Raw genomic sequence first — 288358 nt, forward strand, 5'->3', positions numbered from 1 at the left:
TGGAACAGCGTGGAATAGCTTCAAACCTTCACCTCAAAAAGTAAGAAGAACATACAGGCTGTTACTTTTCCTTATATTCATTTATTTCGTTAAACAAACAAAGAGATGCGTAAAGATATTAAGTATGATAATTTTATTCGAGAGTGTCGAACTGGAGTGCCGAGGAACATGAGAATTATTTTCATTTAATGCTTCTTTAAGTATATTAGATTGAAATTTGTTGTTGTTGTTATAAATTTTTCTATTGAATACAAACAATCATACAAGGATTAAGTATTTGCGCAACGGAATTCGTATCGAAAACAAAAATGTTTTAATTAATTCATATAGGTCATTTCTGAAGATAATTCCTCAAGGTAGCAGGGTTGTCACCCTGACGTAATGTCAAACGCTAAAGTTTAAGTGCTTTGGAGGATATTATTATTATTTATGATACCATTCTCCATACGTTTTATGAACGCTATAGTTTAATTGGGAACTAGTAACCAGCCCCGGCTTCGTAAGGGTGCAAATACTATTACAAAATTATTACGAAATTTGTGTAATTAAGACATCACATTGCAAACTTCTAAAATTATCAGCGTTTCTTTACTATACTGTATATGTATTATACACAAAAACCTACCTTTCGAATCAGTCTATCTATTAAAAAAAACCGCATCAAAATCCGTTGCGTAATTATAAAGATCTAAACATACATAGGGACAGACAGCGGTAAGTGACTTTGTTTTATACGATGTAATGATTAAATTATTTAATCAATCTTTTGTATGTAATGTTGCAATTTTAAGTGTTAAAATGTATTTGTATAATATGGTAATTATTAAATAGACATTTCATTGGAATATGCTCTCTTCGCCCAATAATTTACGCCATATTGTACAGTCGGGGTAAGAAAAGGTTCGTCACATTAAGATCTATTTTCGTGTGCTCGGTATGAGCGATAATCTGCTTTACCGATCGAGAATGACATATTGCGTCGCAACGATTTGATGTTTAGATTCGAAAGGTACTAAGATTTTAAGACTCGATAAAGGAATTAATTTGAAAACTGACGAAGGTTTTCTTAATCTGACTGTACAATCGTTTTTAATAATACTTGTGCTAGCCTGTATGTCCTGACACCACCCACTCATCAAATATTCTACCGCCAAACAGCAGTACCCAGTATTGTGGTTTCGGTTTGAAGGGTGAGTGAGCTAGTGTAACTACAAGCAGAAGGGACTTATCATCTTAGATCTCCAGGTTCTAGACGCATTTGCATGTGAGAATGGATTGTCTATGGATAGTGATGAGCAAAATGTCATTAAAATATTCTACTAAAAATAATCCTTAGCACGAGCGCGCACTGGTGATTTTTGTCACGGTGACTGTTTCCTCGCTCTTTTCAAGTCCGTGAATATGTACAGATGCAGACACAAATGTCACGTCGTAACGTGCGCGCACCTCCATACATATTCATGGACTCGACAAGAGTGACGAAACAGTCACCGTGACAAAAGTTACCAGTGCGCGCTAGTTCTTAGTATAGCCATATCTGTTGTAATTAAAAAAGTCTTTCTTGAATAGACCATAGAGTATTTTTATGCCCAATAGTAAATGAACAATCTTTAAAACACGAGTGAAGCTGTGGGCAAAAAATCATGAAGGCATAAAGTTGGCAATTTAAACAACTCGCCCCATCATTAAATAATAAATAAATAAATATGAGACAACATCACATACATTACTCTGATCCCAATGTAAGTAGCTGAAGCACTTGTGTAATGGAAATCAGAAGTAACGACGGTACCACAAACACCCAGACCCAAGACAACATAGAAAACTAATGATAAACTACATTGAATCGGCCGGGAATCGAACCCGGGACCTCGGAATGGCGTACCCATGAAAACCGGTGTACACACCACTCGACCACGGAGGTCGTCAATCATTGGCGGCATAACGAAAATAAAAATTTCAAAAATAAATACGACCAAACTTCGAATACATATTTATTCATAGCAGCTGATATGTAAAGCGATAACTATTTACAGGTAAATAAAATTCATAATTCTCAACGTACAAACGAAACTATAAACATGATTTAGAACGTCATTCGATCAGTCCAATTCGCTCGATTTCAGTTCACCCTTCATCCGTTTCGTACTGGGGGATGAAAGGACTTCCTCCGTCGATACATCCTTTCGTTTCCTCTTCGAGGCTTTGGCATCTCTCGAACTGTCGATACTGCTGAGCCGTCCGCTGCACTCTGAATCGCTAGAGATGCCGCTCGTTGCATTTTTTATTATCAGCAAGTCTTTTTCTATTTCCGTCAGCTCTCTCGGTTTGTTAGGTCTGCCGACCCTGTTCCTCGGTTTGCTCCGACTGGTCGACGGCGAGTCCTCTGTCTGTTTGCGCTTCTTGTATGTACGCTTCGTTGTTATTTTAGTTTTCTTTGGTTGATCATCCTGTAATTGAATATTAGTTAATTACCAATAGGCATTATTAAACCTGGTTGTATGGAATAGGCTATTTGACTGGTTTTTAAAATGCATCTTATACTATTTAGTAGAGGTTAAGGAACCCAGTAAAAGTTTATTTTTTTTATTTCTAGTACATATTTGCCGAAAAATATCATATTAAAAATTCCATATTTAAATAACGCGCAAAAACGCTACTTGGACAATATAGCGCTGCAATGGGGTCGGTGACGTCACTTTCCTGTATTTTAATGTAGTACATATAGTGGAAAGGCAAGGTTTACAAGAAAGTGACTTCATCATAAGCCCGGGCAATCAGGAGCGTTTTGTGTCACGTGAGTAACGTTTGAAAAAATGCATTTTTATTTATGGATTTTTGAATAATTACGTATTATTTTCAAGTTTCGTTAGTAAATAACCATTTTTAAACTCATAATATACATTGACACAATTTATTTTTCGCATTGTCAAATAGCCTATTGTGCAGGCCCGTCTGGGTAAATACGATCAACACATCCTACTTTCACCAGCATACCTATATACTTAGTACTATTTCTGTCGTGATTGAATGTAAGCCAGTGTATTGTCATACACAAGGGACATAACATCTTAGTTTTCAAGGCGCATTCAAAATGTAATGTTATTTCTAGTGATAAGAAATATCCACATATATCCTATATTTATTATTCTCACCATGATAACTTAATTCTTATGTAATAATACTGTAAGCAAACTAACTTGCCTTTTTCCAGTGTTCGCGTATGTTCTGCATAATTGTAAATAAATGAATATCAGCAAAGATATAATTTAGTTCAATATAGGCTTATTTATATACGAATGAAATGCGCTACTTAATGGAAAGTGGTCATCATTTTATAATAAGGCTATAAGAAGTTTTCACCCTATCATGTGTGGTTACACTGGCTCACTCAAGCCTCAAACTGAAGGACAACACTTGGCATTGAAATATATCACAAGTGATATCCACATGGACATGTATAGCATCACAATTAAAACCTATAGTTAATTGAAGTAATGTGATTGTTATAATCATAGTGTGTGTTCACCTGTTTTGGTTTAGCTCCTATATAACCCGAACAGCGCTTCGCACCGCACATACACCGTTTCTTCTCGATACCGGCCGATTCTAAGTTGTAGTTGAATGTCAGTTCACTGTTCTGAAAATAGAAAGGTTTATAAAATGTTAGCAGTTAAAAATAATATTTATTTTATTTTTATTTTATGGTATAGGTTGGCGGACGAGCATATGGGCCACCTGATGGTAAGTGGTCACCATCACCCATAGACAATGACGCTGTATGAAATATTAACTATTCCTTACATCGTCAATGTGCCACCAACCTTGGGAACTAAGATGTTATGTCCCTTGTGCTTGTTGTTACACTGGCTCACTCACCCTTCAAACCGGAACACAACAATACTGAGTACTTTTATTTGGCGGTAGAATAACTGATGAGTGGGTGGTACCTAGCCAGACGGGCTTGCACAAAGCCCTACCACCAAGTATGTATAATGTATAGTACGACACAAATTAGATGTAGCATCGGAAAATGCAATGAAATGAAAATAAAACCGATTACTGCCGATTTACACAACCAATAGAAATAGTTCCCTATCGCGACGCTATTCGTCGCTATAGATTCTCGAGAGAAAGCAAGTGCATGTAAATCGACGCGTCAAATTGAATATATTAGGTCATATGATATTACACCTTATTACGTTTGTGTGATGATCATATTCACATGAGAAATAAATATTGATCATTTGGGATAATGTACTTAATTCGGATGTGATCGGTTTTACGAATTATTTTATTATTTATTTTATTATTCTGTTAGGATCATTTAAGCATTTTCTTATTACCATGTCATAGAATTTAAATAAATTTAAAGCTGACTGTTGTAATTTTGAATATAAATCATACCGAGCAGAACCAACAATCAACAATTTTGCACCAATTTACCCAAGTATGTTTACATTATTTTTTTAAATAAATAAACAATAGGCTATTTGACAATGCTAGAAGAAAAATAAATTGTGAATTATTGTAATCAGTGTATATTATGAGTTTAAAAATGGTTATTTACTAACGAAAGTTGGAAATAATACTTAATTTATTCAAAATCCATAAATAAAAATGGAAATTTTCAAACGTTTGTCCGGACTTATGATGAAGTCACTTTTTTGTAAACTTTGCTTTTCTACTATATGTACCACAGATTAAAATACAGGAAAGTGACGCCACCGACTCCATTGCAGCGCCATATTGTTGAAGTAGCGTTTTTGCGCGTTATTTAAATATGGAATTTCTAATATGACACAACTTTTATTGGGTTCCTTAACTTCTACTAAATAATATAAAATGGATTTTAAAAACCAGTGAAATAGCCTATTGCACACATGAAACATCAACGCTTGTCAAGACATGTAATTACTACTTATGTACTAACTATCTTTTGTTAAGATTCATGTGAATAGAAATCCAGTAGACTATTCCACATCATCGATATATATTTTTAAACAGAGTACAATGAATATTCAATAGCTTCCTATTCTACAAATATTCTGAAATTGATATTAAGGTACATTACAACAACTTCAAAATCCTTCTGGGTGTTTATGTATATAGCTTGTTGCTAAATCAGCTAAATAACAGCTAGAGATATTTATTGACTTAACATATTCTACCCTTCGTGTTAGATGTAAGGTCGCGTGCGGAGCTTGTATGTTAATACTTACAGCGGGTATATCGTAAAGCGCAAACAGACCGACGCGTATGTCGCCCAGCACCGTCCATTTCTGCGTCTCACAGTTCGGCTCACAGGAGTGGTTCATGAACCTATAATTAAAAAAAAAAAACTTTAGTTCGAAATTCGTAAAAGTTTACTTATAGCTTACCAGGAAAGTCGGGAGATGTTATGCTTTTGTTTATATACTAATTGTCATGATGCTAAATAGTATTAAAGCGAGTTACAGCAATTTGGTACAAAAGTCTCCAAAAATAAATTAATATGTGTCCTAATTTTCATGGTAATCGTTATCAAACGGTATCGAAGTACTTTTATTAAACATAAATACCAATATCCATTTTTTATACATAAGATATTTATATTTTAATATCTGTAGCTTATAAACATAACAGTTACCACCCAGGCACAGGGCGTAGACTCTCGGGAGCGCAAGAATAGACAGACTGGGCAGGACTATTGTTTTTTTATTCTGCTCTTCTTAAGATACGGCTGAGCCTCCAGTACTCGACTCCAATACAAACGTACTTACATGCTAGTATCATTAAAAACATACATCGCGCTCATTTTTTTTGGCAGCGCACGAGCGTATTTGTGTTTAGTGTTTATCGTTAATGGGCAACGCATTTGCACTAGTGAACCTGCGTCTAAGTTTTAGTGTTACTCACTAAAACTTAGACGCAGGTAAAATAGGCAAAGGGTCTGCTAAAATAGGGCGCAGTATATTAGTTAGCTCGCTCAGGGCGCAGAATAAGCTATTTACGGCACTGAAAGTAACACAACATTTTTTTGGTCTTAGCTGGAATTCCAACCTTATATCTGATCCATTCTAACATGAGCTAACACATTAAAAAAAAAGTATTTACAAGATACAGCCGACCTAATTACATAATATAAGAGTCCATTTCAGGGAACAAGCTCCCAAAAGAAATTGTTCTTACATGCTCATTGGTTAAACAATAATTCCTTAGGATCGTCCTATATGTCAGATTTGTTTCGTTTATCTATAGCAGAGCGCATCGACCAATCAGATGCGGTTATAGTTTCTTGCGACAAATATTCCACCAATCAAGCATTAGCAGCTTAAGGGCTACATGTCACTGACCTCGCAAAGTTCCCTTTGGGGCCGGCGTCTATCATCCTCTCCTTATCCAGCGTTAGGAAGTAAAAGTTCTCGTCTCGGACCTCGTGTTTCCTGCGCATGCGTCGCTTGAATTCATCTTCGTCTATCAGCTCGCCAACATATTCGATTACAAATTGACCTTGAAACAAAAGGCAATTTATAAATCCGTGTACAGTCGGGGTAAGAAAACCTTAAGATCTATTTTCGTTTGCTCAGTATGAGCGATAATCTGCTTTGAAGAAAACACCATCAAATTTGATGTTTAGATTCAAAAGGTACTAAGAGTTTAAGACTTGATAAAAGAATCAATTTGAAAACTGACGAAGGTTTTCTTACTCTGACTGTACCAATGTAAAACTTGCAAGCAAGTATATTTTACAGCCAAATTTTTAAATTTATTCTAAGATATAGGTAATAATGTAAGCAAATAATTATAGATGGACTGTGTGAAAGACGATATGGTTAGAAAGAATGTTACTTGTGAGATGACGTCTGACAGAGAAGTATGGAAGGAGAAGACATGCTGCGCCGACCCCAAATAATATTGGGATAAGGGCAGGAGGATGATGATGATATAGGTAATATATAAACGTAAAACTTTGTACACACTGAATGCAAACTATGTTAATTACTAGACTAATTTCATATAGCAACACTATACAAGTAATTAATCTTTACCCGCTTTGATATCGACCAGCGTCTTCAGGCCCCAGCCCCTGTGCGGGGTCCGGTAGGGCACCATCTTGGGATATAGACGCTTCTCGAACGCTCTGTTGTTGCAACGATCGCCCGCGCGACACGTCGGACCGCACTCGGTCAGTAACATTCTGTAACGTCAAAACGCATTTGTATTACAGATTACATAAATAGGTTAATGAGTTTGTAAAATCTTTACTAATATTATACAAACATTCAAAACAAACGAACGATAGAATAAATACTACAGAGTTAATTTTAATAAAACTTAAAAGATTATAGCATGTACGTCAGAAAAAGATAGAGGCTGACAAATCCTATAACGCGAGTGTAGTCGCAGGCGAATTTACTAGTTATATAATAAATTCTAGAGAATATATTATATAGACTTAAATATTGCATTATTTAAATCTATAAAATAATTGATCAATCTTATAGACCACCTTATCGTACGTTTTTACCGGTAGTAGAGCCATATAAAATGATGTTGTAATAAACGGATAGGTTATTAACGCGCCAAAGGGGAAACTAAAAGTGAAGACTAGAAAACGTCCTAATTGGGACGATTGCCTATAGTCGTTTTACGTAGCAATACGTTATAATACATCATAATTAAGTATTAATACGTTTTGCGTAATTAAAACATCTTGTTATCCATTTTGCTCATTGCTTTTATCAAGCTATCCTTTTTACTTGTAACGAAATGTAAAATAAACGGTCCCCGGCGCGGCACACTTTTTTCTGTTGTTTCGTATGGGTATAACATATCTGTTTATTAGAATATCATTGGCCTTATACAAGTGCGTTCAGGCACATATTCGCCAGCTGTTCTGCTGCTAACTTATGGTATCGTCTATATATCGGTGGTCGCGTGTCACCTGTTGAGGCACTGCGCGTAGGGGCCGCAGGGGTCGGCGTCGGCGGGGCCGCAGTCGCACTGCGTGAGCGAGCTCTCGGGGTCGGGGCGGCGGCCGGCCAGCGCGCCGCGCGGCCTGTTGACGCGCAGCTTCACGTAGTGCGGCGGCCGCAGCGACGACGCGATGTCCGACGACTCCTCCTCGTCGCCCGACGCCGCTGCGATCATCATAACAAACATTACCCGTTGCCTGTAAATACCCACTGCTGGGCTAAAGGCCTCCTCTCCCTTTGAGGAGAAGGTTTGGGACACTGGATGAGAATTTAAACGTAAAATGTTTCCACCGGCTTCATTTATACTTATGTTTTGACGTCAATAACTTTGTTAGCAGTTTGTCCTCAATTAACAACAACAACACTGCTGGGATAAGGCCTCCTCTTCCATTAAGGAGAGGGTTTGCAACATATTCCACCACGCTGTTCCAATGCGGTTTGGTTGAATACACATGTGGCAGAATTTCTATGAAATTTGTCACATGCAGGTTTCCTCACGATGTTTTCCTTCACCGCTGAGCACGAGATGAATTATAAAGACAAATTGAGCACATGACTCAGCGGTGCTTGCCTGGGTTCGAACCCGCAATCATCTCTCAACAAAATATTTAACTCTCGACAAAATATTAACATTCATTATGAATTCCAATCAATTTTAGTCATTGAGGAATATTCCCAAAATTTTCGTACAAGTAGAATCCCGATTATCCGAACATCGATTATCCGATTATCCGGACTCATTCGTCTGGGCTGTAATTAGTAAAAAATTAATTTAATTAGTTTTTGACGACGCAACGAGGCATATTATTACCGACAAGTTTATTTCACCACCGACGCTGTACATGCGCTCTCATTTGTTTGCGGGATATAAGTAAATCCCAGTACCAATTAAAAAATATTAAATTTTAAATACTATTTGATTTGCTTCGAAATTGGTTATCCGGATTTTCGATTTTACGGTATACTCCTGATTTTATTTGATCCGGATAATCGGGATTCTACTGTAGTAATAAAAAAACAATTAAACACAATTTGTTGATTCAACCTTTACAATTTACTACAATAAATATCTCTAATATGCTAGCAGACAATCTTGTGTATAAAATAACAATATAGCACATAGTATAATTGACTAAAATCTTAAATGTGTAATAATATTTAAATTGTGTTATTATTGGTTATTTTCGTTACAACCTAACCAGGCAGAAATTTTACTTGTGCTACTCATAAATAATAATATTAATTAATTAAAATTTCATATATATGTAATGTATATCTTACTTTTTAGTATTTCACAGGCCCTTTGTGCGTGCTCCATCGCCATTGTGAAAGCTGCATCTATTTTGGACTTCTGACTAGACACTTTCCCAGAATCACCTGAGAATAACAACCATAATAAGATCACACTCCCTATTATATCAGTTATCTGCCAGTGAAAGTCCCGTCAAAGTTGCCCCAGCCGTTCCAGAGATTAGCCGGAACAAACAGACAGACAGACAAAAATTATAAGAGTTTATTTTGGTATACGTACCGTGTATAAATACATATGCATTGAGTATAAAAGGGCTAGGCTAGGGGTATAGACATAGATGATACCGTGAAAGCAAAAATCTACTTAGCACTAATAAATGGCAAAAATAACTTACTGACAAAATATAGGGTTTCGTGTTAAGAAACAAGCAAAGGAGTTTCTCTACAATAACTTTACCTACTTAGAATTACATTAAAAAATATTTTGATTTGATTAGACTGCAAAATTATATCATGATATTTAAAAAAAAAAGTTTATCACACATAAATCCTCACCTTCTTGGAAGGGAAACACGCGTCCCCTATTCACCCAGTAGTGATCATACTGACCGTCTCGTAAATTCAAATCATTTATAATAAACACATTGGAAAAAAAGGCGTATTATTCGATACAAGATTTTGTAGATGATAAAAAAGCGTGGAATTAATACCTGTTGACTTCCCGGCAGGATATATTAATTTAAATAATTGTATTAACTAACATGACTGTACATTTTTTAAAATGTTGAAAAAGAGTAACTACTGAGTTTCTTGCCGGTTCTTCTCGGTAGAATCTACTTTCCGAACCGGTGGTAGCTTCACTTAATTGTTATTTGACGATTCAAAAGTGCTTGAAAAAGCCCACTTGAATAAAGTATAATTTGGTTTTGATTTTTTTATTCATGGACTCGACAAGAGTGACGAAACAGTCACCGTGACATAAGTTACTAGTGCGCGCTAGTTCTTAGTAAAGCCATATCTATTGTAATTAAAAAATTCTTTCTTGAATAGACCATAGAGTATTTTTATGCCCAATAGTAAATGAACAATCGTTAAAACACGAGTGAAACTGTGGGCAGAAAGACATGAAGGCATAAAGTTGGCAATTTAAATAACTCATCCCATCATTGTCGGTTTAGCGAGCAATTAAATGATGTAGCTTTCATAATGAAAATAAACAAAATATAAATAAATAAAAATTTTATCAAAAAGGAAAACCGACTTCAAACAATACACTATTTTAAAACAAATAAATATGCACTAAAATAATTACGTATTCAACATATTTTTTAGAGTCATCCTAAGTAAAATGATATGAAAATATTAGACTACTTAGAAGTCGATTTCCGGTTATATAATGTAGTTATAGTTATTGTTATATTTGGAGCCTATGTATATACATAAAAAAAAATAGACGAATTGATAACCCCCCCCCCAACCCCTTTTTGAAGTCGGTTGAAAATAAATACGCCCAAACTTCGAATACATATTTATTCATAGCAGCTGATATGTAAAGCGATAACTATTTACAGGTAAATAAAATTCATAATTCTCAACGTACAAACGAAACTATAAACATGATTTAGAACGTCATTCGATCAGTCCAATTCGCTCGATTTCAGTTCACCCTTCATCCGTTTCGTACTCGGGGATGAAAGGACTTCCTCCGTCGATACATCCTTTCGTTTCCTCTTCGAGGCTTTGGCATCTCTCGAACTGTCGATACTGCTGAGCCGTCCGCTGCACTCTGAATCGCTAGAGATGCCGCTCGTTGCATTTTTGATTATCAGCAAGTCTTTTTCTATTTCCGTCAGCTCTCTCGGTTTGTTAGGTCTGCCGACCCTGTTCCTCGGTTTGCTCCGACTGGTCGACGGCGAGTCCTCTGTCTGTTTGCGCTTCTTGTATGTACGCTTCGTTGTTATTTTAGTTTTCTTTGGTTGATCATCCTGTAATTGAATATTAGTTAATTTCCAATAGGTATTATTTAACCTGGTTGTATAGAATAGGCTATTTGACTGGTTTTTAAAATCCATCTTATACTATTTAGTAGAGGTTAAGGAACCCAGTAAAAGTTATTTTTTTCAATAATTTTTTAAATATCATATTAAAAATTCCATATTTAAATAGCGCGCAAAAACGCTACTTGGACAATATGGCGCTGCAATGGGGTCGGTGACGTCACTTTGCCGTATTTTAATCTGTGGTACATATAAGTAGAGAAGCAAGGTTTACAAGGAAGTGATTTCATAATAAGCCCGGCCAATCAACGGCGTTTTGTGTCACGTGACAAACGTTTGAAAAAATGCATTTTTATTTATGGATTTTTGAATAATTACGTATTATTTTCAAGTTTCGTTAGTAAATAACCATTTTTAAACTCATAATATACGTTGACACAATTTATTTTTCGCATTGTCAAATAGCCTATTGTGCATGCCCGTCTGGGTAAATACGACCAACACATCCTACATTCAGCAGCATACCTATATACTTAGTACTATTTCTGTCGTGATTGAATGTAAGCCAGTGTATTGTCAGACACAAGAGACATAACATCTTCGTTTTCAAGGCACATTCACAATGTAATGTTATCTCTAGTGATAAGAAATATCCACCTATATCCTTACCATGATAATAACTTAATTCTTATGTAATAATACTCTAAGCAAACTAACTTGCAACGCGTTTTTCCAGTGTTCGCGTATGAGCTGCATAATTATGAATAAATATTAGAACAAATATAATTTAGTTAATTTAAGGCTTATTTATATTAGTATGAAATGCGCCACTTAATGGTAAGTGGTCAACATTTTATATAAACGTAATACATATGTGGTTACACTGGCTCACCCTCAAACTGAAGGACAACACTTGGCATTGAAATATATCACAAGTGATATCCACACAGACATCATCACATATATATTTCTTACAAGCAAACTGTATAGCATCTCAATTAAAACTTATAGTTAATTGAAGTAATGTGATTGTTATAATCATAGTGTGTGTTCACCTGTTTTGGTTTAGCTCCTATATAACCGGAGCAGCGCTTCGCACCGCACATACACCGTTTCTTCTCGATACCGGCTGATTCTAAGTTGTAGTTGAATGTCAGTTCACTATTCTGAAAATAGAAAGGTTTATACAATGTTAGCAATTAATAATAATAATAATATACTGAGCTGAGATGGCCCAGTGGTTAGAATGCTTGCATCTTAACCGATGATTGCGGGTTCAAACCCAAGGAAGCACCACTATATATATATATATATATATATATATATATATATATATATATATATATATATATATATATATATATATATATATATATATATATATATATATATATATATATATATGTGCTTATAATTCATCTCGTGCTCGGCGGTGAAGGATACCATCGTTTGGAAACCTGCATGTGCTAATTTCATCAAATTTCTGCCATATGTGCATTCCACCAACCCGCATTGAAACAGCGTAGTGGAATATGTTCCAATCCAAGTGTGAAATTTACAGGCTGTTACTTTACTTTTATACTATTTTCGCTTGGCAGGTTTATATACACGTTTGACTGTAATACCAAAATTTAACATTACAACATTCTTAATTCAAATAGGATTATATGAGCATTTTTGAATTATCATTGAATTAAAGTTAAATCTGACCAATCATAGGTTGTTTTAATTTGAAATGTAAATTTTACCGAGCAGAACCAACAACTTAGTCACACTCTTGTACCAATTTACACAAGTATGTTTATATTATTTTCTTAAAATAAATAAACAATTACACACATGAAACATCAACGCTTGTCAAAATATTTACCCACTATATTTTGTTAAAATTCATGTAAATAGAAATCCAGTCGACGATCACATCATTGATATATATTTTTAAATACAACAGAGTATAATGTATATTACATAGTTTCCTATTCTACAAATATGCTAAAATTGCTATTAAGATATATTACAACAGCTTTAAAATCCTTCTGGGTGTTTATGTATATAGCTTGTTGCTAAATCAGCTAAACAACAGCTAGAGATATTTGCTGACTTAACATATTCTACCCTTCGTGTTAGATGGAAGGTCGCGGGCGGAGCTTGTATGTTAATACTTACAGCGGGTATATCGTAAAGCGCAAACAGACCGACGCGTATATCGCCCAACACCGTCCATTTCTGCGTCTCACAGTTCGGCTCACAGGAGTGGTTCATGAACCTAAAATTAAAAAAAAAACTTTAGTTCGAAATTCGTAAAAGTTTACTTATAGCTTACCAGGAAAGTCGGGAGATGTTTTGCTTTTGTTTATATACCAATTGTCATGATGCTAAACAGTATTAAAGCGAGTTACAGCAATTTGGTATAAAAGTCTACAAAAATAAATCAATATATGTTCTAATTTTCATGGTAATCGTTATCAAACGGTACCAAAGTACTTTTAACAAACAAAAATACCAATATCCATTTTTTATACATAAGATATTTATATTTTAATTTCTGTAGCTTATAAACATAACAGTTACCACCCAGGCACAGGGCGTAGACTCTCGGGAGCGCAAGAATAGACAGACTGGGCAGGACTATTGTTTTTTTATTCTGCTTTTGTTAAGATACGGCTGAGCCTCCAGTACTCGACTCCAATACAAACGTACTTAAATGCTAGTATCATTAAAAACATACATCGCGCTCATTTTTTTTGGCAGCGCACGAGCGTATTTGTGTTTAGTGTTTATAGTTAATGGGCAACGCATTTGCAATAGTGAACCTGCGTCTAAGTTTTAGTGTTACTCACTAAAACTTAGACGCAGGTAAAATAGGCAAAGGGTCTGCTAAAATAGGGCGCAGTATATTAGTTAGCTCGCTCAGGGCGCAGAATAAGCTATTTACGGCACTGAAAGTAACACAACATTTTTTTGGTCTTAGCTGGAATTCCAACCTTATATCTGATCCATTCTAACATGAGCTAACACATTAAAAAAAAAGTATTTACAAGATACAGCCGACCTAATTACATAATATAAGAGTCCATTTCAGGGAACAAGCTCCCAAAAGAAATTGTTCTTACATGCTCATTGGTTAAACAATAATTCCTTAGGATCGTCCTATATGTCAGATTTGTTTCGTTTATCTATAGCAGAGCGCATCGACCAATCAGATGCGGTTATAGTTTCTTGCGACAAATATTCCACCAATCAAGCATTAGCAGCTTAAGGGCTACATGTCACTGACCTCGCAAAGTTCCCTTTGGGGCCGGCGTCTATCATCCTCTCCTTATCCAGCGTTAGGAAGTAAAAGTTCTCGTCTCGGACCTCGTGTTTCCTGCGCATGCGTCGCTTGAATTCATCTTCGTCTATCAGCTCGCCAACATATTCGATTACAAATTGACCTTGAAACAAAAGGCAATTTATAAATCCGTGTACAGTCGGGGTAAGAAAACCTTAAGATCTATTTTCGTTTGCTCAGTATGAGCGATAATCTGCTTTGAAGAAAACACCATCAAATTTGATGTTTAGATTCAAAAGGTACTAAGAGTTTAAGACTTGATAAAAGAATCAATTTGAAAACTGACGAAGGTTTTCTTACTCTGACTGTACCAATGTAAAACTTGCAAGCAAGTATATTTTACAGCCAAATTTTTAAATTTATTCTAAGATATAGGTAATAATGTAAGCAAATAATTATAGATGGACTGTGTGAAAGACGATATGGTTAGAAAGAATGTTACTTGTGAGATGACGTCTGACAGAGAAGTATGGAAGGAGAAGACATGCTGCGCCGACCCCAAATAATATTGGGATAAGGGCAGGAGGATGATGATGATATAGGTAATATATAAACGTAAAACTTTGTACACACTGAATGCAAACTATGTTAATTACTAGACTAATTTCATATAGCAACACTATACAAGTAATTAATCTTTACCCGCTTTGATATCGACCAGCGTCTTCAGGCCCCAGCCCCTGTGCGGGGTCCGGTAGGGCACCATCTTGGGATATAGACGCTTCTCGAACGCTCTGTTGTTGCAACGATCGCCCGCGCGACACGTCGGACCGCACTCGGTCAGTAACATTCTGTAACGTCAAAACGCATTTGTATTACAGATTACATAAATAGGTTAATGAGTTTGTAAAATCTTTACTAATATTATACAAACATTCAAAACAAACGAACGATAGAATAAATACTACAGAGTTAATTTTAATAAAACTTAAAAGATTATAGCATGTACGTCAGAAAAAGATAGAGGCTGACAAATCCTATAACGCGAGTGTAGTCGCAGGCGAATTTACTAGTTATATAATAAATTCTAGAGAATATATTATATAGACTTAAATATTGCATTATTTAAATCTATAAAATAATTGATCAATCTTATAGACCACCTTATCGTACGTTTTTACCGGTAGTAGAGCCATATAAAATGATGTTGTAATAAACGGATAGGTTATTAACGCGCCAAAGGGGAAACTAAAAGTGAAGACTAGAAAACGTCCTAATTGGGACGATTGCCTATAGTCGTTTTACGTAGCAATACGTTATAATACATCATAATTAAGTATTAATACGTTTTGCGTAATTAAAACATCTTGTTATCCATTTTGCTCATTGCTTTTATCAAGCTATCCTTTTTACTTGTAACGAAATGTAAAATAAACGGTCCCCGGCGCGGCACACTTTTTTCTGTTGTTTCGTATGGGTATAACATATCTGTTTATTAGAATATCATTGGCCTTATACAAGTGCGTTCAGGCACATATTCGCCAGCTGTTCTGCTGCTAACTTATGGTATCGTTTATATATCGGAGGTCGCGTGTCACCTGTTGAGGCACTGCGCGTAGGGGCCGCAGGGGTCGGCGTCGGCGGGGCCGCAGTCGCACTGCGTGAGCGAGCTCTCGGGGTCGGGGCGGCGGCCGGCCAGCGCGCCGCGCGGCCTGTTGACGCGCAGCTTCACGTAGTGCGGCGGCCGCAGCGACGACGCGATGTCCGACGACTCCTCCTCGTCGCCCGACGCCGCTGGAATCATAATAACAAACGTTACCTGTTACCTGTAAAGTCGGTACACGGGCGAAAGTTTTACGTGACAACGACTTTGAGTGGTAAAATAATTTTAATGTGAATATTCATTCGTATTGTAGGAAGAAGGATGAAATAATAGTAACAATTTAAAATATTTATTTATACAAAGAATCTCGCACTGAATTTTGTCTGTCTCTCTCGCTCTTAGGCGGGCTGACCATGCCCGAGTGGAAGGGACGCGTGCCTCTCACTCGCTCTCATTCTCATTCAAGGGAATTCTCGATATTATTTCGTATTTATACCCGTATCGTTCGTCACATTTCGATATGCCCGTATAATACGAAATAACTACTGATCTTAACTTTGTTTTTGGACATTCCCTGCCCCCCGCAACGCCCCCCCGGTGCCAGTTGTACTCGCCGCGTCACCCCGACGTTGGCTTGAGGAAGCGGCCGGAGCAAGTTGCGTGGAGCCTGCTCCCGTGCAAAGTTGGATCAGACGAATCCTGCACGTCTTTGATTGCAAAGACTCCTGCAGGATTCCCAGTTTGACTGCCCTCAACCGGGATCACTAGTGCGCACGGAAACAACTACCGCTCGCGGGCGCCTAGCTGGGCCTCCCTCAAGGGTCTCACCTGGCTGGGTGGCACGCGCCGAGGTTGTTGTAGCCGTGCCCACAAGGTCGAGCAGCAGTACTACCACCACCACCACCATGTCCGAAGGGGGGGAGCACCCCCCATGGACCAACGCAAGCGCGGCCGAGGAAGGTCGGGGATACCGCGGTTTGTTGTTCGAAGAGACATCTTCGACAACACGACCGTGCTTGTCCCCCGCACCTCCGACCCCCCGCCACGCCCTATGATCCGCATTCTACACGCGGATCCCGAGGACGAAGAGGAGGACCGGGACGTGGAGGAATACTTCCCCGAGGTTGTAGATAAACCTACAACAATCGGAGAAGGAGCCAAACGCCCGAGGCCGGAGTCGTCCCCGGAATCAATACAGGGAGGACAAGCGTCCGAAAACGGACCCCTCCCCCCCGCAACCTTCACCTCCGAAAACCCCGGAGAAAGTCGAATCGCCGCGCGCCGTGTCACCTGCGTCGTGCGAGGCATTTGAGGAGGCTACGGAAATGCCAAAGACACTTGAGTTACTACAACCACCACGATTCCCCTCACCCCTTGAGGGGGGATCGCAAGAATCGTGGCCGCGTGACTCGACCAGTTACGCGGCACTGGCTTCACTGGCGGGTGAATCAATGGCACCACGCCCGGACTCGCCACAACCGGGGCCATCGGGCCTCTCATACGCGGAGGCAGCCGCCGCACCAGCTTCCCCAAGAAACAGGACGCAACCACCCTCAACAACGGCCACGACAAGACCGAAAGATGCGCCGCGTTCCGGTTATCCGCCGATCACGGTGGAATGTCTGCCGAACTGGACGCGGCACTTTGAGGTCCTCAAGACCAAACTAGGACACGCCCCAAATGCGCGCCCATATGGGGAAGGGCGTAAGATTCCTGCCGGGCTCAGCTCAAGAATTCCGCATCATTCAAAGGCACCTGACGGAGGCGAGGACCCAGGACAAAGCAATAGCATGTTATTGCTATTGTCCCGCCTCCGAGCTGCCTACGAAGGTGGCAATCAGGGGCCTACCCTTTGACACCCCGCCCGGGGAAGTAACTGCTGCCATGCGCTCCCTGGGTTTTCCAGCCGAGCGTGCGAAGGCAATCCCCAGCGGAAAGGGCGGGAGAGGATGCACCTTCTTCGTGCAGCTCGCACACCTAAACGAGCAGGAGCTCAACGAGCTCTATAAGGTGACCGAGCTGTTGTGCATGCCCGGACTGCTGGTGGAGGCCTGGAAAGGCGGAAGAAATCCGCCTCAATGCCACCGCTGCCAGGCATTCGGACACGCCTCGGCAAACTGCCACAGGCAAATTCGATGTGTTCGCTGCGCCGGCGAATATCTAGCCAGGGACTGTCCGAGACCCCTTGTAGAACCGCCGACGTGCGCCAATTGCGGTAAGGCGCACACGGCAAAGGACCGAAGGTGCGCGGTCTACAAGAGGGAGGCAAGAAGGAGGGGCATCAATGTTCCCCCCCCACAACCACAACCGGCCGCACCCAAAAACAGAAAGGCCGAGCTGAGACGAAGGCAGAGGGAAGGAGGCGAGCAGCTCTCTCCCCCCACAACACGAGAACCAGAGCAGCTGGCTAGGGCCAACCGCCAACCTATCCCGGCGCCAAGGAGGACTGTCGAGACCGAAGTACTGCCGCCAGCCACTGCCCCTTCCTCCCTCGCCCCACCGGCAAACCAGCCGGTCGAACGGGGTCAACCTCTACCCAAGAACAAGAGGAAGAGGAGGAAGAAAAGAAAAGCGGCGAGACCGGCCAAATCTGAACCGGCGGCGGCGTCCACCCCGCAGCCGAGGCAGGTGACGAGGGCGGCCCCTTGTGTCCCACAAACAAGGGCTACAGCACGGGTAGCCCAACCCGAGCAGCGGGACGCACCACCACCACCACCACCACTAAGACCCGCCCACCGCAGAAATGACCCGGATACTACAACTATAATCCGGGTATTCATGGACGCACTGACCGCAGTCCTGGTCGCGTATACGCAGGGCCAGGACATTATACCCGCAATCTCAGCTGGAATAGCCGCACTCGCGCAGCTCAATTCCAGCTGAGAATCGCCTACTGGAACCCGGGCGGCATCAGAGGACATATCCGGGAGCTAACTTTACTCGCCCAGTCGCAGGATCTACACATTATCCTCCTGGGCGAGACCAAGCTCTCGGAGAATGTCGAGCTCCGCATCCCGAACTTCCTCGTCTACCGTCGCGATGAAATCTCCCCCCGGGGCGCCCCCTATAGGGGCACAGCTGCCCTGGTGCGGAGAGATTTAGTACACGAGGAACTTGCGCACGCCCCCTTCGTGAGTCTGCGCACACAAGGGGTGCGGGTGCAAGCTGGTGAAATGGAGCTCCAGCTGTATGCCGCTTACAAGCCACCCGGATTGAACTTCTGCAGTACTGATGTCCACACGCTCTTCGAGTCGCAGCTGCCTACCCTGATCGTGGGTGATTTAAACGCCAAGCACCACGCTTGGGGCTCGCGTGTTATCACCCAGGCAGGGAAAAGGCTCCTCGAAGACAGCGAACGTCGAGGCTACGGGGTGACGGGTCCCGGAGCGCCGACCCACATCCCGTCGCGAGCTAACCAACAGCCCGATGTACTGGACATAGTACTGCACCACGGACTGGACTGCCCCCTGGATGTCGAGGTCAACTATGACCTCAACACACAGCATCTACCTATAATGGTCACGCTCACCCTGCAGCGCGATTTCAGAGTGCCTCGTCCCCCAAGATCGCGGGTGGACTGGAGGCGTTTCTCCGCCGAACTTGCGGGGCTCGAGCTTATGGTCCCAATCGCGACGCCTGCCGACGTCGATAGGGCAACTAAGAAAATTACCCAGGCGATCGCAGAAGCCAAGGAAGCCGCCACCATCTATGGCATCTCAATGCAGGAACGCCGGGACCCGCTTCCGAGCTCGCTCCGCGACCGGCTCAGGAAAAAGCGTCAGCTGCGCCAACTCTGGGCACGGACGCGCTGCCCTAGGGTGAAGCGTGACCTAAACAAACTTGCAGAGGAGGTATCACTCGCGCTGGTGGCTCTCGAGGACGACCAGTGGGAGGTCACCATCGATCGAGCATCCGAGCGCGACACAGCACTTTACCACCTCTGCAAGAAACTCACCGGACAAGACGAGCCTATCTACCCGCTGCTAGACCGAGCGGGTAGAAGAAGATACTCCTCCAGCGACAGGGCTGAGATCCTCGCGGAACACCTGGAGGAGCAATTCCAGCCCAACAACCCGGACTTATCAAACCCCGATGTCGTCCGTCATCACGCAGCGATCCACGACCAAGTGGAGGCTTTCCTGTCGGCACAGATCCCGCCGCTCCGGGGAGACGAATTCATCTCTCCGTCTGAGCTGCGGAAGGCCGTCCTCCGCCTACCTAAGCGGAAGGCGCCTGGGCCTGACGGGATAACCAACGCTGCGTTGATGCAGCTACCCAAGAACTGCCTCGTAGCGCTCACGAGTGCATTTAACGGCATACTCCGGACCGGACACTTCCCCGAGGCGTGGAAGATGGGAAAGGTTATCGCCCTTCCCAAGCCGGGCAAAGACCGCCGACACCCGGCCAGCTACAGGCCGATCACGCTACTCTCGCACGTCGCCAAGCTGTTTGAGCGCCTGTTGCTGCGAAGACTCTCGCCTCACCTGCCCCTGCGCGAGGAGCAGTTTGGTTTTCGCAGCCACCACTCGACGACGCTCCAGCTGACGAGGGTCCTCAGCTACTTGGCCAGTGAGCGCAATAGAGGGCAACACACCGTCGGGGTCTTTCTCGACATGGAGAAGGCTTTCGACCGAGTGTGGCATGCCGGACTCCTGGCCAAGTTGTTGAAAACGACGACGCCTCTCGCGCTAGTGCGGGCAGTAGCGTCGTTTCTGGAAGGCCGTAGCTTTTACGTCTCGGTGGACGGGGCGGACTCCCAACCGCGCCCCATCCGAGCCGGAGTACCACAGGGTAGCTGCCTGTCGCCGCGGCTCTACGCGGCGTACACGGACGACATCCCCACCCTCCGCGACCATCTGCGTGAGGGTGAAGAGGACGTGCTGTTGGCACTTTATGCGGATGACAGCGCGTTCTTTGCGTCGTCCTACCACCAAATCGTCGCTACAAGGAAGATGCAGCGTCTGTTGGATCTACTGCCAGAGTGGCTTGACAAATGGAGGATGGCCGTCAACGTCGGAAAGACGGCCGCTCTGCTTGTCGGCCGCCAGAGGCCGCTACGTCAACTCACCCTCCGAGGCCAGGACGTAGAGTGGAAGACCTCAGTGAGCTATCTGGGGTGTCACATCGACCGGTCGCTGCGGATGGTTGCCACTGCCAATAAGGTAGTGAACCAAGCTGCGGCGGCCCGTTCGAAACTGCACCCCCTCTTCACCTCTAAGCTCAATTTGAGAACCAAGCTGAGGATCTACGGTGCCTACGTCCGCTCGCGCTTGACGTATGCGGCCCCTGCCTGGTACGCGCTCTGTTCCGCGCACCAGAAAAGAAGGATCCAGATCCAACAGAACCGATGCCTGCGACTCATAGTAGGAGCTCCGAGATACGTCAGGAACGACGTGATCCATAGAGACACCAGGACGCCCACCGTGGAGGAGTTCGTCCGCAATCTCGCGCGCACAATATTCGCTCGCGCGGACAACAGTGGGCGCGGGCACCTCCATGGCATAGCACCACTTCATGCTCGACCACTAGAGGGGCGTCCCCAACCTCGTGAGCTCCTACTATCGCCGACCACCTGCACCGACGCAGGCATCGAAGACGACGATTTGGTGCCACAAATAGGACGACGCATTTAAACCACAAGGACTAGACAACCACCCGGAGACGACAACCCAGAAACAACAAAAAAGAGGACATACCACTGGGTCCATGGGACCCTGGCCCATTGGGCCAAAAATAAAATGACACGGCAGCGTGTAGGCTGCCGTTGAGGACATGCCCGGGCAAGGAGGTACGCCTCGAGGCCCGTACCCCGCTTGACCTAGGCCAAGCAGGACGAACCCGTCGATCGACTCGCTCTCATTGTGAGCGGAGCGTAACGCAGTTTCTTGAAGTGTCACCCGGCAAACCAATTTATAAGACGTTGTCACGTCAAAATATTAACAACAACAACAATAATTCCGTAATCGGGTATCGGACGCCGCAAAATAAATTAGTGCTTATGCTATACTAGTTGTCACCGCGGCTTCACTCGCATCTTATAGGTTGATAATCATGTGTTAGGCAAAAAAGTAGCCTATGTCCTCCCTTAAGAGTTCAAGGTTGCTTTACAGCAAATTTCTTCAAATTCGGTTCATTGGTTTGAAAGTGACATACAGAGTTATTTCAACAACAACAACAACAACAGCCTGTAAATTCCCACTGCTGGGCTAAAGGCCTCCTCTTCCCTTGAAATTCTCCTCAAAGGTTTGCAACATATTCCACCACGCTGTTCCAATGCGGGTCGGTGGAATACACATGTGACAGAATTTCTATGAAATTTGTCACATGCAGGTTTCCTCACGATGTTTTCCTTCACCGCTGAGCACGAGATGAATTATAAAGACAAATTAAGCACATGAATCAGCTGTGCTTGCCTGGATTCGAACCCGCAATCATCGGTTAAGATGCACGCGTTCTAACCACTGGACCATCTCGACTCTCGACAAAATATTAATATTCATTATGAATTCCAATCAATTTTAGTCAGTAAAGAATATTCCAAAATTGTCGTAGAGAATACAGTAGAATCCCGATTATCCGATTATCCAGACTCATTCGTCTCGGCTGTAATTAGTAAAAAAATAATTTAATTTTTTTTTTTGGCGACGCAACGCAAGGCATATTACTAACAAGTTTATTTCACCACCGACGCTGTACATGCGCTCTCATTTGTTTGCGGGATATAAGTAAATCCCAGTACATATTAAAAAATATTAAATTTTAAATTTTGTTTGATTTGCTTCGAAATCGGTTATCCGGATTTTCGATTATACGGAATACCCCTGGTTTTATTTGATCCGGATAATCGGGATTCTACTGTAGTAATAAAAAAACATTTAAACAGTAATTTTATTGATTCAACCTTTACAATTTACTACAACAAATATCTCTTATACGCTAGCGGATAATCTCGTGTATGAAATAACAACATATGACGTTAATATAAAAAAAGCACAGAGTATTATTAATTGACTAAAATCTTAAATATGTAATAATATCTAAATTATGTTATCATTGGCTAACTTCATTAGAACCTAAACAGGCAGAAAATTCCCTTGTACAAAACATAAATAATAATAATAATTAATTAAAATTTCATATATATGTAATGTATTTCTTACTTTTAAGTATTTCACAGGCCCTTTGCGCATGCTCCATCGCCATTGTGAAAGCTGCATCTATTTTGGACTTCTGACTAGACACTTTCCCAGAATCACCTGAGAATAACAACCATAATAAGATCACATATCATTTAATTAACACTAGCTGTGCCCGGGACCTTGTACGCGTTTGAATTAAAAAAATTAATGTAGCATAAGTCACTCCCTATTATATCAGTTATCTGCCAATGAAAGTCCCATCAAAGTCGGCCCAGCCGTTCCAGCGATTAGCCGGAACAAACAAACAGACAAAAATAATAAAAAAAGTTAATTTGGTATATGTACCATGTATAATACAAATGCATTGAGTATAAAAGGGCTAGGCTAGGGGTATAGACATAGATGATACCGTGAAAGCAAAAATCTACTTGGCACTTAAAAATAATTTACTAACAAAATATAGGGTTTTGTGTTAAGAAACAAGCAAAGGAGTTTCAATACAAAAACTTTACCTTCTTAGAATTACATTTAAAAAAAAATTGATTTGATTAGTAAGAGCAAAATTATATTATTAAATTTAAAAAAAAAAAGTTTATTAAACATAAATCCTCACCTTCTTGAAAGGGAAACACGCGTCCCCTATTCACCCAGTAGTGATCATACTGTCCAAAGAACCGTACCACAAATTCTCCTTGAGAGTGCTTAACTGCTAATATGTTCTGTGGTATTTCTGACGGGTGTAGGATTATACCAGGCCACCATCTGCAAGGGAGATTCGATCTTATATTTATAGCAATATAATACAAGATAGTCTAAATCGTTTTATATTGTTTTTATTACATGTACATACAAAAATGAATAACTATAACAAGAAACATTAATGTATACTAAAATTAATGCAAAATTGGCATCTTTAAAATCGATCTAAATATTTTACTACCAATAAAAAACAAGTGTAAAACACTTGCATTATTTTTCACTATAGTTTTTTTAATATAATCATAATATTTAAAATTCCAATGCATCTGAATATATTCATTATACCAATTACCATACAACATTTATATAGAAAAAAATATAACTCATAACATATACCTAGAATACAATAAAGTAGTATGACTTAATAAACATATATGTATATTGTATAATAAGTTGTTACATAAAGAACTTACCTATAGTGTCCTAATTTCACCCAAACCATTTCCCCGTACAAAGGCAGCCGACCAGTTTCACAGTCTTCACACATATAACCACCTAAGGAAGAATGTACATTTACTTTTTACATACTTGCATACAATAAATAAGTCTTTTAGACTGGGTCTCAAACACTTTGAGTATTAAATAAATAATTAATTTTTTTTCTTTTAAGCAACTAGTGAGAACTGACAACAAATAAGAATAATTACAAGAATAAAGTGCTTCTATAGTATTACAAATAGTTATGGAAATATTTAGTTCAGAATATAAAAATCATATTAATAACATGTACATAAAAATTTTGGGAAATAATGCTTTTGAATTTGGAATTAATGTAGTAACTTACCTTCAGGTGGTTTAATATTAAGGCACTCAGCGTGGAAGGATGTGGGGCAGTACTCGCAGCATATAAGTGAACCACCCAAGGCACATATGAAACACCAGCCAGTATTCACGTGACAAGGAACTTTACCGGGCCTGGAACATTAAAAAATATATCATGAAGTTTTGTTCTTTTTTTAAATTAATTTTTTTTAAGTATTTATGCCTAAGATAATCATCCATAGAAAAACATTTTAGGTAACTTAGGTAACTTTTTCGGCATTAGAGATCTGTTAGAGCAATTTGTATAAACATCTTTTGATCACACTAACTAACATTTCTTAGGATTGAATGGATATATGGAATTTCAAAGATGAGGGAAGAATTATTACTAAGAATAACAATAAAAAAAGATATCTCAGTCCCATGATTGAAAGTGAGAAAATAACCACCTTCCATGGTTAGTAGTTAAAATAAAACATAACCAAAAATTTCCTCACCTATGCTCATAATGTCTGGGACAAATAATATGTGAGCCGGTCAAAATCTGTGTGCCCGCTGGAAGACATTTGGTGAATGTATGGTACGTAGCGGGACATCTGATGCATCTAGCTAGCTTATCCCCACTAAACCTCGTTTTGCAGCCTCTGGGATCGTCACAAACACAAGTATGACACACATGTCTTGGACACGACAATGCCTCACAGTATTCATTACTTTTATTCGTTCTAGAAAGTTCGCCAGCGTTGAATTGCGTTTGGGGCCAATGGTCCAAACATTCTAGATGATAGTACTTTTGACAGTGCGCTACTTGACACCGCTGCCTATGTTCCGCTTTATCTTTAGGTGAAATAGACGATTTACAAACAAAACAAATTGGTATTTCGTTTTTTTGACAGTTATAGCATTTAAAGTCTGAATAATCGGGATTTTCTTCTCGATCTTTTCGACGGGGTTTTATGTCAACTATTTTGCATTCGCCGACATCAATATCGCCCCAATCGTTTTCATCGTTCGAATACGAATCGTAATCCAATTCGTCTGGAGTTTCGAGGATTTCTTTCATTTTAGCAGCAAGCTGGGCTTCAAACACTTCCGCATCAGCCACTATATGAGATTCTTCTTCATCGATCGACGTATTTTGGATTTCGTCGGAAATGTTTGCATCCTGAGATTTTTCGTCACTCTGGCTTTCAGAATCTAGACCATTATTATCTTCTTTTGCTTTCCTTCCCCTTTTCTTCTTCTTTTTTCTACCTCCTCTAATGGGTGCAGATATTTCGATGATTTCAGTTTGTTTTTTATCACAATCAGTGTGAAACATACAGTGACATCCTTTACATTTCACAAGATTGCCAACTCTTTCACAGATTTCACAAACTTTCTCCCTTATTAAACCTTTAAACAAATTAGGCTTAGGGGCAGTTAGTTGTCTAAAATATTCTTCAACTTGATCTATTTCATCTTGTCCCATCTCTTCTTCATATTCCATTGGTTCTTCGGTTGTTGTAAAATCATTTTGGTAGTTCTCATTTATAATTGGTTCATTTAAATTATCAATCTGCTTAGGTGCTTTTTGTTTTACTTTAAAGATGTCAAAATATTCCGAATCCTCTTCGACATCTGAAAAATCTTCTTTGTAGTATGGTCTAATGATTCTTCGTTTAGATTTTTCCTTTTGTATATTTTCCTCTTTGTCTAAGCTTCGTTCTTTATCTTTATCTTTGTCGACTTTTGTCTTTTTACGAACTTTTTTCACCGGTAGCGTGTCTTGGTTTAGGCCTTTGACTAAATTTGCTTGATCAACGTCATCTGCTTTCTTTGTATCAGTTTTCAAACTCTCTTCATACAGCCATGTGTTGTACAAATAATTGGTGATATCTTCTAGTGATAGTTCTGGATGTTCATCCATAACTGAATCTTGTCTTAGTTCTAAATACTTCAAAAAGTCCGGTTCTTCAAACTTATTTTTATTATTTGTGCGTTGTTTTTTTTTACCTTGTGAAGCTTCACTATCTTCTGATTTTACTGACATACTATCGGGTTCTTTTTCATCTGTTTTTGGTTCAGATTTATCATAAACATCTGTACTTTTTTCAACTACATTTTCGGTAACAGAAATATTGCTACAAGTATTTAAACCTGACTCGCATGGTGAAATGTCTTCGTTATTTTCTATAGAATTAGTTTCCATTACAATATTGTCTTCATTACCGGTATTTTGTTTAACATCGCTTTGGTTTTGTTCAGTTTTTTTGGTTATATCAATGTTATTTATTTCATGATATCCGTTCCATGTAACACATTCGCCTTCCGTTTCTAACGGCTGTACCACGTAATCGGAAATATTTATATTTTCTAAATCTTTGTCTCCAACTTGAAAATGTATTTCATCAATCTGATTTATATTTATCTCTGTATTGTCATTTGTTTCTTTATTAGAAACAAGTTCAATATTTTCAACAGTGCATGTTTCAAATTTATCGTGATCAATAAAACCATTTTGTGTTATTATTGTACCTTCTAATGTTACTAGTTCTAAACTACTAACAGAATCTAAGCTTATAATGTTATCTTTAGTAATTGCGCAGTTTTGGTAGATATCATTTTTTGCTTTACTGTCACAAATAGGTGATGTTTTGATAACATTACAATTTTTAGAATCTTTTTCAAATGTGTCTGGTTTTTTCGTTATCGGGTCGCATGTTTTCTCTGCTGATTTATTAAGAGACAATTTATATTTTGTTATATTTTTTGACTTTGGAGTAACAGTTGAAGGCGCTACGACTTCTTTATCAGATGGAACATTTTCATCGCCACACAAGCCATTTTCTAGTATTTTTTTATCGTTTACAATTTTTTTTGTTAATTCTAGTGTATCTAATTTACTTCCTTCAGCTGCTTTAACTGTATCATTAGAACATTCCTTATTATTTACATCGTCTTTATTACAATTCTCTTCAATGTTTTCAAGGGCGACATTATTGTCAACATTTACAACTATACTGTCTATTTTTAATATTTCCACACAATTTCCACTTGTATTTTCTATATTAATATTATCTTTGTTCAAATCACTAACTTCTAACACATTCGATTGTTTTTTATTTCGATAAATATTTTTAACTTGTTTCTTCTCAAATTTTTCATTTACATCTTTTTCTGGTAAATTATTTATAATTGTACTGCTTTCTTCATTAATAACTTTGGGGTTGTTGGCACTTGAAGAAATACAAAAGGTATTAATTAGTGGTAAATCATTATTAAGTATTTCATTCATATTATTAGATTCAATATCTGTATGCAAGTCACTCACTTCCATGCATTCTTCACCCCCATCTGTACTTAAAACATTATTACTTGGTTCACCACACTTAACTTCTAATTTCTTATTATTAATAATTGCACTTTCTAATGAACTCTCATTTACACCTTCATTAGTGTCATTGTCTATTTCCATATTTTCTATTAGATCAGCATTTACTGCTTCAGTTTGACTGTTTTTTTCTTCTTCTATGTCTTTTATTGCTTTGGAATCTTCCAGGATTTTTTCAGATGTTGCATCAGTTTGTACTTCACTATTCAAATCACTTGCAGTACCTAATTGTTCATTGATTTGATTATCAATTTCACTTTCAACATTTAATTCAGAAAAATTGGTGTTATCACTCACAACTGTGATTACCACACTTTCTTCATTTTTGTCTAACGCTTCCTTATGACAAAGAGTTTCAACTTTAGATATAATGCCTATTCCTGAGCCAGGTTCAACTGAATCTGTTGTAAATATTTCTGCATTCTCATATTCAATTTCTACATCATCTAAAATCACAGGACTATTACCATCACAATAATTTTGACTATAATCATGTTCATTTTGATGTGATGTTAATTTATTTTCGTTTTCAGGCTGAGATTCAAGGCTGGATTTTCTACAGTGTCTGACATTTTTGGAATGTGTTTCTCGAGGTACATTTCTTTTTGTTTTGGCACTGTTATTCGATTTACCACTATGAGATTTAAGGTGAGATTTTTCGGGGGTCTTTGACTTGGCTTTTTGCAGCCATCTATCCATGTGTGATTGCCTTTGAATTTTAGTTATGCCAGTTTTAGCCGCCATATTGTCAAGACAAGCAGTTACAACTTCTGACACATTTAAGGATCTATTTCTGCTTTTGCTTCTTGATCTTTCTGAATCATTTGCTTTAGTGTCATCTTCAGAAAATAGTGTATCATACAAACTTTCACTTAAGGACACATCACTATTTGTTCTAGTAACTCTCTTACTTTTCTCTTGTTTCGGAGTACCTTTGGCTACTCGAGATTTTTCTAGCATATCATTTAGGATGTCGATTCTAAGTCTTTTTGGTTCTCTCAACAGTGTCTCGGCTTCTTCCACCGATATTTGCCATGACGATAATTTTTTATCTGATATGAAGAAAGCAGAGTACAGTCTGGGATCCTTCTTTTTAGCCTGAATCAAAAAATTTACATAAACAATATTATACATAAAATTATTAGTATTACATAATATTTTTTTCATTAGCAAATTATTTATTTACTTAAATGTAATTATATTTATAAAAAAAACTGTAATAATAATATTATAATATATCAAACTAAAAATGATCTAAGCATATAAAAAATTGTTTTTTGGCTTTAATTTATTACAAAGTTGCTAATTTCATTTAAAAAATGGGGATGAACCAATGCAAAAATTAATTTAAATTGATATGCCAGTTACTAAAATGAAAATTTTGACAGATACTTAAAAATAAATGGGTAAGTGTTACTGTTTTTAAAAAAGGTGAACCTCAGGTGTAAAATTCATGCGTGTTGCTTCAAACTCGAGCTGGCCAAGAAACTTCCTCAACATGCTATCCACGATCCAGCCGCGGCGCCCGTTATCACCAAAGAAGGTCACATGTAAGACATCTCGCTCAATACGTCCAAACACTGGAATAAAATTTAAACATTTTCTCTAAACACTATTTTATTATGTCATTATCACAATGATTGCGGTATCTAAGTATTTTTTTTTTTATTATAAAAGAATGATGTTCAAAGACCTTTAGGAAATTATTAATTTAAATGATAGCAGTGCCTGATATTAAATAAACATGTGGTTTAAAATTATAATCCATACCTATATTAATAACACAACCTACCAAATCTACAAACTGGTTATAGATTATTAAATGTTTTTTATTTTTGTTGTTCACTTGGTAAATATCCCAAAATCAATAACTTTAATAATAAAAATAACCATGTCAATATAAAAAAAGGGTTATAGATTGTTTACTTTATTTTTAATTTATTTTATATGATATAAGTTTAATAAAAGATTATCATATATTAAACATTAAAATTATTTTATTCATTAGAATGGTATTAAAAAAGATATACTTACACTTTTTCTTAACAAACATTTCACTCAATGGATCTCTAGTTACAATGCATGGCCAAAAAGGATATGTTCCCATTCTTGCCCAAGCCAAGTCGCCAACCTGGTATTCACTCTTGGCCTCCAATTCAAACAATTCACTTTTAGAGAAGCCCGTCTTGGATTCAACATTCTTTTTCTTCTTATTTCCTCCAAAATCTAATGTTTTTACAACAGAATTCAAATATCCATTTGTAGCTTTTTTTGCGGTATGTGATTTATACTTCTCAGAATCTTCTAGGCTATTTAAATAACTGGATGTCTTGTTACTATTGCTCGGAGAAAACATATTCTTTATTAAAACAACAGTATCATCGGTGTCTTTATCTTTACTTTGTATGAGGTCTTTTCGTATGTATACCTTAGGATATTTCTTTGTTGATGATTTCAATTTCTTTTCTTCAGAACCAAAACGACTCAACGAATTGTTTTCACTATAAATACTCTCTATCGTATTGTCCAAAGAGTTTTCTGAATGCTTTGGTGTTTCAATTCTGATGGGAGAATTGGAAGCGTGCATTTTATAGACTGGGGACTGTATTGTATTGGGTGATTTTTCCGTCTTAGGGTTCGGTGACTTAAGATTTTTTGTTACCGTTTTCTCTGTATCGCAAAAATCACTATCAGTTTTAATCCTGCGAGCTCTGCCATAACGACTGGTGCTGCTTAAATCAGAATTTGTAATAGGAGAAGTTACTCTCGCTGTTAAATTAGTCTCTAATTCGCGTTCAATTAGTGATCGTTTTTTTGGCTTAGCTCGGGCAGTCAAAGGACTATTATCATACCTAATGTCTTCTGAACTCATGTTGTCCTCAGATTCCTCCATTTTGTAATCCAACAATCACACATTCGACCGCTGATGACTCTGACGTAATACTATTTTTCAATGTTAGTTCGAAAATGTCGGTATTTAATATTTTCCAATTATTAATATATCACCATGGCTATGTCAATATAAAAAATGTAAATGCAATGTCAGTACACGATAAACGACTTCAGACACTCAGAAATTATCTAGGTTCCAATACTGAAATAAAAAAATCGAAATCAAGTTATTCATTCATTCAACTAGGTTATTCAAATTTTTTTCGCATAAATCTAATACTTCGTTTTGTGTTAAACCATTAATTAAATAAGAAACTGTACAAAACAATCTATCTATTTATGTTAAAAGGTCTTTGTTACAAATGCCATATTGTGCACAAAAGCGAAATATAAGATACGTTCCCCTACATAGAATAGCTGAGTTATAAAATCGAAAACTTAATTTTCATTTTTACGGAACACTTTTCACATATAAAAAAGATTTATTCGATATTTTACAAAGAGAAAAACACACAGATACAGGAAAATTAATTATAAACACACAACGCCTTAATATTAAACGACCAAAGTTCTATTTAGATACGAGTAGGGTTCAACCAGAGCCGTCATCCACACGCCATCACAATTACAATAATCTCAGAAAAATTAAACGCTTCCTTGTATATTAATTGAAAATATTTCTGCAAACGACAATAATTATTACCTTAACATCAAAACAATAATAAATGACTATTATCACTTGATCTATATTATTCAAAAGAAATTAAGTTCAACGACGCTTAGTGCCGCGAAAACCACCATGAAAATAGTTTGAATGTGTGTGTCATCGGCGTTTATTCGGTATGTATTCTAATTTTACACACACATACGAAAAAGTTCATTGGCATGTAATAATTATATATTTAGCTATATTTTTAAAAATTAAACTAAAAATACAGTAAAAGGTAGTATTAAAAGAAAAGATTAAAATTATTACACATGTTATTATGCGTTTACTTAATATAAAATTATTAAAATTTGCGATACGGATTTATTTGAAATCGTAAATTGTATTGTTTGAATTCTAAAATCGTAAGGAATTATTTTAAAATATCGTTAGGGTAAAAACAGTATAAGGAATACAATAAACATACAATTTATTTTAGTTTGCCTCTATTATTAAATTGGGCAACAATCCATTTTGTCATTAGCAAAACTTATTTGACAACCGATCGGAATTGAGAAATGAGAATTGTCATTTGTCAGTCGTAATTGTAATTTTCTTGTGCCTGTGACTATCAATATTTGCTAACACAGTATTTGAAGGTTTTAATTCTTATACTAGTATAACTGGAAAATGTCGTCAGCTAAAGTAAAAGATCAGAAGCCGGAACCAGTAGTTTACAGTGAGGCTGCACTCAGAAACAATGCCGTAGTTGTAGAGTATTGTCGAACTTCTATGGCCGCATTATCAGGATCTACGGCTGGTAATTATTTTAAAAAGTTATAATGTCATCAGCATCACACAAACCTTATAGGTCATTTTGCATATCAAATAAATTGTGATCCCATGGTAATGTCTTGATTTTATAAGTTAGCTAAAACAAATTATACTTGTAACATTTTAGTAATGCCCAATGCTTCACAAACATTTAAATTAATGATATATTTTTAAGGTATTTATTATTCTGATTTCAGGGATTCTTGGCCTGACTGGACTCAACGGTTTTGCCTTCTACGTGTTTGCAGTTGTTAGTCTGTGGGCTATGTTCTTGATAAAAGCAGGCCCGAACTGGCATAAATACTATGTATCAAGACAAAGTGTCTTAACCAATGGTTTCTTTGGGGCTTTATTCACTTATGTACTATTTTGGACTTTCATATATGGAATGGTTCATGTGTATTAGGAAATTATACAGTATAATGTTGCTAGTAATAATAAATCATCTTATTCATTAAATTTGTACAAAATATTTAAAAACTGCACATAAAATTCGAAGTTGTTTAAATGTAACATTTTTTTTTTTTTTCAAGAATAAATACGACACTACTTATAATACCTCTAGAAATCAATTGGTATTTAGGTTAAAGTATTTAATAGGCCAATTTAATTACAGATTGATAGATAGTAGAAAGATAAAATTCACAAGCCAATTTTTATAGGCAAAAGAGATTCACTAGAAGTTCTAGTATAAATTAAAAATAACAAACTGTACTCTGTGGTATGTTTATGTTACTATACCAGACATTTATGCAATTTGAACATAAATGTTAATATTTGTGTATATTATAAGGTGTATGATTTTATTAGTTAAGGGAAATGCTAGATACTATATGGATGTTTGGTTATATAATTATTTAATACCATATGTATAAAGGTTAAAATAAAAATGAGTTATGAGTTATTTTGTTTTTATAAAAGATAACATTTTAGGGTTCCAAGTAAAACATTAATATTTTTGGCTTTAGACTAATCAAAAATAGTAATTTTTTTGATCTGGTAATACTTTGCGCATAAAATTATATTTTATTCATTATTTTTTTTTATCATAAAATAATCAGTTAAAAAAATACATTTAAAACGATTATGCTAAATTTAGTAAATTCTTTATTTTATTCATATTTATTTCACACTGTATTTTACTGTTTATTCTGTTTGTTGTTAATAATTCTTTAACTAAAGAAAATAGAATATGAAATACACAGTTTTTTTTTTATAGAAATACTAAGGAATTACTTTCTAGGAAAGACAGATATTTAATGCTACTAAATATTAAGAGTTTAAACTTAAACATAAATTTTAATTTTGATCTCTAGAAAAGTGGGTTATTCAAACTTTGTCAGGATATATCTGATATGAAGAATTAAGTACATGAAAAATGTGATCCAAATATGAATATGAACTATATTCCAAATTATATTCAACTTTTCGTATAAAAATATTTTATATAAAGCAAAATATAATTCCTGTTTGTTTTTACATAACACTTACATATATTTTATGTAAATGTTTTATACAAAATACAGACCTCTGGCGTCTTATTTTATGTCTGAAACCAACTTCAGCTCAAATAAAAATATTTACTCATAAGCCAGCCAGCCATATGTAAATTATTTATGATTGTTTACTAGTAAGTCACAATCAACTAATGGAATTTAATTATCTAACCTGTCTTTTTCTCAGGAAAAGAAATATAAAACGATGCAAAACTATTTTTCGTCTGACTAGGTTTCCTGAATCGTCTGATTCTTAGCTATGTAATGCTATATTTATAGTTCTTTTTTTTAATAATATCAACACGTTTTAATAAATGTTTGAAAAACAAACATGAGATGCCTTTTGCGCGCCATCTGTTGTACGTTTGTAGAACACGACATGTGCTCGAAACGTTCACGAAAGTGTCGCGGCTATTAACGATGATTTGAGAGATAAAGAATGATAGAAGGACGACTTTTAAAAGAAATTACATCTACCAGGTCACGAAAACCAAAGTACACAAAAAAACAATACGTGGGATGCAAATAAGCCCGGATGCCGATGCGGTCAAATATTGGTCCGCTAGCAACATGCTTAAAAAATTTCACAAAACTTTTTTTGGAGATGAACGAAGATCACCGGTACACTGCTTGCATTACCGCTCTTATTGGGCTTACGATATAAAATCAGCGAGCTTGTGGCCGTACGTATTAACTTAGTCAATGGAATAGCGCGTGAATTTAGATTATTCATAGAAATTTTATACGATTGAACTTATATATAATTTTATAAGTATAGACCACGTAAAGAAATAAAATGTTTATGTTTTTAAAGGTCCATAGGGCAAAGAGTTCAAAAGGGCCTTCCATACCTAGGTCAGTGTTTTTATATATACGGTCTTAGTACTATAAATAGCTTTCCTTATGCCGATAATCATTCGAAAGAAGATTATTATACAGTTATTAGTATAATGACAAAACAATTTTATTCTTCTGATATTTTAGGTATATTATTGTAATATACGTTTTTGTGATGGTTCTTTTTCCAATAAATAAAGTTATAGTACCCTCACTGGAATATTATGAAGAGGAAAATTTGAATTTTATTTCAGTATCTAATAGGAGCTCAAAGCCATTGCGGAAAGCGCGTAGCGCCTTTATGGAAAACCATGAAATTATGCGACATTATACGATGATATTGCGAACTGCCGGTTACGAATAAAATATATATATTTATTACACTATATGTAGTTACATGTACTATGTAGAAATTACACCTAAAATCAAACATAAAAATCTTTATATTTTTATTAAAATACGGGTTACTACTAAGAATTGACTAGTAACTTTTTATCAACCTGGAGTAAACTTAAGATCAGGGTCTGCAGCTTTTAGCCACTAGAATGACGAGGCAATCAAAATATCTTATGATGTACTTATTTTTCTTATCTAAGATTTAATTCCAAGAGTACCTGGCTGCTTAAATTGTTCTAATTTCCATTGCTTTGTTTTGAGATAACGAACAGATAAAAGAGTTGAATACTCTGACTTATTCTATTTATTTAACTAAAATATACAAGCAGATATACGTACGTATATTCATAACATAAATTATAATTTATTAAGAACGTTGGCGCGATTTTTGACGTTGGCAACATTAGAAAAAAAAAGAAAGAATTGGCGGGAAATTTAAGACTGCTGAATACGCTGGAACTGGGAACGTTTTAACTTTATCTTTCATTTTTTTTTAACATTATTTGCAAAACTTTACTAATAAAGAAGAACGTAATTAATTAATATCGAGAGAGTTCCATCAATAATGAACAAAATAACTTTAGCTTAGAAGAATGAATGAACGATGAATGACTGCCGAACGAATCTCTACTCCACAATGATAAAGGGTCACATATCTGCTGTTCCTAATAGCTGTTTCCGGAAGCTCATGTGTTATTTATAGATTAATAGGTCCTTAACAAGCCGTGATGACACATATAAACATATTATCGCTTAACGTAGCATCGAGTAGCCTGTTTTACGTAACAATCGACTCTTTAGAGTGTAAGACCGGTAGTACGATTATTTAAAAATTCAGCTTGGATCTCACTCGTAAAATGTTGACTATAGAATTTCGGATATGCCCTTTTGATGTCTCATATAAAATTTATAGTTTTTATGATCAATGTCGTATGTCACATTAAAGTAAAGTAAAGTAACAGCCTGTATATTTCCCACTGCTGGGCTAAGGCCTCCTCTTCCATTTAGGAGCGGGTTTGGAACATATTTCATCACGCTGCTCCAATGCGGGTTGGTGGCTGGTGGAAAAAGACACATGCAGGTTTCCTCACGATGTTTTCCTTCACCGCCGAGCACGAGATTGTAAACACAAATTAAGCACATATATCTAAAGTGGCGCTTGCCTGGGTTTAAACCCAAAATCATCGGTTAAGGTGCACGCGTTCTAACCACTGGGCCATATCAGCTCGATGTGACATTAAGACATTAAAAAAATATTTTTTCATAAATGTTTATAATTATGAAAAAATATTTTATTTGAAATTATGGACGGAAATCTTCATTTCAAACCATTTCTGAAATTTACACGTTCGTGTTCTGATGTGACTTTCGAGTTATTACAGAATATTACCGTTAGTTTGTTTAAGCTACACTTTAAATACAATTAATTTTAAAATAACTATAAATGTCTTTGTATAAGCTATATAATTAATCTTAATAGTTACTTACACGCTGGCGCGGCGGCGCAATAACTTTATGAGGAATCAAAAAAGACGGTGTGTTATTTATGGATAAAGTGTATGGGAAGTGGTGACAACCTACCGTCAGGAGACTTACTTGCACGTTCGTAATCTAAGCTAAGTATATAAAAATTATAATAATTATGAAATAACTAAGAAATAAGATATCGTAAGCAAGTCGAATCGTGAAGATTAAAAATATTCTTGCTTCAGTAAACTGGGTTTTAAAGCGTTTAGCTAAACTGGTTATCTAAGGCTATTAGCGAGCCATCCTGATAGCTTATAGATGACACATTTATTAAAGTCTCAAACTCTGTTATAAAATAAATTGCTCTGAAATAATATAATTGTAAATAATTAACTTACGCTAGTCCCTACTTAACTAAGGCAAGTCGAAAATATTATATATTTTTTTGGATAAAAGATCATCACAGTTCAACCGTTTAGTAAAATATATTTACGATATTAAGACGTTCATTATTACAATGCTTATACGGTTTCCTTATATAATTATAATAATGGTTTACATAATTTTCCCGCTATAACGATCGAGTATCTGTCAATGGTTATGTTACCAGTATGCCAGATCAAAAATGTAACATTATTATGTTTAATAGACAAATGACAGATACTCCTTTGTAATATACAGATAATAATAATGTTTAATGTCAATTCTAATTGGGTCGCGTGCATGGCCGTAGCCAGAGGGGGGGTTTGGGGGTAAAGTCGCGGTTACCGCACTACAAGAAAAATACTTTAAAAAATTAAACAATACCTATAACAAAATAAAACAATCAAAACGTAAGTTTTTCTTGTTTTTTTCGTTTAAAGTCTCGGACTGGGTCCGCCAAACTTAGTCCACTTCAACCCCCAAAAAAAAAAGCAAATTTACGCGTAAACCCCTAAAAATGACGTATTGTCGTATCTCCACGATTCAGAACATTTCGATAGCCGCCACAGCTAGTATCGGAATAATTGGCGTGGATATTACGAACTTCATTCAGTTCCGCAGTCAATTGAAATGAAAAGCCAAATTGGCATAAAAAAAGCTCGAAGCAAGGCGAGGCAGTTTCACGTCGGCCCATCGCCTAAGACTATATAAGGCGCAAATTCTGCCCACATAGAATACTGCTCTCACGTTTATGTGCGTGCTCCTCAGTACCAGCTCCTTACATTTGACCGTATCCAATGCAGAGCAGCTTGAATTATCGACGATCAAGCCCTTTTCGATCTGCTTGATCCTTCCATTTTGCGTAGAGATGTTGGATCACTCTGCATCTTGTACCGAATTTTTCAAGGGGAATGTTCGCATTAATACCGGCTGCCGAATTTCACCTGCGGACATCTCTTGAAAATTCAAAGTATCACCCGCACCACCTTGATGTCCGAAAATCCACAACAGCGCGATTTTTAAGACGTTTTCTACCTCGCACTACCATTCTGTGGAACCAGCTATAGCCGGCTGTTTTTCCGTACCAATACGACTTCGGAACCTTAAAAAAAGAGCGTACTCCTTCCTTAAACGCCGGCAACGCATCTTCAAGCCCCCGGTATTGAAGATGTCTATGGGCGGTAGTAATAACGTTCCATCAGGTGAGCCTCCTGCTCGTTTGCCCCATATAAAATTAAAAAAAGTCGTCGGTTTTCTTTTAAATAAATTATGTATAATTTTTATGTATTTATGCTTATTTTTAAAATAAACCTGGTATTTTTTATTTCTGGTGCTCCATATTGATTTTAAGTATGTTAGTCTTTGTTTAATTTTAATAAAATTTAATTAGTATCAATGGAAACTTGGCTAAATTATGTAATCAATATTTCCATATTAATATTACAAATGTGAAGGTAACTCTGTCTGTCTGTCTGTCGCTTTCTCACGACCAAGCCAATGAATCGAATTAGATGAAATCTGTCGCGAAGCATCCTTGAACTGCAAGGAAGGACATAGGCTATGTTTTTTGTCTCACAAAAGACAACCAACTTCCTAAAATGCAAGCGAATAAGCGGGAAACAACAAGTATTGTATATTATTATGCCATAACTGTGATCCCATTATTTGTTTCTCTAAAATAAAATCAAATCAAATAACTAAAAATACAATGTGTTAAATTCATTTGTTAAAATTTACAACTCACCGCATCTGTCAAGCAAATCGATTTAAAATTTAAAACCAATGTTATTACTAATTGGACCGCGACTGATCGCCATTTATCATCCAGCTTTTTATATATTCATATCACAGTATAAAAAACTATAATGTACTGTAGATTTATCCTAGCATTAATGAATGACATATATAATAAAAGATAATAAGCTATATATCAATAGTGCTATTGTAATGAAGGACCCTTAAACGTTATAAAAAAAATGATCTATGGAGGTGTTAATACGTGAACCGATAACTTTGTGCCCCTTTTACCAAAAAGACGCGAAAAAACTAAATATGCAGAAACAAATATATCAAAACAACTACCAACCAATATTACGATACGCTAACATAGATATATTGATCTTCATAATATTTAATAGTAGCCCTACCACAACTTGGTGGTAGGGCTTTGTGCAAGCCAGTCTGGGCAGCTACCACCCACTCATCAGTTATTCTACCGCCAAACAACAGTAGGTACTCAATATTGTTGTGTTCCGGTTTGAAGGGTGAGTGAGCCTGTGTAACTACAGGCACAAGGGACATAATGTCTTAGTTCCCAAGGTTAGTGGCACATTGACGATGTAAGGAATAGTTAATATTTCCACTTACCATCAGGTGGCCCATAAGCTCGTACGTCAAAGAAGAAAAAAAGAAAAAAACAATTGATCAGGGTTTCTCTACATTGTGCATTTATTATACATAGCTTTCTTCTTGAATCAATCTATCTATTAAAAAAACTGCGCCAAATTTCGTTGGGTAATTTCAAAGATCTAAGCATACACGGTACAGATAGCGGTAAGCGAATTTGTTTTATACTATGTAATGATAACGATGATGTGGCATATAACTTTATTACATGAACGTGTAGCTTTTGAGTCATTTCACAAAAGAATAGCTATTCATTAACATGTTTTAACGTCTATTGAAGTTTCAAAAATAAATTAAAATCAATGATATAATGTAAAGCTCGGTACTTATAATTCTATTACCTAATAGAAGTTGTTACCAACTTAGATGATAAAGGTTAGTACTTATACAGAATTTTCCGTTTAAAGTTCACGAAAGTCATGAGACCTTAGCACATTATTTTCTTTTCAAAGATAAGTCCCGGTTCGTTCGTACTCGAAAATAAACTATCGTAACTGGAACAAGTTTTAAGCCGGTCTCAATTCTAGATAGCAATTAACGGAAAATCTAAAATGTGGACATTGTCCAATTCGAATGTCCCAGCTGTTTGTAAAGCAATGCTAACATCCTCGGCTATTTGATTTTTAACGTTAGTACATTGAATATATTTACTTTATTACGTTGGAAATTTAATTGAAAATAGAGAATCTTTATTTTCATAACCTACCTACCTGTTTTATTTCAATTTTGAATAGACCGTCTTAGCCGATTCCGTGGCCCTAAGGGACCTTACGACTAGTGAATTACGTATTTTTTCTTTTCTTTGGTCTCAATACTTTCAAAAGATTTATAAATAGTAACAGTTGAGTCGATATGGCCCAGTGGCTAGAACGCGTGCATCTTAACCGATGATTGCGGGTTCAAACCCAGGCAAGCACCGCTGATTCATGTGCTTAGTTTGTTTTTATAATTCATCTCGTACTCGGCGGTGAAGGAAATAATCGTGAGGAAACCAGCATGACAAATTTCATAGAAATTGTGTATATGTGTAGTCCACCAACCCGCATTGGAACAGCGTGGTGGAATATGTTCCAAACCTTCTCCTCTAAGGGAGAGGAGGCCTTTAGCCCAGCAGTGGGAATTTACAGGCTGTTGTTGTTGTTGTAACAGTAAAGTTAATAGTGTTTCTTCTTCTTCTTTGTCGTCACTCTTTTGATAAGTTTGTTGCGTTATATCAATTTAAAATAGAAAAAAATGCTATTAGCAACAATATTCGTATGAATAAATGTCAGCCTACGGTGAATGGGCACGACTGCACTGCAATGCCTTGTGGTTTATTCCGAAGTTTCTTGAAACTCATCGCGATCTAACAAAATACTGACAATAAAAATTTAGGAAATTATTGTTGAGAGGAATATATCAAACCTTTTTACTTATTAACATTGTAATTTAATAACCTGTTTAAGACATTAATTTAACTGGCAATTAGAAAATCGACTTTAAACCTTTTACTAATTCTGTAATCTACGATTGGATACCATATTTAGAAAATCGAATGCGTTCCCCGTATTTCACATCCACGAAATATATTTTGTAGTAGTCTTTTGATTCTTTTAATTAATTTTACACTCAAATAAGAGTATACTTAAAATGACTCTTGATTTATTAGATCTGACCGTAAGATTGAAGTAGATTACAAAGTTTTAACAGACTTGCTGAGATACCCTAAAATTGTTTTTGAACTCTTCGACTACGCCTACATTATAAACAAGAATTATTTATCATAGGGACCAGCAAAATTAAAACAGTACTGAATATTAAATGCAATTTTAATCAATATCTATTAAGTCTTCGTTCAGTTTTGTTTCACCTAAAACAGTTCAAAATTTTCAGTCCAATTCTCCATCACAAAAAAATGTAATCATTGATATGTTACCATGTATATATAAGGGTATTTACACTAAATAATCATTGGGTATCTACAATTAACCATATATATATAAAACAATTATTGTTCGTTAGTCTTGCTAACTCAAAAACGGCCGCAATTGCCGTATCGAATAATTTTACTTTATTCTGTTCTAAAATCAACGAAAACGCTGTTCGTTTAACACTAAAAAAAAAAGAAAAATTCCAATTTATAATTTTGTATGGAAATCGTGACTTCCTGTAATTACCACACTGTACTTTTTATAGATGGTACTATGGGTATAAACAGTTAATTCTGTCTTTTTTATTCAGTCCGGTTAGGCTATGCATATAATTTCACTCTACCTGATGGGATTGTAGAATGCGATTATGTAAAATTTATAATAGGTATTTAACATCGATTATTTTTCCAAAAAAATCTTAAAGTGGAGCTCACTCAACAATGCCGGTCCAATGTGAGTGAAATTAGATACATGCAGATTTCCTCACGAAATTTTCCTCGATCACCAAGCAGAGCCGAACTGAATTGAACTCACGCACTCGAAGCAAATTAAACTCATGGCAATTCAGTGGTGCTTGCCTCGATTTAAAAAAACAATAAAAAATATATGGGACAAACACAGACCTCGAAGCGGTGTACCCAAGAAACCCGGTATACACACTATTCGACCACGGATATTTGAATCTGCAATCATCGGTAAATATACATGTGTACTAACTACTAATCTCTGGACTATCTTCTAATTCCTAACATAAATATATACTAATCTATGTATTTTTTCAATCTGGACCAAAATATATCTTATTTATTTAATTAATGGAGGTTTTATTTTAGTAACGCAGTAGGTGGGGAAGGGTGAAATCGGGTGGGTCTTTGTGATAAATAGCTGTAATAAATTATGGTCGACGTTTGTCGTACATCGGCTCCGTTTCAGGTACTTTGTACATGGTGTATAATATTTCTTTTTTTTTTAGAAAAATGTGCCTCTTATGCAGAGTCGGATTTAAAGTTCTAGAGGCCCTGGGCCACAAAGCAGTGGAGGCTCTAGACCAATAGGAGCGTGGAGACCCCAGTAATTATATTATGGATTATTAAACGTTTTTATTTCAATCAGTAAGCTATGATTTATTTATTGGTATCGGTAACTTTGAACACATTAAATAGTAAGATTATTATAATTTGACTATATCTCGGTATTTGTTAACTCGCTGAAAAGTGTGGCCCCCACTCATGTGGAGGCCCCAGGGCAGTTGCCCCGGTTGCCCTCCCCTAAATACGGCCCTGCTCTTATGTCAAGATAAATACATTTTTCCAGTATTTTCTATGCCATGAAATTGTGATTAATTGGCTAACAATCATATGACAGAATTGCATATTTTATGTATAAACAATTAGAATGGAATTAGTAATCATAATAAATAAATCTTGGATTCACGTATTTCATGTAATTTTCTAATAACTCATCTATATTGTAGCCAAGCTGGATATATTAATTTAAATACAATAACAGCCTGTAAATTCCCACTGCTGGGCTAAAGGCCTCCTCTCCCTTTGAGGAGAAGGTTTTGAACATGTTCCACCACACTGTTCCAATGCGGGTTGGTGGAATACATATGTGGCAGAATTTTTACGAAATTTGTCACATGCAGTTTTCCTCACGATGTTTTCCTTCACCGCTGAGCACGAGATAAATTATAAAGACAAATTAAGCACATGAATCAGCGGTGCTTGCCTGGGTTTGAACCCACAATCATCGGTTAAGATGCACGCGTCTAACCACTGGGCCATCTCGACTCATTAATTGTATTAAAACTAATGACTTTGTATTTTTAAAAGTTGAAAACGAGTAACTACTGAGTTTCTTGTCGGTTCTTCTCGGTAGAATCTACTTTCCGAACCGGTGGTAGCTTCACTTAATTGTAAAATGACGATTCAAAAGTGCTTGTAAAAGCCCACTTGAATAAAGTTCATTTTTTTTATTTTAACTACTAAGATTTTATGATGATTCTTTATCTTTATTTATAGTACAAATTAACTTATTATTTCCACTGTAATTTTACTTCCTAAATTCCGATAACAATTTCGTCGACGTTCAAAACGCCATTAACTGACAAATCCATAGTGAATATCATAGATCAATCATGTTCTCGACCTATAATATCGCGTAATGATATCAATGTCAAATGTTGTTTATTGGGCTTTTCTCCTGCTACGGTTGGAATAGAGCATACATGACTTTGAATAGGGAAGTTCAATTCGATATCTGCTAGCTGTCACTTCTCGCCGAAATTTATAGCTTCGCTCGCCATTCGGTGATTGACGCGTGCTTTTGTGACAACAATGTTGATGAACTGTTTGCGAGCTGGGAAATAAAATCACGGTCTTGGGAATTATCGACTGGTGAATTTTACCAGTAATTATAATAAGTACATTTAGATCCGCTCAAAATCAGGATCTTTAAAGATGTTTTCTATGACATACGTAAGCTGACTTACAAACGTGATATATGATATAAGTGTTCACTAAATGGATATCGATGTCATAAAATAAGTATTCCTTAATCGTCCTTTCACCGCCAATGATCACGACGCCACCGAGCTCGGGAATTGAGATGTGAGATCAATTGTGCCTGTAGTTACAATGGTACAATGTATATAAATTTGGTTTTTAAATCGGAACATAATAAGTTACTTACTTGAATATATTTTTATACATTTTGGAGGGTATAGTAATTATAATTTATTATTACAACTCAAGTTCAGAAAATCTCAAAACCTCTCATTTATGTTTTACACAATTTGTTTGGAAGCGGAAGTTCGTAACAGAAATTCAACTTGCACTTGATTTCATTGTGGCTGTTTTTAATTAAACATCCACCAATGAAATGAAAGATAGATAAATGTTAATTAGAAAAACAATTCAATCCAGTTAAATTTAATTCAATAGTTATTCGGGTGAAGCTGTTTTATATGATCGTAAGATAACAATTAATATTAAATGCTTAAATATATTCAATGGGGAAATGCTGCCAGCATTCTTGCCACCTTTCCACGCGGTCAAGATTTATACAGTAACTAGTTTTAGTTCATATTTGTATATATATATTTAAGCATTTAATGTTGTTAATTCTTATGTTATTAAAAATAATATATACAAATATGAACATATATAAATCTTGACCGCGTGGAATGGTGGCAAGAATGCTGGCAGCATTTCCCCATTGAATCGCAATTCCGCTCCTCTGGGCAAAAAACGATTCCTTTCACCAGTGGAGGCAATGAGGCGAGGTGTTTAACTTTTGATGAAGCATTTTGCACCACTACTCGATACACGAATATTTAGTTCTTCTTTTTGCTTCAGCTTTTTCCGCAGCGGAACCGGCTCTTAACATTATCCAGTTAAATGATACTTGGTAATAACATTAAGTACCTACACTGTTAATGTCAATATTGGTCTATGGTCTTGTTATAATGTCGCAAATCTCAAGGTCCTGTCCTGTTCTCCTAATCCCCGAGTTGTTCGGTAATTCGGTTTTTCTACCAATCTGAGTAGAAGCCCGGAGTCAGAAACTTTTGTTTTCAGTACTTTCCCTGGGGGAGGCTCTTTTAGAAATGTAAATGGAAATGTGAAATAAATGTCCTCATGGCGCATTCGCTGACTTGGATTATGAGAGCCAGTTAAAATACGCAATTTTTATTTTATATCGCTTATATAGCTTATAATACTTATAATAAAATACAATAATTGCTTTTTATAAATTAGACAAATTAAATGCAACGCACTTTGAGAATTAATTCATCCTAAATCTTCCAAGATTTCAAGTAATAAATAAAACATAAATATACGTATAAAAAAAAGAAAAGCGATGCAGCGCTGTGCTGGATTAATCTCAAATCAAGTCAGATCTTTTTTGGGCCATTCACAGACTGTAACTGTCCATAAATAACACATTTTACAACGAATTTTAAAACGGATCACGTATTTAATAACATAGAAATATTTTTAAATAGAACTAAATTTCTATTACTCAGACATTATAGTCCGATACCGAACTCAATTAAAACAATAAATTGCTTCAAAATACTATTTTAATCTTGATATTCTTGTAAACTCATTATACATTGTCTCGTTGTCATTAGTAGTTAGTAAGTGAAAAAAAAAAACAAAAGACAATCACAGAACACTCGCTTTGACACATTATTTTCTCTTTTTAAATGTTGTAAAACGAGGTTTGATATGTGTATATGTCAATAAAAAAGTTATTTAATTTAGATGTATATATGATACAGATATCATTAAAATCAAAATCGTAGGCGAACACTAAAAGTACATTGATCAGCGTCTGATACAGAAACCTAGCTGACATTGTAAAAAAGGTAGAACTTTATTTCATGACTTTGCCCCTTATATTGTCATGAAGCGTGGACATGGGACGTTTTCCGGCGGATGCGCTTATGAGGTACTAGTAAACATGCAATCTTTCGCTTAAATAAATCTTAGTAACAATTTTGTCTTTTATAATGTTAGAACGTCTGGAGGTCCAAAGCAATTTACATTGAAAAGTTAATTTCAGTGTTCTGGTGTGTTTTGTTTCTCAAATTGTATTAGTATAAGTAAATAGAGACTAAGAAACACGTCATGTTGAAAGTTTGGTAAATGTTATATTCATTTATTGTAAATATCAATTCTACCTATAGCTTTATACCTATACTTTTATCGACATAGCCCACCGGATTAGTAAGCTGAAGTGGCAGTGGGCTGGTCACATTTGTCGCAGAACCGACAGCCGTTGGGCTAAACGCGTTCTAGAGTGGAGACCGCGTCTCGGCAAAAATAGTGTAGGATGTTCTCAGGTAAGGTGGAGTGACGATTTACGCAAGGCGGCAGGCAGGAGCTGGATGCGAGTAGCCGGAGAAAGACCACTGTGGCGTGCACTTGGAGAGGCCTGTGTCCAGCAGTGGATGGGAACGGGCTGATGATGATGATGTTGTTAATCTTTTTCAACATTTAAACATACAGTCATGTTAGTTAAATACAATTATATCTCATGTGATATATCCTGCCTGGAAGTCAATAAGTATTAATTGCACGCAAAAGAAGCAATACCTAATCTAAATATGAATTTAAATTGGAAATAAACGCACTCATCTTTTGACTTGAATAGTCTGAGTGACCAATTGTCTCCTCTCCTGTCTTCTATCGATCACTCAGAAACCATATTCTATGGATATTGACTACGAGAGAAACTGCGAAACTGGGCATCTACTTTTCAAGTTTAAGTGCTATCACGGAATATCCTAACGGATCTTCATTTGTCTTTTATTATCATTTGAAGTGGAGCACTTTCCGATTCGGACGACTTTTTACGACCGGCTCACGATAACATCTTAATGGAGATTTAGTATTACCATACTTAGGTTTTTTTCTGAATTAGTTAGGTTTCCGAGCCGATACTACAAATACAAATAATCCACTAAACGACATTTTATTTATGTGTCATGAGAGCTGAGCTATAGTTACAAGGACAAAATGCAAATAAACTACATTTGAGATCGAATTTATATCATTGGCCGAGAGATAAATATGATATTTATTATGGAAAACTGTTATTCGAACTTTGTAAGTAATTTTAATGTGTATATAAGTAGTTAAGTTTAATAGTGCACGATATAGGTGATATAGTAGCAAATCCCAACAAATACTGAACTTTAAAGTTCGTTTATCTTTATTCTCTCTTCAAGAATAGGCATTACAATAATTAATGCACATGTTGGCTTTTTATTTAGTTGTCTATGCCCCACACACTAGTAGGGTACGACACAACTTAGATCTATAGTGACGAATAGCGTCGAATGACGTGAAAGGGAGCTATTTCTATTGGTCGCTTAAATCGGCATTAATCGGTTTTATTGAATTTGCAGATGCTACATCTAAGTTGTGTCGTACTATAACTAAGTCAGAGTTTAACCTTTTACTTACTCACTTATAAACATATATATGTCATGTTTGATTGAAAGTATGGCGTTAATAAACAATACTACATTAAAACGTCGTAAATATAACCCACGTGCAATGTATGCACTTCCTTTTTCAGTCGCAGTCTGACGTTAGGCTGGCAGGCCATACGTAAAAAAAAAGCTGCCATGAAACTTCGAGGCAATTTTTAAAAATGTTCACTTGCAATGTTACTTATTTTTTATGCCTAATCTTGCGAATTTAAATACAACTATTTCTTACGGAGTAAGAATAAAGAACTCCTTCTTCAGACGAAGGAACGGCTCAACGATGAAAAGCATAAAAAAGTTATTTTGTACATATAGAAACTTGTTTAGTAACTACTCTATCTATCTATCTATATATGTCAGCCGAAGAACATCCACAACTAGACATAGGCCTCCCCCAAAGATCGCCACAACGACCGGTCTTGTGCAGTTCGCAACCAGCGGCTTCCTTCATATTAAGTTTCTTGGTCGGGCTTTGTGCAAGCTCGTCTGGGTAGGTACCACCCACTCATCAGTTATTCTACCGCCAAACAAGAGTACTCAGTATTGTTGTGTTCTGGTTTGAAGGATGAGTGAGCCAGTGTAACTACAGGCACAAGGGACATAATATCTTAGAGTTCCCAAGGTTAGTGGCGCATTGAAGATTTAAGGAATAGTTAATATTTCTTAGTCTCATTGTCTCTGGGTAATGGTGACCACTTACCATCAGGTGGCCTATAAGCTCGACATACCCTACCAACCTATACTATAAAAAAAAAATTACCTTAACAAATAATATTTATGTTTAATTATAATTGGTACTAAGAAACATAAAACCCTTTTTTAAGCAGGCTTTTATTTGTGAACAATTTACAAAAATATTCAGAACATCAACACATCAAGAGTATTTGAAAATTGTCATATGCAATTTGTAGGTTCGAACGTATTTCAAATTCATTTGGAAAAAGTAACTAAATAATAAACAGTACCTTGTAAAAATGCATAATTTACAAATGGAGTCTGATATTATTTAAGTTAATAACCATTTTTAATTTGTATCCATCCATTTCATCCCACGAGAACTGAGTTGTCTATTAGCTATTGCAAACTTCAGTTTTTAGTCTGCATGTTTGAATTTTTAGTACGGCTAGGTACTCATCTTTACCTGTCACGTCAGTTAGGATTTTCCAGACCCTTGCAGCATTCGAATTGCGGCGATATTTCAAATTTCAAAAACGTGTTTTTGATTGAAGCGCTATTAGCGCTTTAAGTTTTAAATATCCATTTTATAAATAAATGCTTGGTATAGTACGACACAACTTAGATGTAGCATCGGCAAATTCAATAAAACCGATTACTGCTGATTTATACAGCCAATAGATAAAGCTGCCTATCGCGTCATTCGACGCTATTCGTCGCTATAGATTCTCGCGTCAGTTGAACCCGAGAAAGCAAGTGCATGCAAATCGACGTGTCAAATTGACGAATATACATATTAGGTCATATGATATTACAAGTTATTACGATTGTGTAAAGATCATATTTATATAAGAAATAAATATTGATAATTTGGGATAGCGTACTTAATTCTGATGTGATCGGTTTTACGAATTTGGCCGATGCGACATCTAAGTTGTGTCGTACTATTACAATTGTATTTTAATTTGCAGGTAAATAACATTATCATAGACTGCATTAAATACATTAAAACGATAAATAATGGTCATCTAGTACGAGTCTAAAATGAGCTCACACAATTTCCTAATCTGGATATCCAATTTCCAGACCTCTTCCTAAAGCTACGTACCCAATAAAGTATTTTTATTACGATTCATAGCTTTCTTCGTATTTTACTTGGGTGAGTTGAGCTAACTGATGTTGTCTTAAATTTTCGCGATTATTAATATATATAATATAATATACATAATGACAATGACAATACAATACATTATGATAATACATTAAGTCACACAGTTTATAGGAAACCCACATACACCAACAAATACCTCAATGGTGACTCGCACCATCACCCTAGTCAGTTAGATACCGTTGGCAAATCTTTGTTTCAGAGATCTTTACAAACTGCGGTCCTATATAAACTCGAATGTGAGTGTGGTTTATCTTACATAGGCCAAACAAAGAGGAGTATCGGTACCAAGGTCAAGGAAGTTAGTACGGTAGTTGTAAATAATATTTCTTTTGTTCTTCAAATAGACAAATGCCACCTTAGTCTACCCGTGACCACGAACGCTGTAAAGTGCTCGAAACGTCGGGATGTCAAAAATAATTAATATACCCAATTCAAATCCGTTGTAACTAGTTTTATTTCAATTGAGGTAACTAATTTTACAAATGACGTTACAAAACCAACCAAATCATATGAAGGTTTTTAGTCTAAATTAGCATTATGATGTTATGATGGCAGGCCTGCATTCTACCACTGAACCACCGATGTCGAGATGGCCCAGTGAGTCGAGATGGCCCAGTGGTTAGAACGCGTGCATCTTAACCGATGATTACGGGTTCAAACCCAGGCAAGCACCGCTGATTCATGTGCTTAATTTGTCTTTATAATTCGTCTCGTGCTCAGCGGTGAAGGAAAACATCGTGAGGAAACCTGCATGTGACAAATTTCATGGAAATTCTGCCACATGTGCATTCCACCAATCCGCATTGGAACAGCGTGGTGGAATATGTTCCAAACCTTCTTCTCAAAAGGGAGAGGAGGCCTTTAGCCCAGCAGTGGGAATTTACAGGCTATTGTTGTTGTTGTTGTATGTTATGATGAGTAAATTCAACCTCTCTATTCCTTTACTGTAATATATGATACGCTATTATAAGACGTCAATAAGTTTTGAGTGCCGACTCGTTGTTCGAACCTGGACCTTTTAAATTGCCAACAAAGGTGTTAAGAACTGGATATAACTGGTTATATAGAACCTTGCCTATGATTTATGAATACAATATATAATTTTTGAAATAATAATCTTAGAACAAATTTTTAATTATTATAAAACTAGGGAACCCGAACTACGAACGGGTGCGTTGATGATACTACGGAACTTTTATTGTTCAAATCACTCTATCTATTAAAAAAACCGTATCAAAATCCGTTGCGCAGTCTCGATATTGGTTCAGTCAGAAGTCATTTCAGTTAAGATTTTAGTATACATAATGAATGTAATTAAGCATATTGTTTGATTATAGCTTAATGTCAGTATAGTATAATGTGATTGCACCCTTACATAGTCACAAACTTGATACTAGGTGTCAATAGATTTGGAGACCCGCGAATGATTAGGGTTAGACAATTTGGACGTTATCATCTCATTCCACATCAATGTTACCCAGAAGTGTTCTCTCATAACCCTTATCACGTCATCTTAAGGTTCAATTTTATATATACATATTTTGAACCATTTTTTCTTAATCCTTGTGCCAAGCGAATAAGGTTCAAAATGAGTAGTATAATTTTCAATTTTAGCTTTTCAGGTCAGCTGTGGGTAGGTGATTATTTTGAGTGGTTCAATAGATATTGTCAAGGGAGTTCTTATATGAAAAACAGATTTAGTTTTTGTTCACTTTCCGCAGTTCCTATATATAGATGATATGGTGATGAGAAATATAATTAATTTAATAGGTAGTGTATAACTATACCCTTACCTAACTTGCATGGACATCTTTAATTTGACGTCTTATTGTTTCTTTATTTAAATAAACTATAGGTACACATGTGATGACGTAATATTAAGTGATATATGTATCCAGAGGAGGCAGCTTTTCTTTGGTGTTTCCATATATTTTAATTCTTCGTATAAACATTGATAATTGTAGTGTAGTAGTTTGTAATAAAACATATTTTTGCTATGCATCGATACTTTTTAATTTATATATTATGTTTTTTATTTTACAGAAGTTATATGAAAAAAATAAAAATTTGAGGAGGTTTATTACAAGTAAAGTTACAACCTACAAATATTCCAATGCTTCGTTAGAGCCTTCACAAAATTTAGAACTTATTTGACAGTGCTGTTTTGCAAATTTGACAAAATTTCATCAAATACATACAGAATTATGCACAATCGTTTCATTCACGGTCACTAGAAAAATTAAAAACTTAGCTAAATTGTAGTTAAGATATCTTTAAGGCTTACTATCCACTGACTTACCTTCCACAATTCCTTCCCACCAGGCCACCTCGGCGTTCCAGGTTTCGTTTACTCCATTTATGTACTAGCGAACCTCGCCTCGCAAGGGTGCTAAAGGGTGTAATGCTGGTACTAAATGTACCATTGAATGTCTTTATATTATAAAGCTCAGAGCCATATTGATCTGTATTAAATGCGCAATATATTTTATGTAATTAATTGGATGAGAATTGATGTTGTTTTGCTTACAATCGATTCGTAAATAAGTCATTATTTTTCTCGTAGAAACGTAAAGGATAAAAATGGTTATTGCGCGTTATACTTAAGATATAGAGCTTATTAAGGTGTACAATCAGGTACATGACTTTGATCTAACTCGTAGGGTTAAGCCAGCGCTTGCAATGTAAGGACAAAAAAAAGTTTATTTTCGCCATCAAATTAGAAACCTCTAAACCTTATTACTATTATTTACATAAACCTGCATCTTAATTCTCTCTATCTATTAAAAAAAACCGCATCAAAAACCGTTGCGTAGTTTAAAGATCGAAGCTTTCATTGGGACAGATAGACATCGGAAACCTCCTTTATTTTATACTAATCAGTAATAAATATAATAATAGTAATACATACATTTAAAATAAGTAACAATGTATGACAATCAATTCAAGCACTTAGTCCATTTCTGCGAAAGAATGCTTTAATTTTCTATTACAAAGCTAATGTGCGAATTGATGTCAGCGACACAACTTAATGGCACTTCCCAGACACTAACTTAAGACAAATAGGCACTAAATAGTGCGCTGCCACACACAAGGAGCCATCCGTCAAGACTATTGTACGAGCCTTCTATTTCCCTATAGTATTATTGAATCTTACGACGAAGATATCGTTGGTTGCGAAGAAACTTTACGTAACACTTGATACACATGTTACTGTGTCTATGTTCATTCAGAACAATTTTTTTTTAATATGTTCGAGACATGCTGTTTGTATGTTTTTAAAAATGGAGCAAATGAAACAAGCGGTGCGGAATATTATATTCGACACTTCTTAAAGTATCAGTGTTTGTTTACTATATTGTCCATGTATTATATACAAAAACCCTCCTCTCGAATCACTCTATCTATTAAAAAAACCTCATCCATTTTTGTATCTTTTACTAATAATAAATTAGAAAAGTATTATTAGTAATCTTTTACTGATAATACTTTTCTAATCATATTATTCTTACGTTAATAATAGTATTATTCCAAAATCAAATTTAAATTTAGAATACGCCCAATTGGGATAAAATATTGTAAAAAACAAAATTGTTTTTGTCACAACATCTACACTATCCAGCTCACAAAAAAAGTTTCAATACACCTTTTGAGGTGTCTGTACATCCACGTAAGTGGCTGAAGATCTAAGGCTGGACCATCATCAACACAAACTAACGAGCTTGACTGAAAACTTGAACAATTCCAGAGTTAAGTCAACCACAATCACAGCCTATTAATTTCTCATTGCTGAGCTAAGGTTTCCTCTTCCTTTGAGGAGAAGGTTTTTGGAACACTTTCCACCGGGCTGTTCCAATACTAGTCGGCGTAATACACATGTTGCAGAAATTTTATGAAATTACACACATGCAGGTTTCCTCACGATGTTTACCTTCACCGCCGAGCATGAGATGAATTAAAGACACAAATTAAGTACATGAGTATTCAGTAGTGCTTGCCTGGGCTTGAACTCGCAATCATCCGCCATCTCGGCAGTCAACCATGTGACGGATTAACTTAATTGAAATGAGACACAACAAACAAATTGTCTTTTAAATTAAAGCTGTGTGAATACTGAGATGAAAACCAAGGATCCATAATTAGATTCCAGTTATAATAAGCAGAATCATTTTTACGCGTCAGAAATACAACGTACCATGTTTTCTTTTGCATTTTAATTCTGAATAATTGTATATATTTATCTTATTATTATTTTTTGCTTCATATTATTTTTATTAACGATGTATAGATAAATGTCATATATTTGGGATATAAATGGATATAAATATACTGCCAATGTAGTGTAGTGGCAAGCTCGGTTCTAGGTTTAAACCCCAGAGCCATTAAAATATTGGAATTTCCAGATATTCTCACTAGTAAGTAGTATTTGCCGAGCAATCTATACTTCTACACGACATATATTGACGACCTCCTTGGTCGAGAGGTTTGTACACCGGTTTTCATGGGTACGCCACTCCGAGGTCCAGGATTCGATTCCCGGCCTAGTCGATGTAGATTACAATTAGTTGTCTTTAGGGGTCTGGGTGTTTGTGGTACCTTCGTTGCTTCTGATTTTCCAAAACAAGCTACTTACATTGGGATCAGAATAATGTGATGTTGTCTCATATTTATTTTTATTTATTTATTTTTACTCATATTATATTACATTTTTAAATATAAAATACAAACATATGTATAAAATATATTTAAAAATATAAAATACAGAGGCCAACCAGTGACGGGAACAGGGTCTAAGCCACCGGTGGTCAGGGCTCCAAAGAGAGGAACTTCCTCACAATACGCGCCGTGCCGAGGAGTACTGCCTTCTGCATCAGGCCCTTGACCCAGCTGTCTAACGAGAGTCTCTTAAGATGTTGGTCGAGGCTCTTGGCCATTAGGCCATTCGCTGAAACAACTATCGGCACAATAACTGCTGTATCCACATCCCACATGTCGACAACCTCGTGAGCTAAGTCAAGATATTTTATTTGTTTATCCTTCTCAGCTTTCACGAGATTCTCATCATGAGGGATGGTGATGTCAACAATTATCGTGCGGCGCTCTGACCGATCTATCACCACTATATCAGGCTTGTTGGCGACAACAGTCCTGTCAGTGATTATAGATCGGTCCCAGTACAGTGTGATATGACCATTCTCGAGAACTGGGTCGGGCACATACTTGTAGTATGGTACCTCTGATACCACAAGACCGTATCGAAGTGCAAGTTGTTGATGGATAATCTTGGCCACTTGATTATGTCTGTGCAAATACTCTCCGTTAGCAAGACGAGAACAACCGGAAATAATATGTCTAAGGGATTCGCCCGGAGTGTGACACGCCCGACATATGTCCACCGTGCCATCCCTCACAATATACCTCCGGTAATTGTTCGTCATGATAACTTCATCCATAATCGCACAGACAAAACCTTCGGTTTCACCAAATAGGTTACCGAACCGTAGCCAAGATACGGACGCCATAAAGTCCACATCGGGTCCATGAAGGGCCCGATAGAAGCGTCCGTGTAACTCCTTGCTCTTCCATACCTCCTTGCGGTTCTCAGTACTTAATACTACAGGTTTGTGCCAGTTCCTTTTGCCTAAAGAGAGCGGAGTTAGTCCCTTGTCCATTGTAACTACATCTCGGTGCATATCCAAGTCAGTGTGGAGAAAATACTCCCTGAGTTTGTATACCTCACGGTTATGTAGGGTCTTGGCATTTAAAAAGCCACGGCCACCACATCTCCGTGGGATGTACAATCTCATCACCGAAGACCGAGGATGATGCATTCGATATGCAGTCAGCAGGACACGAACTTTCCTATCCAAGGCGTCTAGTTCTTTTTGAGTCCACTTGAGTATGCCGAAAGAGTACATCAAGACCGGCATGACCCAACCATTGAAGGCGCGAACCTTATTGCCACCTGATAAAAGACTTTTGAGTACCTTTTTCAGGCGACCAAAGAAACGCTCCCGCAATGATTGTTTCATGTCGGTCACATTGATGCCTAACGCTTCCGACATACCCAAGTATTTGTATGATTCGTTTGCGGACAGTGACTTAAAGTTTATGGAATCTGAAAGTTGTAATCCGTCAGATTCCATAATCTCTCCTCGCTTTACATGCATAACCGCGCATTTGTCAACTCCAAATTCCATTCTAATAGAATTACTAAAAGTTTCTGTTACCTTTAGTAACTCCATTAGTTGTGAATCTGAAGGTGCAAAGAGCTTTAAGTCATCCATGTAAAGTAGGTGGGATATTACTTTACCTCCTCTCCGCAAACGATAGCCTAGCCTTGAACTCTCCAAGAGAGTACTTAGGGGGTTCAAGGCTAAACAAAACCACAATGGACTCAAACTATCGCCCTGGAATATTCCCCGCTCAATCCTTATCGGTTCGTCATTACCATGAATCGTTCGGCATCCTGGATAGCGAAGGACTGTCCGCCATTGCCCCATACATGATCTCAAGAAACTGCATAGAGTTGTATCTAATTTATACAACTCCAGCACCCTCAAGAGCCATGTATGCGGCACGGAATCATAGGCCTTCTTGTAATCTATCCAGCATGTCGACAGACTCTTTCGAGAACGACGAACCTGTTGGCTAATGGTCATATCAATGAGGAGTAGCTCCTTAGTGCCTCGTGATCCACCCCTACATCCATTCTGAGAGACAGACAAAATACTATTATTCTGTATGTGACTATTAATCTTATCTCTCAGAATGGCGGTAAGGAGCTTATAGACCGTCGGTAAACAAGTAATCGGTCTATAATTTTTAGGATCCGTTGCACTACCTGACTTATGGAGCAGGTGGGTGACTCCGGTGGTAAGGAACTGTGGTAGCGACCCAGACTCTAGAGCTGACTGGAACTGGGATGCCAAGCATTCATGCGAGCTGCGCAGCCATTTTAGCCAGAAGTTATGCAGCCCGTCCGGTCCCGGAGACTTCCAGTTGGCAACGGATCGAACTGCAGCAGCTACATCTTCAGAAGCAATGGAAATTTTTCCCATCACTTCCAAAGGCTCGCACGCTTGCCTGACCTCCAGCATCCAATCACCTTCAATGTGGTCGACGGGCACCGACCAGATGTTGCGCCAAAATGTATTCGTGGCATCATCATCTGGGCGGCACCCATCGCTCACATCCTGGTCGAGTCGCTCCCACGTTCTGTACACCCACCTTTGATCGCTCTGGAATTTGCGATTCAAGTGATAACGGTCCACTCGCCGCCTGTACCGACGGATGCGGCTTGCCCATGCATAAACTTTTTGTTTTAGGAAGTCAATACGCTCCACGACATGGGATGGATATTCTTGCGGACTGATACCAGTTCCCAAGAACGCCCGCCCCACGAAACGCATTACACGTGGACGCGTATTCCCTTCCTTAAAACAATATAGTTTTCCAATGAGCACTCTGGTCTCATTAATACGTTTCTCAATCCTGCTCTGCCAGGCCGGTGCAACAGCCTTTGGTCGTGTAGCACGTTCGGTGTCTTCAAATGTAACACCAGCTACACGACATGCTGCAACAGCCGCACAAAACAGAATTGAGTGCGTATCCTCGAGATTTTCACTGCTCTCAAAATAATCTGCGAGCAGTGAATCCAGAGTGCACACTAGGTCCCTATTCCGTTTAGTCATGGGTAAACGTGGCAAACGTGGCCTAAGCTCAGCGGGAGTGTTACGATACTCCTGAATCGCATCCCCCAGTGCGCTCCTCAAATGATCACTGTACTTACTTTTTGTAATAGCCATGTCACCACCACCCTCATCATCATGTTCTGGGCCCTGTGGTATTGCAGGAAGTGGTTCCTCAACCACGGGCGTTGACGGGCCAGAAGTGACATCGCTATTACATGTTTCCGAGCGAATCCGATCAAGTACGGTGTCACTCAGCCTGTTGTTACGCAGAATGACTCGCACTTGATCCGACAGTCGTTGAGCCGAGACGTTGACAGCTGGTTCAAGCGCCTGAAACAGAGAGAGCATCCTAACACGGTACGCAGTGAGGTTAGTTCCCCCCTTTGTAGCCCCATAGTATGCGCGCATGACATTTTCATTAATGGGTTGTGTCCATCGCATGCGCTGCACACCACCACCGGAAGCGGGGACCCTGTTCGAGACCGGTTGGCCTCTGGCTCCCAAGCCCGTCGGTGGCCGGCGTCTCCCCGCTCGACGTACAGGTGTTGGCGACGTCGGCGGGGAGAAATACTCGTCGCTCGAGCTCGACGCAGCTGCAGACACCAGACTACTTCCTTGTGCGGGGTCCTGTGCCTGCGAGGCGGAGCTGAGCGGCGGGTCCGGGGATGGATTGTTGTGCGCTTGTTGTCTGGCTCTTGTCAACATGATCTTAGATTTTTACATTATTTATTGTGTTTTGACACTGTCATTTGTATTTTCTGCATATTGTAGTTATATATTTGTTCATACTGTTATATACGCATATTTTATTACTGTTTTATTTTATATACTGTCTGTATTTTACTTTTTTAGGTTTAAAAATTAGATTTAGATTATTTTAAATAAATTTCTTTGAATAATTCTTTGACAGCTCAATTTTTTGCATGTTGACGTATTCGTTGGTTGCCAGTTATTTATTATTATTATTATTATTATGATACTAATATTGTAAATGTGAAAGTAACTCTGTCTGTTCGTCGTTCTTTCCCTGCCAAACCAATGAATTTGATGAAATTTGCTATAATAATGTAATAAATAATATCGAACAAAAATAGATTCCTTACTCTGATCCCAATTAAAGAGGGAGGGGGGTTCTAATGTCCTCATGCAAAAGTCAAGAACAAAGCAAGAACAGGCCTGATGGTATATGGTTCTCACAATTCATACACTTACGTTGTTAAAATATTCGGACTATAACAGAGGGGCTTGCACAAAGCCCGTGTATGAAGTAGATTTTTTTAACACATTTATTGTACAGTGAAATACAGTATTAGTAGACATATATAAAGTGTGTGTTTGTTTATTTCGATTGATAAATCTATACAACAAACTCTCAAGTGACACTGACGTCGATGACAAAGTCCACGTCATTTGTGTGAATATTTTCAGCGTAATGAAATTACATATTCATAAATTCCATCAAATAAAAGAAAACGCCCCGAGACGACTCTTTGTCATGTAGAACTTGGAAAAAGTGAATTAATTCTAGTTTCCTTTAATTTTCAATACAATGAAGTGTGAGTTGAGGAAGTTTTGTGGAATATTTTTTTTGTTGTCATTCACAGTCGCCTCGGACAATACGATTCGTTATCTTATGGTTGGACGACCTCCGTGGTCGAATGGTGTGTACACCGGTTTTCACGGATACGCCAGTGTTCGTTCGTTCAGCCCCAGGTTCGATTCCCGACCAATTCGATATAGAAAATTAGTTTACTATTATGTTACTTCTGATTTTCCATAACACAAGTGCTTTAGTTACCTTGAGATCAGAATAATGTATGTGATGTTGTACAATATATTTATTTATGGGTAATATTTCAAAGCGGCCGATTATGTTTTGACGTAACAGCAAATTATTGGATATAATTTATTACCAGTGTATTAAAAAAATCGCAATGTTAAGAAGTCAAAGTAATATCCAATCAAATCATCCTCTTTTTCAAAAGCCGCCCTCGCTCGTCTCACCTCTATGCAATATATCTGAAAGATTTTCATGGAATACAATAGCCTATGTCTCTCCTCCCTTCTTTGGGTAGGTTTGCAGCTTAATCAATTATCAAAAATCAAAATCAAAATAAACTTTATTCAAGTAGGCTTTTACAAGCTCTTTTGAATTGTCATTTTACGATTAAGTGAAGCTACCACCGATTTGGAAAATAGATTCTACCGAGAAGAATCGACGAGAAACTCAATAGTTACTCTCTTTCAACATTTCAAAAAAACAAAGTCAAGTTAGTTAAATACAATTATTTAAATTAATATATCCTGCTTGAAAGTTAACAGGTATTAACTCCACGATTTTTTATCATCTATAAAATCTTGTATCGAATTACATATATGCCTTTTTTACCAATGTGTTTTTTTAAACGATTTGATTTTACGAAGTTAAAAATGTGTGCGGAATTTTTAATTAATTAAAAAATTAAAATTATGCTGCTCGAATACAGGATAATGAATACATGTGGTAGATTCTCATTCGCCTTGTTTTTTTTTTCATTGCCATTCTTGACATATGGTCTAATATACTAAGTTTGTTATTTCATTCTATTATCAGCCTGGTAAAGGTAGTTTTAGGTTCGAATCTTCTACTACGTGTGTTGTAACCAATGAGCCATCACGGCTCTGATTTCCTATTAATTATATTTTTAGACTCGATGTAATTCTGTGAGCTTGTACTGACATGCTAGTCTTAAATCAACGGCAACATTTGGCAGAGCCCAGGGGACGATAACGTTAGTTTCAAGAACACGTGCTGTATATTAACACTACTATATGTCAGATACTCGGCGTTATATATACATATATATATATATATATATATATATATGATAAAATTAGTTCCATATTTTACTCAAGTATGCCTCTATTAAAATGCTTTGTGTCACATTTATGAGGTACTATTTGTCACACGCGGTTTCGCTACACTATAGAGGTTTATCATCCGCCTATAACTCCCTTGAAATTCGAGCTAGTAAGCTTAAAGTAGTATCAGTACGAGATTAATTATACAAATAATGTTTTTAAATAAATTATTGAACAGCTAATAGGCGATAGAGAAAAACGTGTTTCAAACAAAAAAATTAACTCCTTAAAATATATTTCGCTTGTTTTGATTAATCTGTCATATCTGTTAAATAAAATTAGATTCCATTTTTGAAAAGAATATCGAATTTCTCTTTCATTCATATTTTTTACATATTATTCTGTCCTTGTCTCGCAACTAACGCGTTCCATTCTACATACATAATGTTTTGTCAGGGACTTAGCTTACGTGCAATTCGTACCATCTGTTTAATCAGGACTTCAACCATTCTCGCGTCTCAAATTATTTGTGTATCAAACAGGATGACTCACACAGATTAACTTTGTACAGAGAACCCAAATCATTTTCATAAACAAAGAATGTATGAATAGAATCCTTGTGTCGTGTTAAACGATAGTAAATTTTGATCGCGTGTCTCTCAATCCACTATTACACTATATGTCACGATCTGTAAAGGGGTTATAATCATTATCCTGAGAAATGTAGATGTAATTTCAACGTCTTCATTGACTAGACGTTTCTAGCTTTTTAATTTTGTTGGTTAATGAACTTGGAATCGTTTTTGCAATTCGAAGCTTAAAACGAGGCGTACTTTTACGATTATGTTAACGTTCGAATTGTGAGTTTCGTAAACACGAATAAAATTTATTACGAATATAAATTATTTTGAGCCAAGATGTTTCAAGTCCCAGAACTCATATAGTCGGTATTGAAAAACACGTGGTGTGAAATACGGTAATAGAAGCATCCTGTGTAAACGGGATAAAATTATATTATACTTTCCCGAATAGTACAAAAGCGTTTACAAGTATAGCTCACTTTAAAATAAACTAAGAATCTTTATAAGCGAAAATATAATATATGAATGATATTGGTAAATATTATCCCATCAAAAACAATACTTGTCAAAAAATCCAAGTCTCGCAACTCAGTTGTTCTACTATAAAAAGTTGTGAGATCCATGTAAATGTTTCCACTAAATATTTTTTTAATTAACACGTGTTTTCATGCGATAGCCGAGTCAATATATTTATATAAAACATTAAAGATTTTTAAGATTGAGATGCGTCACTATAAGATGCTGTCAATTATTACGTAACAACTTAATGCTTCGAGTACTGAGATTCCAGACACAATTGATTTTCAATTGTTATGGACCACGATCGTGGTCTTAGGGAGTGGACGTATTAAGACAGGAAGTCGCTTAAGTATTACATGGACAAGACTTGGTATTACATGGATCTCACAACTTTTTACCGTAGAACAACTGAGTTGCGAGACTTGGATTTTTTGACAAGTATTGTTTTTGATGGGATCTCATTTCTTTTTGTTTAGTCTGGTCTCGTAATGATGTGTGTGCACTAGATGAGAACGTAATTACACAAGTAACAAACAATTTCGAAAGCTTATTAATATAATATATTTATTATATTGTTATTATAATAATATAATAAATAATCTTCCTTTGTATTTGTATTTTTTTTTATTTTATCATTTTATTAATTATTTTAGTTTTTCCTTGATTCATACACCAAACACTACTTATATTCCAAATTTGAAGCTTCTAGGTCTGCTAGAAGTGCCTTAGAATTTTGATGATAGGTGAGTCAGTCAGTGAGTGAGTGACAAAATTAAGAAACTTTGACCCGTTATACTTCTTAAACTACTGGTTCAAATTGAATGAAATTTAAAATATAACGTGTCTTTACAATGCTTGCATGGTTACTGAAAATTCAGTCCTATTAAATTGCTATCCTGTTGGATTAAAAGAAAATGTAGACTGCAGATTATAGATATCTTACATAGTTTAACTTTGGCTTCTAACTCTATGACTTATCTCGAGATTTTTTTTGCCTGCAAGCGAAATAACGCTCCATTCCCATATATGTATTTAGATTTCTTTATGGTATAGGTTGGCTGACGTACATATGGGCCACCTGATGGTCACCATCACCAATAGACACTGATGCTGTAAGAAATATTAACTATTCCTTACATCGTCAATGTGCCACCAGCCTTGGGAACTATAATGTTATGTATTTGCCTGTAGTTACACTGGCTCACTCACCCTTCAAACTGGAACACAACAATACAGAGTACTGTTATTTGGCGGTTGAATAACTGATGATAAGTGGGTGGTACCTACCCAGACGGGCTTGCACAAAGCCCTACCACCAAGTAAGATATATATAACCATCAATCAATCAATCTAAACGTGTCATAAAATGTAACACTTTAGATTTAAAATGTGTAAAGTCATTTCAAATTTAATAGTGCAACCTAAAAATAACTACATACTGGTAAATAATTGAGGTTATGTTTTATTAATGCATCTAGTGTATATTTGTATTTTTTGTTGGTAGTGTATAGTACGACACAACTTAGATGTCACATCGGCAAAATCCGTAAAAATGATCACATCCGAATTGAGTACGCTCTCCCAAATTATCAATATTTATTTATTATGTGAATATGATCTTTACACAAACAATAGCTTGTAATATCATATGACCTAATATGTAATATACGTCAATTTGACGCGTGGATTTACATGCACTTGCTTTCTCTGACGCGTGAATCTATAGCGACGAATAGCGTCGAATGGCGCGATAGGGAGCTATTTATATTGGTTGTATAAATCGGCAGTAATCGGTTTTAATTTCATTCCATTGCATTTTCCGATGCTACATCTAATTTGTGTCCTACTATACTTACTATAAATAAATAAATAAAACTGCAGGAACTTTGCAAAAAAGCCGCATATAATTGAAATAAACTAGACCAATACACTGGAAGCAAAACACATCCCCTTTTGATTGATGGCTGATTGATGGGTTGAGGGCGATGTTTTCCATCAACACGTTCGGAAATATTTACTTCAGCTTTCAACTTTTGCTAGCTGTTTTTAAACAACGATTAAATAACAATTTGTGTACAAATAAATGAACGCACATAAACATTTCTAGTAAGCGGTATTCAATTGTAAATTTTGAATATTTCGTAAAATAACGTTTTGTGTTAAAGTTTATAAATTTTAAGAAATAAGTGTTTATTTAGAACATAGTATAATTAAAAAAAAGTAAAATACAGAACAACTTACTTAATCTACAAAAAAAAATAACATAACAAAACAATGATGGTTAAAGTGTCCTAAAGGTGTACTTACTTGGTGGTAGGACTTTGTGCAAGCCCGTCTGGGTAGGTACCACCCACTCACCAGTTATTCTACCGCCAAATAACAGTAGGTACTCAGTATTGTTGTGTTCCGGTTTGTAGGGTGAGTGAGCCAGTGTAACTACAGGCACAAGGGACATAGCATCTTAGTTCCCAAGGCTGGTGGCACATTGACAATGTAGGGAATAGTTAATATTTCTTACAGCGTCATTGTTTATGGGTGATGGTGACCACTTACCATCAGGTGGCCCATATGCTCGTCCGCCAACCTATACCATAAAATAAAAAATAAAAAACCGTTCAACTTCCTAAATAGGTTTTAGTTGATACACACCTTGGGAATAAGACGATCGTCTCCATGCTGTTTCAAAAAACGAATTCCAAATATAACATAAGAAAAACATCCCGCTGATTTTATTTTGCCTGTTTTTCCAAATCCGAGGTGTTAATTTAACTGGAAGTTGTGTCTTGACTATCAATAAGCAATAGGGTATTCTACGTTATTTAAAATAGTACTTAAAAATGTTGTACATCCTCATAAAAAGCCACAAAAAATATATTTTGGCAGAATAAACACATTTTCTTGCCCGAAAATGAAATTAAAATTTAAACCTTTTTATTCCCGCAAAAAACGCTGTCACTCATTTTGGTGACGTCACACCTATATAAATAACACTCCATGTTAAATATATCAAAATCAAAAAATCAAAATCAAAGTATACTTTATTCAAGTGGGCTTTCACAAGCACTTTTGAATCGTCATTTAACAGTAAGTGAAGCTACCACCGGTTCGGAAAGTAGATTCTACCGAGAAGAACCGGCAAGAAACTAAGTAGTTACTCTTTTTCAACATTTAAAAAAATACAGTCATGTTAGTTAATTTTTAAGTTAATACAATTATTAAATTAATATATCCTGCCTGGAAGTCAACAGGTATTAATTCCACGCTTTTTTATCATCTACAAAATCTTGTATCGAATATTACGCCTTTTTCACCAATGTATTTTTTATAAACGATTTGAATTTACGAGACGGCAAAGTTAAAAATGTCTGTGGAATTTTATTATAGAAATGGATACCTTGCCCCAAGAAAGATTTATTGACTTTGCGGAGTCGGAAACTTGGCGTTATAAGCTTATCCTTACTTCTAGTGCATATACAATGATTATCACTGATTTTATCAAGTTATCAATGTTACTGTGAATATACATGATATTGTTGTAAATGTATTGCGACGCAACAGTGAGTATTCCTACTCTGCTAAAAACATCCCGAAGAGAGTCTCTAGCTCAAAGATTATAAATAAACCGAATTGCTCTCTTTTGTAAAATAAAGACAGATTCAATGTCTGCAGCGTTACCCCAAAGTAATATGCCATATGACATAATACTGTGAAAATAACCAAAATAAACTAAACGAGCGGTATCAATATCAGTTAGTTGTCTAACTTTTCTAACCGCGTATGCTGCGGAGCTGAGTCTCCCTGTTAGGGACGACAAATGGGGACTCCACTGAAGTCTGGAATCCAATTCTATTCCCAAGAACACGGTAGTATCGGCTACATCATAAATATATATATAAATACGACCGGCATTCTGCTTTTACAAATCCGGTTTGCATTTTAATAAATAAACAAGTACAAATAAAATTTACTTTAATTTTTTAAATTTAATGTTAAAGTAAATCCTTGAAGTTAAAGTTGATAGATATAGTTTAGCTGTTAAAAACTAACACTGAACTGATCGTATTTGCCGCTCTGACGTCACACCATGGCGGCTCGTGTTTAGGTCACGTGAGATGTAGATTAAAAATTATGACTTTTTAATTTAGTATAATAAATTAACAATGTGGTTTTATGACTCAAAATCAGAATTTTTAAGTATATTTCTATATAATCTTTATGTTTTATCAACTTTCATAATTTATTTTTCACCACCGAAAGTACCCTATTGTAACTCTTCTGAAAAAAAATTTGACTCGACTTAAAAACACTAACAGCTGCTAGCATTTTTGACACCACGCCGTCAAGATTTATACAGTAACCATTTTAATTCATATACATATATTTGTATGTAGTAGTTTTTGTTAAGAACTCTAGCTTGTATCCATATATGTACAGTATTCTTAAAGGCCGGCAACGCATCTGCAAGCCCCCTGGTGCTGCAGATGTCCATGGGCGGTCACTTTCCATCAGGTGAGACTCCTGCTCGTTTGCCAACTATCACATTAAAAAAATATATATACATATCAATAAAGTATCATCGTTAATGACTTTTAGTTATCTATACTAATCTATACTTTAATATTATAAATGTGGAATTAACTCTGTTTGTCTGTCTGTCGCTCTTTCACGACCTGGTTTGGTCGTTGAATGAAATTGAAGTTGAATGAATGAAACGAATTTAGCGCAATTTGGTATGAAGCAAACTAGAACTCCAAGAAAGGACATAGACCACTTTTTTGCCTACAACAACAACAACAACACCCTGTAAATTCCCACTGCTGGGCTATAGGCCTCCCCTCCCTTTGAGGAGAAGGTTTGGAACATAATCCACCACGCCGTTCCAATGCGGATTGGTGGAATACACATGTGGCAGAACTTCTATGAAATTTGTCACATGCAGGTTTCCTCACGATGTTTTCCTTCACCGCTGATCACGAGATGAATTATAAAGACAAATTAAGCTCATGAATCAGTGGTGCTTGCCTGGGTTTGAACCCGCAATCATCGGTTAAGATGCACTCGTTCTAACCACTGGGCCATCTCGACTCCTTTTTTTGGCCTAACACATGATAATCAATCAACTCCTGAAAAGCAAGCAAAGCCGCGGGCGAGAAGTAGTTTATTGTGTATAGTTGTATATTTGCAACGATTTGTTTGCATTAACACAAATATTGTAATCTATTTATTATACCAACGAGTTTATTAATGCAATCTTTATCAAAATCGTTTCTATATAAAAAAAATTCAGCTGAAGTAAATAACCTTTTCGTTTTAAAAATAGGATTTATAACAAAGCGCACTAAATCTTGCAAAACGGTGCCTTGTTTTATGTAAATGATGCCTTCAAAACCTTAAGCCGGATTTTAACTTTTATATTTTCATATGTGGTTTTATTTAAAGTATATAAAATATCAAGCGTATCTCACGTTACCTACTTATAGATTTTGTAGGTTAATATGAAACAAAGGTTATAAGTAAAGATTAACAGCCTATAATCCCACAGCTGGGCTAAGTTCTCCTCTTTCTTTGTTGGTGGTTACACACGTGGCAGAATTTACACGAACACTCCTAATAATACATAAATTCTTCCTAACTTGCCAATATACGTGGCCAAGACGATTTATTATTTAAATAAGAACTAATTAATACTCAATAAAAGATTCTAGTAGCTTTCTTGTAATATTGGCATTTAATAAAAAAAGACATTCTTTTACGACGACCTCCGTGGTCAAGTAGTTTGTGCAGTGGTTTTCATGGGTACGCCACAACGAGGTCCCGGGTGCGATTCCTGACCGTGTTGATGTAGAAAAAAAGTACATTAGTTTTCTATGTTGTCTTGGGTTTGGATGTTTGTAGTACCGTCGTTACTACAGATTCTTCATAACTCAAGTGCTTAAGGGAACATTGGGATCAGAATAATGTATGTGATGCTGACCAATTTTATTATTACTATTTATAAGTATAGGTTAATACTATAATTGATTATTAATATAAAATAATAATCTTTTGGCACACTCTACAATGCACAGATTGAATTGGTCAGTGCCGTTTAAAGAAAAATAGTCCTCGGATTGAATACAAAAGAATTATCAAAAGCAGTGCCCAATTGGCTATCAATAACATTCACACAAAAAAGCCGATTTGAAAACGTCCTTTTTTATGGCGGCTCGCAATCTAGCGAAATTAGAAAAGCTATTCAACATTTTAATTTGCTTTCCATAGAATATTTTTTCTATAATCTATACTCGACTGATTCATAATCGCAAAGCGTATTATTCAGTAGACACTCACTAAGGAAGAAGTTTTGGCAATTCTACCCCTAAAATAAAAGTAAAATTGTGGTTGAAAATTTGTATGGAATGCCGTCATCTTTGAAGTTGGAAATGTATTTTTTTGGATACTGGTTATACGCATTTGAGCGTATTTTGAATATAATCAATTTTCAAAAAAAGCTGCAGACAACAGCTAGTGCGTTATATACAAACTCCCAAAGCTGAGAACGCATCAAATAAATAGTAATAATAAAACATATAAATATACATGCACACTGGTAATGGCCATGCCAAACGTAATACTACTAGTATTACGTTTGGCGAGTGGCAGGCGTAACTGTCATGCACAAGATGATAAATAATAGTCTAAATAATAATAACATATGTAAAAAATGGATGTTTTGTATAATTGATTTCGTCACTTATTCAAACGCAAACTTTGGTGAAGACTGTTGTTTTTTGTTTTTAAGAAGAAGTTTTTATTTATTTCGGTGAATTTAAATCTTCTGTTGTTTTTGCTTATATTTAAATTAATTTAAAGTTGTTGTATTTTAATTTTAATTAGATTAGAGTTTATTGAAGTAAAAAGTTTATTATAAAGGGGTTTTAAAATGAATTATCAAGCAATATGATTGTAATTCAGTCTGAACAAAAACTTTTTTTAAATATACAGGCAAAATTTAAAAGAGAAAATAGTTCAGCTGTTCTAGAGGAGTTGAGGCAATATTGTTCTTTCTTGTCTAACTTTGTGAATTCCTAATTTTGAGGTTAACAAATCTATTGGGAATATTACCATTAGTCTTGAAAATACTATTGTTCTTGTAACTATTGGTTAAAACTTTTGTAACATGATAGTAGACAAGAAAAAAGATTCTCCTGAAAGTTCTGATTTCAAACCCGCTAATAAAGTGTTCAAAAATTCTCATTAAAAGTCCGAAAGTCTGGAAGTTGAAAGTATACACATCCGTGACTCGGTAAGCACGTAAAGCGGGTTGGTACTACGTGAACCTTTTCCGGTTGTGTCAGATTTGTAATACGTACTTACTATAAAGTAGCTAGTAGTTCGCAATTTAAACTTAGTAGTTTCCTATCAATAAAATTCAATCTTTTTTTTTTTTTATTACGCTGGAAAAACGCTTTACGCGCTTCCCCCACGTGATGGAAAGTGGGGGGGTGTGTGGGACTCCCCGGAGCCCTGAACGCCGAGTGCGCCCAAGCACACCGGGTTTACCCACTAAAAAACCAGCGGTACCCTCTCCGTCTTTCGGCGGACGCCACGGGATCGCTTACGCATACTACCGTGACGAATAAAATTCAACCTCCTTTATTCAATATAGAAGCATTACACTTATATATTATCAAATTAAGCACTACCAATAATAATATTAAACAATTAGATTCACTCCTAGTATATACATATAGCTATTAAGAGTAAAATTTGGAATTGTTTTGTTTTTAAGCAATTCAAATTATAATGACGATAATACACGTAACGTACGAAATATTCCTGTATCTTTGTGCAATGAGCATAATACGTTGCATTAATGCGATAAAAATAAAAATTTTGTTTATGAAGTGTGCACGTATCCGCCGTCCGCCATGTCTGTTTATGTCAATAGCGAATGGCGGGAAATCGCTAGGACACAGATTATAATTCTGTCAAGATTTTTTTTCAGTAAATAATCTATTAGATGAGAGTGTATTTTAAAGGTAATAATGTAAAATTAATTTGACACAAAATACATCACCACTACTTATGAAATTTATCAATTATTATTTATAAATATCTCTTAATTGTAGCTTTAAATAACGGGTTATATTTTAAAATCCATTCGTTTAAAATCGTCAATTTACCCGTGTACCAAAACTCTAAGATATAATTATTACAATTTATCGGTATTCCTAATTAACTTCAGAAATCCGCACCACTGTTTGTCTTGCAAATGTATTGCCAACCTTTAATCAATACGTAGATTGAAAAAGATTAATAAATTCGTTAATATATTTCATTTAGTCGCTGTTTCTTATGATTTGCGCATATTGTTTATAAATATGGCGCCTAAATTTTCGGGAGCGCCCGCGAGTTGTCTCTTTAAAATATTACAATTATTTGCGTATAAACTGCAAGCTATATTTAAATTACTGTCGTTTATTGCTGTGATTAATTTTTATACTATTTTTTATGTTCTTATATCTTAGTTATTTATTTTATTAGGTTGGTAAGGCTTTGTACCCTTATGAATAATAATACCCGACTCGACGACGTCTTAGTATCCACTCATTAGTCAATCTACCACTAAACGTATTATTTGAATTATTGTGTTCCAGTTTGAAGACCAGTGTAATACAATAATAGCGAGTGGTGACCACATACCACCAGCTGAACAGTGCATCGTCCGCCTACCTTCATATCTACCTACAAGCTCTTAGATATCATCTTAGTTTGATTGGTTTAACATTTTTTATTTATTTACTTCCTGAACTACATACAACATCAACTAATCACTAAACATTTAAAATTAATAACAGGTGTAAATAAGTAACATTGAAGTGATACATTTTTATTCTTCATTTTAAATGGATTTATCAAATTCAATTTCTGATAAGGAGGGGCGAAGGGAGGCGAGGGCGAAATATAATTTATTCATAGAATATATTTTTTTAAATAAAGAATCAGTTATACTCTTTTTGTCGCTTCCAGCTTTATTAATATAATTCTTGTACGTGGGGCAAATGTTAACGGGTAAATTGTTGGAGAATTTATAGTTAAGAAAAACGTTAGACAAAGTACTATCTATGATGTTAAACATATTGTATGAATACAACTGCATATACTTGAAAACGTATAGTTGTGTTATGTACGTACGTACGTGTTTAAAATAAAATAAAAATCAAAATCAAAATAAACTTTATTCAAGTAGGCTTTTACAAGCACTTTTGAATCATCATTTTACAATTAAGTGAAGCTATCACCGGTTCGGAGTCTAGGTACCGAGAAGAACCGGCAAGAAAGTCAGTAGTTAGTCTTTTTCAACATTTAAAAAAATACAAAGTCATAACTGAACTCGTCCTGAACGGTTGGATTACGATATTTTATTTAATTTTTTTTTGAGTGTTCTCGAATGAAATAGAATAGACATACGACAACGGGTCTTATTGGAAAGTATAAATATTATAAGTATGTATTTATTTTTGTATTAAAAAAGTAACAAGTCTAAACCGATTATAGTCACAAAGATGATGTTTTACTCCTGACTGATTTTGGACAAGTCAACCATTAAAAAAAAAATTCATATGAGGTCAGTGTAGTATAAAAATATTGTACAAAATGTTCGCATAAATATAAGTGCACACTATTTTTTTGTTATTTATATTTACCACAGTTTACATAGCATATTTAAGGTTTGGATCTTTCTAGTGGGCATGATACATACTCATATCAGATGGACCCACACTTCCATAACATGATGTGTTATATGTAAGCAACTAAAGAATAAACAAATTTTTAAAGTAAAGTAAAATAAAATAAAAATAAAGAAAACTGAACTTAATAATTATTACGAAGCATGTGTGTTTGTGTGAGGCAAGTATATGTATGTATGTGTGTGTGTGTATGAGTGAATGTATAAATTTTAATATGTATATAATAAGCAATTCATTCTTACTAATGGTATTAATTTCGGGATATTTACAATGTTTTTTATTTATGTTCGGTGGAGCTCATCGGTGGAACTAGTCTCGTGTATAAGACATTCGTAGATAATGTCGAAATATCGAGCTCCACCGTTGATCGGTTTAGTAATAAAAATAACCATGTTAATTTAAAATTCATTCTTACTTTCTAATAATCCTATTGGTTGGCTAATCCGGCACGATGGGAAAGAGTTCGGGACTTACGATTGTCGGACTGAAGAGCCCATACTGAAATCTGCTACTTTAAACACGACTCGTGCTAGCCTAACGAACAAGTTTGTCTAAAACCCAATAACAACATAAAAAAAACATCTCTATAAACTTTACACAATACTTTATATCAATCTAGTTCTATTGATATTACGTTTTTGATTAAAGAGGTATACGAAAAAACGTTCTTTCGTCGCACTCCGAAACACTTATTAAAGAAAATCGTATTTTAAAATTGAAACCATTTAACTTCGCAAACGAGTTACGACCTTTCAAATGAGGCATGAACATCTTTCAGAATATAAATAAGCAGTAAAATAAATCGTTTAATTCTGTAGCGTAACTAATTAAAATCAAAACGTATTATGTGCTTATAATTTGAAAGTGTATTTAAAGGAATATATTATCGTTATGAATTTATTATTTTTAGTTTTATCATCTTTAAGCATTTCTCTAAAAATATAATTTAAAATATAACTAATTAATAATCATGTAATTCATAGTAATTATATATGTAATTATATTGTATTCTATAAGGCAAATCGTTAGAAAATAATGGGCCCGCCATATAAAATAAAATATATATGTATCTATTTAGGCATTGAAGATTCAAACTGAAAATATTCTTTATTCATTTGGGCTCATAAAACAATTTTAAATCACCATGTTACAGAGTTGAATTAAACTACCTACAGCTGGTCCGGAAAGTAGAATCTACAATAGAATAAGTATAAGCCAACTACGCAGGACATACGAAGTATTCTGCGTTCTGTGTGTTCATTCATATGTCCTACATATGTCATGTCGTCAACTCTACCTCATAATTTGATGAGACGGCAAATCCAATAAGACTGGAAGAACTCTTTCCAGTCTTTTTGGTGGCGCAAGACCAACGGTTCACGCGCGTTCCAGAATCTAGGCTGTTATTGAGAATATTTCGGCAGAAAACCTAATTACGTTTTACGAGCTCAACCTTGGGTTTGAACCCAGAACTTTAGGATCTGCTGAGCTAGCTACTGGACCAATGAGTCATAGACTATAATGACAATAGAGCAACATATTTTTAAGTCATGTCCTTATTCGAAAAAACTCAGAGCCTTAAAAATAATCCTATTATGCTCGTACATAAGTTATAGAAAACGCTTTCAAAATTGTTGAACAGAAATGTCTTAAGCACGTATCCTTCAAAACCCTCTAAGAGCTTATGATCATGTTCAAATCATTATCCTAATATATAAAGAGAAGTATCTTAAAGCAGAGGTCCCTGAAGTTCACGTGATTTTCGTCAAATATAATCCTAAATTATGCGTCCATAAGGCTCACATTTCCACTCTTCACGACGTAGTTACATTTAAGGACCTCGTAATGTAAGTTAAAAGTTGAAAAGGTATCGTTAAGAAGTTCGTATTTTAGGGCATGAAAATTTTTGATTAAACATTCGTAATATTTTTTATTAATATTTCTCGGAGTGTAACTTCTTTGAGGACGATGAGACTAATTCTGAAATTCTGGTACATTTAATGATCTGAGCTAAAAGCTGAGATGGCCCAGTGGCTAGAACGCGTGCATCTTAACCGATGATTGCGGGTTCAAACCCAGGCAAGCACCACTGAATATTCATGAGCTTAATGTGAGTTTATAATTCATTTTATGCTCGACGGTGAAGGAAAACGTCGGGAGCAAACCTGCATGTGTCTAATTTCATAGAAATTCTGCCATATGTGTATTTCACCACCCCGCATTGGAACAGCGTGGTGGAATATGTTCCAAAACCTTCTCCTCAAAGGGAGAGGAGACCTTTACCGCTGGGTAAAGTGGGAAATTTACAGGATGTAGTTGTTGTTGTTGAATGATCTGTCTGAACTAATACTACTCTTAAGAAAGATTAGATATTTATTAATATTTACTGCCTAATTAGCAAAATCAGTACCTATTCTCATTTTACAAAGTAAAGTTGAATATAATTTGTTAGGAATATGGATTCTATTGAGAGTAATCGACAGGAAAATCAGTAATAATATCAATCAACCATAATAATCATCAAGGATATGTATATACATTATATATAAAACCAGGCCCGCCGCTAGCTGTTTTGTCGCCCGCGTGCAATACCTATTATGCCGCCCTTTTTTTCGCTGCAAAAACGCATACCACTATTCCTCCACATGAGGTGAGGGGCGGGGTGTATACCTGCTAAAAAACCACTCCGACCCACTCTGTCTTTTTGGAGGATGTTACGAAATCTTTTGTGCATACTACCGTGACGTCCTAACGGTAGGCTCACCTCTGCGGAGTTCCATTTCTAGGGAGTTCTCAGGGTACAGAAACCCTTAACCCCGGGACACTTATGGCGGGACGAGAAGACATCCATAGCGAAGACCCCTTCTACTGGTCTTCTTCGGCGAAGCGGGTCAGCAGCACTGTTCCCACGGTCCCGTAAGATAAGAACCTTGTTACGAGCATTAAGGGAGTCCAACCAAAAAGGCGTATTTTCCGTCTAAGTGAGGACGAGGTGAATAAAAGAATTCAGCTGGGTTGGGCAGCGTTTGGAAAATTATGTCGAATCTTTACATCGTCGATCCCACAGTGCCTTAAGACGAAAGTCTTCAACCAGTGCGTCCTACCCGTCATGACATACAGAGCCGAAACGTGGAAACTCACGGCAAGGCTGGTCCACCAGTTTAAAGTCGCTCAGCGTGCTATGGCAAGGGCTATGCTCGGCGTTTCTCTGCGGGATCGCATCAGAAGAAATGAGGCGACCTGCCAGATAACCGTTGGGGAAAACGTGTTCTAGAGTCGAGACCGCGCCTCGGCAAACGTAGTGTAGGACGTCCTCGGGCACGGTTGAGTGACGACTTACGCAAGACGGCTGGCAGGAGCTGGATGCGAGGAGCCCAAGAACGATCTCAGTGGCGTGCAATTGGATAGGACTGGACATATCCAGCAGTGACCGGAAATGGACTGGATTGGATTAGATGTATTTATTTACAATAAATAAAAAATACAATGCCATAGAGCGCACGCAGGCAAGGTGCTTGCTTTAGGAGGTCCTCCTACGTTGGCATTGATGAGCTTTAAGCTGAGTTGGACAAAATGTTGCACGAAGCTCCATCCAGGATGAGGCCCTGATCCTTCATATGTGTCTGCGCCTTAATTGCCATCTCTTGGAGGGCGGTAGACGCTCCTCGAGGAGACCTCAGCAAGGACCGTGGATTAGGAGGCCCTCCGTTTTAGTTAGAGAAACCATCAAGACCAGCATCGCGATTTGATCCACCGTGAGCGACACTCCGACTTTAGGGCCGCCATCTGAAAGGTTCGCCCCGTCACCGTGACACAACACACCCATCCCGGGCGAGGTCGGTGCCCGCAGGAGCCAGTCAAACCAACTTCAAACGCCGGACAAGTCATCCATCGCCCCCTCCCAAAGGATCACCTGATCCTGGAGGTATGCCCCAACGGCCTTCTGAGATAGGAAGGCAACTCGTGATATCGAAATGGTCTTATGGTCTCGAAAGGAAGACGGCGTGCTTGAAGTCTAGCGAATATCTGCTGATGTTAAGTAAAAATATAAAGTATAAAACGCCAAAGTGTATAAATGTAAAATATAAAAAAGGCATGAGCCTATGAGCCCGTGGATGCCGTAATTAAGAAAAAAAGAAAGGAAGACTATTGAAGTCGTTCGCCACGTCCGGTGATACCGTTAGGACTACGTTCCCTTGGACCACCGCCTCCGTTGTCCGGGTCTTCAGGGTGTTTTAGGGCATCGATGGTTGAATGACTCGCCCTTTTCCCCGGAAATAGCTCCCCGATCAGTCGCAGGAGATCTGGCGGTAGTTATTCCGTAACAGGAGCGCCGTATGTTCGGAGCTTCCCTCGCAAACCACGATAGGGCGCCCCTTTGCTCTCTGTTTACTTAACGCCTTTTCTAACTCTTTTTTCAACTGACGATGTGCAGCCCACAGGTGTACCTCTAAGTTTGCGTTGAGCACGTTGCGCCTGCGACAGCGAACGTATGCCCTCCGCGCCCGGTTTAACGGTGCCCGTAGCTCTGCTATTTCGAGCGACCACCAATATAACTTACGGCGTGATACCCTTCAAGCCGCCCTACGACAACGCCCTACTACAAGTAACGGATACCTAATCTACCGATTGATAAGGAAGCTAAAGGTGATTCTCCTAACTTCGACAGTATTGTTTTTCATAGGATAACAGACGACGGACTTTTAACTTTACTGAGTGCGATATTTTTCGATGCTTTGAAAAATTTATTTTACTTAAGGATTTGTGGGAATTATAATAATGACTTGAATTAGGTACGTGATGTATTGCTCTATTTGCCGCCCCCTGAACGTGCCGCCCGCGTGCGGTGCACGCGTCGCACCCCCGCTTACGGCGGCCCTGTATAAAACGTATCATTTACATAATCTTGTACAGTATAATATTCCTTACTAGCTGTGCCCGCGACCTTATACGCGATTGAATTTAACAAAAATAATAAAACACGTAGCCTAAGTTACTCCCTATTATATCAGTTATCTGCCAGTGAAAGTCCCGTCAAAATTGATCGAGCCGTTCCAGAGATTAGCCGGAACAAACAGACAGACAGACAAACCGACAAAAATGATAAAAAATGTTATTTTGGTATATGTACCGTGTATAAATACATATACATTGAGTAAAACATTTTAATATTACAAACAGACACTCCAATTTTATTATATGTATAGATTTGTAAATATTTTTGACGGTGACGATTTAATTCTTGGCGAAATTAGTACTTAATATAGATGTATAACATTTTAAAATTTATTGCTAATTAAGCGAAGTTACTCGTGACAAACCGGACGCTTTTTGGGGGCGGAAACTGAAACGGAAATTTGTAGAACTTGAATACTTTTACTGCTGACTGTATTTAGAAAATATACCTTTCAAATAAAAAATGACGAGGCTTACAGATCATTCTATAACGCTGCTCAATAACAAGTTTATACAAATTGAAGACTTTTAGCCGAGAGGCTTTACTAAAGCAGAAGAAACTTAGAAGAGCTTTTCAAATGAACGAAATATATTTTATTGTACACCGTAAGTAAAAATAAGCACACACAAAAAATTTTTTTTTTTATTTTTTTTTTATGGTATAGGTTGGCGGACGAGCATATGGGCCACCTGATGGTAAGTGGTCACCAACGCCCATAGACAATGACGCTGTAAGAAATATTAACTATTCCTTACATCGTCAATGTGCCACCAACCTTGGGAACTAAGATGTTATGTCCCTTGTGCCTGTAGTTACACTGGCTCACTCACCCTTCAGGCCGGAACACAACAATACTGACTACTGTTATTTGGCGGTCGAATAACTGATGAGTGGGTGGTACCTACCCAGACGGGCTTGCACAAAGCCCTACCACCAAGTGAAATAAAACAACACAATAAAACAAAGTTAGAAAAATGCAAAAATAAATGTTGATTTAATTATTGTACAATGGACGAACTTATGGCTAATTAGCCATCTCTTCCAGACAACCCAAGCTTTTCGCAATCGGTCAAGAATCACTTGTCTCCTGTAGCAGGAGTTACTACCTGTTAAACTCAAAACAGGATACATTACATACAAATATAATTGTATTTAACTAATATGATTGTTTTTTTAAATGATGAAAAAGAGTAACTACTGATTTTCTTGCCGGTTCTTCTCGGTAGAATCTATTTTCCGAACCGGTAGTAGTTTCACTTAATTGATAAATGTCTATTCAAAAGTGCTTACAATAGCCTACTTGAATAAAGTTTAATTTGATTTTGATTTTGAACTAGGCCATCTTAGGTCAATAACAGTACACTTAATAAAAAACGAGAAAAATTACAAAACGATCGTCAGAATATTATCCATCTCGCGCACTAAAACTCTAATGGCTTTGGATATAAATATTATTAATGAAATTAGCTTGAGAAATTATACAAGACGAATCGTACACCAGATAATCTATGAGCGGGAACTTCTCAGACTTGGCGTATATTTTATCTATAAAAATCAACTTATAGTATTTATAGCCGTAATCTGGCCATAGTCCGAAACTTAGGTGGAAAAATATTGATGTTCCATTTACGATTTCTTTTCGCTAAGTCATCTTAAATAAGGACCATCGTCCTCTGACATCGAGCTATGAAGATCATATAGCTGCAGTTCTTACACTTTTCTACTGAGTAGAGGAATTGAGACTCCTGACTCACATATCACCATAAGGGCCTTTTGAAGAAATGGTATTCTTTTTTTAAATTTAATTTACAACATCCACGGGCATACAGTTTTCCGAGCCTTTTTTTACATTAAACTTTCATACTCGTACATTTTGACTAATTATATTTTTACTAAACATCAGCAGATCTTCGCTGTACCCCAAGACATCTTTATGGAAGATGTTGCCCATACTGACGTTTTTCTTCATTTTAAAACAATATTCATATAATAAATAATATATAAGTAATTAATAAATGTAAAAGACTGGTATTGATAAGGTGAGTAATATCATATACCAATAAGATTTCCAATACTCGTCGTGAACTAGTTCTATCTAATTTAGATTTATAGGTCATATTTTAAAGAGTTAATTATAAATAATAATCAGCTTTACTTAATGTATTTAGACTATTTGTGTATACATATTTTGGCTGTAACACACACTTGTCTTTGAAAACTCATACGCCCATTGTATTTGTAATATTCGATCATATCATATAGCCCTTTGGATTATGCAAGAGAAAATAAAAGGTGAATTTGTATTCGTACAGCGTGTATAAAAAGTAACAACCCGTAAATATTCTCCCTTTGAAAATAATCTGTGCACCTAATTCCAACACGCTACTCAAATGCGTGGAAGTATAAACGTGACAGAATTTTATTGAAATTAGACACATGCAGATTTCCTCGCGACGTTTTCCTTCACGGGATGAATTTTAGACCAAGTTATGCACATGGAAATTAATAAGTGCTTGCCTAAGAGTCGAGATGGCCCAGTGGTTAGAACGCGTAGATGCACGCGATAGCCGATGATTACGGGTTCAAACCCAGGCAAGCACCGCTGATCAATGTGCTTAATTTGTCTTTATAATTCATCTCGTGCTCAGCGGTGAAGGAAAACATCGTGAGGAAACCTGAAATTGAAATTCTGCCACATGTGTATTCCACCGACCCGCATTACAACAGCATGGTGGAATAAGTTCCAAACCTTCTCCTCAAAATGAGAGGAGGCCTTTAGCCCAGCAGTGGGAATTTACAGGCTGTTGTTGTTGTTGTTGAAATAACTCTGTATGTCACTTTCAAACCAATGAACCGAATTTGACGAAATCTTCTATAAAGCAACCTTGAACTCGAAGGAAGGACATAGGCTACTTTTTTGCCTGACACATGATAATCAACCTTTAAAACGCGATCGAAGTGCGGGTGACAACTAGTATAACATAAGCAGTAATTTATTTTGCGGCTTCTGATACCCGGTTACGGAATCGCCGAGACATTCCACGATTTGACCAAAATTCCTCTTGCATGATTACTTCGCATCCCAACCACAAATGAATTGAAGTTTGACCGGTGACGTGAACCAAACCGAACCCTTAAAATGAATTGGATCTTGGACATATTCTGCAATATCCTGGTCCGTTGAAGATTAATTCAACTGTCCACATTAAGGTTTATCAAACTGAACAGTTTGGTAAACTATTCATCAGATTTTGATGAAACTTTGGTAACTATAAATTTTCAATCTTTTATCAATTTTTTGATGATATGTCACTCAAAACAAGATTTTGATGCACGATATTCATAATTATATACATTTAATGGTGCTATATTGACATACTCAGTAATTAAAAGGGCGTTATGAGTCACTACTGAATTTTCGATTGTTCCTCTCAGTAGGTAGCTTTACGATACGAATCGATTTAAGACAGTAGATATAAGCCTTTTTGAAGGAAGAATATTTTGTCTCATGAAGTGAAGTTCGCTATGGAAGGTACCATGTCTTAAATAATAATAAAAAAAAAACAATAACTTTTCTGTGCAACCTTACCTTCCTTATGAAAGTTTTAGTAAATATTTATAATAAACTAAATTATAATTTCTATTATTTGGTACCTCAGACAGAATATTAGGTCAGAAATGAACAGGCTCACCTTATGGAAAGTGGCTACCACCGCATTAACGGCGGGTTTTAAGACATGTAGGGTTTAGAAGCATCAATGACTTTTCTACGTCGTTAGTATATAAGGGAGTCGAGATGGCCCAGTGGTTAGAAAGCGTGCATCTTAACCGATGATTGCGGGTTCAAACCCAAACAAGCACCGCTGTTTCATGTACTTAATTTGTCTTTATAATTCATCTCGTGCCAGCGGTGAAGGAAAACATCGCGAGGAAACCTGCATGTGACAAATTTCATAAAAATTCTGCCACATGTGTATTCTACCACCCGCATTGAAACAGCGTGGTGGAAGATGTTCCAAACCTTCTCCTCAAAGGGAGAGGAGGCCTATAGCCCAGCAGTGGGAATTTACAGGCTGTTGTTGTTGTTGTTGTTATTGTAGTATATATGTCTTCCCGAATTTTAATAATAATTATCAAAGAGCTAATGTTCAGTGGACGAAAAGTATTAAAACCATATATATTTTTTACTTCCCGGTCAAGGTGTATTGAACATACGAATTTATTGTGTCGTAAATGTATTTACGTTTTATGGACTTTCGACTGGGTCTCAGATCTTGAGGTATAAACATTTTTAAGGAGTAAACGCTTCGATTGAATTACTGATTTATCGTTAATTACTAGAAAATTTATTGCTTTCCTTTAATCACTTACATGTCAGAGGTATTACAAATGCAGCTGAACGGCGGAAAAAAAGGCTTCTGATTTTAGTTACATTTGCGAATTTTTTATCTGTGCTATTCCTTTTGAGGTATTCTTTTTGATGTCCTGTGCCGAATTCTATCTTTCTATATCTATTCTTATCCAGTTTGAATAAAGAATAAGAACAGTGACTATACTTCATCAAATAAATTAAAAAAAGAACCAATTTCACGGGTAGGTTCAGATTTGCCATAAAATTGTATTGACATCGGAACTGTACCAAAATGTAAACTTACATCTTCTTAAGATAGGAGAAAGAGAATCCAATACAACTATTTCATAATGCAACGGTGTGGCGTAATGAAGAATAGTTCGTTGATCAAAGGACTATCTGGTGGTCAGTGGTTAAACCATACAGAAAAAAATTGAACCATCACCAATCACTAGTAAACTCACTACGAGTAACATACCACAGAGGTACCCAATCAACTTGCAAGATTTGATCTAAATAAACTAACAATTAAACAAGAACTTTTTAAAAGGCATATTTAAAAAGAAGATGTTGTATTTCTTTAAATAGTTTTTAATTAGGTATCAACATTAAAATTACGCCATAAACAAAATCAAAATAAACTTTATTAAAGTAGGCTTTTACAAGCACTTTTGAATCGTCATTTTACAATTAAGTGAAGCTACCACCGGTTTTGAAAGTAGATTCTACCGAGAAGAACCGGCAAGAAACTCAGTAGTTACTCTTTTTCAACATTTAACTAACAATAGAACTAAGTTTCGTTGCGTTACGATAGATAAAATGTTTAATCAAAATATAACAGCAGTGCTTCACCTCAAACGTCGTAAACGATCGCAATCTTGTTTGATCGCCATCTTTTCACGAGCTGGAATCAAAGACGGCTCGTAAACTAAGAAGTGTTGGACTGGCTATTGCGAATATCATATTATCTCATATAATATGTTCGGTTAAATCGATGTATCGTTTTTAATCGAATCGTGAAAAAATTAAAAAAAAACAACAACACTCTTAAGAAATAATCTTTAAGAGATTACTACTAATAGACCGGGAGATGATAATGACAAAATATTTGATTTGACATTTTTGTGGAACAAATCGTTCGACACTCGTTATTTTTCCGACGCGTTCGATTAAAGCTTACGCGATTGGGCCGCCGGTGCGAGCGGTATGACCATCACTTTCCTTTTTGCCTTTACGTAATTAGACCCCTGAAGAACCGCCATACTGGTACAAATGACCAAATATTTTATCATTATCATCTCCCGGTCTATAAGGGTATCTACGAAGTATCACTATTTACTATCACATAGTATAAAAAAAAGTCGCTTTCTCTGTCCCTATATCGATATGTACGCTTAAATCTTTAAAACTACGCAACGGATTTTGTTGCGGTTTTTTTTAATAGGTAGTCTGATTCGAGAGGAATGTTTTAGTATATAATACATGGAAAATATGGTACAGAAACACTGATAATTTTAGATGATTCTAATGTGATGTCGTAAATGAATAAAGTCTGTAGTATATTTAGTATCAACATCACACCCGTGCGAAGCAGGGGCGGGTTGCTAGTTAATTAATTATTTGTAGCTTTCATCGGTGGTTTTTCCGAATTTGTAAGACTTCTTGTAAAGACTCCTCAGATTTTTTGAAGGCATTGCTTACAGTGTTGTATATGTCCATTGACTGTAGTAATCATGATTAGTGAAACTAATCTGTCTTCATCCAAGTGTCAAATAAATATTGACAGGAATTAATGTTTAACTAAACGCTCGCTTAGTAATGATTCAAAGTAGGTTTTGATATTCGAAATCGACGCGGATCCATGCTAAATTATTGTCGGTATATACTAATGTAGGGATGATTTAGTGTGGAGGGGCGCGCCTTTGTACGTGAATAGAAGTATAAGCTGTAGATTTATGAATAAATTGGTCGATAGGATTATAGTCTTTGTTCCTCGATCAACCACTCTGTAGAACCAGCTCTCGTGGGAGGTATTATCGAACCGATAATACTTGAGAACCCTAGAGAACGTACTCATTTCTTAAAGGTTGCCGTACCTGCAAGCCCCCGGTGTTGCAGATGTCCATGGGCGCTGGATATCACTTTCCATTAGGAGAGCCTACTGCTCGCTTGAGATGTATAACATTAAAAAAAGTTCGATAAATGTCACGCTTGTTACTAGTCTAGATTTAAAGCAAAGAAAATGAAAATAAAAAATCAAATTTAATCTATTTTAAACAAAATATGTCACAATAAAAAAACAATCTACTAATTTATAATTAACAAATATCGTAGCTTTGATTTCGCAATGAATATATTAAATTAAAAAAAAAGACAGAAATAAAGTCAAAAAAAAAAAGAGCTAGTAGAATCATTTTTATATATATTTTTTTTAATGGGAAAGTATAATTTTGTTTATTTTATTATATAATTTAATTAGTATATATGTACTGGTAAAACTTGGTCTGAAAGTCGTTCGATTTTCGATTATTTGGTGAAAAAATCGAGTCGGCTTCGAATAAAAATACCGACTAATTCGAGACAATCCATCACTAACCGCGAGCATTCAGGACACCTGACTATGTACTTAAATCTCACCAGCGTATATAAAATCCGGCGTCTGTCTGTAATAGAATAAGTATCAAGATTTACGCTTCTTGTAGAGATTTTTCTGGAATATTCTATTTTTATATTTATATGGTGCCAATTGCATTTATATTCTTTTTATTTTTAGTACAAGCATTTTGATTTTCTTTAATTTTCATAAATTTTATGTTTGACCGAAAAAATATCGTAAATAAAATTTTAAGCCTATCTAATATTCTATCTGCATAATAGTTTTTTCTCTTTGCTCATATAAAAAAATGTTCTAATTTCCTTTATTTTGTCAAGGCAAATGACCTTAAAATGGTGTCAAAACCCGATTAGATACTTAAGTTGAATAACAGGGATCAAATTGGCCATATCTTGAGTGAGATCATAATCACAAGTTAATTGTGTTTGAATGCTATTGACCATAATAAAGAAATCATTTGTCATATGAACCCCTTAAAACAATCAAAAAAAGAACAACGAAAATGGAATGTCACATTACATAACGAAACTTTTTTTTTCTAGGCATTAATCTGACGAAGAGGTTATTTTCTTAAATACAAAGAGGTCAAATGTAGACAGAATAGCGATGACTCAAACTTGTCTAATAATAAAAAAAAGTGCTGGAAGAATTTAGCGGCAAAAATGTGCGCCAATAAAATTATATTGAACTAACTTCGAGAGGGTTGCGAGGAAAAAATTGTAATATTTCATTCTAGAATTGGCGTCACAGTGTTATTTAGGGCCTAGTGCTTTGAATGCAATAATATAATTCATATTTGCTTAAATATTAAAACTATTATTTGTTCCTTCATTATAAATAATAATAAAAATGATGTGTTTAGCTGCATTTTCATAAGGTCAAATCATGTCAGAAAGAATTCATTTTCGTTTATAAGTATCGTTTCCAAACGTAAAATATTTTAATGTTATAAGATACTAATGACCGGCCCCGGCTTCGCACAGATACAATACTGATCCTAAATATACTACAGAATTTCTTACAACGTTCACAGTTTTTCAGTCGTATTTTTATCTATCCCGTAAGGTTCTGACAGGGTTTGCATTTAAACGCAAAAAATATGATTATTTGCGACATCACTTTAAAACCTCTAAAAATGTTACTGTTTCTCTGTTATACTGCGCTTGTATTATACATATAAACTTTCCTCTCGAATCACTATATCTATTAAAAAAACCGCATCAAAATCCGTTGCGTAATTTTAAGGATGTAAGCATACATAGGGGCAGACAGCAGTAAGCGACTTTGTTTTATATAATGATAATGATGATGATTATTGACTTTTCAAAAAAATAATCAAATCAGTCAATCTTGCCTTTTAGGCCTACAAGATGGAGGGAGTCATAGTAGCATTCGAAAGAGATCACGTGGTGCCGAAGTTTTTAGTGGGTATAACTTTGCCGTTTAGTAAATTCAAATCGTTTTTAAAAATTATATTGGTAGAAAAAGCATATTATTCTCACCTTACTGAGTTTCTTGCCGGTTCTTCTCGGTAGAATATACTTTCCGAACCGGTGGTAGCTTCACTTGGTTGTAAAATGACGATTCAAAACTGCTTGTAAAAGCCTACTAGAATAAAGTTTATTTTGATTTGATTTGATTTATTCCGGTGTATCGGGGCGCACTCGGCTTCTAGGGCATGATTGGGAACATACCCCATAAGGCCGTGGAAAGCCACTAGATGCATGTAGCGCAAGACCGGCTTTTATTGACATTCTTGTTGCCCTTTGGTTCAGCAGTGAACATCTTGTATGAGATTATGAATCATTCAATGAATCAACTATTCATTGTGATAAGAGTGTTGGTGGTATAATATATATTTGTACAAATTGTATATAAGTTAACATAAGTTAAAAAAAATATAGACAATATTTATTTCGAATGTGAGCGTAGGAATATATAATACTAGTTTCCAACCATAATTTTGCTCGCATCTGACAAATAAAAGTAATGTATTCGCTATTCCAGACTTTGTAGTAGGTATAATCTATCTCTGTACCTTTCAGATTCATTTAGTTCGTACGTTATTGAATTACAAACACCCATCCATCAAAACTTTTACATTTTTAATATAAGTAAGATAAAAATAATTAATTAGTCTTGAATTTTCAATGTTTCGTTATAAAAAATTAATCGAAATGTGTTATGGGCTATGATTATTAAAATCGAAGTGCTTAATATAAAACAAATTTTATTACACAACCCTCAGTACCATTATAAGCCCAATTAAAACTTTAATAATGTTTTAATTTTATTATTTAATACCTCCGTTAAGTAAATAAAAAAATTTATGCGTGCCTTGTTTATGAGCTATAAATTAAAAATAAGGTTCATAATTATTTTAAATTGTTTGTGGTATGTGAAAGTTGGAATTATTATGTATGGAAAAAATGACTGATTATTTTATGTGTAATATAGTTTGTAAATTTCTCATATATTATAAAAATGAAAAAAAAAGGAATACTTAAATTAATTGTTTTGTGTAATTGAGAATTTTAAAGACACTGCTAAATCTTTAATTTCATTTTTTTGACAGGAACTTTAATTATAAACCAAGTTAAAAATTATAACTATAATATGTGTAATGCTTCTTTGTGAAGTAATTACAAATCGTAGACAAATAATTTAAAAGTATTCCATTCGTGTTGATTGGTGTAATATTGTCGGTACTAAATACTTCAGTTTTCTGTGTGTGTGTATGTGCGGTTTCATGACGCTAAATATGTGCATGACTGCTTCGTCGGCTCGTCATGTATACCAATAAATAAGTTAAAATAATTTGAAGGTGATACATCTCTTTGTAAATCCGAAAGCCTGCCAAAGGTTATACAGCATCACGCAGTTTGGCATAACGGTTCAGATACCGTTTCTGTAGTTAGACGTGAAAGCGTAACAAATAACAAACTTACTTTCATAATTATAATATTATTAAGGGTATAAATAACCATCAATTACAATGTGTGCCGCCATTATTTTTTTCCAAATTGGTCTATCAGATGTTGGATTTAACGCATTCAGAGGAGTCGAGATGGCCCAATGGCTAGAACGGGTGCATCTTAACCGGTGATTGCGGGTTCAAACACAGGCAAGCACCGCTGATTCATGTGCTTAATTTGTGTTTATAATTCATGTTGTGCACAGCGGTGAAAGAAAACATCGTGAGGAAACCTGCATGTGACAAATTTCATAGAAATTCTGCCACATGTGTATTCCACCAACCCGCATTGGGACGGCGCGATGGAATATGTTCCAAACCTTCTCCTCAAAAGGGAGAGGTTAGCCCAGCAGTGAGAATTTACAGGCTGTTGTTGTTGTTGTTGTTGTTGTTGTTGTTGAGGAACAATTCTTTAGTAAATTCAAATCGTTTGTAAAAAATACATTGGTAGAAAAAGCATATTATTCGATACAAGATTTTATAGATGATAAAAAAGCGTAGAGTTGACCTGTTGACTTCCAAGGGAGATATATAAATTTAAATAATTGTATTTAACTAAAATGACTTTGTATTTTTTAAATGTTGAAAAAGAGTAACTACTCAGTTTCTTGCCGGTTCTTCTCGGTATCTACTTTCCGAACCGGTGGTAGCTTCACTTAATTGTAAAATGACGATTCAAAAGTGCTTGTAAAAGCCCACTTGAATAAAGTTTATTTTGATTTGATTTGATTTGATTTGATTTAGCATAATATCGGTACATATACTGAGAAACAAAAATTGATTTCTTAAAAAGCAGTAAATAATCCTTCGACTACATTTCATCTGCCATACCAAATATAAAAGAGATTTAGGTCGTTATAAAAACGACAAAACAGAATTGACGGTCGTTGTTAACGCTTTTATCAAAATAATTGTTTTGTTTATTTTCAGATAAGCGTATAAAACATTAAATTATTTATGTTATATGACATTTATACTTTGAGTTGGTTGCCGTTGTTATAATATTCGATAATTAAATTTTTAGTGGATTTGTTTTTTTGACATAATTGCGTGGGAATCTCGTGGAATCTTGTAATTTAGCGAAGCATTTATTGTTTCTATGAAGTAATATCGAAATATTTTATAATTATTTCAAACTGACACAGTGACAACACTTCTTTACGACTCGGCTTTGAACTTTATAAAATATATTTTTAATAATTGTTTTTATGTCACAGATAATAAATGTGTCGTATTGTACTTCGCCGAGATAGTCCAGTGGTTAGAACGATGATTGTTGGTTCACACCCTGGCAAGCACCACTGAATATTCATGTGCTTAATTCGTGTTTATAATTGCGTGGTGGAATATGCTTCAATCCTTCTCCCCAAAGGAGGAGAAGGATTGAATGGATTGATGGTGATATTTGTAGTGGGGTGTTAATAGTGGGAATTGTAACCCATCATTTCAAAAGAAGCTGTAATGAGTCAGAGGTTAGGAAAGGCGAATCTTAAACCATGAATCTGATTTAGAGGCCAGCCATGCAGCAATTGTTTCTTACGTGCCTCATTTGTTTTTATATAATTCATTACATACTTGGAGCATAACATGATAAGGCATCAGATTCTGCCATTGGCTATCCACCAACATTGATGTCTTTGCCATGTGATGCTAAATTTTCAAGCTATTACTTATACTTCAAAAGAAGATAAACTACAAAAAATGAAGTATTTTTCACGCGAAAAAACGTCGAACCACAAAAATTTCCCACATTTTAACATTCCCTCGTTAAAATTAGCTCGGCCATAAATAATATTCACCGCTAACGATGCTTATTTATTGCCGAGGACTGATTCCGTATACACACTATTTGTTGGTGAAGATTTAGCGTCTGTCGTGAACGATAAATGGGGAATTAGGTAATTCATTAACAGCATATCTTAGCTTTATGCGTGGGGCGCCATTATTTATAATATTTCTTTGATATTACGACGTGTTCTTTGGAACTAACTCGAATTTAAAGCGTTGCGTTGGAATGTAATGATTGAAAAATGTGTTGGTAATTATCGCGTTGACATAATTATTAGTTCAGCTATGAATACTTTTTTTTATCTTGCTTTTACAACTTCGCGTAAAACATAGAACAGCTGAATTTATTCTGTAAAAACTCATACAAAATTTTATAATTTATTTTTTAAATTCAATTTTATCGTTCGGACAAAAGGTGATAGTAAGCATTAATAAATACTGACAGTCACTTTCATTGCTTTTTCTTGTGAGAATGCGTAATGCTAATCCCTTATTTCATATCTTTCTTTACTTTAAACGTACATACAATTTATTTTCTCTTTTTATTTAATACCAATGGATACCATTCCTTCATCGACAGCTCCTTGGTTGATTTCTATGAAATACTACAAACAAATATATTCGATTAATTGATTTGAAGCATTAGAAAAATTAGGCTGAATTGGATGATACTTTGTCATTATTAAGAAAAAAAAAATTAATGTCATCAGCGTAAACTATGTGTCATATTGATTTATTTATGTATGTGAATATGTGACACAACATGTTTGACACAACATGGTAGTGTGTGTAATGTATTTGTTAACTAAATGTATTTATTTATATGTAAAATATAAGCTTCCTACTATTATATTCTATAAAAAATGTAACTGCACAAAAGTTCGTACAACTCTTCGAATTTTTATACAAAGTTTTATACTTCATCGTAAAAAGGGATACAAAGTATTGGCATCTATTTCTAACATATATATGTAAAACAAAAATTTAAATCACTTTAAAACATTCGGTACCTAATAAAAAGTCGTTAAAGGCCCGTAATCAATAGTCAACGACTGAAGTTGGCCGTTGTGTTTACAGCCAACAATTGCAGCTGTAAAACCTTATCTTTTTGTAATTGACCCTTGTTCAAACTTCGACGATTTAATCCTGTAAACTTATTCTGTAAGGAAACGTGACTCCATGTTTAATCTGAATGTATATTTTTTATTACTATAATTTACAGGATTTTTTTATTATTTCAGGATCAGCTGATTGCAAGCGTCTGAAAAAGATATTGATAGTAAACTATTTTTTATGTGATAGGAGGTAAACGAGCTGGAGGTATACCTGATGGAAAGTGACTACCACCTCTCATGGACATGTACAACACCGCTTTGCAGGCGCGTTGCCGGCCTTTAAGTAAGGTGTACGCTCTCTTCTTAAAGGCTCCCATGTCGTATCGGTTCGGAAAAACCGCCGGAGAAAGCTAGCTTAAGCTTTCACAGAATGGTTATGAGAGGCAGAAAATGGCTTAAAAATCGCGCTGTTGCGGATTTTCGGATATCTAGGTGCGATTGAAATTATTAACTAGTTATTCCAGATTCAATGCAGCACCAACTTTGAGAACTAAGATATTATGTCCCTCGTGCCTAAAGTAACACTTATTATAGCGTCTGGCGATGTAATATGTAATCAATAGGTAGTACCCAGAAAGGCTTGTAGTATAAACCTGTCTGGATACCACCAAGTTAAAGGTGATATTTAGGTAACGCTGATGTATTATTTTGATCCCCGTATCTCACAAATGTTTTAATTTTTAAAATAACTCATGATCACTTTCTGGTATTCACGATCGTGTAATCGTGAAATCTGAGATGAGTTTCGAGCTTACAGAATAACTCCGTTCGTACATTTAAAATTAATGATTGTCATTTATTCTGTCTGTATGTAAGATTATTCCAAGTTTCAACCGAACTTATGAAAAATATACAATTGTAGATATTTTAATATTTATACGACATATTAAAACTTTTTTGTCGTTGCCTTTTCAAACTCACTTTCAAAGTTTGTCATTTTCCTTTACTGAATTCCATTTACGTCTTATTATTTTTAATGTTCTATATTATAAAAAATTATATGCAACTTATATATTATGTAATTATGACAAGATAATATGACTTACAACAGACCGTTAAATAATTAATAGATGAAAAAAAAAATGCTTAACAGCTAGGTATATTATAACATGTAAATCGTGGAAAAGATAAACATCGATAGAGAATGGTTGACAGTTCAGCAATTGGAAGAATATCATGTTGGCCTTAAAATAATGAACACTAGCTAAAATACTAAAAATGTTAAAAAAAAGCTCCAGTCAGATGTATGTAACTAGCCAATACAATAAGTGAATTTAAAAACATTTAGAACGTGTTCCATTTAAAATTCACACACATTACACATGTTCCCATCCTCTGATATCCTGGGGCCTTCAAATGAGGCGTGAAGGGGCTTCTTGGGGGCCGGCATGGTGAGGACGTCTAGTACAGTACATTCTTAATGACTGTACTGGTCGTCTTCGCGTTTCGACTCCATTTGCACTTACCATCAGGTGGAGTAGAGTCAAATTCCTTCCCGGAATGTATTTTATTTTTATGGAGTAGGTGGTCGGACGAGCATATGGGCCACCTGATTGTAAATGGTCACCATCACCCATAGACAATGATGCTGTAAGAAATATGATCTATTCCTTACATCGCCAATTCGCCACCAGCCTTGGGAACTATATTTCCAAGAATACTGCGTACTGTTGTTAAGCGGTAGAATATCTGATGAGTGGGTGGTACCTACCCAGGCTTGCACAAAGCCCTACCACCAATATATATAAGAGACATAACCTAAAATGGTATTTAGAAAAAGGCCGCCATTGAAATTAGTCATTTGCGATATTATGTAAAGCAAAACACTAAAGTAATTACTAGTGATTACAAATGAAAGTAATATATTTCATAAGTACAAGTCGTTATTTTAAAACGAGGATTATCAATCACAGTTTAAGTGTATTATCGCGGAACTATTCTACTGGTATTATTAAGCGGGAAAGCTTGCTGATTGAGAAAAATAGCCCAGGCCGAGGAATTACATTGACCTCTTTGTGATAGTGATGTATTTATATCGACTCTTTCGAAATCGTAATTATTTATTCACACTATAACTCATCGCTTACTTAATTTTTTGTCGAATAAAAATTGTTTTTTTTATCGACTATCTTGAGGCTTAAATATATGGCCAGTTTAATGTGTATATTATATTCAAAATTAAAAGCTGGAGCTCAAATGGCCCAGTGATTAGAACTCGTGTATCTTAACCTATGATTTTAGATTATAACCCAGGCAGGCACCACTATATGTATGTGCTTAATTTGTATATATAATTCATCTCTTGCTCGACGGTGAAGGAAAACATCGTGAGGAAACCGGCATGTGACAAATTTCATACAAATTCTGCCACATGTGTATTCCACCAACCCGCATACAAACAGCGTGGTCGTATATGTTCCAAAGCCTCTCTTTAATGGACGAGGAGGCCTCAGCCTGTAAATTCCCACTGCTGGAGTGGGAATTTACAGGCTGTTGTTGTTTTTGTTGTTGTATATCTAAAGAAATAAGTATTTACTGTGTTAATTTAAATTACTACTGACTGTAATTTTGTTTATTATTGATTATTTCCCTTCAAACATGGTTAACAGATAATTGTTACGGACGTTAACAATTCTTGATATAAATCTAATTTTTATTATAGACATTACAATAAATCCAATTGTTGTCATAAAATTTTATACGCAAACTTCTGTAGCTACCGGTTTCTGAGCCTAGACAAGTTAAATAGTATAAATTATTACGAGTTACTAGAAGACATACTAATATATAGAAATGACCTCAAAAATTAAATTACATGACCACGTATAGCTATTAAGATTATATCTACGTATTTAGCGTTGCTCGCGTTTTAGGGTGTTGGTTGTCATGTCATCATTATCATCATCAGCCCACTGCTGCCCACTGCTGAACATAGGCCTCCCCCAGAGCGCGCCACGATGCTCGGTCCTCTGCGTCCCTCATCAAGCTACTACCGGCGATCTTGTGAATGTCGTCGGACCAGCGGGTCGGAGGTCGTCCTACATTACGCTTTCCGAGACGCGGTCTCCACTCTAGGGCTCGTCTGCTCCATCGGCCATCGATCCTACGACAGATATGGCCAGCCCACTGCCACTTCAGTTCGCTGATTCTCCGAGCTATGTCCGCTACTTTAGTTCTCTTCTTGTTGTCATGTATTAGGCAAAAATTAGGTGTCTTATCTTGGAGGTCAAGTTTGTGTCGTACCTAATTTCATCAAAATCGGTTCAGTGGTTTGGTCGTGAAAGAGAGACAGACAAACATAGTTACTTTCCCATTTATAATATTTATATAAATGAGGATTATTTAAAAATACTACTTTAACAAATTTTGCAAAATGTTTACATTCATTTGTAAATAAAATATACATATACTTTTAAGTACCTTACTTATATGCTTTTAAAAAGTAAAAAATCTATTAGAGAAAGTATTTTCAAAACCTTGATTGATTTGCTTGATAAAACGATTACAGTAATATTTCTATTAATATCGCACTTTTTAATTACAGATATTATTATGATATTTGTCGATAGCAACACATGTACATCACTAGCCACTCTTAAATTGAATCTCAGTATATAATGGCGGTGGCTGGTCGCACGCCAATGCGTGAAAAAAGATTGCTAATGAAATACCGAACGTACATTTTTGTTTTCGTCGTATTAGTGCGGCACTTACAAAAACACATTCGGAATTAGCTTTATATTATACATTGCGATTGTCAATTGTTTCTTTTGAAATATAAGACTTTTTTTAAATATTTAAAACTTATAATAATAAATGTGATGTGCGTTAGAAATATTGACCATCCCCTATATCGTTAGTTCACCACCAACCTTGGCAACTAAGATGTAATACTTCGTGTCTGTACTAACACAAGCTTACCCTAAAGTAACAATACTAAGTAGGTATGTACTACTATTTTGCGTTAGAATATCTGAAGAATGCGTTACTACGCATTATAATCTGTGACTTTACCCGAAGTTGAAAAATCATCAAAAAAAAATCCTTTTCCGTTTGTTGTTATTTGTATTATAATTGCATGTATAAAATCTACATTTATGTGATATGTGTGTGTATACAGCTATAGAGATCCTTTAAGAAGAAACTCGAAACTCACAGCCGAAGACTTGCCTAAACAATAGGATGTGATTTGCGACATTCGTTATCATAATTATAATATTCACAGGACACACGTATCAAAATGGCGTATCGTTGTAAGACGCTCGACAACATTATCAAGAGCCGAGATGGTCCACTGGTTATAACGCGTAAATGTTAACCCATGATCGCGGATTCAAACCCAGGCACCGCTGCATATTAATGTGCTTCATTTGTGTTTAAAATTCATCTCGTGCTCGGCGGTGAAGGAAAACATCGTGAGGAAACCAGCACGTGTCTAATTTCAACGAAATTCTGCCACATGCCAATCGACCAGCCCGGATTGGAATAGCGTGGTGGAATATGTTACAAACCTTCTCCTCAAAGAGAGAGGAAGCCTTAGCCTAGAAGTGGGAAATGTACAGGCTGTTGTTGTTGTTATAACGCGATTTGCAACATTTTACAAGTGAGATAGGAAGTGAATGCTTACATAATCTGACTGTTAAGAGAAACACATGGGCTTGATAAAAATATTGTATTGGTTTTGATTTGATTTGATTGTATTTGATTTGATTGAGCGTGTTTTTATTGATTCAGATAGATTTCGTATACCTACATATATAATAATCGTTGATCTTTCCGTGTCTCTCTCATACTCCTGTGGTCTGGCTCGTGTCAGAGAAAGATAGCGATCTCAACGCCACCAGTCTAATGGGTTTTCACGACCTATAACCTTTCAGCTAGATTTACCAGCTCGATGTACCTACATTGCTTGCTAATCAGAGCGTATAAAAGTAAATATAGAGTTCTATAAGCGATCGAAGTATTCCAAAACAAATAAAACATATCCAAGATGACGACATACGACCGCATTGTACAACCATCCACTATTATTCTCTTTCAGCAAACAATCTCATGTTTTATTCAAGCGTTAGCGTGTACCACAAATATGTTTCGAATCTACTAGTAATACTTGACTATTTTACGTAGTTCAATACGTGTGAAAAGTTTGCACACTAAATTATTGACAACTATGGTCGAGTAGTGTATGTACCGGTTTTCATGGGTACGCCACTCCGAGGTTCGATTACTGGCCGAGTCTATGTAGAAAGAGTTCATTAGATTTCTATGCTATTTAGGTCTGGGTGTTTGTAGTTTTTTTATTGTTTTATTACAATACTACGTACTGTTGTTTAGCGGTAGAATATCTGATAAGTGGGTGGTACCTATCCAGGCGGGCTTGCACAACACCCTACCACCAAGTAGTATCATCTTTACTTGTGATTTTCCATAACACAAGTGCTTTAGCTAAATACACTGGATTCAGAGTAAAGTCACATACCTTGTTGTCCAATATTTATTATTTATTTATTATTATTAAATTGACTTTAACTTTTTACAAGCATATAATATGTAGTAATGTTGCGACTTTTTCCTGACTGTGAACATGCAACCTACTGGGCTTTACAGCATCTCCGAAATTGGAGAGAACTATTATACTCCGCTATGAAATTTAAGCCTTCTCGGACTCTGAGTGACGTCATTCAGTAACGTCATTCTGAGGGTGACTGGAGATCTAGTCGGTGAGTGCACCTGCAAGCAGATGTTCATGGATAATTTCCATCAGATGAGCTTGTATATAACGCTCGTAGCACCAAAAACGAAAAGCCGCAATCATTTTTGCATTTTCCTCTTAATTAGATTATATATGAAATATAAATCATAAGACGAAGCGTTACTATTCTATAAAATAATGAAGATAGAGAGTTTGTTTTTTATGGACGATATTTGTAAAAAGAACACTACATTATTAATTTATCATTGGTATATTTTTGACAAGAAGAATTACTATTGACTTTATTGCCATCTCATTCTTTACATTTAAGAGAATTAGAACTTAATATAATTTATCATAATTTGGCTTATATGTGACGGAGCAGCATGTCCGAACTCGTTTTTAAAAATTAGTCATGAGTGCCACGGTTTCGATCTCCTCATAGCACATCATAACATCGAAGGTATGAAGTTAAACTAAGGTAATATTATTCTCTCATTTATTCTAATCTGAGGAAGTCCAAACGTAACGAAACGACGGTTCGAACAAGCCTGTCGATACCGGTTTTTTTATGTCTGAAGTATTGCAGTTGGCCCCACTGGTCTTTACAGTGTCACGGGCGTTTGGGTAAGTACTATACCTACTCTGAAGTTGAGCGTTGGGTTCGGGCTTAAAGTTGGTTCTGAGGGTGTCTCCTATGAGGTCGCACATCGGCTCAGAACGAAGTCAGTGCGGTGTGAATCTAAGCACTGAAAGAATTTACTGACGTCACGGCTGCCTCCGTAACAGTCTGGGTCCTCGTTTACGCCGGCGGAAACGCTGTGAGTGTGAAGTGTGTAGTGTGTAGCGAATGGCTCGTTTGCGATAGTGAAACTATCGTCTCCGTCGTTCAGGACGTGTATAGGTCGCCTAACTCTATCTGGTAGGTCGAACCGGCGAGCGCACGGTCTTTTATAACAAAAAGGGGTGCGTAGACTATTCACTTAATATAACACCTGTTTACAAACACTAAAATATTTCAGAACTCACTAAAAAATATTAATTTATTAATCAAACAATTTTAAATTTCTGGACACGTGTTTTCCTTAAATTCGTGGTTTCGCGCCGACTTATATATTGAACTTAAACAATAATCGCATTAAAAAAAGCGATAAAACAATACAATGCATATTTACAATGTATTTCGAATTGTTACAATTTCATTCCTGATCTCATAATAAAATATGTGGTCATTTCAAACAGTCTGTTAGCCCCGCACGTGACATTGTACAGTACGACACAACTTCGTAGCATCGTTAATGATGATTGGTGTGATTGGACAATTGGACCACTAATAATCTTCTATAGATATGGGGGTTGCCCATTGGAAAGCACAAGGCAGATGGAGCACGTGGAACATTGCAATAATACAGTAAAAGCGACTACAAAATCGGAAGCGAATGTAAATTTCCAGTATAGTACGACACAACTTAGATGATCGGCAAAATTCGTAGAACCGATCACATCCGAATTAAGTACGCCATATCAAATTATCAATAATTATTTCTTATGTGAATATGATCTTTAGACAAACGTAATAACTTTTATACGTGTTATTCTAAATATGAGACACACTGAGAAAAACTATTACGATGATATTACATTATAAATACAACACGTATTAAATGGAAACTTTGTAGATTTCATCATAGTCGCCAAGATAGCCCACTGGTTAGAACGCGTGCATCATAACCGATGATTAGGGGTTCAAACCCAAACAAGCACCACTGAAGCATTTTCATGTGTTTCATTTTTGTTTGTAATTCATCTCGTGCTCGGCGGTGAAGAAAACAATCGTGAGAAATCCTGCATGTAACTAATTTCAACGAAATCTGCCACATGCGTGTCCATCAATCCGCATTGCAGCAGCGTAGTATATGCTCCAATCTTTCTCCTCAAAGGGAGAGGCGGACTTAGCCCAGTAGTGGGAAATTTACAGGCTGTTGAAGCGTGTGCGATATTTATAGTGTTCTCCACCAGATCGAACTAATTTTTTGGTAGTTTGGCTGTATAAACTCAACTGAGTGGCTTACTAAATAGGTTTTTTATGTAATCATTTTCTTCTTCTTCTTCATCTTTCAACCATTGAAATTAAATATTAGACAACATCACATACATTACTCTGCTCCCAATATAAGTAGCTAAAGCACTTGTGTTATGAAAAATCAGAAGTAACAACGGTACCACAAACACCCAGACCAAAAGCAATATGGAAAACTAATGAACTTTTTCTACATCGGCCGGGAATCGAACCCGTGACCTCGAAGTGGCGCACTGATTAAAACTAAACACACCACTCGACCACGGAGGTCATCCAAAGGAGTTGGAAAGCTAAACTAGAAAAATAATCAAACGGCGTAGTTAAATCTTGTAAATCTCAGTGATGATAATTCTTCAACGTAATGACGATATTACTTTAAAGACGTTTATATAATTGACGTTATTATTACTGTGTTCACAGAGCTTTGCCACAAATATACAATACGTGTAGTTTATTACAAGTGTCACACCTTTGTCAGATGTTTCCACTCGATTATGACGACTTCTTATCGTGACCCGATGCTTGCGTTTCGATTATGTCAGTTCGTGATGATAGTTATTTATGCACAGTGCAGTTGTAAATAAAACGGATATTGCAAATATTATATATTCAGATACTTGACTAATCTTTTTACTGACTTTTTTACAGGATTTACCTGCGCGAAATTTATAAAAGTATAATCGGGTATAAGTATAAGAAAAGTTCGTCACCCTAACTAAGGTCTATTTTCGTGTGCTCAGTTTGAGCGATAATCTGTTATACCGATTGAGAATGACATATTGCATCGCAATGATTTGATGTTTAAATTCAAAAGGTACTAAGAGTTTAAGACTTGATAAAGGAATGAATTTGAAAACTGATGAAGGTTTTCTTACTCTGACTGTACATAGCAACAAATCTTCAGGCCCATTTTACCCTGGTCATACTTTATAATTCCATATTCAAACCTTTACTCCTCTTTTCACGACGTCAAATAATGATTTTCGTGATAAAAGCCAACTTATACCCTTCCATGGGACACAAACTGTTATCCTTTCAAATTTAATCTGACAGTCATCGAATCCATTTTCTTAAAAAAACCAATAACACCCATTTATATTTCAATTATACTTCCTGGTTATAAAAACATGCAGACACGAAATAAAAACGCATTTAAAGTAGATCACAAAAGGCGTGAACATGTCTGTGGAGAAACAAAAACAACAATAAAAAAATAATATTACTTAGACAATATCTGATAACTTAATGCATAGCTTAATGTTTCTTATGTATGAATTTTTATTTATATCTTAACTTATTACTGAAGAGTACCAGTATTATTCATAAACACCAAATGTTCACAAACATGTCTAAGATTAATCGTCCATCAATCCTTTACCTGAAATATCTTCAACTAATTTATTTGAAGCATTGTCTATTCCAGCAAACTATTTGGTAACGACATTTTTAGACATTGATAGTAATATCCCAATACTAGTCAGTTTTTAATTACAAATGGCAACTAAATTTAAAGCAGTTTACATTTTATCAGGATAAAAAGAAGACAATCTTCAATTTTCCTAAAAATTCATTTGTATATAGGACGATATTATGTCGTCAAGACCTCGTATAAATCGCGTCTTATTTAAAAGGCTGTTCACCTCGTATCAGTACGTGATCCGTACAAGAGAAGGTAAGCTTTGTTCCATTTAAATTATAATCATAACCTCATTTTATGGTTGAAGACGGAACGACAATGGAACGTATACAAGATATCATTTTAATGTATATGGAAAAATAATGTTCGTTGCTCGAATGGAAATAAAAGAAATAAAATAATCTCAGCTTTCATGAAAAGAAGTCGCGATAAGTAGATTTGACACGTGGATCTTGAGAATGGTACTGAAATTTGGGTGCTTGATTTGAAAATATCGTGAAAAAATAAAATGTATAGCCTACAATCCGCATTGGTAACCATAAAGACAGGTTTCGTATTAGATATGGCGTTAATGCAAAATTGTCTACATTTCCTTCAAGACTTGGAGCAATTATTCTTTGATTATGGAAATATATGAATACTACAAGAAGTTTTAAAATTAAATTACTTGGTGGTAGGACTTTGTGCAAGCCCGTCTGGGTAGGTACCACCCACTTACCAGTTATTCTACCGTCAAATAACAGTACTCAGTATTGTTGTGTTCCGGTTAGAAGGGTGAGTGAGCCAGTGTAACTGGAGGGACATAAAATCTTAGTTCCCATGGTTGGTGGCACATTGACGATGTAAAGAATAGTTAATATTTCTTACAGCGTCATTGTCTATGGGTGTTGGTGACCACTTACTATCAGGTGGCCCATATGGTCGTCCGCTAACCTATACCATAAAAAAATAAAAAATAAAAAAGTATATAAGTGACGCAAGATACAAACAAATCTACGGACTAAGTTTTCGTATATGCAAGATCCCTAAACCAAATTCAAATCAAAATTAATTCTTCGAATGTAGAATAGTAATTGAATTGTATCTATTGTTTATGATTGATTACATATACACAATAAATTTTAACTGTCATTATTTACAAATTAATTTGTCCAATACTACCCGCGGTGGTTACATATATTCGACATTCCAAGAAGGCCGATTAAATTAACATTAACCGCTTTGGTTAATATTAAAAAAAAAACAATTTTAAATAAAATTATTTCAAATTTCGAATCCAAGATATTGAAAAAATCTAAAGTTCTGAAACGAAAGTGAACTGACAGCTGGAGGGCCTGTTTGAAATGAGATAACGTTTATCAAATTAATTTCGACTTAACCGTCTCAGATTCCTAAAATAGATGATATTTAATCGAAATTTAAAACGTCAGAAGTTTAGTACACTTGTGACGTGGACATCAACAAAACCAATTTCACTTATAAAAGGATATCGACCATAGTTTCACTCGAGATATGGAAATTTCCCAGGGCTATTTGTCTCACGCTGACGTTGACGGATTATAGACAAACTGCATTTAATGAGGGAAGTATACATATATTAAACATTAGCTTCACTCAATATTTCACATTATATTTGAGAGCATAATATATATTTTAATACTTATTGTAAATAGTGTGTACTGTGTATCATCATCATTATATAGTACCTATAAAACAAAGTTGCTCACCGCTGTCTGTCCCTATGTGTCCTCTGAATATATTTATATATAGATTTTTAAAATAACGCATAGAATTATAAGTTAACTAAATTAGTTCTTTGTATATAATACATGGACAATATAAGCAGAGTCGGATTTAAAGGTCTGGAGGTCCCCGGGCCACAAAGCAGTGGGGGCCCTAGACAAACAGAAGCGTGAACAACCTACTAATTATATTATCATGAATTAATTACTTTTTTATTTCAATCAGTAAGCTATGATTTATTTACTTGTATCGGTAACTTTTAAAATAATAACATTATTATAATTTGACAATATCTCGGTATTTGTTAACTTGCTGAAAACTGTGGCCCCCACTAATGTGGAGGCCCCAGGGCAGTTGCCCCGGTTGCCCTCCCCTAAATACGGCCCTGAATATAAGAAGCAAATTCTGTAGAATATTTAATATCGGTATTGTACCTATTTCAGATCGTATAGTTGTATTTTATATATACTATTAATATAATTTATTTATTGATTTTGTGATTGTAGATTCATGTTATTTTATTTATTATTACAGCACCACCCACCTTATATTCTATGAGCTAACCTTACTTACGCCGTTGGTTGGAAGAGATCGCTATGTAGCGATAAGGTCGCAAAAATTGCAAGCCTCTTTTATTTAGGCTGGATCCATGTTGTATTTATTTATTTCCTCTATGTGGTGTACACTAAAGTATAAAGTAAATATAGCACTTTAATGTTCACATATATGATTGTAAGATCAATTTACAAGTTACATATAAATATATATTATATTTAAATATCCACTCGCCGTGCACATACAGCGTCTTCACCCGCGCCCATATCATATATTTCATATTACTGCGCTTTTCGCGATGTGTGTCACTCAAGGGGACAGATACATAAATACACAGATAATATATATATATATATATATATATATATATATATATATATATATATATATATATATATATATATACATATACAATATAAGTCCAATGATATTTATTATATTATTAGATCTGTGTACACTACAGGCACTATAAAATATAAGTAGTTAAACATAATATCACGTATTTATCGTTTGCTGTATATGATATATCTGTTACTATAATGTCTACATAAAGATCTTATCGAAACGAGACCATGGTACTGATTTTGTCTAAACAACCACTTTTAGTGACTTATTATCACGTTTCGATTTAATCAAATTTATTTTTATATTATTAAATGTTTCTTTCAAGATTAGGTTAGAGCCTTGGGAAGTTATTAGGCAACGATCACATACTTATCTGCCGAATATGTTGTAGATATGTGTCAATATTGTTAGAGTTATTATTTTGTTTACACATTGTATAACTATCATTTATTAGAATAATTTAGTTAAGACTATTTTTAGAATAAGTTCTAAAGTAATATTTTCATTTTTCACGACTAATAGGCTGGTAAGAAAGAGAATGTCAAGAAATCGAATGCAGCGGCAATGTTTGGTGATAGTTATTATTAATTTGGAAATAATAAGGATGACAGACTAAATTTAGATGTAATAATGTATTGTAAAACACGCACTAGTGGATAAAATGAATGTGAAAATAGTGTTAATAAATGAATCTGGAATAATATCGTTGTTTAAACTCGTGACCATCCTAAGAATATGTTATATATAATATGTTGTAGCCTCAACAGCTCTAGGCTATGGCTTTTATTATGAAATCGAATTCAAAATATCGTTTAAAAAGATTTCCAATATAAATTTATCATGTTATTTTGGTTTATGAATACAAATATATATCGTATTTTCTAGGAATCGTTAAGCTGATATATTTACTTTAACAAAATTTATATCGCCCCCGGGTGGGCTCGAACCACCAACCTTTCGGTTAACAGCCGAACGCGCTAGCCGATTGCGCCACGGAGGCTCATATCTCCACACAGTATAAAACTAAGTCGCTTTTTTTGGCCCGATGTCCCTATGTATGCTTAAATCTTTAAAACTACGCAACGGATTTTGATGCGGTTTTATAATAGTTAGAGTGATTCGAGAGGATGTAATCCATTGACAATTTAGTAAAGGAACACTGATTATTTTAGAAGTTACTCATGTGTCTTCTGAAATTCTGTAGTCTATATTCTATTGTATAACCGGCCTCGCACGGGTGCCTTACTGATACTAATATAAGTATTGCACCCAAGCAAAGCCGGAGCGGGTCGCTAGTATACTATATAAAAATAAGCTATTTGAATTTGCAAGGGTTTATTTTAACATAACATCGTACATGTTGATATAAAAAGTAAAAAAAAGTAACAGCCTGTACATTTCCCACTGCTGAGATAAGGCCTCCTCTTCCATTAAGGAGAGGGTTTAGAACATATGCCAACACGGTGTTCCAATGCGGGTTGGTGGAATGCACATGTGGCAGAATTTCGATGAAATTGGACACATGCAGGTTTCCTCACGATGTTTTCCTTCACCGCCGAGCACGAAATGAATTATAAACACAAATGAAGCACATATAAATAGTGGTGCTCACCTGGGTTTGAACCCGAAATCATCGATTAAGATGCAAGCGTTCTAACCACTGGGCCATCTCGGCTCTATGTCGATATATAGGATGGAAACTGCAATGAGTGTCTGCAAAAGTATATTTACATGAACAGCGTGATGGCTTCAGTCCAAAAATTCAAGAGAGCCTTCACCCAAAAGTAGGACGTCAATATCTGATTGTCATTTTTCTTTTCACATTTAAGTTATATAGGAAATATTTAATTATAGTAAAAAACTATTCAATTACTATAATTCCTAAACGTGAATCCAAGATTAAAACATTCAGCGCATTCCTCGACATATGAGGTAGAAATACAATTTTGTTAGTCCTCTCGTAGAGACATTTGAAGTTGAGGCTCGACCTCATAAAAATTCTGAGGCTACAACCAGAATTAGTGTGAGAATTGCAAATGCATAGCTGAACCTCAATCAACATATATTTACATACCGAAAATTAAGCCTTCCTTTTCCTTCAGGATTTAGGTTTATATTAATATTAGAGAACAGTTAAATCTGCCAAGTACCCACGGCTGGGGCAAGGGCCCACAACCTATGAGGATTATGTTTGAAATATATTTCCATCTGTTAAGAATAATTCTTTATGTTAAAACATTTATATTATAATTATATATGTAACAAACTCATATTTTGTAAGTGTATCCGATTTCATGAAAGTGTAATTGATTTTAGAACGTCTTGTTGGCTGTATAAAATAATACAAGATGTTTCCCCGCGCAAATGGATTATTAAAAAAAAACAAAAGAGAGTCGCGCATGGAATGACAATTGGAGATATTTGTTAATTTTATTTGTTAAGTTCAGGGCATTTTTTATAAAAATAAAACAAATAATAAATTAATATTCATTAAGAACGCTTCCGATACGAAGCGTTCTTACGATTTTCATTCACCATCAAGTTCGTATTTATTGTCGCTGGTCTGTTTTTTTTTATTATTTTCTAAGCTAAGATTTGTACGTTCTAGCCACCGGATCATTGCAGCTTTACATTTTAAAACCTTTTATTTATTATATAAGATTCTGCGCTGAAGAGCTTGTTGAATGTTAAAATTTCTATTCAATATTCTTTCAAAATCTTGAACGAATACTTATATACATCTCGATAAAACAATTTTATCGATTGCATGAAAGCAGAAAAGTACAAGTACACATTTATAAGATATAAAACAAATGGTTTTATGCTGTAGAATCGTAAATATGATCTATTTTAGTTTTCGAATACTACGAAGATCGACATATGTACAATATGTTAAAGCTTGAACTAAATTTATATCCCTGTTGAATGTAGTTTTCGTCTAACTGAAACTTTTCAAGGATCGCGGCGTCGCGTCGTAAAATTGTTAGTAGTTTTACTCTCTTAACATAACTTGGACAACTTTTATCGCGACATTTTCTCTCGTGATTGGTTCTATTGGTAACTGTAATCCGTTTTCATGTATTCGATATTATTTTAACGAAATTTTGATATGATTCATATTTGGAATGTTTATTTTTTTGTTTTCGAATTGACAAAGAATTACACGAATGAAACAAGTTTCTAATAAAAAGTTTTAACATTTATTTAATGTAGCACATAAAAAGGCAGTGTTGATTACAATTTCATAATAATTTTGGACAAAAATAAAATATATTTCTAAATACAAATAATCTATAGAATTTTACAATACATTTTTTTTTCTACAAGTACATACTATTGTCATATATTCATATCGATGTATAAAAATTGGAATCTATAGGAACGTACCATGTAGTTTTAGATAATTATTCTATTACAAACTAAATGCATTGATTTACTTGGCTCGAAGCCAAACGCACCACTAAATTTTAATATACAAAACGCTACATTTAAACAAAACTCTCGTTATTTTTAAAGTCGTATACAAATATATTTTTATTCTCTTGCGCAGGCACGCATACGAACCTGTTCCTATCGCCTCTCTCGCTAACGTCCAACGTTACGGAATATACATTATTTGTCTTAACATCTAAATTTAGTATTTGTATCTGTTTATTGTTCTCTGTTGTATTAACTGTATCCTCGTCAGCGCAATTGCCATGGACTTCTACTTGTACATCGTTGATACCATTAGCAATTTTGATATTATCACGTTTCCCTCTATCAACTTCGATTATATCACCCAGTGTGTCGTTCAATTCATTCAGAGCAGATATAAATTTCATACTATTACGTCTAGTGTTTTCAACGTTTATAATTTCACCTATTTTCACTTGTTGGACTTTTGTATCGAAAATATCTTTAACCTCTTTCGTTTTTTTACTATCTCTATTTATAAAATACTTTTGTGAAGATGCTCTGTTACTGTATCGTCTCCAAAACGAGTCGGATGTGTTCTGACTGCTCGAGAAACCTGTCGAAGTCGTTGTGTTAAACGTGTCTCTCCTTTGCATGTTTTCTCTCAAATTTCTACTGCATCTCATCAATTTATTTATCTTCAGTAACTTAACGAATCCTTCTCTGAATTTCGATGACATTAAATTGTATAATATTGGGTTTATCGCTGAATTCAGATACAGCATAACTCTACAAAAATATAACAGTATATAATAGCCGTCTATGCCTAATGATAAAATGGTCTCCGGTGGGAACACTATGATCCAAAGAGTAAGAGCTTTAAACGGAAGAAGACATATGAAGAAGGACAGAACAACTGTACCGAGCATTAAAATGACTTGCTTTCTGTATCGAAGAACATTACCAGCGTTATTTGTGTTTTTGGTGTTTTGAGCAATAATAGCGGGGTTCTCCATGAGATTTTTGGCGATAACACTGTAGAGGACTAGAAGAACTCCAAGGGGGATGATGAAGAAGATTGCGATGATCAGGATGAAGAATAATGCTGACCAGAAGGTGTCGGCTTGTGTGAGGCAGACGGGTACTTCTGTGCCGTCGTTGTAACGCTCGTAGGTGAATGTGGCCACTCCCAAGATTGGACTGTGGAAAAAGAATATATATTAATATATAACATGAACTTACATAACAATTTTTAAAAATACGCAACTATTTTTAGTTCATATTAATGTATATTTAAGGACTTAATAAACTTGTTCATTATTAAAAAAATAATTATTATTATAATGATAATAATTTGCGACACTTGTCCCTTTCCACATGCCGGTTCCATTTCAAATTTAATTTCTTTAAATTTAAAATACAGGCGTAATTAAAAAAGTATATATAATATATATTTATAGTTAGGTTCTTATTAATTAGGGTTAACTATTTATTCAATAATTATAATTAAAGGGACAGTACTTTTGACATATTAACGAGAACGCCTCGTAACTAAGCAAGTACCTCTGAATATTAAAGTGCTTAATTTGTATTTATAACTAGCTGTGCCCGCGACTTCTCGCTGCGCGCGTGTGAATGTAACAAAGTTCAAGTTCTTTTTCAGTTTACAGATTTTATTATAACGTATTAATTCTGTATGAAGCAGCTTTTGGGATATTAAGTCGTTGGTGGGAGGCACCTGACGGGACGGCTAAGGTGATAAGCGCGAGATGACCATTATGATGACACAACTGTAATGCTGCTTTACTTTATCGAATTTATTAAAATTGTGCCGTAATGTGCCCGACATGTGCTGTCATATGCAGATGTAAATAATAAAAATAAAACGTTTTAAAAAACAAAATTTCGAAAATACAATCAATTTAAAAAAAAAAAAAGAATAGATGTAATAAAATGTGCTCAGTTGTGGTACGATGTGCAGCTTGAAAAAAAAATATTCAAAAAATACAATTTTTATGAGGTCCTTTTTTATGTCCGGTTGGTTCCGCTACTTTACTTTATCAAATTTATTATAACTGTGTCGTAATGTGGACAGCATTTCATCGCAGCATGACTTTATTATTATTATATATATTCTAATATCAACTATTTGCCGGTGAAAGTCTCATCAAAATCGGTCAGAAGAAACAGACACAAAAACTGAAACAAAAAAAAATTTTTTGGGATACATATGCATTTTGTAAAAAGCGGTTATTTTAATTTTACAAAAAGACACTCCAATTTTATTATATATAGATAGAAGATTTACCTAACCTGTATGTATTGAATGAAAATCTGCCAGGCATCTCCCAATCAGCTTTGGAACAAAGTCATGAAATAAACTCTTACCTTCTCAAGCAAAAAGTAGACCCAGCTGTGGGATATTTACAGATTGTAACCTGATTTTTTTACTCTTACATATTGTATTGCATATAAAAGAATTAGAGATAAAAGCTATGTTTTCTACTGCGTAAAAGTATTTTTCCTAAGGAATCGTGCTTTGTTTTCACGAGCTTTTCCTCTTAGATCGAATCAATTTGCAAATGTATGTAAAACAAATGAATGTGTATTGGCGAGTATATTCATTACAAGAACAACCCTTAACAGTTGTATATAATAATAAATTACCTACAATTGTATATAATAAGAGCCGAGATGGCCCAGTGGATAGAACGCGTGCATCTTAACCGATAATTGCGGGTTCAAACCCAGGCAAGCACCAATGAATATTCATGTTCTTAATTCGTCTTTATAATTCATCTCGAGCTCGGTTGAGAAGGAAAACTGCGCGAGGAAACCTGCATGTGTCTCAATTCATAGAACTGCCACAAGTGTATTCCACCAAACCGCAGTCGAACAGCATGGTGAATTATTTTTCAAAGTCTTGAGCCCAGAAGAGGGAAATTTACAAGCTATTGTTGTCGTTGTTGTTGTAATAGCTTTATTATCGTTTTAGATAACAAACGAGCAGAAGGTTCACATGATGGTAAGAGGTAACCGTCACTCAAGGTTCCCTGCAATGCTAGAGGGCGAGAGAGTAGGCTATAATTGATTATGCATTGCTATATACTCATATTGATGATATAATTTGTAAATTTCGCTTGGTATTGTAATCTTTGTTCATTATCATTACACCGTACAAAATAAAATCGTTTTGCGCTGTCTGTCCTGTCTGATTTTGTTGCGGTTTTTTAATAGATGGAGTGATTCGAGAGGAAGGTTTTTGTATATAATACAGACAATATAGTAAAGAAACACTGATAAATTTAGACGTTTCTATTGTGATGTTGTAAATAAACTAATTCTGTAGAATATTTAGTATCAGTATTGCACCCGGGGCAGGTCACTTGTTTTTAATTAATTAAAGTGTCGATTACATTTCATGATATACGTAACCTGTTGCCCACAGACATAAACGTAGATTCACGATTATTGAAAGACTTTATAACAACGGAAATTATTTACTTGGTGGTAGGGCATTGTGCAAGCCCGTCTTGGTAGGTACCACCCACTCACCAGTTATTCTACCGCCAAATAACAGTACTCAGTGCTGTAGTGTTCCGGTTTGAAGGGTGAGTGAGCTAGTGTAACTAACACATAGTGTTGTTAATTAAATAAATATAATTATCTTCCTATTATAGTAATTAAAAGCATCGATGTGTAACAAACACACAATCGAATCTAAAAACAACTTAAATATCTCAAAACGCAATTTCATTTATATTTAGTAATGCGCGTTCTATCATTAACGAGATCTACACAAAAATACATTTTTATTTCGTGCATCTTCACATTGTGCAAACGAATATGTTTGAACTCATATTCGAAACAATGATTTCACGCTTCAATACGTCCTCCAATAACTGTGCGATCAATCCATTAGTGCTTATATGAGATCTTTATTTTCAACTAGTAGTCGCCCGCGGCTTTGCTTCTTTTTAGAGGGATGGTTGTCAGGAGTTAGGAAAAAGAGTTAGTAGTCTGTTTCTTTACTTGGAGTTTAAGTTCACTTCATACCAAATGTCATCAAAATTCAATTCAGCGGTTTGGTCGTGAAAAAGCGACAGACAGACAGACAGGCAGGGTTATTTCAAATTTATAATATAAATAATATAGATAGATTAATCATTAATCGATTATTTATATAACAACGTAAATGGTTTTTTGTTAATACTAAAAGCAATTTATTTTTATAAATGATTTATTATTAAATAAAAAGTGCAAAGTAACTGAACACCAACGAAGCTTAAGCGAATTAAATTTCCAGTCATTAAAAAAACTACATCTCAAAAATTACTGGCAACATTGTGCACGGAACTGTAAATCTAATAAATATTTAAACGAAAGAACAAAATACTGTCATATTATAATGAGATATAGCGCGTCAAGTGTAAGTTGGCGTGTGGCAAAAACATGTATTATTTTTTTTATTCATTTATATCTTATTTGTTTTATTACCCTTATTAAGAAAACTTACCCAATATCTATTAAAAATGAGACGTAGAGAATTATTTTTTAGGAAGATATTGGTAAAATGAACAAAAAAGTGGTAAGACAAAGGGTGTAGCAGGTGCTGCCACAGGAACGCCAACTTATACTTGACAGTCTGTATCAATTAATTCATACGAATGAAATTTTATGAAGTAATCATTGATACGCATTCTCGCTATACCGAGTGTGTAGCGCGGGCACTCGCACAAGTGTGCACCAGTCTTAACTGTACATATTGTGGGCTATAACACGGACCATTTGATTCTTAGCATAAGTGGAGTTCTGTCGTGTGAACCAGATTTAGTCACATTTGCAGAAAGAGTTTACTGCAAGTGCGGCTCGTTCGCACTCAGGAATTGTTTCACAAATAAACGGCTTTACTTTGTAATATTGTGTTCTGGTATAAAATTGCAGCGTGGGTAAAATAACACACAGCTGGCAACATAAGATAAGGTTTGCCAGTGTGAATATTTATTTCCTTAAACATTTACGGCCGTTTTCAATAATCTATCTATCCCTTGTTTCAGTAACTAACGATAACCAAATCTATCATTCTGCCTTTACTTTGTTTTCAATTACCTATCGACGGTAAGCATTTCCTATCGATACTAGCTATCTGTCATTGGGAGGACAGATAGTTTACTAGAGATAGGAACGCTCATATAATTCGTGGTTACTTACGTTTCTATATACGTTTGACGTTACTCTCGGATAGACGAAACTATCTCTAGTAACGTCAATCGCTTATCCGTCAAATTCGGGCGATCGACTTGAACTTTTGAAATATTATTGCTCTAATTTTTATTAATGATGGAAAGTGTAGCAGTGATGATAGTGATATAGAATTATTACAAATTATAAGACAGTGACAGTGTTTCCGATATTGTGCGATCACAAAAGAAGTATAAGCCACGAATAAATTACACGAATAAGCTAAATGATTACGAATTTGCATATCAATTCAGACTGCAAAGGTGGTGTAAATGAATTAAATAATTTAATTCAACCCTATTTGAAGACTACATCTAAAAGGTTAATTTTGTCATTCTAATTTCCTTACATTACCTACATAAGGTACCTAATATAAGAATTCACTCATGTTTTAACTTTTTTCAGAAACCATGGTATATTTCTCTTGCATTAGATACTTTTAGCGCTACGATTTAATGCATTGGGCACTATGCTGGTATCTGTTGACTCAAAGTTCAAAATTTGCAAGCGGTTATTATAGCTGCTGTGCTACATAATATTGCGAGGAAAATGAATTTACAAGAATTAGAACCAGAAATATCAATTGCAATTATACCAGAAGAAAATAATTTTGTTATAGATAACCAGAATTTTTTTTTATTCACGGCAATCACTAATAAATGATTACTTCAACAACACATAATTATACATATAAATATTGAATTTGTCAGCGTTTTATTTGTTTTTAAATATATAGGTATTTTACACTTAACAATTAAAAATCCTTCTTTTAAATGAAAAAACTATTTATTTATTTCATTTTTTAATTTTAAATTTTCTAACTTTGCATTCTCTAATTCTAGCTGAAGTTTAGCAATAATGATTTCTTTTTCCTGTAGCTCTAATTCAACTTTTTTCTTTTTCAATGTTTCGTCTCTGGTCATAGGTGCTGCCGTTGTTGACTGAAGAAGTTGGTATATCAATGATGAGAGGAGATGAACGCATTGTAACTGTTAAACATAAATATATCTCGTAGATATTTACATGAGCCATTTTGTCAAAATTGAAAGTTCAAACTGTCAAGATGTTTCGTTTTGTTATTGACTTTGGATGGCTAGCATTACCGTGACTTTGTTAAAAAGAATGCAAAATCACACAAAACAAATACTTATTTATATATTGATATTTAATTTATATTAAAATTAATTTATTAATTTTATAATAGTAAACAAATAAAAAAGAAATAAATGAAAAACAAATTTTGAAAGTGACATCGTTTTGTGGTTATCGTTAAACGAAACGTTCGAAGAAGCTAAGATAGGTGAGAGGGAAAAGTAATCTATCGTTGGTCGAAGACAGATGGCACTTATCCTTGATTGTGAAACGCATATTAACGATAGATAAATTCTAACTGACAATCGAGGATAGCGATCTATCTGTAATCTTAGATAGGTTATTGAAAACGGGCGTTAGAAAATAATCGTAGCTGCACTTTGGTTACAACGGATAGTCAATTAAATAGGATAGCATATAGGATATAAACAAAAATTCGTTTGTATGAAACAGGTAGGTGGACTTACACCTGATGATAAATGGTCATCCTCACCTAATTTCCTTAAAACGACAATACGCCAACCTTGAGAACTATTATTATTTGCCACGTTACTGTAATTACACTGGTCGTTTACTCTTCAAATATACCAATACAAAATGTTGCTGCTTGGAAGATGAATACATGATGAAAATGAATGACCTTGGAAATTAAGATGTTATGTCCCCGATGCCTGTAGTTATACTGACTCACTCACCCTTAAAAATACTAAGTTGCTGTTTGACTGGCAGATCTAATGAGTGAGTAGATCTATACATAAAAAGATGTCTATACATATGAGCCGAGATGGCCCAGTGGTTAGAACACGTGCATCTTAACCGATGATTTCGGGTTCAAACCCAGGCAAGCACCGCTGATTCATGTGCTTAATTTGTCTTTATAATTCATCTCGTGCTCAGTGGTGAAGGAAAACATCGTGAGGAATCCTTCATGTGACTAATTTCAACGAAATCTGCCACATGTGTATCCACCAATCCGCATTGCAGCAGCGTAGTAGATATATGCTCCAATCTTTCTCCTCAAAGGTACAGGAGGACTAAGCCCAGCAGTGGGAATTTACAGGCTGTTGTTGTTTGTTTTTGTTTGATATTTGTAGAAATTTATTCAAATATAATTAATAAAAATAATGTTCATAATCGTTTTTTTATGAGATCTATCGATAACGATAAATGTATATTCGTCTAAAAATTGCGTACCTATTATTCTACTACATTTTTATGTTTAAATGATTCCACAAATCATTATTTTATGCTTTTTTTCTCATAGGCAAACAAATTTTTATGACTTTATGTATTCAGTATTGGCAATCAAATAGAAATACTAGGCTGACCCCTTTGACTGGTGTCGTAAATAATTTAAGAGCCGAGATGGCCCAGTGGTTAGAACGCGTGCATCTTAACCGATGGTTGCGGGTTAAAACCCAGGGAACTAAATTTTCATGTGCTTAATTTGTGTTTATGACTCATCTCGAGCTCTGCGGTGGAGGAAAACATTGTGAGGAAACCTGCATGTATCTAATTACAACGGAGCAGCGTGGTGGAATATGCTCCAAACCTTCTCCTAATAATAATTGTTGTTTATACAAGCCTAAAATAAAATGTCCCTTGTGTCCTTATACACAAGGGACATTTTATTTTAGGCTGTTTACGTATGTACGTATGTTTTTTAAAAAAAAATAATTTTAATAATATTTTTTTGATTGTATTACGATTCGTTACGAGAAGTGCTACAACTATAACAGTACCACAATACTGACGGTATCTCTTCTTTCATATCTGGTTCTGGTTGTCAATAGCTTAAGGATTTACATATAGTGCATTAAATAACTTTTTTCTTTATAAACGTATGACGGCTTATTAAATAATGGTTCACAACGTGTGTAACCAGCTTTATAATTAACATTATTTGTGGCATTTGTAAAAAATATCTATCTCTCGCGTTTAAAAAGGTTTTATGTAAAAATCTTAATTAGCATTCCATTTTTAAAAACATAGAAACGGCCACACGTGATAACTGCACACAGTTATCACGTGTGGCCGTTTCTATGTTTTAATCTGCTGGTACAAGATCAGTAACCTTACTAATTAATTCACGAGTGTATTATTATACTTCGTATTAAATAAAATCCAGTTAAATAACATCATGTAAAACAGAGAGCAAAAATCTTTGCTTACTATAAAGAACTGTCAAAACATCGTTCCATTTTTGAAGCGTTCTATTTAACAAGATTAATTTAAAATCCTAGACGTGTCACAATTATGTTGCCACTGTAAAAAATATATATTTATTTATTTATTCAGCCAAAATGGTGCCATGATGACAAATATATTTTTGATATTTTTTCGTAAGGCTATGTGACACACATCAGATATTATTCTGCCAAACATCAATAACTAGACTTAAAATGACTTTACTATTACTAGTTGATTTAGTATGTTTTCTATTTCCCAATAATACCAATAACTTTATTACCAATAGACCAAAATTAATAGCTCAGATGTTTTACTTGGACACCTCGACGATGATTTTCAAGACTTTTTTTTTATTTATACCTAACAAGGTATAGGCAAAAACCGCATGCAATAAGGTAATAAAAATTAACAATTAAGTACACGAATAAGTAACAATAAAAAGTATACCTACACTAAGGCTAATTATAAGAAAATTACAAGGTAATAATAATTATTGAAATATTCATTTAAATGGCAAGTCTTGGACCATTATCTAAGGTACTGGTGAGAAACCCTAGGAAATCTCTTTAAAATCTTTATTCGGAGAAAAAGACACCAGAACTTGGCTGGCTAACGAGCGTTTATTGTATTTTTTTTTTATTTATTGGAACTAAATATATGGACTGTCTTTTAAAACAAACACAAGGTGAGTTATACTAGAGTGCTTTTTAGTGATTTTATGTATTTAACAAATAATGCAAGCCAATTAAACAGATATTATTTGAACCCAAGACCTCGGAACAAACTGATCGAGGCATGTGATAGCGCACTAATAGGCACTATATTATTTATAATCGATTGAATTATTGTTGAATTAATAAGGAAAGTATTTCATTGTTTATGGACATTAAGTAAGTTGAATTTTTAAATTTGGTTATTTATTTTGTTATCTGGTTAAAATTGTTTCACATTGAATTATTTAATAAGTTGAGGACAATAATCAAGACATATAATAAAATCGTAAAAGGTCGGTGTGTGTAAATGGAAGTTAATAAAAAAACCTAGGAGATAACTTATTAGGAGAACTTTATATACGCAATAGAACCCAAAACAATGATTTTTAGAATTTTTGTCTGTTTGTTTGTTCGCGCTAATATCAAAAACGGCTTAACCTAATTGAATGCGGTTTACACGATTGCATTGCGGTTGGCTGAAATTAACATTTAGAACTAAATATATTTGAATCGTTTCTCGATTCTTATATGAGTTTGTCGTTTTGGTAAATGAAGTGTGTTGAGTTTGAAGAGGGCTGGAGTTAGTTTAACAGGACGCCCAAGACACGTAACATCTTAGTTCCTAATGCTTGAGGCGCGTTGACGATGTAAGGCTTAGTATGTTTTATTTTTTTAATATTAGTAGACAGACGTGTAAAGGGCCACCTGATGGTAAGTGTTTACCACAGCCTACAGGCTCACATAGGAAACGCGCGACCAAACTTGGGAGTTAAAATGTTAATATGTCCCTTGTGCCTGTAGTTACACTGGCTCACTCAATATATTTCTGCTTGGTTATAGAATATAAAGAGCTGAGGTGGCCCAATGCTTAGAACGCGTACATCTTAACCGATGATTGCGGGTTCAAACCCAGGCAAGCACGTCTATCTTTATGTACTTAATTTATGTTTATAATTCATCTCGTGCTAGGCGGTGAAGGAAGACATCGTGAGGAAACCTGCCTGTCTGAGTTCATCGAAATTCTGCCACATGTGTATTCCACCAACCCGCATTGGAACAGCGTGGTGGAATATGTTCCAAACCTTACTTTTTACCTTTTTTTATAGAATATGTAATAGTAAGTAAGTAAGTAAATCTTTATTTGGGACATAAATATTTGACAAACATTGAAGACAAGAAACAAAATATAATAAGACTATAATATAAACAGGTACAAAAAAATAACATAAAAAACTAAAACAAAACCAAAGCATAAAAAATATGCAAAACATACTTAGAACCAAAGACTTAATTAAAAAAATAATAGTAACAAAAATAAAAAGTACTGCAGCTTATGTCCCAAAAAGGTATGCCACTCAGCATAACCTAGGAAATACCTAGAAACTGGTTTTCAGTGGCAGCCTTTTCATCCATGACGTGCAGTGACAAAACTAATTTCTAAAATTTAGTACTAAAATGGCAATCAATTCATAATAAGCGCTACCTTATCAAACAAACTTGCATAAAGTCCGCATCTATGGGCAATGATGTATGTACTTGTTGGTCTCCAAATTTTAAATAAAAAAGAAAAAAACATTATTGGTACCGGTAAAAGTACTAGCTGTATACATATTGCAGTATAGATATCAAATGAAACTAATTTAAAAAGTTATTAGCATCTCTTATTGCATCTTTCAAAAGCGCAACGTGCAACAATACTGTGACACTCATTTGCAGAGCGCAGCTGCTTTCGCCCACTTGTCGAAGCTATTAAAAAATTTTGCAGCTCAAGCCGCATGAAACAGCTAGTTCAGAAATTGTACGGAACAATGTGTGATAAATAAAACGGGAGCCATTAATTCGCGTATCTTAAACAATGCGACTTGTATATTGTGCGACGCGGGCGGTAGCTTCACAAACAATCGGATTTAAATATAAAAATGTATTTAAGTATTAATTGCGATCGCCAAGCCATTATTTATGTTTGATAACAGTCCTAAAGGGGGATTAATTTTTAATCTTTTTAAATGAAGTCAAATTTAAAAATCCTTATTCAATAAATAAATATTATACTTGTTTCGATAATCAAAATTCTACCACAGATTCGGAATTTCACAGAAGAACTTGAGGAGAATTTGTTTTTCAATTTTTTTATTTGTATTTTTTTTAAATAACAATATTTAAAAAAAATACAAATACAAAAATATGAATAAAAAATTTGGAGGCGATTATCATCTCATTCCCAAGGTGTGCAATCAACTATGATGTCATTATTGTTGTAATGTCCTTTAACAAACAAACGCTAATATTGATTATTTTAAGTTTTATCATTATAAATATTCAACTATTCTGAATTTAAGAATATAATTCAAAGTAATCATTGTAATTAATTGTAAGGTAATATATATTAAAAAAAATAATATCCACTTGGTGTTAGAGCTTTGTTTGCGTGAGTGAGCCAGTGTAACAAGCATTACGGACATAACTTAGTTCCAAATTTGGCGAAATGGCGATGTTAATTTTGCTTACAGCACTAATGTTTATGGTGTAAACTATTATTATATAACGCATTTTTTAATGTTCACTTAAAAAGCTTTAATAAAATGTTTAACGTTACTTTAGGTAACAACGTGCCAAGAGTCAAGTACACTTGGACTAGTTCTCAGCTGCTGTTGTAGAGCGACTCAACGGTACTCAGTTTTTGGCAGACGACCTATCTCTTTGAGAATTATGTTGACGGAACACAAAACATATTCAGAATTCAGAATATTTGAAACCTAATAACAGCTTGTAATATCATTGAAGAGAAGGTTTGGATCATATCCTTACCATTATCCATACGACGCTGTTTCTATGCGGTTTGATGGAATTGTGCCGTATATGCACATAGGTATTAAAGTAAACAGTTAGTAAAGTTACATAATATTCTATGACTAAAATATTTCACATCTGTGTATCTCACATTCTTTGGAATATATCATGTATAAAATTCGAAGCATTGCATATGTAAAACAGAGTGTCTATCAAGTGCGTCACAGTCCGTATAATTGTACCGTCTCGTTAATAAATCGTGAACCATTAGTGACTTTCATTATCCTCAACATCAGCCCAGCAACAGAATAAACATCTGGCACAATTTCTGTGAAGTAAGTCACATGCAGGTTTCCTCACCTGGCCTGGGATTGAACCAGCAATCATTGGTGATCAAGATGCTCACGGTCTAACCACTGGGCCACCTCGGCTCATTTCATTTGAAACCTAGGCAGGCATTATTATCAAGTACCGAATATATAATTAATATATAGTACCGAATTTGTGTTTCATTAATCATGCTCCGAGGCGTCGAAAACTATTATCATGAAACCTGCATGTGATGGATTAAATTAGGTCCAAGCCGCTTCAAAAATAGGGGAGGGGGTCGTTTCAGACCAGTACTGCTACATTTTACTATTAGTGCCAAGTAGTACGACACAATTCATATACAAAAGCATACAGCTATAATCGCTATTATTTTTTTTTTATGAGTTAGGTGGCAAACGAGCAGGAGGCTCACCTGATTGAAGGTGACTACCACCGCCCATGGACATCTGCTTTTTTACTAATTTTACGAATGTATTCAGTTATATGAAATTACAAATTATTACATTTGCATATTACTTTTACATAAGAAATATATAAAGATTGATGACTTTGGCGTACTTCATTTGGATGTGATTGGTTTTATGAGTCTTGTCGACGCTACATATAAGTTGTGTTGTACGTAGCTTACAAATATGAATTACTAACTGTGCCTGCGACTTCAAATGTAACAAAAAAAATATTGTTGTTGCTTAAGTTATTCCTTATTATATCAGCTAATTGCCAGTGAAAAACACGTCAAAATGGGCGCAGCCCTTCCAGAGATTAGTCTGAACAAACAGACAGACATACATATAGGCAAAAAAAAAAAATTGTATCTGTACCGTGTAAACATACAAATGCGCTTAGTAAAAGGCGCATTTATTTTAAACATTTTAATATATTATAAACAGACATATCAATTTTATTATATCCTACCTATATTATAATGCGCAATTTTCTGAAGATGGATGTATTTATGTTTGCTACTCTTTAACGAAAAAACTACTGAACGAATTTGCGTTAAATTTTACAGTAATATAGGTTATACATCAAAATAACACTAGGGCACAATTAATAACAATTAAAGTAATTTGGTCATAATAAATATCAAGTACTCGTGCGATGCAGGGCGGGTCTAGTGCATATAAATTACAAATATTACTTGGTAGTAGCACTTTGTGCAAGTCCATCTGGGTGGGCACACCCACCAGATATTAAATGCACAATGGACATAACATCTTGAAAGGTGAGTGAGCCAGTGTAACTACAGGCACAAGGGACATAACATCTTAGGTCCCAAGGTTGGTGGCACATTGACGATGTAAGGAATAGTTAATATTTCTTATAGCGTCATTGTCTATGGGTGATAGTGACCACTTTCCATCAGGTGGCCCATATGCTCATCCGCCAACCTATACCAAAAGAAATCTTAGTGTTACTGGTGCATTGGTAAATAGTGATTGAATTGATGCAATTACACTTTACAAAAAATCTTGTGAAATCCAAAGATGACTTTACCATCAGGTAAGCTGTTTTTTCATGACTCTTTATAAAATACACAAAAGGTAGGCATTTAACTACGAAAATAACTCACTAGATCAATGTGTTGCGCCACATTATGCCTATAACGATTTGTTTATGCTCCATAAAGAAAGGTCAATTTGTGTTAAAACGCAACGATAAACAATTGAACACTACCTCTTTGTAATTTTAGTCTGATACACAGGTCATATTGAAAAGGTCATTGATTGAATGATTGATTGATGAGAAATTATGAAAATTAAAAATGTCTAATTCATGCATCTCGACCGCGTGGAAAGGTGGCAAGAATGCTAGCGGCATTTCCCCGTTGAATCGCATAAAATAAACTAATAAATAATACTAGGTTTAATTCATATTTGTATATATTTAAGCATTTAATGTTATTAATTCTTCTTCTATGTTGGAATAAATAAAGTGTTACATTACAATAGTAACCCTAACCTTCAATATGGTGTTATGACATTTGATTCTATATCATAATTTATATCACATTATTATTGCATATTATGAATATAGCTATTGAATTTACTTTATTATATACAATTATTATTGTAATTAATTGATCAATAATTTGTAAAACTGTAATTAATATTATTTTATACGGCATAGCATTTAATACTGGCATGTAACACTATTTTAAAAATGATTGAGCTGTCATTAAAAAACAATTGGACGATAGCGTGGGATTGTAAAAAAAGATAGAGAGGTTGGAGCATCATTGTAAAACGATAATCCCGAACTACTGAAATTACGAAAGCTTTATTATAGAGCCGCTGGTGGTAAGCAGTCACCATATGATGTTATGTTCCTTATAGTACACTAGCTAACTCTATTTTAAGCCGGCATGGCGAAGGCGGATTGTTCAACTTATTCTTGCTGACTGTACTTGTCGTCTTTGCGTTTTGACTTCAATTCCACTTACCTTCATGAGTATTCATATAGCGTTACCGTATTATTGAAAAACAACGAATACAAGTATTGTTTTAAGGTAAAGTATACGTTTGTAAGTATTATTCATATTTGTATATAGTTTTGCATAAAGTGAGCAATCTAGTAAATGTTAATTGCTGTACTAATATTATAGCTCTTTCTGTTTATTTGTCTATGTGTCACTTTTCCTAGTTTCCACTGAACCAAAAATGATTAAAAAAAAAGGAATAGGATACATAAACACATACTCTTTATATCCCTTACAACCCCTAAAATGGCTGAAGCCGCACGCGACAACTTCTTTTATGTGTATATCTACTAGCAAACCCGACGCGTTGTGTGGCTTCATTATACGTTGAATTATATTGATATTTACCCAAAAACCCTTTCCGAAACACGTTGAATATAATTGCATAAATTTCATGGCAAATTAATTTAAATAAAAATATGTAAAATATATCGTCACAGGTTCTTGATACTCGACGATGGAAACCTATTAAACGAAATTTCGTCATGAAAGTAATGATAATAACATATAAATTATAAACTTTCAAAACTAATAAAATTGGTTCATACATTTCAAAATCTATATACATATAATATTATAAATGTGAAACCAAATCTGTCTCTCTGTCTGGCTGTCGCTCTTTCACGACCAAACCAATGAATTAAATTTGATGAAATTTGGTGAGAAGCAAACTTGAACTCCAAAAAAGGACATATGCTTTTTTGCCTAACATATGATAACCGGCCCCTAAAAGGCGAACGAAGCCACACAAATAGTACTTAATATATTCAATACGCTTTAAGATATATTAACAGTTCCTTGCATCATCAATGCGCCACTAACATTGGGAGCTGAGATGGTATATAAGGGACTTCTAGTTACACTGGTTCACTCACCTTTAAAATTGGAACACAAGAAATAAGTACGTATTGTTGTTAGCCGTTAGTAATGAGTTGATGATCCCTACCCAAGCGGGTGCTGATTGGTGGTAGAATATGTGATTTTTGATTTCTTTTTCCTAATGTAAATATTTCTTTTTTGTATATTCAAATGGTAATTCAATACTTTTAATTGCACTTCTTACGCTGCAAATATTTTAGTGTCTTATGTGCCTGTGCCTGTGTATAATGTCCATACGAGGATATTCAATTATTTAAATTTGAAATTTCCACACACATTCATTCCATTCATATTTCATTCAATTCATTTTTAGATAGGGTACAGGTTGAAATACCCTTCGATTGTTAAAAGATTATTTTTCCTTATTTTAAAATATAAATTGGAAAAAAGCTCGTAAAAATGCCACTGCTGGGCCATTGGTTAGACATGAAGGCTTCAAATTACACCACGCTGTTCCAGTGCGGTTAGATGGATAAACATCTACTACACTACATCCGACATATACAATTCACCTTACAAAAGAGCCCACGATGAATTATAAGCAAAAGCAAACCCATGATTTAGTGGTGCTTGTCTGGTGTTGAACTCGCAGTGTTCGTTAAAATTCGCTTCTTCTATAAGACTATATCAGCTTCTCAATAATATATACTAGAAAAGAAATAACGTGTATATCTTTAATACATGTAAGTATTATGTTTACTCACCTAAAAGAAGATGGCCTGAAAAAATCTTCAAACTGTTCAAGGTAAAGTTATTTATTCTCTTAACAACATACATTTGTATATTTAAATTTAGGCATTACATCAGGCTTCGTAACTACACAATAATTATCTAAGAATAAATATTTTATTTACAAATCATTCGTTTAAACTATCAACTCGATTCAACTTTATATAACACTTATTTGGCACAATAATGGCTTTGAAATCACGAAACTACATTTCAACAATATAAGTGAATATTGAATGGTACACGATCAATGTTCATTTGGTCCACACAAAGAAATATTAAGAATAAACTGTTCGTATATGAAAGCACTTCAGAAAATCCATTTTGGCTTATTCAACAATTTTATGAATAAACTTCACGCGATAAAAATTTTCTATACAAAACTATATCAATCACACGAAACTCTCTGGAAAATCATAATCCACACTCTTAGACTTTTGGAAGCCGACGACGCAATCAACTTTTATCTTTTGGTAAGACACAAACTTTTTATTAGGGTCGCCCTCCACACTCCTCGCTTTCGCACTATTTATTAAAACACTACGCCTCAGCGATCCGTGGTTACGAGTCGCCTGTTCCAATTCAATATCCAACCTATTTTTACCACTAATATTGGAATGTCCTATAAATTTTGCGGTATCCCCGAACTCCCTGGTCTTATCTTCTGATTCGAGCATACTGCCTTCACTTTTCATTCTAGTAATGACCTTTGTCTTTGGATTGGAACAAACCGGTGCCGATTGCTGTCGAACAAATCGTTTGCTTGTGAACATTCTATCGAAAAATCTATTGGGTTTAGGCGTTGCTTCCTTGTCATCTTTGCTATCTGCTTCTGTGTCGCTTCTATCCAAACTACTTCTGTGTGTGAAAAGCTTTTTAAGACTGTTTGTTGTCCTCGATAAACTGCTGCTAGTCGTGGAACCATTCGTTACCGTTCTATGAGCTCGTCTATTTTGGGTTCTTTCCGAAGATCTCTTGTAGCAGATGCATACTTTACAGAAGCCAATACGAAACTTAGAAGACATGAGGTTATATAAGATAGGATTAATAGCGGAGTTTATGTACAGCATGATTCTAGAGAAATAAAGTAAATTGTACCACTTTTCTGGACTAATATTGTCCGATAGTTCGGATGGCGTTATAATAATCCAAAGAGCGAGTACTCTATACGGCATTAAACAGAGGAAGAAGCATAGAACTACTGTACCAAGCATCAGGATAACTTGCTTTCTCGCTCTAGTGTTATAAGGATCTACAGTCTTATTCAGAACTACTTTAGAAGCGGCTGTTATTAAATTCTTAGCTATAACCGTATACAGAACAATAAGGATAATTAAAGGGAGGAGATAGAGGATTATGATGACCATAACAAAGAAGGTGATTTGCCAGAAAGTGACGGCTTGAGTGAGACATTGGTATGAAGTTCCATCTTGTCTCGTCACGGTGTGCATCTCAGCTATTGCCAGGATTGGACTGAAAAGAAGAAAAATTGCCGATAAAAAACATGCCCCGTTTTACACTATTGAACGACGTAATGATCGCATCTGTCAATACTGAATACAATCAGTATGTATTTAGATTTAGGACTATTTGCTTTTTAAAAAATAATATAATTATACAATTCAGTAGATGAGTCCATAACGTCGTTATACATCTAGTCCTGTACACGTAATAAAGTAAATAAATTTAATTAAACAAGATTAAATCCGCAAAAATATATAAAGAAAATAAAGACAGAAAAAAGTTGATTAAGGTTTTAAATGTAAATGACAGGTGTGTTGACATAACATAATTTAAATAAATTAGAAAAAAAAAGTGTGCAAAGAAGCTTGTGGTAAATAAAATTGTGCCCAGAAGACATATAAGCATTACGTACATAAGCCATATACATATATCAAAGTATGTACGAACCTTGTCTCACAAAGGGTTTTTTTTTCGGTTAAATATTCAAAGCTTTTTAGAAAATGTCCGTATTTCATGCTCCTGGAATTATTTGAAAGAATAAACCAACACTTCCGCCGAGTCATTTTATCGGCGAAGTGTAACACAAAACGCAGTTCACTTTTACTGTCGCTGATGTAAAAGTACGGTGATTATGATCTACTGATACACAGATTAATTTATTGTTATAGAACGAACATTATTTTAATTAGCTACTTTTAATACTAAAGAGGTTTTAGTTCATTTGTGGTTAATATCTATTGTATAGACAATGTGCTGTGTGATGTTGTTAAGCTTTGTGCTGGTAGTTAGTATTATTTACTAGCTGTCGCCCGCGACATTGCTCGCGTTTAAGGTTGGTTGTGATAGGCAAAAAAAAAATGCCTATGTTTGGAGTTCAATTTTGCTTCATGCCAAATTTCGTCAAGTTAGGTTCAGTGGATTGGATGTTAAAGAGTGAGATACAGACAGACAGAGTTACTTTCAGATTTATATATTAGTATAGATAACGATCAGATCCAAATTTAATGTTTTTAAATTGCACTGTTGACGCTGCAAATATTTAGAAATGGAACTGGGGAGTGCCTGCGTTTAATGTCCATTGATTTCCAGTCCAGGGTTTAGTTCCCTAAACATACGAGGATGTTATCTATAATGGCTTTTTGACCGAATTTTAAATCATTGGTTCAATTGTTTTGGGTGTACATGTAAGATCCCATCCGTAGGTAGGTAAAGCTGGTAGATAGTAAGAGTATAAGGGATCTGCAGAACCATTCCAATTACCGCTATAACTAATTAATTAAAGTAATTATTTGTGTCATACGAAATTACAACAAAACTTAAAACCCTCGAATGCATATTAATAGTAGTTATTTTAATAGTTTGAATTATTATGTTAACAAAATTATTTGTTTCGGTAATTTCTAGATGGGGATTATCCGGACGTAAAAATATCTAAACTTTTTGTTACTTTTCTTAATATATATGATGATGTCTTTATGTATTACAGGATTCAATATAAATTTTAAGTACCAATATAATTTGTCTCCTTAAAAGACTATGTTAATGTATGTTTATGGCTAAGTTAGAAGCGACAAAGTAACTTATTTTTCATAATTTCCATCGTAGTATTGTACTTTATTAATAAGGAATTACGAAATCAATTCAATTTCATAAAGTGATATTATAAACAGGGGACAGTAGCCCGTATGGTAGTAACCATTAGTGTATAAATAATAAATTATTTTATTAAAGACAAGATAAATTGATATCAGCATAGCACGCTACATGAGATGGCTGAAAATTCAATAGGAAGCAATTTATTCTAAGCCATTTGTTCAAGAGCAAGAGAAAAATGTGCCAACTGCCAATGTGCCAATGTAATATTGGCCGACGTTCTATCAGAAGCACATTACCAGTAGCGCCATCTATTATTTACGGACTGAACCAATATCACGGAGAGTAACGACTCGACGACTTTACACAGAGTAAATATAATTTTGTGGTTTTGTAGAACGACATTTTTTTATAACGCTTTGGTTTTTTAATCAAATTGTCTTGCACTTTAATGACTAAGATAATATAAAAAAATTCAACATCATGGAAACATAAAATAATGTTTTGACCTATAGTTTATTACTCTGAACAGTAATTAATTAAGAAACCCATTTTACTTTTTAAAACTTATTTATAATAAAAGTTTTTGTAACTGTATCCCGTTCTATGTTGGCATCAATAATTGCTCGTCTGCTAGAATCGTAATCTGTTTCATTAAAAAAGTACCTAACTATGTAACCTTCCTTCATTTTTCATTTTTTTTATTGATCGCACCGGAAATATCTGAGACAACGCGTAACTATACAAAATCTCCTATAACATAGAATACAAATGATACAAATTTACATGAAACCGTTTCGGGTCAAAAACCCTTTACGTTTCGTTTTACAAAATGTTTCTTAACAAATTTATTGATTTTATTACAACATGCTATGCGCTTAGGGACGAAATAATTATAAAATTAATTAAAACGGAAACAACAATCTTAAGAGAGCATTCGATTTTTAAATCTAATCTAATTACGTTAAATTATATAGAAATACAAAAAATAAATAGGTAGCTATTTAGTGGGAAATATTTGGAACTGATATGGTAACTTTATTATCTGTTATTATGTGTCTGAACTCATAAAGTTATGGTATTATTATACACATACATGATATGAATCATTGCCGCCATTGGGAAGAACTCGTTAGATAACAACGATGACATATCTGTACAAAATTTATTTGCTCGAAAAAAAAAAATAGGTTTCATTTTAATCGAGATTTTGTTTTTTCTATGTCTGTTACCTAGAAAGGAAAATTGTAACATGGAAAATATATTAGCAATTACTCATCGCAATATCATACCTCGTATATGACATTCTAGATAATTTTAAATAACGATTAAATATTTGTTTATTTCGATATCGTTTGAGAGCGATTTTATACTATCTGCTATATATCCGCTGAGTTTCTCCTCGGTAGAATCTACTTTCCGAACCTTAATTGTTTATAAATGGCGATTCAAAAGTGCTTGTAAAAGCCTACTTGAATAAAGTTTATCCTGATTTTGATTTTGTCCAAGATGTTAAATTTCGAACTATATTGGTAAATTTTTGACCAATAAGCAAGTATAATCACTTTTATATTGAATAAAGATTTTTTACTTTTTGGCAAGAAACTGCTAAGGATTTTGCCGGTTCTTTTTCTTAGAAACTAAACTCCCGCTGTATATTAACATTGACTACAAATATGTAAAATTTAGATTCAAGTGCTTGTAAACGCCTATTTGTATTACGTATATGTTTATTTGCTTGATTCGATTTCAGTTTGTATTTTATCGTTCAAATAATTGTAATATACACAGACAAGACATCTGCTTCGTTACTTTATTCAATCTGTATCGAGCCAAGCGATCTCTCTGTATTTCATCATATCATATCTTGTATATAAAATGTATTGAAAACTAGTCATTTAAAATATCTTAAAATAAAATTAGTAACTAAGATGTAACAAAGAATGTTAAATTGTCGTTTTTTTTTAACCTAAAAATTGTTACTATAGCAGTAATCCAGTAACAGCCTGTAAATTTCCCACTGCTGGGCTAAAGCCTCCTCTCCCTTTGAGGAGAAGGTTAGGAGCACATTCTACCACGTTGCTCCAATGCGGCTTGATTCACATGTGGCACATTTTCGTTGAAATTAGACATAAACACAAATTTTTAATTTTTTTTTTTATATTATATATATATATTTCACTAGTTTGCAGTATGTGTATAATTAATATTTATAATTTACTAAATCGCTTGTTTAATGCATGAATTACTTTTAAGTGGAAACTTGATTGGTGAAGAAAAATTAAGAATATGAAAATTCAGTTATGTTTGCCTGGGTTTGAATTCGCAATCATCGGTTAAGATGTACGCGTTCCTACCACTAGGCCATTAAGGCTCTAAAATTGTTAGGGATAAATTAGAATTGACTGTAAAATGAACCGTACGAAATGCCATTAAATAATTGGAGCATAGAGATTTGTAATTGTCATTAATAACAAATGATCGTTGTTCACCTCCCACCCCCATCACGCCTCACTATTCAAGGATTAACCCTTAAACGGTACATTGAATTCATAACGCTTTGAGAGTAATTATCCTGAAAATTGCGAATTAAATTCCTATTTTAATTTGTGAACATGTTCACGTAGTAGTTATTCTTTGTTTTAAAGATTAATAATTATTTGTGTACGGCAATATCATAGTAATTTTCCTTCTTGACCGATCTAATAGGACAAACAAACAACAACAGCCTGTTAATTTCTCATGTTGGGCTAAGGCCTTTAAGGTCGGAGAAGGTTCGAAACATATTCGGTTTTCTAATTGGACGTTGAATTTAAATTTGGTAGTTGATGTTAATTTGAATTAAGAATTTCAAGTTTCGAACTTGTCTTCTGTTTTGTAGGGTTTTAGTGAAACCTTCTTGCACCATTAAGGTGTTGAAGAAGGTTTAGGTTAATTGATTAAAAATAGTCGTTACTATTATACGTATTAATATAATATAGAGGTCACATTTGTATGTATGTATGTAATAACCGGAATTCCAAAAGTATTATTTGGTTGAATATTAAATTAGTTCCGAGTACTATAGGGTAAACATAATTTTTTATTATTAAATTTCATCCGAATACAGCGGAGCGGATCGCTATTTTATAAAGCATCTGTACGTAGCTAGTCTGTGTAAATATGTTGCAGTTCAAGTATTGAAGATTCTTGAGAATAGTAGTATCATGTGCAGAATGTTTGATGCTGGATTTATTGAGTTTGAAAGTTTAAACAGCAATACTGACTGGTAAACAACGTATATAAACGGAAATAAATATAAAAGTAGAAGAAATAACAGTCTATAAAAATACAATTGTTGAGCTGAGGATTCTTTTAAGTGGGTGATGCGATGGGATCGAATTTGTAAGAATTTCATTAAATAAATGTAGATTAGATTGGAAACAGTGATGCTAGACTATATTTGAAATTTAGAACCCACAATCAGCGGTTACAAATATTGAACAATAAAAAATAACAAATGTAATGAACATGATTTGTTTTCAACTTACTGATTATATATATTTGCTTCAATTACGCGCTCTTATATTAATATTAAAATAAAATACAAAGTTAAGAGCGATAGTAGGAATAAAACATAGTAATAGAAGTAATTCTTTATATTGAATAGAGTCAGATATACGGCTGATTTCCACAAGACAATTTTTTAGGAAAATAAATAAAACTCGTTTGGGCCACCTGGTGGTAAGTGGTCACCATCGCCCATAGACAATGACGCTGTAAGAAATATAAACTATTCCTTACATCGTCAATGTGCCACCAACCTTGGGAACTAAGATGTTATGTCCCTTCTGCCTGTAGTTACACTGGCTCACTTACCCTTCAAACCGGAACACAACCATACTGAGTACTGTTATTTGGCGGTAGAATAGCTGATGAGTGGGTGGTACCTACCCAAACGGGCTTGCACAAAGCCCTACCACCAAGAAAACCGAGCAACTTTACCCGCGTAAAATTTATAAAACAGCACTTACACCTTGCAAAACTTAAACTTAAAAAAGGTGCCTCCCTCGAAACTTAAACCACCTCCATACGAAATTTCATCTACATCAGTTCAGCAGTTTAAGCGTGAAGAGGTAGACAGACATAGTTACTTTCGATTGTTACTTTAAAACAAAAGAAATCGCTAGGAAACTTGTCCTGCAAATTATTTTAAATATACAAACGTTTTCAAATAAACTTTTGCATCATGCACATGGGGATTTAATTATTGCAAATGGTCACCCCTATCACATCCTAACGGGAATACGTTGAATTACCAATAACCCTGTATATATAGTATATAAATTCTCGCGAAAATTGCCCTTATCCTAGAAATTACCCGGTTAAAGGTTTATGTATGCCTTTATTCGTACTTGGGGTTCAAACTTGAAAATTTCACTCACTTTTATATTCGAGGAGGACCAATTTCGACGGCGTATCATTCTCAAAGAGACTAGTTGTTGACTTGGATGGAGTGAGCCAGTGCATTTACTAAAAGATAACGTATTAGTTCCCAAGGTTGGTGGCGCATTAACTGTGTTCGGAAAAGTCAAATTTTCTTTCAGTGCCAATGTATGTTTATGGATGATGTTTGCTACTGAATAATCGGTTAACTTTTTGTCAATCTTCAAGGACTTTCAACTAAGTTTACTAACCCATATATTCTATATATTAATAGCGTAAGCCGTTTTTTGTTCCAGTGATTCATTTGGCAGAGCTATAGCCGTGGATGTGCAGAAAATTAAAGACAATTCTTGAATGTAATTTATTGAATTGTTTTTACTAGAGAATTAATTTAGAGAGCGGAAAAGCTGATCGATTATAGAGAATTATTGTATTTTACATTAAAAATTTCACTTCAAGGGTTTCATCAGTTCACAATGAAATTAAATTAAAAAATAAACTGTCATAGGATGTTAAATACCTAAACATCCTATTGAATAAACGCGAAGTTTCGCGGTTGACGGACTAGTTTTAAATTAATATTGTTTTCAATTTTAATCAAACATTATTTGTGTGCTAAATACATAAACAAAGTCCTCCATTTTTATTTACGCATACCGAAATCGAATAATAATTACATTTTTATAAATATTACGAAAAACAATTTCACGCGCAAATAATTAAATATCACTTATAAAGTATCGGCAGTCGACTTTGCGTCGATTGGAAAGCAAGTTCTGTTTATTCAAATAAATTGCTTTTTGATATCGACAAAGCTGTATCAGCTGTTTTGATATTTGATTGTTTTAATTATATTTCAGGGACACGTTTACGATCGGAGTGTTCGGTCGACCACATTATACAAGATGATGTTCGTAGCTTACAATGTTTGATTAAGTTTGATTGTTATTTGTCTAATTGATCCTGCTAGTCTTTTAAACAATACTGTTATTCTATTCGGCTATAGATTGCAAAGCAGGTTCCAAGTTCAAACTCTATGTTGAGCCAATGGAAGTTTTTGTATACTCTATTGGAAACATAACAGGAGAAAGGCCAAAACAACAGCTGACAGTAAATTGATCTATGAATGATCTATGAAAATCCATAGTGGATAACTATGGATTTTCAAAAATGGTATTTTGAACGTTGAAAAGGTTATCGGAATTTTGGTACTAAAAATAACGTGGAAGTAATAGATTAAGAACTTTACGTTTTGTATTATAAATAAAGATATATTGATTTTAAACTCTTAATACATTAAAATAAAGGTAAGTTTTAGCAACTTGCATTGAAATACGTATATTTATGGTTTGTTTATCTTTTTCTATCTTTAAAGTAACTCTTAATAGTAGTCTCGAGTAAGAAATTTGGTACCTATACATTCACGTGGAAAGTCTCGTCAGACCTTAGGTTTCGGGACATAGGAAATAATGTTTGAATTTATTTTATTTGAAGTCTTATTTTTATAATATGCGTAAACAAACAAACAAATCTCATTTGTTAATAAGAGTTCAGTACCACTAAACATTGAACTTAATATTTCAAACGGCATCCACATAATCACTATCACTATATAGTATTAAACCAAGTCACTTTCTCGGCCCTATGTATGCTTAAATCTTTAAAACTACGCAACTGATTTTGATGCGGTTTTTAATATATAGAGTGATTCGAGAGGAAGGTTTTTATATATAATATAAGGACAATATAGTAAAGAAACACTGATAATTTTAGAAGTTTCTAATGTGAAGTCGTAAATAAACTAATTCTGTAGCATATTGCGTATCAGTATTGCACCCGTGCGAAGCCGGGACAGGTCGCTAGTATATACATACATATAATAAAATTGGGAGTACACTAGTACAACGATAACTGTTTTGTTACATTCAAATGCGCACGAAGTCGCGGACACAGCTAGTACAATATAATCGTTGAAATTTAAATAGAAACATTTTATCTATCTTTCCAAGATAACAAATTTAAAACGGCAAGCTGTTTTCGGTTATAATGGCGTTTTAATTACTGAAACTTTCCGACCACGAGGCCAGACAGCTGCACATGAAGACGTAAAAAGAAACTTATTCTAAATACGAATTTATTTTAACTAAGTTAATTTTAAATAACATTAATTTCCAATTTTAAATCGAGACGATAAAAATTGTAGAAGTATTTTTGTAATACAAACATACAAAAAATATATTTCGGAAAAGGTTTTACTACATATGTATATATTTACTAGACGTCCATCAGCCCCAATTCTACCCTTTCGAGGAATGTTTTTAAAAAAGTGGCCTATGTTCTTCCCACTCTCTCAACTATTTCCGTAGCAAATTTCATCAAAATCAGTGCAGCGGTTTAAACGTATGGAGGCAAGAGACAGCTTTACTATAATCTAATATAAGTATAGATGGTATCTCCCTCAGGAGCTTGAAATGCTCTCTGAGATAGGAAGGAGTAGGTAGATAAAAATAATTGAATAGAAAAGAGTTCAATTGTGAGTATTCCTGCTATCGGACACATAAAAATTATATAATTTGTAAATTGGGATGTTTCCCAATCCCAAGATGTTATGTCCCTTATGCCTGTAATTACACTGACTTACTAACCCTTCAAACCGGAATATAACAATACTAAGTGCTGTTGTTTCACAGTAATATCTTATGAGTTGGTGGTACCTACACAGACGAGCTTGTGCAAAATCCGATCACCAATGGAAAATAAAATAAGCTTTGATAGGTATTAAAATTAAATTAACTTTTTAAATCGACCGCGTACTAAACTCAAGTAATTATTGGCTTAGATTTTTCAATGTTAGCGTGAAATCATCATAATATAATGTAATACACAGGCAGGCTCACATTGAGATTTGGTTATATAAGAACAGTCAGAGTAAGAAAACCTTCGTCAGTTTTCAAATTAATTCCTTTATCAAGTCTTAAACTATTAGTACCTTTTGAATCTAAACATCAAATCGTTGCGACGCAATATGTCATTCTCGATCGGTAAAGCAGATTGTCGCTCATACTGAGCACACGAAAATAGAAATTAAACTGACGAAACTTTTCTTAGCCAGACATTTAAGGTTCCGATAATTCAAACATATGTTAAAAATATATTTAGAAAGATTATCTTTATCTTTCATAAATAAAAATTTTAACAAAAAGAAAAACCGACTTCAAACAAAAACTCTTTTTCAACCGACTTCCAAAAGGAGGAGGTTATCAATTCGTCTGTATTTTTTTTTTTGTTTTTTTTTTTTTTTATGTTTGTTACCTCGTAACTTTTCACTGGGTGGACCGATTTTGATAATTTTTTTTTTGTTTGAAAGGTAGTGCTTCCCGTGGGGTCCCATTTTTTTTATTTTTTTTCCGATGATGGTATCCATGTGAAAACGACATAAGTCTTAAATTTGCATTACGTGTATGCGCGACAAATAGGTGAATAACTGAAAATCACGTTAACCAGTTTTGATAATTCTTTTTTTATTATAAAATATATACTTCAAGGGTAATTTGGTGAAAGTTTGGTAAGGTTCTGAGCACAGGATCCATGACAAAGTAACGGAACGGAAGGGAACGGAACAATTCTGAGGAGCACGTTAGCGATACTCGGTCGAATCTTTTATTTATATGTTATTTGGATATTTGAGTCACCTTCCGTAATGTGGTTATGTTTATGTAATTATCATAGTCAAATATTATAATCAACTAGCTACCCACCCCGACTTCGCACGGGTGCAATACTGATACTAAATATACTACAGAATTTGTTTATTTACGACATCACATCGCAAACTTCTAAAATTATCAGTGTTTCTTTACTATATTGTTCATGTATTATATACACAAACCTTCCCCTTGAATCACACTATCTTTTGAAAAAAACCGCATCAAAATCCGTTGCGAAGATTTAAAGATATAGGGACAGAGAAAGCGACTTTGTTTTATACTATGTAGTGATGGAACTCCTATACGGCTCGCAGTTAGGGTGCGATATGGGGCAGAATTTCTTACTATCTTTAATCAAATTTTGTGTATGTGATGTGATTTCATATGATGTACGAAATATAGTTGGCCTTTTTCAAAGTTTTTTTGCTGAGTTCGATTACAGCTCTTTCGAGGGATCCTTGTAGTTTACGCCGCGTGACGTATTAAATCCGCATTTTCGAAAGTCTATTTTTGCTTTATTCGCAAGTTTCCTTTGAAATTGTCCTCGAAGTAGTTTCTGACTCATATAAACGGAACGCTTAATCTATCCGTATTAAAAAAAAATAGTTAGTCAACATCAGCTTCACTTAAAATCAAAAAATAAATAAAATTTTAACAAAAAGAAAAACCGACTTTAAACAAAACACTATTTTAAAACAAATGAATATGCACGAAAAAGTAATAAAAATAATTGCGTATTCAACATATTTTTTAGAGTCTTCCTAAGTTAAATGAAATGAAAAATATATGACTACTTAAAAGTCGATTAACGATTATATCATGTAGTTATAACTATTGTTATATTTGGAGTCGGTGTCAGCCAATAAAACCCTACAGTATATCTATCAAAAAACAATACGAGAATACTTTAACAAATATGTTTTTTACAAATTACCTTTAACACAATAATATACTGGATCAATCAAGGGGCTCGTATCACTTCTTTCTTTTGATTGTTGGGGCAAGGGCACCGTGGCTGACACCGGCTCCAAATATACCAATAACTATAACTACATGATATAATCGTTAATCGACTTTTAAGTAGTCTAATATTTTTCATTTCATTTAACTTAGGAAGACTCTAAAAAATATGTTGAATACGCAATTATTTTTATTACTTTTTCGTGCATATTCATTTGTTTTAAAATAGTGTTTTGTTTGAAGTCGGTTTTTCTTTTTGTTAAAATTTTATTTATTATAACAAATGAATATGCACTAAAAAGTAATAAAAATAATTGCGTATTCAACGTATTTTTAAGAGCCCTACTAATTAAAATGAAATCAAAAATATGAGACTACTTAAAAGTCGATTTACGTTTATATAACGAAGTTATAGTTATTGTTATATTTGGAGCCGGTGTCTGCCGGGAAGCATTAACTTTCAAACAAAAAAAAACTATCAAAATCGGTCCACCCAGTGAAAAGTTATGAGGTAACAAACATAAAAAAAAATACAGACGAATTGATAATCTCCTACTTTTTGAAGTCGGTTGAAAATGAATCAAACTAGCACCTTATCCAAAAGAATCGATAACAGTAACCACGGTGTCAGAAGGCACAACAGTGGTTTAAAACTATTTAGAATTGTATGTAAAGTTGGGAATCACTAAACACAATTAAAACTTGGCCGCTGACCGTGGCCAAGTTGCGATTTGGGAATTGCCAAGTTTGGGAACTCTTGATTCGTTGTTGCGATTCAATGAAATTGTTGGTATTTGATCGCTTTGGATTTTGTACACATGTGCCTTGAATTTCGACTATTCTACTATCTATACATATAATAAAATTGGAGTGTCTGTTTGTTATATTAAAATAGCCCTTTTTATTCAATTCATATGTATTTATACACGGTACATATACCGAAATAACATTTTTACAATTTTTGTCGGTCTGTCTGTTTGTTTCGGCTAATCTCTGGAACGACTGGACTGATTTTGACGGGACTTTCACAGGTAAATAACTGATACAATAGGGAGTAACTTAGGCTAGAATTGACGCGATTTAAATTTGATGCGTTCAAGGTCGCGGGCACAGCTTGTAAATAAATAAAACAATTGTACTTGAATTATGTATATCTTTATATGAATTTATTTGATTACAAGAACTTTCTCTTTCGATTTTTTTTACTCCACATTAATTTCATATATTTTTCTATTATAGATATTTTCTAAAAAATCAAAGTTCCTTAATGTCATCGATATTTCATACCAGCCGAGCATTCTGTGATAAGCACTCACAAGCATTTATTTTCAAAATCAATATATTCTTCATCCAAATATATAAGAAATAATGTAACGCTACCATCAGTTCCGAAATAAGTTTCTACCGAGTAACACAAAGAAAGTCAGTTACAACCAATTCAATTATAGACTTTATATAAATGAATAAAAACTAGTGGGTTGCACGCGAAACTACTTGCAAATTTCGATACATACAACAGTTTTTGTTTTGATTTAATTTCATTATAAAGTTACGTCGTCTGTTCGCATTTTTTTCTTTTATACAGGCATGGCGCCCGCTCTTTAACCAGCCAGTATTTTTTTTAAATCGATTCTAAAATTATTTATTCGTTAAATCGTAACTATTCAGAAAATTTGCAATACAGAATCTTTTTTAATTACTACAATTAAACTGTGGAAGAGGTATGTAGATGATGTATTTGCTATCATAAAGGGAGACAACGATAGTGTAATGAATTGCTTAAATCATTTAAATAGCATCCACAGCAAAATTAAATTCACCTGTGAAATGGAGAAGAATAGATCAATAGCATTCCTTGATGTTAAAATTGGAGTACGTACGGATGGGTCGTTGAGCCATACTGTCTACAGGAAAGCAACGCATACCGACCGATATCTCCATGCTACTTCACACCACCATCCTCGACACTTAAACGCTGTAGTAACATCATTGACCAATCGCGCATACGACCTTTGTGATAAAGACCATATACAATCTGAGCTAGCACACGTTAAAGAGGTCCTACAGCGGAATGGATATAAAACGAGAAACACAGCTGCACGGAATAATAAGCTACTGCGACAGTACAGGGTTGAAAGACAACCAGCGTTTATGCCATATGTTAAAGGAGTGACAGATAAGATAGCTAGAACCCTGAGTAGATATGCGGTGAAGACTATCTTCACTCCTTTCAAGAAGATAGGGCAAATGTTGCGTTCGCCTAAAGATAGCTTTCCCCTGGAAAACCCCGGAGTTTATAAAATCGACTGTAGTTGTGGTAAATCCTATGTTGGACAGACGAAGCGTACGGTATCTTGTCGCATTAACGAACACATCAAGGCGGTAAAAAACAACGATACCAAGAAATCAGCCATCGCGAAACATCTCCTGGAAGCCGGGTCGAACCATTGGATCGAGTTTCATAATACTCAGATACTCTCGACAGAACGCCACTACATACCCCGACTGGTACGAGAAGCCATTGAAATAACTAAATTTAGTAATTTCAATAGAGAGGATGGGTTTCAACTGTCGAGAGTATGGAATCCAATAATAAAATTATGCAAACCCCCGCAAAATAAAAATAAAATAAAAAATTCGCGAATTGATACGGTGAGTTTCGTCTGCAAAACACGGGATCGAGTGTCGAGTGTACATAAAATAAATTCGACTAGTGACAATGGTAGGGGTGAAGGTGACAATAGTAGTGGTGACCGGTGTTTACGTAGCAAACGTAAAAGAAAGGAGGTAGTTCGATACGGACACCTCTAACATTATCAGCATCTACCCGCACACTTCAGTCTCGTGAACAAGACATTCGTAGACAATGTCGAAATATCGAGCTCCACCGAACAAAAATAAAAAACATGGTAAATATCCCGAAATTAATAACTTTAATCTTTTTTAATTTTCTACATATTCAAAATAAGACATTTCCGACATTTAATGTGCAACTATCATCCTATAATCACTGGGTCTAAAATCGATCTAAGAATTGTATTTTGCACAAAAGTACTAAATTAATAAATATATGCCGATTTAATAGTTTTGATCCTTGAAATATCTCTCTACGGAACCCTACAGCGTGTCATCTGCGTGCCATTACTCATTTCTCTTGTACGTAGTGATGTAATGTCGACAATTTTGTTACAAGCATGCATAATGATCTCGAATTCTTTTGTTAGCTGAAGCGCTTTCAATTTCTATCCTTATGGAGTAATCTCGGCCAAGCATTTGTTAAAGCGCTAAAGTCGCTTTCGTTTTGTATAAAATATTTAATATTTCGATAAAAATATTGCCTTGAAATAGCTTTACAGATTAAGTAATAAATAATAAGGAAAGTCACTACTTTTGAGGATAAGGATTGGAGCATATTCCACTGTACTCCGATGGTGACAGGTGTAGCAAAATTTTATCAAACCCGATAGATTATCATACGAGGTTTTCTTTCAAGGTCGAGTACATTATTAATTATAAACACAAATTAAGTCCATGATAACGTTTGACTTTCCCGAATTTGAACCGACGATCTATGGTTAAGATCGACGTGTTTATAGGCCTACGCAGCTTCCAGTCATACTTATAAAATGCCTTTAATGGGAGTTTATTTGAAATCTCTCTCTCTCTCTCTCTCTCTCTCTCTCATAATGAACTGTCATTCGAAAGAACGAGACACAGCATTTTAAACTCTCTTATCAACATGCACCCGTGTGCAAGGGTTCTGGTGGTCTTCTTTCGACCCAAATAGTCATCGTTTAATTCTAATTGTTCAAAACTTCTCACGCTTATCAAATCCTTGGCACAGGTTTTGCACACCCTGGTTTAAGTCGGGCCTACCTCTAAGCATAATTTTTAGGTCTCTATCTTTTTAATGTTCTCTCTTAAGCGGCACAAAAATGTATGTGGTTACAATAGATTTATTTTCCGAAGTATTAACTATATTTGGAGTGGATGTTTCCTTTCAAAACCGTGGTTAGTGCACTTCAGGAAAGGCAATATAGTGAAATATACGTAACATTGTGTCGTTGTGGCTTTAGGATACCTTTTTATGATATAGAGCAAGAAAATGGTCCGCCTGGTGGTAGGTGATCACCACTGCCCATAGACCAATTTTTAACCAATTTTTTAACCAATTTTACATCGCCAATGACCTTGGGAACAGAGATTTACACTGATGATATGTGATATTCCAGTATTCACATTCACTCAATCATTCAAATTAAACAACAATGCTGACCTAGGCAGGCTTGCCTACCACTAACCACCACAACCTACCACCAAGACAAATTTTATTTATTAGATCGGATAATGGACAAATTGGGCAAATAAATAAATAGGAAAACCAACGCGTTTTGATCCTTGTGTTTATAAAACACTGGCTCACTCAAATTCGAAAACATTAAAACTAAAGGCTTATTGGTAGTATTACCTAATGGTACCCAAATACATACCGTACAAGGTAGGATTTACCAGAAATAGCTCTATCATAAATAGAAGATCGCTATTCCAAGTCTTGCAAACGATTAAAGCCTGATGTTGCATTTATATAATATATTTATATATTATGTGGGATAAACTAACCTAGTAAATAGCGCTGCAAAGAACCATGCCAGTGCGCATATAAGCGTGGCACGCGTCTTCGTGCAGACGTAACCGGCTCGGAGCGGCTCGCATATCGCGTAGTACCTCTCGAAGCTTATCGCCAGTATTGTAAGTACTGAAGCGTGCGCCACCGTCAGCTCCACGAATGGGACTGCGAGACCTGTAAAAAATGACAGATTAACAAAACATTAATTAACAGATAAAAAAATATTTTACTTGATAGTAGAGCTTTGTGCAAGCTCGTCTGGGTAGGTACCACCCACTCATCAGTTATTCTGCAAATAACAGTACTCATTATTGTTGTGTTCCGGTTTGAAGGGCGAGTGAGCCAGTGTAACTACAGGCACAAGGGACATAACATCTTAGTTCCCAAGGTTGGTGGCGCATTGACGATGTAAGGAATAGTTAATATTTCTTACAGCGTCATTGTCTATGGTTGATGGTGACCACTAACCATCAGGTGGCCCAAGCTCGTCCGCCAACTTATACCATAAAAAAAAACCATATTCTTTGAGTGCGTTCTAAATTTGAATTTTAATTGAAATTATGACAAAGAGAACCAAGTCTGCTATTCGGATGTCGTGTCGCGTGTCGTGTAATCATGGATGAATTTTTTTATGTAACTAATTTTAACACATTCTAGAAGGGCTGTTAAAGAGAGAAAGTTTGTAATAGTGGGTCTCCGATATATTTGCCGAAAAGTGTAAGTGTCTATATTAACATTATTACTACATATTATAAAACAAAGTCCCCCAGCCGTGTCTATCTGTCTGTATGTTCGCAATAACCTCCAAAACTACTGAACGGATTTTCATGAGGATTTCACTAATAGGCAGAGGGATTCATAAAGAAGGTTTAGGTATATAATTTACTAAGGTTTTTGTGTAAATAAGTTGAAATAGAAAGAGGATTGTTAAACATGTCGAAAAAAAGTAACAAAAAGTATATAAATAAAAAGTTCAAATAAAAAAATAAAAACTTATGTCCACCTGTGCGAAATCAGGAGCTAGCTATCTAGTAAAGATATAAAATTTGTGTGTTTATATAGGGGTAATCTCTTGCACTCATGATTCAATTTTTACTGGTAGAAAGCCACATTATACGCATATATAAATGATATTTATAACATATAATTATTTCTTATTAAGGGTGCTTATGCCGTTTATGTCGGATTAGCCGTTTCACGTTTATTTTTAAAATGATTGTGAGCCAAATATTTATAATTTATTAAAACAAAAAAATACTGTACAAAAGTTTTGTCTCTGATTAATATAATCAAGTGCTGAAATCCTAAACAAAATACTGATATTTAACCTTATTTGTTAATGTTGCCAGTTTTAAAAATGAATCACTGAATCAGTGTCTATGGATGATGCTGACCATCTGTTTACCTACATGCTTATCCGCCTCTACCCAAAACAGTATAATATGTAATTTTAATAAATGTCTAAATTTATACCGAAAAAAAAAGAGATTATTCCATTAGTACCAGCAATACCAGCATAATTAGGATTAAAAATTAACACTTATTGGCGTCACTATAAATTAGGCCCGCATTTTTTACTAATGTATAAAGATAACAATGTTAGACAAAAATATAGGCAATGGTTTCTTAACGAATATTTTTTCAGTATAAAACATTTAAAAACATCGATTTCATATCTAAGTAAATTATCCATTCCACTTATAATAATAATTACATATGATATAAAATCATTATGTACATGTCACACTAACATAGCTTAATACCTCTGCTAGCTTAACCTAAGAAAGGTTTCCTGCCTATGCATACAATTATTTGTAGCAGGGGCCCATGAGGCCCGCCGAAGATATGGAGTATCGCTGATTTCTTAGTAGGTATTCCGGTGTACTGGGACGATCTCAGTGACCTGGACCCCGACGAAAAGGTAAAATAAATTTATTAATTGGTTTCGTTATCTTCATTATTTCACACCCTTAAGGAAAGAATATCAAGTAATACGTATTTACTTATTTTCCAAAAACAAAGTCTCATGTTTGTAACCTAAAAAAAATTACGAACTTCCATACAAGCTTAACCCCTATTTCACGACCTTGAGGGTAGCATTTCCAAAATTCCTTTCTTAGTGGCTCAATAATTGGATCCTTCTCACCAAATTTCAAATCCCTAAAAATCGTTTACACTCGGCGATAGACTAGTTATAGTTATAGTAGTTATATTTGTATATACCTATAGATTGCAAGTCTACGTATTCTAAATAAATTTAATAAATCATGTTTTCACTGTCACATTTAAATTATTAGATAATCTGATACGTCACTGAACCTAAAATACTCAACTTTAAAGCCCTTAAGAGGACCCTTGATCTCTTTAGGATTGAAGAACGTTTCTTAACTTGGTTAATCTGGTAACCTAGTTACGAGGTCAACCAATTTTCAGCCGCTTGAGAATCTCTAAATTAATTTATCTGAATAATAAAAATACTTACAACGGTTCAGATAGAATAAGCTGATTTTAAGGGGAAATTGGGTGTACTAATTATATTTCAACCAATTCGGAGTTTATATTAACAGCTTGTTAAGTTCCCACTTCTCGAGTAAGGCCTCCTCTCCTTTTGAGGAGGTTAGGAGCATAATCCACCAAGCTGTTCCAGTGCGGGTTGTCGCATCAACATGGGACAGAATTTCATTGAAATTAGTCACATGTTATCACACGTTTTCCTTCACCACCGAGCTCGAGATGAATTATAAGCCCATAAAAATTGAACCCGCAATCATCGGTTAAGATGTACGCACTCAAACCACTGGGATATCTCGGCTCGACATTACTATGTAGTAAATATGTGGATTGAAGTGCGCTACGGAATATTGAGCCAGTTTGCGTTGAGTTTGATGATGATGATTGGAGATTGTTGTAGTTTCACTTAGTGGTAGGCCTTTGTGCTAGCCCGTCTGGGTAGGTACCACCCACTCATCAGTTATTCTTCCGCCAAATAACAGTACTTAGTTTCGTTGTATTCCGGTTTGAAGAGTGAATGAGCCAGTGTAACTACAGGCACAAGGGACATAACATCTTAGTTCCCAAGGTTGGTGGCACATTGATGATGTAAAGAATAGTTAATATTTCTTACAGCGTCATTGTCTATGGGTGATGTTGACCACTTACCATCAGGTGGCCCATAAACTCGTCCGCCAACCTATACCATAAAAAAAAGTTTAAAGCATACTTTTAGTGTAGATTATGTATTAGTGATAGATGCCACTAACATAGCATATTAAAGTTTATCAGTTTTAGTAATAGAATTACTTAGCAATTCGTTTAAAAAATACCATCAATCCTTTAGCATATATGTACAGCCAGCAATACAGAATGATGACGAAGATAACAAGCTCGTTGCGTTTTTTTTATTTAATATTGTTGCTGTGTTTTGGTTTTTAAAGGTGAATAAATCAGTGTAAACAAGGAACTCCTTGGTTTTCACAAGTAACAATATTGCTTTCAATTTCAATGGGGCGGTGGGACCACAACCTATCAGGTGACCGATTTTCCAGCCTGCCTATCTATCATATTATTTAAAAAATAATAATCCGACTCCATAATTTAAAACAGCTGCTGAATTTAAAATAATAATAATAATAATAATAATAAATAATAATAATAATAATAAAATAACTGGCAACCAACACATACGTCAACATGCAAAAAATTGGGCTGTCAAAGAATTATTCAAAGAAATTTATTTAAAATAGTCTAAATCTGCTTTTAAAACATAAAAAAGTAAAATACCAGTATATAAAATACAACAGTAATAAAATATGCCTATATACCAATATGATTGTTCATACATATAACAACAGTATACAGAAAATGAAAGTGACAGTGTCAAAACACAAATAATGTAAAAATCTAAGATCATGTTGACAAGAGCCAGACAACGAGCGCACAAAAATCCATCTCCGGACCCGCCGCTCAGCTCCGCCTCACAGGCACAGGACCCCGCACAGGGAAATAATCTGATGTCTGCAGCTGCGTCGAGCTCGAGCGACGAGTACTTCTCCCCGCCGACGTCGCCAACACCTGTACGTCGAGCGGGGAGACGCCGGCCACCGACGGGCTTGGGAGCCAGAGGCCAACCGGTCTCAAACGGGGTCCCCGCTTCCGGTGGTGGTGTGCAGCGCATGCGATGGACACAATCCATTAATGAAAATGCGCGCATACTATGGGGCTACAGAGGGGGGAACTAACCTCACGGCGTACCGTGTTAGGATGCTCTCTATGTTTCAGGCACTTGAACCAGCTATTAACGTCTCGGCTCAACGACTGTCGGATCAGGTGCGGGTCATTCTGCGTAACAACAGGCTGAGTGACACCGTGCTTGATCGAATTCGCTCAGAACAGTGTAATGGCGGTGTCACTTCCGCTCCGTCACAACCCGTGGTACAGGGACCACTTCCTGCAATACCACAGGGCCCATGTCATGATCATGATGATGAGGGCGAGGGTGACATGGCTATTACAACAAGTAAGTACAGTGATCAACTGAGGAGCGCACTGGAGGATGCGATTCGGGAGTATCGTGACATTCCCGCTGAGCTTAGGCCACGGTTGCCACGTTTGCCCATGACTAAACGGAATAGGGACCTAGTGTGCACTCTGGATTCACTGCTCGCAGATTATTTCGAGAGCAGTGAAAATCTCGAAGATACGCACTCAATTCTGTTTTGTGCGGCTGTTGCAGCATGTCGTGTAGCTGGTGTTACATTTGAAGACACCGAACGAGCTACACGACCAAAGACTGTTGCACCGGCCTGGCAGAGCAGGATTGAGAAACGTATTAATGAGACCAGAGTGCTCATTGGAAAACTATGTTGTTTTAAGGAAGGGAATACGCGTCCACGTGTAATGCGTTTCGTGGGGCGGGCGTTCTTGGGGACTGGTATCAGTCCGCAAGAATATCCATCCCATATCGTGGAGCGTATTGACTTCCTAAAACAAAAAGTTTATGCATGGGCAAGCCGCATCCGTCGGTACAGGCGGCGCGTGGACCGTTATTACTTGAATCGCATGTTCCAGAGCGATCAAAGGTGGGTGTACAGAACGTGGGAGCGACTTGACCAGGGTGTGAGCGATGGGTGCCGCCCAGATGATGATGCCACAAATACATTTTGGCGCAACATCTGGTCGGTACCCGTCGACCACATAGAAGGTGACTGGATGCGGGAAGTCAGGCAAGCGTGCGAGCCTTTGGAAGCGATGGGAGAAATTTCCATCGCTTCTGAAGATGTAGCCGCTGCAGTTCGGTCCGTTCCAAATTGGAAGTCTCCAGGACCGGACGGGCTTCATAGCTTTTGGCTAAAGTGGCTGCGCAGCTCGCATGAATGCTTGGCATCTCAGTTCCAGTCAGCTCTAGAGTCTGGGTCGCTACCACAGTTCCTTACCACCGGAGTCACCCACCTGCTCCATAAGTCAGGTAGTGCAACAGATCCTAAAAATTATAGACCGATTACTTGTTTACCGACGGTCTATAAGCTCCTTACCTCCATTCTGAGAGATAAGATTAATAGTCACATAGAAAATAATACTATTTTGTCCGTCTCTCAGAATGGATGTAGGGGTGGATCACGAGGCACTAAGGAGCTACTCCTCATTGATATGACCATTAGCCAACAGGTTCGTCGTTCTCGAAAGAGTCTGTCGACATGCTGGATAGATTACAAGAAGGCCTATGATTCCGTGCCGCATACATGGCTCTTGAGGGTGCTGGAGTTGTATAAATTAGATACAACTCTATGCATTTTCTTGAGATCATGTATGGGACAATGGCGGACAGTCCTTCGCTATCCAGGATGTCGAACGATTCATAGTAATGACGAACCGATAAGGATCGAGCGGGGAATATTCCAGGGCGATAGTTTGAGTCCATTGTGGTTTTGTTTAGCCTTGAACCCTCTAAGTACTCTGTTGGAGAGCTCAAGGCTGGGCTATCGTTTGCGGAGAGGAGGTAAAGTAATATCCCACCTACTTTACATGGATGACCTTAAGCTCTTTGCACCTTCAGATTCACAACTGGTAGAGTTACTAAAGGTAACAGAAACTTTTAGTAATTCTATTAGAATGGAATTTGGAGTTGACAAATGCGCGGTTATGCATGTAAAGCGAGGAGAGATTGTGGAATCTGACGGATTACAACTTTCAGATTCCATAAACTTTAAGTCACTGTCCGCAAACGAATCATACAAATACTTGGGTATGTCGGAAGCGTTAGGCATCAATGTGACCGACATGAAACAATCATTGCAGGAGCGTTTCTTTGGTCGCCTGAAAAAGGTACTCAAAAGTCTTTTATCAGGTGGCAATAAGGTTCGCGCCTTCAATGGTTGGGTCATGCCGGTCTTGATGTACTCTTTCGGCATACTCAAGTGGACTCAAAAAGAACTAGACGCATTGGATAGGAGAGTCCGTGTCCTGCTGACTACATATCGAATGCATCATCCTCGGTCTTCGGTGATGAGATTGTACATCCCACGGAGATGTGGTGGCCGTGGCTTTTTAAATGCCAAGACCCTACATAACCGTGAGGTGTACAAACTCAGGGAGTATTTTCTCCACACTGACTTGGATATGCACCGAGATGTAGTTACAATAGACAAGGGACTAACTCCGCTCTCCTTAGGCAAAGAGAACTGGCGCAAACCTGTAGTACTAAGTACTGAGAACCGCAAGGAAGTATGGAAGAGCAAGGAGTTACACGGACGCTTCTATCGGGCCCTTCATGGACCCGATGTGGACTTTATGGCGTCCGTATCTTGGCTACGGTTCGGCAACCTATTTGGTGAAACCGAAGGTTTTGTCTGTGCGATTATGAACGAAGTTATCATGACGAACAACTACCGGAAGTATATTGTGAGGGATGGCACGGTGGACATATGTCGGGCTTGTCACACTCCGGGCGAATCCCTTAGACATATTATTTCCGGTTGTTCTCGTCTTGCTAACGGAGAGTATTTGCACAGACATAATCAAGTGGCCAAGATTATCCATCAACAACTTGCACTTCGATACGGTCTTGTGGTATCAGAGGTACCATACTACAGGTATGTGCCCGACCCAGTTCTCGAGAATGGTCATATCACGCTGTACTGGGACCGATCTATAATCACTGACAGGACTGTTGTCGCCAACAAGCCTGATATAGTGGTGATAGACCGGTCAGAGCGCCGCACGATAATTGTTGACATCACCATCCCTCATGACGAGAATCTCGTGAAGGCTGAGAAAGATAAACAAATAAAATATCTTGACTTAGCTCACGAGGTTGTCGACATGTGGGATGTGGATACAGCAGTTATTGTGCCGATAGTTGTTTCAGCGAATGGCCTAATGGCCAAGAGCCTCGATCAACACCTTAAGAGGCTCTCGTTAGGTAGCTGGGTCAAGGGCCTGATGCAGAAGGCAGTACTCCTCGGCACGGCGCGTATTGTGAGGAAGTTCCTCTCGCTGGAGCCCTGACCACCGGTGGCTTGGACCCTGTTCCCGCCACTGGTTGGCCTCTGTATTTTATATTTTTAAATATATTTTATGTTCATATTTTATATTTAAAAATGTAATTATATATGAATGAAAACAAATAAAAAAAATAATAATAAAAGCTATAAATACCTACCTATATTTTCTTACGAGTAATTTACCTATATCTCTTTTGAATTTAATATCTTTGAAATTAAAATCACTCAAATATTATATTATATTATTCAATTCTAACAAATTTACCTCCTTTTTGAAATTGGTTAAAAAGATATTTTATCACTCATCTTGTAGTTTAAAATTAAAATGTTGTTATCTGGTTTAATTACAGGCACTACTTGTAAATATTAAAACGCAGAGTTGACAGCGTTTTGACAATTTATAGCTTGTTAAAACTTACAAAAGCCTTCAAGCTGTAGTAGCGCATTATTTATATCTCAAATTCGGGTCCTTGCTTTTCCTTAGTTTTACTTTTGTCATCCTCTTTCGTTACTAATTACGAATTAAAAACCTGATGGACAATTATATAGGACACAATTATGCATCCTAACAACAACGACAGCCTTTAAATTTCCCACTGTTCGGTTAAGGCCATCTCTCCGTTTGAGGAAAAGGCTTGGAACATATTCCACTACGGTGCTCTAATGCGGTTTGGTGGAATAAACATTTGGCAGAATTTCTATGAAATTTGATACATGCATCCTAACGATGTTTTACTTCAACGCCAAGCACAAGATAAATTATAAATACAAATGAAGCACATGAATGTTCCAGTGGTGCTTGCCTGGGTTTGAACCCGCAATTATCGATTAATATGTACGTGTTCTAACCACTGGGCCATCTCGGCTCTTGCATCCTAACAATCTCACTAAAATTATAATACAACAGTTAGCATGGATGTTTGTTACTAAATCACGTCAGAACAGCTGATGAAAATTTGGCACAGAGATCAATTATAGTCTGAAATAGCACAAAAGATACTCTCAACTCAGAAAATATTCCTAACAACTGAACAGAAAATTTACCACCTAAAGTGACCACCGGTTCGGAATGTAGATTCTATCGAGAAGAACCGGCAGGACTCTCATTACCTATTTTCATCATTCGAAACACAAAATAATAAATTATGACAGTTAAATACGATTATATGTATATAATATATTCTGCCTGAAAATTAACATATATAACTCTACGCTTCTGTCTTTATATATATAATCTTGAACTTAATATTAATAAGATACTTTGTTTATTAATGTTTTTTTCAATGAAACGAATACCTTGCCATACCATATGCCATTACCATAAAAATAGTCCAAAATATATGTCTCTGGAGGACATTTTGATGCTTTTTTAAACTTCGCATATGCAATTACACAGAAATAAAATCTAAACCATACAAAATAAAATATAAGAGAATAGAATGTGAGCAGGAAATTCCTTAAAACTCCAAAGTATTACCGTTGTAAATCTTTTAAAGTCGACTTGAGACGTTTAAATCCTCTGAAACTTACTGGCTAACTACAGTTAAAGTTGAAACCATTTATATCTCACGACAAATTATAGAGAAACTAGATTAACTAATGGTTGCATCCAAGGCCAATAGTTCAAGTTCGATTAGAATATCTTGTTATTATACATTTAAGCGAAAACTTTATTCTTAGGATGGTCACGAGTTTAAAAAATAAGTATTCTTCCAGATTCAATTTTTAACACTATTTTAACATGCCATGATTTTTTTAAATATACTTATATAATTTTAATTGAAATAATAGTATTTAGTACGGCTTTGATTTTTAAATACGTTTTCAATTGAAATAACATTTATTAGTATAATTATTATTGATTTGGCTATCGACACCGTATTGTGGGACTCCCGTCACTTCCTCTCGTGGCGTGGTGCGGCGACTGGTACTGCCTGGCACGAGAAAAACAAAAGACGGTGGATTTTGAACGGGCAGGGGAGAAGATAGCTAGAATCGTGGATGGGCGGTAAAAGGATATAATTATATACAATAAGCGGATAAATAATATATGTTAATATGTATCGATTGGTAAATTAATATAGTGACATAAAATAATGTTGTGTTAGTAGTTCTGTTACTCACGAACCCATGCTTCACAATATACATCCAGTATTTTTACATCTAAATCTAGTCTATAATTCTCATGATTAAAAAATAATACACATTGTAACCAAACACTGCCGCCACGTTCGATTTTCCTGACATTCCTTACCGGCCAGTACCAGATATTCAGCCAGTATTAATCGTGAAAAATTAAAATATGACATTACCATACATTCTAAAAATAGTCAATGGATATATCATAAATTAAATTATAGTTATACAATGTGTAGAAAATAATAAATCTAAAATTATTACAAGTATAACACTTTACTGCTACTGGTAACATAGTTGGTTCATTTTTCACCCAGAGAATCGAAATTGCGTTTCACGTCACGGGGAAATGACATTCCACGCGGTCATTATTTGAACAATTTTTAATCTCTACTTTGTATGTTATGGCCGTTATGTAAAGAATAAAAGAATAGACTATTCTACGGTGCTTAAAATAGTACATCAAAATGTTATATATCCTCATAGAAAGCCAAAAAAATATATTTTGACAAAAATAATTTAAGAAATTTAAATCTTTTTATTTTCGCAAAAAACGCTGTCACTCATTTTGGTGACGTCACACTTGTATAAATAACAGCCCATATTCATAAATACGACCGGCATTCTGCTTTTACAAATCCGGTTTGCATTTTAATAAATAAACACGTACAAATAAATTTTATATTTAATTTTTTTTAATTTAATGTTAAAGTAAATCCTTGATAGATATAGTTTAGCTGTTAATAACTTAACACTGAACTGACCGTATTTGCCGCTCTTACGTCACACCATGGCGGCTCGTGATTTAGGTGACGTGACATGTAGATTAAAAATTACGACTTCTTAATTTAGTATAATAAAGTAATAATTTGCTTTTATGACTCAGTATTTTAAAGTATATTTCTATATAATCTTTAAGTTTTATCAACTTTCATAATTTATATTTCACCACCGAAAGTACCCTATTCTTGTATGTGTAAAAATATGTATATAAAAACTTTTTTGTTCTTCAGCCATCAATACAAACATTGACAGAAGTAAAGCCAAATAAACTTTGACCTTGAATAGACGCATCGTCATTGGTCGAGATTTAAATAATAACAATGTTTTCTTATTATAGATTCATGATTTATTTTCAATCTAATACTACTTCAATGTATGAAGGCAGTTACGTGGAGTAGTGATTTATTATGTACGTAAATAGTGACAATAAAAGCAGAATCAGCTCACTGGGCCATCTCAACATCAGAGCTGAGATGGCCCAGTGGTTAGAACGCGTGCATCTTAATCGATGATTGCGGGATCAAACCCAGGCAAGCACCACTATATATATGTGCTTAATTTGTGTTTATGTTTCATCTCGTGCTCAAACTCAAACATCATGAGGAAACTTGCATGTGTCTAATTTCATCGAAATTCTGCAATATGTGCATTCCGCCAACCCGCATTGGAACAGCGTGGTGTCCTTAATGGAAGAGGAGGCCTTATCTCAGCAGTGGGAAATTTACAGGCTGTTACTTTACTTTACTTTAAAAGCAGAACTTTAAGGAAATCGCTTGGAATATGTCTTATGTATGCACAAAAGTTAACTTGTAATGGAATCGATTTTTCTCACTAACAAGGTATATATTAATTATATTTATATCTGTAAAACATTTAAAATGAGCATTGTTACTATTGATGATAATAATCATAAAAAACATGACCTTAATTTTCCAAAATGAACATTTCAGAGACTGAACAATATATAAATAAAATTAATTTGAGAAGGGACTACCTTGCAGCTACGAAGACCAAGGCAAAAACGATAAAAACAAAATGAGAATCAGTTCGTAAACAAAATAGTTATAGCCGAACATACATAAAATAATGTATATATAGTTACATACAGATGGTATAAACATATGAATATAGAGATGATTGGGAAACCTCGTATTTAAAATCGATTAAAACATTTAAAATCGAAACCAGTTTTTAATTGAGTCCTTTTCGAAAAATTTGCACGGAAAAATATACATTGTCAATAAAATAACTATACCAGCTTTTTAAAAATATTAATATATATAAGGATGAGTTAGGCATATATTTGAGTAATTTTGAGTAGTAAGTAGAGTGAGCCAGTGTAACTACAGGCACAAAGGACATAACATATTAGTTCCCAAGGTTGGTGGCACATTGACGATGTAAGAAATAGTTAATATTTCTTACAACGTCATTGTCTATGGGTGATGGTGACCGCTTACCATCAGGTGGCCTATATGCTCGTCCGCCAACCTATACCATACAAAAAAAATACTTTTTATCAGATATGATGATATTAAAAATATAATCTTTGAAGTTAAAGTTCATAGATATAGTTTAGCTGTTAATAACATAACACTGAATTGACCGTATTTGCCACTCTTACGTCACACCATGCCGTTCAGTCTAGTCGTTCACGTTCGTAAAATTGTTTTTTTTTTCTGAAATGATCACCTTTTTCGCTGTCATATGCTCTACGTCATACTGACGTCGCCAGCATGTATGATAAAAAAAAAAAAACGAATAAAAACTTTTTGATGCTTCGACATATATTTTTTTATGTAATTCAACACTAAAATGTGACAATTACATTAAAGAGAAAAATAATAGTTTAGAATATAAATAATAGTAAGTTTTGAACGAGTTCCAACTGTCCCTCTCAGCTTGAAAGCCAGTATCGGAGTATTGTATACACATGCGTTGTGTTAACCCCTGGACGACAATGCATTTATATAGATTAATAACTCAGATGTGGTACCCGTGTAACAGACAATTATATCAATAATTTTAAGAGTACATTGTATTAATTTTACTTATTATACTTCTCTTATACTCTTACATATCTCTTGTTTTTTGTCTATTAGAAACATCTCATATTAAAAAAAAAAACATCCATAAATAAGGCATTTTATTTTTACTTAATATAAGATAATATAAATGGAAAAAAAACAGTATATATACTTAGTATTTTGTTGATCTCTAGCTTATGCTATATTGTATATATTTTATCCCACCAAAACCATTAAATGTAAAAAAAATCCAAGCCTCTCGCTACAGTCTTTTTATCGTAAAAAGTTTTGAGGTCTCATAATAGCCAAGTCCCATTAAAATTATTATGTAGTTAGAAATCAACATTTAGTAATTGTATCAATAGTTTTCTTTATATTATAATTATACTGTCTCGGCAATGCTAGTTAAGAATATATTGATTAGATTTGATTTTCAAGGGTCGTGTACCAGCTGATGGTAAGGCACTCACCATCACAGACATTAAAAGATATCCAAGTTAATATGAAGTATGCTTCGGAGTCGTGAATGCTCTTGCAACCTTCGAAACTAAGCTAAGTTGTTATGTGTAATGTCCATTTTGACTATTTGTTCCACTGACTCACTCACCCTTCAAGTCGGAACACAACAATATTTTATACAAATAGAAAAGTCGAAGACTTATTGGTACCTATTCAGACTTGCACTAAGCCCACCAAACACTGCAGCCGCTGACTCGCTCCGCAGAAGACGACCGGGGAGAAGGAAAAGGCGCTACACGCACCTTCTACCCCCGCCCCAATAGGCGCCGCAGGGACCAGGGGGGTCCCAGTACTCTGGGAATCCCCCCTAGGTGTTGGAGGCCCGTATAGGCGGGCCGACCGTCAGGGTGTCACGGTAGCATGCGTAAATGATCCCGTGGCGTCCGCCGAAAGACGGAGAGGGTACCGCTGGTTTTTTAGTGGGTAAACCCGGCGTGCTTGGGCGCACTCGACGTTTAGGGCTCCAAACACTATCCTAAAACCAGTGGCGTATTTACAAATCTGCCGCTAGTAAGCTATTAGATTTTTGCCGCCTCTACTTTTTTTTGCAACATTTATGATTTGTGTTCTATCGTCCTCATTACATCGGTTCTTTTCCCGTTCTTAGTATGATTATAAACTGGGTGATATTTCTGTCAGTTACTAGATTATTTTTCCAACCCGCTGTGTAATGACGAGTATACTGATTACGGAAGTAATGTTTATACATATAGTTATAAGTTTTTTTTTATTTTTGTAAGATAATAACAAATTTGTGCTGAATTTGCCGCCCCTCTAAATCTGCCGCCCCGGGCTCCAACCTACTTAGCCTATTGGTAAATGCGCCACTGCCTAAAACAATCCTTATAATATTCAAAACTAAAGCAATAAATGTGCTAAAAAATCATTTATTAAGACCCGATTTTAAATCAAACCTGTCATATCTGTCATCTAAGCGATTTAAACACTGAATGTAATTGCTCTTTGACAGTCTGAATCTTGCCAAAACAATTTCGTTCGCGAAATTTAATATCGCTGTTAGTGAATGAAATTCGATCAAACCGTTCGTTCATTAGTCGAATAGTTTTGTGCCGAAACTAAAATGTCACATCTGTTTTCTTGGTGTTTGAGATGTTAAGAGCACTTTGAGACAGACAGCGATTTCATTTAGTTCATTTGGTTACTATATACATATACTAAGTATACTTGTTGCGTATATTTTTGAGCTCATACAACTACAGCCTGTAAATTCCCACTGCTGGGCCAAAGGCCTCCTCTCCCTTAGAGAAGAAGGTTTGGAACATATTCCACGACGCTGTTCCAATGCGGATTGGTGGAATACACATGTGGCATAATTTCGATGAAATTTGTCACACGCAGGTTTCCTCACGATGTTTTCCTTCACCGCTGAGCACGAGATGAATTATAAAGACAAATTAAGCACATGAATCAGCGGTGCTTGCCTGGGTTTGAACCCGTAATCATCGGTTATGATGCACGCGTTCTAACCACTGGGCCATCTCGACTCGCCATAATATCTTCACGATAAAAAAAAGAATACGATTAACTATGTAATTTTGATTGGTGTGATTGGACAATTGGACCACTAATCATCTTCTATAGATATGGAGGTTGCCTTTTGCAAAGCACAAGGCAGATGGAGCACGTAGAACATTACAATAATACAGTAAAAGCGACTACAAAATTAGAAGCGAATGCCCATTCCAGTATAGTACGACGGATCGGCAAAATTCGTAGAACCGATCACATCCGAAATAAGTACGCCATCCCAAATTATCAATATTTATTTCTTATGTGAATATGATCTTTACACAAACGGAACAACGTGTAATATCGTATGACTTAACATATTCGTCAATTTGACACGTCGATTTACATGCACTTACTTTCTCGGGTTGAACTGACGCGAGAATCTACAGCGACGAATAGTATCGAATGGCGCGATAGTAAATTATTTCTATTGGTTGTGTGAATCGGCTATAATCGGGTTATTGAATCTGCCGATGCTACATCTTAGTTCCACTTGCCCTCCTCTTCTTCCATTTCTGAATATTCTGTAAACTTTAAGCGTCATTAAAATGCTACATTAGCCTACAAATTTAATAAAAAAGGGATTGATAATAATTTAATTGTCTAGTCCTGGAAATATCGTAAACGCTATATGCGTACACATTTTGTAAAATTACAGTATAAATATTATAATATATTGACTCACTGTAAAATTATGTGATGTCCAATAAATTAATTAATTAATACCTAATTGGTAGATATGGTGGCCAGTGTCTATGGATGAAAACGAACACTTAGGCATCAGAATCATTTGCCCATGTGACATTCAGCTTGAAACAAAAAAAAAACAACTAACAACATAAAAATGAATCTTATGAGCTCTGTATGAAATATAGGTATTATAGACATCAATGATTTTTAATAGTTAATTTTTAGGGTAAACAAAAAAAATAGCACAATTAACAAATAAACAATTATAACATAATAGTTAATCTAATTACTTCAAATGCGGAGGAGCATATGAGCCACCTGATGGTAAGTGGTCACCAGTAGCACCATCAACCATAGTCAATGACGCTGTAAGAAATATTAACTATTCCTTACATCGTCAATGCGCCACCAACCTTGGGAACTAAGACGTTATGTCCCTTGTGCCTGTAGTTACACTGGCTCACTCACTCTTCAAAAGTTGTTTAGCGGTAGAATATCTGATGGGTGGTCGGTACCTACCCAGGCGGGCTTGCACGAAACCCTACCACCAAGTGAATTTCTGTGGGAACTATAAAAAAAATACAGGTATTTAGAACAGCTATGATTTCGAATAGGATTCGTTCATTTTTAGTGTAAAGAGTGCTTATTTTAAATGAAACTTAATGTACTATTTTTTATACTAACCATGGAATCATAGACAAATATTTATTTCTAAGAAAAGAACTTTATTATTAATAAAGTTCAGAAGTTGTAAAAATATGGTATAAATAAGGATAGGAATATTTCGACAAAGACCGGTAATTTACCTTCGAAAAAATGGCGGCAAAAAAATAATAATAAAATAAAAAAATATCCTCTCAAATTATTCTTTGAACTTAATTTAAATACTTCGCGTTTTGCAGAAATTTACTAAAACTTTAGTATTTTTAATTGGGTCGCGTGAACAAACTTATAATATTATTTTAATAAAGGAATTTTAACCTTATTTGTAAATATATAAGATTGTTTATTGATGTTTTGTTATTTCTTTTATTTGGCCGTGTCCTTGAATATTAATATGTCGCTGCTTATAAACGAAAGGGCCACATATCAAAATTTCTAAAAACTACTTTTATGCCGAAAATTTAACTATAATGAACCTTATTTTCATAAATCACAAAGACACTTATCGATTTTGCACTCTAAATCACTAAAATACACAAACGCCTCTTTGGCATTTTAACGTTTCGGTAGCTAACTTCAGAGCGATACGGCCATCTTGCTAGTTGCAACCTGAGAGTCGGCGCGGTCGTACGTGTTTTTTGAGCCAGTCAGCCACATCTCAAAAAGTCGTCAATTATCAGGCAAAATTTTATAGACAATAGGGCTACATTTTGAAATGCGTCGGGTTGGCATATAAAATAAAAGTAAGTAAAATACAATTTATTTAGCAACAGTGCCACATTCCGAAAAGCGTCTATTTCGCAATAGAATCAATTTGTAAACACATAACTTTCTTTTAAACTTAAAAGCAGTTTTTGTGAAACGTCTATTTCGCGGTATTAAATATAATAGTTTGTGAAGACCTTTTGAAACGAAAAGTACTAACTATTGTTTTGGTTTTTTTTTAGGTTAGTAAATAATTTATTTTAAAAGATGACTTATAACTGCTTAACTGCTTGGCGATTGAATAAATTATTTTAGCTTTTAATGCAATTAATGTGGGTTTAAAGGCCATTAATAATATTGGTACCTATAAGTGATTTTTAATAATACTTACTGGGATTATTTGTAATGAACTTGTGAAGTTAAACTAGTTTTATTTTGTTATTTTACAGGATGCATAAGACCAGAGGATATAGACTTGTGAAAATGGTAAATGATTCCATCTCTTTACAGAAGAATAAACCATTACCCCTTAGTCCACATAAAAACGATGATTTACCAATTGGTCCACAGCTGCAGCAAGATTCTCCTTCTCCTGATTCTCCTTCGTCTATCAACCCACATGATAGTTCTTTCGATACAAATTCTATACCAGACAGTCAATATGGCCAAAATTTAAGTATTTTGGACTCCGATGAAGAACATTTGATTACTTTTAACGATAAACCAAACATTTTGATTGAACATAGTGATGATAGTTCCAGCGAAAGCAAGAATTCAGATAGCACAACAAGTCTGTTTTCTTCTGATGACAGTGTCAAAGATCCAAATTTCAATATAAGCTTATCATCTAGTTCCGAATCAGATTCGGAAGAAGATCACGAGGAAAATACAGCACTAATAAGGCAAGATATTTCACCAAAACCCGGAACTTCTAGAGATTTTAATAAAACTACGAAAACCGTCCAACTTCCACAAAATCAATCAGCCAGCAATATTAACCAATCACACCAAATTGACGACATACTACAAAGCTGTATAGGTAACATTGAGAGCGTCAATACCCAGCCAAAACCACTTAAAAGTGAAGAGCAATCACATAGTGTGAGTAACCATCAAGACATCGATAGTCATGAACTGCAGCCAGTCAGCCTTAGCACTCTGATACAGCCTCGCAGTCTTGATATGCAGCCAAATAGCGTAGATAGCCTGCCAGTAAGCGTCGATGGACAATCTCCTTGTACGGATACACATCTAGCTATTAAGTCTCGTAAAAGAAAAGCAAACCCAGAGATATGGAAGAAGAATAAGGCCAAATTTTTAAGAAATACTGGTAAAGCATACACGTCTTTGTCAAAGTCGAAGAAGCTCATGGACAGTAAAAAAGTTGGGCCTCCTTGTTCAAACAAATGTAAGCTTAATTGTTCTTCTAAATTCTCACAGGAAGATCGACAGGTAATATTTGATGAGTACTGGAAGACTGCTGATATACATATTCAGAGACAGTTCGTCCATGACCACATGACTAAAATTGAACCCAAATATCGTTATACTCGTGTTGGCAGTACTCGTAAAAATTTCAATCATGGATATTACTTGCCTCTAAATAAGACCCGTATCCGAGTATGCAAAATTTTCTTCATGCATACTCTTGCAATTTCAGACAAAGCAATCAGAACTGTTCTAAAGAAACATTCGAGTCTCACAGGAACTCAAATACCAGATAAGAGAGGGAGACATGAAAGCCATAACAAGACTGAATCTAATTTAATCGATGGTATAAAAGCTCACATACAATCTATACCACGAATCGAGAGCCATTATTGCCGTGCTCAAACGAAACGTGAATATATCGAAGGTGGGACCAACATAGCTACATTGCACAGAGATTACGTAGAAAAATGTAAATCTGAAGGAGTGCAACACGTAAACTACCAAATCTATTACAATATCTTTATGAAGGACTTCAATATTTCTTTTTGGCAACCTAAGAAGGACCAATGTGAAGATTGTACTGCTTACGCTAATGCTGAAGATAAAGTTCCATTACAACAAAAGCAAGACCAACATTTAAAAGAAAAATGTCTCGTTAGAGCGGAAAAAGAGAAGGATAAGGAAAATGTTAGTGACAAGTTTGTAGTTTCTGTCTATGATTTACAAGCTGTGATGCCTTGTCCGCGGGGTGAAGTGTCAAGCTTTTATTATATTTCAAAGTTAAATGTATTAAATTTCACGATTACTGAGCTTGGTACAAAGGACACAACTTGCTTTGTTTGGCACGAGGGAGAAGGAGCTCGAGGGGTGAATGAGATAGGTTCATGTGTGTATATGTACCTAAAATCTCTAAACGATAAAGCAACCGTTAACTTCGACGTAATTTTCTACAGTGATAATTGCTGTGGTCAGCAAAAAAATAAATTTATGCTGGCTATGTACCAACATGCCATTAGCGAGCTTCCAAAACTGCAAAGTATAACACACAAATTCTTGATTAAAGGTCACACCCAAAACGAGGGTGACTCTGTTCACTCCGTTATTGGAAGAAACATTTCAAAAGCATTAAAATCTTCGCCAATTTATGTACCCGATCAATATATTACATTGATCAAAACTGCAAAAAAGACGGGAAAACCATACACTGTTAAAGAACTGACACATGATAGTTTTTACGACTTGAAACCACTGGCTGTTGGTAACTTCATCACAGCAGAAAATGGAGAAAAGTTAAAATGGTCCGATGTAAAGGTTCTAAAAATTGATAAAGCTAACAAAAACATGTTTTTCTTTAAGACTTCATACGAAGAAGAAGAGTTCAAGTCAGTATGTACTTTGAAGAAACGGCAACCTAAAGCCACGGTTGCAACTAACACACTGAAAAAGTTATATACACAGAAGTTGAAAGTTTCTGAACAAAAAAAGCAAGGTATTCTAAAGCTTATTGAAAAACACGTAATACCGAAATTTTATGAAAACTTTTATATTAGTCTTTGAATATTATAGTTAATAAGGTTTAATAGAAAGATAGTTTAAAATCTTATGAGACTGACATTTGATATGTTCCTATATACAGATAAGTACATACTTTTTGTGATAATTTGTGATTGATTAGTTAGAAGTAACCAATGCTCAAACGTCTGTAAGCAGTGAGACTGATCTTTAATTGAGTTCCTATTTACAGTTAAGTACTTACTGTGATGATAAATTTGTAATTTGTTAAGTAAAGGAGTAAGTAATATAATAATGTTCAGAAGTCTATAAGACTATAATAAAAGTTAAACGTTGAACAATGTTATAGAATAGTAACAAAATATTTCTCACGTAAAAAAATAATATAATTTCTTTGATTTTATTCCTAACATACTTACTAATTTTGAGTTGTCTTATTAAGTTTTTAGAAACATTTACTTAATTTTGAAGTCTGCGTTGTTTGTTACCAAATACATTTAAGTTACTTTTTTAAATAAATGCGTATTTTCTTTCATAATTTGTGTCTTTTTATTGAAAAAGATCATTAGTGTAATTACAATAATTTATATGCCAAAGGGACGTATATGTCGTTAGCTTGCTTCCGATGATAGTTATCAAAATAATGCATTAGGACCTAGGTAAAGGCTTAAAAGACGCTTTCAAACATGTAATTTACATAAAAAATGGACGAACGTGTGAAAAGATATTTCAAAAAGAAAACTGAAAAATTTTAAAACACCCCTCCTGTAACATTCTAACATTTTGATTTGTGGCCCTTTCGTTTTGAAGCAGCGATGTGATCGTCTTTAAACAGTTTACAGTGTGGTCATAAATAAAGCGATTATGTCTAAAATATAATTATAGGTTTTTTAATATATTATATAATTATTGAAGTTATTAATTTCGGATAATTATATAATAAATTATAAATATATAAGTTGTAAATTCTCGTGAACAAGACATTCGTAGATAATCTCGAAATATCGAACTCCACCGATCAAAAATAAAAACATGGTAAATATCCCGAAATTAATAACTTTAATAATAAAAATAACCATGTTAATTTAAAATATTATATAATTATTTTTAATAATAAACCATATATAGATTAGATAGATGGATTTTCAATATTTAATTCAGTAAAATTAAATGTAATTTTTATTTATCCAATAGCAATTTCACCGTAGTTATGATTTCAATAGTTTTCCTATTTAATAGCCCTAATTTGTTTTAAGCCAGCGTTCAGACTAATTAGGAGAATTGAAGAAAGAGGAATCTTATGACAAGACAATAACAGAATACAGAAAAAAAAATAGAGAAAATTAGAATCATTTTTAAAAAATTTGAATGTGGAATGCAATACAAAACAGAATGGAACTCAATCACTACTTTCGGTTTCGTTAATTACCTACCGATAATTATTTATCATACTCTCATCTTTAAAATAAGGTAAAACTTTCTTTAATGATATTTTACAAGAAATTTATATTAAATATATTTTAATGCATATTAAAAAACCTCTTAGTATAATTAATTGAGATAAACATGCGGTCTCAGTTTTTTTCAATCATATTCAATTTTATCATACAATAAATTATTGTATTTATAGAACGATAAAAAGTATAAGCATCTAATTAAACTTACAAAAAATCGAATTTTATTATAATATAACGATCATTGCAGTTATTTAGAGTAAAGCAATGCTTTTACTTTAATCTTTAAAGTATTTCATAATGATTATTATTACTATAATTCTTACTTATATCTTCATAAGCCTTTTATATGGAACTCTCATTAATGTCCCAATATACTTGGATAATTGTTTACGATTACTAATAAAAATTATTCATCGTCGATATTTAATTGTTAAACGTTCTTTGAAATGTCATAAAAACGCTCGTTCCGTGGCCTTTCGAATTCCATCGCGAAATCAAGAATACTTCGATTTTCGAAATTATTATTTTAAAACAACGAGAAACTCATATCAATATAACGTATCTAGTAAATCGTACCTTATACAGTTACAATAAGGTCTATAATTGCATGTAAATATAAGTATATTCGATTCCCGGTACATATTATAGTCTGTAATACAGATTATATTAGGGTGGTCAGAGCTCCAATAAAAAGCATAACAGTTCTTAATTGAGAGTAAACGTAAGTTTTTTTTTTTTTTTTAAGTTAAAATAAAGACGCGAAGGAACTGTTTTATGAGGTCCGTTTAAAAAATTTACCGTTCGTACTTTGTTTTTGATTGAACCGTTTTGGAATTTCGTTGAAGGAAATTTTTGCTCCAATTGCATTTTGTGTTAAAGGGCGGGAAATACTAAATCGAAGAAATGATGCTAGTATTCGTTTATTATTCGAAATAATGCCTTTGTGCAGTTTAGTAATTGAAGTTGTGCTCTGGATTAGTAATACCAAGATCTTCTTACACTGGTGGACTATATGGGATTTTCGATTTTGCTTTTTTTTCTTTTTTTTCTTTTTAATTTGTCTTTATCAGCCAATCATTGCTGGATATAGGGCTCTTTCATAGGTTAGGAATCTGCGCCTTAAGTCCACCTGACTTTATACATATATTGTACTAACAGTCCCGCCTTCGTCCGTTTGAAATAAGAACTTTACGTCATTTCCAATCGCCGCGCTTATTTTTAAAAATCGAAATAAAATCATCATGTAACTTTTTAAATAGCTCATGTCTCTCTTGTTGTTTGCTTCTTAAAATTCTTGCTTGTTTTGTTTGCTTGTTGGTTCTGAACTGGTGAGATCTTTAGTAATTACTATTTTCTACCAATTTACTTATATCCACTATCCACCCAGTATCCACTTAAATACAGAAAAAAAAAATCATCAAAATAGATCCCACCGTCTAGGAGCTCAATTACATTCGAAATAGAAATATATAAATACAAAGATATGTATATATTTTTAATATGTTAGTCAAATCTTGTAACTGGATTTGAACTAGAATCATTCGACCAATTCAATTGAAAGTATGCACCCTTTTTGTTTGCTGACAATTCTAAATTTAAAAATAGTAACGTTCATTTTTGTGCCCGAAGTAAAGAATGCTTGTTTTTATTTTTTTTATTTGGTTTTTTGTTCAGGGTATCGGCGTTGCGGTCCAACGAGGAAGTATTTTTGCGACTATTACCGAAGTATTTATTTGGATCGTATTTTTTTCTTAACATTAGTTTCACGAAATAAAATTGTTCGCTAGTTTATATATGTCGCATTTATTTCCAAGTATAAAATAATATCATAAACTTTTACTGATTTAGTCTTAATGGTATAAATGTTTGTAAATAATATTTGAATTTATGTCAATCGTGGAAAATAATAGAATAATTTTATTTTTTTATTTTTTATTTAGGCCTTACAGCGTTTGCATTTGTAAAAAAAAAAAATAAAACAAATTGAAAAGCCAAGTGAATTCAGATGATATTGTCAACAAAATTATTTAAAAAAATCAAGAACTAATGCTTTAGTGGCAAGAAAGCTAACTACCTTTTCTAACTAACTTTTCCTTTTTTTAAGGTCATTGACATTTATTCACTAGTGTTTTGCTCGCGATTTCACTAGCGTTTTTCGGGTTGGTCTTCAGGTTAGCGAAATAAAAAAAAACCTTTGTTGGCGATCAATCTCGCTTGGTACATTCCATCATTAAACTACACACACATACAGAGTTACGTTCGCATTTATAGTATTAGTATATATGACATTATACAAAGCATTTGAACGTATATTAATCAGTATGCATCACACGACACCGATCTCTTGAATTACTGTGGACGCAATACTTCATTTTATTATAAAGCAAAAAAATGCGAAATTGAATATAAGTCGTCAATAACGTGATAAGTATTCACGCTGTTCGCAGAAACTCACTCATAACTCAATGTGAACTCCAATAAAACGTCAATGTCAGGCACGCGTCAATGACCTATTGCGATCACTATATTATGTAGTAACGTTATATAAAAGTAAAGTTTAGTTTTGCTATTATGTATTGAATTATAGATAATTAAATAAATCAATAACGTTTGAAAATAAATAAACGTCATGATTTTTTTTTCATTCAAAAACTCTTGTGACTTGAAAGAGTAACTTTAATTAATAATTAATTGGAGTGTCTGTTTGTAATATTAAAATTACCCCTTTGTCCTAAATGCATATGCAAAATAACATTTTTTATTTCTGTCTGCCTGTTTGTTTCGGCTAATCTCTGGAACGGTTGGACCGATTTGAAAGTAATTTCACTGACAGTTAGTTGATGTAATAAGCAGTAAAGCGGACTAATTCGGAATGAATAAACCCACTTTGTAAAATTTGTGCGCACGAAGATACGGGTACAGTTAGCATTATATAAAACCGTATGTAATAGAAAGAAATAGACATATAGAAAAAGAGAGAAACAGATCCTCTACAGGGACTCTATGTAATTACTGTAAGGTCTGTGAAAACGCTGACTTAATATTATAAATGTCAAAGTGAGTTTATTTATATGCAACTTCTTAATGGATACAGTAAAGGGCGGGATATAGCTAAACTGCCAGTCTTAATATATAATAGTAATAAGAATTAGGAACATAAATATATCCTTCTTGGGGCAAGGTATCTGTTTCTATAATAAAATTGTTTGTAAAAAACACATTGGTAGAAAAAGCATACTATTCGATACAAGATTTTATAGATGATAAAAAAGCGTGGTGCTAATACCTGTTGACTTCCAAGCAGGATATATTAATTTAAATAATTGTTTTTAACTAACATAACTTTGTATTTTTTAAATGTTAAAAAAGAGTAACTACTAACTTTCTTCTCGGTAGAATCTACTTTCCGTACTGGTGGCAGCTTCACTTAATTGTAAAATGACGATTTAAAAGTGCTTGTAAAAGCCTACTTGAATATAGTTTATTTTGATTTGATTTGATACAAATATGAATTAAAAATACTTAAGAACTGTGAGCTAGCAGCATTTCCCCGTTGAATCGCAATTCCGATCCTCTGGACTAGACACGAACCAGTCACCAGTAGAGGCAATAAGGCGAGGTTTTATTCTTTTAATTAAGCTATTGGCACCACTACTCCAGGGGCCTATCGTTTCGACAGCAAATAGGACAAAAAGTAACTTAGCATAAGACACTAATATTTAGATTGTTATTTTGCTTCAGTTTTTTCCGTAAAAACTAATCCACAAATATTAATAATGATACCGTATGGCAATAAAAAATTACAAGCAGAATAAATAAAATGAAAAAAAAAAAACAAATTGAAAATCGAAGGTACATACGACAATATGTCTGTGGTCAACAAATACAACAATTTAAAAAAAAGTATCCTAACATTAAATTGAGTTTTAACTGGTTTATTTTTGGCTTATTTGACAGCGCATAAATACCAGAGTTATGGATTTCCTCTGTGCGGATATTTGTTTTAAAGCTTTCAAACAGTATTTTTTCGCGATGTTTTTCTTTGCTGAACACAAGAATTATATGGTAATATCACCTGAACAAATACAAGGATACATCAGCTGGATCGTGACTGCACCTACGTTTAATATATACTAATATTACAAATACAAAAGAAAGTCTGCCTGTTTGTCTGTCAGTTGCTCTTTATTGTGATATCTGATTCTTAAATTGTATGAGTTCTGTTACAAAAAGTTTGGATTAATAAATTTTGAAATGCTTTCTATTGCTTGAGAATTCATTTGTAAGAATTAGTTAAGATAATTATGCACACAAGGATACACTCTCACATACTCTCTCTTCTAAGGATATATACACACAGCTGACGATAGCTTCTTTGATTATAGATCTGGTTAAATCAATATGATTTAAAGGCAAATTTAGATTTTTTTTATTGTACTTTAAAGGTATTCCAGTGTTGTGGATCACAAAGATTATATGATGATGGAGCGTTGAAAAGATTTTCTATACAAGTGATCACTTATCATTATATGCATGTATGTCTGTCTATTAAAGTAGAAATATCTCTGGAACGAATATAATACTTACACAATTCCTTCCCCAGCACCCAAGTCTCAGGTTTCGAGTTGACTTCAACGAGCACGGTCGGCGTACAGACGAGCAACACCATCAGATCCGCTATGCTTAAGTTAACCAGGAATATGTTTGTGGAGTTCCTCATGTCCTTAGTCTTTAGTATCACTATGGGCACCATCACATTGCCTATCACGCCCAAGCACATTATCACTATGCAAAACGTCATCGACGTCGCCTTTATATAATACGGTATTTCAGCGTACTCGGTAAAGTTATTCGACATTTCGAACGTCGAATTCGATATCGAATTATTCGTGAAAGTAGCATTTTGAAATTCGAATCTCTCGAATAAGTTCTCGGCGTTGTCGCGGGGGTTTTGTGTGGCATTTTTGTATGTGTTTGTGTTGTACTGTATCGGCGTTTGGGTATTCGTGTGCGTGAAATTCGCTATTGAAATCATGTGCGTGCGAGAGTGTGGGTGGACATGTGAGCTTCACATTTTTCTTTCCACTTCTCTGGCAGCTCAGTTCAGCTCGAGTTCTGACGTCAAAGGAATTCTTTTCGTGATCTGAAACAATATACACGGATTGATTACTTCATTTCACGAGACAACATTAAAAATGTGCTGCGACTGAGATGAATTGGACTGTTATACGGATCGCCGGGAATTATTATTTCTGAAATGAATTTCCATATTTCTTTCTCGTATAAATTGTTTGAGTATATTTTTAATCTTAACAACTGAAATAAAAACTTGTATTATGTATATGGAAAACTTTACTGTTTAGTATTTTTTAAACTGATGATGATGATAATGATGATGACGATTACGATTATAATTCGAAATTTTGAAATCAGGACCCCGGGATCAGTCCTGTCCAACAACTACCAGTCCAATAAAGCAGACAGACAAAAAGAAAGGTCGAAAATGAAAATGGGCATTTCTTATGATTTGATGTTACAACATTTACGAAATTAATAGACATATGTAATGTCTGGGTACAGTAGTCCTATTCAGAAACAAAAACTTGAAGATAACCTCAGAACACGAAATAAATATCAAAGAGTGATAATCAAAATCAAAATCAAAATAAACTTTATTCAAGTGGGCTTTTACAAGCACTTTTGAATCGTCATTTAACAATTAAGTGAAGCTAACACTGTTTCGGAAAGTAGATTCTACCGAGAAGAACCGGCAAGAAACTCAGTAGTTACTCTTTTTCTACATTTAATAAATAAAATTTTAACAAAAAGAAAAACCGACTTCAAACAAAACACTATTTTAAAACAAATGAATATGCACGAAAAAGTAATAAAAATAATTGCGTATTCAACGTATTTTTTAGAGTCTTCCTAAGTTAAATGAAATGAAAAATATTAGACTACTTAAAAGTCGATTAACGATTATATCATGTAGTTATAATTATTGGTATATTTGGAGCCGGTGTCAGCCATGGTGCCCTTGCCCCAACAATCAAAAGAAAGAAGCGATACGAGCCCCTTGATTGATCCAGTATATTATTGTGTAAAAGGTAATTTGTAAAAAACATATTTGTTAAAGTATTCTCGTATTGTTTTTTGATAGATATACTGTAGGGTTTTATTGGCTGACACCGACTCCAAATATAACAATAATTATAACTACATGATATAATCGTTAATCGACTTTTAAGTAGTCTAATATTTTTCATTTCATTTAACTTAGGAAGACTCTAAAAAATACGTTGAATACGCAATTATTTTTATTACTTTTTCGTGCATATTCATTTGTTTTAAAATAGTGTTTTGTTTGAAGTCGGTTTTTCTTTTTGTTAAAATTTTATTTATTTTTTGATTTTAAGTGAAGCTGATGTTGACTAACTAATTTTTTTTAATATGGATAGATTAAGCGTTCCGTTTATATGAGTCAGAAACTACTTCGAGGACAATTTCAAAGGAAACTTGCGAATAAAGCAAAAATAGACTTTCGAAAATGCGGATTTAATACGTCACGCGGCGTAAACTACAAGGATCCCTCGAAAGAGCTGTAATCGAACTCAGCAAAAAAACTTTGAAAAAGACCAACTATATTTCGTACATCATATGACATCACATCACATACACAAAATTTGATTAGATAGTAAGAAATTCTGCCCCATATCGCACCCTAACTGCGAGCCGTATAGGAGTTCCATCACTACATAGTATAAAACTAAGTCGCTTTCTCTGTCCCTATATCTTTAAATCTACGCAACGGATTTTGATGCGGTTTTTTTTAAAAGATAGTGTGATTCAAGGGGAAGGTTTGTGTATATAATACATGAACAATATAGTAAAGAAACACTGATAATTTTAGAAGTTTGCGATGTGATGTCGTATATAAACAAATTCTGTAGTATATTTAGTATCAGTATTGCGACCGTGCGAAGCCGGGGTGGGTAGCTAGTTGATTATAATATTCGACTATGATAATTACATAAACATAACCACATTACGGAAGGTGACTCAAATATCCAAATAACCTATAAATAAAAGATTCGACCTAGTATCGCTAACGTGCTCCTCAGAATTGTTCCGTTCCCTTCCGTTCCGTTACTTTGTCATGGATCCTGTGCTCAGAACCTTACCAAACTTTCATCAAATTACCCTTGAAGTATATATTTTATAATAAAAAAAGAATTATCAAAATTGGTTAACGTGATTTTCAGTTATTCACCTATTTGTCGCGCATATACATAATGCAAATTTAAGACTTATGTCGTTTTCACATGGATACCATCATCGGAAAAAAAAATAAAAAAAATGGGACCCCACGGGAAGCACTACCTTTCAAACAAAAAAAAATTACCAAAATCGGTCCACCCAGTGAAAAGTTATGAGGTAACAAACATAAAAAAAAAAAAAAAAAAAAAAAAAAAAAAAAAAAAAAAAAAAAAAATACAGACGAATTGATAACCTCCTCCTTTTGGAAGTCGGTTGAAAATGCAATCATATTCGTTTAATACAATTATATATGTATGTAATGTATCCAGAAGTCAACAGGTATTAATACCAAGCTTTTTTATCATCTACAAAATCTTGTATCGCATAATATGCCTTTTTTACCAATGTACGTTATATATGTTATTGCATGTCACCGAAATTAATTTAAAATTATTTCAAAAATGCGATACCTGAAAATTCTTACAGAATAACGCTACAGTTGATTTGATAATACACAGATACGTTACACATATAAACACCATGTATCAGTGTGTGAAATATTTATTTATCTGTCTATGCGTTCCTAAATGAATTGGTTTACATTGGTAGGGCTTTGTGCCCGTGTGAGTTGGTAAAACCAAAAATCAAATACTTTACCGCCAACAGCTAAACTATGAACAAACAATGCTATAAAAACAGCACATATATATATATGCACATCAGTGTTTTAATAAATGGCTAATATTTTACACTAGTATTGTATAATTCTGACCGAAAATACTTTTTTTTTCTTATATTTCATCCTTTACTATATTTTTTTTATTTCACCTGTGCAGAGAATTTTAAGATAGAATTAAAGTGACTTTTGTCTTATTAACAAATATTAAAAAAAAAATTCTCCTTGGAAGGATCCGTCAAAATGTCAATGTATTTATTCGTTACAGAAGAACATAAACATGTCGAAGGAACCCACAAAAAATCCTATAAATTCAGCCAATATTTGTGCAAATCTATCGGGTTGTGTACCTTCGTGATTTATGGTGAAAGATTGACCGGTTAGATTTAAAGGGTGCGATGACAAAGCATAAATCTAAGATGTGATTGGTGGTTTTCGGAAAAACTTTATGAAGAATGATTTTGATTGGTTAATATTAATCATCTAATTCTTTATTGTTTTTGATGTAATCAGTTATTGTATATATTAAATTTATTTACCATTTTCATATAACAAACGTTTAAGGTAAATATTTTTATTATACTTCTTATATTAGTAGTTGTTGTCTGTGTTTTATCGTTTTAGTTATCATGTGTTATGGAAAGAAGTAGTATAGTTTAAATTAGCTTCGCACAAAATTTCATCAAATTCGGTTCCGTGTTTTGGTAGTGAAATTAGTATAGGTAAACTTAAATTTCATAGTAAATTCCCATATATCATGAATGTATACTAATCCCTGAAATCGTAGCGATTCTCTCAAAAGCCAGCTCAACTGAGGGCCTTCTAACAGTCAAGCGTCCAATCATACGCTAGACATTATACGATTCCATTATAAAATTTAATATACTCGTATATTCATAAACCGTTTAAGAAGTCAAATCTGTGATATATAATGATGCATATGTTTTTGCAATTGCATATTGTTTGTTGAACTTATTAAACCTGCAAGCCCCCTGGTGTTGCAGATATCCAGTTGTGGTGGAAGTCACTTTCCATCAAGTTAACCCCTGCTCGTTTGCCAATTATGACATAAAAAAACATTTGTGTAATAAAAGTTATAGAGAAAAACAATCAGTCTTTTATTGTGTCACAGAGCAGAGTTATGTTACTTAGAGTAATGGAAATGGAGCGAAATTTACCATGGAGTATACAGAATAAAGATCTGAGATGGCCCAGTGGTTAGAACACGTGCATCTAAATCAATGATTTCGGATTCAAGGCCCACTATATATATGTGCTTAATTTGTGTTTATAATTCATGTCGTGCTCGACCGTGAAGGAAAACATCCTGAGGAAACCTACATGTGTCTAATTTCATCAAAATTCTGCCACATGTGCATTTCACCAACCCGCATTGGAACAGCGTGGTGGAATATGTTCCAAATTCTCTCCTTAACGTTAGAGGAGGCCTTAGCCCAGCAGTGGGAAATTTACGGGCTGTTACTTTCTTTTTTTTTACACAGTACTTATATTTTAACAAAATAATAGTCGCCTGCCTCACCTGATTTACTTGATGGCAGGGCCGTGTGTTTATATATCATCTGATATTCTACCACCAGACAGCAATATTTTGTAATGCTCCAGTTTGAAGGAAGAAAGAGTCAGAATAATTACAAGTACAAGAGATAACATCCTAGCTTCGAAGTTTACCTTAGAAGTCACCAACAGCAATGTTTATAGGTGTTGGTGACTTTTTACGGTCAGGTGATCCAATTATCCGACTCCCTAACTATGTCATAAAAAGCCTTTTTATCCAACCAATGCATAATAACGTGATGTAGTTTAGTCCTCTATCTACCTAGGTATAGTACGACACAACTTAGATGTAGCATCGGCAAAATTCGTAAAACCGATCACATTCGAATTCAGTACGCTATCCCAATTTATCAATCTTTATATAAACTTAATAACTCATAATTTCATATGACCTAATATATTCGTCAATTTGACGCGTCGATTTACATGCACTTGCTTTCTTTGGTTGAACTGAATCTATAGCGATGAACGGCGCGATAGGGTAGCATCATATCTATATTTCTATTGGTTGTATAAACTATAAATCAGTAGTAATTGGTTCTATTGAATTTGCCGATGCTACATCTAAGTTATGTCGTACTATATGTGGGTGTAGGCCCTAGTAGCAGTTGTTAGGTACATAAGTATAAGTTAAAACTAGTCAATAAATTAACTTACTTTTTTAATTTATATTAGGATGTAAGATTTTAAATTAATATGGCTATTTTTTATTATTAGTGTTATTTAATACGGTATATTTATAATATAGTATAGTTTTTTTTTATTTTTAGTTGGTGGATCTCGATGTTTCGACATTATTTACGAATGTCTTGTTCATGAGACATTATGGTAAATATCCCCTAACTGTAATCGTATTAGGATAAATTAATAAAAAGTCATTTCGAACTTAATATGTATCTTAAGATGGCATTTTAACGTGATTAATGTAGCGTTCAAATAAACTGTTTTATCGTGTAGCAAAGATACTTTTTCTACTTATAATAACAACGTTAACATCAAATTGTAGCATCTTCTAATTATAAATTGCTTTAGGTATAAAGTTAAAGGGATAAGAAATGAGCAAGGAATAGCTTCCAGAAAGAAACTGCTCGTTAAGAAAAACGACACCTGAATTGTTCCGAATAGCTCTCAATTGGAGGGCTTTAATTGCCTTTAAGAAATATATTTTAGCACCCTTTTACTAATATATTTTTGATTCTAATAAATGAAGTAAACTATATCTGATGTACTCATTTATAAATAAAAATATTTTACACGCACACATGCAAGTGCGTTCACGCACACATTCACACGAGACTAATTAATCTATATACAGTCGGGGTAAGAAAAGGTTCGTCACCGTAAGATCTATTTTCGTGTGCTCAGTGTGAGCTATAATCTGCTTTACCGATCGAGAATTACATATTGAGTCGCAATGATTTGATCTTTAGATTCAAAAGGTACTAAGAGTTTACGTCTTGACATAGGAATTAATTAGAAAATTGACGAAGGTTTTCTTACTCTGACGGTACATACGTCACACACACTGTAAAATATTTTGAATGAATTGATTAGAGATGGATTTAGTGAGTTGTCCTAAACGTATCAAAGTACACACATAGCTATCGCTTTCGATACGTGCCTTGTTTATTTTTATAACATGGACACGTGGTACGGTGCGCAAAAAAATTGTAATATTACTCTCTGTAGATCGTTTAGGTGCATTGTAAATACTTCCTTTGTATTTCTTATACGTAGGACTTATAACATAATTATTGTATAACTCGTTCACTTCATAAGTGATTTCAATAAGTTCATATAGCAAGTTTGATTTCGCTGCGAGAGAAATTTATTAATATGTCATATAAAGATTAACATTGTTAGCTGTTTGTTGTGGACATTCACTAATGATTCATGATTACTGTTATGACTAGAATAATTACCATTGCGAATCAACTCGCCCACAGCATTAATGGTCGGAACCCAAATTTTTTTTAGGACCAAGCTCCAGTAAATTACCGAATGCTCAAGCTACTTGGGCTTTGACGTTTAAGCCACTCTGGGTAGGTACCACCCACTCATCAGTTATTCTACCGCCAAATAACAGTACTCAGTATTGTTGTGTTCCAATTTAAAGGGTGAGTGAGCCAATGTAACTAAAGGCACAAGGGACATAACATCTTAGTTCCCAAAGTTGGTGGCACATCGACGATGTAAGGAATAGTTAATATTTCTTACAGCGTCATTGTCTATAGGTGATGGTGACTACTTACCATCAGATGACCCATATGCTCGTCCGCCAACCTATACCATAAAAAAATGTTAAGAAAACATCACGAGGAAACATTACAAAATCAACAACCCGAGCTACAGCATTGTAAGAAAATTTGAATATTACGAATTGAAATTAAAATGTACTATTAATACAATTACTCAGTAGTTTTTGTTGTTATTGTCATTTTAGTATTATTCTAATATGCCTATTAATAATTGTTATGTTGACAGTACTAGTGACCTATATAAGGGCTGCCTCCCATTGTTCCTTGGTAACGAAATCAGCGGGAACAATAAAGAAATAAATTCACTAACGTCGTTGTTGCTAAGGGACATACGGACATTGAGACGGTCACTTCATTATTACACAGATCATGGATTTTATTTTTAGATAGATATATACATATATATATATATATATATATATATATATATATATATATATATATGCTCCCTATGTATGCTTAGATATTTGCGCAACGGATTTTGATGCGGATTTTTTTATTAGATAGAGTGATTCGAGAGGAAGGTTTTATGTATATATACATGTATATTTACTGTCAGCATTGTCCTGTACGAAGCGTCCCGGCGTTGCTAGTATATATATGAACAAACTGTCACACATTTTAATATGGTTTCTAGTAAGATTTTCCATTATACCATACCTCTTCTGCCTACCTATTAAAAAAAAGGTATCGTGGGATACTCGATTGAAACAAACTTGCTTTCGCTATTAGGAACTAATTAGTAGCGAAAATAAATGATAAAGTTTAAAAAAAAGTGACGAGAAATAAAATAAATTAATGATTTTTTTTTATTTTGTAGTTTGGCGGACGAGCATATGGGCCACCTGATGGTAAGTGGTCACCATCACCCATAGACAATGACGCTGTGTGTTTGATAAATATAAACTATTCCTTACATCGTCAAAGCGCCACCAACCTTGGGAAATAAGATGTCATGTCCCTTGTGCCTGTAGTTACACTGGCTCACTCACTTTTCAAACCGGAACACAACCATACTGAGTACTGTTATTTGGCGGAAGAATAACTGATGAGTGGGTACCTATCCAGAGGGGCTTGCACAAAGCCCTACCACAAATTAAAAATGAGATTTAATAATATTTTTATATAAATACGTATATATACTAGAAATACAGGGAGGGATATTTCGTCTACACCTGGTATAAACCGTTACGGAGGAATTATACCAGTTCACTCAAAGCCCATTAAATGAACTTAGCCCCGAACACTACCTATACTAGATTTTAAATGGGTAATACAAACATATATAAACAATTTTGGCATTATCGTATGACCAAATAGAGTCCAACACCCATTAATATTAAATTGGTCAACGTTAATTAAGCTTGAACGATAATTAGAATTAGAATTTATCATATTTAAATCACCACACGATAAGTTAGTACACTATAAATAATTTTATTGATAAACGGTGTAATGTTGCCATACATAAAACTGTACAATACTGTACATACAAAGCGGGTTTTTAATACTCATTTCATAGTGATGTATTATTTTTATAAAGGCTAAGCTGGTAAGAACGGTACGACAGGGGTCAGAATGCCTAGATACACTGTATATCGATGTATTAGGGTAAAAGACCTTTCCGAAAGATAATATAAACTATATACAAAAAAATCGACCCCAATTTAACATATTGATGATATATATAAGTCGCTATTTACTTTAGATAACAAATATTCATAGGAACCTACTATCAAATAGTCAGATTTAATTACTCACTGATTTTTACGTGGTGTATCAAATGGGCCACCTGATGATAAGTGATCATCACTACTCATAAACATTGGAACTGTAAAAAACATTAATCATATCTTATATCAACAATACGTGATTCATTACCTACCTTGGGAACTAAGTAATATGTTGCTTATGCCTATGTTAATTTGGCTCACTTACCCTTCAAACCAAAAAGTAGAAATACTAAATATTTTTGTTCCGTGGTAAAATATACGAAATGTGTGTATCCACTAGGATTGGCTAGCAATTAGCCCTACCATCAAGAAATTTCCTACACATGTGTGTGTGCAAATATAATTGTGCTCTCTATCCTTAAATTCCCGCTATGCCTGATGTAATCCTTAAAAAAATCATCAGATTTATGACGGTATTCTCCAAACCACATGAGCTCAAAATGCGAAGACTCCAGGAATATGTCGATAGAAACACTCAATATAGTATTTGGTCTCCCAGAATTTTAACTTAATACTACAGATGCTGAGTTATTATATACAGACCAGTATAAAGTTAAAGTACAAGTTACTGTTTCCTACGGAACCCGAGGCATTAAAATACATTTCTTTAAAAGAGAGGTTTGAACAAAAAAATAAATCTAATAGTAGTAACGCTATTTCTATTGAAATGTTCCAGTGCTTTTGTTCTATTATACGACTCGACTAAAGTTCGTTCGCGATTCAAAGAGAATCGAGTTCATGACAACTGCAGATACACTATCGAGCAAAATTCTTATAAACATGAAAAAAGTAATTGAAAATGTAAAGAATTTGTATTCAATTCTTTGCAAGAATCTTAATAGGTTAACTACATCGACAGTTTAGAACAGACTTTCAACTTGAAGCAACAATTATCTATCCTTTGAGGAACGCCTCGCGTATGTTGGTCAAGTATTGGACAATCAGAAGCCTCAGAAGATATCTTTAAAAATAATGGGGAATGGGGAGGTCAGGCATGCTGATACTACCCTACCCTACCCTACCCTGACGGCTTGCTTGCACCCGAGCATTTGTTCTGTCAAACACGGGGCGGAGTGTATGTTTTTTAAGTGGCAACAAAAATATTATAAACTGCCATTTATTTGGATATTCAAAATACGAAATTAAAATATTTTCGCGCAACTAAAAACGCTATATCTTATCTTAACGCTATATATAGTTTATTTTAAGTTCTGATGAAAAGACTTTGGTTAAGGTTATTAATACACATGCAGGAACAAGCCGCGCCAGCACAGCATACAACCAAATGCCTTGTGACCACCCACTCGCTTTTCAAATTGTAACATTTAAATACAAATTATTTATTTGCGTTTTTTTTATAGTGAGTAAATTGAAAAAAAAATACGCGATACCATTGCACCAATTTTGAATTTTTATTTAAAATATTATTATTTATTATTAAAAACATACAAATATCACCACACATAACATTATCATGTTTCCTATGCGTTTTAATATTTCTCTCCTATACAATAACTGTAATAACATAAATCTCTAATGTTTTGATACCAAATACTCCTAGTATTCCTAATTTCTACATTGTGAGAGCTTATTTATACAAATAAAAATAACACCATCTAAATATTTATAGGGGATATTTTATAAGATTCATCGAAGTCAAAAAGAAAATCGTCGATTCAAGTATTTTACTAGCAAACTCTTATCAAACTAAAACAAGTTATATTGTTACTTCACGTAGGAGGTTTGTTGAAGAAAAATACAATTATACAATAGTTTTTTTTTGTATATTTTTACTTCTAAGACAATAAACACGTTTATTCTGCTAGATGTGTATTCCATTAATGCTGAAGCTTAGTAGTAATATGTTACAACACTTTAAAAACGAGAGGTAGCCTGTAATTATTACATATGAGTACGCTATAGACTCGCCCAACTTTCGCCGGCGATTTTTCCGAACCGATACGACATGGAAACCTTCAAGAAAAGAGCGTACTCCTTTCTTAAAGACCGGCAACGCACCTGCAAGCCCCCTGGTGTTGCAGATGTCCATGGGCGGTGGTAGTCACTTTCCATCAGGTGAGCCTCCTGCTCGTTTGCCACCTATCTTATAAAAAAAGGTTTAGCTAAATATACTACTGAATTTTTGTTGTTTCTTTATTATATTGTCCATGTATTATATACAAAAACCTTCCTCTAGAATCACTCTATCTATAAAAAAACTGCATCAAAATCCGTTGCGAAATTTTAAAGATCTAAGCATACATAGGGACAGATAGCGGTGAGCGACTTTGTTTTATACTATCTTATGATTATTTAAACTTATAAGATACCGGACAGGACATCACCGGGTTTGTGAGAATTTATTTTATTAATTTAGAAATGTAATTCCAGTTACTTGGTTGTAGGGCTTAATGCAAGCCCGTCTGGGTAGGTACCATCCAAATATCAGTATTCAGCCATACAACAGTGTTCAGTATTGTCGTGTTCCGGTTTGAGCCAGTGTAACTACAGGCACAAGGGACATAGCAACTTAGTTCCTGAGATGGTGGCACATTGTAAGGAATAGTTAATATTTCTTACAGCGTCATTGTCTATGGGTGATGGTGACCACTTACCAACAGGTGGCCCATATACCCGTCCGCCAACTTATACCATAAAAGAAAAAAAAATGTTTTTGATACAATAAAGTTTTTCTTAAGTTTAAAACTTCCAGTAGATTTATATATTAATAATATTATTAAAGGTAAATCAAAATATCGTGGTAACACGTATTTAGTTTCAAGGATGTTAATAATATATTAGCCAATTAAAATTCTCGAAAGCTTTTATTTTCATGTTGAGTAAACATTTAGTGCGTCGGATAATTAAATTCCTGTCAATAGTAAATATTATTACGTTCATAAAGTTCATTGAACTCGTGTCGTTAATTCAATCGTTATACGGCACGAGGTTGTAATATTTGATTTGGATATGTAATCATTTTAATTCAAATATTATAAATATATAATAGATATAGCTCAGTGGCTGAAATGAATACTGTGGTAGTTACCGAAAGATTGCGGGTTGCAAGCCGGGCAAGCACCATTTCTCATGGGCATAATTTGTCTTAATAATTTATTGTATTTGACGGTAAGCATGTGTGTAGATATAAACCTTCGACATTATTATTTATTGGACAATTGTGGTGGAATAAGTTCCAAATTTATTCCTAATCTTGATCAGCAGTAGGAAGTCTGGGTTCTGCTCTAAGTGTGATGACATTGCTCAACATATATACATATATCGCAATGTTAGTATTTTTTGACTTTCAGGCAATATGTATAAATTTTATAGTATTTTATTAACATAGGTGTTTTTTAAAATTTTATTTAGGCAATTTTCCAATTTTAGTCCCCAATATATATATATAAAACAGTTGCAATTCATATCAAAATCAAAATACACTTTTGAATCGTCATTTTACAATGAAGCTACCACCGGTTCGGAAAGTAGATTCTACCGAGAAGAACCGGCAAGAAACTCAGTAGTTACTCTTTATCAACATTTAAAAAATACAAAGTCAAATTAGTTAAATACAATTATTTAAATTAATATATCCTGCTTGGAAGTCAACAGGTATATTACTCTCCAATCAAACTTAGATGATATCTATAAAGCAAAACGTTAACACGATCTAGAAATCTTGTAACATAGCTTCATGTCATGCAATATTAAGCGTAATTATTATCACAATTTAAAGCTATAAGCATCATTATCGCATATCAATGAGTACATTTTTGTCAATTCCAGAATGTATCTCCAGGTCGATACTGACAAAGTAACTTAATTCGAGTTACAACTGTTCTGATCGTTCTGGCGGGAATCTCTTGCACTTAATTAAATTTAAATCCAATTCAGAACATTCTAGGCGACTACAAACCGACTACTCGACTTTTAATTAAAAACTGATTACACTTGCTCGGGGAAAAACATGAACAATAAAAGAGGAATTAAAGTAACAGCTTGTATATATCCCATAATTGGACGAAAGTCTTCATTTATTTTTATTTATTTGAATGGCACGTCAACAGTACATACATTAAACACTTAAAACTAAACATTTAAAACGGACACTTATCTGATGTATGTACGAATTACAGACGTACACAGCACTGCTGATGATTACTGTCTAGCTGCTTACTAATAAATCTTTTGAGATTACAAAAATATTACAAAAAAAAAATTTCTTCATTATAAGTTTCAAATTAATATAATGTTAAAAAATAGCTGAAGTTTAATTATTTTGTATTTTAAAATAATTATTGATAAATATAATTATTTTAAAGTTGTAAAGTAAAGACGTAATTGTTTAAACTTTATAATTTTACTAATACTAGGTATTTAAGAAAACACTGTCTTACACTATATAGGCTAGTCCCGGAATAAAAGTTATATTTAATTAAGTTATTTTTTATGAAATTTTAGACCGTTAGCCACTACACCGCAATACTATAGATTGGATTAAAACTGTGCGGAGTTTCATACTATAGGTAATGCTTCTTATGTGGGTCTTTAATGATTGTATTTAACTCACATAATGTCAAATGATGGGTAAAGTAGTAAAGTAGCAGCCTGTAAATTTTCTACTACTGGGCTAAGGCCTCCTTTCCCATTAAGAAGAGGGTTTGGAACATATTCCACCACGCTGTTCCAATGCGGATTAGTGGAATACACATGTGGCAGAATTTCGATGAAATTAGACACATACAGGTTTCTTTGCGATCTTTTCTTTCACCACCGAGCACGAGATGAATTATAAACACGAATTAAGCACATATATAGTGGTGCTTGCCTGGGTTTGAACCCACAATCATCGATTAAGATGCGCGTGTTCTAACCACTGGGCCATCTCAGCTCTAAATGATGGGAAAGAGTAACTACTGAGTTTCTTTCTTCTCTATAGAATCTACGCTACAAAAGACAAAAGTATGTTTGTATTTGTATTGATATTGATTTAAGCATAATCAACGAAATAAGTACAAAATTTACTAATGAAAAATCACTACTGTTATTATCAAATACATATATCGTAGACTATATCTGCCAGTTCACACTGATGTAAGTCATGAAATAAAACTTCGTTATAAAAAAAATATTCACAAAATGTAATGCAGTTTGAAACTAGTTTAACATGCAATAAATATAAACTTTTGAATTTGACATTTATTGTTGTATCGTGAACTTTCTCCTGCGTCAGTCATTTCCGTTTTAAATTGTTGTACGTCAGCTTTACTTCGCAGAAGTTCTTGACGGGCGACGAATAATGGACCTATGCAATACTTCACTGTGATATTTAAATCTACAATTTTTCAAACTCAAAACTCAAATAACTTTATTCAATATAAAAGCATTACACTTTCTTATTGATGGTCAATTGAAACACTACCACCGATTCGGAAAAGAAAATACCCTGACCTGAAAAGAAACGGCGAAAGAAACTCAGCGGTTTTTTTTTCTTTTTGTTTGTTTGTCGTATATTTTATAAACAATTTAATATGAGATGAAATAATCTCCACATCTTTGTCGATCTCTCTAAATAGTTTTTATATTTCCACTCGTTTTCGGTTCTTCGATTTGGCGTGCAAGAGTAGACAAACTTACTTTCACATTTATAATATTAATATAGATAATAGGAGTCGAGATGGCCCAGTGGTTAGAATGTGTGCATCTTAACCGATGAATGATTGAATCCATGATTAAAAGATCAAATTTTTTTTGTTCCATTTGCTGTCGAAACGCTTGGCCCTTGGAGTAGTGGTGCAAAAAGCTACATCAAAAGTAAACACCTCGCCTCATTGCCTCCACTGGTGACAGGAGGGCTGATTCGTTTTTTGCCCAGAGGATCGGAATTTTAGTCTTAGTCCATATTTGTATATATTTAAGCATTTAATGTTATTCATTCTTATGTTAATGAATGTTTTAGTTATCACAAGATCTATAATATCATCTCTTAAATATCTATATCAAATACCAGTCATATTTAAAGTGAAAGAAGTACAAACTTCTTTTTTCTCTTGCGTTGTGTTCTTGTGTCTCTTGTTTTTGTTTCTCCTCTTAAAGTTTTGTTGTTGTAACAAGAAATAGAAATAAATAGCTTAATATTAGCATGTAGTATTTTCTTTTAAATGATTTCACATTATCTATGGATTTATATAATTGTTTATATATACTAAGAACGACATATATAAAATCGCAAATAAATAAATCTCGAAAGTGAAGCTATGTCATCCAAAGGAGGTTTTTAGGTACAGTAAGGATTTTGTTTGTAAATTGATTGCATACAAATATATAAATTAATATTACACGAAACATATATTAAAGCGTGCAGAAGCCTTATCACTGTCAGGCAATGCGACAAATGTTTAATTAACATAATTAAAAAGGGTAACGTGGGAGTATTTTTAGAATGAGATAATAACAAGAAATGTCGCCCTTAAGGGACACCCGGCAAATATGACACATCGAAATTGATGGCTATTGAAATAAATTTAAAAATAATTAAAAAAACATAGGTTTATTAATTATACATATATTTATACATATACTAGCGACCCGCCCCAGATTCGCAAGATTGCAATACTGATACTAAATATACAACATAATTTGTTTATTTACGACACCACATTAGAAACTTCTAAAATACAGTGTTTCTTTATTACATTGCCCATGTATTATATAAAAAAAACCTTCTCGAATCAATCTATCTATTGAAGAAAACCGCATCAAAATTCGTTGCGTACTTAGAAAGACATAAGCATACATAGGAACAGACAGCGGTAAGCGACTTTGTTTTATAATATGTACTGTAATATACGTAGGCGGACGGACAAATGGTAATCAGATGGTCACCATCAGTCCCACACAGACATTGGTACCATAAGAAATTATAATTCCTTACATCACCAATGTGCCACCAACTTTGGGAACTACTTCATTTTATAACCTAGCGAGGAGTACAGTACTACACCCAACTGATTGAAAGATTGTACAAATCAATTATAAAACTATAAACCACTCTGTACTTCACTCACAGACATGTAAACATGTAAACGCAATAGTATCAATTTACCATTTTATGAGTCGAGATGGCCCAGTGGTTAGAACGCGTGCATCTTAACCGATGATTGCAGGTTCAAACCGAGGGCAAGCACCGCTGATTCATGTGCCTAATTTGAAAAGGCAGCCTATGTGCCTATGTCTTTCCTTGGAATTAAAGTTTGCGTCATAACAAATCACATCAAATTGGTTTAGTTTTTAAACAACGACAGACAGACAGTTACTTTCACATTTATAATATTAGAATAGATTCAATTACTCTACCAGGACCATCAGCATTTAACGATTATCCAATGAGTTTCAAAGAAAAGAGGTTTTATATATATGTATATAAACTATCAAGTATACGAATTAAGCATTAAGTGAATAGTGACGCAATAGAATCGTAATATTGATTTCGTCTAAGCCGGGTTATGTTAACAGTGGCGCTAAGTGCGTTACTCTGTTGGCATTGTACACTTGCGGCCAATTATTTATGGCTACTAATTAATATTTATAATTTTTGTAATTTATTTTAATTTATTATGGTGTATAAATTATTTAATTATATCAGATTTAAGTAAGTAAATGGAGAATCAATACTAAATATGATGTCATAAAATGTTTATTTGGTTTATAAGAGGCAAAAAAATATTAACCCACTGCTGGGCTAAGGCCTCCTCTCCCATTAACGAGAGGACTTGGAACACATGTGGAATATGTTCCAATGCGAGTTGGTGGAATGCACAAGTGGCAGAATTTCGATGAAATTAGACATATGTAGGCTTCCTCACGATGTTTTTAAGTACTTATATATATAGTGGTGCTTGCCTGGGTTTGAACCAGTAATCATCGGTTAAGATGCACGCGCCGTAACCACTGGGCCATCTCGGCTCTTATATTATATATCACTATGTATGCTTAAATCTTTAAATCTATGCAACGTCTTTTGATATGTTTTTTTTTTCAAATATATAGTTTACTAATACTCTTATATATATTTAAAATTTTTATATAATTTATTTACTATATCAATAAGGTGGTTTGACGATAAATTGACGAAAAGTCAGTCAGTTCTTCTCCAAAGGATAAAATAATAAGCAATTTACAAGAAGTCCGCTATTCATACTATCATACCAAATCTATTTTGCTGTTGACCCAGTGATTGATATTTATAGCTACATATAAACCCAATTATAAGTCCTAATTGGTTATATTATTAGATTACTCGATTGTGTCACGTGACCAGAAATTCTTGTCAGCTAATTTATAGGAACTCACTTTGTATATCGTATGAAGTTGAAACGGTCTTTTATTTATTGTAGATTTAATTTTTCAATCATTGTTCACATAAGATTACTTGTTGGTAGGGCTTTGTGCAAACCCGCCTGGGTAGGTACCAACCACTCATCAGTTATTCTACCACCAAACAACAGTACTCAGTATTGTCCCAAGGTTGGGAACTAAGATGTTAAGATGTCAAAAAACATTATACTTAAAAAAACTGGTTGCTCTTTCATTAGTGGTTCAATAAAAAAATATTATCACCGATGATAAATATAAAAGAAAAAAATATTTTATTTATTCCACGCGGACACACGCTCAGTAAACTTGGCTAATAAACAAGAAGTGGTCGGCACAATACAATATTTTATGGTCAGTTTGTCCATCGAATCTCGGGATTTGTATAATCTTATGACTCCTCGTTAGACAAATATACAGTCAGCCACAAATAAACATCGACATTATTCGGAATTACTATTAATTTTACTTAATTTATTAATATAAAAATTAAATATGAACTAAAACTAGTTTCTGTATAAATCTTGACCGCGTTGAATGGTGGCAAGAATGCTAGCAGCATCTCCCCGTTGAATCGCAATTCCGATCCTCTGGGCAAAAAACGAACCAGCCCTCCTGTCACCAGTGGAGGCAATGAGGCGAGGTGTTATACTTTTGATGAAGGTTTTTGTACCACTACTCCAAGGGCCAAGCGTTTCGACGGCAAATTAATGAATTTATCAAAAATAATAATACTTATGTATCTTTCTAAGTTAAGGTTAACTTTGGTTTTTAAATGTTGAAAAAGAGTAACTACTGTTTTTCTTGTCGTTTCGTCTCAGTAGAATTTACATTTCGAACCGGTGGTAGCTTCACTATAGTTCAATATACATAGTTTTTAAATGACAAAAAAAAATCAAAATCTAAATAAACTTAAATCAAGTAGTCTTTTACAATTTTAATTAAAATTAAGTGAAGTACCATCGGTTCGGAAAGTAGACTCTACCGAGAAGAACTGGCAAGAAACTCAGTAGTTACTCTTTTTCAACATTTAAAAAATATATCCTGCTTGGAAGTCAACAGGTATTAACTCCGCGCTTTTCTATCATCTATAAAATCTTGTATCGAATAATATGCCTTTTTTGCCAATGTATTTTTTATAAACGAATTGAATTTACGAAACAGCAAAGTTAAAAATGTCTGCGGATTTTTCTGACAATTCAAAAGTTCGTATAAAAGGCTACTCGAATAAAGTATATTTTAATTGATTAATTGATTATCTTTATTTTAAATAGTAATAGATGAAGTAAATATGATTTAAATTTGAAGTATAATCATATAAACTATGCTAAATTTCAATGATTAAGCCGGTCAAATTTCGACCACTAAATGGTCACTCGTCAAAAAAAATATTCGTACTTTAGACGATAGCTCACGATCTCGAGCTAATATATAAGTCCAAAGAGTATCATGTCCTGGGCGATCACGTTCAAAATAGCCAATTACTGGGAGACCAGACTGCCATCCAGACAGGAACACAGAATCTCACGTAAACCAATGACAGCAAAACAATTAACATACATATCGTTTAAATAATATCGTCGCCGAAGAGTTAATGACTAATATTAAGACTATGATTACAGATTGGACAGAATCGAGTTCCGAGCAAAGATTTCTGGTGTAAGAGAAGTTTACTTTTTGTCATTTTTGTTGCTGACTGTATTCATAATATTAGCATTACATTAAAGCATTGCCAGTACATATTTAGATCCTTATTTTTCTAGCTAAGTGTACTAGAATATTTAACAATATAAAATAACTTAATAAATATGCTTAAGAACGATGTTGAAACTACTGAGATTATATTGTTAATTATATCTGATATAATTCAATGCACAATTCTTGACGTTAAATGGTATAATCATCACTACATATTATAAAGTAAAGTCGTTTTCTCTGCCTATACCCCTAAAGTAAAGTAAAGTAAAGTAGCCTGTAAGTTACACACTGCTGGGCTAAGGCCTCCTCTTTCATAAAGGAGAGGGGGTTTTGAACATATTCAAACATGCTGTTCTAATGCGGGTTAATGGAATGCACATGTGACAGAATTTCGATGAAATTACACACATGCCGCCGAGCACGAAATAAATTATAAACACAAATTAAGCACATATATATATAGTGGTGCTTGCCTGGGTTTGAACCCGTAATCATCGGTTAAGGTGCACGCGTTTTAACCACTAGGCCATCTCAGCTCTAGTAGCTCCTGCGTAGTAAAGTTAAACATTGAATGAAATATTGCAGCAGTGTCTTAGAATACGCTCAAAAACTTCTCTAGGTGACAAGTTACCTTACCAGTGATAAAGTCGCTTTTATATCGAACGCGAACGAAGTTGCATCGCTTTATATGTGTAGTAGTTACTTAATAACTTAAAAGCGAATTCTTCACGGAATGTATTTTCCAAGTATGCTCTAGTTTCCCACGCAAGATTGTCATACGAACATTGTGTCCTTTTTATAAAATAAAGATCCTTTTATTTAAAGGTTAATCTTCTGGCTCTCAGCTCTAGAGTATTTTATTTAAAAAACGTAAGAGTATTTTATCATAAAACTTTTATCTTAATTTAAAATACAACGAATTTTGTTTTTATGATAAACTGTTCATTTCAGTATTACAAATTGCCCAGAAGCTATAAAGCATTTTTATATTTATTTTATTTTATTTATGAATAAGTCTTGTTGAAAACTGACGGACCACATGAGACTTTTGTTACTGATATACATATGTAGGTATTTATACAGTATATGTACATGTACAAACTTTAGATTTGAAAATTCCATGTGTTTTAGTTATGCAGGTTAGACACTTTTCACTTGGTGGTAGGGATTTCCAAGTCCATCTGGATATGTACCACCCATTCTACAGATATTCTGCCGCCAAGCAATATGTTCTGGTTAGAAGGGCGTGTGAGCCAGTATTTTTTATGGTATAGGTTGGCGGACGAGCATGTGGGCCACCTGATGGTAAGTGGTCACCTTTACCCAAAGACAATGACGCTGTAAGAAATCTTAACTATTCCTTAAGTCGTCAATGTGCCACTAACCTTGGCAACTAAGATATTACGTCCCTTGTGCCTGTAGTTACACTGGCTTACTCACCCTTAAACCGGAACACAACAATACTGAGTACTGTTGTTTGGCGGTAGAATAACTGATGAGTGGGTGGTACCTACCCAGACGGGCTTACACCAAGCTCTACCACCAAGTATAATTACAGGCACAAGGGTTTTGGTTAATTCTTACACCGTTAATGTAAACAGTTCGTGTTCACAACATTTCATCAAGTACCAGCAAATTATTGTAGATAAAAAATACGTTATAACCATTTTCACATTGGCCTCTTCAAACTTTCCTCTTAAGAAGAAGATTAGGAACCATTTCTACCTCGCTGCTCCAACGTATGTAACATGACTTCTTCAGAAACATACAAGTTTCATGATGTATATTTCTAACGCCAGCTATTAAATTAATTATAACAATAAATTAAAACTATTTTTAACCGGCTTCAAAAATAGAGGCCAGAATTGTTGATTAATTTTATGTCATAACTATTGTTACGTTTTTTCATGTTCCAAGTTTAAAAAATTCTGTTTTTTATCACAGCGTTCCAATCGATTCAAATAATGAGTAATCAAAAAGTCAAACATCGATATTACAGATAAATTGTAACAAATAGCGATCAGGCCGGTTTAAAATCGAGAGCCAAGTCATTTACGAGGCGATAACGTTTTGATAGATGTTTTGGCAACGAAATGAATTAGTGATGTTCTCTCAGCCGAGCGGGACGATGTTAATTGTTGACAATATTAATTTGCTTGTCACGGTGTCACGTCCAATAACAGAATGTGGGCAGTCCTGAAGGTACGGTACAAGTGAATTACAGAAAGTGTTTATTTTCACGTCTTTGTTTAAAGCTATTTATATATACATATATAGGTATATTTGTTTATTTAAAAATACACATTAACAATACATAACTTTTACACTTAACAGAAATAACATAGAATTCGTATTAAAATGCAAAAGAGTACACGTCATTACAGGACGATGTCCCAATTCGATATGACAGCACGTTAAACAATAATGACCCAGTGGTTAGAACACGAGCATGTTAAACGATGATTGCAGGATCAAACCCAGCTAAGCACCACTGAATATTCATGATCTTAATTTGTGTTTACATTTCATCTCGTGCTCGATGGTGACGGAAACCTCCACGTGTCTAATTTCATATATGTTCTGCCACATGTATATTCCACTAATTCGCATTGGAACAGCGTGGAGGATTTGTTACAAATCTTCTCCTCAAAGGCAGAAGACACAGCAGTGGTAAATTTACAGGCTGTTGTTGTTTATTGTAAACAATAATATATAAAATATGAATATATATTTTGTACAGGAAATGTATAGGAAATATTCCAAGTAGCAATATTTGTGAGCCCACTCGGCTTGCAACAATGCATCAACTGATGTATATATTGAAATAAAAAGTAAATTATATAATATGGTATCGCCCACGGCTTCGCACGCTTTTTAGAGTTTAATCGTTAGGTAAGAAGCATATGTTCATGCCTCATACTTAGTTTAATCAAATTCTGATCACTGTTTTGGACAGACAGAGATTTCGCTTTTAATTATTCGTATATATAATATAGGAAAAAATAAATAAACTCATATTACTAAGTTTAAACTGGTATTTGGAATTTATTTATTCCGAAGACTTATTGGTATGTATTTTCTAAAAGGATAATTTTGTTGGGATTATGAAGGTACCGGGTATTGATTTCAGTGTTTCATTATATTTAACACAAATGCGGTTAATAGGGGATTGATATCCAAATCACTAAAGGGATTTCAATTAATTTCGACATATACGAAAGGTGATACCTAACTTATATGGCCCTACAAATTTGGATTCGAATTTCAGGTCGCCTAGTAAAATGAGATAGTCCGATGGCTAGAAAACATGGATCTTTTCAAATATTACAGATTCAGAAAGGAATTGCACTACAAAATTTGTGTCTATAATTAACATAGTGTTTTGTAATATATTATAACATAATATTCCTTTCTGTATCTTTGGGCTGATAAGGACTTTTAGTCAAAATGGGCAAAAAAAAGTCATAAGTTAGCCAAAATTCGCATAGAGATCGTGGACTATACCTACTGCGTTAAAAAAATGCGCCAAGTACATTACCTTAGGTGGTGCGAAAACGTGTGCATATTATGTAAAATATGAATTTTTTAATAGTTAAAACCGCGGTATCTCACAAATGGTGAGTCGTAAGAGGAAAAATTACTGAACCATTTTTGTAGAGAATAATATGATCTATAACTTTTGTCTGATCTATTTTTAGTATAAACTTCCCGTTTTCGAGAAAAATGGAAAAACCTCAATTTTCCACGTTTGACCTTCAATAAAAAAATTTGCAGAAGTTGGATCGAAGGGGATTTTTGACATTTCATTTATAATGACGCATTTTAATGTCACTGCAAATTTTCAGCTCTATGCGAATTTTGGCTAGGTCAAATGTCTATTTTGACTGGACTATTTAAGACAAAAGACCTCTATAGCTTTTACATAAAAAGTAATAAAAATAACAGCTCGTAAATGTATATGTGCCCCCTACAGGGCTAAGATCCTGTCCCCTGGAGGGGGAAGTTTCAAACTCGTATTATTATTATTGGGTTCATTGTTATCGTATACATATTGTTGTTATTGTTAGCATATAGTTGAAATCAGATTCAGCTATTTGGAATAATGTATTCACAAATACAATTATTAATGAATAAGCAATTATATTATTATTATATAACTTCGAATGCTTTAACGCTTTAAAGCGATGTCTGCTTTAAGATTAATCACTACATAGTATTGTATAAAAGAAAGTCGCTTTCTCTGTCCCTGTATCCCTATGTATTCTTAAATCTTTAAAACAAGCAACGGATTTTGATGAGGTTTTTTTTAACAGATGAAGTGATTCAAGAGTATGGAATTTGTATATAATACAAAGAATATATATTAAAGAAACAGTGATAATTTTATAAGTTTCTAATCATAGTCATGTAACTAAACAAATTTAGTAGTACACTTAGTATCAACCTTGCACACGAGCGAAGGCGGATCGGGTCGCTAGTATGTCAATAAAAGTACTCTTGACTGATTCAGCTGCTGAAATATTTTTCACTGAATTGGTTCGATGGTCGATTTGTAAAGATCAGTTAAAAGCTGTGATGTATTTGTAATCTTATCAGACCTTGTTTGTTATTTAAGTGTCAACAGCGCTATGGCTTAAGGTTCGCCTAGTGATATAGAAAGTCGCAAAATTGATTCCGACTCCTAGAGCTACAGTCTTCACTCCTCACACTAACTTGAGGCTTAATATACGGCGTAAATAGGAATATTTAATTGGTGGTAGGGCTTTGTGCAAGCCCGTCTGGGTACCACCAACTCATCAGTTATTCTACCGACAAAACAACGGTACTCAGTATTGTTGTGTTCCGGCACAAGGGATATAGCGTCTTAGTTCCCAAGGTTGGTTACGCATTGACGATGTAAGGAATAATTAATATTTCTTACAGAGTCTTTGTCTATGGCTAATGGTGACCACTTACCATCAGATGGCCCATATGACTGTCCGCCCACTTATTCCATAAAAAAATACTAAAGGATCTTGCTTGCTGTTTTGTTTAAATCAATAAGAGATATTTAGTCACGTAACATAAATACATACATTCAAATACGAAAGTACAATCGTACTTTTGTTTTCAATGTGTACAAAGCTTTATGATCAAACATTTGACCTTTAGCAAAGTTTATTTTCTCGAAATAGCCGTCTAATTAAGACCGTTGTATGAGATGACTCGTACGTCTGACATTAATTATTTTAGTTTAAAAACAACTCCATTACTTCCTAATCTCAACTAATAATGTCAACTGTCCGCCCGTCTGTCACTCGGCTGAAATCGCGCCCGATTTACATTTCCTTTTGTTTAAAATAAAAACGTCGAGGAAAATGTTAGTTTTTAGTGTAACTTACTTTTGAAAATAGATTTCGTTATTTTATAAATAGTCAATACCGAAGATGCCACATCATACGGAAATTAGATTTTAAAATTATTTTGACACACACACACATTAACAATTTGTAGTAGCATAATTACCAGCTGAGAGAGTTGGCCCAGTGTTTAGAACGCGTGCATCTTAACCGATGATTTCGGATTCAAGCACAGGCTAGCACCACTATATAATATACATATATTGTATGTGTTATGTGCTTATTTTGTGTTTATAATTCATCTCGTGCTCGGCGGTGAAGGAAAACATCGCGAGGAAACCTGCGTGTGCCTAATTTCATCGAAATTGTACCTCATGTGCATTTCACCAACCCGCATTGGAACTGCATTGTGTAATATTTTCCAAACCCTCTCCTTAATGGGGGAGGAGGCCTTAGCCCAACAGTGGGAAATTTACAGGTTATTTTATTTTAATTGCCAGCGCGTAAATAACTATTGGGACAAGAATGCTACTAGTAATAAGAAGACTTAACGCTTAATCTACTACACCATCTCTAGTGTGGTTCGGTGGACGTACCCACAACTGAACTGCTTCATGGGTACAGTAGCTAACGTATAATTCCACGGTTTCAAAAGGTCCAAAGTAGTAAGATTAGTTGTCAAGCATTTATCAATCTTGAGATAGACACACGACAATGTTTCACTCGCTTGAGTGCACGCGAAGTCCTTGGTCACACGCTCGATTTCTGGTCATATGAATTATGAGATTGAAGGAAATAATATCCATACATGGTCATATAAATCCAGAGTCCATTAGATTATGCGTACACAATTGTGTACTTTTGTACTTTTTATTTAGCTTCCTTCATCACCGCCACTAACAGTCTGCAAATTTCCCTTGGCTATAGCCTCCGCTTGAAGACAAGATTTGGAGCCTACTCCACCACTCTCCTCCAATGCTGGTTAATGGACACACCTATGGCATAATTTAATTGTAATGAGGAGTATCCCATCATCACCATGTTTTCCTTCGCTACTGTGCACGAGACGTAATTAAGCACATGCAAATTCAGTGGTGCTTGCCTGGATTATGAAACACCAAAAATAACGATGATTATAGAAAACTCGAAATAAAATAATACGCAAATATAAACTATGGAAACTTAATTGTGTGGCTCTGATCTTCATAATCAAGATGTTTTCATCCACTGATCTATACCGGCTCTTTTCACAAGTGTTCTAATCAATCATAATAATCCCGCTCCAAATGAAACTAAACGAGCTTGAACTACTATTACCCAGTGGGAGCCATCGTTCGCATATTCTACGCGTTGTACATACATATTATATACTTATAGCTACAGTTATATATAAGTCAACGTTGTTTACACCTATAAAGATGTATCATCTCGAATGTTACCTGTATTAAATATGATTTGTAAGTGTTTGGTGATAAGTCGATGGTGTAACTTTTACAATAAATAAATAAATATAACCATATGAATTATATTTGGCGCTCCTGTAGTTGTATCCCATTTTACTGGCCAAATTTTTTTTTATGATATAGTTTGGCGGACGAGCATATAGGCCACCTGATGGTAAGTGATCACCATCACCCATACATAATGACGCTGTAAGAAATATTACAATTCTTTACATCGTCAATGTGCCACCAACCTTGGGAACTAAGATGTTATGTCCCTTATGCCTGTAGTTACATAAGCTCACTCACCCTTCAAACCGGAACACAACAATACTGAGTACTGTTATTTGGCGGTAGAATAACTGATGAGTGATTGGTACCTACCCAGACGGGCTTGTACAAAGCCTTACCACCAAGTAAATTAATTAAGTAAAAAGACGATTGGAACAATAGATGGCTCTCTCTTTCATTCATAAAATTTTATTAATTATGATCTGTAAATGAATCAACAGTCACCGTTTTTAATCCGGCTCGAAGGACCATAATTTTTTTAAACATAAATATTATTAAAAACAAAACAAAATAGTTAGAGTTTAATGTGGTTCATTTATTGATTATTTCCTTACGATTTATTGAGGAAACAACGCCATCTGTTAACTGAAATATTAAAATTAACAACGAGTAGGGTTTTGTAGGTACCGTACCATATGTTCGAAGGTTGGTGACCTATAGCGGGAATGTCAATGGATATTAGTACCATAGTCAATAAATCTTTCTTGGGGCAAGGTATCCGTTTCTATAATAAAATTCCGCAGAGGTTTTTAACTTTGCCGTTTCGTAAATTCGAATCGTTTAAAAAAATACACTGGCAAAAAAGGCGTATTACTCGATAAAAGATTTTGTAGATGATAAAAAAGCGAAGAATTAAATACCTGTTGACTTCCACGCAGGATATATAAATTTAAATAATTGTATTAACTAACATGACTTTGTATTTTTTAAATGTTGAAAAAGAGTAACCACTGAGTTTCTTGCCGGTTCTTCTCGGTAGAATCTACTTTTCGAACCGGTGGTAGCTTCACTGAATTGTTAATTGACGATTCAAAAGTACTTGTAAAAGCCCACTTGAATAAAGTTTAATTTAATTTTGATTTTGATACCTTCAGGTGGTACATTAGCCCACCGACTTAATAATAAAAATAAAGAATAAAGAAAGAAAAAAACAAATTACACAGTACAAAACACCGACACTCATAAAATTTACATTTAAAGTATCTCAACGAGTACCTTCTGTTTGAATATTTGTTCCCTTAATTAACAAGTGCCTTACCGCGCCATTCTTTATTAGTACCAATATATTACATGTTATTATATGAAACAACTGCTATATTAAGGTAATACAGGATACATTATATACATATTTGTATTAATGACATAACTTTGTAATAGAAACGCTAGAAAAGAGTAGCTACTGAGTTTCTTCCCGGTTCTTCAATAACCATCCAATACGACCAAAAAGAACTCTACTACAGAACCAACAGCTTTGCTTTTCAAAATAGTTATATTTAATTCCATAAAAAAAAAACTAAAAATTTTTAATGCCTCTTCCTCAAATCAAAATCAAAATCAACTTTATTCAAGTAGGCTTTTACAAGCACTTTTGAATCGTCATTTTACTATTAAGTGAATCTACCTCGAGTCTTGAACCCAAGATCTCGGAATCTGCCATATATGACCACTAGACCAAAAGGCAGTCGTTAAAGTACTAATAAACAAAACATAAATTATACCCTCCTCACTCATAACATTTGAATTTGTATAAATTAACACAAATTTCTTACTAATTAATATTCTGAACGAGAAGTTTATGATGATGGATGAATCGTTGTTACTCTTTCGCGCAAATGACGATGATTTTGATGAAAATTGGAATACAATAGAAACTTATACTCGGATTTAACGCCTAAGCTTTAGCCTTTTAACTCGGTGGTAGGGCTCTGTGCAAGCCCGTCTGGGTAGGTACCACCCACTCATCATTTATTCTACCGCCAAATAACGGTACTCAGTATTGTTGTGTTCCGGTTTGAAGGGTGAGTGAACCAGTGTAACTACAGGCACAAGGGACATAACATCTTAGTTCCAAAGGTTGATGGCACATTGACGATGTAAGGAATAGTTAATATTTCTTACAGCGTATTTGTCTATGGGTAATGGTGACCACTTACCATCAGATGGCCTATACGCTCGTCCGCCAACCAATACCATAAAAAATGTACCTTGCACAGTCTCCCCGTAACATATTGGCATAGCCGCGGTAGGTAATTAGTATTAATACGAACTGAAATGCTTAAGTATTGCGTTCAGAACTTTAAATTAAGAAATTTACTTGGTGGTTGGGCTACTGGCACATTTGAGTAGAGAAGGTACCACCCACTCATCAGATATTCTACTGCCAACCAACAGTACTTGGTATTGTTGTTATGGTTTGAAAGGTGAGTGAACCAGTGTAACTATAGGGAGGGTCATAACATCTTAGTTCCCAAGATTGGTTACGCATTGGGGATGAACGGAACGGTTACTTACAGCGCCATTGTCTATGAGCGGTGGTGACCACTTACCATCAGGTGGCCCTTATACTGGTCCGCCAACCAATAGCATAAAAAATACTTATCAAAATATAAACAAAACAAAATGGAATATACCTAGATACTGTACATAATATTGGCGGTTAATGAAAACGTCGTGAGGAAACCTGCATATGTCAAAATTTAATGACATTCAGCGCAATGACATGCGCATATCCACTAAACCGTATTGGAACAGCATGCTGAAAAAAGCTCCAAAAACGTTGTCAAAGGAAGATAAGGCCGTAACCCAGCAGTGGTACATTAAATATGAGACAACATCACATACATTGCTCTGATCCCAATTTAAGTAGCTAAAGCACTTGTGTTATGGAAAATCAGAATTAACGACGGTACCACAAAAATCCAGACCCAAGACAAGATAGAAAAATAATGATAATCTACATCAACTCGGCCGGGAATCGGACCCGGGACCTTGGAGTGGCGTACCCATTAAAGCCGGTGTACACACAATTCGACCACGGAGGTAATCAAAACAGCCGATATTAATAGCCTATTACATTGTGTTAATTCCTTTATAATGCATCAAAAATAAAACAATATTAGAATTATCAATCATGGTAACAATACAAATCCTCTCTTGACTAATTTCATCAAGCAGAACGAACAAATAACATGACATGTACATTCCATAACGCGTTAACAACATCTTAAGAACATTGCTTCATACCAAGAGTGCCTTAGATGTTAGTTAGTAATTTAATTGCACTCCTAATTACACTGAATGAAACATCAGAGCAAAACGTAGGAATATTAATTGTTTCAGTATTATAATAACAAGTATGGTAACTTAGATGGAGCTGTACTTAGCCTGTTTCAATTGGCTAAAACTCGGTAACTCCTTTTGTAATGAGTTTATTTCTCTCTTCTCTTTTTAAGGAGGAAATCGGAGATTACTGGAATAAATGTACCAGATTTTCACTCTCAAACCATATATAACCAGTATATGAGGCGAGATGGCTCAGTGGTTACAATGCTGGCATCTTAACCAATGATGTAGGGTTTACCCAGGCACCACTGAATTTTCAAGTACTTAATTTGTGTTTATACATCATCTCGTGCTCGGCGATGAAAGAAAGCATCGTGAGTACTTGCGTGTGTATAATTTCAAAGAAATTCTGCCACATGTGTATTTGCCAACCCGCACTGGAGTAACGTGGTGGTATACGCTCCTAACCTTTTCCTCAAGGGGAGACCTTAGCCCAGCAGTGGAAAATTGACAGACTGTAACAGTTAAGCATAACCATTAAGAACTCAATAATGCTAACCTGGATTTAAAACCGCTATCATGATTTAATATTGACGGTTTCAGCCCCTGGGTCACCTTGGCTCAAAATAAACGTATGACTTAGAGAAAACAATAACTCACGTTTAATCTCAAAGAGCATCAGTGAGATACTTATCTACATTCTCCTCATCAAAAACATCCGATACGATTCGGTCACATCGATACCATCAATAAATATAACATAAAATAATAGATATATACTGAGCAACCATTTCTCTAGATTGCCATCTCTAAAGCTGCGTAAATAATCGCTTTTATGCGATTAATCATAGAGGTCTTAATGTTTCTTTTATATCGCACACTCTCGGCGAAACACGAGACGAATTAACTGAGAATTATATTATCTATATTAATAACTAACTGTGCCCACGACCGTTCTACGCGTTTGAATTTAACAAAAAAAAATTGTAGCCTAAATTACCTCCTTATTAAACAAGTGAAAGTCCCATCAAAATCGGTCCAGCCATTTCAGATCGATTAGCCGGAACAAACAGACAGCAGACAGACAAAGTCAAAGACAAAAATTGTAAAAAGTGTTATTTTGGTATATGTACCGTATGTTTGGCATATGCATTGAGTACAAAAGCGCTATATTAATATTACAAAACAGACATTCAAATTTCATTATATGTACAGATTTCGTGCAACAATTAATACAATTATAGATCTTTAAAAAATAATTATTTCATAGTCGACACCAAAAATCCACAAAATTCGTATAATTGAGATATGACGTATAAAGACACTAGAGTCAAAACCTCAGCTGTATTTTATACATCTCCTCGTATTGAATAAAGCGAGAGTGTAGAGCCACCTTTAAAAACAAAAGCATGACAACTTGGCCACGCTCCAGCGCTTTGATGTCGAACTCTAATCTAGCCCAATAGACGTCCAATGTCGTGTTTCGTAGAATTTCTCTTTCAATTCGCTATTAACCTTTTAGAAATAATTTTTATTCAATTATTTACAGATAGCAACAACACATTTAATACTTAGGATTAATTAATTAAAATGTAGATATAAACGTAATAATCTCAAAATCAGGTATATTTCAGAACTCTTGTAGTCTTTGTTTAAATCAAGTTTTCGAAAAAAGTAAAATCTTTTTCCTCCTCCTGCTCTTATCCCAATTTTACTTCAGCATATCTTCTTCTTCCATACTTTTCTTTCTGATCTCATAAGTAACATTATTTCCAGCTATATCGTCTTATTATTTATTCACGAAATTGATCCACTGTTTCTTTGATCGTTCCTTTCCTCTTTATCCATCCACGTCCACGCTCAAAACCGACAACAACATGATCCCCATTCCTCCTCATGGTCCACAAAAAATTTACACTGTTTGTACAAAATATGTCAATAAATGGCGGGCATTCGTTTTCTGATTTGTGATGTCAATTGCGTTTACTCAATTTAATAGTAGTACATGCGGCCTTGTTATATTATATACCATACATTGATAAATGTTTCAATAAACAAAGTGAAAAACCATTTAAAGTTTTCAAAGAACTTTCTGTCATGTATCATCTTTATTTAGCCTATCGGAAGATTAAGCCTAATCGAATTCAATTAAACGACTTATTTTATCAATGAAGGTTTCAATCTAAGAACTATTATCAACCAAGATAAGCCAACTATTCTGAAGATGTCAAAGTGCTAAAGTGACTTCCCATCTATAAGCTCTCTATTATCCCTCTCTCATAATCCTCTAATCCTATATAATCGGAGGAGGCTTTAGTAAGTTAATTTAGGAGCATAATAACTACTGAGGCACCAAATGCTTCTGATATTGTCTTCACAGAAAAGTCCGAGAATTGGAAGTGCCCTAGCCGAGATTTGAATCAAGAACCATGAAACCTATAAATAAGCACTAGACTGTAATATCAAAACAATGTCTAAAATGATCTAAATGTCCATGATATCCATGAAAAAGATCGTAGTGGTCAGCAAAAGGGCTTGATCGTCGATAATTCGAGCCGCTCTACGTTGGATACGGTCAAATGGAGTAGCTGGTACTGGGGAGCACCCGCCCAGAGGTGAGAGCAGTATTCCATATGGAGCCGAATGTGTGCCTTGTATAGTCTTAGGCGATGGGCCGACGTGAAATACTATCTTGCCTTGCTGAGCACATCGAGCTTTTTTTATGCCAATCTGGCTTTGCCTTCCAATTGTTGGAGGGCAAAGACAGAAAGCAATAGGAAGAGACAAATTAATAAGAAAAATAATTCCATATAGTTTTTGAAATAATTTTATGGTCATTATCATCGTTAAGTTTCATAGCTTTACATTTTTATCGCGTTTTTTGCTCATAGCTCATAATTGAGTTTAGTTACATAACGACATTATAGATATACCAGCAGCAAGGCAGTTATGCTATTAGTCTGATGAATAGGGACAAATATACTAATGAAAACGCACCGTGATAAAATTATATAAGATATATTTAAATATGTGTGGGTTGACATATGTTTAATGAGTCTATTTCGGTGATATTTAATAAACACTGTATATTTAAACGTAACCCTTGCTCATTTGACTTCAATTTACGATCAAAGAGTCAAATTGTTAGATTTGATCTTTAACTAAAAAGCCGAAAACTATACGCTACTATAATAAGACTTACGTCTTTTGTAAATAAAAAAAAAACGATCTTGTCTGTATTACAAACTTATCATCATAACAGAAAACTTTTAAACATTAATAAAAAATATAAATTGAAGACATTCTAAGTTAAAAAGAACAATTGAAAACAAAATAACTGTTCTTCAACACTTACTATGTAAAATATCCATAACCGATCTATGGGCAACGTACATATTTACTACAGACTATTATCGCCTCTATATTATATGGAATAAATGTTATAATGGCTCAAATATTTTTCCCTGTTATTGAAAACTGGTGACGTCATAGAATTTAATCTCCAAGCTCGATGTTATTCTAACGGTTGCAACGATCTACAATTCCTTCGTGGCCTTTGTAATAATATTGGTTCTTTCAGCTTTTCTCTTTTTAGAATATTGATTGATTACTTTCGTTCACGACTGTACATTGTCAGTTATGTACAAATATGATCTGTATATAAATGTAACATGGATAGGTTTTTCCCATTTATAAATTTATTGGAATGTAATTTCGTTTAAAGATTTTTTTTCTATGCATGCTGTGATCTCGTATACCTAATTGCAGGAGCACATAACTTGTGTAACACTTATACTGTTTTATTTAAAAAATATGTAATTAGTGTCTATCTTTTGTTGGATACAAATATACAAAATAAATAAATATAATGCATAGGAAATCTTGCAATACAATGTTGTCTTAGATTTTCGCGATTATTACACATTGAAATAAAACTAGTTTTAACGGATTTAAATCGCGTATATTAATTATTTTTACCCGTGACCACGAACGCTGTAAAGTGCTCGAAACGTCGGGATGATAAAAATAATTAATATACGCGATTTAAATCCGTTAAAACTAGTTTTATTTCGATCTTGCATGAAGTTTATTCTTTTGATGAAGTTTTTTGCACCACTACTCCAGGGGTAAAGCGTTTCGACAGCAAATGTTTTTGATGTTGGGCATACATAGGTAGCGAACAATCTCATCTGATGAAAAGTGACTGCCATCAATCAAAATAAACTTTATTCAAGTAGGCTTTAACAAGCACTTTTGAATCGTCATTTTACAATTAAGTGAAGCTACCACCGGTTCGGAAAGTAGATTCTACCGAGAAGAACCGGCAAGAAACTCAGTACTTACTCTTTTTCAACATTTAAAAAATACAAAGTCATGTTAGTTAATACAATTATTCAAATTAATATATCCTGCCTGGAAGTCAACTGCCATTAACTCCACGCTTTTTTATCATCTACAAAATCTTGTATCGAATAATATGCCTTTTTTACCAATGTTTTTTATAAACGATTTGAATTTACGAAACGGCAAAGTTAAAAATGTCTCCCCCCCATTGACAAATAGCAGGTGCGTTTCAGGTGTGTTGATGGCCTTCCAGAAATGAAAAAAAACTTAGAAAATTTGGTTAATGGTAAAGCACACCATATTCAGTTTCGGTGGGTAAAGCTACAGGTTCAGTTAGCATATATATATTTTTATGATATCGGTTTGTGAACGAGCAAGTTTGGTGCTGATAGAAATATTAACCGTTCAATATCGCCAATACGCCAATTACCTTGGGAACTAAGATGCCCCTTGTTCCTGTAGTGACACAGGCTGACACACCCTTCGAACCGGAACATAACAATACTAAGTACTGTTGTTCTTTGGTAGAATATCTGATGAATGGGTAGTATATACCCAGACGGACTTGCACAAAGCCCTACTACCAATACGTATATACATATGTATAGAAGAATTAATTATGTATTGACTTATATACCTTATTCGATAATGTTATACTTTTTCCTATATATATGTATGTTCATCAAACAAAATGTAAATACGGGGCAAAGTTTAAAATATCTGTTAGTTTATGTTATAGAAACGAATGTTTTGCCCCCAGGAAAGGGTCACTGACTTTGCGAAGTTAGTAAATTCTGCGATTTCAAAGTCGGGTTCACTCCAACAATATCAGTAACGCTTCCGGTATTTGCATCAAGTATTGTTACATCCGGTTGTTTTTGTTAATATAATAACCATAACTTTATAATATCAAAATCAGAATATGTCCTGCAAAATCAACGTGAATGACGACCTCCGTGGTCAAGTAGTGTGTTTCATGGGTACGGCACTCCGAAGTCCCGGGTTCGATAAGCGGCCGAGTCGATGTAAAAAAGGTTCATTTGTTTTCTATGTTGTCTTGAGTGTTTGTGGTTCCTTCGTTACTTCTGATTTCCTATAACACAAGTGATTTAGCTGATTACATTAGGATCAGAATCAGAATCAGGGTAATGTATGTGATGTTGTCTATTATTTTATAAATAATATTCTTTATAAAATCAGAACATTTGGTTACCCTAATCGTTCTAAGCTGATTGAGTTTAGTAAATAAAGAAAATTAAGTATTTTACACTTACAGTAAAAAGACAATTCTTCATTCAGAGCGTTGCACTTAAAACACTTTTCATTCCGATCATACTCGACACATAGTCCAGGGGACGATTGTCAAATAATTAAATCTTTGGTAAAGGAACAATTAATTTCCTGCAGATACCTTAGTAGAATTTAATCTTGAAATAGGCGTCTCAATAGTGCGAATTATAATTAAGTACTAATATCTACTATGTCACTTAAATCAACTTTTTTAACTTTTGTAAAGCTAGATTCGTCATCTTAAACGTCACAATGACTAAACACGGGTGCAACACTGATACAACATATACAAAAGAATTTGTTTATTTACGACATCACATTAGAAACTTCTAAAATTATCAGAATTTCTTTGATATATTGTCCATGTATATTATACAAAAACCTTCCTCTCGAATCACTCTATCTATTAAAAAGACTGTATCAAATTCCGTTGCGTAATTTTAAAGATCTAAGCATACATAGGGGCAGACATAGTAAGCGATATGTTTTATACATATTGATAATGAAATGTAATTAAATTGTAAAACTTATCATACTGAAATAAAAGCTAAATAAAAACATTTATCTGTTATAAAAGATATGTGGTGGTAGGGCTTTGTGCAAGCCCGTCTGGGTAGGTACCACCAACTCATCAGTTATTCTACCGCCAAATAACAGTACTCAGTATTGTTGTGTTTTGGTTTGAAGGTTGAGTGAGTCAGTGTAACTACAGGCACAAGGGACATAGCATCTTAGTTCCCAAGGTGGCACATTGACGATGTAAGGAATAGTTAATATTTCTTACCATCAGATAGCCTATATGCTCGTCCGCCAACCTATACCATAAAAAATATGATATCAAATTTTGACACCACATCATAGACTATAAGAGTTTTATTCCGAGATAAAAGATAAAATTGCGTTTAAGTCAAAGTGCTTGTATTGTTACAGCTTCATCACCCACGGCGCGTGTGATCGCATATAAAGTCTTTGACGGCGTAAACATTAAAAATTTACAAAGGATACTCAATAGCATTTTGCTTTTAATAGGCATATTCTCCTGAGTTTATATTGACAGTTTAAATAGTTATTTGTGTGAAGTACAGGAGATATCACGGCACGAGGGACGGCAAATTTAGTCCAAATTTTTATATTTTATTAAATTTAAAGCTACGAAAATTGATATATCAATGGTTAATATTTTAGAAAAAAAAAGAACTACATAATATAATGCAGTTATTTAAAATCTCTACGTTACATATTGTTTGTAAAACGAACACCAAACTCTTACTATAATCTGTACAACCGTTTCTTTTTTAATTTTTGAAAGTTCAGTAATGTCGTACTTAATTGTAATATGAATATAGTTTTTATTTTGACTCATTATTTTTTTTTTAAATAAAGAGTTTGATGACAATGTTATTTCTAACGCTACCCACACTTGTAATGTCATTATCGTTATATGCCATATAGAACAGATACGACAATTTACGTAGCTCGTATAACTTCCGACTGCCGATAAAAGTAAACATACGGAACCATACTCTACACGACATCAATATTATCAAATGACATAAAACAACTGAACACGCTAAAATTTAAAAATATTATTTTATATGGAATACAGAAATGTATATTTCTTGGTGGTAGGGCTTTGTTCAAGCCCGCCTGGGTAGGTACCACCCACTTATCGGATATTCTACCGCTAAACAACAGTATGCATTGTTGTGTTCCGGTTTGAAGAGTGAGTGAGCTAGTGTAACTACAGGCACAAGTGACATAGCCTCTTAGTTCCCAAGGTTGGTGCCGCATTGACGATGTAATAATGATAGTTCATATTTCTTACAGCGTCATTGTCTATGGGTGATGGTAACCACTTACCGTCAGGTGGCCCATATGCTCGTCCGCAACCTATTCCATTAAAAAAAAAGGGAAAAATGTACCTAGTTATTTGTTTCTCTGACTGTTATTTAACAACTGCGCAAACATTACCCAGAGGTTATCACGAATCTTAATCCAGGGTGATTGTGAAATCCTATATGTTAGTAGTATTACAACTAGACAGTCATTAAAAGTAAAGTCTGTAAAAATCCCACTACAAATCTGAATACTTTGAGGAGAAGGTTTGAGTGACTGTCAATAAATAACAGTTGTAAATAGAGAATATTCCAGAAGCCGAAATGGCCTAGTGGTGAGAACGCGCGCATATTATCCCATGACTGCGGGTTCAAACCCAGGCAAGCACCGCTGAACATTCATTTGTTTAATTTGTGTTTTATAATTCATCTCGTGTTCAGCGGTGAAAGAAAACATCGTAAGGAAACCTGCTGTGTATTCTACCAACCACGTAATACGTGGCGTATTGGCGTATTGGCGCTAAAAGAAGCATTAAATTATATAAAACAATTACAGATTTCTGGCTTTCTCTTCTCTAGTAGTAGTAGTAGCCTTAAACATAAAAGAATTGAACCAGTTCGATGGTGAAACAAAACGCTATCCCCAAAACCAGATAATAAATACTTCATTAAAAGAATAGACAAAGCCTTATCTAATGCCGACTATGACTCCATAAACATTTTATTGGTTCGACATTTAAGTTACAAAGCTAATCGAAAGACTACAGTCATTGAACTAATAAAAGATAACTGTCTTTCCTCGTATTCAAGATTATTATTATTATTATATACGTTCATAAGAGAAAAGCTATATGTATACTATAAATGAAAATGGTAGGTATACATACACTATTACCTAAGTTGAAGTGTATCTAACTTAGATTAAAATAATCATCTCATTACGACTTAAAGTTTCCGAGAAACTCGTGGACAAACATACAATCATACATACAAACATACACTTACGAAATTAAACGCACGTGCTTGAAAGCCTAAGTGGACCATCATCCACAGTTACATACATACATACATACCGAACTGATAACCTCCTTTTATATAAGTCGGTTAAAACTGGCTGCTATCCAGTTTATCTAGTTTTAACCAGTTCTTATTACATGGTAGTACTGACATATGAGTAATCCTACCAAATAGTTACATCTTAGATTAAACTAATTGTCTTACTACTATTGTATTTCAAATGGAGTCATTGCGTATTATTCAGGACTTTCTTAGGTTAGTATCTAAGTAACACGAATGGGTATCTAAGTAGAACACTGTTATAGATGGTCAAGTAAAATGAGAAAATATATGTACTTATAAATAATAATTTGTACATTGCCTAGAACTCGGCAAGACGGCTGGCAGAAGCTGGATGCGAGTAACCGAACAAAGCCCGTGTCCAGCAGTGTACAAAAACATGGGCTGCTGATGATTATGATGCTGACATTTTTTAGAATTATAAGTGGATGAAAAGCAAGCTGTTCCAGAGAATGGTTCCGTAGATCCCAGAGATACCTTGAGACGACTTCCCCAACAAGTTCGATGACCTCCATGTTCGAATGGTGTGTACAACAGTATTCCTGGGTACGTCACTCTGAGGTCCCGTGTTCGATTCCCGGCCGAGTCGATGTAGATTACCATTAGTTTTCTATGTTGTATGGGTCTGGGTGTTTGTGTTACCGTCGTTGCTTCTGATTTCTATAACACAAGTGCTTCAGCTATTTACATTGGGATCAGAGTAATGTATGTGATGTTGTCTCATATTATTTATTTATATTATTTATAAACAAGATCCATCGATAACGATCCTTTGCGTCATCGATAAAAACCGAATCATCTTAAAAGTTTTCGTCACTGAAACATGATGAAGAAATTATTTACTAGTTAATTTGAATTGAGAATTATCCCCGTCGTTTGACTAAAAACTTTTTCGATCAATCAGCATTAGCAGTCATCCAATAAACCGTACGTCAGAATCCTACTTTATCCAAAGAAAGACCTAATAGGATGAATGGATGAATGCAAATCTTGTTCAATTTGTGTTTGCTAATATTTCTTTAGATTGAAATTCGTCTGTTGGCTACCGAAAGGTTTCGTAGCGTTTTTCTATTTCATTCATTCGCCCTTTCTATTACATTGACTAGTTTCGCTCTGCCCGTGATAGACAAATAACATTTTTTTCAAAATGAATAATATATGTATCCTACAAGCTTTGTGACATGTTAATTTCGTTTAAATTACCAAATTTACGGTTTGAGACATATGTTTTCTCAAACGATTTACATTTAAATCGAATTCAGAGAAAATTAAATATTATTTCGTAGAAAAATTATGTCTAATTAGCGTATAAACTTATTAAACAATTTACTTCTGTATTATATTGGAGATTTTATTTGTACGTTTGATCATCAAATATCAAATATGATCCCCCATTTATAGCAAACGCATAGTTAGTCTGCCTAATTTAATAAAAAAGAGAAGAAGAAAAGTTTCATTAAGTATTTGAGTTTATTTTTATACCTAATTCTGCATTGTTAACTTTCGCGTTTACATTAGCTAAAGTATTAAACTATAATATATTTTTTTAATGATAATCTGAACATATTTGTATATTTTTTATTTTATTATTATTTTTAAATTCCAAGTTTAAAACTGAAGTAAACTATGAGTGAATTCAGAAATAAATAAATATTTCAATAAAACATCACCCATATATGTGTACCAAAAAGTATTTTATGAAACAAACAAAAAAAAAGAAAACAAATCTCACGAAACTTCATTCCATAATTAAAACGTACGCGAAAATATCTCAATAATAACTCCTCACGACAAACACATCGTTCGGAAACTATGTCAGCGAAGGAAATTTCAAACTTCAGCTGAAGTTCTTATCAAAATACTTCAACGTCATTACAGCGATTATCTCGACTCGCATAACCGGTTCATTTTTTAAATAAAAAAAGCATTTAAAAATGCACTTTATTTTTTAAACCGTATGGATTAAATTCAATTACGCCCGGGTGTAACTTTCAAGCCGCTGTCGACGGAAAATGGTCTTTAGTGTCAGGATTAACGACACTAATTATGGCCCTGAAAAATGTTTTTCTTTTTAAAAGGAAATGCATAAATGCATTGATAAGAAAGGAAACCACTAATGGTTATGTTTCGCGAAACAATTGTGCAATATGCGCTAAGCCGAAATCCGTTGAATAAATTTTCCAAAAGAACATTTCTTTTATATTGCATGTATTTTGTAAGAATATATTGCATCTAATTATTTATTATCTATAACAAATTAGTCATTTATTAACATAAGAATTATTAACATTAAATGCTTAAATATATACAAATATGAACTAAAACTAGTTAGTGTATAAATCTTGAACGCCTGGAATGGTGGCAAGAATGCTAGCAGCATTTTCCCGATCCTCTGGGCAAAAAACGAACCAGCCTTCCTGTCACCAGTGGAGGCAATGAGGCTAGGTGTTGTATTGTATCTTAGTATGCTATATATTGTCGATGCTAGTTATAGATAACATAACATACAAACCTTTATTTAGCAATAAAGTTCGTTAGCAGACTATGACTAAAGAATTACTACATATATAATTTGCTATTACAGCAAAAAAGGAAGTAAGTTTAGGCTTTGTGACGTCGTAATAATTACGATTATTGTGTCTTTAAATTTGCTTATCGCTATTTTTATTAAATTTAATTTTATAACTTGTATTGAGATAACCTCAGAACTCCAGAATTTAACAAGAAAATCAAAATATTTTTTGCTTGTTTGTATTTCCCGTAGGGTCCCATTTAAATTTAAAGGAAATACCACTAAAAGGTGGAAAAATGAGTACAAAAAAGGGGCTTAAATTTTGTTTATAATTTATTTGCTCAGAGTATACGTCTTAAAGTTTTGGAACGAAATGCCTTATTTATTTATAAATTAATTAGTAATCCTACAGCATTTTAACCACAATATTAACCAAACTTGATACTTTAAAGAAATATTAAATAAGATCAACTATTTTATTTGGGTTTAAATAGAAGACAAAAGATTAATACTCTGTGAATGTATTTATAGTCTGTTTACATAGTAAATATGTACGCAGTGTGCATGTGTGTGTGTGTGTGTGTCTAGTGTATGGGTTTGTAAGTGTGATTAATCAGTTAGCAATTACGATTTCTGGCAACAACTTTTTTGAAGATATTTAATTCAAATAATTTATGGAATAGATTGAGTTGTAAGTTGCACACATGTGTGGGATACCGGTCATTTCACTGTAATAAGTGTTGCAAACGCAAGAACGACGAAGCCGTTTTTTATATATAAATGTTTTATTGTTTTTCTTATTTTAAACATGCATTATTATGTACCGAATTTTGTCAAGATTTATAAAGGAAACTATTTTTAAATTATATTTGTATATGTTTAAAGACTTAATATTTATATACCACATTTTTAATACAACTCAAATGAATGACTGACAGAATGACTGACAGACCGCACACAAAACCACTGGACGGATCGGACTAAAATTTGGCATGCAGCTAGATGCGGCATAATCTAAGAAGGACTTTGACAAATTTCACTCCAAAGGGTATCCTCTAAATAAGGGATGAAAGTTTGTATAAATTGATTTAAACATTGAATGTAAAGTTGAACTAAAACATTGATTGGGAAGTCACTGGCCCCTAAGATACGGGTTTTCCTAGTTTAGGGGAACAGGGCCTCTGAGATATGTATTTTGATATAAGGACAATAATATTTATATATGATTTGATTTTTGATTTCCTTGGATTTTCGACTGATTGAATTGAAATGAAAGATTGGAGCTACTATGATTCCTTATTTTATCCCCCAATATATATATAAGATACTCCAAGAAAGGTCATAGGCTACTTTTTTTGCCTAAAACATGACAACCAACACTCGTAAACGCAAGCGAAACCGCGGGCGACTAATAGCATACAAATAATTTCAAAGCAATTACCCTATTTGTTTTCATTGTCGGTCGGAACAAGCAATTTCATTATATTTTAATTACTTTCAGGTAACAGAACGCAATGAAACAAGAGCCCGAAGGTTTATAATGAAATAGTTTTTCTCGCTTTGAAAGTGGATCTAAAGCTTTTCACTCATTTCTTTGTGAAAATTTTTCGTTTATTTTTAACATCGCCAAGTCGATTGTCCATTACTTTTATTAAGTTTTACCCCTTTAAGGATTGAGAAAATTAAAGGCTGTTAAATTGAGAGCCGCTATAGCCCGCGCGTTGATATTCACTGATGATCGCAAATACAAAACTGAGAACGCACGTGTACATAATCTATATGTATAATTATTTTGAAATCATCGTAATGCCTGCATGTTTTAGGTGAAATTATAGTATAAGATAATAGGTTCCAAATCTTATTATTAAGAATTATTTATTAGAACCGTTGCCTAGTGTAAATAAAGGTGGACGAAATTAAAAAAAATTAATATTTAAATTTAGAACTACATATTTATTCAACATAGAAGCATTACACCTCCTTATTCAAAGTTTCTGAGACCTTCGTCAAGACCAACTGTGATGATTATGAAATTAATAATTTTACTCATTAGATACAATACAATACACGGTCTTTATTATACATATCTAAGTGAAACATAAACGTACTCTAAGACTTGAGGGAGTGTCGATCTTAGCCCAAAAGTTATGCATTTAGAGCATGTTACAGATATGCGATTTTGACCATAATAAGTACAAAATTGCAAAGATAAACGTATTAAAATAGCGTATCAACTTAAATCGGTTCTCAATAAACATAATGTTCTATGAGTGAGTTATGAAATGACCAATCAAATAACATTGCAGGAAATTTACAAGATCATGCCGGCCTTATTGCTAAGACAGATCAGATCGCCAGATAATTGACCAATTACGTCCTACTTACCAATAATTGGTTTGTTTTCATTGTCCTCATATTTTCCGTATCTAATTAAGTCCGATTTATTTACATGGACACCTATAACCCAACTCATTTCGAACGTAACTCGAAGTATCAATTTTGTCACTAAGTTAACAGCCATCTCTCAAAAGTCGATTTATATTTGATGAATTGTACATATATAACATGATAATGTTTGAGGTGCACTCAATAAGTTGTTGAGCCGAGGGTTTTCTGTCAACCCCCACGGGACATCCTGAACTATAGAAGTTTTTCCTTTAGTGATTTAGAAATGGGATATGAAACAGGAATCTTACTTATACACTATACTCTTTGATATTGATTTATAACCATTTAAATCTGAATATTCAAGATAATTAAGGATAGATAACATCGTAAGGAAACCTGCCGAATGTATAACGTTTTATTTTTTGTACAACATCCACAGACTCGCAGAAGCCCGTGCCTTTTTTTACATTATATTATAAACATTTTGGCGTTTTATATTTTATACTAAACATCAGCAGATCTTCGTTGGATTTCATTTGTCTTCTTGGGAAACGTGGCCCACACGGACATTTGTTATCTATAATAAATAATATATAATAAAAGTATATAGCAGTATATGCGAAACTCTTATTACTGCATGTATAACGTTACGTACCATAACAGAAAACTGACTGCTGCCTACCAAATTGTAGACACACACAGACATTGATTTCATGATTTGTGGAACACATTTAGTTTATGTAGACGTAATGATGTGTTTATCTTCCATACATAATATGTTGTTACATCTGATGAAGTTGAAATTAATTAATAAATAACAGTACTGTGTTTAAATAAAGTGCGTAAAACACAAACAAGCGTCTAACTCTCTATAATTATAAGTAAATATAATTGAAATCTTATAATAAATAAATGTCATAATAATAATTATCACCAGAAAAATAATTGCAATATCACAACGCACTACGTTCATAATTACTATTTATATGGAATATTTTTAAAAACTTTTAGAATGAATATAAATTTAATATTTGAAAAAATGATGAAAAGTATTCGATTAATCGTTTATGCAATCCAGTGATTCGATTTCCGAGTTCGTATTCATAGTTGCCACTTCTAATAATTCGAAACTCTACGTCGAGTCTCATTGAAGTACGCAGAGAAACTTCGAATTGAAAGATAGAGAGTATTCAGAACATCGCAATCGTTCTTTCCAAATTCAATTTCTATGTTTCAGACAGCGTTCCATGTACGTTATTTTAAAATCTAACAAAACCAATTTCGACATGATTTTGATATCTTCTGTGTATTATATACGTGTTATAGACCTACTAATCGATAAAAGACGACACATTACAATACCAAGTATTTATTATGGTACAATTTTTACCAACAGTAAGCTCCAACTGCAAGGTGTAGGTGTAGTACTTATTTAAATTATTTTTTTAAATTTTGTTGTTGTATTAATAAAATGTTTTCTTACAACGAAACGCCACACTAACATTTGCATATTATTTAGCTTTGAAGTTTATTTTTATAAATAGTACGCAGCCAGGTGACGTCTTATACAATATTTTTATGCCCTCAAAGTATTTAATTATATTCTTGAGACACAATGTAGGTAACTATTTGTAATTTGTTTGGTACTAGTTTCTGCGAAGGGGGGGAGGTACCTAATATCTCTTGCGATTTTTATGGGAAATTCTATTGCGATTGAATAAATCCTACTTTCCTAGAATAGAAATGAGTTAATTTAAATAGTAAATAAAGGATCAGACATTAAATATCATTTTTAGTCCATTTTCACATTCAAGAACCAAACTAACTTCAGAGCATCTAAGTTGAAATATATTCTATGGCACATTGAACGAATTTAAATCGCACAAGATATTCCAAGAATTTGTTTTATCTCAAACGCAGATGTATATTCAATAATTGTATTTCAAAAATACGTACTCACACAAACACAAATAATGGTATATACCACAAACATAACATAATAATAGACAATAATCTCTTCGATTAAATGAACAATTAATGTAATTGTACGGAGTTATTTCTATAGCGGCGTGGTAATTGTAAAAATTCAATCAGTGCAATTAATAAAAATAATCGTGGGAAAAAACTTATTCCGTGTCATCGGAAAGTAGTTTTTTTTTATTAGAATACCTATTATCTAGTTTAAAATGAATTATTTTTAATTGAAAAGGTATATTATTGACAAATTTAAATTAATGTCCTTGAATAAATATGGAACGTATCTTTTTCAGAGCTCTTCGCCAGAAAGTCAAAATACCTAAAAAAAGCAAAAGAATCGACTTTTGGAGTAATTAAATCGCTTTCGTGACGTCATATAAGGTACTAAAAATGTGACACGCTACATAACATTAGATGCACTCGCAGCCTCTATCTCTGTATAAGTCTGTGGTTAAATCCAAAAGTCTTAAGCGAAATTGACACCAATTCTCATTATTCCAAGTGCACTATAAACTTTAGACAGTCCAATAAGTTTATTCTTAAAAACTTCACGGATGAACTCACAAACAAGCGAAGTAAATTAAGTCGACTAAAAATTTTTCCTACAAACCAACCACTAAATTGTAAGAATGACTTTTACTGCTTATTTAGACTATAATTCATAGCTCTATAACCCTTTTGTTTATCGAAGCTCAAGAATTAGGAAAGTTACTTTAAATTTACAATGGGAATTCTATTAGGAAATTGTTTTTATTGATATTGTTAAAACGACCACGTACCTAAGTTTGTTTTGTCTCATCGAACTATTTGTAGCATACACAGAACAGTAGCGAACATCTTATTCCTACTTTAATTAAGTTATCTTATATTGTTTTGTTTGACCTCATAAAATCAAAATAAACTTTATTCAAGTAGGCTTTTACAAGCACTTTTGAGTCGTCATCTTACAATTAAGTGAAGCTATCACCGGTTCTGAAAGTAGATTCTACCGAGAAGAACCGACAAGAAACTCACCAGTTACTCTTTTTTAACATTTAAAAAATACAAAGTCATGTTCATCATCATCATCATCATCATCAGCCTATTTTTGTCCACTGCTGGACAAAGTCATGTTAGTTAAATACAATTATTTAAATTAATATATCCGTCTTGGAAGTCAACAGGTATTAACTCCACGCTTTTTTATCATCTATAAATTAATATTACATCTATTTTCTGTATTAGAAAAATATCAAGTGAAAACTTGAATAAGTTTTAGTTTGTTTATTTCAGTTACTTTTTATGATCTATCATACTAGCCGTCGGATGCAGTTCATTTATAAAGAAAATAATATGCATGTCACCGTAAGATTACAAAATTCGTAAGATTACAATATGTCTCGTTAAATTGTAATCTAACGAATTTAGTAATCTTACGGTGACACAAATAACTAAAACTCTTCAATACTTTAGAATAAGTAGTTTTTATCAGTGAATAAAATTTTGGAATTGGATCATTAGTTCCGGAAGTAAGCTCATACATACAAACAAACAATTACCTCTTTATAATATTACTGTAGAGTACATATATCAAAAGTATCAATTTTGCTGTCAAATATAACGTTGAAATAAAAATTGAAATAACTCTTTAAAGTAATAATCATTTCAAAACAAAACTTTTTTCTTATTTAAGATTGTTAATTTTCCATTCGTCATTCAGTCTAGTTGAAAAATAGGGTTATAAATTAGATTTATCTTAATACATTCGAAAGTAATAGGATAAGAATAAACTGTACTTAAGTGATCTCACTTTAATTGGCCTTAGGTTTCTATATTTCTTATTTTAGGGTTCCATAAACTTAAAAAGTAACCTAAGTAATATCTTATATAAAAAAAACCCTTACCATAGAAAATTATACATACAACAACAAAAACAATAGCCTGTAAATTTCTCACTGCTGGGCTAATGCCTCCTCTCCATATTCCATCAAGCTGTTCCAATGCGGGTTGGTGGAATACACATATGGTAGAATTCCTATGAAATTAGACACGTGCCCGATATTTTCCTTCGCCGCCGATCACGAGATGAATCATAAGCACAAATTAAGAATGGATATTCAACAGTGCCTGTCTGAGTTTGAACCAGCAATCATCGGTTAAGATGCACGCGTTCTAACCACTGGGCCATCTCGGCTCTTATTTTTGCATACATCCTACGTCAAAATCAATAAATATTATTGCTACATAACATATGAGCTAGGTTAAAATTTAAAATTAATAGTTTCAATAATAACAAATGAATTGATCAATTCTGCCTAGATAGATGAATTTGTCTAATACTACCTCGTCATTGCGGCTCGACCACATGGAGTTATTATTTGCTTTCCTATAGTTGAAGCTCTTAGTTTTAGAAGCACAGTTCAATGACTTATTGACTAGCTTACATGACTGCAAGTCGTGAGATCCTTCGTTCGATCCCAAGTCGGACGAGAAGCTAAATTTTCGTGTAAATAAACTACTAGCCCAAAGTCTAGTAATGCGGATATTTCTTTGGTCGTGAAGAACAATAGCTACTCAAAAGTTACAAATGATATGGTGGTGTTTGCCTGGGTTTGAACCCGAAATCATCGGTTAAGATGCACGCGTTCTAACCACTGCTATCTCAGCTCAAATACTGAAAATAATGCAGTAAATAAAAGTAAATCGTAAAAAAATTCACATCTTTAAATCTGAACAAGCGGTACAAGTTTTACGAATTTTTTGTTCATAATTCATCCAGCGAAGTAAAACGTCGTAAAAACCGCCTGCGATAGACAAAGGCTTCATAACAACACCCCGTTTACGTTAAAAAGTTAAAATAAAATTGAGAGTACAGAAAATAAGCTACAACAACTTTTTCTTCCATATAAAGTCAAAGTTCTTTAACCTGATAGTCTTTGAGAGGTCTAATTATAATACGCGCATATTAATATTAAATAGTTCTTACGCGTTACACAAGAATAAATAACATTAAATGCTTTAATATAGACAAATATGACCTAAAACTAGTTACTGCAAAAATCTTGACCGCGTAGAATGATGGCAAGAATGCTAGCAGCATTTCCCTGTTGAATCGCAATTCCGATCCTCTGGGCAAAAAACGAACCAGCCCTCCTGTCACTAGTGGAGGCAATGAGGCGAGGTGTTATAATTTTGATTAAGCTTATTGCACCACTGCTCCAAGGGTTAGCCTTTGGGGTAGTGATGCGTTTCGACAGCAAATGGAATAAAAAAGTAATTTAACTTAAGACACAATCGATCTTTTTTTGCTTCAGCTTTTTCCGCAGCGGCACCGGCTCTTAACATTATTTCTTGGATATGAAAAAGCATACATAATAAACCTATAACATAAAACATTACTTGTACCTATTTGTAAAACCACATTTAAAAAATGAATAATTAAGATTATGGGCATTTAATAATTGCTAAAGTTTTACTCAAGATCATCTTTTTTTAAAATAGAATTAAGCGTTTGTGACGTAAGGTTTAAATTCTCTCACTTGACCTTTCTACAGAGTGCGATTGAAATTCATTTTAATGTTTTATATACGTACTACCAACCCCGGCTTCGTACGGGTGCAATGCTGACACTAAATATACTACATAATTTGTTTATTTACGACATCACATTAGAAACTTTTAAAATTGTCAGGGTTTTACTATAGTGTGCATGTATTATACATATAAACTTTCCTCTTGAATCACTCTCCTCATCATCTTTTAAAAAAACTGCATCAAAATTCGCTGTGTAATTTTAAAGATCTAAGCACACATAGGCACAGAGAGGTAAACGCCGCAATAAACCAAATGAAAGAAATATATGTTAATCTTCAGGATACATACTAATTATTTTTTGTTTTGAAAACATGATGTAATTAATTTGGTACGATAGAAAAAAATCGCAAAGTTACCTCTAAAAAAGTATTTTTTTGTTTTTTAACTATACTTATATACCTTCAATAATTTTGGTCTTTTGTCAGATTATTCTACAAACAATATATAAAATATTGTAATCTTAATTATTATCTTATTACCGGGTTGCTAGTATTATTTATACTAGCGACCCGGCTTCGCAGTGCAATTCTGATACTAAATATATTACAGAATGTATTAAAATACAAAACGCTATGTAATAGAGATTTAATTCTGTAATATCCTGAAAATATAAATTTACGACATCACAGTAAAAACTTCTAACATTATCAGTGCTTCTTAACTATATGTCGATGTATTATATACAAAAACCTTGCTCTAGAATCACTATATCTATTCAAAAAAACCTCACCAAAATCCGTTGCGTAATTTTGAAGATCTAAGCATACATAGGGACAGACATCAGTTAACGACTTTATTTATATACTATGTAATGATGTGTTAAAAATACTACTTGTTGGTATGAGAGCTTCACAAATGTAAGTTTAACTTCGTCGCGACGTACGTGAGTAAGTTAATAATATAAGAAGTAATGTTTTAGCTGAATTCATATTTGAAACGTTCTCGATTCGTTTTCCTGACCAAGAATACGAGTGCGTAAAACATATTTCTAATATTGTTAATATATAGTGTTCATATAAAAATAAAATCATATTAAAAAAAAAAAACAAAAAGTTTCTAAACACTAAATTGCCTGTCTTATTGGTCTAAGGGCGTATTATATCTGACTGATAAAAAATGAAGGGATTTTTAGTAAGAATAGAGCTGGAGAGACAGAAATGGATATAGTTAATACAAAAGGCGTGGAGCTATCAATTGTTAAAATGAATCATACAATTTACAAAATTTGTAGCTCAATTGATGGAAAATAGTATAGTTATATGTACTTGTCTCCGTGGTCTAAGAGTTTTGACTAAGAGTTTTTAAATAGCAACTCATATTTCCAGCCATTGATAGCACTAGCCACCTGTCCCGGCTTCGCACGAGTGCAATACAATAAACAACAACAGCCTGTAAATTCACACTGCTGGGCTAAAGGTCTCCTCTCCCTTTGAGTAGAAGGTTTGGAACATATTCCACGCTGTTCCAATGCGGGTTGGTGGAATGCACATGTGGCAGAATTTCTATGAAATTTGTCACATGCAGATTTCCTCACGATGTTTTCCTTCACCGTTGAGCACGAGATGAATTATAAAAACAAATTAAGCACATGAATCAGCGGTGCTTGCCTGGGTTTGAACCCGCAATCATCGGTTAAGATGTATGCGTTCTAACCACTGGGCCATCTCGACTCACGGCAGCAATGCTGACAGTAAATATACTACAGAATGTCTTACAACGTTCACAATTTTTTATTCGCTATCAGTGTTTCTTTACTATGTTGTCTTTGTATTATATTCAAAAGCCTTTCTTTCTAATCACTCATCTCTCGTCAACATCCGTTGTATAATTTTAATGATTTAAGTATACATAGGAACAGGCAGCATATACCCAAAAGTATGCAGAATCTAGCTCCTTTAAATCCTAATTTATCAAAAATATTCTAGATTCAACGGATCTCAATTTGGGGTCAGTCCATTACCACTTCCCTGAGGCCTGGACGTGATGAATAATAATTTAACAGCGAAGTTTACAGGACAAAATGTCAGTATCCTATTATATTTTTGGTAGAACCACCCCTTTGTTGGGCGTTTAAATTTTAAACAAGGTCAACGAACTCGTTTGTATTCACGTCGTGTCAATTTTAACCAATTTTCTAACCCTTAAAGTTTCTAGATAAAACGATTGTCGACATTTTAATTTAGACATCGAAATAACGCGATGGTTCCGTATAAGTAATATAGGCTAATGAGTGATATTCGCTAACCATTTGTTCTGCTTGCTTTAGAGGCTTTTGTTACAGAACAAATACTAATTTTTAGACTTGCCTTAGAACAAGAACCGTATGTGTGACAATTTTTTTTTTAACTTTCTATGACAAAGGAACATATAATATGATGGTTTACTATTAAACATTTTTATTAAAATATGGTAGGAATTTGTGTGGGCCTGTCCGGTTGTGTACCACTCACCAACAAATTATATTCCACGACCAAAATCTTATGACTACGCATTATGTCACCGATGGTGGGATGTTACCATATTGAACATACAACTCCCATTTTTGGTGGTTAGCACCACAATGACGATTGAAAGAAGTGGTTTATTATACTCTGGTATCGAACATAACCTCATATCATTAAATAACCCATTAGCTAATTTAAATTAAAAAAAAGTGAATTAAGAAAAAGTTTGACAGATAGTAAAGTGTATTGGGCTTTTTGAATTTCAATTAAGGAACCCTAAAACTTTTAAAACTCATGAATTTGTAATACGCAGGACATCTCAATGGGTTAAACTGAAGGGCCGAAAAGTTTCGAAAGCAATAAACGACATTTACTTATTCATCACAAGCAGTCTCTCGATATTAAATCCATACAACTGTTTAAAATAAACTTTGTATCAATTTCTTCATAATAAACGGATATACGCACATAACATTTTTTATACGGAACATCTATTGTCCGCTTGTCCGCCTTCGGGTAAGACAGAGTTGTTTACTGTGACGTATGCAAATGTCATGACGCTGTCTTATGACGTCATAGCACCGCCAACGTACTTTACTCCGTTATGGCTACTATAGATTATTAAAATATTTTTAGATATTTTTGTAACAAAATAGGTTTTATATTTAGATTATATATATATATATATATATATATATATATATATATTCTTAGAAACCAGATCAGAAGGGATTTTTTTTAAAAAACAAAATTACAGAAAACTAGATAATAAATTTAATCAATTTTACAAAATCACAAACTATTTGACAATTTTTACTAATGATTTTATGTAACAACAATTCTCCTAATTTAATTCTAAACTAACCCTAGCAACAAGACACTAAGAAACTTAATCGCAATGGATTACAAAAAATAACACACTATGACACCAATCGATCGAACACACGATAGCAGAAAGAGATCTGTCTACCGTCCACCCTCCTTTAAATACACTTCCTCCCACTACTACCCTCCCATATTCCTACACGGCCTTTCCTGACAGAAGACCGTCCCCGGGCTTCTTTATTTTCAACTGTCACGATCCGTTTCCACGATTGGGACGGAGAGCAGGGGATTTTCTTCGTTCACAGTGGAGGCAGCTAGTTCTGAGAATCTCTGTATTCCTGAGGGTCCTTGTTGTGGCTCGGTCTCTTCCACAGGCTGTACAACATCGGGACATAGGTCGACACCGGCAGTTAATTCCTCTTCTTCAGTATCTGCGTCTGTAACATGAAAATAAAACCACAGATTTTTCTGCATATTGCAAATCAACAATGCTGTCGATGCTGATAGCCATCATAAGCTAAGCTCTCTATTTACAGGAAACCTGCTCCAAGACAACTGACCCACAAAGTCAAGTTGTCGAATACACAAGGATAGCATGTCTGATGCTCTCTAAGATATATTCAAAACTAAGCAACTCAATTACCTAGGATAATGAATCCGATGCACTCCAAGATATCAATTATCCCAGGCCAAAGTCACTCCTGTGATAACGCGTCCGATGCACTCCAAGACAACAGTTATCACAGGCCCTCAATTATCCGCGGGATAACCAAAGTCCGATGCACTCCAAGACAATTGGTTATCCCCGCCCAGCCTCCCGAGGATAACCACAGTCCGATGCACTCCAAGACAAATGGTTATCCCCAGGTCAGGGATCCTACAGTAGCGTGTCCGATACACTCCAAGACAATCGCTCACCGTGTCAACTTGTTAAATTTGCCTTACTTTAGCCCTGAGACCATAGGATAGTATTCCAATCATAACAAATAAACAAAACATATTGGCTCATAAAGATTTTTAAATCATCAGTGAATTCTCAAAGCTGATCTTAAATTGCAAGCAAAAATAGAGCAGACACTCACCATCAAAGAAAGCAGCACAAACATCAGGAGTCCATTCTCCACGCCACGGAACAATATATTCCGCAGCCGCTTGAGTCGACTTGCCATACGAGCCAGCCAGTAACTGCAGCTCATAGCGACCGTGCGGAAGTATCTTCACCACCCGGTAAGGTCCTCGCATACACGAGTCTAACTTCCCGGTTGACTGCGCCTGCTTACGAACAAATACTAAGGAGTGTAGTTCAAAGGTTTGAGTTGGCTTACGTCTCCTGTTAACGTAGGCGTCCTGACGGGCTTGATTGTCACATATATGTTCAAACGCTCTCTGACGTCTCATCTCACGAAGGGCTTCCCGATTACCACTGGAGCCTTCAACAGCTACGTCCCGTATCAAGCTGCGTATGAGAGGTGTAGCCGCTTCGACGCCTATGAGCAAGTTCAAGGCAGAGTATCGCGTCGTCTTGTGTTTTGTTATGTTGAGAGTCAGTTGTAACTTCCACATAACCGCTGGCCACTCCTGCTGTCGGTGGTTGCACTCAATACGGACCATATTGAGTACTGTACGGCAATATCGTTCAACCTGTCCATTAGATTGGTGCATCTCGGGTGTTATAAAATGAGTATCACAACCCATATCCTTGACCCAATTAAGAAAATCGACACTTTGGAACATGCGGCCCCTGTCAGCGACAATCAGTTTTGGCGTTCCAAAGATTGAAATCATGTTCGTAAAGTGTCGCTTCAATTCATCAGTGTCTTGTCGGTACATGGGGTATAGCAAACAAAATTTAGAAAACGCATCTACCACAATGAGTACGTGACGATACCCGTCACTTTCTGGCAGGGGGCCTAAAGTATCTATATGCACTGTCTCAAAAGGTAAATCTGGTTTTTCCCAAGAATGAATTGGCTGAAAAGGAGCACGGGCTACTTTCTTGTGAGCAAGACAAATTATACAATGGGAAATGTACTTTTGTGCAAATTTTTTCAACCCTGGGAACCAAAAATGTTTTGTAATTAAGTCTACTGTTTTATCTACCCCGAGATGATCGTGTTCATCATGAAAAATGCGCATAAGGCTAAGCCTATGTCCTTTGGGAATAAAACAGCAAAGTTTAGAACTTTCACCAGTAGGTGTAACCTTAACATAAAGGATATCGTTTTTAACTATATAACGACTAGGGTCTAACTGTCCATCCGATAACCTTTGCTTTAAAGACTGCGTCTCCTCGTCAGCTGCCTGAGCAACTTGGGCCCAGTTCAAAGGTTTTTGAATCGTACATATGTTAACAGGGTTCCGGCTAAAGTAGTCCGCATGAGACAGCAGACAACCTTTTCTGTACTCAAGGCTAAAATCAAAGTCTTGGAGGTATACCCACCACCGGGCCACCCTGGGCAACAGGTCTTTCTTACGCTGTGTTAGTTTTAAAGCGTTGCAGTCAGTGACCACGGTGAAGTGTACACCCACAAGATAGTGTCTGAAATACTCAAGAGCCTTCACTACTGCCAAGGTCTCAAGCTCGTACGAGTGGTACCTACTCTCAGCCCCCCGGGTGAGTCTGCTAAAGTAAGATACCACTCGCTTACGATTTCCCTCATGTACCTGCATTAACACTGCTCCGTAACCAATAGAACTTGCATCGGTATGAATTTCTATTGGCAGCGAAGGGTCGTATATGGCAAGTACTGGCTCACTTGTAAGGCAATCTATGAAATATTGACGCGCGGCTTGTTGGTCGGTACCCCAGTGAAAGTTGACTCCCTTTCTGGTAAGAGCTGCAATACAGGAAGCTTTTTGTGCAAAACCCGCGATGTACCGCCTAAAATAACTAGCTAACCCCAGAAATTGCCTTACTTGCTTTACATTTTTCGGTGCGGCTGAGTCAATCAAAGCTCGCACCTTCTCATGACTCGGCCTAACCTGACCTTCACTAATCGTGCGACCCAAGTAATCTATACTAGTAGCTAAAAACGAACATTTCTTTAAGTTAATGGAAAAGCCAGCTCTTGTCAACGTATGAAGTACCCTACTAAGCAAAGTCAAGCCCTGATCGATGGTTTTACTCATAATTAAAATATCGTCGATGTATACGAGAATGTTCCCGGAATTAATGAGCTCGCGAAGAGTCTTAGAGATGATACGCTGATAAACGACTGGTGCATTCGCCAAACCGTAAGGCATTTTCCGATATTGATAATGTCCTTCCGGTGTGACGAATGCCGTAAGCGGAATAGATTGAGGATCTAAGGGAATCTGGTGAAAGCCGGTTGCCATGTCCAAAGATGTGAAATATTTATTATTACCCAAACGGTCTAAACAATCATCTATACGAGGCAAAGGAAATCTGTCTTTGATAGTAATTTCGTTGAGTTTCCGATAATCGACGCACATCCTATCCGACCCATCTTTTTTTTTTAACGAGCAGGATTGGACTTGCGTAGTCAGACTCAGACTCCTCTATTATCTGTTTGTCAAGTAAGTCTTTTATTATATCACGCACGCGAAGAGTTTCTGAATGTGACAGTTGATACGGTCGATAATACACAGGGCTACTAGTTTTAACTTTAATCGACATGTACCCTGTATTTACAGTTGATGTTGCAGTCCCGGTAATGAAATACTGAGAGAATTTACCGATAATTCCTAGTAATTTGTCCAAATCATTACCTACCAACGGTGTATTAATTGGTGTTGAAGGCTCAGAGCAAACATTCATTACCGTTTTCAAATTATCACTTGTTCTTGTCAGTAACTGGCAATTTTTTGTGCGAACGTATCTAACACCTTCCCTGTTTAAAATATCTGTCCCAATGATTATCGGTACGTTCATAAACTCAGAGGACACCACAAAGAGATCTACTTCAAGGGTTAAAGTGTCGAATTTGATTGGTAAGGTAACGTAAAAAGTACTCTCAATTTCTTGACTACCCAAGCCTTTTAAAACCCGAAATGTTGGTGTGTAGGAACATTTGAAATACTTTAGCAACGATGATGAGACTAATGACACAGAAGAACCGCTATCAATGAGAACATCAACCGACTGGTTCTGTATAGTAGCCGCTATGACATCTCTGGCTGGACAGATTCGCTGCAAAAATTTATTCGCTCTTTGTTCGAAGCTTCTGCACGCTGCTTAGCAAAACAAGTTTCAGCGCTGTGTCCTGGTCTCCTACAATACGTACATGGCTCAGGTTTAGACGGCACAAATGTGGAAGTTGACTGCTTAACCCTTTCACTATTAGACAAACTATTCGACGATTGCTCTAGCCTGACTCTCTTACTGCATGAAGCCTGTCTATGCCCTAACAGACCGCAGGAGTAGCACCTAACGTCACTGAGGTTTCGTTTACGTGAATATTCCATAGAGCGTTTACCTATCGTACTGTTTTGTAAATCGGGACGCGAGGACGATTGTTTAGAAGCATTGCCTGTAGTAGGTTTAACGTAAATCGAAAAGAACTCGACTAAATTATTAGGTGAAAGTTTAGCGTTCGTTGCTGAGGCTCTAATATTCGGATCAGTTATACCGCGAATTATTATAGCTGATACAAGCTCATCACTAAGCCCTTGTACTATACGCAAACGAAGCAACGATCGCCGTACATATTCCGCATATGTCGGGTAGTCATCAGAGCTTTTCGTCATTACTTCGAACAATATGCCCGCGAAGTCTGGTACTTTAGGACACAGAGATACAAACTCTTTCTTGAAATTCGTCCAACTACGATCGCTGGAGACCCATTCATTGAGCCATGATTTCGCGTCCCCTAGTAGACAATTCCCTATTCGTGAAAGGCATTCATAATCGGTCCAATTATTTAAAACTTTTGCACGATCTACCTCTAGACACCAATCATCAAAGTTATGTATGTTTGGATCAAAGCTTGATATGTAATAATGCTGAGAAGATTTGCCCGCCGCGCTAATCGAACGCATGGTATTAATAATGTAGTCGTTAACACTAGCCTGTATCGAGTTCGACGGTATGCCCTCGTCCCTTATTCCTAAGCCTGCGGATCGCAACGGCGGTATAGTCGAACGCTGTCGCGAATTGTGGCAAGGCTCCCGGTCACGGCTTGTTGCATTACGTTGTGGCGAAAGCGAACGTGAAGCTGAACGGCGACCTAACGGAGACAACTGTCGCATCCTATTGGGTACACGGGACCTACCACCCTCATGCGATGGCGTACGTAATTGCCGTGAAGATTGCCTACCATGAGCACTAGTGATTATCACATTTTCCTTCTCGCGATCGTGAGTATACGCTAATGTACGACCAGACGATGGACCCGGCAAGGGTGAAGCCCTTGTTTTCCCTTCTAACGCCTTAAGTCGAGACATCATTGCCTTAATTTCAAGTCTTAACATATCAGTCTCGTTAAGAGATTTTTCGCGGGACCTATTACCCTGACTATCGCAACGATCACGACGAGGATCACTATCACTGCGACGACGATTAAGCACACGTTCAGACATTTTCAAGAAAAAGAAAAATATCAATAATGATCAAAAAGACTCACCTCGAAATCACTCGATCTCAGCACACACTATTCCTAATCTTAACTATTTTCTCTAACAAATATACTTAACAACAATACGACATGATATTTAAAGTAATCCAGCGAAACAACTAATAAAGAAAATTATAAAAATAAAAAAAAAAAAGAAAGAAAAAAAAAATATTACTTCACATGAGGGTAATTCAAAAATAAATAAATAATAAAAGCAAAAAGGAGAAAAAAAAAGATTATGAGCTAGGCCAAGCCGTAGTGGGCTGAATAAGTTAGTATCCCACTTCTGATCTTAGAAACCAGATCAGAAGGGATTTTTTTTAAAAAACAAAATTACAGAAAACTAGATAATAAATTTAATCAATTTTACAAAATCACAAACTATTTGACAATTTTTACTAATGATTTTATGTAACAACAATTCTCCTAATTTAATTCTAAACTAACCCTAGCAACAAGACACTAAGAAACTTAATCGCAATGGATTACAAAAAATAACACACTATGACACCAATCGATCGAACACACGATAGCAGAAAGAGATCTGTCTACCGTCCACCCTCCTTTAAATACACTTCCTCCCACTACTACCCTCCCATATTCCTACAATATATATATAATATATATATATATATATATATATATATATATATATATATATATATATATATATATATATATATATATACGCCTTCGGGTAAGACTGAGTTGTTTACTGTGACGTATGCAAATGTCATGACGCTGTCTTATGACGTCATAGCACCGCCAACGTTCTTTACTCCGTTATGGCTACTATAGATTATTAAAATATTTTTAGATTTTTTTGTAACAAAATAGGTTTTATATTTAGATTATATATATATATATATATATATATATATATATATATATATATATACCGCGTTACCGCTCTTTATGGGAAGTGTACGCTCTCTTCTTCCTAGTTCCCAAGTCGTATCGGTTCAACAAAAGCGACGACATTATATGTACTTTCAATTTATACTTGGTAGTAGGGCTTTGTGCAAGCCCGTCTGGGTAGGTACCACCCACTCATCAGTTATTCTACCGCCAAATAACAGTACTCAGTATTGTTGTGTTCCGATTTGAAGGGTGAGTGAGCCAATGTAACTACCGGCACAAGAGACATAACATCTTAGTCCCCAAGGTTGGTGGCACATTGACGATGTAAGAATAGTTAATATTTCTTACAGCGTCATTGTCTATGGGTGATGGTGATCACTTACCATCAGGTGGCCCATATGCTCGTTCGCCAATGGAATCTAAAAAAAAAGAAAAAGAAAAATACATAATATATAGCCGGACGTTTCATGACAGCTACATGATTTACATATTCTGTCATATACCTGGAAAATCTATGAAAGGATTCATTGCCTACATGCCTTTATAGTTACATCTAGTACTCATTGTGTACATCTTTATCTATATCCTATCGCCGTGAACTAAGAACTTTGCATGTCGATTCAATATAGGAGAAGAAACAGTCGACTAGAACAAGTTGCTGTATAAATTGGTTGTGTAGATTTATAGTAAGCGGTCAGCAATCGCCGCACATCCTAGCAGGGGACAACTGTATCAATGTTACGAAAGATTTATCTAATTTGATTCTTCGAACGTAGGGATTGTATAGCACGCAATATGTATGCAGTTCTCATTCGAAATTAAAATAAAAAACCAATTACTTTATCGGTAACTCTATTTATAACTTTTTATTCTTGGTGGTAAGGCTCTTTGCGAACCAAGTGGACAAAGGCAACTCGTATTTTTACTTGGTTATAGGGCTTTGCCAAGCCAAGATGGCCCAGTGGTTAGAACGCGCGCATCTTAACCGATGCGCACACCCAGGCAAGCACCACTACATATGTACTTAATTTGTGTTTATAATTCATCTCGTGGTCGTCGGTACGTCGGTTAGTTTTATAGGGCTTTTTGCAAACGAAGGGTACATAACATATTAAGTGAAGCTACTACCGGTTCGGAAAATAGATTATACCGAGAAGAACCAGCAAGAAACTCAGTAGTCACTCTTTTTCAACATTTAGTAACAGTCATGTTAGTTGATTGCAATTTTATATGTATGTAATATATCCTGCCTGGAAGTCAACAGGTCATAACCACGCTTTTTTTTGGTCTGTATTTAATAAAATGCCTTATTTACCGATGTATTTTTTACAAATAATTTCAATTTACGAAACGGCAAAGTTAAAAATGTCTTCCTAAACTAAAATAAATCTTAAAGATCCTTAAAAATAATAATTTACGTTCGGATACTTGCACATTATGTCTTAAACATTACACATTATTTTTCCATAATAAGTACAATAACCAGCATAATTTGTTACAATCACGAACGACTGGTGCGGCCAAAATGGTTCAACTATAAAAGCGCTGTCATACTAGCGACTTGTGAACTTATTTCTCTCAAAATAAGTAAAGTAACCAATGCATTTTCATAGCAAATATAATATAAAATAAGTATAAATCCATCGTACAAAAATAGATATACAATACAAGTTTTTTATATTTAGTAATTAGAATTATAGAATACCAAGTAAGACAATTATTTGCCTACAAGATTATACAAAAACGGCTTAATAAGTTCGATCTTTTGCACACATGTTTAACAGCTATATAGCTATTTACGCATTACTTTTAGTGCAATAAATTTTAATTGAGTATTTTTGAATAATTGTATGTAGTTTACTAATTTCGTTAACAGCTGTTTCAAATGTATTTATTTGCTAGCAAGATTTCATAGCTGTTAACAGTCTATCTCAAACACGTTTATTATGAATACAATAGAAACACAAGGAAATACTGCGTTGACATTATTACAAAGACGTTTAAACATCGAAATTTTCGTCCGTACCACATTTGACAAAAACGCGCGTCTGCAAAATCGTCAGTCTGATGATGCTCTTACAACAGTGGTAAATTATCCAGTGAAATATATATGAAGCCAAAAATATCATGATATTTGACATATCGAATGTTATATTATATTCCCAATATACGATAATAAAATATATATTGAATACATTCTTAACTATGAACTTTAATGTATATTAGTGAACATTTATATAAAGCGCGTCTTTACATATGTAACGATAATTATACACACAATCTTTACATAGTATAAAACAAAGTCGCTTTTTCTGTTCCTATGTCCCTTTATATGCTTGAATCTTTAAACTCCGCAACGGATTTTGATGCTATTTTTTTAATAGATAGTGTGATTCCAGGGGATGGTTTTTGTATATAATACATGAACAATATATTAAAGAAAAACTGATAATTTTAGAAGTTTGCTATGTGATGTCGTAAATAAACAAATTCTGTAGTACATTTATCGCTAGTATAAAATAAAAGTAACGTTAAGTGTCCTACTGTTGGGCTAAGGTCTCCAGGTAATCCACACTGCTGCACAGCTGGTGAAAACACATATGGCAGAGTTTCACTGATATGAGACATATGCAGGTTTCCTCACGACTTTTTCCTTCGCCGACGAATATGAGATGAACTATAAACACAAATTAAGCACATGTGCAGTAAATTGTCTGCGTTCGAATCCGATATCGTCTTTTAAGATGGACGCGTTGTAACCACTGGGTCATCGCAGCTCTCTAAAATATAAAAAAAAAACAATTCAAATATCTATCCCTTATACTCCAGTGCAACTTTTATGTAAAATAAACTCCAAGATATTAATAACTTTAACACAGACTTTCAATAAAAAGAACAGTCTGGGTACAATGTAAACAGTCATTGGAAAAGAAGTTCTTCTGGGAAATGAGGTTTAATATTATGATAGAAAGCCTGATTTCCCAAAAATAACATCTTGACGCTTAGGCCTTTCTTTCTATCCACCAATAATATACATGATAGTATTGTTACAATAAATAGAAGTAAACAAAAATTAAGATTTTATTACCATAGTTATTGTTAGGTACAAGTATTTAAAACAGCTAAAACAGCCAAAAACTGCAGTCTCGTGAACAAGAAATTCGTAAATAATGTCGAAATCGAGCTCCATCAAATAAAAACAAAAAAACATAGTAAATATCCTGTTTTCAATACTTGTAGTAAACAGAAAGTAATTTAGATGAGGCCCATTCTCGATTTAATGCAGACTTGGAGCTTAATTCACGGCTCCATGCAAGTTGGTTACACATGGGAAAGGGGAAGGGTGGGGATATATCCCCTCACAATGTTTTTCTTCATCACGGAGCTCAAATTCACATGTAAATTAAGCTGAGGTGCCTTAGTCACAAAACATAAGCCCTAAAAAATAGACTGGAATAAACCTATACTAATATTATAAATGTGAAAGTACCTCTGTCTGTCCGTCTGTCGCTCTTGCATTACCAAACCGCTGAACCAAATTTGATGAAATTTGGTATGAAGCAAATTTGATGTCAAAGGAAGGACATTTTTTATTATTAAGTTTTTGTGTAACTTATGACAACTAGTTAAGATATAATTAATTTGAAATTTGTCATACTCTTTTACCCGTTTACGTGAATAATGTAATTAATGAACCTAATCCATAAATAACATAGTTTTATGTGTGTTATATTTTGCAATATTACAAAATCCGTGACCATCGCGAATTTTAATAACATTACGCAATGACCTTGACACGTGACGTCTACATGTGCTTTATAATATTAAGATATTATATAAATAAAATCGTAACTTTGTTATGAATTATGCAATAGCACATTTGTAAAAAGTCGGATACATGCGCCTAAATAAATATATTTAGCATCAAGTATCCGAATTACCATAAATATGTAAATGGCTTATAGTCAGAGAGTTTGAAACAGAGGTTCATTAAGGGGCCTTTAAAAAAATCCCTTACAATTTTTTTTTTATTTTTTAATTTACAGCCTAGGAAAAAGTTAGTCAGCATTGTTACAATACCAAGCTATTATTACGGTCCGGGGAGATTACCTTGCCGTCAGATATTTGGTAAAAGTTGGGTTATGATTAAAGAGAGATTTTTAATCTGTCTATACATCTAATAAAATCAGCGTGCCATTTTATAATGTTAATGTAACTGCTTTTTAATAAATTCATATTTATATATATGATACCGTACACGATACATATACCGAAATAATTGTTTTTACAATTTTTGTGTGTCTGTCTGTCTGTTTGTTTCTTTCTTTCTTGCTAGTCTTGGAACGGCTGGATTTATTTTGACGCGACTTTTAATGACAGGTAGCGGATATAATAAGGAGTAATTTGGGTTACTTTTATTTTAGAATTATATAAAAAATAAAAAGGAAATCCCCCGCAATGTCCAAATACAACCCAGTCTTGCGCGTTCGCTCTGCTCAGCCGTCACATCGGTTACCAAAGAGCTAATATCACAAAGCTGCCTGATACAGATATTATAAATTATAGTAAAATCTACGAACTGAACAAAAAATTTTTTGTTAAATTCAAACGCAGCTACACAAATTTATATAAACACCGTTACAAATAACGCTTTGTGTTTGTTCCCAATACAGCTGATTATAAGCGATTATAAGCATAGGCTTTGGATTATATACTAAAACTAGTACTAAAATCGAACGTCAACAAAATCATAATATACTAAAATAATATGTTTGTCTGAATTAAGGTCTTATCTCTCGTTAGGGCGATGTGTTAGTAGGTCATTCATCTCTCCATAATTATTATACAAGTGTCAAAATTTCCAACAAAAACAGACATACAATATGAATTATATGCGTAAACATTTGTAAAACAAAACGACCAACCTTCGATTAAGATTCACGCGTACAATCAACTAGGTAGTATGGCTTTGTGTGTACCATACACTTGAATGGTACATCTCATCCCTTTATGATTTAATAAATAAATAAATATATAATAAATATTGGACAGCATCAGATACATTACTCTGATCCCAATGTAAGCAGCTAAAGCACTTGTGTTATGGAAAGTCAGAAGTACCGACGGAACCACAAACACCCAGACCCGTTGTTTTGGGTAAGTAATCATCATCATCATCATCATCAGCCTGTTGTTGTCCACTGCTGGATATAGGCCTCTCCAAGCGCACGCCACTGTGGTCTTTCTCCGGCTACTCGCATCCAGCTCCTGCCTGCCGCCTTGCGTATATCGTCACTCCACCGTGCCCGAGGACGTCCTACACTACGTTTGCCGAGACGCGGTCTCCACTCTAGAACACGTTTCCCCCAACGGTTGTCGGTTCTATGACAAATATGACCAGCCCACTGCCACTTCAGCTTACTAATCCGGTGGGCTATGTCGATGACTTTGGTTCTTTGACGGATCACCTCATTTCTGATGCGATCCCTCAGAGAAACGCCGAGCATAGCCCTTTCCATAGCACGCTGAGCGACTTTAAACTGGTGGACTAGCCTTGTCGTGAGTGTCCACGTTTCGGCTCCGTATGTCATGACGGGATGGACGCACTGGTTAAAGACTTTCGTCTTAAGGCACTGCGGGATTGACGATGTAACGTAGTAAACTAATGAACTTTTTCTACATCAACTCGATCGGGAATCGAACCTCAGAGTGGCGTATCCATGAAAACCGGTGTACACACGACTCGACCACGGAGGTTGTCAAATTTATTTTAACATCAAAAAAGACCAAAGTGTAACAGTTTAATTGTCAGTGAGCCAGTGTAAAACTACATTAGTTTTATTACACATTTTTATTCTTGTCGAGGGTAGAAAGATATGTTGGACATTACTCTCAAGGACAATAACTATGGATTGTGAAAATCAATTGTCATCTTGTGACCTATTCACCCAACTGCCTTCCTATATAAATAAATATATGTTACTATTATTTTTTTAATATTACCTGTGGGACTTCGATATAGAGGCAAAGTCAATAAACGTATTTTCTTAAATTGATTCTCAGCTTATGTCGCGATAAACTCCTGAATTGGTTTTAATAAATAACAATATTTATTAAAGTTATTGCAGCTCGTTGTTTGTAAAACATTAGTATATAGTCTGAGCATTCTCATAATCCGATATGACGACCAATTGGACACGAGCGTGGTTCAGGGGTTGGACTATACCCATATGTGCTTCCACAGGAGTGTACACAATCCTAACTTCTGATTTTGCTATAGAAACACCCAAATAACTTTTTATCGGACTGACCTCGGATTTGAACCAAAGGATTACGCCCTTATATCTAACTATTAGACCAAGGAGGCTGTATACATTACATTCAATTTAAACAGCGAAAAAAATATTTAAAGTATATCTAAAAGAAATATTAGAAAGATATTTGAATATAAAAAATTGGAATATATGGAGCAACTCAATGCAAATGTGTAAGCCCATATTTATAATATATGTATATAAAAAATTATTATAAAATATGTTTTTAATTAAAAAATAAAAGTATTACAAAACAATCCCGGAAAAGTGTTCCATTTACGTCTGCATTACTATATGGGTTCTTACTTTTTCAAAATAACATATTTCAGTTTTATACAATATTTCATTTTTTCTCCTTGTCTATGAAACATTTGTTGACCTCTACCTTAAAGCTCACGATATATCGTAAATATGCACGTTTACTGTTTCCTGACTTAAGAATAAAAAAGAATACGATAACCTCTATACTATTCGATAACAAACGATAACTCGTTTTAAAATACCTTTGAAACTCTTATAACTAACGAAAATAATATGATTTAATTAAGAGGTATCGATCAGAAATAAGTATATACTAAGAAGTTTTTATAATTGGATATTTATATATATAAGAGTCGAGATGGCCCAGTGGTTAGAACGCGTGCATCTTAACCGATGATTGCGGGTTCAAACCCAGGCAAGCACCGCTGATTCATGAGCTTAATTTGTCTTTATAATTCATCTCGTGCTCAGCGGTGAAGGAAAACATCGTGAGGAAACCTGCATGTGATAAATTTCATAGAAATTCTGCTACATGTGTATTACACCAACCCGCATTGGAACAGCGTGGTGGAATATGTTCCAAACCTTCTCCTCAAAGGGAGAGGAGGCCTTTAGCCCAGCAGTGGGAATTTACAGGCTGCTGTTGTTGTTTGTATATCCAAAGATTAATCTCTACATAGAAACAAACAAATTTAACCTCCTTATAATCTTAGTTTAGATAGCATTAGTCATTTTTCCAAAATATATAATTATCTAATAACATACCCAACCTTGTCTAAAATCATATAACCAACTCCTGTAACCATCATTTCTTGGTAATAAACTCTGCAAACCCTTTATGTCTTACGCTCTATTTTTCTATATTATCTCCGAAGTTACAGAACGGAAACGTAAATTTCAAATTTAGAATTTTAAATTAGTACAGATTATAATCGTGTTACAAATAGTGCGATTGATATGTGACATGACCGAATATTTATGTATATATATATATATATATATATATATATATATATATCTTTATTCTGCTGACTAACAGTTGGACCGTTTTTGATGATTATTTTGTTTTTGAATGCGATTCAAAAGTTAGATTGGACCGAACGATATGTGTCACTGCGATTATGATTCGGGATTCTTTTCTTCAGTTAAATGTAAAATAAAATACTTATGTTATGCGTTCGAAGTCAGAACGAGCTGCTAAGAAATCAATTCTCAAAAAATTCCCTCTCAAATTACCGACAACTCATTTTTCTGACTAATTTGGGGCATAAGTAACTTTGATAACATAAATACAGTCCACGAGTATATTTTATGAAAGTTAATTTCCGAAACTAAATCATTTTCCGCTCGGTTTGTTTTTCTTAATATTAAAACATTGCACTTATTAAAATTTAAAGTTAAAATTGATGTAACGTTTTTGGGGTTTGGAAAATTAAAAAAAAAAAAACCTATAGAAGTAAATAAGAAAAATTCAATAAGTTTCAACTAAAAAAGTAATCAGATCTAATTCCTACGGTGTACTTACTAATCTATAAACTAACTATTTAATTAAGTATATTCGTTTAACTTATAACTAAGACAGTCGTTTGGCAAAACTATAGAAATTGCCCCAAAAAGGTGTTACTGTATTTTTTTTAATATTAATAGTACATGACAAGGAAAAAAAATATAAAAGTACAGATTAAAAATAAAAATAATGTCAAATATCACATTCTCTGTCATAAAATAAAATATAGATTAAATATTTCAAATGTAAATTGTAGTTTATTCCTTAATCTATGCAATAAAACTGTTCCCCTACATATATTTTCATCTCAATGAAGACTTACGAGGGGTCACTTAGACTGTTATGGTTGACAAACAATAAATTGCTGTTTCTGATACTAAAAAGATAATAGCTGTATTTCTTTAAGTGACCATTATAAACATGAGACATATTAAGACTTAGATATGTTGGCAGCATTGTATCATAAATATAATAAGAATTTTTTTTAATTGTTTTTGTCACATAGTCTATAATTTTCAACCCAATTAATAAATAATTCACCTTATATTTTTTTTTAAATCGGTAAAAAAAAATATTATTATTTATTTATACAATGATGAAAGTAATTGAACATATTTTATTTCAAAAATTTATACATAATATTATAACGCTTTTTCCACATAAACTATTGCGACTTTGTTTTTTTAATTAATTATTGTGTTTTTCAAAACAGCCAGCTACATAATCATTATTTTTTTAAACTGTCTAAATGATCATCAATAACAATCATTTTACATCTCAAGTGACAGAAACATGCTATAATTTAATTAAAATCTCGAAAACTCATATCAATAAATTTTGTATGCCATTCATTTTCTCAACGGCCGTTTTAGAAGTTATGATGTAATTAAAAAAGATACACGTCTCGTTTTGTAGGTTTCGAGTTCAAAACGACTTAATTATAAACATTAAAGTAAATTAAATTATTAAAATAACTTACGTGCATCAAAAAATTCGGCCAAGCAAGTTTTAATCACGGAACACGGGAGCACTAATAAAAACGTATTTAAAACACTCCTTTAACACGGTCATAAAATTATATTGAGTCACTTTGTTCAGCAGTGGATCGGAAACTTTCGCGCGGGAAACTTTGTTACGTTGAGCGTTAAGATCAAACACGTCCGCTCTCGGCGCTTGTCACGCGTCTACTGAACTGACTGACTGAAAAAAATCCTAATTTTTCATATTTCGCTCACGCATTAGGGGCGGGAAATATCATTCGAACTATGAATGTAAGTCGCGTATTGTCTTTGGTCAAATTGTTTTCTATTTATCGAAAAAAGGACAAAGGTCGCCTCGATTCCGCCTACTATTTTTATTGTAATATTATAGTAGTAGTCGAACCTCTTTCGTTTAATATGGACTTGCTGGCTTTATATAATTGAATAAAATTACAGCTTAATGTTTAAATCCAAAGCGAAATAACAATTCCAATTCTGGAAATCTGACTTTTTAAGTAATTTATACCGCCTCATTCGTAATTATTTTTCTATCCCTATTAGTTATTATGTACTTATAATATTAACCCGTACTGGCGTACACTTTGAAATTAGGAGAATTTTTGTACGTAAATACAGATACTATATATATATCAAAATAAACTTTATCCAAAAACAAATTATGAATGGACATTTTACGTAATTCATTTATAATATTAAGCTACTACAATATATACATTTTATCAACAACATTAAAATTAACAATATTGCACGCGGATACCCGGAACTCATAAACAAATATTTATGATAATGATAATTATTGCATTAATATATAACTATCTGTCTGTCCGTAGCTTCGGTTCGGATCTAATGTAAACAATCCAGGAACCCACACACACATAAAGAATTTCAGCCATTTATCAGTTTACATACACACGCACACAACTATATTGTATATTCACAACTAGCCCTCGTCTTTGCTCGCGTTTCAGGGGTTGGTTGTTCTGTATTAGGCAAAGTAGCTTATGTCCTTTCTTGGAAGCAAAATTGAAAGTTTGCTTCATACCAACAACAACAACAGCCTGTAAATTCTCACTGCTGGGCTAAAGGCCTCCTCTCCCTTTGAGAAGAAGGTTTGGAACATATTCCACCACGCTTTTCCAATGCGGGTTGGTGGAATACACATGTGGCAGAATTTCTATGAAATTTGTCACATGCAGGTTTCCTCACGATGTTTTCCTTCACCGCTGAGCACGAGATGAATTATAAAGACAAATTAAGCACATGAATCAGCGGTGCTTGCCTGGGTTTGAACCCGCAATCATCAGTTAAGATGCACGCGTTCTAACTTCTGGGGCATCTCGACTCACATACCAAATTTCATGAAATTCTGTTGAGCGGTTTGCTCGTGAAAGAGCTACATACAGACAAACAGAGTACCTTTCACATCTTTAATGGTAATGTAGATAATATAGATATATTAGGAGAGGTATGTTTATAATCTTTAATATAATTAATGTAAGTGTGTTTCAAATCAAATCAAATCAATTTTATTCAAGTAAACTTCACAATGAAGCGTTTTTGAATCGTCAACAATTAAATACTACCACCGTTTCGGAAAGTAGCTTCTAGCGAGAAGAAACGGCAAGAAACTCGCATAGTTGCTCTTTTTAAATAAACAGATTTACAATGCTGTTGTAAATGTGCAATTTACAGTAATTAGTATCCTATGATGGAACCCGAGCCTAACTCCAGGCGTTTCTTTCTAAAAAGTACTCTTTTAATGAATAATAAGATTTATTTATTAATTTAGTCTTAATATTTTTTTTAAATTAATGAGATTGGTAAATTGATTATATTTTCCGGTATCTTATTATATATGCGTATACCATGGCCAAAAACGTTCTGTTTACCGTATGCAAACGGAAAAGTGTTGTAAATGTGTGTGTGTTCTTTCGCCCTATTGACCTTGTATCTCAGTGAAACCGAGAACCGTGAGTCAGCCGCGAAAATGTGAATCAAATAACTTGAAACGATCTTACTGATATCTCCCGCGAAAAGTCTCCTCTCACGACGGTCGTCACATCCGCTCGCGAGATCATAAGCCGGGAACCTCGTTTCCGCCGGTGGAGACGCTGTAAGTGTGCAGTTTTCAGTCCCATCCGTGATGAAGAAGCGTTGTCCTGGAATCCTATAGTCTATTTCATTAAGGATTTACTAGTCGCCTTTATCTGTTTTGAACTTATTAGCAAAGTAAATAAGATTTACAATTTGGATACAATTTTCCTTAACTTAAAAATCTCTGTAGGTGTTTCTACCATTGCCACTACTTGCCATTGTCTGTCCCTATGTATACTTTTCAATTTCTGTCCCTATATATATCTTTTAAATTACATAACGGATTTTGATGCGTTTTTCTAAAAAGATAAAATGAATCAAGAGATAGGATTATATGCATAATACATGTTTAATATAGTATAGTAAAACTGATAATTTTAGTTTCTAAAGAGATGTCGTAAATAAACATTTTTTCCGCATACATTGCAAACGCCGGTTAAATCCTATCCCAGGCCACAACAACAATTTATTATCCTTTAATCTTTACGACAAATAATGGCTAATTTTCGAAACGATTTAAAGCAATACAACATTAATCCTTATCCAATTCAGTACTTTAAAACATTGTGGTAGGGCTTTGTGCAAGCCCGTCTGGGTAGGCACCACTCACTCAGCAGATATTCAACCGCTGAACAACAGTACGGAGTGTTGTTGTGTTTCGGTTTGAAGGGTGAGCATATAGGCCACCTGATGGTAAGAGGTCACCATCATCCATAGACAATGATGCTGTAAGAAATATTAACTATTCCTTACATCGTCAATGTGCCACTAACCTTGGGAACTAAGATGTTATGTCCCTTGTGCCTGTAGTTACACTGACTCACTCACCCTTCAAACCGGAACACAAAAATACCGAGTACTGTTATTTGTCGGTGGAATAACTGATGAGTGGGTGGTACCTACCCAGACGGGTTTGCACAAAGCTCTACCACCAAGTAAACTTTTACAGCCCATCTCCGAATCTAATTTTCTTCTCTCCTGCCCGTTCAAAATCCACCGCCTTTTGTTTTTCTCGTGCCAGGCAGTACCAGCTCGCCGCACCACACCACGAGAGGAAGTGACGGTAGTCCCACAATACGGTGTCGATAGCCGAATCACTAATTATACTAATAAATGTTATTTCCATTAAAAAACGTATTTAAAAATCAAAGCCGTACTAAATAATATTATTTCAATTAAAATTATGTAAGTATATTTAAAAATCAATGCAAACACTAAATATGTCAGCCGTACATTAAAGCTTTGTACAGAAATAAGCATGTGTGCGTGATTTAGTGCGGAACCGTCTGTAGTACTAATATATTATAATTATCAGTTATTCCAGCGCCAACTATAAACTATATGTATTGTCGCTCTTTGTTATAAATTATAAGGAAGATAGCGCTATTTAAAATACAAACATAATACAGATTTCATTATGTATTTGTAGGCAGGCTGGCAAATTTACTAGCTGATATGGTTAGTGGACTTAACTACTTGACCTACTCAATTCATAGCCAATGTTGTTATGTACCCTCTATCTAGTTATTCGGACTTACCGCTAAAATCGACATCATTTATTTGTAGGCAGACTGTCAAATTGATATTATGGTAAATGTTCATCACCACCTGACATACTCAAATAATCGCCAATGTTTTTATGTCCCATCTGTCTAGTTATACGGAATTACCGTTAAAATCAACATATTGTTGGTAAATAAGCGATGTATGGCTGGTATATACATCCAGACCGAATGACACAGAGCACTACTACCAAAATTAATTATGCAAACAAGATATTACTTTCTTTGGCAAGGAATAGTGAATATTTTGAAAGCGCTTTAAAGCGCTAATGTCCATGTCATTTGCGTTCACAAAGCTAAACCGCAAAATATATGAGCGCTTTGTCTATATGTTCAGACTAATCTAGAACAGCATTGAATGGACTTTGATACAAGATTTAGTATGAAAATTGTATAATACGAAGAGATTTTTACCATTTAATATAGAGCAAAGAGGTTACATTCAATTTAAACTATAGAAGTATGTAAGAATATTATTATTTAATACTTCATCCTTTATTAAAATTATAATAACTCACCTCGCAAGCTCGTACTGGTGACAGGAGGGCTGGTTCGTTTTTTGCACAGAGGATTGGAATTGCCATTCGATGGGGAAATGCTGCTAGTAATCTTGCCACCATTACACACAGTCAAGATTTATGCGGTAACTATTTTAAATTCACATTTGTATATATTAAGCACTTAATGTCAAAAATTCTTACAAATGTAAATAAATATAGAAGCACATTTTCTGAACATTTTTTGCGTCGACGATCTAAAAAGTTTTACCTTCATGAAAATTCAAATAATATTTTTACAAGGTTATAATATGATCCAAGTAAACTTTATTTAATACGATTAAAACTGTAATAACTGGGGCATATTTATTTTCATATGTAATAACCAACGAAAACAAACATGGATTATTACATTCAAACGTAATTTAATGTTTCATAGAATCAGAATTAAAGACGTTACAAATTTATTACTACGAACCAGATACAATATTACATATATAATCTTATATATGTAGAGCTATAGAGGAACTCAAAACTCATCGCGGAACACGATCGTGAAATGTCGGAATAATGACACGTGTATGTCGGTTTGTCTTTGCTGAATAAGAACTAACACCCACTGGTAACTTTTGTCACGGTGACTGTTTCGTCACTCTTGTCGAGTCCATGAATATGTATGGAGATGCGCGCACATTACGACGTGACATTTGTTTCTGCATCTGTACATATTCACGGAATTGACAAGAGTGACGAAACAGTCACCGTGACAAAAGTTACCAGTGCGCGCTAGTTTTAAGTCGGTTTACAACGATTCTCGAGTGAGTTACAAAGTGACTCTTAAGACTATCACTGCAACAATTCATATTCAATCATACTTTGTTTTATATTGGTAAATAGACAATATCACTTGACCTACTCAATTATAAATATTAGACAACATCACATACATTACTCTGGTCCCAATGTAAGTAGCTAAAGCACTTTTGTTATGGAAAATCAGTAGCGAAGGTACCACAAACACGCAGACCCAAGACAACATAGAAAACTAATGATAATCTACATTGACTAGGCCGGGAATCGAACCCGGGACCTCGGAGTTGCGTACCCATGCAAACCGGTGTACACACCACTCGACCACGGAGGTCGTCAAAAACTCAATTCATCGCCAATGTTGTTATGTCCAATCTCTCTAGTTATTCGGACTTACCGCTAAAATCGACGTTATTTATTTGTAGTCAGACTGTCAAATTGATATTATGGTAAGTGTTCATCACCACCTGACTTACTCAAATCTACGCCTTTTTTTTTAAGTCTCATCTGTCTAGTTATACGGACTTACCGTTAAAATCGACAACATGCTGCTGGTAGATTTGCGAAAGAAAAAGAGAGAAATGTTATTAAAAGCACAAAGGACACTCACACAACTCAAAGTTTGTTTAGTAATTAGTTTATCACTAATGAGTCGAGAACCCAATGGTTAGAACGCGTACATCTTTACCGATGATTGCGGGTTCAAACCCAGGCAAGCACCGCTGTTTCATGTGCTTAATTTGTCTTTATAATTCATCTCGTGCTCAGCTGTGAAGGAAAACATCATGAGGAAACCTGCATGTGACAAATTTCATAGAAATTCTGCCACATGTGCATTCCACCAACCCGCATTCGAACAGCGTGGTGGAATATGTTCCAAACCTTCTCCTCAAAGGGAGAGGAAGCCTTTAGCCCAGCAGTAGGAATTTACAGGCTGTTGTTGTTGTTGTTGTTATCACTACGTAAGATTCAATAAAAAAATCCGACTTTATTTTACGCAGTGCAATCCTAAGTGTAGCTCTGGGTAACTGATACACTGGAATTACTGGTACAGTTGGAGCCGCATTGACGCTGTAAAACATTTAGCTTAAGTTTCTGAAATAATTGACTAAATAATGAATGCTCATTAGCCGCCTACAGCTTCATCAGCTGTTCAATATAAAGAGGAACTATATCCGAATATTGATGATACTACTTAATTTAGAAAATCGGTAGGTGGATCATCAAATGGGCTCTGATAATCGGTCACCGCCTCCCATAGGCTTTGACGCCACCAACCTTGGGATCTAAGTTATTAGGTCTTGTACTTGTAGTTGGCTTACTCACCCTTCAACAAGAATAGAATATATTTCTGCTTGGCGATATAACATTTGAAATTTCAAAAAAGTCATAACAGTTTCGTTGAATTGTGTTCGAATCTCATGTGTTTTCCTTATCATTTTTTTTTCTTTTAATTATTGATTAAAACCAAATCATTTTCATTGAAATCAATTCGAAAATCACCAAAATCTTCTACATTGATATGATAATTTATTAATCAACAAAATCTCTTACTTCTTTATACAAATTCAAATATGTGTTCGTGATCAAATGTTGTAGTAAATTCATCTAGACGAAAATTTGTTTTAAGACTCAGAGTATAGCATTAGATTATACATAAATTTATGACTGTTTAGATAATAATTAATATACGTCCAAACGATTTAAATGAAAATCATAATTTCAGATCAAACGATATTATCGTCTTTGTAGAACAAGTCTATTTGTTTTTGAATTTAAATATGATATCTTCTAAACGTATAAGCCCTGTATCAACATTCTTTTCAGCGTTGACCTGATATCATTTCATAAATAAGGGTAATCAAATTAAGAGAAGTCTCTTGAAAAGCCGATGAAAAGTAAACTAACTCAGAAGTAAAAAGACGATAGTGGAAAAGGATTGGTCATGATTAAGGTCACGTAGGCCATTTTGATTTTAACTGGATGCTATTTTATTATTGGTTTGTGATATTCTTTTGTCATTACTAAGAATAGTATTTTTATGATTTTGTCGTAGCATATCCAATTAACTAGCTGTAATAGCTGACAGCTGACATTAGCAACTGTCAGTTCGTGACCACGATCTAGATAGTGTCATTAAAAGAACTAAAACAAACGGGCCTAGTTTATTATCTTGGTCTGTGTGAGAGCTACGCTTGAAAATCGGCACACATCACACTTTTACTAGAGTGCGTGTACTTACCTGCACTTTGACACTATTTTTGCAATTCTAAGTTTCTAATTTGTCTTTACAAAATAAATCAAATGTATCAGAATAGCAATCCATACTAATATTATAAATGCGAGAGTAACTCTGTCTGTTTGTCTCGCTTTGACACCAAAACTACTGAACCTATTAAAATGAGTTTTGGTATGCAAATAGTGTAGAACATGAGAAAGGATATAGTTGGAACATGTTGCTGGAAATATACGTTAAGGTTTTACAGCTAATTTTTTCTTTGGTGTAATGCACTGTATGTAAGGTTGCGGGTCTTGAAATTCCAAATTTGAACTGTAGGCCAGTATAATTTTATTAAGATTTTCTATGAAGGTAATGTTGCTCCCTTGTCTCAAATAGCACCTACAGTCATAATGTCATTATACTTCAGCGCTTGATCTCTTAGCTGCCATGTTTGGACTGTCACCCCCGTCGAATCGCGATTCCGGTTTTTTCTGGTTTTCTCCGGTAAATGAATAATTTTGTCATTAATGGATAAATTTGAATTGTCACTTTTATTAAATGAATTCATAATAGATTATGTCGGTAGTGTGTGTTGTACTCACAAAGTGTCAGAGCAAGATAGTTATAGTTACTCTCTCTTCTTGTAGTTGCTCGATTCCAATTATGGTAATTTACCTAAATTATAACTACTTAAACTTTCGAGTATTAAACGTTTAGTTTTAAGTAATTCGTGCATATATTGTAATATTTTAAACGAAAATATTCTGAATATAAAGTTTTAATGGAAGTTTTGTTCAAAGAAAATAAACACTTCAGGCTATAAATTGTACTGACCGACCCGCTAAGGGGAAGCATGGTGCGCTAATCTAAGAAATGGGACGTTTTTTGTATATTTCCAGTTTTCATAAACTTATAATTACTCCAACTTTAGTTATAAGGATATAACGTTCAATAACCGTTATAAACAAAATAAAAATATTCACTTGGTGGTATGGCTTTAAAGATACCACACATTCTAACACGGGCACTAATACTTTTGGTATCTTTGTGTCCATTGGAAAGGAGAACGAACCAGTATTACTATAGGAATAAGGGTCATTTTTGTTTCCAAATTTGGCGGCGCATAATATCTCTTACAGCGAAAATGTCTGCGGGTGGTGATGACCACTCAAGAAAAGGTCCATTTACCAATTTGAAAAAGATAAGTAAATAATAAAAACATTTCAAACAATTTCCAGGTCATCAGAAACAGAAACAAACCATCTATGTACAAAATTTTCGAGCGAACCGACCAAAAATTTCCGTCAATTAATACGACAGAACAATGTGTCAAAGTCATCCACAGAAATCCAGTGATCGCTCAACCGATATGTCGGTACGATAGAGGTATAAACTATCAATCTATATTAATATTATATATGTGAAAGTAACTCTGTGTGTCTGTTCTGTTTCAAGACCAAACTAGTGAGCCGAATTTAGTGATATTAGGTATGTAGCAAACTTAAACTCCAAGAAAGGACATAGACTAGTTTTTTTGCCTAATACATGACAACCAACATCCTAAAACACGAGCGGAGCCGCGTGCGACTACTAGTTGTTTATAAATTTATCAAATACAAAATATAGGAACATTTTTTAATATGAGACAACATCACATACATTACTCTGATCCCAATGTAAGTAGCACTTGTGTTATAGAAAATCAGGAGTAACGATGGCACAAACACCCAGACCCAAGACAACATAGAAAACTAATGATAATCTATATCGACTCGGCCGGGAATCGAACCCGGACCTCGAAGTGGCGTACAAATGATAAAATTTTAACAAAAAGAAAAACCGACTTCAAACAAAACACTATTTTAAAACAAATGAATATGCACGAAAAAGTAATAAAAATAATTGCGTATTCAACATATTTTTTAGAGTCTTCCTAAGTTAAATGAAATGAAAAATATTAGACTACTTAAAAGTCGATTAACGATTATATCATGTAGCTATAGTTATTGGTATATTTGGAGCCGGTGTCAGCCACGGTGCCCTTGCCCCAACAATCAAAAGAAAGAAGCGATACGAGCCCCTTGATTGATCCAGTATATTATTGTGTAAAAGGTAATTTGTAAAAAACATATTTGTTAAAGTATTCTCGTATTGTTTTTTGATAGATATACTGCAGGGTTTTATTGGCTGACACCGACTCCAAATATAACAATAATTATAACTACATTTTTTTTTTTTTTTTTTTATTACGCTGGAAAAACGCTTTGCGCGCTTCCCCCACGTGATGGAAAGTGGGGGGGTGTGTGGGACTCCCCGGAGCCCTGAACGCCTAGTGCGCCCAAGCACACCGGGTTTACCCACTAAAAAACCAGCGGTACCCTCTCCGTCTTTCGGCGGACGCCACGGGATCGCTTACGCATGCTACCGTGACGCCCTGACGGTCGGCCCGCTTATACGGGCCTCCAACAGCTAGGGGGGATTCCCAGGGTACTGGGACCCCCCCTGGTCCCTACGGCGCCTATTGAGGCGGAGGGAGAAGATGCGCGTAGCGCCTTTTCCTTCTCCCCGGTCGTCTTCTACGGAGCGAGTCAGCGGCGGCATTTTTTTCCCGCTCCCGCTCCGCTGCTTCCTTCTGCGACATGACACTTTCGCAGAAGGAGCGCATCTCTGACCAGCACACCTCGCTACCGAGCATGGTGATGATAACGCTCGGTAGCGAGAGGTCTCCGCCCATAGTCGCCGCAAGGATGTGCCTCCCCACGCAGCACACTCGTACAGGGTGTGGTACGCCGTGTCCACTGGCGCACCACACTCGTGGCAGGAGGGTGACTCCTCCCGCCGCGCTATCCCGTGCAGGTACTTACCGAAGCATCCGTGTCCGGTAAGTACCTGCGTCATTCTATACGACAGTGTGCCGTGCTTCCTCTCGACCCAGCGACTCAAGTGGGGACGGATCGCCTCCACTGTCGCTAGGCCCGCCGTGGGAGTCCCCAGATCCTCCTGCCATCGGGCGATCAGGGCTTGCTGGGCTAGAGCCCTGATCCGCCCGATCTCCGCCGACCCTGGACGGTCGCCGCGGTCCCTCACCTCGACCCGGAACCGGTACACTTCCGCGAGCACCTCCGCCTGGAGCTCCCAGGGCGGATCGCCCGCGAGAAGTGTCGCCGCAGTCCACGACACCGTACGGTACCCTCTGATGCCTCTCACCGCTATGACCCTCTGTGGCTTTCGCAGCAGAGCCCGATTTTTAGCGGTGAGGGCGTCTATCCAGATCGGGGCACCGTACAGCGCCATCGACCTCACTACGCCGGAATAAAGACGCCGGCATAGCGACCCCGGCCCTCCCACATTCGGAAGGAGGCGACCAAGAGCGGCAGCGGCGTTGATGAGCCTTGGGCCGAGATGAACAAAATGCTGCCCGAAGCTCCATCGTCCGTCCAGAATCAGGCCCAGATACTTCATCTGGGCCTGCACCTTGATAACCGTCCCCTGGACGGTGATACTCGCCCCTCGTGGGGGTCCTTTTCGTGGACCGTGAAAGAGGAGGGCCTCCGTTTTGGATATGGAGACCCTCAAGCCCAGCATTCCCATGCGGTCCACGGTGAGAGCCGTTCCGACTTCGGCAAGGCGAGCCGCCTCCCGGAAGTCCCGTCCAATCGCCGTGACGAGAGTGTCGTCAGCATAACACAACACCCCCATCCCGGGAAGGACGGGAGCCCGCAGGAGCCAGTCGAAACCGACGTTCCATAGAATTGGGCCGAGGACCGACCCCTGTGGAACGCCGCAGCCCACTCGATGCCGGACGATCCTCCCATCGACCCCCGCCTAGAGGATCTCCCTGTCCTGGAGGTACGCCTCCAGCAGTCTCCTCAGATAGGTCGGCACCCCATGGTATCGGAGTGCCTCCCGTATCGTCTCGAAAGGGAGACTGTTGAAGGCGTTCGCCACGTCAAGCGACACAGCCAGGACGACCTGCCCCCGGGCCACCGCTTCCGTCGTCCGAGTCTTCAGGGCATTCAGGGCGTCGACTGTCGATCGGCCCGCCCTGAATCCGTACTGCGCCTCCGAGAGACCCGGACCGACCTCCTCGAGGTGCTGAACGAGACGGGCTGCGAGGACCTTCTCGAAGAGTTTTCCCGTCTCGTTCAGCAGCACAATTGGCCTGTATGCCGAAGGGGAATCCAACGGCCGACCTTCCTTCGGCAACAGGACCAACTTCCCTTCTTTCCAAGGCTTCGGAAACTGCCCGCTGCACAGACACTCGTCGAATAGCTCCCGAAGCCTTGCACCTAGGTATTCCAGGGCGTCGCACAGAATACGCCCTGGAACCCCGTCCGGACCCGGCGCCGTCTTCCTGGCCCTCAAGCGACCGAGGGCCATCTCCATCTCCCGCTCCGTAATCAGTGGTGAAACCACTGGGTCTTCGGTCACGGAGCGGGGCGCCATCTGCGGAGGGACGTGCTCGCCTGGATGGGGGAAGAGTTCCCCAACCAGGCGAAGGAGGAGTTCCGGTGGCATCGTCTCGATGACGGGGGCGCCTTGGGTGCGGAACTTCCCGCGTACACCGCGGTACGGGCGCCCCCACGGGTCTCGATTGAGGCCCGCCAGAAGTTCCTCCCTGGCCTTCTCCTTGGCCTTGCGTATCGCCAGCTGCAGCTCTTTTTTCAGCTGGCGATAGGCGTCCAGCAACTGTCCCTCCAAATCCGTGTCGAGGCCGTTGCGTCTTCGACTACGGACGTAGGCCCTCCGTGCCCGACAGCACGTCGCCCGAAGGTCGGCGATTTCGGGCGACCACCAGTATACGTGTCGGCGCGGAACTCTGCGCCGGGTCCGAGGCATGGCCGCATCGCAGACTTCCTTGAGTGAACTGCGCATCCGGCCTGCCAGCTCCTCTACGCTGGCGCCCTCCCTCCTCGCTACGGAACCCCACCGCTGCACGATTGCGGCCTCCTTGACCAGCTCTCGATCGACCTGGCCGAGAGACCACCTCGGCAACGTGGTCGGCACCCTCTGGGGTTCCGCCGGCCTGCGAGAAGTGGAGATCTCAAATCGGATGTACCGGTGATCCGATAGAGTCTCCACCTCCTCCTCCACTCTCCAATCAACCACTCTGCGTGCTACGACAGCAGTGGCGAACGAAACGTCCACCACGGAACCCCCGTGATGGCGAACGCAGGTGTGAACCTGTCCCCTGTTGAGAAGGGACAGGTTGGAGAGCAGGGCCCACACCTGGACGGCCCTCCCTCGCGGATTCGTGACAGGGTTACCCCAGGCACGCGACTTCGCGTTTAAGTCGCCGAGAACCATTATCGGTTTCGGCGACTGCCTGGCCACCGCAGCTCTGACCAAGCCGAGATAGGTCTCGAACTCAGCCAGGCTGCGGTTAGGGGAGAAGTACGTCCCGACGACGACGTACTCCCCCCACTCCACGACTACGTAGCCCGAACCCCTTTCGATGAGTGAGAGGGGGGGGCCCGTTCCGCTCCTCGTGAGGACCGCTACGGTGTCGTCCAAGTCTCCCAGCCAGTGAGGTAGGGGAGGGACGTAGTAGGGTTCACAGGCCACCGCCAGGTCTACCTGCCACTCCGCCATGGACTGCAGTAGAAGATCCTGAGCCCCGGCGCAGTGGTTGATATTCGTCTGAAGGAAGCTGAAGTCTGCGCTCATGTTGACATTGCAGCTTCCTCCTCAGCCTGGCGTCGTCCGACGTTATTGGTAGTCTGAGTAGCGAGGGCCACCTTACCTTTCGTGATGGGGGGGCTACATTCTTTAGACCCCATCACGTGCCCGGAGGGCTTGCCGGCGTCTGCGCATACTACGCAGCGCAGCTTCCCGGTACATGTAGACGATTTGTGTCCATCAACGCCGCACCGGTAGCAAAGGCTTCCTCGTTCCGCACTGAATGGGCAGAGCAACCTTGTATGGCCTAGACCCATGCACTTGTAGCAGCGCAGAGGGCGCTGCTCCATCACGTACACTCTGGCCGAGCTCCACCCAACCAAAAGACGACCGGTGTCAGCCAGCTTTTTTGCCGCAGTTATTGGACAAGACACGAAGACCATACCCATGGAACCAGGTCCTCGTGAAATATCCCCGCACCTTACCGTTTCAGCGGGGCAACTCCCCTCGCGAACGACTGCGGCAATAATTTTTTCTTTAGTGACGGAGTCGTCTAACCCCGTCACCTTGATGTCCACCTTTCTTATGGGGCGAGCAACGTTGGCCACTCCATCCAGCACCGTACGGAGCTTGTCGGCTAGTTTCTCTGCCTGTTCCGTCTGTGCTTTCGGCAGCTCCAACACTCTGGCCCCCGTCGCTGAGCGTCGAACTTTGAGCCCACCATTGATCCCAAGGTCTTGGAGTTTCACGCTCTGCTCAGCGCGCTCCAAGACCTGAGCATACGTGATGCCTTTCTTCTCCGCTTCCGGCTGCAGAGTTAATACCACTGCAGCTGTACGAGGCGCGGACAGCTTAGGCTTAGTTGCTTGTCCTGCCTTAGGCACCATAGGCGCAACTGTGGTGGTTGCAACAGTCGGAAGGGAAGCCTGCTTTCCCTTCTTTCCCTTTTTTACCACAGTGGACCAGGACACCTCCTGGACCATCTGTGGCGGAATTATCTCCGACGTAGGCTGGACGCCTGAGGGACCAGCAATAGATGCCGTCGGAACAGCAGGTGGCGCCCGTTTTGGTGCGGGTGCAGCTTTCGGCGGTGGAGCAGGCTGGACAGCCTGCGTGTAGGGCGTAGCAATCTGCTGCGCCACCTCCCGCCTCTTATCCGCAGCTAACGGAGGGCGATGTATTTTTGCGGGAGGCAACCGTTCCTCTAGTGCGGCAAACCGTGCGTTGATCATGTCGCCGACCGAAGAAATTATGGAGGCTTTAAATCTCTCCATTTGAGCATCCTGTGCCGAGCCGGAAGCATCACTTGCCCCTGCCACCTTGGTCCGCATTTCTGCAAACTCGCGGCGATGAGCCTTTACCTCGGCCTTGAGGCTGTCCACCTCCTTGCGCAGGCGGCCATTATCGGCACGGAGCTTTTGCGTCTCCTCGGCTTCTGTCCGAGCTGCTAAGGCGTCTACAATGCCCTTTAGTGCAGCCGCCGACTCCTTCAGCCTCTTTGCAAAGCCACCTTTTAAATTGGTGGACTTTTGGGCCACCTCCAAAATTAGGGCTGCGCTTCGGCCAGCTTGTGCCCGGAGTTCCTCTGCTCCCATCTTCGTGGGATCTTCGGTGTGTACATCCGAGGATGAGGATTCCTCGGAGTCCACGACAACCTGTGGAGCGTCCTTTCGAAACGCCCGACTACGCAGGGACCGCTCGAAAGCCTCCTCTCTGGCCTCGCTGGCCTTGGCTTTCAGCTCAGCCTTTGCCCGAGCGAGGCCACTACCCCGTCCTTTCGCGGTTTTGCCGCGAATCGCAGGCTTGCTCTTCGCAGCCAACCTCATCTCCGTCTCCGTTTCAGAGTCGGAGTTATAAATAGCAAGGCCCCCATAAGGCCGTTTTCTACGAACTAGGGCGTCGGACGACAGCTCAGTGTCGACGTCCATCGCCGAAAACGAAAAACATCTATAAACAAAACAATAAAACAAACGAAAATATTTATAAACAATAATAAATATTAAACTGAAACAATTAAGATCTAAAAAGATCTATTCCACAACAACAATAGGACCAATCCTTAAACAAAACAAGTGTCCGATAAACAAAGCCAATAGTCCAGATGTTACGCGTCATAGATAACGAAAACCGGCAAGCAGGTGTCGTTTTAAATCTTCAATCGTAAAATCTTATCGCACAATTCAACACAACCTCAGTCGACGACGTCCGAACGTTGAATGAATAATTATAACTACATGATATAATCGTTAATCGACTTTTAAGTAGTCTAATATTTTTCATTTCATTTAACTTAGGAAGACTCTAAAAAATATGTTGAATACGCAATTATTTTAAGAGAAGATATATTATAATAAATCGGTCCACCCAGTGAAAAGTTATAAGGTAACAAACATAAAAAAAAAATACAGACGAATTGATAACCTCCTCCTTTTGGAAGTCGGTTGAAAACCGCTGTACACACCACTCGACCACGGAGGTCGTTATTTTGTATGTATATGACAAACTTTTAAAACTTATTTCCCGCGTTGGATGGTCAGGTTTGTAGTTCTGACGTGTATGCAAAATTACATAATCACTGGAGTAGCTAAGATGATAACATGAAACAAACACACTTTTCCATTTATAATATTAATAAGGATTAGTAAGTACAAACGTTGGATACATGTGAAAGAGCTTTATCAAACAAATCGTGAAAATAAAGAAGAGAACAAGCGCCAGTAATTTGTTTTTCGAATATGAGGTTTAAAGTTTTTTCCTTAAATTGCATATTCTAAAAGCATATTTGTGGCGCTTCAGCTCTTGTTTCTTTCAACTGGTGAAATAGAGTTTTCCCTTACCGCTGAATCAAGGATTGTTTATAAACACTAATTAAGTACATGAAACATGAGGTCCTTGTCCGGATTTGAACCCGCATTTTCGGTTACAATCCATTATCTAATTCATAGTTCTCATTAATTTTATTTCAGGTTTAACTTTGCCGTTTCATAAATTTGAATCATTTGTAAAAAATACATTAGTAAAGAAGGCATATTATTTAGTACAAATTATGCAGGCTATAAAAAAGCGTGGAATGAATACTTGTAGACTTATTATCCTTCTAGGTAGGATAAATTATATACATATATAAATGTAATTAACTAACATGACTGTATTTTTAACTGTTGAAAAAGAGTAAATACTGATTTTCTTGCCGGTTCTCAGCAGAATCTACTTTCCTAACCGAGGATAGTTTCACTTAAAATAATTGTTATATAACGATTCAAAAGTGCTTGTAAAAGCTTACTTGAATATACTTTATATTTTGATTTTGGTTATGAATATCGCACAAAAATTTGCTAAATTTGATGTTGTCAACTTGATTTCATCACAAATATCGTATCTACTTACTAGATTCTTATCGTAAACAATATTTACAAACACGATCGTTGCCGCTATATTTATTAGATTTTTTTTATATAAGCATTCGAATTCGAATTTCAAATTTGACACAAGGAAAACATTAAGTATATCCCTAAAAATATTTTATACCGCCAATAAAAACCGAATCCCGCTTGTTTCATATGAAAATGATTCAACGTCGAACACGTAGTATGGGTCAATGCCACGCGGCTTTATCAGCTTCAGGAAACAGCATTATTCCCACGACACTCGCTGAAAGAGGAAAAAAAATTCCACAGATAATAAATATTATGATTAATAATTATTGCGTGATAAAATTATGAGTATTTACATTATATATGATTAGATAGTTTTAAGTATATGTCAAGTAATAAAAAATATATATCAATAAATATTTGACATTTTATCAGTATATGACCCAGTGGCAAGCTTCTGAATCCTGAGTTACTTTTTAATTAATTGGGTTTTTGTCCGCCAAGTACTTCTCAGTAACTCCAAATACCAAATTATACTCCATGATTCAGTTTAATAATTTTATTATTGATGATCACATCATATGTATATCCATTTATTTAATATTTATTTAACAATCACGTAGCTGGGTCCTGTAACTTGATTATTAATTAAAGGATTTGAATGAAAAGTTACTAGAAAAATTACAAAAATGAAATATACTTTATCATATTATCATATGTCAGACAAAAAAGTAGCCTATTTCCTTTGTTGGATTTCAAGTTTGCTTCATATCAAATTCGGTTCAACGCTTTGGCCGTGAAAGAGCGACAGACAAAGTGACTTTCACATTTATAGTATTAATATAGATTTTGGAAAACATATTAATGAAGATAATACTTGTATATGCGACAACACGAAATGAAGATACGTGGCGTTAAATCTAATGATCCTCTTTAAAGAGCCGTTATTTTAATTTACAAAAGTGATAAAGAAAATGTTTCGTACAACAAACGATAGATAGTAATATCATTAATAATTATTAATTTTTATATTAATCTCATTCGCTGTGTCTGATGTGTACATCTAGTGTTAGGAATATAAAAAGTACTCTATATTCTTCCTTGGAATTCCAGCTACCTTCATACCAAATGTTATCAAAATCGATCATTACTTTGGTCGTGAAAAAGCCACCGACAGTCAAAGTTGCTTTAACATTTACAGCATTGGTATAAATATGTATAAAGTTACAAATTTCAAAACATCGTAACACGTATCCATCAAGAAACTCCCTTATTCTTTTCCGATGATTATGTTACACGAGTTATCTATCTTGTGAGTCTAAATGAGCAGAGATGGCCCAGTGGTTAGAACGCGAGCATCTTAACCGATGATTGCGGGTTCAAACCCAGGCAGGCACCGCTGATTCATGTGCTTAATTTGTCTTTATAATTCATCTCGTGCTCTGCGGTGAAGGAAAACATCGTGAGGAAACCTGCATGTGACAAATTTCATAGAAATTCTGCCACATGTGTATTCCACCAACCCGCATTGGAACAGCGTGGTGGAATATGTACCGAACCTTCTCCTTAAAGGGAGAGGAGGCCTTTAGCCCAGCAGTGGGAATTTACAGGCTGTTGTTGTTGAGTCTAAATGTAATTTTATTACATTTTCGTTTCGTCCCGGTAAAAATGGTCCTGTCAACTAAATTTTGTAGCGTACATCATTTCTATCTTTCCCGGAGGTCCCTTTCTAGTACATAATGTATGACTTAATTTTGTCATGCGTTCACACGTGGATTTACGTACAAAACTACGAATCCTTTAACATTGACATTTAATTTAAGAATAATTATGGAATTGTGTAAGATGAAATTCGTTAATTATTTAATACATCCGATTTGAGTACGCTCTCCCAAATCATCAATATTTATTCTTTATGTGAATATGATCTTTACACAAACGTAATAACTTTTAATATCATATGACCTAATGTATTCATCGTGTGACACGTCGATTTACATGCACTTGCTTTCTCGGATTGAACTGACGCGAGAATCTACAGCGACGAATAGCATCAAATGGCGTGATAGGGAGCTATTTCTATTTGTAGTATAAATCAGCAGTAATCGGTTTTATTGAATGTACCGATGCTACAACTAAGTTGTGTCGTACTATATATAGCTATAACTCTATAGCTAAGTGGTGACCCGCGGATTGGCTAGAGTTTTATGGGATGTTCGTCACCTGTAAGGTATAAAAACTAACACCTATGTTTTTCCTTAGGGTTTAAGCTTACTTCATACCAAATTTCAGTAAATTCGGTGGCTTGGTCGTGTAAGCAACACACTCACACATTTTTTTTAATTTAATTTAATTAAATCAACTAATATCTGTGGAAATCACAAATTACTAATTTAAAACTACTATCGTTTTGTCTAAATTCACGAGTTATTAAAAGAGAAAGAAAAAAATTTTGAGACACTATAAACAATAAATCGTTAAAATTATCAACAGTATTGTAATCAGAGATTATTATTCGATACCCTGAGCGAAATAAAAAATATTTTATTATTTAATTTTAGCATAGTGTTATTTCGAAAGATAATCTTAAATTGTTTTTAAGGTTTACATTTTTTTTTCTTTATTATTATACCAAATACAATTGCCAAAAAATCAAATTCTTAACTGTCTGAATTATTTGGGTAAATCGAAATAATATCGCATAAAGAACATTAGTTCTCAGAAATAAATAGTAAATAAAATAAATCACAACTCCCTTTTGTGAATAAAATTTTATTGACATATCCAGATCGGAAATAATTCATAACATCCCTGATTGTAAATTAAACAATGGGCCAATTTTATTTATTACTTTTCATCCATTATAAATCGAATGGGTATACACTACTGACTACATATTGGGTATAATGACTTCAATTTAAACAAATATAAACTTCGACAACATGTAAAAACCAAATGAAGTTATAGTTAAACTTTTCCTCAAACGCAAAAATATAAGCGCAGTTATATAGCTGGTACATTTTTACAGTGAATGAGTCAAGGGCATCTAACAATACAAACAATAATTTCATTGACTCATAGTTATCGGGATTTCAATGAATATGAGTAAATTAAAATAACACTTTAAAACACTGTAAATGCAGTAAAGTTCAATTCTCATTCAGTGTGGACGCAGCGTTAGGAGACAAATCATGTCAGCGTGGATCGGTGACATTAAATTAGATATTTTCCGTGAAATGGCATTTCTATTCCCTGTAACAGTGAGACATTCTTTTATCCTCGGTACTTTTTATATCAAGCGTTAGTAACACGATGTTTAAAAATAGAATACATTTGAAATTTTTCGCGGTGTTGCTGTCTTTTATCCTCAAATCTAACGTTTGTTAAACAGCCAGCATTCATAATTCATTAAAACCTATTTGCAGTGAAATCTACATATTTTATAAATATGATTGTAAAATAAAATGATTTTATTAATTTCATTATATTTATAAAAAAAATACTTCACAAATTATTATGCCCTGCCCACATTTTACTTAACTTTAACCTATATCGGTTCTTTGCCAAATATTTCCTAGAAGAGATTACATTATATTCGCCTTACAAAACTATTATACTTTAACTATGTACATCACGTATATATTTCACTTTAGTTATTAGTTTGACATTATAATCATAACAAATTAGATAGCTATGTGTTATATATAATCTCTAAATACAAGATGCTGTCTCCTGAAATTAACACACCTGTTCTGACATCTCGTGCGACATGTTCATATTAACATACATAATACATATAATAAAATTTCCTTAAGTTTTGTCTGTACGTGAAATACTTTAATATTAGATTTATTTATTTCGTATGTTTCTCTTGGTGGAAGGACTTTATGCAAGCCCGTCTAGTAGTTACCATCCAATCATCAGAATTTTTAGCCCAAACAACAGAACACAGCATTGCTGTGTTCCGATTTGAGGGGTGAATGAGTCAATGTACAGGTCCCAGCGGCATAACATCTTAGTCGGGATGTTAAAAATAATTAATATAGGCGATTCAAATCCGTTATAGCTAGTTTTATTTCAACATCTTAGTTCCCAAGGTTGGTGGCGCATTGGAGATGTAAGGAGGGGTTAATGTTTCTTACAGCACCATTGTCTATGTGCGGAGGTGATCAGTTACAAGGTGGCCCTTACAGTCATCTGCAAATTTCCTTAATAAGTTTTTTTTCTCTATATGTAATACAAATATTTAATTATCTGCTAGTATCTTCTCACTTTTATTTTTCTACTAATGCGTAGATATACAAATAGAGAATCAGCTCAAGAGACAATAACAGCTATTTTCATGTGTTAATCGGTTTCTCAATAAAACTCTAATAAGCATTTTATTTTTTATTTTAAGATAATACAAATGTAAAGATAATTCTTATTCTATATTTGATTTAATTTATAAATAATATTCATATAGTTTATCATGTAATCTGTTTGTTTGAAACTATTTATCTCAACTTTAATATACCAAAGTTAGATAACTAAAACAAGTGACGGATTAAATATAAAACGCTTAAATTATTATTGCATGTTTTAATCAATTCTGTAATAATAATAATTATGATTTAAATTATTTTTGAATTGTATTGATAACATTGATATTAAATAAGACGCTACCTTGACTCTTTTGTTCATTATTGTGAATCATGTGATTTGTAGAAGGGCTTATACGCTCGAAGGAGGCTCCTTATAGGACAGTCTTTCCTGGACCAGTAAGGTTAACTTATAAAGTATGATATAATTTTGTAATAAAGAATGACTGTTATTGCTTGTTAAATTATCGATAATATATGTTTTCTTTTTTGTAATTATCAAGATATAATCTGTAAATATTAATTTTAATACAATATTATTGTTAGTGTAGTAATATTTGTGCTTATCTCTTGTAATAATGTTTCATAATGTTGACGTTGTTTAAAACAAATAAATATGCACTAAAAAGTAACAAAAATAATTGCGTATTCAAAATATTTTTAGAGTCCTTCAAATTAAAATGAAATGAAAAATATTAAAAGTTATGAGGTAACAAACATTAAAAAAACAAAAATTACAGACAAATTGATAACCTCCTCCTTTTTGAAGTCGGATGTATTTTGAATTTATTTTATTGTCTTAAAATCTTAAATTATTATAAGGATAAAAGCTTAATAGAATAACAAGATAATACAACCACAAAATCAATCTAATTCTCCTAAAAATATACAAGGTCGAAAAATTTGAAATACAACTTATGTCTTTAATTACTTTTTGAAGGCAGAAACGTAAATGGAGCATTTGATATAAAACCACCCTCGCTTATAAACGCTGGCACTATCAGACATGATGAACACTTCTAAACTCAAAGCGGAAAGAAAATATTCATCCGAGTAATGTTTGGTGATAATCATGAGTGGTTGTGAATGTATAAAAAGAAGGAAATTATTTCAAATCAATCGAAATAAAATCACCAGAAACGACGCTGGTGGACATTCGTATTCGAACATCAACGAATTCGTAATAAAGGTCTTTAAAATTCTCACAAAATTAACTAAAAATAAAACCCAATGAAAAAAAGCTTATTTGGGTTAAAATTATTGCAAATAGTCACCCCTATCACCTCCTAACGGATATACGTCGAGTTACCAATAACCCTGTATGTATACATATCTAGACAACGACTTAAAGTGTATCTAAATAATATAACAGCCTTCACTACTTTGTGGCTCCAGAACCTTTGGACCATTACATCAGGCATAGTTAAGAAAAATATCGTTACATAGTAAAGTTATCCTAAATATATCCTGTTGACTTCCAACCAGGATATATTAATTTAAATAATTGTATTTAACTAACTTGACTTTGTATTTTTTAAATGTTGAAAAAGAGTAACTACTGACTTTCTTCTCGGTAGAATTCTCCGAAACGGTGGTAGCTTCACTTAATTGAAAAATGACGATTCAAAAATGCTTGTAAAAGCCTACTTGAATAAAGTTTATTTTGATTTTGATTTTTTTTTTTGATTCTGTATTAAGTATCAGTATTGCAACCGTGCGAAGCCGGGCGGGTCGCTAGTTTTGAATAAACTCAAGTAAAGAAACGCACAGTGGGTACTAATCTGTGCTGTATAACGCTGGCATATTTAAAAACTTCTTAAAATGTATCGAAGGATTATCCTGTATTAACATCTCAACGCGTCGTTTATTAAAGATAGACAAACAGACTTAAAACATTATATTGATTTGTGACATATCCAATCTTAAAGGCTACAGTTAATCTTGATTCCAAAAAAATTTTAACAAAAAGAAAAACCGACTTCAAACAAAACACTATTTTAAAACAAATGAATATGCACGAGAAAGTAATAAAAATAATTGCGTATTCAACATATTTTTTAGAGACTTCCTAAGTTAAATGAAATGAAAAATATTAGACTACTTAAAAGTCGATTAACGATTATATCATGTAGTTATAATTATTGGTATATTTGGAGCCGGTGTCAGCCACGCTCTTGCCCCAACAATCAGAAGAAAGAAGCGATACGAGCCCCTTGATTGATCCAGTATATTATTGTGTAAAAAGTAATTTGTAAAAAACATATTTGTTAAAGTATTCTCGTATTTTTTTTTTATAGATATACTGTAGGGTTTTATTGGCTGACACCGACTCCAAATATAACAATAGAATATATATATATATATTCTATTATATATATAAATATAATAATAAAAGATTCGACCGAGTATCGCTAACGTGCTCCTCAGGATTGGTCCGTTCCCTTCCGTTCCGTTACTTTGTCATGGATCCTGTGCTCAGAACCTTACCAAACTTTCACCAAATTACCGTTGAAGTATATATTTTATAATAAAAAAAGAATTATCAAAATTGGTTAACGTGATTTTGAGTTATTCACCTATTTGTCGCGCATATATATAATGCAAATTTAAGACTTATGTCGTTTTCATATGGATACCATCATCGGAAAAAAAATAAAAAAAAATGGGACCCCACGGGAAGCACTACCTTTCAAACAAAAAAAAATTATCAAAATCGGTCCACCCAGTGAAAAGTTATGAGGTAACAAACATAAAAAAAAAAAAAAAAAATACAGACGAATTGATAACCTCCTCCTTTTGGAAGTCGGTTGAAAAATAAATATATTGAAATAAATTATTATATATGGCGTAGGAATACTACTTACTGCGTCATCAGTCTAGTGCAGTAGCATTTTTCTCATGGACCACTTTCAAAATTTTATTGGTTTCGGTGGACCCCCTGCTGTCACATTTCTACCACATTCTTAAAGTCGCCAAAAAATAAAAATTGTGTCGCTTCTGAGTTCTATCCCTACATTCCGATAGGGAAAATTAATAAGGTAATATAACTATGCTTACATTTTTTCTCTTTACTATCAAGAGCAAATAAATTTTCGTGGACCCCATTAACATCTTATGGACCCCCATTTTTTATTCACGCCTACATAGTCCACCTGGACCACTTTGAGAATCACTGGTCTAGTAGAACAACAAAATGAATGATTGGACTGCGTCTTTCTATGTTTAACCGCTCTAGAAATGTGATTTTTTTAATTAGTTATATATTTACCAGTGTATAGTGGCTTTACACCGTAACCTTTTTCGCTCGTGTGGAATTTGACGTACCATTGGATTACAAGAATGAAGGGCTAGAGATTGCACTTGTCGGCTAATCTCCCTCGAGAATGACTGCTGTAGCCGATACGTAAACGATGAATTATATTTTTATTAAATAATGCATCTTATTAGTTTACTTTTTAGGAATATTGTTGATATTATTATGGACTAATATATATAATACAGACAGGGAATTTCGGACGTGTGTTTTGTAACGTGAAAAACGGACGTGTTCGGCAATATTTCATGGAAGAGGAATATGAAATAGGAAGAGGTAATGAGTAGTCACCAACGACAACAACAACAGCCTGTAAATTCCCACTGCTGGGCTAAAGGCCTTATCTCCCTTTGAGGAGAAGGTTTGGAACATATTCCACCACGCTGTTCCAATGTGGGTTGGTGGAATACACATGTGGCAAAATTTCTATGATACTTGTCACATGCAGGTTTCCTCACGATGTTTTCCTTCACCGCTGAGCACGAGATGAATTATAAAGACAAACATGAATCAGCGGTGCTTGCCTGGGTTTGAACCCGCAATCATCGGTTTAGATGCACGCGTTCTAACCATCTCGACTCGTTAGTCACCACGAAGTCCATATTTATCTCCTTTGACATTTTATGGAGACATGTAAAAGAAGGTTAAATTTAAAAGATTTGTCAAGAAATAATGGCTATTTCATTGGAAATTTCGGAAATTTCGTCAATGAGGAGCATATTAAGTAAAAATGAAAATCAAAAATTTTAAAAAAGTTCGTTTATATTTTAAAATTACTAAACTCTCGGATATATACCTAACCAAGGAGTTCCTAGTAGTTTTTTATACATATAGTGAAAGCGAATTTTATAAAGGCCCGCAATAGGTACAATATCCCCAACAGATTTGATATAATTATAAATTACCCAAGAGAATCGCGTCAGCTGAACTAACTAATGTCCTTAGGTATAAAAGGTTAATCGTTTTTTAATAGCGATGCCAACGCCTTTAAGCCTAACGACTTGCCTACATGTGACCTCTTACAGTTTAGATACGAAACATACCCTATATATATACATATGTGTTTTTTTTCCAACCAGATAAGCGAACCAAATGAATACTTCTTGTTAAATATAAATAGTAACAAGTATACAATAACAACGAATTATAGAATAACGTGTTCTAGAGTGGAGACCGCGTCTCGGCAAACGTAGTGTAGGACGTCCTCGGGCACGGTGGAGTGACGAGATACGCAAGGCGGCAGGCAGGAGCTGGATGCGAGTAGCCGGAGAAAGACCACAGTGGCATGCGCTTGGAGAGGCCTATGTCCAGCAGTGGACAAAAACGGGCTGATGATGTGATGTGGTGATACAATAACAACAGCCTGTAAAGTTCCCACTGCTGGGCTAAGGCCTTCTCTCCCTTTGAGGAGAAGGTTTAAAACATATTCTACCACGCTTTTCTAATGCGAGTTAGTGAATGACACATGTGGTAGAATTTCAATGAAATTAAACACGTGCACCTCACAATATTTTCCTTCACCGCCCAGCACGAGAGGAATTATAAACACAAATTGAGCACATGAATATTCAGTGGTGCATGTGTATCGGTTAAGATGCTCACGTTTTAACCACTGGGACATCTCGCTTCTTGCAAAGTATAAATTTACTAATCTTGTTATTCTATATATAAATAATAAATATGAGACAACATCACATACATTACTCTGATCCCAATGTAAGTAGCTGAAGCACTTGTGTTATGGAAATCAGAGGTAACAACGGTACCACAAACACCCAGTCCCAAGAGAACATAGAAAACTAAGGGTAATCTACATCGACTCGGCCGGGAATCGAACCTGGGACCTCAGAGTGGCGTACCCATGAAAACCGGTGTACACACCACTCGACCGTGGAGGTCGTCATACATATGTTTAATATGTAAATATACAATAACACACACGTTTTAGATAGAAACAGTGACAAGACACGAGGAGGACAGGTAAACTAATAACAGATAGTTTCCGACTTCGCAAAGTCAATACACCCTCCTCAAGGCACGGTATTTGTTTCTATGATAAGATTCCAAAACCATTTTAACTTGACCTTTTAAAAAATTTAAAATCATATAAAACATTTGTAAATAAGACATATAACATACAAGAGCATATCTTTGCGCGGTAGCGTGTCAAGCCAAGTTCAAATGACAGAATTAAAGATAACAAAATTTGAACTTAATACTTATTGACTCTAGGACATATAAAAAAATAATTTATCTTACTGATATAATCTGCAACTAAAATGGTGGAAAGGACTAGTAACTTTTTTCCGTCCATAATAATCCTCAATTGGAACATACACCTCGGTGCTCTAAAATAGAAAGCTTGATAGTTTGTAATTTTTAATCAGATGTTTTTTCATAGACATTGTTCGAACTATTTAACTACACGTGTGTACATTGTATTTTAATTAGTCTGTGGTTATTGTTCGCGATAAAAACGCACAAATAGTTCAGTGGACCTCATCATAACATAGACAATGGTTCTATTAAAGGTGTAACTTTTTCTCTTGTGTATATTTTTGTAGTACTAAAAAAATCTCTCACATTAATTTAATATAACCAATGCGTAACAAAACCGGTACTTATATTTTTCTATTATTATTATTTTCATTATTAAAAAATATCAACCATTCAATATCAACTCATACTTTACTCTATAAAAAAAACCGGCCAAGTGCGAGTCGGACTCGCGCACCGAGGGTTCCGTACAAACCTGCAAGGTTTACAAACTTCATTCATTACGACAATCGAGTCATAACTATGGTATTTTTATTGCAAAATGAAATTCATAACATTACAATGGGGAAAGATGGAGGATCATAAATTTAAGACAAAGATCTCTTTATCGTTTAAGTAATCCTTTATTTTATATTAACACATATCATTTTTTTTTTCACGGGTAAAAGGCAATTAGATCTAAGTATTTGATATGAATTTCAACTTGATAGCTCTACGCGTTCATGAGGAAAAAAGTAATAAGTTTATATTTATTAAAAATATATATATATTGTAATGTAACTAAAAATTTAAGGTTTTCGGAATTTTTCCTTTATGTGTGCTATAAAACGTTGCTTCATGCCAAATTTCAATATTCTAGGTCGACTGGAAGTACCCTTTAGGTTTTGATTCCCTTTCGAGTACTTGCGAGTTTCAAAATATGCAGCTTAAATTGCTGTTTCTTTTGATTGCGTTGACATAGAAGTTTGATTTTGTTACAGCTTAAAGGTATTATAGACCTGAGTATTTGGTATGAATTTCAATTTAATAACTCTACGCGTTTATGAGGAAATGGGTAGTAAGTTTAAAATTATTAAAAAAAAAATATATTATGTGATGTAACTAAAAATGGTTTTCGTAATTTTTCCTTTGTCTATGCTATAAGACGTTGCTTCGTACCAAATTTTAAGATTCTGACTTCACGGGAAGCACCCTGTAGGTTTTGATTCCCTTGCAAGTGTCGAAAATTTGCGGCATAAACGGCTGTATCTTTTGATAGCGTTGGCTTAGAAGTTTGATTTTTTCACAGCTTCAAGGGACAGTAGACCTGAGTAATTGATATAAATTTCAGCTTCATACCTCCACGCGTTCCTGAGAAAAAGGGTCTTGACAGACGGACGGACAGACGGACAACAAAGTGATCCTATAAGGGTTCCGTTTTTTGCTTTTGAGGTACGGAACCCTAAAAATTAAGTAAAATATAATCTGACTTACAAATGACTCTTAAAGAAAATGTTTTAAACGATTGTATACATCATTTGTTTTTTAGGAGGACGTACCTGATAATCACTCAGGGACAGAAATAGGAGAAGCGAATTTGAGTTACATGTTATTGAAAATTGGAAGCCGCGTCGAAACGTCGGCCTTTATATGATCCAAAGTGCATACTAAGTGGTTACCCAACTAACTTTGTATTGTGTAATTTGCACAGACGGAACCCGATGGACTAGATTTGATACAAGCTCGCATGTATTATTAACATGTGAGCTCCAAGTCTAAACGATCCATCGCCCGCATTTCGCAGAATCGAATGTCTTTGAAGCATGTTACGGGAATATTGAGTACATTGTACAATAGGCTATTTGAATGGTTTTTAAAATCCATTTTATATTATTGAGTAGAAGTTAAGGAACCCAGTAAATGTTGTTTTATTTATTTGTAGTACATATTTGCTGAAAAAATTCATCTTAAAAATTCCATATTTAAATAGCATGCAAAAACGCTACTTCAAAAATATGGCGCTGCAATGGTGTCGGTGACGTCACTTTCTTGTATTTTAATTTGTGGTAAATATAGTAGAAAAGCAAAGTTTACAAGAAAGTAACTTCATCACAAGCCCGGCTAATCAGAAGCGTTTTGTGTCATGTGATAAACGTTTGAAAAAATGCATTTTTATTTATGGATTTTGAATAAATTAAGTATTATTTTCAACTTTCGTTACTAATAGTAAATAACCATTTTTAAACTCATAATATACAATGATTACAATAATTCACAATTTATTTTTCGCATTGTCATATAGCCTATATTTATATACATTCGAAGGTATTTTAATAACACTTTTTAAACGAAGTTTATACATAATCTTTGAATATTTAAAATGTAGCTTTCTAAAGAAAAGACCTAAATGTACCATTGAGAACTAATTATACTGGGTTTAGTTTATATTAATATTTTTCATAGTCTTACATTGTGTGTAATGTTGTTATAAGATAATGTCACTGAGATTAAATTTCCTTTATTTTTCAGAAGAGAACACTCTACTTATAATATTCGTTCTAGAGTAATCATTATACAATATATTTATAATGATATACTATTTATACCAAAATCAAAACAAACTTTATTCAAGTAGGCTTTTACAAGCACTTTTGAATCGTCATTTAACAATTACATTTTTATTTGATTCATAAAGTTAGATATACATTTTATTAAGGTTTTTGTGTAAATATGAATGAAAATGAAAAAACAACAATTTGTTTTAAATAAAACGTAAAAATATAAAGAAAAATCTTATGTCCATCCGTGCGGAGCCGGGATGGGTCGCTAGTTTTTCATATAAATCTTGGAAATAATCAAGACTCGTGAAGATCGAATAAAATAAGCTCAGTTAAAGTGCGTCTTGAAAATATCTGTAAAGCTCAGGCCACAAGTGTGCGACGAAGGATGCGGAGTTGCTTTATAGCAGTTATCTCGCTTCGTCGCACAAGTGTTGCTTTCACTTTACAGATGATTCCACTTCACGGCTGCCCTGCTTTTGATTGGTCACGCAGGTGTGTTCAATGCCTTATAAATATATTGGTTCATTTATCATCCAATGGAAAATTGAGATTCGATGGGAAAACGCTGTTAATATAACTACCATTTCACGCAGTCTTGATTTGTACAGAAACTTTGATTTATGTTTAATTAAAGGTTTAAAGGTAATTTAAAACACTATGGTTTTTTGCTTTTAAGTAAATAATAAATATACTTACAATATATATAGTTTTTTACCACATCGTTTTATTAAATCTTATCGTTGAGTCAAGATAAAATAATAAGACTAACTAAACAATATAATATATTACAGGTAACTTATAAAACAAAGCAGTAAATAGTAGTATTTATTCATGTCGTATAATCTTAACTCGAATAGAATAGAGAACTATTAGTCCTGTATTTGCTATCTCATCGGATCGTAGTGAGAGAGTCAGTGCATTTTCTTCGATAACAAACACTTATGCCGTCTTTTTTTGTCTTACTTTTGAGAGATTCCCTCCAAAAGATCATTTCGCTCCAAAATGTTTTAGCATGCGTTGCAATTCACGATTCGAGATGGCCCAGTGGTCAGAAACCGTGCATCTTAACCGATGATTGCGGGTTCAAACCCAGGCATGCACCGCTGATTCATGTGCTTAATTTGTCTTTATAATTCATCTCGTACTCAGCGTTGAAGGAAAACATCGTGAGGAAACCTGCATGTGACAAATTTCAAAGAAATTCTCTCACATGTGAATTCCACCAACCCGCATTGGAACAGCGTGGTGGAATATGTACCAAACCTTCTCCTCAAAGGGAGAGGAGGCCTTTAGCCCAGCATTGAAAATTTACAGGCTGTTGTTGTTGTTTGTTGTTGCAATTCACATGAAAACAATGGCATTACCCTTCCAATCTCCGCTGCAGTCGAGTAAAACCGAAGTGATTTAGTACTTTGTTCTAGTTTGATTGATTTTACAAATGGCAGCTCCAGATCCAGTCTATTAGCAGCGAGACTGCACGTGTTCTTCGCGGAATACGATCGCTTTGAAGCGTGCTGAAACGTAGTGATTTATGTTCTCTACTTGAGAAATGGTTTCATATACTTGTTACTTGTTTATTAATAATGTCTTACAAAATAATACAAGTTAATTGATCTGAGATGGTCAGAACGCGAGCATCGTAACCGATTATTTCGGGTTCAAACCCAAGCAAGCACCGCTATATATATGTGCTTAATTTGAGTCAAAGGAGAGGAGTCTTATAAGTTTCCCACTGCTAGACTAAGGCCTACTCTCTCATTAAGGAGAGGGGTTGGAAGATATTCCACCACGCTGTTCCAATGCGGGTTGGTTTTCACCAAGGCAGGCAGAATTTATATGAAATTAGACACATGCAGGTTTCCTCGCTATGTTTTCCATCACCGCCAAGCTCAAGATTATATTATAAACACAAATTAAGCACATGAATATTCAGTGGTGCATGCCTGGGTTTGAACCCGCAATCATCGTTTAAGATGCACGTGTTCTAACCACTGTGCTATTTCCGCACAAAAGAATAAAGATTCGCCTAATCACGAGACATTTAATATACTTTATGGAACCGCAAACTGCCCAATACAATGTTTCATAAAATATTTCATACTAAGATTATTAGGTCGTTTCGACTTGGCAAGGATTACAATCAACAAATACAGATAATATTGCTTATTCTTTTCATAAATTAAACATTATTTTCATGAAACTTTATTAGGACACAAAACACCAAGGAAACTCAGAATTAGCATAGTTTTCATCGACCTACAATCTAACAATCCTTATCTTACATAGTATAAAATTAATTACGCAACGGATTTTGATGCGGTATTTTAATCGATAGAATGATTCCAGATGAAGGCTTTTCTATATAATACATGGACAATATAGTAAAGAAACACTGATAATTTTAGAAGTTTCTAATGTGATTTCGTAAATAAACAAATTCTGTAGTATATTTAGTATCAGTATTGCAACCGTGAGAAGGCAGGGGCGGGTCACTAGTATTTATTATTTAATACCTAACAGATAAAACCAATACAATTCATACGTAAATCGTATAAAAAGAAAGTTAATCAAATGTAGGAAAACTGGAAAACCCAGTACACCAAAAATAAATATTGAAATAATAACTGAAGCCTTACCCGCCTGACATTCGTTTATGAAAATACCTCGTTCAGATATTTTAATATTACTTACAAAACTATTGGCTTATAAGTAAGACAGTAGTATATTATTATAATATATTTATAAAAGCCGTCAAATTACCTGATTATAAAACTGTCCTATCTGTAAAACCATAAGCAATTTCTGCTATTTTCTGTCAATGCATATCCGTTTTTATATTACTACGATTGATTAACAAACTAACAACACATCAGTGATATACACACACACATGTAAAATAAATGGTTGTGTACAGTCACAGTAAGATAATATTCTTCAGTTTTGAAATCCATTCCTTTTTCAAGTCTTAAACTCTTAGTACCTTTTGAATCTAAACATCAGATCATTGCGACGCAATATGTCATTCTCAATCGGTAAAGATTATCGCTCACACTGAGCACATGAAAATAGATCTTAAGGTGACGAACCTTTTCTTACCCCGACTGTACATATAAAAACGTCAACGATTAAATCCAAGATGCAATTTTAATTAGTGGTAGGGCTTTGTGCAAGTCCGTCTGGGTAGATACCACCCACTCATCAGTTATTCTACCGCCAAATAACAGTACTCAGTATTGTTGTGTTCCGGTTTGTAGGGTGAGTGAGCCAGTGTAACTACAGGCAAAAGGGACATAACATCTTAGTTTCCAAGGTTGTGGCACATTGACGATGTAAGGAATAGTTAATATTTCTTACAGCGTCATTGTCTATGGGCGATGGTGACCAATTACCATCAGTTAGCCATTATGCTCGTCCGCCAACCTATACGATAAAAAAATGTATAAAAATAATAATGATATAAAATATAATATCGAAGAGCGAGCTATGAGACCTCTTGACTCGAGTTATGATGAGTCTGCTATGTTAAAAGATATGAACAATCTTGTTAAGCAAAAAGTATCTTGTTTTGTATAGTTTTATCTATCGGGAAATACTCGACATATATCAGGAAGACTTACGGTATTACTGTCAGGAACTATCGACAAAATGTGCGTTTATATTATATTAATACATGTTGAATAGTTAATACCTACATCAGTATCCTATATCCTCTACATTAACAGCTTGTAAATGTCCCACTCCTGGGGTGAACATATTCCACTACGCTGCTCCAATGTGGTTTGCGGATACACATGGTACAGAATTTCGTAAAAAATAATCACAAGCAGGTTTCCTTACGATGTCTTCCTTGGCTGTTGAGTACGAAATGAATTATAAACACAAATTAATCACATGAAAATATAGTGGCGCTTTCCTGGATTTGAATCCTCTTATCATCGATTAAAATACACGCGTTCCAACCACTCGATCATCTGTGCTCTCGTCTTCTACGCCTACTGACAATGCACAAAAAAACATTCCAAAATGTTTTGTTATTACATGAAAGCGCAACAATTTGATAAACAAAAATATTTTTTTTTATTTATAGAATAACTAATGATAACAATAAATAAAATTTTAACAAAAAGAAAAACCGACTTCAAACAAAACACTATTTTAAAACAAATGAATATGCACGAAAAAGTAATAAAAATAATTGCGTATTCAACATATTTTTTAGAGTCTTCCTAAGTTAAATGAAATGAAAAATATTAGACTACTTAAAAGTCGATTAACGATTATATCATGTAGTTATAGTTATTGGTATATTTGGAGCCGGTGTCAGCCACGGTGCCCTTGCCCCAACAATCAAAAGAAAGAAGCGATACGAGCCCCTTGACTGATCCAGTATATTATTGTGTAAAAGGTAATTTGTAAAAAACATATTTGTTAAAGTAATCTCGTATTGTTTTTTGATAGATATACTGTAGGGTTTTATTGGCTGACACCGACAACAAAACCGAAAAAAAAATACAGACGAATTGATAACCTCCTCTTTTTGGAAGTCGGTTGAAAACTGTTCTAATAATGTCCAAACCTATACTATATATACCTACTATACTATCGACTTGCCTATTTGTAAAAATATACAAGAAATATACTCGGTGAGCACATTTGCCCAAATTTAGACACAATTTTATTCTCTCACTTACGTAATTCGATGGAAATTTCGACAGAACTGAAAAAATCCGGCACTTGATATTAGAACTGCATTAAGCCTTCTAGGCTATGATTTTTTCCAACTCAAAGAATAGATAATAGGGCTCGACCTTATCTTGGGACTTAAAATTGTGCAATCATTCTAGTTAAATAATAAACAAACGAAGCGCTAATAAAAATCATGTAAGAAAGTCAAAATAACAGAAGAGTCCATAATATATTGGTTCCCAAGGTTGTTGGCTATGTGAAGAATGGTATTTTTTTTACAGCACCAATGTTTTGGCAGTGGTAACTATTGACCCATTGTTTTATGAATATAATAAAAAAATAAATAATATTGTGATCCCAAATCGTGGCTTACATATCATAAGAGGCTGTAATATCTTGGTTCCCAAGGTTGGTAGCAAATTGGCGATGTAAAGAATGGTTAATATTTCTTACATCACCAATTTTTTGTCATTGGTGACCATTGGCCTGTTGGTCTATAAATATAATAAAAAATGAAATGAAAATGTGATCCCAAATCGTGGCTTACATATCAGAAGAGGCTATAACACCTTGGTTCCCAAGGTTGGTAGCAAATTGGCGATTTAAAGAATGGTTAATATTTCTTACAGCACCAATGTCTTACCATTAGTGACCATTGACCCGTTTGGTCCATGAATATAAAAATAAAAATATGATCCCAAATCAAGGCTTTCCACATCACATCCGCGACTCTGATTAGATTTACATACAATATAAAACTCGTATTACTATTTCGCTCGCAAGCTGTCGCATTTGGCGAATATTTGCGGGTGATATGTAAAATTATATCGAACATATTCCAAATTCAATTCAATATCACACAGAATATATTCTAAAAATTAAAAAAGGTTCCCTATTAAAGAGGTTCATCATAATTTATAGTCTTCAAATAAAGAATATTTTTGCAGATAATTTATTTTAAATATGGAATAATAAAAACGTGTATAGTTAAAAGTATCAGCGAGCTGTCTGTGTATTAAATATTTCTCGAAAGATTTATATACGTATTATGTATACTGTATTATACAATCTATTGTATTACTAATAAACCTGACATACAAATAATATGAAATATAAATTAATATTTTACTTGGTGGTAGGGCTTTGTGCCAGCCCGTCTGTCACTCATCAGTTATTCTACCGCCAAATAACAGTACTCAGTATTGTTGTGTTCCGGTTTGAAGGGTGAGTGAGCCAGTGTAACTACAGGCACAAGGGACATAATATCTTAGTTCCCAAGGTTAGTGGCGCATTGACGATTTAAAGAATAATTAAAATTTCTTACAGCGTCATTGTCTATGGGTAAAGGTAATCACTTACCATCAGGTGACCTATATGCTCGTCCGCTAACCTATACCATAAAAAAAAATCTCGGAATAAAATACCCATTTGACGATTTGAAGTAGAGATGAAATAAATATACGAGTGATACGCAACTGCTATTTGTTTCTTAACAACAAAAGGATCTTTAAATGAGATACGTACGCCTCAAAGAGAGTAAAATACACAAACCGAAATGTTGTTATCTAGCAAAATCGTAAAATATACCTCGAAATGCCTTCCAAATCTCAAAAAGCAAATACATATTATTTACCTAAAACAAATGAGTGCAGAAACCATAAAATCAAACCAAGCGACAACTCTGCTGACAATACATCGTACATCATACATTTTATGTAAATTTCGTACAACCTGATATGAGAATATGTCCTTGAAAAACCAATGTTGAACATCCATTGCTGTTTTTCTTTAGTAAACTTACTTCAAATGATTAATAAACCATCAATGGTTGTTGTACATGGAAATAATTTAGACAATCTTTCTTTGTAATTTTTCGGAGTTGTCGTATGATATGTTACAGTGCCACATCTGTCGTAACGAATGGGGAAAGATTTAATATATTGACTCATTTATTTCGTTATGCTACACATCACAACAAATGCGCTTTATCAAATCGTAAACGGTTTAATTTTATTTTTCTTAAAAAATATGGACATGTTTTGAAAAGTCAATGAACTATAAACGATATAAATGCTTCAACTACAAAAAAAAAATAAGCCGGCTTTGAAGATTCGAATATCTGTATATTCTTTGCACTGTTACTATATTCAAGATATTATTATCGCTTATTGGTTGTAAAATTGTCAGCGAAGCATAATTCAGGAGCTACTATTGGCTTATTGGGCTTTGAAAGTGTTGCCAGAAAACAATATACTATTTATATTTAAAGAATCAACATGACATAATCTACATGTATATCAATTAAAAAAAATTCAAACAGGTCATTAATAATAAGACATTTATCATTATTGTATTTGCGATGTATTTACGAGCAATAAGTCTATTTACAAAAAAAAACAAAATTGGAAATAAGAGTTTAAATATCCGAAACCTTTAAAAATTATATAATATACTACATTCCTATAACATTCAATAACATTTATGATCCAATACACGAATACAATATTAAACAAATACAATCTATAAATGTTGTTTAAAAGATGAAAAACTATAACAATTCTGTGTCCTCTTCATTCTTATATCGAAACTAAGATGAAAGAAAGAGATAAACCAATGTTCTAACACAACACCCGTTAAATAACCTTTACTAATAAGGTCGATAATCGCTTGACCCTTATAATTACACTGTCAGTCATAGATTTAAATTAAAACGATTAAATATGAAAGCGAAGATATATATGATACAGTATAAAAATATTCAGTCGCTTAATCATCGCAATACAAATTTTATTCTCATCTCGGTTACACGAAGTCGAATAAATAAAAATTATACGAATGTAAATTCACTTTAAAACTAATTTACTTTACAAGAATACTTAATGAAAGTTCTAGTTTGATGTAAATAGACTTTACTGCAGTCGATTTAATAGTTTCATAAAAACTCATTCGTCATTTAAACTTTTTAGAATTTATAAAAAAGTTTTTATATATTTACGATATTCAAATGATGAAAAACAAAATTCAACGTTACTATTTAATGATTCAAACAATATTTTATTGCATATTATAAATATAAAACGAAGCTAAGCTAAGAACCGAAGCGTCTGTTGGTCTCGATAATTTAAAAGAATTGACGAGATAAACTACTTAAAAAAAATATATGGCGTCCGGAGTAACGATTTATTTGTACATTAAAGCATATAAAATAATATTTAATATGTATATTTTTCATGATTTCCATTCATTTTATCCTTTAAAACAAAGTTTTTAATAACGACGATTAAGACGTATGCTGATAAAGTAAACTCAGAAACTACCCAACTTATTTTCACACCCTTTTCACTAATGAATGGATTGATTAATGTGGAAGGTTTAAGTGTATAATTCATTAAAGGTTTTGTGTAAATTGTCTGAAATGAAACGATAAAGTTGTCGAAAAAAACATTCTTACTTTACTTGCGTGTATCTTGCATACTCACCGAATTATATGATGTGAAGCGAGACGGCCCAGTGGTTAAAACGCGTTCACCTTAACCAATGATTGCGGGTTCAAACCCAGGCAAGCACCAATGAATATTCATGTGTTTAATTTATGTTTATAATTCATCTCGTGCTTGGCGGTGAAGGAAAATATCGTGATGTAACCTGCATGTGTCAAATTTCTTGAAAATTCTGCCACACGTGTGGAACAGTGTGCTGGAATATGTTTCAAACCTTTTTCTCAAAGGGAGAAGAGGCCTTAGCCCAGCAGTGGGAAATTTACGGGCTGTTGTTTTTGTTGTTTTGTGTTGTATATGATGTATTTCGATATACCGTTATTCTAACCGCCTGCAGATTAAAAATGCAGACGATAAAAAAGCGTAGTATTAATACTTGTTGACTTCCAGCCAAGATAAATTACATACATATTTAATTGTAATTAACTAATATAACTATTTTTAAATGTTGAAAAAGAGTAACTACTGAGTTTCTTGTCGGTTCTTCTCGGTAGAATCTATGTAAATTCCAAAGCGGCGGTAGCTACACATAATATCGTTTATTAAATGACAATTCAAAAGTGCATAATATTAAAGCCTACTTGAACAAAGTATATTTCGATACCTAGACTATTATTCTAACCGCGTGAAATGTGGAGTTCTAAATAGTCCAAATGTACTCCTGGTCCAAGGGTAGAATTAGCTTTCTGCTGGTTAACGGCAATTAACTCAAACTCAAACTCAAATTACTTTATTCAATGTAGAAGTATTACACTAACTTATTGATGGTCGAATGAAACAGTACCACCGGTTCGGATTCATATTATATTTAAGGAAAAAATATATATAATTTATAAGGGATGAAGAAAAAAATACATCATGATTTTGTAAGGTTATCTAAGGCGATTTGTACAATAAAAGTCAACGTGCCCTTTAAATGTATCTTACTTTTTATGAAATGACAAATAACACAACTTACCCGGATACGTGGATGGAATACAAAAGGAAATTGCTCGTTGAACTCAACAAAAAGCTAGTTTCGCGAGTTACGGGTGAAGATGTTACGGGAATAATACTCTGAACACGGCGCTTGCTCTAATTTTGTGTAGAGGACGTTTATATTAAAATGTTGTTGGTTTTTTTCTTAGTCATATTACTTAGTACGTTGTTGGTTATTATATATTGTTGTCTGACTGAAAAAATCAGTAGAAGTTGTTATTTGATGACACTAACAGTAAGTTAGTTGGGGATTTCCTTCCATCATCCTTATCACAAACTATTTATCAAAGTTGACAAATTGTCTATGAATCATGCGATCAAAGTAATTGTAAAGTAAGTTTAACTACCTACTAACTACTAATTAAAACTTGTGAGGTAACAAATCATGAATCAAACATTTAACGGTTTTGACTGTAAATGTTGTTTACGGAGTGAGTAAAACAGTACTGTTCCTTCTTCCTTCAAATGTCAAATACACAGGCAAACAATGACAGAAAGAGAGAGTGATAAGCACCCGTTATACATTAAACACCCATTGAACAAAGAGAATGTCGTCATTAAAAAAAAAAAAAAAATCTACAAAAGTTCGTTGTTGCCATAAACAAAAAATAATTTATATAAAATGCCAAACAATTGCATCAGACTATAGAAACATCAAAGACGAAAGCAAACATCAACAAAAAAATATCTTACAACCTGACAGCACAAAATATTACCTAATCCAAACAGACCATCTTTAATCAAAGGGACAGATAATACTATAAAAATATCGGCAACCCATATTTAATACGCGTCGTATTTACAAAACTCTGTAATGGCCACTTCGTTTTCAACACAAACAGACACCGTGGCAATCATCCATCCCAATCTCATTCTAATAATAACACTGTGTTCGATTGTGTTTGTAGATGAAAAACGTCTGAGGCTGAAGGAAGTGAATCAATATTGCCTAACTGTCTGGCAAATAGTTACGTAAAGAGTTGAGATATGGATGCTATTAATGTTTTGATTTTAATTCAGGTCACAGATGATACAGTAGTTAATCATTAATTAATATAAAAATATATATTTCAAAACGATAACCTGGATACAGGTGCCATTCATTTAACTTTTGAAATATTATATGAAAAAATCAAAAACAATAGTATTAAAACTTTAAATGCTCTTTACATTATGTAACATTTCAAAACGCAATGACTATTTTATTGAAACTACACAATACATTAAATTCTCTAGATTTACAAATTATTTTTTAAAAGTAATTGTAGAGAATATTGTGTTTAATTATTATTCGATTTACAAATTCTTCTAACGATGTCAGAATTCATATTTCGATTTTTTTTTGTAATCTCATCAATATATATAAACTCTTTGGATTCAAACAGTAAGATTTCTTTTTCTACGCAATTAAATTACTTAGGCACAAAATATTCTGCCAGTGTCATAAGTGATGTAATAAACGCGAAATTAATTTAGCTGTAAAAAAAAATAGAAAAATTGTAGCAATCGTAAAGTCTACAACAGATCATCCTAAAATTGTATCGGATATTAAAACTACAGATACATAATGAGTTATTGGTCATAAAATATAATTTAGTAGACGCATTACATAATTGATTTACAGCACGTAGGATTAAAAGCACTGGTGAAGAAACACGTGTGATTCATTTATTTAATTTTTAATATTGATTTATATGTATTTATTTCTATTGGTTGGCAGACGAGCATATGGGCCACCTGATAGATCTGATGACGCAATACAATGGCGCTGTAAGAAATATTAACCAATCCTTTCATCGCCAATGCACCACCAACCTTTGGAACTAAGATGTTATGTCCCTTGTGCCTGTAGTTACACTGGCTCACTCACCATTCAAACCGGAACACAACAATACCAAGTACTGTTGTTTGGCGGTAGAATATCTGATGAGTGGGTGGTACCTACCCAGACACAAAGCCCTATCACCAAGTTTCTATTTACGCTTCAATAATATTAGAGAAATACTCTGAAATCTTTTTAAACAATAGGTTGAATTATGTTAATTAATCTCAATTAGCAATTACACGATAGTCTCAAAGCTAAATTGCATTTAATTCGGTCAAATTGGCAAGTGTTTAATTAAGTTTAATTTTCTCGTAATTGTTTCCTATGAAATGTAAAAATTTAACTTAATTATTTAAACTGTAATTCAGTTTTTGACAAACTAGTGGTTAGGCTTTACGACATCTGAAAAAGCAAACTCACTCAAGGTACACTTGGGTCAGTTTGCTTGTTTAAAGTTATTAACCTACCTACCGTAGGTAGCTAAATTAATGTCATAATTAAATATGTTAGTAATACTTCTTTATGCTATTTTTGCTATTATTTATATTTTTTCTATTATTTATAAACGATTTTAACTCATTGGTATGGCTGTATAAAGTAACACAAGATGTTTTCCCGCGCAAACGGATTATTAAAAAAAAGAAAGTCGCACACGGAACGACAATTAGAGATTATTAAAAATTTCATTGGTTAACTTCAGGGCAATAATATTTTATAAAAATAAAACCAATAATCAATAAATGTTAAAAGTTTCGCACAACCACTTTGTGGAACCAGCTTTCGCCGGCGGTTTTTCCGAACCGATACGACATGGGAACCTTCAAGAAAACAGCGTACTCCTTTCTTAAAGGCCGGCAACGCACCTGCAAGCCCCCTGGTGTTGCAGATGTCCATGGGCGGTGGTAGTAAAAGGTAGGCACTTTCCATCAGGTGAGCCTCCTGCTCGTTTGCCACCTATGTCATAAAAAAATGTACATTCTACTGGCGTATTTATTACATAATATGTATAAAACAAAGTCGCTTACCGCTGTCTGTCCCGATGTATGTATATTTAATATTACGAATCGGATTTTGAAGCGTTTTTTTTAATAAATCGAATTTTCGATAAGAGGAATATTTATACATATAGTACCTACATGCATGCATGTAGTAGAATGGCTGAAAAACTGTAAACATTGTCAAACATTCTGCAATATATAATGCTGATAGCATTACAACCGTGCGAAGCCACGGCGATATTATCATATCATATCATATCATGTCAAAAATGTATATATTAGAGAATTTGCTTCTTGTAATTCTGTAAATTCACGGGCAAGCACTCACGCACTAAACATGTACATATATCAACTACAAACTATTTAATTAAGAAATTGTCGAAAGAATAGTTTTTTACTTGTTTAGTATCTCCGGAGTCCTGACATCTGACTTTAAATATCACATAATACAAGTAACAAAAGTTTAAAACTTACATGTTTTGTTTAAATTTTAAAGTCTTTTACTTAAATAAAGGAATTAAATAAAAAAACAAAATGTGGAAAGAAGTTTTACCTTCAGAATGTTGCGCGGCTTAATACGTACATATTATCCATACTATAATGAGTTTTATTTTTAGCGAAACAATCTACATATTTTGAACACAATGTATTTACGTACAAAATCTTAACTCATAACCTAAATAAACAAACACAAACTCAAGAGAAAGAGCGCCGGTTACGTAAACATATCGACAGACATGTAATAAACTGTCCGTAGCGCAAAGCTCGTCAAAAATTTTAGAAATATTTAGTCGTAAAAGTTAGTAATACCTATTTTTTTTCTATACATGATATTTAAAATAGTATGTTATCAAATCTCTATAATAATCAAATCTCTATAATCATCTCTAAATAATCTGTAAATTTCCCACTGTTGGCCTAAGGCCTCCTCTTCCTTTGCAGAGAAGTTTTGGAAGATATTCCACCATGGTGTTCCAAAGCAGGTAGGTGGAATGCACATGTGGCAGAATTTCTATTAAAATTCTATTAGATACAAAATTTATATAAGACACATGCAGGTTTCCTCACGATGTTTTCCTTCACCGCCGAGCACGAGATGAATTATAAACACAAATTAAGCACATGAATATTCAGTGGTGCATGCCTGGGTTTGAATGTGCAATCATCGGTTAAGCTGCATGCGTTCGAACCACTGGGCCATCTCCACTCCATTGATATTTTCATTGGAGTCGAGATGGCCCAGTGTTCACGATAAATAAAATACGACTTATTATGAACCTTTCATTGGTGTGAGAGAACCGGCAATTGGACCACTAAAGCTCACTATCTTCTATAGAGTTGGAGATTGCCCTTTTTAAATCAAAAGGCAGTTTGAGCAAGGGGAACATTACAGTCATGCAATAAAAGCGACTACAAAATCGAAAGCGAATACCAATTCCCAGTACCGCGTAACGATACGTATTTTGTTTATTAAAAGTTTTGTCACTTTAATAATTAATTATTTGTTAACGTACTATCAAATACTTAATTATTACACAAACGACCTTTCAATCAGCAGGGAATGAAAACCAATTTTCTCAATTTAGTACAATCTCATCAAAATCAAATGACTCTTCGCGAAGTATATCGATATATTAGCAAATTAATTCAGAGTTTAAAACACATAATTGCTGTTTAAATCTCCCATTGCTGTTGCCAATATTCCAAGTGGTCAACTTGGAATATTGGCCACAACTTGGTATTTTTTTTTAATTCATATTTATATACATTTAGAGACTTAATTTTAATAATTCTTATGATAATTATTTTTAAATGATATCAATTAATGATCGAACTTGCGACTTTACTTAAACGCGAGCTTTTCTATGAGCAATCTTAGCCTATATCAATAGACCAATCTATCAACTAGGATATCTATATTTCAATACAACAAACTGTCTTTATCCCAACACGTACAATACTAACGAATAACACATTACACACATACAATACTTCAATAGGCTCTTTCATATATACAAGATAGGAATAGATCAATCACCGGCACAATGTGTCCCTTATCAAGACCACACGCGTTTTCCATAAGCTTCCGTAAGAGTATTTCATATCACGAATCATTAAAAAATTCTTAAAGAGTTATTTTAGACGGCTATGCGATAAAAACGTTCGCCAGTATCGGTTTCCTTTGATATGAACCTTTTAGCCATCTGTCTGGATGATGGATGACATCTGATCTTAAGGACCTTGAACTCTTAGGAACGTCGTCCATTAGATGCGGTGCTGTTGCTATAACAATTTTTTATAGCATTGGTTAGCGGATGATTGAAATCGAGATGGCCCAGTGGTTAGAACGCGTGCATCTTAACCGATGATTGCGGGTACAAACGCAGGCAAGCACCGCTGATTCATATGCTTCATTTTTCTTTATAATTCATCTCGTGCTCAGCGGTGAAGGAAAACATCGCGAGGAAACCTGCATGTGACAAATTTCATAGAAATTCTGCCACATGTGTATTCCACCAACCCGCATTGGAACAGCGTGGTGGAATATGTTCCAAACCTTCTCCTCAAAGGGAGAGGAGGCCTTTAGCTCAGCAGTGGGAATTTACAGGCTGTTGTTATTATTGTTGTAGCGGATGAGAAATGAGCAACCATTTCATTATCGCCGTAATCTAGACACTCGGTAGCGTGTCTAGCCAAGTTCTAGTAATGGACCTGGCGAGCAGCAACGTGTTTAATATTACAGGAACAATTTGAAGCCACTTTTGACCCGCTCATAACTCAAAAACAATTTCAAATGTGTTAAATTTATTTCATATATTGTGATTTGCTAGACACACGATACTATTATAATTCATATATGAGAACTAGCCAAGATAGACCCTAGGCTACGATATATTACCCCAAGTTATAAAAAGAAATGATATTTTATGTAGTTATAAATAAATTTCAGGAATTTCCATTGAACTTGGTACCAATTTATATCTCACTTCTTTTGTCGTTGAAGTTAACAACCAAGGTAAATATTGAACTTGGCTCTTGTTTTACATTTAATTGATGGGATTTTCTTAACTATATCTAATACCAATGTTCGAATAACTATGGGAAGTAATGTGTCATGTCCCTCTCAGTTACACTGGCTCACCCTTCCAACCGGAAAACATTAATACTGCTGCAATGGAATGTATGACAATCTACGAAGCTACGGGCCAGTAAGAGGTTATAATTTTTTACTTGGTGTACCACCATACGACCATACCACCACACTACGAGTATTTTCAACTTAACGATGATATTTATAATTCAATAAATATTATACTAGCGTCCCGTCCCGACGTCGCACGAGTGCAATGCCGATACGAAATATACTACAGAATTAGTTAATTTACGACATCATATTAGATACGTCTAAAATTATCAGTGTTTCCTTACTATATTGTCTATGTATTACATACAAAAACCTTCCTTACGAACTACTCTATGACCTATTTAATAAAAAAAACCTCATCAAAATCCGTTGCTTATATTTAAGGATTTAAGCTTCCATAGGAATATAGGGAGAGAGAAAGCGACTTTATTTTATACTATTTAGTGATAATACACTCATTGAATGGAAACGTATAAATAAATAAAAAAGAATTATTTTTAATTTTGTAACGGTAAATGGTATTGTTAAAGTACTATTTAGTTTCAATATATTATATAAAACGTAATCATTATTAACATTTCTTTTCTTCATCTGTTGAACATGACATTAAATATTAATCTTAAAAGAATATGTAGTGATATAAATAGTCTGCTTAAATATGATAAACTTTCCACATAAATAAAATAAAAATTATTATTTTGAAATAGTACATTATTATTGACAGATATCATTGATTGTTTATTAATAAGTTATTATTGTAATAAATAAACTGGTAAATGGGCTCATACAAATAAATAATGAAAACATGCCTTATATAATTGTAATATATATTATTGTATTTCTTATGTCCAAGCCTCAAGCAATTATAATAAAATTAATAAATAATAGGATAATATATTGTTTAACAAAGAGGACAGTCTATTATATGTTTTCTTTTTATTTGAAGGAATAATTATATTGATTTTGAATAAATCCAAACATAATCTCTTCATATATTTTATATGACAAAGGTAGGTGAACGGACAAGTAACCAAGTGATCACTACCATAGACAATGAGGCTTTAAAGGAAATGACCCATGCCTTACATCGCGTCCCTTGTGCCTGAAACACTGGCTCACTCACCCACAACTATACTTATTACTGCTCTTTGGCATTACAATATCTGATAAGAGGGTGGAACATATCCAAACTGACAACTTGACAGAAAATCAGGCAAAAATATCGTACAGTAAATCACATTCTTCTGCAAGGTACCTGAAACTATACGAGTGCTGTACCTTGAAATATTACCCTTACGTAACAAATGATATTAGTAATATCACTATCAAATTTTGTAGTGACAACTACAATATAGCTTCGTATTAGCTTTGCCAAATTTTCGCCAAACTCCCCTTCCATGGAGGCCAGCCCTTACGATTGATAGACGCGACTTACGAGCTGTTACTATAACATTTTTTCTATTTTTAACGATGTCAAGTTAATTTCCCGGCGAATAAATCTTATTTAAACGAGATTGGTGATCCTTTTAAGATTGTTCTCTGGATTTCATGATTGAGATTTTGTTTATGACGTTTTCTTTTTGATTTGTGAAATATTTTATAAATATTTGCGTACATTCAAATTAATATAAATGCTGAAATTTCTAATTAGCAGGTACTTGTAGTACGATAATTGTCTAAGATCTGATATTCCTAAATAATTTAACTTCTTAAACCTTTATTTTATTTCAAAAAGTTTTCTTTCGTTTCCCGCATGAGAAGTATGGTTATGTGGGAGTCACCGGTGCTCAGGACTGCGCCCTACTACACCAGAATACCTACTTAAAAACCAGCGGAACAATCTCCGTCTATTCAGCGGACACCAAAGAATCTCTTTCTCCTGCTATTGTGACATCCAACTTTTCAAACCTAAGATTGTATATGAGATATAACTTTAAGCGGTATCCAGTTTTTTAATGTCATCGGTAGGTGAACGGAAAAATAGGCCACTTGATGGTAAGGGGTGAACAATACCCAAAAACATCAACGCTGCGAATACTTACAATTCCTTACATCGATAGTTCGCAACCTATATTGGGAACTGAGATATCATGTCCTTTGTGCCTATAGTTACACTGGCTCACTTACACTTCAAACTGGAACCCAACAATACAACACATTGCTGTGATAAGTGAATGATACGAGCTTGCATGAAGCCCTACCGCCAAGTAAACTATTTCTGTTACTAATAAATAATCGTATAATTTGTTCGTTACGTAATATGAAGTACATTTATATGAATTAAAAAAGCCGAGATGGCCCAGTGGTTAGAACGCGTGCATCTTAACCGATGATTGCGGGTTCAAACCCAGGCAAGCACTGCAGAATTACGTGCTTAATTTGTATTTATAATTCATCTCGTGCTCAGTGGTGAAGGAAAACATCGTGAGGAAACCTACATGTGAAAAATTACATAGAAATTCTGCCAAATGTGTATTCCACCAACCCGCATTGGAACTGCGTGGTGGAATATGTTCCAAACCTTCTCCTCAAAGGGAGAGGAGGCCTTTTGCCTAGCAGTAGGAAATTACAGGCTGCTGTTGTTGTTGTTGTTATATGAATTAAAAAAAGCAATGTTTTTAATTAATGAAGACAGCTGCATATGAAATAAATAGACACACTCATTGTGAGTAAATAAAATAAAGTGCTAATAAAATTGATTCGTGCGAAGTCAACATAGCAGAAATAACGATTGCTGCTGATTATTACAAAAATATGTCAAGTTAATTCGTGGACCTGTCTCGGAAATATGTACGAATCTTATATAATTAATATTTATTAAGGTATTAAATTTATTTTTATTGTGATGATTGACACGATTCATTGCAACTCGTTTCTGCGCTGCGATTACGATCGCCAAACATGGCGACAGTATCATTCATGCAGATATTTCGTCAATTGTAGAAATTATAATTGGGATGATTATTATTTCTCCCAGATTTGACTAAAATGCCATCATACTGAAAACACTTCTAGCTGAATCTGTGATTGTTAGAAGATTGTACTACCCTTGCGTTCAAATCCGACCTGAACCAAACAATTATACAATTATGGTTACAAGATTTAAAAATGATATAACTCGTTTAGGATACATTTATGGATACTATCTACAATTCTTCCGTACCAGAGATTCAGACGATTTCTCAAAGTTTAAAAAACCGTTACCAATATTATTAAAACATTGTTTTTCCCAACCCACACATTTCACTTTAGTCTTATCTTTGCATGATGTTCAAATGTTTAATGCCCTTCTTCCATTGACCGTATTTCGGTCACTAGAAACGACAGCACTAATGACGCTTCAATGAGCGCAATAAACACTGATTTGTAATATTACAATCGTAAATCCTCCCGACTTTTACCGAATGCAAATGAATATTGAACCGTTTTGAAGGTAGATTTTGATTTTATAAAGGTAACATAAAATAATATTCTTCAAAAAGATTCGGTTATAATAAAACTAATCCTTTGACCGCTCATCCACGATCTTTCTTCTGCCCTGCCCGTTTAAAATCCACCGCCTTTTGTTTTTCTCGTGCCAGGCAGTACCAGCTCGCCGCACCACGCCACGAGAGGAAGTGACGGGAGTCCCACTATATGGTGTCGATAACCGAATCAATAATTATACTAATAAATGTAATTTCAAATAAAAACGTATTTAAATTTAAAGCCTTACTAAATATTATTGTTTCAATTTAAAATTATATTTCAGTATATTTAAAAAATCATGACACGGTTATTCATTAACAAAATAGCTATTCAGTTCTTGCTCAAATCGTCTGTCCTAAAAGCACGAAACCCTTTATACAACTTCATACATAATAATTCGTAAAGAGCTCACACAGCACTCATAAACATTTCATAAAAGATAACCTCTGTAACATATTACCTAGGTTTCTAAAAAACAACATGTTCGAGATCGTTTTGTTGTCCAGGGTTCCGTACAGGTAAAATGCATATGCAATCTACACATAAATTGGAGCGTCTGTTTCTAATATTAAAATAGCCCTTTTTTACTCAGTGCATATGTACACGGTACATATACCAAAATAACATTTTGTAGAGTTATAGTCCGTGTGTCTGTCTGTCTGTTTGTTCCGGCTAATCGCTGGAAAGGCTAGACCGATTTTGGACCGACCGGCGTACAAGATCGTGGGCACAGCTAGTTTGATTTATAATTGTGAACGTTGTTCAAACTATTTGAGGAAACAATTCCAAAGTATCCTAAGTTTAGTAGCCATTTTAACTTCAAACATCATTCATTTTTATTTGTTTCTGTTTGAAGTGTTATTGTACCGGTGTCATTGTTGGCGCACTTCAGATACTACAGTTGACGGAGCATTGAAAACGTTAAGAACGGTGTATACATACGGTGTACAAATATCTTATAAGACTTTATAGAATAAATAGAAAACTGACATAAAATAGCTTAAGTCAAATATTGTAGAAATATAAACATTCCTCGGCTTCGTGCTTGACTGCACTTAAGTCTTGTAAGGACTGTTATAATAGTGACAAGTCCTAGCTTCGTGGCGGTAGAATAACAGTCTACACAAAGAGTTTATACCTAGATATCCCAAAATCTATAACAGCGTGATTTTGAGACATAATTTACTGCTTCACACAAGCACTCTGTGGAACGAGCTTTCGCCGGCAGTTTTCCGAACGGTTACGAGTAGGGAACCTCCAAGAAAAGAGCGTACACCTTCTTAATATAAATATAAGAGGCGACAATTCACCTGCAAGTCCCCCGGTGTTGCAGATGTCCATAGTATGTAAGGAATAACTAAAATTCCCATACAGCGCCATACAGTCCACCTATTATATAAAAAAAGTTATTATTTTGCGAAGGATCCCTAAAATATATTAAAAAGAAAATTTGTAAGAATTGTAATCGTCTCGAGTTACGATAAGGTCGTGTCACGTTATCAGAGTTTTAATCAAAATCTATGCGTTTATTCACTTGACTTTTCATTTTAGAGATAATTCAATTTACTTTCAATAAAATTGTCTAAAAGTAGATCTATAAATCAATAATTCAATTATATTTATGGGGCCTGACCGCGTGTGGATTATAAAAAACCAGAGGATATATTCGGATACAACTACAAGGGTTAAACAAAAGGTCCTTATCAAAAAAAATTATTCAGGCATTTGTATTTTTTACACACTTTTAATAAAACTGCAGACTATGAATTCATATCCTTGTTTAATTTAAGTAACAAATTTTAAGTATTTAACTATAATGAGTATAAATAAATTAATTAATAATACAACATCGCACACATTATTCTGACCCCATGATGTAAGTAGCTAAAGCACTTGTGTTATGGAAAATCAAAAGTAACGACGGTACCACAAACACCCAAACCTAAGACTCGAACCCCGGACCTCGAAGTGGCGTACCCGTGAAAACCTGTGTACACACTACTCGACCACAGAGGTCGTCATATATAGTGTATATTTTTAGTCATTCCTTTATTTTTAAGATAACGGTTCTGTTCATCTCGTCAGGATCAGTTTGCTTGACTGGCGACAGTGTTGAATTCGCTTCAATCGGAGTACTTTAAAACGCCTGATTGACTAAATAGTGCCACGAATCCCTGAATGAATAAAAAATATATTTGTAGTATCAATTACCGTTTTGATTCTCGATCGGACGATATCAACCTTTGTCAAAGAAGGATCTTCGCTTATTACTTTTAAGCTCTAAGCAGAATTTCAATAAACTCATACTAACAATAAAATGAATATTTCGTATTTGTGTTTTGACATATCATACACTTCAGCCTTTATAGATAACATGCGTTAATCTGACCCAAAATAGACCAAACTTTCCCTATAACTATAACTATGAAACGATCGCTAACTTTCGCGTTATCGTTACAACAATTTCCAAAGACGACAAATAAGGAATTCCTATTTAGATAAACAACAAAGAATAAATCAAATCAAATCAAAATAAACTTTATTCAAGTACGCTTTTATGTACAAGCACTTTTGAATCGCCATTTTACAACCAAGTGAAGCTACCACCGGTTCGAAAAGTAGATTATTCCGAGAAGAACCGGCAAGAAAATCAGTAGTTACTCCTTTTTAACATTTGAAAATACAAAGTCATGTTAGTTAAATACAATTATTTAAATTAATATAGCCTGCGTGGAAGTCAACAGATATTACATAGTTGCCTATCTAACCGAACATAATCTCAAATGTACAATGATCGCTATAGATGGGAAAATATTTGCATATCGACGCCAAGAGGCAGGCAAATGAATTATTCATTACGTGCCAATGTTAGTGAACGGTTTTATAACGATATTAGATTAGATAGCCTATAAATGTCCAAACGTGGGTTGGCACATGAGATAGATTTTCATCTGATGACCGACAAGTTGCACAATGCCGTAATGCTTTCTTAAGGTTTAGAAGAAATGTAACTGGTTGTTTAGAGAGCGGTACTACGTCTGTATAAGAAAAACAATGAAAACAGTGAATAAAATTAAAGTAAATTGTTGTCGCCAAATAATTATTAGTAAATGAACTATTTGACATTGAAAATTTAATTTAAAAAAGATTTCATTAATTTGGCGCCAAATGTGACTTGCATTTTACAATGAAATCCCTTGACTAAACTTTCAGACAGATTCGTTGGAGACCCCAGATTAGTTGTGTTATGTATGAATGTATATAAAAATGATCAATTAACATCAGGTGATCCATTTGCTCATCTAACTCTTGAGCTACAAGCTCATAGTTAAAACAATCTCAAAAACCGCAAAGATAAAAAACATACGTTTGTAAAGGAATTATATTTATAATCGTTACTCAGAATAACATCACGTTAAAAATAACTCAAAGTTCACCGAACAATCTCGCGTTAAAGAAAAAAACCACCCACGCCGCTAATTATAGACAGAACTCATTATAATGGAAATATTTTCTGTTACAGAACACAGATCAGAAAACCTTTTATTTGTATTGATAATTTTAAGATATTCTTCCGCTAAACAACAGTAATCAGTATTGTTGTGTTCCGGTTTGAAGGGTGAGTGAGCCAGTGTAACAAGAACCAGGGACATCACATCTTAGTTCCCAATATTGGTGACGCAATACGATGTAAGGATGGTTAATATTTCTCATGGCACTATTGTGTATGTTGTGGTGACCACTTACCATCAAGTGGCCCTTAAACTCGTCGACTAACCTATACCATAAATAATGAAACTCTAGCTAGATTGTAGGCTGCTGAAAAACTATGCACGACGCGCATTTCTTTATATATATCGATACAAGATTTTGTAGATGATAAAAAAGCTTGGAATTGATATAATTGTATTTAACTAAGATGATTGTATTTTTTAAATGTTAAAAAAGAGTAACTACTGAATTTCTTGTCGGTTCTTCTCGGTAGAATCTACTTTCCGAACCGGTGTTAGCTTCACTTAATTGTTAAATGACGATTCAAAAGTGCTTGTAAAAGTCCACTTGAATAAAGTTTATTTTGATTTTGTTTTTATACATATGTAAAAAAATACTTAGGACAACTAAGGCTACACCAAGGTTTATGTACTTCCGAATATTGTTTAAAGTAAAAGTAAAGTAAATTTCCCACTGCTGGGATAAGGCCTCCTCTTCCTTTATGGAGAGGGTTTGGAACATATTCCATCACGCTGTTCCAATGCGGGTTGGTGGAATGCACGTATGGCAGAATTTCGATGAAATTAGACACATGCAGGTTTCCTCACGATGTTTTCCTTCACTGCCGAGCACGAGATGAATTATAAACACAAATTAAGCACGTATATATAGTGGTGCTTGCCTGGGTTTGAACTCGCAATCATCGGTTAAGATGCTGTTTAAGTTTACAATATGTCTATTATACCAACTCTACGATCCTTACAAGTTGACGGGACATGAAGCGAGTTGGTTGTGACATAGACAAGCAATTGAATTAATTATACCTTCAGCTTAACTTGTGACTTGATCTTGTACGTGATGTCTTAAGTATCAAGTACGTGATCGTTTGTACAGTGACGTAAATCACAAGGTGACAAAAGGTGCAAAACCCTTATAGATTACATTTGGATTAGATGAATAGTTTTTACACTAAATTTAAATAATAATAAATATAATAATTTTTGAGCATGGCGAAAACATTCTTTGCCATTATTTGACATTATATGATAATGATAATGATAATAAACTCGACTCACTAGCAATTGAAGAATCATTTACTTCCTGTCTCCTCTCAGTCATCATCATCATCACCCTCTTGCCCTTATTCCAATTTACTCGGGATCGGGACGGCATGTCTTCTTTGTCCATGGTGACGACCTCCGTGTCGTACCGTAGAGTGTACACCGGTTTTTATGGGTACGGCACACCGAGGCCCCGGGTTGGATTCCCAGTCGCGTCAATGTAGATAATCATTAGTTTTCTATGTTGTCTTGGGTCTGGGTGTTTGTACCGTCTTTACTTCTGATTTTCCACAACACAATTGCTTTAGCTACTTACATTGGGATCAGAGTATAGTATGTGATGTTGTCTCATATTTATTTATTTAAATGATATTTCCCTATCTGACGTCATCTCACAAGTAACATTATTTCCATCCATATCATCTTTCACACAATCCATCCACCAGATCATTGGTCGTCCCTTTCCTCTACATCCATCCTTGCTCTCAATATTATGAAGTTACTGTATAGTTATTCAAATTACATATAATTACAAATGTAATCCCATACGACAATCTATACTAATATTATAAATGTGAAAGTCACTCTGTCTCTCTGTCAATCTTTCACGACCAAACCAATGAACTTAATTCGATGAAATTTGCTAAGAAGCAAACTTAAGCTCCAAGGAAGGACATAGGTTACTTTTTTGCCTAACACATGCCAATCAAGCCTCAAAAACGCGAATGAAGCCGTGAGTGACTAGTTAGTAATAAGTACTAATTATCGTATCTCATAATAAATTAAACTCTGAAATACAACTAGTTTTAACGGATTTAAATCGTGTCACGGGTAGACTGTCCACCCGTGACCATGAACGCTGTAAAGTGCTCGAAACGTCGGGATGATGAAAATAATTAATATACGCGATTTAAATCCGTTAAAAGTAGTTTTATTTCAATGTGTAATAATCGCGAAAATCTAAGACAACATTAAATTAAACTCTACGGCAGATTCGCAAGCGTTTAACTGAACGTTGCACGAAAAAAGATTTTCAATGTTTTTATTAGGTTGGGGAAAAAGTCTTTTCGCATATAGTATGTATGAACTTGTAATAATATCTCTTTGGCTATACCATTTGTATCTGGCTGGTTTTGGTATCATTAAAAAGTTTTAATTTTAAAGAAGGCACTTCCAAATTCAAATTAGGAATTTGTGTGATTTTCATTTGTTTTTGTTGTTGTTAAAATGAGTGAATCTAAAGAAGAAATTCGATACATTTTAAAATTTTACTATAAAAAAGGTAAAAATGCAACTCAAGCCGCGAAAAAAAATTGTGATGTTTATGGACCTAATGTAGTATCTGTGAGAGTAGCGCAAGTTTGGTTTAAGCGTTTTCAAGCCGGAAATTTTGATATCAAAGATGCATCTCGCTCTGGTCGCCCTGTTACGGACAAAATTGATGCCATTTTTGAAAAAGTGGAGCAAGATCGGCATATTAGTAGTTACGATGTAGCTGAAGAACTGGCAATTGACCACAAAACGGTTTTGACTCATTTGAATAAAGCTGGGTACACAAAAAAGCTCGATATATGGGTGCCTCATGAACTCACTGAAAGAAACGTAATGAACCGTGTACTCATTTGTGATTCTTTATTACGACGTAATGAAACCGAACCATTTTTGAAGAAGCTGATAACTGGTGATGAAAAGTGGATCATATACGACAAGAACGTGCGAAAAAGATCGTGGTCAAAGGCCGGTCAAGCTTCACAGACTGTGGCAAAACCCGGATTAACTCGCAACAAGGTAATGCTGTGTGTATGGTGGGATTGGAATGGCATCATTTATTATGAGCTGTTACCGCCCGGCAGGACCATCGATTCAGAACTGTATTGCGAACAATTGATGAGATTGAAGCAAGAAATTGAGAGAAAGCGGCCAGAATTGATCAACAGAAGGGGTGTGGTTTTTCACCATGACAACGCTAGACCTCACACATCTTTAGCCACTCAACAAAAATTACGAGTGTTTGGCTGGGAGGTATTAATGCATCCGCCGTATAGTCCTGACCTTGCACCTTCAGATTTTCATCTGTTTCGGTCTCTGCAGAATTCCTTAGGCAGTGTCAGGTTAACATCACGAGAGGACTGCCAAAACCACTTGTCGCAGTTTTTCGATCAGAAGCCCCAAAATTTTTACAGCAATGGGATCATGTCACTACCAACAAGATGGCAAAAAGTTATGGAACAAAATGGCACCTACATACTTTAGTCAAATGTAAATAAACTATAAAAAAATCTTTTTGAATTTTCATATAAAATACGAAGAAACTTTTTCCCCAACCTATTATTTTAAAAATAGAACCAAAGAAAACTATTACAGAAAAAAAAGAAAATTGTTGAACACAAATATGAGAATTTTACTAGAACTAACAAACGCTTTGTTTTATTCGCTAAGAAAAACGAACAGCAATCCGAAACCCACACATTTTCCCAAAGAGACAGTTACCGCAACGCAGTTGTTAATTGTTATCAACAGCTTTACGAGCGATAAACTATGAGAACAGTTAACCCGTTTAGTTGAATTTAAACATTTTACAACTTCGAATGTCATAAAATACAAGAGATATATTTTTTTAATGTGTAATAGAGATGAAATAGGCGTCAATATTAATGTCGACCTCATTCTTCAAATTCGTCATCTTGATCGTAATCAAAATATACTTTATTCAAGTAGGCTAATAAAAGTACAGCAACAACAACAACAGCCTGTAAATTCCCACTGCTGGGCTAAAGGCCTCCTCTCCCTTTGAGGAGAAGGTTTGCAACATATTCCACCACGCTGTTCCAATGCGGGTTGGTGGAATACACATGTGGCAGAATTTCTATGAAATTTGTCACATACAGGTTTCCTCACGATGTTTTCCTTCACCGCTGAGCACGAGATGAATTATAAGGACAAATTAAGCACATGAACAGCGGTGCTTGCCTGGGTTTGAACCCGCGATCCTCGGTTAAGATGCACGCGTTCTAACCACTGGGCCATCTCGACTCGACATAAAAGTACATTTCAATCAAATGTTACAGTGTTGAATTAAATTTGAAGAATTTTAAATAAATTATATAAATTGCTTTCGAGTTTCGGTGTGAATGATTGGCCGATGAAGTAGTAATTGTCATTGGTAGTGGTCAGACCAATTCTCTCTCAAATCTCCGATCCTTGTCAAAAATGATATTTGGCAATTAACTCAATCTAACTATTTTTTTTTAAATAAATAAACATAAGAACTATTAACATTAAATGCTTAAATATATAGAAATATGAATTAAAAATAGTTACTGTATAAATCTTGACAGCGTAGAATAGTGGCAAGAATGCTAGCAGCATTTCCCCGTTGAATCGCAATTCCGATCCTCTGGGCAAAAAACGAACCAGCCAGTGACAGTAGATTATAACGTTTATATGTGTTAATAATTTATCTTGCGCTCGATTTTGAAGGAAGATATTGTAAAATCTGTATGTTTTTTTGGAGCTGCGTGGTAGAATGAACTAAATTTCTCAAATGGAAAGGCTTGAGCACTACAGACATTTAAAGTCTGTAAATAATTGTTGTAATAGTGCATCAAAAAGCGTTCATTAATCGTCTAAGTAGGAGCCGTTTTACCGTCCATTTAAAAGTTTTTATTTCAACGTTCCTCTAACAGTAATGGTTTTAAAAGTATTGAGTTAAAACGCTGTCACTGTTACGAAATGCGAATGTAATTTAGCACAATGTTTGAATGATTCATCGGGACACAACTTTGTTATAGCCATTTTAGCTTTTGAGCTGTCTTACTTTAAATATAGATAGTGGAATGATACTCGAATAAATCTGACAATGTTAGCATTCCGACTATTATTAATGTTTAATTTATTATCAACTATCTATGCCCGTGACTCCGTACGCGTTTGAATTTAACGAAAAAAAAAATTGTTGTAACCTAAGTTACTCCTAATTACATCAGTTTTCTACCCGTGATAGTCCCATCAAAATCGGTGAAGCCGTTTCAGTGATTAGCTGGAACAAACAGATAGACACACAGACCAAACTTGTAAAAATAGATAAAGGGCAGACAGACAAATCAAAATTGTAAAAATGTTATTTTGGTATGTGTAGCGTGTATACATATGCAATGAATAAAAAGCGCTTATTTTAATATTACAAACAGACACTCCAATTTTATTACATATAATAGATAACTAGTTTCTCCCGCGGCTTCGACCGCAAGGGAAAGCTAAGCAAATTTATGTCCATTATGATGACACCGCAATTTTTGTTTTTTTATTTACATCTGCACATCACAGCACGTGTCGAGCACATTACGGCACAATTATAATAAATTCGATAAAGTAAAGTAGCGATGCTAACCGGACTTGAAAAAAAGGACCATCATAGCACATACTGGGTACATTTCAGCACAATTTTTTTTTAATAGAAATTCTAAAATTGCTGTGTCATCGTAATGGATATAAAAATTTGTATGATGATCGGTTAAGTATTTACAGTTAAATGCAGTTTGTTCACTGCGCAGTGTTACTCTACATTTTATATATCTATTAATTTTCGTATAAATCTCTCATAAATAATTTCAATGTTATATAAAACAAAGATTAATTTGGAACATAATAAAATCTATCTAATAAAGTAAAAAAAGTAAAGTTTGTAAATTACCCACTGCTGGGCTAAGGCCTCCTCTTATTAAAGAGAGGGTTTGAAACACAGTCCACTACGCTGTTCCAATGCGGATTGGTGGAATTTCAATGAAATTAGACACATGCAGGTTTCCTCACGATGTTTTCCTTCACCGCCGAGCACGAGATGAAGTATAAACACAAATTAAGTACATATAGTGGTGCTTCGGTTTGAACCCGAAATCATCGGTTAAGATGCACGCGTTCTAACCATTGGTCCATCTCGGCTCGGCTGTGTAATGTATACGCTTTTATTTAAAGAAAATATATTTATAACTTCACAATTTTTTTGATATTCGAGAGAAACTAGAAGAAAATTTTACACCTTTGACTTCAGAGTTTCTTTCCACTTTTATATAAACTTATAATGAGGGATCTATTTCATCTAAGTTGTGTTGCATTAATAAAAAAAATACTTTATTTTACTTACTTCAAAATCGGCAAACGGACATTGATCAAATCAAAACTTTAACTCGAAATTCGTAATCATGTAAAACTATCTTCAATTATAAACATATTTGTGTTGTTAACATTATTTTTCAACGTTATTTTTATTGTATCAAATTTTGAAAGAATGTTCAATCATTGCATTTATTACTTCTTAGTCAGAATGTTTCAAAAAATAAAAATAAATAATTAAGTAATAGATTCCACACGGTCAAGATTGATACAGTAACTAATTTTTTTATCAAATTGGTATATATTTAAGCGTTTAATGTTATTAATTCTGTTGTAAATAAATTGTTCAAAATATTTAAAAATGTCCCCGTCTATTTGTATTTTTAGTTCTATTACATTTTTATCACGTTTTAAAAAAATTAAAACGTTTTTTTTTTTCATTTTTACCTAAATATATATCATATTTTAATTTTAAACTGGTAACACTGCGTAGTGCACCTATGCGGATTGACGTCATCACAAATAGACGGAAACTAAAAAAGTGAAATTTGTGAACATAATAATTCACACGAAAATTAAAACGAATTAAACGCCATTTGTTTAACGTTAGCAGATTTTATTAATTATGTATCAAATCAAAATAATCTTTATTCAAGTAGGCTTTTACAAGCACTTTCGAATCGTCATTTTACAATTTAGTGAAGCTACCAGTTCGGAAAATAGATTCTACCGAGAACAACAAGAAACTCAGTAGTTACTCCTTTTCAACATTTAAAAAATGCAAAGTCATGTTAGTTAATACAATTATTTAAATTAATAAAACTATCACGCCCACGTGTTGAGTTCCCAAGTTGGACAATCGACATTTACGACCTTAAATAGTACTTTATTACACACTTAAAATAGACTCACGTATGTTTTAGGCAAATTATTAAAAACACAAAATCCTGCTTTGGATTTTATTACTCATTAAACACATCATGTACAGCCTGTAATTTTCCCATAACTGTGCTAAGGCTTCTCCTATTCTCTCTCTATTTTGAGGAGCAGATTAGGAGCATATTCTATCACGCTGCTCGAGTACGGGTCAGTGGCTACAAATGTGGCAGGATTCCTTTGAAACATAATATCAAAAAGACAGTCATAGAATACGGAAGAAATTAAGTAAAACACATTAATACTCGGCCGGATTTGAATCAACGTCCTCTCTCATTAATCGACTGAGTTTTCTGAATCCAAACATACATGAATCATTATTGAATATATTATATTCAATTATAATTCTACTGGACGCTTATATATTACAGAACTACTGATAAGCAGCTAAATTACTATAAGTGTTTTTTTGTGTTTTTTAGACCGGACCACGTGCATAGCTTAGTAGCTCGCATGGTTTTTATTTGAAATAAAAAAATCCTACTATTGTACTACTACTACTACTACTATATTAGTACTATTGTATTGTGAAATAAGGAGTATGAAGTTGGGGCAGATAACAAATATAATTACATATTTATCATATTATTGATAATCTAACGTAAAAAATTGCAGGCTAAACAGCCACTGATAGTTCATTAAAGTCCAAACATTGTCTAAAATATGCGAAATCTCTTATTGAGTTGGTTCTTTAGTCAGACCTAAGGGATAAATGGAAGGTCAATTGACGAACAAAGTTTATTCAAAAGAAATCAAGCATAATACTGGATCGGAAAGGGTCTGTAATCCAATAGCTTTTGATTCAATTTGCAAATTGGTAAACCATTTGTTAAATTCGGTTGTTAGTTTTGCTTTTTTTAGTTGCTGATTTGATTAAAATACTTCTTTTTACTTTTAAATTACATCTACAAGAGTGTCATGTAGCTACTTTCATTCTGTTTATTTTTTT

The 288358-nt window shown here is 34.9% G+C and overlaps 4 protein-coding genes and 1 non-coding gene across 8 annotated transcripts; 1 reads left to right on the plus strand and 4 right to left on the minus strand.

Annotated features, from left to right (window-relative positions):
- Nucleotides 1-1980: 1980 nt before the first annotated feature.
- Nucleotides 1981-8148, minus strand: LOC124539736 (histone-lysine N-methyltransferase NSD3-like). The gene is made up of 6 exons (XM_047117080.1): nucleotides 7928-8148; nucleotides 7032-7180; nucleotides 6336-6492; nucleotides 5223-5322; nucleotides 3530-3640; nucleotides 1981-2450 (listed from the first exon to the last, which is right to left on the minus strand). Exons 1-6 carry the CDS (start codon nucleotides 8143-8145, stop codon nucleotides 2103-2105), a joined length of 1083 nt encoding a protein of 360 aa, XP_046973036.1. The 5' UTR covers nucleotides 8146-8148; the 3' UTR covers nucleotides 1981-2102.
- Nucleotides 8149-10724: 2576 nt separating this feature from the next.
- Nucleotides 10725-31847, minus strand: LOC124539618. 3 transcript variants are annotated; one of them, XM_047116916.1, is made up of 15 exons: nucleotides 31709-31846; nucleotides 30966-31207; nucleotides 30148-30783; nucleotides 29551-29693; nucleotides 25238-29211; nucleotides 24763-24893; nucleotides 24392-24473; nucleotides 23833-23981; nucleotides 23241-23336; nucleotides 16076-16271; nucleotides 15180-15328; nucleotides 14484-14640; nucleotides 13373-13472; nucleotides 12262-12372; nucleotides 10725-11194 (listed from the first exon to the last, which is right to left on the minus strand). In XM_047116916.1, the coding sequence occupies exons 3-15, from the start codon at nucleotides 30698-30700 to the stop codon at nucleotides 10847-10849; spliced, it is 6189 nt and encodes a 2062-aa protein (XP_046972872.1). In that variant the 5' UTR covers nucleotides 30701-30783; nucleotides 30966-31207; nucleotides 31709-31846; the 3' UTR covers nucleotides 10725-10846. The 3 variants fall into 3 exon arrangements, with proteins under 3 accessions (XP_046972872.1, XP_046972870.1, XP_046972871.1); XM_047116914.1 differs by having other exon boundaries at nucleotides 30148-31207; nucleotides 31709-31847; XM_047116915.1 differs by lacking the exon at nucleotides 31709-31846 and adding an exon at nucleotides 31414-31597 and having other exon boundaries at nucleotides 30148-31207.
- A 369-nt stretch (nucleotides 31848-32216) lies between these two features.
- Nucleotides 32217-33389, plus strand: LOC124539737 (ER membrane protein complex subunit 6). Its single transcript, XM_047117081.1, has 2 exons — nucleotides 32217-32471; nucleotides 32683-33389. Exons 1-2 carry the CDS (start codon nucleotides 32342-32344, stop codon nucleotides 32889-32891), a joined length of 339 nt encoding a protein of 112 aa, XP_046973037.1. The 5' UTR covers nucleotides 32217-32341; the 3' UTR covers nucleotides 32892-33389.
- A 67804-nt stretch (nucleotides 33390-101193) lies between these two features.
- Nucleotides 101194-101267, minus strand: Trnan-guu. Its single transcript has one exon. It is a non-coding gene; the product is annotated as a tRNA-Asn (tRNA).
- Nucleotides 101268-103491: 2224 nt separating this feature from the next.
- LOC124539695 (thyrotropin-releasing hormone receptor) lies at nucleotides 103492-229497 on the minus strand. Of its 2 annotated transcripts, none has more exons than XM_047117023.1 (4): nucleotides 229303-229497; nucleotides 162422-162977; nucleotides 136876-137056; nucleotides 103492-104863 (listed from the first exon to the last, which is right to left on the minus strand). In XM_047117023.1, the coding sequence occupies exons 2-4, from the start codon at nucleotides 162867-162869 to the stop codon at nucleotides 103756-103758; spliced, it is 1737 nt and encodes a 578-aa protein (XP_046972979.1). In that variant the 5' UTR covers nucleotides 162870-162977; nucleotides 229303-229497; the 3' UTR covers nucleotides 103492-103755. The 2 variants fall into 2 exon arrangements, with proteins under 2 accessions (XP_046972979.1, XP_046972980.1); XM_047117024.1 differs by lacking the exon at nucleotides 103492-104863 and adding an exon at nucleotides 120117-121579.
- Nucleotides 229498-288358: the final 58861 nt, after the last annotated feature.

This window comes from Vanessa cardui, chromosome 23 (assembly GCF_905220365.1).
Source record: "Vanessa cardui chromosome 23, ilVanCard2.1, whole genome shotgun sequence".
In the NCBI taxonomy this organism is placed as follows: domain Eukaryota; kingdom Metazoa; phylum Arthropoda; class Insecta; order Lepidoptera; family Nymphalidae; genus Vanessa; species Vanessa cardui.

Coding starts and splice junctions, on each gene's coding strand:
- LOC124539618 (XM_047116914.1), bottom strand. CDS start 31,006: ATGGAGGAATCTGAGGACAACATGAGTTCAGAAGACATTAGGTATGAT. Junction 29,212..29,550: donor GCATGAATTTTACACCTGAG/GTTCACCTTTTT, acceptor TTTTTGATTCAG/GCTAAAAAGAAGGATCCCAG. Junction 11,195..12,261: donor TAGGAGCTAAACCAAAACAG/GTGAACACACAC, acceptor ATTCAATTACAG/GATGATCAACCAAAGAAAAC.
- LOC124539737 (XM_047117081.1), top strand. CDS start 32,342: ATGTCGTCAGCTAAAGTAAAAGATCAGAAGCCGGAACCAGTAGTTTAC. Junction 32,472..32,682: donor ATTATCAGGATCTACGGCTG/GTAATTATTTTA, acceptor TTCTGATTTCAG/GGATTCTTGGCCTGACTGGA.
- LOC124539736 (XM_047117080.1), bottom strand. CDS start 8,145: ATGTTTGTTATGATGATCGCAGCGGCGTCGGGCGACGAGGAGGAGTCG. Junction 6,493..7,031: donor GCTGGTCGATATCAAAGCGG/GTAAAGATTAAT, acceptor TTTTGTTTCAAG/GTCAATTTGTAATCGAATAT. Junction 5,323..6,335: donor CCCAAAGGGAACTTTGCGAG/GTCAGTGACATG, acceptor TTTTAATTATAG/GTTCATGAACCACTCCTGTG.
- LOC124539695 (XM_047117023.1), bottom strand. CDS start 162,869: ATGATTTCAATAGCGAATTTCACGCACACGAATACCCAAACGCCGATA. Junction 137,057..162,421: donor GGTGCTGGGGAAGGAATTGT/GTAAGTATTATA, acceptor CATTTTTTACAG/GTCTCGCAGTCCCATTCGTG. Junction 104,864..136,875: donor TTTGCAGCGCTATTTACTAG/GTTAGTTTATCC, acceptor CTTTTTCCACAG/TCCAATCTTGGGAGTGGCCA.